Raw genomic sequence first — 288,358 nt, 5'->3', positions numbered from 1 at the left:
TGGAAGGGGGTTTTATAGTTAGAAGAGCTGAAGCTCAAAAGACCTAGTGATACAACGGAAAACTTACATTCAAAGGGAAAGCTAGGTATATAAAGAAATGAGTATTTGTGTGGATGGTAGACGTATTTAAGACCTAACCAGCCTGTATGCCTCCAACCAACTGGCAAAGGAACCTGATTTGGAATTCATAAGGTCAATTGTGCTTTGCCTAGTGTCTATTTTTTTGCCTTAGTGGAGATTTACCTGGGGGTGATTAATTTAGAGCTTTGTTAAAAGTCATTATGGCAGTATTTTTTTGTAGCCATGTGTATTTGTTTAATTTGTGGCTAAATTAATAAATGTTTAATTTAGGTTTATATAAAAAGCATGAGATAAGGTGGACTTATTTCTTCTGAACTCAAAGCCTTCAACCCGAAATTACAAATTGCAAAAAATGGGGTTATGACAGTTGCTTCAAGTTTCCCTCTGGGATTTCAACAACTCAGCCTTTACCATCGGCTGTGTCATAATACTATACTTTACAAAGAAAGAAGGAAACTGTTGATGAATTGAAACATAACACATATTATCCATTAGAATTGGCCAGATTCATATTAGAAAGCTAAAGAGTAACACCCTCCTGTTGCATTTATAATAATGTAACATCTTTCTTGTTGTTTTCTTTTTGTTTGCACTTCTAATATAAAGGACTATTTTCACCCCCAAAAGGTCACTGTAATCCATTGCACTATCCATAATGACGAGAACCACCAGATTTCCTGGGTATGTATACATATTAATTTGGATTATGTTTCATCTGTAAACACTGATCATCATACAGTTATTTTTCTTTCTGCAAAATTAGGATGTGATGAAATATCTTGCCAGGCCCTTAGAGCCTAACTAATTTATCTAGAATTTTTACTTTACTCATCACAATATTGTTCAGCTCACTCTCTAACACTTTAGGATTCACTTCCTATTGGATATATTTCTCTTCTTAGTAAAGGAAGAAAGAAAGAAAAAATTGCATCTACCTTGTGTGTTTTACAATATCAGGATGCCCTAAAGCACATTACAATCGATAAAGTAATTTAAAATGTTTTACTGTTGTAATGTGGAAAAGGCCAATGCAAATTACCTATTAAATATTTCCATTGTTTTCTCATTGTGAACTGCAAATTAACAATCAATTTCTCTCTCTAAACAAAGCAGGACCACTTAGAATCAAATTCATTTCCCTCTCAGAGATGACCCTTGCAGCATTGTGTGAAAGTCCTCTACTTCAAATATTTTTGGAAGCTTCAGTAAGTCTTGTGTACATCCAATGAATGTTGTCCACAGTCTTCCAGAGCTCCACAGAATGGTTGCATTGTTCTACACTAGCTGTGCAGGGTACAGTCTCAGTGCTTGATGTTTGATAATATGGGGAGCTATCTCATAATTTATCCACAACAATGCTGTAGTTAGGGGTCCATCAGAAAATGGAGCAAATCTTCATTTATTCCAATGAGGATATCTAGGAATTTATTACAAATCCAAAAAGATTGTGAGTGGTTTTCTGGTTTGCATTTTTTTGATCTGTTCTAACATAATTGATTAGTCTCACAGAAAATCATGATGGCAAATGCAAATTGAGAATAATACAGAGTTAAATAGCAAGATGTTTATTTCAGAACTTTGGAACACAAGAAGGTGAAGAGGTGAAGCCAGTTATATTATGCCGCCAGAAGAGAATGTGGGTTCTAGGTACTATTCATATCACAGAAGAAGATAAAGGACCTTTTCCAAAAGTTGGAATAAGAGTAAGTCACTGTTTTCCACAAAACTCTTTTTACTTGATGGGTAAACCTAAATGTAAAAGAATGTAGCCACTTTAAGTTAAGTAGCTGCATTATGGGGATAAAATATTGGTAGTTTTTATGTGAATAATTTTTAAAAATGTATTTAAAAATGTTATTTGAGTTATAAAAATTGCTGGTCAAATCCAATAGCTGTGGAGGCAGATAAACAAATCTGTGGTTCAAAGATGAAGCATTGCAATATTCCAACCTTTTGTTGATGGCTGACAAACTGGGGATGGTATAGAATGAGGTGGCATTAAATGGAATGGCCCTGCTTGACAATTGAGACTACCTTCTTCATTGAACAGCTTTGCAAAGTGCTTGGAAGGCTATGGAAGGAAAGGGGCAAGGTTCTAAGCCATCCAAAACCCACCCATTTTCATGGAGTTAAAATTGGGCTAGAGGATTCGAAAGTAGGGTTGGCTGTTATAGCCACTGACAATACCAGTACCGTTGTACATGATAGCTGCAGCTGCCCTTGTACAGCTCCACATATATCTTTCAGTTTAACACTTGTGTTAAGTAGTACACTGTAGTTACTCCCAGGGCACATTTTATATAGTGCAAAGACTCCATTTGTGTAGTTAGGCAACCATGATGTCAATAAATGAGATAAGAGACAGAATGAAACTAAAATAAAAGATTTCAAGTAGAAGTCAAACAGACTGGGAGAGCTATAAAAACATCAAAGGGATATAAAAAAGTAATAAAACAAATTGAGAAAAAGAATATGAACCTGTAATGTATATCAAACATAACTGTAAAAGTTTATATAAATACATTAAGGAGGATGCTAAAGGGAATGTGGACTAATAAAGACAGCTCCAAGTGTGATTATAATTGTTATTAAAGGAATGACAGATTTGCTAAAGTACTTTGTATCCATTTTCATTGGAGAAAAAAGGCAGATACTTATGGTACAAGAGAACCTAAAAAATAAGCCAAGGGAATGAGCTTAATGGATTTAATATGTAAAAAAAAATAAACATATGATACTTAAGATGGACAATTTCCAGTTCCTGATGGCTTTCTCCTCAGTGTGTTAAAATAAATAGATTAGTAACTTGCAGAGGTAGTAATCATAATTTTTCTATGCTCTCCAGGTTCAGGAAGTATGCATTTTTATTGGAAAATTCCAAATGTGACTATTATTTAAGAAGGGGGAGAGAAACCAAGTTAACCATAGGCCCATCAGTTTAATAGCAGTTGTGGTGAAGTAACTGGAACCTATCATCAGATGCTGAGTGACCAACTGCTTGACAAGCATGAACTGATCAAAAAGAGTCAGCTTGATCTTTTGAAGGCCACAGCATATCTTACTAATCTAGTTATTTTTTGAGGAGATCTATGGCATGTTGGTTGGGGAAGTGCGAAATGCATGTTTTCTATAATGATTTACATAATTTGATAATGTTTTGCACAAGAGATTATTAGCAAAAATGCAACTGCATGGAATTGGAGGGAATCTTGTAACACTGGTTGGTAATTGATTGGATTGTTGTGGTAAAAAGATGAGACTGTTTGGGTTTGAGATTTTCCTGGTAAACAAAGGTTTATTCCAGCATTTGCTGGAAGAGATCAAGACAAGGCCTGCATAGCATATTTCTATCTTTTAGTTATCACATTTTGCTACACTGCCTAGTACAATCTCCAGTTGTTCCCTCCCAATGAGCAGATGCCTCGTTATCTCACTGTGATCTTATCACTCTAACACATGTTTACTCATTTTGTTAAGATCGTTAAGTATTATAATTTGATTGTTAGCGTTGGGTTCCCACAGTACTATACCCATCATGTCTTTGTGTTGGGTATGTTTACCATCATGCTTGGAAAGAGCTCTTGCAATTACACTTGAAGCTATTAATGCTAATAACTACATTTGTCTACTTTTAAAGCCGTTAATGCACATCTTAATATCAGGTTTAATATCAAACTATTTCATTACCCCCACTTCAGCAGAAAGGAAACAGAATAGGGATAAAAGGAACACTTTCTGGTTGGGTGTGTGCCCTGATGATCTGCACTGAAGCCTCGGTTTTTCACCGTGTTAGTAGTTGCACAGATGAAGAAATGGCAGGGTTTGATATGCAAGTTTGCAAATGATGCTAAGACAGGAGTCACTAAGTTGTGAAGATGAGAAAAGGCAATTAGGGGAACATAGACACATATAGGCAAATCGGTAGAGTTATGGCAGATGGAGCTCAATTTGTGGTAGTGTCATCCGGATGGCATTGGCAGTGTCATTGAATCCAGGAAAGATAAATGAGAATATTTGCTTACTGCTGAGAGAGTAGGAGCAATGGGAGCAAAATCACTAAAGCCAGTGCTCAAATACAAAACATAATCAGAAAGGATGAAGGAATGCTATCTTCATCTTAAAGGGGTTGGAATATAAAGTGACCAAGAGATAAAGTGCTTTACTATCAGACAATACAAAATGGTCAGTCTCTCTTTCAATAAATGGAAACTAGTTAGAACGCAGCAGCTTCCAGTTTATTTATTGCCAAGTTGTGTATTGTATTATTTCAACAATTATATATTTAATATTCCACTGTAAAGAGCAATAACATGTGGAAATTAATGATAACATACGCAGTAAAAATGAACAATCTCGGGCTCCGATACTCAGTTTAATCCAAAGAGTAGTGTAAAGAAATAAGGTAAATTATAGAACAAAATGTTAGAAAGCAGCCTGGTGCAAACAGGGGATTAAAAAGTTTCAGAGGACTCAACATTAAATTAGAATAGGTTTTGGATGACATTAATGGTGGAATAGATTTTTGCTAAAGTAACAGTAAACTAAAGTTTGTTCAATCATATTGTGTGAGCTACGCATAAGAGGATCATTTGATCACATTGTATGACTATTGACCTTTTCAATTACATCATGAGAGCTATTGATCAAGGGAAGTCACATGGATTTTATTTATAATATTTTGTGATTTTTATTATATTTTGGCAGATTAACAATGACAGATCAGTTCAGGAGAAACTTATATTCAGACTGAGTGGTGATGGAGTTGACATAGCACCGGAGTTGGGCTTGTTCTATCTAAACCCAAGCACAGGATTAATAATGATTAATCGCACAGTTGATCGTGAAAAAACACCAACATTTTCAGTACAGTTTAATATTTCTTTTATCTCTTCATGTTTACCAAATGTTCATAAAATTATAAAACGTTTATAAAATTGTTGCAATAGATAACCCACATTATTTATTTAAAATTTTTTAAGGTTATACAATGACCATATCCACAATTGAACAGTAAGTTCTTCACGCAACTTAACTTTTTTTTTAGTATCAGATGGTTTTTCAATTCATCATGTTTGGAGATTTTCTTCTTCACCTTATTCAGACAGTGGATGTGGAAATATGCTATTTTATCTATTTTATCTAATTGACATAGCTTCCAGTGTTCCACCTCGTTTCTGCTTCCTTGATTGCAAATTACCCTCAGTTTTTCTTTAAGTCAGATCAAAAGCTTGCACCCTTGGTGTATTATGAGACTGAGATATTAATACTTCAAGAAGTGCTGCCCATTGCTTATTCTCCTGTAGCTGCATACTGAAGGCTGATGTGTTTTTGTTTTGTAAAGAGAGCAATAGGGGAATATTATGAGTACAAATGAAAGTATCATTTTTTTCTAGGGCAGCTTTCTGTCTGCTGTTTTGTATCCTCCTATAATGTGAGAGTTTAACATTTAAAGATAACCTACACTTATTTATAGTCCTTCACTTGCTCAGGCAACCCAAAGTGTTTTATCGCCAACACACTTGAAGTGTAATAATTGTTGTGTTGGTAAACATGGCAGTTAATTAACGCAAAAAGATCCTACTCTATTTTCAGTCCAATTAATTACTTTGAAGATTTTGATTAATGCTGGCCAGAACACCAGGGGAAATTCCTTTCTTCAGGCAGAATGTTTTAAATCCCCCCGATCAGGCAGGTGGATAGCCCTGCTCAGTACAATAGGCTTTACAAATCCATTATTGAGCCATTTCTGCAAAGTCATTGCACTCTACAGCTGTATTCACAAATGTGTCAACATTATGCTAGTGACATTGCTTGTTAGCTCCTCCTGAACAGTCGAATGATCACTGCCTCAAGTATGTTAACACTTCTCAGGTAGCTGATGCCTAACTTGATTAGTAATGAAATTTTGTGTCCTGGACATAGCAAGGTTGTTCAGTCCTGACATTTTGCTTGTGGGTTGCAGAAAACTAAAAAGAGTCTGGAAGCAGCTTTACTTGTCCCTGCACTTGAACTTATTGGATTTCTGGGGTACAGTGCACAGCACAGAAAAATTGGGTCAGGATTGCACACCCATAAGGGAGACCATCCTACCTTCCAATGGTCCATCCACTTTTGACAGAAATTTAGTCCAAAAGTGATACAGGAAGCAATAAATGGGCTCATTAAGTTCATTATTGAAATCAGAATTTTCATTATGATTTAATCAAATATACCTTATTTTAATGTTACCTTATCTCAATTTATATTTTTTATTCAGTTGAATATTGATGCTTTGAGTGCACAAACCTCAGAGAAGGTAGATCAAACATTGAAATATCTTATTAGAGTGAAAGATATCAATGACAATGCACCAATCTTCAATGATTCAAGATATGAAGTAAATGTACCTGAAAACGCTGCCGAAGGTAAATTGTTGGTTTAAGTTCATCCTTTAAAAGATGTAATTAGTTAAAAATCAAGTAAGGAAAACTCTTAGCAAGCTGTACTTTTTTAAGTGTAGAGCAACATGGACTTAATAGCTTGCTGACATACTGGGCTGGATTTTCCCATTTGGGTCATGATCCTCATGTCGGCCTCAATTCTGTGGCAAAAACTTGGAAGTAGCTATGGTAGGACTTTGCCTGCAATCTTTCCAGAAGTGACCAGTTAAGAGTTGGTCTCCAGGAACCCTATCCATTTAAGGATGCTGGGCAGATCACAGAATTGGGAGGCCTTGCAGCGATGTCCAACCAGGAGCACCACTACAAGGCGTGCATGCTGCTGATCTAGGCAGGTCAAAATAGTAGTACTCTCTGCAGGGTTGTAAAATGTTAAAAATTCCTCCTGGCCACAATTTTCAGGCCACCATTGGCGAGGGGAAGCACCCCATGGGATGGCCTGCGGGCGCAGTTGTAGCCGTTGTATTTCCAATGGGTCTGTGCTAGGGTGATGGATTTGGGCTCACAGATACCTAAATATGCAGTCAATTAGTCATAAGTAATTTCAAAATGGTTTATTAAGATTATTAAGGGACAACAGTTTGTATATGATACATTTAACTAATTAGATAGAGCAAGGTATATGATCTGTAACAGCTTGTGATAACAGTATTCCGCTTTCCAGTCAAAGTGTTAGGAAACTCTTCCCTCAATCTCTCTATCTTCCTCCTCCTCCTCTGATCCTTTCTTCCATTTGAAGAAGGCAGCTGCCTAAAAGCACTGCCACCTCACCAGCACCTCAGCAGTACCTCAGCCCCATACCACCAGTAATGTACCAATATTTATACCCTTTTTGGTGGGTTGGTAGCTTACCCAGTGTCAATCATCTATCTAACTATTCTGACCAATGAATACAGGACAGGTACTCCAAACGTCAGGGTGGTTACCACCCCTACTGTTTGTCATCCTGCTCGAGGTCAGTTTTTAGATTACATTATGAGGAGGGTCATATCTTGGTCTTTTCTAAACAATTACATGGATAAGACGGTACAGAAGATCCCATCCTACCAGCTTAGGAATGTCAACATGGCAGCCTGAAATAAGATGGTTTAAGGGTCAAAGTGTTTAGAAATCCTGTTTCCAGAGAGAGAATCAATGCTGTGTAGAAGCATCAAGGTTCTATATTATGCAGAAAATACCTGTTTATTCAAGACCCCAATTTCTTACTGTTCACCCTGCTTTGAGAAGGAAGTATCCTTATTGACTTCTCACAACTAATTTTCAGATAAAATAGTTATGTATACCCTAGCCTGCCACCAGGAGGCTGCGGAGACATCAGTGACTCCCCAGCCTGCCATCTGGAGGCCACCTCCAGTTAAATAATGGGGTCCAGCCTCAATGTGCACCCAGCCACCATCTTTAAGGTCCCGGCAGCAGCAGCAGAATGTCTCCCCTATTTGGCCCAATAATGGGTCTAATTGGCTGTCAGTTGTTTCTGGGCAGGTAGCCTCTGTCATGTTCACTTTGCCTCGGACAGGATTGTTGGGAGGTGGCGACATGGTGGGTAGCCGAACTGATGTGCTCTTTTCAAATTTTTGCTCTTGATTCAAGGCCCTAACCATGAAAATTCAGCTCACTGTCCAGGCTCGCAACTGTAGAATAGCCAAAAGCAAGATACAAGAAGGCATCAATGGCATGCTCTTCCAGCTACTTCTTTCCTTTTCTGCCCTCTTATTTTCCCAAAATATGTCAAAGTTAAAGTCTACTGATAATCAGGTGAGCTCAGGAAGTGTTGAAGTTCTGAACCAGCTATCAGGGGGCGCATGAAAATGGGTTTCCTTTGGTCATCCTTCTTTTTAATCTGTGGTTTGCAACAATCATTCAACTGAGATTTGAAACAAACTGAAGTGCAGACCAAACCCAGGACAATGGCTGACCATGGAATTTAATGCTAGTTAGATTTTAGGCTTTTTTAAACTACATCAACTATTAGTGTACTGTCAAAAACAATGCCACAAGTCTTTAAAAAAAAATCACTATCTTTACAGAAGTACAGATGCACTGGAATTGATTTCAATGGTATAAATGTTAAGGATATAAATGTTAAGTCTTCAAAGGTTTTTTTTTAATTCATTCATGGGATGTGGGTGTTGCTGGCTAGGCCAGCATTTATTGCCCATCCTTAATTGGCCTTGTTTAGAGGGCATTTAAGAGTCAACCTGCGGATCTGGAGACACATATAGGCCAGACCAGGTGAGGATGCCAGATTTCCTTCCCATAAAGGGCATAAACCAGGTGGGTTTTTACCACAATCAGCAATGGTTCTGTGGTCATCATCTTCCAGATTTTTATTGAATTCAAATTTCACCATCTGCCATGGTGGGATTCAAACCCGGCTCCTCAGGGCATTATCCTGGATCTCTGGAATACTAGTCTAGTGACAATAGCACTATGCCACCGCCTCCCCCGAGAGATATAAAATACTTAATGGATCAGACACAATAAGCACAGAAAATACTTTATTGCAAACAGATCATCAAGACAGTAAAGCACAGGTCTAAGATTGTGAAGGACAGACTTCAAGAAGTATTTATTTAAATAGAGGATATTCAAGAGTTGGATGGGTTGCCAGGAAAGGTTAAGAGAAGCTAGGATACTCACTTGGGAAACAACTAGATACAATAATTACAAAAGTAGGGAGGTCATGTTGGAGTTGTATAGATCCTTGGTGAGGTCACAGCTGGAGTACTGTGTGCAGTTCTGGTCGCCACATTATAGGAAGGATGTGATTGCACTGGAGGAGGTGCAGAGGAGATTCACCAGGATGTTGCCTGGGATGAAACATTTAAGTTATGAAGAGAAGTTGGATAGACATGGGTTGTTTTCATTGGAGCAGAGAAGACTGAGGGGCGACCTGATCGAGGTGTACAAGATTATGAGGGGCATGGACAGGATGGATAGGGAGCAGCTGTTCCCCTTAGTTGAAGGGTCAGTCACTAGGGGACACAAGTTCAAGGTGAGGGGCAGGATGTTTAAGGGGGATGTGAGGAAAAACTTTTATACCCAGAGAGTGGTGATAGTCTGGAATGCCCTGCCTGGGAGGGTGGTGGAGGCGCGTTGCCCCACATCCTTTAAAAAGTACCTGGATGAGCACTTGGCACATCATAACATTCAAGGCTATGGGCCAAGTGCTGTTAAATAGGATTAGGTAGGTAGGTCAGGTGTTTCTCATGTGTCGGTGCAGACTCGATGGGCCAAAGGGCCTCTTCTGCACTCTGTGATTTTGTGATTCTGTGAATAATGGGAAGAGGATGGGTTTGGTAACTAAGGAGGGATGAGATCAGTTAGACTGAAAGGCTTGCTTTATTCAAATATATCTTGTGAGCATTAAGATCAGTCTTGTCCCTTGTGGATCATATCTCATTCATATACGATGGTGGCTGATGGCATTGGGAAATTCTGAAACACAGTGCAGTCAGTAGTTGTTTAAAGTGATGTAAATCTACTGCAATGAGGTTTTGTGGGTGTGTGATATAGAATATACAGGCATCAAAATAAATTACATGATGTTCAAGTAGTGCTTAATGTAACATAACAGCCATGTTATGAATGAGCAATATGACTCAATATTATATAAGTAATAGCTTTATAAAATTAATTATGCTCTGTTTAGGTAAAGAAATTTTTCGAGTTAATGCCACAGATAAGGATGAGAAAAACAATCCGAACTCACATATTTCATACTCGCTGATTTCTCAGAAACCCTCAAAAGATTCCAGTCATTTTCACATCAATGGTACAAATGGAGCAATAAGTTTTACAGGATGCCTAAATTATGAGGTATGCCAATGTTTTAATGAGTATATGAGAAAATGACATTTTTTGACTTTGAAAGATTAAGGTAAAGGATCTTTTTAAAAATGTATTCTTTCATGGGAAGTAGGCATCACTGGGTGGGCCAGCATTTTTATTGACCATCCCTAGTTGCCCTTGAGATGATCTGCCATTCTTGAACCACTATAGTCCATGAGGTGTAGGTACACCCACAGTGCTGTTAGGAAGGGAGTTCCAGGATTTTGACCCAGGGACAGTGAAGGAACGGCAATATATTTCCACATCAGGATGGTGAGTGACTTGGAGGGTAGTTTGCAGGGTTGGCGTTCCCATCTGTCTGCTGCCCTTGTCCTTCTAGGTGGTAGAGGTTGCAAGTTTGGAAGGGACTGTCAAAGACCACTGCCTCTGTGTGTTGGTGGTGTAGAGAGTGGATGTTGAAAGTGGTGGATGGGGTGCCAATTAAGTGGGCTGCTTGTCCTGGGTGGTGTCAAGTGTTGTTGGAGCTGCACTTATCCAGACAAGTAGAGTATTCCATCACACTCCTGACTTGTGGCTTGTAGATAGTTCCTTGCAAATGATAACACAAGATTCTAGACAGATTGAGAAGAGCAAAGAAGATGAAATAAATCAGGTTGCACCCCACTTGGGTTTTAAAAGCTTGGAGATTGTGTGAGGGCGGAATGATTGAGGGAGGTTAGGGATGCTTAAGATTCTACATATAAACCATTAGATAAATAAAGAGGTGCTTGAAATTGCAAGAGCGTAACAAACTCTAAAAAATGACACCCAGAAAAGATAATGTCAGCATTTTGCCATTTGATCAGAGCTGTAAAGAGAGTTGCTCCAGGGGACAGAGGGCGACAGAAAAAGGGGTTGACCAAGGCATAACTGGATGCTGGAAGTCATGGTGGTTGCAGATGTGTTACAGTGGATGTGTAACAAGACAGATGAGCATGACTTAGCCTGACAGCAGATCTCCTGGCAGGAGTTGTTACTAGCAAGACAAAACATGCAGAATTACACTTGGAAAAGGAAAGGGAATAATCTTGATGCCACTTTATTAAAATAGACTTTGATTGACTTGGCGAGGTCTGAAAGTTTAAAAAAATTTCTGTCAACTCTGCACTGCCCACAGACCCTCCATTCCACAGGGGTCCAAGGATAAGTCCCTTTGAGGCTCCTACATTGGGGTGCCAGTGGTCACAGGTCCAGCTTTAAGGAGGTGCAAAATGAACTTCTTTGTTAACATAGTTGAAAGAATGAATGAAGAAATTTTTTGCAAAAGACAGTGCTCAGAAAATCACAGGTCTGAAAACCTTGATTTTGCAAACAATTAAATTGATGGATGGACAATGGAGGGGGGAAGTGTAGGGCTCTGATTTCTCAATTTGTGTTCCCTGTGCTGATCTTTTCTTGTCTGAGGCATCTGATCAGACAATCAACCCATAAAACAACATAAATAGGAGGAGGAATTTGGCTTAAGGCAGCTCAAGCTTGTTTTGACTTTCAATAATATCATCTACCTCAACTTCATTTCCCCGCACTATCCCCATATTCCTCAATTCTCTTATTAAACCAAAACCTATCATAAGACCATAAATAAGAAATAGGAGCAGGAGTCGACCTGACGGAGTTCCGACAGCCCCCTGAAGTAATTTTCTTGACAACTGATGTTAGACTAACTGGCCTGCTAGATCACTGCTTTCTCTTCCCCTCCTTTCCTGAATGGCTGTGTATGCTGCTGTCTCACAGGCACCTTTACACATGCTCACTCAACACCCACTTGATCTGCCAGTGCGTGTGCAATTGCTCACACTGCTGATGACATTGTTGTGCACCCATTGTCCACCCAGCTCGCTTTTACCCCACCTTTCTCCACACTGTCGCCATCCAGCTTCACTGCCCTCCTCCTGACATCTCACTTATTGTGAGCGAGGCAGTGAGGTATCAGGAGCAGGTTGGTGTGTGTTTGCGAGGTGGTGGTAAGAGGTCAGGAGAGGGGTGGTGGGGTCTCTCAGGGGGACGGTGAAGAGCAACAGGCAGCGAGGGCTCAGGAGGAGGCAGTGAGGCGTCAGGAGGAGGTTGGTGAGCGAGAGGCAGAGAAGACTCAGGAGCGGGCATCTGGGCTCAGGAGAGGGCATTGAGGGTTTGGGAGTGCAAGCGAGAGGAGGTGAACAGAAGTTGACAACGGGTGTACAACAGTGACTAACTGAAGGAGAAACCCACATATGCCAGCGGACAGACTGGGCGTCAAGTGTTCAAGGACAACTGTTCCATAGTGGTGGCAGGAGTTAGAGTTCTTGAACGGCATTGCTACACTTACTTTCAATCCACTGAGACCATTTTAGAATCTAGGGAACTTTGGAAAATCAAAATCAATGCATTCACTATCTCTCCAGCCACATCTTTTAGAACATAAGCTGTAGGCCAATAGGTCCTCAGACTTGAATATACTCAGCAATTGAGCATCCACAACCCCCTGGGATAAAGAATTCCAAAAATTCACAATCCTCTGATGGAATTTCTCCTCATGTCATGACTAAACGGCCAACCCCTATCTGGACCCCTAATTCTAGAATCCCTGGCCAGGGGAAACAACCTCTCACCATATACCTTTAAAGCTCTCTAAAATTCTGTGTGTTTTAATATGATCACATTGCATTCTTTTAAACTTCAGAAAATGTAGGCACATTTTACTCAATCTCTCCTAATAGGACAACACTCTCATTTCAAGGATCAGTCCAGGGAACCTTCATTGCGCAGCGTCTAAGCAAATATATCCTTCCTTAAATAAGGAGACCAAAACTGTATGCAGTTCCCCCTGTGCTGCATGGCCATGGGGCTGGACAGCAACCTCAAAGGCCCTGTGCAGGCTGTGCACAAATCCCCCCCTTTAAGTTAGCACAGGTGCACAGCCACAAAAAGAATTTAAAGGACCTGAGCACTTAAATGACCTGGCTGCAGACTATGACAAAAAAATTTTCACAATACTTTTCACAATAGTGCAGGTGTGGTCTCACGAAAACCCGATATATCCTTGGCCCAACCATCTTTAGCTGCTTCATCAATGACCTTCCTTCTATCATAAGGCTAGAAGCGGGGATGTTCGCTGATGATTGCACAATGTTCAGAACCATTTGCGACTCCTCAGATACTGAAGCAGTCCATGTCCAAATGCAGCAAGACCTGGACAATGTCCAGGCTTCAGCTGACAAGTGGCAAGTAACATTCACACCACACAAGTGCCAGGCTATGACCATCTCCAACAAGAGAGAATCTAGCCATTGACCCTTAACATTCAATGGCATTACCATCACTGAATCTCTCACTATCAACATTCTAGAGGTTGCCATTGACCGTAAAATGAACCGGACTAGCCAAATACTGTGGCTACAAGAGCAGGTCAGAAGCTAGGAATCCTGTGGCGAGTGACTCACCTCCTGACCTCCCAAAGTGTGTCCACCTTCCACAAGGCATTCGTCAGGAATGTGATGCCATATTCTCCAGTTGCCTTGGTGAATGCAGTTCCAACAACACACAAGAAGCTTGATACCATCCAGGGCAAAGAAGCTAACTTGATTGACACCTCATCCACAAACACTCACTCCCTCCACCACCGATGTACAGTGGCAGCAATATGTGCCATCTACAAGATGCACTGCAGGAACTGATGAAAGATCCTTAGATCCTTCCAAACCCGTGACTGCTGCCATCTAGAAGACAAGGGCAGCAGATAGATGGGAACACCACCACCTGCAAGTTCCCCTCCAAGTCACTCAACATGCTAACTTAGAAATATATTGCAATTCCTTCACTGTTGCTGTGTTAAAATCCTGGAACTTCCTCCCTAACAGCACTGTGGGTGTAGCTACACCACATGGACTGCAGCTCACCACGACCTTCTCAAGGGCAGTTAGGGATGAGTAATAAATGCTGGCCTAGTCAGTGATGCCCACATCGCATGAATGGATAAAAAAAAACACTTACTTACGCATTTCATTTTAAATTTTGTGCACTTGTTGTCATTGTCTTGCCTTTTGATCATGAATCAATCTCTTAAAACAATAGATATGTGAAAACAATTTTTAAAATGTAATTTTTTTTTGATTGCTTGTATATCTTTTCTGCTTTAGAGGGTCAAATCTTACCTCCTTACTGTTAAAGCAAGAGACAATGGTGAGAACATCCTCAGCAGTACAGTAACAGTACAGATTAATGTCACTGATTCTAACAATAATCTTCCTGCTTTTATCAGAACTGGCAGCGTAAGTACTGTTTACCTCATACATTCATTTATAACTCCTTAAGTCTATCAGCATATTTCCTGAATATCAGATTTTTAAAATTATTGATGAAGAGAAATTATACTTTGTAAAGGTCTAATTGAACTTGATGAGAGTCAATTTTTCTCCCCTTCTCTGCATAAATGTATATCGGACAGATTGCTCCCAAAGTGCTTTCCACTTGATCTGACCCAAACCTTTCTGTATTCCTGGGTTCTGGCCAATAGTCTAGTATTCCCATTCTTCTGGGGGAACCCCACTTCTTGGCAGGAGTAAAGCTCACTATCAGCTCATTCTGCCAAATGGAGACTGAGGAAAATGGGGCAGTAGGCATATTAATGTCACTTCTGCCTCATTGCCATGGGAGAGCATGCTTGGGCTAGAAGGCAGAGGGCAGGTAAAATGCAGGAAAGCCACATTAGGATGGCTCCCCGACGCCTTCTGCTGCCAGGAAACTTTCCGAGTAGTGGAAACAACAGTGGCTCGGCTGCCCACTGACTGGAGGTGTTTGACTAATTTAGACAAAAAAGGCCCAATTAAAGACCATTTTCCCAGGCCACTGGCATTTTGTCAGTGGTAGAGCTGCTCTTCTGCCATGAGGGGAGGCAATCGGCTGCAAGGAGCTGCTCATCCTGTGGTTTCCCAGTGGGGTCATTGAAGCTGGAAGCTCCATGGCCCAAGGAGATGGCTGCCAGCTGCAAAGACCCCAGCAAAAAAAAAACTGTTTGCCACCCTACATGGGTGCCTCAAAATTAAGCCTGCAGAGCCAGCAACGCTCTGATTGAGCTGGCAGCATAGAATGCCTGCCTGCCTTGGCCACCTAACCTGCATGCTGACTCTTCATTGCCTCCTCTTGGCAATATCACAGGGGAAATGCTGCTTCCTGCCTGGATAGCTGGGCAGCTGAAACAAACACCATGATGATGAGCCATCCTCCCTTCTGGGAAGATCACACTCCTTGTTTCTTCTGTAGATACAAACATTGCAGGCTTTTCCATCGTGGGGCAGTTAGCTGTTTTCTGGATCTCTGTCCTTTTCCTGCTGTAGCAGCTGAGGAAAAAGTGTTGGTCACGTGCAAAATAGAACAAAATTAGCTTATTTTTTTTAAAGGAAATCGGAGGTCCTGACAGGCAGGGGTGCTGGTAGCTTCCATAATCCAATTTATGGCAGTAAATTAGGTTGGCTAATTCCATCTTGCATAACTGGCATGGGTTCTCCCATTTCTTATACTTACCTGAGCTACCGATGCTGATTTAGGCTTACTTCTCATCATACTATTGTACAATAAAGCAAATGAAAACTTTAAAGTTTGAGCCTCCTTGCTGCTGGCTGCTTCAGATTCATTCTGAAGTGTCTGATCCAGCTGATTGAACTTTGCCGTGCATGATTCTTACGTGACCATGGGAAATTTAAATCCATCTGAATTTTCCCTGAGTGGTGATAAGCAGATAACAGCAGAAAAACACTACCCATTAATGTGAAACGTTGATGTTTGCTATGTATACCAACTGTGACGAGAGCACCAACAGTTTAATACCTTTCTTGACTCTTGTGGAATTGATGGATGGAGTGATCACAGTTTGTGATTACAGATCAGGTAGGATAGGATGCAGCATGTTATTAGATTCCTCTTTGTGCAGTTAAACAATTCCAGAAAGTGTATAGTTATGTTATTGCAATTTCCAGTGTAAATTCAAATCATAATTCATTCATGCCATAGCCTAGGCTTTTCAATTGTAATGCCAACAGTAACCCATTAAAAGAAATAGGCTGCAACTTGTGCCATTGGAAGACATGGGCTAAAAATGGCAATGCAGTTTTCGTATCCTTTTACGGGATGTGGGTGTCGCTGGCTAGGCCAGCATTTATTACCCATCCCTAAATGCCTTGATAAAGTGGTGGTGAGCTGCCTTCTTGAACCACTGCAATCCATGTGGTGTAGGTGCTGTAGAAGGAGCCTTGGTGAGTTGCTGCAGTGCATTTTGTAGATGGAACGCACAGCTGCCTCTGTGTCCTTGGTGGAGGGAGTGAACACTGAAGGTGGGGAATGGGGTGCCAATCAAGCTTTGTCCTGGATGGTATCAAGCTTCTTGAGTGTTGTGGGAGCTGCACTCATCCAGGCAATTGGAGAGTATTCCATCACACTCCTGACTTGTGCCTTGTAGATGGTGGGCAGACTTTGGGGAGTCAGGAGGTGAGTTAATTGCTGCAGATTTTACAGCCTGTGACCTGCTCTTGTAACCACAGTATTTATTTTGTAGGTCCAGTTCAGTTACTGGCCAATGATAACTCCCAGGATGTTGATAGAGTGGGATTCAGCAAAGCTAATACAATTGAGTGTCAAGGGAAGATGATTGGATTCTCTCTTGTTGGAGATGGTTATTGCCTGGCACATGCATGGCGTGAATGTTATTTGCCACTTATTAGCCCATGCCTGAATATTGCTGCATATAGGCATGGACTCCTTTGGGAGCTGAGGAGTCATGAATGGTGCTGGACATCATGCAATCATCAGCAAACATCCCCATTTCTGACCTCAAGGTGGATGGGACGTCATTGATGAAGCAGCTGAAAATGGTTGGGCTGAGGACACTACCCTGAGGAACTCCTGCAGTGATGTCCTGAAGCTGAGATGATTGACCTCCAACAACCACAACCATCTTCCTTTGTGCTCTGTATGATTCCAACCAATGGAGAGTTTTCCCCCTGATTCCACTTTTTCTTGGGCTCCTTGCTGCCATACTCAGTCAAATGCTGCTTTGATGTCAAGGGCAGTCACTCTCTCCTCATCTCTGGAGTTCAGTCAATGTTTAGACCAACGCTGTAATAAGGTGAGGAGCTGAGTTGCCCTAGCGGAACCCAAATTGATCATCAGTGAGCAGGTTATTACTGAGTAAGTGCTGCTGCATAGCACTGTCAATGACACCTTCCATCACTTTACTGATGATTGAGAGTAGACTGTTGAGGTGGATTGGATTTATCCTGCTTTTTGTGGGCAGGACATACCTGAGCAATTTTCCACATTGCAGGGTTGATGCCAATATTGTGGCTTGTACTGGAACAGCTTGATTCGAGGTACTGGAGGTACTGGCTAGTTCTGGAGCTAGTTCAGTGCTATTGTCAGGTCCCATAACCTTTTCAGTATTCAATGCCTTCAGCTGTTTCTTGACATCATATGGAGTGAATTGAATTAGCCAAAGACTGAAATCTGTGATGTGATCTCAGGAAGAGGCTGAGATGGATCATCTTCTGGGCACTTTTGACTGAATATTGTTGCAAATTCTTCAGTCTTGTCTTTTACACTGATATACTGGGCTCCCTCAGCATTGAGGATGGTGATATTTGTGGAGTCTCCTCCTCTAGTTAAATGTTTAATTGTCCACCACCATTCACAAATGGATGTGGCAGGACTGCAGAGCTTATATCAAATCTGTATTTTTAAATTTGTTCATGGGATGTGGGTGTCACTGTCTAGGCCAGCATTTGTTACCCATCCCTAATTGCCCTTGTTCAGAGGACATTTAAGAGTCAACCACATTGCTATGGGTCTGGAGTGACAAGTAGGCCAGATCAGGTAAGGACAGCAGATTTCCTTCTCTAAAGGACATTAGTAAATCAGATGAGTTTTTACGACAATCAGCAGTGGTTCCATGGTCCATTGAATTTTTAATTCCAGATTTTTTTATTGAATTCAAATTTCACCATCTGACGTGGTGGGATTCGAACCTGGGTCCCCAGAGCATTACCCTCTTGGCTGTGGGATCGCTTAGCTCTGTCTATCGCTTGCTGCTTATGCTACTTGGCATGTAAGTAGTCCTGTGTCGTTGCTTCATCACGTTGGCACCTCATTTTTAGGTATGCCAGACATGTTCTTGACAAACCCTCCTGCACTCTTCATTGAACCAGTGTTGATCTGCTGGCTTGACGGTAATAGTTGATTGGGGGATATGCCAGGCCATGAGGTTACGGATTGTGGTTGTATACAATTCTGCTGCTGTTGCTGCTGCTGCTGATGGCCCACAGTGCCTCATGGATTCCCAGTTTTGAACTGCTGGACCTGTTCAAAATGTGTCCCATTTAGCACTGTTGTAGTGCCACCCAACATGATGGAGGGTATCTTCAGTGTGGAGATGGGTCTTCGTCTCCACAGGAACTGTCGTGTGGTCATCCCTGCCGATACTGTCATGGACAGATACATCTGTGGCTGATAAGATTGGTGAGGATGAGGTCAAGTATGTTTTTCCCTCTTTGTTTGTTCCCTCACCACCTGCCGCAGAGCCAGTCTAGCAGTTATGTCCTTCAGTACTCAGTCAGCTCAGTCAGTAAGTGGTATTACTCAGCCACTCTTGGTGATGGACATTGAAGTCTGCTACCCAGAGTACATTCTGTTTTCTTGCCAGCGTCAGTGCTTCCTCAAAGTGGTATTCAACATGGAGGAATACGGATTCATCAGATGAGGTTGCTGGTAATTAGCAAGTAGATTCCTTGCCCATGTTTGACATGATGCCGTGAAACTTCACGGGATTCAGAGTCAATATTGAGGACTCCAAGACAATTCCCTCCTGACTGTATGCCACTGTGCCGCCACATATGGTGACCGCCGACAGGACATACCCAGGGATGGTAGTATCTGGGATATTGGCTGTAAGGTATGATTTGGTGAATATGGCTATGTCAGGCTATTGCTTGACTAATCTACTGGACAACTCTTCCAGTTTTAGCACAACCCTGAGGTATTAGTTAGGAGGACTTTGCAGGGTCAACAAACCTGGGTTTCCGTTGTTATTTCTGGTGCCTGAGTCAATGCCGGGTGATCCATCTGGTTTCATTCCTTTTAGATTTAATAGCGGACAACTGAATGGCTTGCCTAGCCATTTCATAGGGAATGTAAGCGTTAACCACCATTGCTGTAGGTCTGGAGTCACACGTAGGCCAGGCCAGATAAGGACGGCAGATTTACTTCCGTAAAGGACATTAGTGAACCAGATGTGTTTTTACAACAACTGACAATGGTTTTATGGTCACCATTAGACTAGCTTATAGTTCTAGGTTTATTAATTTAATTTAATTTAAACTCCACCAGTTGCTTTGTTGGGATTCAAACCCCCGTCCTCAGACCATTAGCCTGGGCCTCTGCATTGCTCTCCAGTAATATTACCACTCTGCCACAGCCACCTCTTAGTTACAGTATCTGTGTCACTTGATTCAGAGGATAAAGTTTCAAACTCCCAACTAGAGCTCCATCAGTCTATTCAAAAGGGGGCTGTGAAGGGCACAACTTTATTTCTGAGCCTGAATGCAGGTGGGACATCAAGACGCCAACACGGACTTGGAAATTAATCTGGCAGATGGAGGCCTTGGGTGTAGCTTCAGCCTATTTTGAAGATAAATATTTTGGGCTTTTTGAGGTCCTTCTTGTGAAATTTGTTTTTTGCTCCTGCTGATTGATCGTTATTGGGTGGAATTGTCCCAGATTTGCATTAAGTGCGGTAGTGGGCGGGTAAAACAACATTTTACATGTTGGCTGCAATGTTGTGTTTCCACGCTGTATCATCCCAAAGTTGCAGCATTACTCGTGCATTCCCGGCAAACGTGCTGTTGCCATGCCGGGCCATCAATCGCCACTTTATCACACCAGTCGCCATGTTTAAAATCCAGCCGCACGCACACATCTCAGTGCTTCCAGCTCATGACTACTGCAGGGTAGATGTCCATGAAAGGCAAAAAGGCTGCAGCCCCCAGATTTACTATGCATCACTGGAACACCTTTTGGATGCTATGGAGGTGTGCTGTGATGTTCTCTACCCTGGCTCTGGCTGGAGATGGGCAGCGGCATGGCCAACCAGGCTTGGGAGGCCGTGGCGGTGGTGATCAGTGCCAATGCTGCACAGAAGAAGTTGGCCATGCAATGCAGATAGAGGATGAATGATCTCATCCATGCAGCCAGGTTATAGCAACCAGCTCACCACTCTAATCTCACATAGCCCTCGTCCTGCAGCCTCTTCCCTTGCCTGAGGCCACTTCTCACCTTTCACCAAGCATGTCCTAGCTCTGTGGCCATCGAAAAGCCATCCACATATGGCTGATCTGGTAGGTAGATACCTACCTGTGAGTTCCCCTAAAAGTGACGTGGTGCTTTCTGTGAAGCCTGATGCTGATGACTGCGAGTGCTGCCCAAAGCAAGGTAGGCAAACAAACCTTGAAGTCCCAAGTGAAGTGCAGCCCACCAGGTGCATGTCGTTTATGTGTTGTTGTGAAACAGGTTGGTGTGTTTTCCTGCTGGCATGGATGAATGATCCAGTGGGGGCATGGGGAGGGTGGGGGTGGGTGGAGGGATGGGGTTTCGTGTGGTGGGGAACAATTCTGGCGGGTTGGCCTAACAATGATATGCAGATGTATTACAATGAAGTTCCTGATGTCCGATGGCGGGAAATGCGGACCACCATCAGCGGCTTAAGCAGACAATCGCAAACTGGTTTCATGCTGTTGTGAAACCGATCATGCCATCTTGTCCACTCACACTACCAACATGCCCGATGCCAGCAGGCATGGAAAATCCCGGACTATATGTTTTGTCCCTCGTTCCTCTTACTAGCACCAGTGTATTTGCTAATGCACATCTTCTGTGTTGATTAGTCTGGATGAAGAGAAAGACATATAGAGGATGCTTGGCTGCTCAGGCAGCCCTAGAAGAGCTGTGTGCTCTTCACCTTCCCCAATCCTTTCCAGTACCCCTGAATCTACAGAAAAAGCTGATGTTGCTTCACTTTGAATATTTACAGCTTAAGTCCTATTCTCAACAATGACTATGCTTGCAATGGTGGGCATGCATGTGTAACTAACTGTACTGCTAGAAGATTCTTCAGAAGCACCATAATCATAGGAGATGGCACCACCAGAAAGATGGCACGCTGGAGTGAACAAAGGCCATTGTTGCCTACTTGGCAAACTCAAAAAGATACTACCAACTGCATTCACTTCCACATTAATGTTATAGAGATCTGTCTTGTCAGGGTCAGCAGATATAGGCATAGGCAAGAGGGTGCTATCTGCTGAAATGCCATCTGCAGTAATCATACAGCAGAAGGCATATCTGCAGGGATAGTAATGACCAGCTGTGACCTCAAACCTGGCTGCATAATCCTGTGCACTTGCTGACCTACATAATGGTGCTTTAGTGTGGCAGTGAGTGATTCTCTTCAGAGACACATCATGCAGCACCACCCCACTTCAGCAATTGTTAGACAGAGGTCAAGTGATGGGTTGCTGCATCATTTGTGCCTGTGCTTGGGGTTTCTTTTCCTTTTATTTTTGTTTGGGAGTCTCTTATCTCTTCATCCTTGCAAAGGTTGCTGATGAGTTGTGATGCCTTTTAAAACTGGCAAAGTTTTCTGAATTTTTGGCCCTCATTATGACACTCATTTAACCATTGTTGTCTCCTTAAATTTCACTTGTGTAGTTTTCCACTTTCACCACTTATCACTAGATACATCTGAGTTTTCATCTGGCGTTATGCAAATAGTCTTCTACTGGTAAAATAAGTGCTATTTTTGTTGTGAGATTTGCATTTGATGTTCACATATGAATATCAAAACCGCTTAAAATAGACTATTGTCTAAAGACAAAAATTGGCCCCATAAGCCCAATGCACCATCAGACTTGAACTGGTTTGCTTATTGACCATCAGAATCTTTTTTTTAGAATCATAAGAGCTGACATTTTAACAAATGTTTATTACAATCTTCAGTTTTCAGGTCAAGTAAAGGAAAATGATGAACATGTGACTATACTTAGAGTAAGTGTCACTGACAAAGATAATCCCAAAACACCAGCCTGGAGGGCAAAGTATAACATAATAGAAGGGAATGAACATGGAAATTACAAGATTGAAACTGATCCAGAAACAAATGATGGAATTCTATCCCTTGTTAAGGTAAACAATTTTCATTACTTAATAATGATATTTGCTACTGTAATATTAATCAATAATCCATGCTTTTTTGCTGGACCAGGAATGATTAAGATTGGGCATACAATGTGCCTGGGCTTAACATATTGCTATAGAGCTACCTACCAGATCTTATTTTTTCTCGTAAGGTAATTTGAAGACTATATTTAGCTTTTCCCTTTTCCAGAATATAAATGTCACAACGCACTTCACAGCCAATGAAGCATATTTTTTTTAAAGTGTAGTCGATTGTTGTATTGTAAGAAATGTGGCAGCCAAATTGCACACAGCAAGATCCCGCTAACAGAAACCTGATAATGACCAAATAATCTGGTTTTAGCTGATTATTGGGAAGAAGAGAATTTCCATTCTCTTCTTTAAAATAACGTTGTGGGATCTTTTACATCCACCTTTGAGAGTTGGAAGTCAGTTTAACATCTCATCATGAAGATGGGACCTCCAGCAATGCAGCAGTCCCTCATTACTGCCTTGGGGTATCAGCCTAGATTATGAGCTTGGTATTTAAATCTACAACCTTCTGGTTTAGAATCAAGGAGCTTATTAATAACTAATGCACACTTTATGCAATAGACGTGAGTTGAACTGGCTGCCTGATGAAAGATTTACACACTATGTTTCTACTCAGCTCCTTCATGCCTATATTTCAGCTCCAAATTAAAAACTGCACATACTCTAGCTGCTAAATTTAGGGCCATAGAGTATAAGAGCAAGAAACTTATGATAAACCTGTATAAAACACTGGTCTGGTCTCAACTGGAGTATTGTGTCTAGTTCTGGGTACCACACTTTAGAAAGAATGTGAAGGCATTAGAGAGGTGCAGAAAAGATTCACAAGAATGATTTCCAGGTTGAGGAACTTCAGTTATGTGGATAGCTTTGAGAAGTTGGGACTGTTCTCCTTGAAGAAGGGAAGGTTGAGGGGATATTTGATAGAGGTATTCAAAATCATGAGTGGTCTGGACAGAGTAGATGGGGAGAAACTGTTCCTATCGGTGTAAGGATTGAGAATCAGAGGGTACAGATTTAACGTCTTAGCAGAAGAGGGAATGGCGACATGAGGAAAAGCATTTTTTACACAGACTGTGGTTAGCACCTGGAATGCACTGCTAGGAAATCCTGCCCAATGTCTTATTGAACTACCTGAACAGATATTTTCTATTGGAATTTGTTCTCCTATACTTGCAGCATTTGAACTATGAAGGTGGTTCAAAGAGACAGCTGAAGATCTCTGTCGAAAATGAGGAAATGTTTTTTAGTTGTTCAAAAAAGACTGATGACCAAAAAGCTGATGCACTAGACAGTGTATCTGTAGTTGTCAATGTGTATGATATTAATGACGCTCCTGTGGTCCACCCTCCAGAAGTAACTGTTCAGCTACCAGAAGGTCTCAAATTAAACAAAGAATTGGTGAAATTTAATGCAACTGCTCATGATAAATTGATTACAAATAATATCAGGTAAGAAACAATTAAATTTAAACCATAGAATATAGCAACATTAACAAATACTTTGCCATTATCTTTTTAATATTTTACTTCATTGTATTTTTTCATTCCTTTCTGTCTATATACTTCTACTCCAAATCAGAAACATGCAAAACATGAGTTACAGTACTACTTATTTTGATGTAATTAATGTGCCACAGATTAGTGAACAAAATAGATACTGCTGTAAATTTTTCCTGTCAGTCACTAATAGTCCAAATGAATATAGACAATTGTATTCCAATAGAAACTGACTGCATGGCCTGCATGGCATCTGCTTTTTAAGTGCTAAATGGCTTCTTCAGCCTCTAATATGGTGGGCAAGAAGTGTGCACATATTTCTGGCTACAAGTGTGCCTCTAGCCATACAGGATAAGCTAGATAAGCTCACAGCAGGGGCACAAATCAAGAATATTTTGAGCACAAAGCAATTTGTTCAAATGTTGGTTCTGCATGTCTTATAGGAGCTATTTCCAATAGCACCCCCAACTGCTTCCCTCCCTGGGGCCCACTATCTTTACCCACTCCTGAGGGGATCACAGCAATGCAGAAGTTTTCCATCATTTAGAGGTGGCACCATTTTCCATGCACATTACACAACCATTCTTGTTTCTCAGCTGCAGTTCAGAACTCCCAATGAATCTGTAGAAGAGCCGACTTCCTGGTGCCACTGCACTAAATCTAGCTCCTATCTCTTTGATCTTCTTGCCTGTCCAAGTTGAATCTAGGACTTGAATGAAATTCCCTCACAAGCATGTTGTAAGCTCCACCATAGAATTCAACGTGTTTTGAAAGCTTTCTGGCAGGCAATTCAATATTTTCAGCAATTGTAATTGAGAACAGAAATTATCCTTTTATCTAAATGTCAGGCCAGAAAGTCTACATCTTTTTCCTCTTCAGCAGACTAGTAAAGACAAATTAAACTGCCCGTGCAATGTGCACAGCATTCAAAATGAAATGGAGGAATTGGAGGGAATAATCTGTAGTGAGGAACCAGATGTAATAGGAATAATTAAAACATGGCTATGTTAAGAGTAGGATGGGTAACTAAGTATTGCAGGTTATATCATAATCAGAATTTTGAAGGAAGAAGGGTGGGCGGGTGAGTGCGGGAGGGATGTGGAGCAACTCTACTAATTAGAGATAACATAATGGCAATGGGAAAAAGGAAAATAACTAACAGAAGGTTAAAAACAGACTTTATATGAATTTAAATTAAAGATAGTAAGGGATCAGTCACATTAATGCTATACTACAAACCAACAATTAATGTAAAGCAAGTGGAGGAAGAAATTTTGTTATGACTTCTGTATAGGCCATTTAAGTTTAAAGAGAAATTCAAACACTTAGTGATTAACTGAAAGAAATTACATTACAAATTGTCATGTTTTTAAACAAAATACAAACTTTACTGTTTATAAAAACTTAAACAAAGCAAGCACTGCTAAGTTAACACTATAGTTTGCCATGACTTAAGAGTAAAAACCCAGTTCCCCTTTTTATTTCCTAACTCCACCCAAAAGTTTCCTTATAAATTTCAAGATTTTGAGAATTCATTCACTTCTCCTTGGATTCAAACCAAGTGTGCCACAGCTCTCTGGCCCAATTCACTTTGATTTCCCTTCAGTGTTCCAGCTATTCTTGAAGATTTAAGAAATTGTGGAGATTCTTCCATTAGCTCTTGGCTATGCAACCCTCCAACTTTCTTGTAAAACCTCATGACTATGGACTTCTCAGCTCAAACTTGGGGCTCACTAAATTCATGCTTAGTGATTTAACAATCAGGAACACCCTTGGTTTCTAATGCCCTCTACATTCCCTGCCCTGGCTTAGGACAGACGCAGACAGGGGAGGCAGTGGCAGAGTGCTGTTGTCACAGAATCATACAGTGCAGAAGAGGCCCTTCAGCCCATTGAGTCTGCACTGACACGTGAGAAACACCTGACCTACCAACCTAATCCCATTTACCAGCACTTGGCCCATAGCCTTGAATGTTATGATGTGCCAAGTGCTCATCCAGGTACTTTTTAAAGGATGTGAGGCAACCCGCCTCTGCCACCCTCCCAGGCAGTTTATTCCAGACCATCACCACTCTCTGGGTAAAAAAGTTTTTCCTCACATTTCCTCCCTAAACCTCCTGCCCCTCACCTTGAACTTGTGTCCCCTCATGACTGACCCTTCAACTAAGGGGAACAGCTGCTCTCTATCCACCCTGTCCATGCCCCTCATAATCTTGTGCACCTCGATCAGGTCACCCCTCAGTCTTCCCTGCTCCAACAAAAACAACCCATGTCTATCCAACCTCTCTTCATAACTTAAATGTTTCACCCCAGGCAACATCCTGGTGAATCTCCTCTGCACCCCCTCCAGTGCAATCACATCCTTCCCATAATGTGGCGGCCAGAATTGCACATAGTACTCCAGCTGTGACCTCAGCAAGGCTCTATACAACTCCAACATGACCTCCCTACTTTTGTAATCTATGCCTCGATTGATAAAGGCAAGTGTCCCAAGTGCCTTTTTCACCACCCCACTACCATACCCCTCCACCTTCAGAGATCTATGGACACACACGCCTAGGTCCCTTTGTTCCTCAAAATTTCCTAGTGTCATGCCATTCATTGAATAATTCCTTGTCAAATTACTCCTTCCAAAGTGTATCACCGCACACTTTTCAGGGTTAAATTCCATCTGCCACTTATCTGCCCATTTGACCACCTGTCTATATCTTCCTGTAGCCCAAAACACTCAGCCTCACTGTTAACCACCCGGCTAATCTTTGTGTCATCCGCAAACTTACTAATCCTACCCCCCCACATAGATGACTATGTCGTTTATGTAAATGACAAATAATGGGGGACCCAGCACAGATCCCTGTGGTACGCCACTGGACACTGGCTTCCAGTCACTGAAGCAGCCTGCTGTCATCACCTTCTGCCTCCTACAACTAAGCCAATTTTGAATCCACCTTATCAAATTACCCTGTATCCCTTGTGCATTTACCTTCTTTATAAGTCTCTTATGTGGGACCTTATCAAAGGCTTTGCTGAAATCCATATAAACTACATCAACTGCACTATCCTCATCTACACACCTGGTCACCTCCTCAAAAAATTCAATCAAATTTGTTAGGCATAACCTCTCTCTGACAAAGCCAAGCTGACCATCCCTGATCAAACCTTGCCTCTCCAAGTGGAGATAGATTCTCTCCTCCAGAATTTTCTCCAATAGTTTCCCTACCACTGACGTGACACTCACTGGTCTGTAGTTCCACAGCTTATCTCTACAACCCTTCTTAAATAGTGGAACCACATTAGCTGTTCTCCAGTCCACTGGCACCTCCGCCATGGCCAGAGAGGAATTAAAAATTTGGATCAGAGCCACTGCGATCTTTTCCCTTACCTCCCTCAGCAGCCTGGGACACAAGTCATCTGGACCTGGAGATCTGTCCACTTTTAAGTCTGCCAACACCTCCAATACCATGTCACTCCCTATATCAATTTGTTCAAGAACCTTGCAGTCTCTCTCCCTGAGTTCGATACCTTCATCCTCATTTTCTTGGGTGAAGATGGATGTGAAGTATTCGTTCAACACTCTACCGTTGTCCTATGGCTCCACCCATAGATTGCCCCATTGGTCCCTACTCTTTCCCTGGTTATCCTCTTCCCATTGACATACTTATAGAATATCTTGGGATTTTCCCTACTTTTACCAGACAGAGCTTGCTCATATCCCCTCTTTGCTCTCCTAATTGCTTTCTTATGCTCCACCCTGCACTTTCAGTACTCCACTAATGCCTCCGCTGATTTGCTTCCCTTGTAACTGCTAAAAGCCTCTCTTTTCCTTCTCATGATAACCTAAATATCTCTGGTCATCCATGTTTTTCTGGGCTTTTTCCTCCTTCCTATCACCCTAAAGGGAATATGTTGAGCCTGTACCCTTCCCATTTCCTTTATGAATGCCCCCCCACTGCTCTTCTTTAGATTTCCCCACAAGTAGCTGTTCCCAGTCTACTTTGCCTTATTTTACTAAAATCTGCTCTCCCCCAATCCAAAACATTTGTTTGCAACTTGTCTATTTCTTTGTCCATAACAAGCTGAAATTGTACCATGTTGTGGTTGCTATAACTAAAATGCTCCCCCACCACCGCCTCAGCCACCTGTCCGGCTTCATTCCCCAGAGTTAGGTCCAGCACTGCGCCGTCCCTTATTGGTCCAAAAAAATTCTCCTGTACACATTTCAAGAAATCTACTCCATCTAAGCCCTGAACACTATGTCTATCCCAGTTAATGTTGGGAAAGTTGAAATCACCAAATATAATTACCTTATTGTTATTGTTTCTACACACCTCGGCAAATTGTGCACATATTTGCTCCTCAGTTTCCTGCTGACTATCTGGGGGTCTATAATAAACACCTAACAATGTGGCTGCCTCTTTTTTATTCCTAAACTCTACCCACAAAGCTTCATTCAATGCCCCCTCCAAGATATCATCTCTCCTTACTGCAGCAACTGACTCCTTAACTAATAATGCAATGCTTCCTCCTCTTTTACCTCCTCCCCAGTCTCGCCTGAAGATTCTATATCCCGGAATGTTGAGCTGCCAATCCTGCTCCTCCCTCAACCACGTCTCTGTGATGGCTACTATATCACAATTCCACTTGTCAATCCTCACCCTTAACTCATCCGTTTTACCTGTAATACTCCTGGCATTAAAGTGAAGGCCATCCAGCCTTGCCTTACTCCCTTGAAACTTAATGCAGCTGTACTCCCTCTGACGTGATTGTTTTACTGTATTATGATGTGTCCCTATTCTGCTAACATTCCGTGTCCCCCCCCACCCCCCGCCGAATGAGTTTAAACTCCTCCCAACAGCACTAGCAAACCCATCCACAAGGATGTTAGTCCCTTTCTGGCTCAGATGTAGACCGTCCTGCTTATACAGATTCCACCTTCCCCAGAAATGGTCCCAGTGATCCAGGAATCTAAAACTGTCCCTCCTGCACCAACTCTTAAGTCATGTATTCATCTGTGCTATTCTCCTATTTCTGAGTTCGCTAACATGTGGTCCTGGGAGTAATCCAGAGATTACAACCCGAGAGGTCCTGCTTTTTAATCTGCTGCCTAACTCCCTGAATTCTTGATGCAAGACCTCATCCCTCTTTCTACCAATGTCACATTGGTACCAACGTGTACCATGACCTCTGCCTTATTAATCTCCCCCTTCAGGATGCCCTGCAGCCGTTCAGTGACATCCTGGACCCTGGCACCAGGGAGGCAACACACCATCCTGGAGTCACACTGATGGCCACTGTAGCACTTATCTGTTCCCCTGACTACAGAATTCCCTATTACTATCGATCTTCCTCTCTTCCTCCCCTCCCATACAGACAGGTTGCTTGTGGTGCCAGAAGCTTGGCTCTGTCTGCACTCCCTGAAGGAACCAGCACCTTCATTAGCCTCCAAAATGGAATACCAATATGTGAGTGGGACCCCAGGAGACTCCTGAACTATCTGCTTGTTTTGCTTGGACTGCCTGGTGGTCACCCATTCCCTTCCTTCCTCAAGTCCCTTCAGCTGCGGTGTGACCACCTCTCTAAACGTGCTATCCATGATGCTCTCAGACTCATGGATGCTCCACAGTGTCCCCAGCCGCCGTTCCAGCTCTGAAACCTGAGCTTCCAGGAGCTGAAGCTGGACACTTCATGCACACATATTGGTCCCGGGCACTGGAAATGTTCCCGGATTCCCACATGGAACACAAGGAGCACACCACGGCTTTGAGCTCTCCTGCCTTGACTTATCCCTTTAAATTAAACCTTTTAAATCAATTACTCTAGGGCCTTTCTTTCATCATCCTTGTTACTACAGAATATACAAACTATAAACCACAAAAAGACCTTAAACTATAAGCGATAAAAGTAGAAAATACTCACCTGACATTACCCACTACTTACCAGTTATTTCTCTCCCTTGTAGCCTTTACTGCTGCAGCAGGGCAAGACCACTCTCTGAAGATTTAAGAAGTTGGATAGTAAAGAAAAAATGCAAAGAGCACCTCTTCCCCTCTGCAACTAATTCCCACTGTGCACAAAATTACCAATACCCACACTCACTCTGGCTGTGTCTGTTCCAGGATGAGGTCTCTCCCCTGCTCGTGTGCAAGTACACTGATAGTGTGCTTCTAATAGTCCCTTTCTTAAATACAGCTGAGGTGAACTGAGATGACGCACACTAGTTAAGCTTCAAATGGTAATCAATACCTATTCAGACCCTAATCATGCTTCAGTTGATTGACAGTTAACTGTCACACAGTCAGCTGAGTCAGCTACCTTACCAACCTTTCAACTAGACTACTGAACTTCCAAAAATTAAAGAGAAAGACTTACCAGTTCAATTACCACCGTGCACCAAATTGCCAACACCCGCACTCACTCTGGCTGTGTCTCATTCAGGATGAGGTCTCTCCCCTGCTCACGTGCAAGCACACTGATATTCCAGACTGGTATTCTAAAGATCCAGAGTAATGCTCTGGGGACCCGGGTTCAAATCCCACCATGACAGATGAATTCAATAGAAAAAATCTGGAATTAAAAGCCTGATGATGACCATGAGACCATTGTTGATTGTTGTAAGAACCCATCTTGTTCACTAATGTCCTTTAGGGAAGGAAATCTGCCATCCTCACCTGGTCTGGCAGAACCCACAGCAATGTGGTTGACCCTTAACTGCAACAAGGGCAACAATTAGGGATGGGCAATAAATGCTGGCCTAGGTGGCGATGCCCACACCCCATGGATGTATATAAAAAAAGGCTGTGTTCTCCATCGACAACTTGTACAACTTAGGGTTCCACAGCTGCTTTGCAGCTTCTGGCAAATCCTCTCTTCCTGCCTTCTTCAAGCTGACTGCTTGTTTCTCTCAGAAACAAAAAACACAAAAGGGTATCTTCTCTGGGGCGCTCACCTTCACTTGGGATGCTCTCAAACAGATATGTAAATCAAGTATCTTTTACCTTCAAAACAACCCCCACACAAATAATTTATATCTCTAATGGAATTAACAGCCCTCTTTCCAGACTTGCTGCTTCTACCAGGAAACCACTTGTTAACAAATGTGCTTTTAGCTTCTTCGATCTGGGAACAATATGAGTAATCTAAATCTCTTACTGAAATAACAGTTGATCTTTTGTTCTAACCAAATGCTCAAAGATGGGTCATCCATTGTTCAAGTTTTCCTACTTCCAACTTTGACCATATTATATAAAGACCCTCTGAACTCTAAAACTCTAATTACCCCATATCTGTTTACCAGTTCCTCAACCAAATGTTTTAAATTATCTACATTTAAATTCAATTCCTAAACTAAGTTATTTTCTAAAATGTATGAATTATGAAATCAGGTATTTGCAACAATATGTAAGTAAATATGTGAACTAAATACAAAATAATAATCATGGGAGATTTTAACTGTCTCAAACTGGCAAAGAGAGTTAGGAACAAAAGGTATAGGTCTGAGTTTTTATTATGTGTGTAGGATTCCTTTCTTACCTAGTATGTATAAAAATGTCCAACAAGAGAAAGAACGCTGCTGGGTCTAATGATGAAAATTGAGCTAGTGTTAAGAGTTAAGTTACGAGAGATAAGCATAGAGGAATATCTAGGCAATAATTATCACAATAAAATATAGTTTAAGGTAATGAGTGAGAATAATGAGAATAACATAAGTAAGATAAAGGCCAAAGTAATAAACTGGAAAAAAATGATTTTAAGAAGATGGGACCAGATCTAGAGAAAGAAAACTGGATACATTTACTGACAAAGAAATGGAACAGCGGTGGAAAATATTTAAATGGTAATCAATTGAGATCAGGAGAAATATAGCCACTGAGAACAGACGAGTCAGTAATAATGTATCATGCATTAATTAAAAAATTAAGGACAACATTAAAGCTAAAGAGAAGGCTTGTCATTAAATACATAGACAACAATAAAAAAAGGATGGCAAAGAGAATAAAAAAGGCCAGGAAAGAAATCAAAGCAAATTAGGAAGGCACAGAGACACTACAAATTAAACCATCAAAGAATATAAAAAAGAATATTAAGGTATTTGACAGATACATAAAAACCAAAGGAAAAATCTGAATAGGGATAGGGCCATGAATAGATACACACTCAGCGGTATATAGGAACATAGGAGCATGAGTAGGGCATTGGGCCCTTCAAGTCTGCTCCACTATTCCATAAGATCATCTGGTTCTGGTCTCAACTCCATTTTCCTGTCTGTCCCCCATAACCCCTGACTCCCTTGCCTAGCAAAAATCTGCCTAACTCTGCCTTGAATAAATTCAATGACCTGGCCTCTACTGCTTTCTGAGGAAGAGAATTCCACGCATCAACGGCCTTTGGGAGAAAAAGTTTCTCCTCATCTCTGTCTTAAAATGGAGACTTCTTATTTTTAAATTATGTCCCCTAGTTTTAGTCTCCCCCACAAGAGGAAAAATCCTCCCAATATCCACCCTATCAAGTACCGCCAGGATCTTATACATTTCAATGAAATCACCTCTCATTGTTCTAAACTTCAATGAGTATAGGCCCAACCTGTTCAACCTTTCTTCATAAGACAGCCCCTTGATCCCAGGAAGGTTCCAGTGAACCTTTTCTGAACTGCTTCTAAAGCAATTATATATATTTTTTAATAAGACCAAAACTGCATACAGTACTCCAGATGTGGTCTCACCAAGACCCTGTACAGCTGTAGTAAAGCTTCCCTACTTTTATATTCCATCCCCCTTGCAATAAACACAAACATTCTATTTGCCTCGCTAATCTCTTGCTGTACCTGCATACTGACTTTATGAGATTCATGTACCAGGACACCCAGATCCATCTGTACCGCTGAGTTCTGCAATTTTTTTCTATTTAAGTAGTATGTTGCTTTCTTATTTTTCCCATTAAAGTGAACATGTTCACATTTTCCCATATTATATTCATCTGCCAAATTTTTTCCCACTCATTTAACCTGCTCTATATTCCTCTTTAGACTCTCTACCTCCTCTTGACAACTTATTTTCTTACCTATCATTGTGCCATCAGCAAATTTAGTAACCATACATTCAGCCCCTTCATCTAAGTCATTGACATACATTGTAAATAGTTGAGGATCCAGACCTCTGTGGCACTCCACTAGTTACAGCTTGTAAATCTGAAAAAGGCCCATTTATCCCTACTCTTTGCTTCCTGTTAGCCAACCAATCCTTTATCCATGTCAATATGTTATCCCTTACACCACGTGCTCTTATCTTGTGTAGTAACTTTTGATGTTGTACCTTATCAGCTGCCTTTTGGAAATCCAAGTACACACATCTAGCGCTTCCTCTTTATCCACCTTGAATGTTACTTCGTCAAAAAACTCTAATGGATTAGTTAAACGTGATTTCCCTTTCACAAAGGGTCTGCCTGATAAAATTGTGATTTTCTAAGCATCCTGCTATAACCTCCTTAATAATGGATTCTAGCACTTTCCCTATGACAGATGTTAGGCTAACCCGCCTACAGTTTCCTGCTTTCTGCCTCAATCCTTTCTTGAATAAAGGTATTACATTAGCTATTTTCCAATCCGCTGGAACCTTTCCAGAATCTAAGGAATTTTTGAAGATTGTAACCAATGCGTCTGCTGTCTGTGCCACCACTTCTTTTAAGACCCTAGGATGTAAGCCATTCAGTCGTGGGGCCTTGTCAGTCTTTAGGTCTAATAGTTTTTCTTGCATCCTTTCCCTGGTGATGGTGATTGTATTAAGTTTCTCTCTATCCCTCCCTCCCTATCACCACTCTTTGCTGGTTCTTAAAATCTGTCCAATCCGCTGACCTACCAATAATCTTTTCAGATTTGTACAGTGTTTCTTTCAATTTAGTACTATCCTTAACTTCCTTATTTAGCCACAGATAATGCATCCTTCTCAAAGAGTCTTTCTTTTTCATTGGGATAAGTCTTTTCTGAGCATTATTAAATATCTCCTTAAAAATCTGCCATAACAACTCTACTGTGCTACCTTTTAACCTAGTTGTCCAGTTCACCTTAGCCAGCTTTGCCCTCATACCCTCATGTTTACCTTTATTTAGGTTTAAAACACTAGTTATGGACCCACACTTTTCCATTTCAAACTGAACATGAAATTCTATCATGCTGTGATCATTGTCTCCTAGAAGCTCCTTTACCATGAAGTTATTGATTAATCCTGTCTCATTGCACATTACCAGGTCTAGGATATCCTGCTCCCTTGTTGGTTCTAGAATGTACTGCTCTCAGAAATTGTCCTGAAAACACTCTGTGAACTCAATTCCCAGATTACCTTTGTTAACCTGATTTTCCCAATTTACATGTAGATTAAAGTTACCCATGATTATCATAGTACCTTTCTTACACACTCCATTTATTTCTTCCTGTATGCTCTGCCCTACAGTGTAACTACTGCTAGGGAGCCTCTAAACTACTCCCACAAGTGCTACAAGTGACCTCTTACCTTTACTATTTCTTATCTCTACCCAATCTCTTGCTCTTTCAAGCTAAGGTCATCTCTCAGTACTGAACTAATGCCACTCTTAATTAACTGAGCTATCCCACCATCTTTTGGTGAAATATTGGTGAAATGGCAGGAACTTTAAATTATTACTTTGCCTGGGTATTTAATAAGGAAGAGACATGACATTAGAAGAAGGAAACAAAACAGATATAAAGACACTTAAGATAGAAAGTTGGGAAGATAGTTGATAAATGACTCAAACTTGGAGAGAATAAAACCCCTGCTCCAGATAGATTGCATCTGTGTATAGTTTTAAAAAAAGTGATAGCGATCGAGGTTCCTATATTAAGAAAGGGAACTGTAGACCAATTAGCCAAATGTTGATCTTAGGAAAGGTAATGGAATTCTTACTCTAAGATGTAATAGAGAGACTTCTAGAAGCTGAAAATATAATAGAATGGTCAGCATGAATTTCAAAAGGGAAGACCATGCTTGATCAATCTTTTAACATTCTTTGAAGAATTAACAAGAAGGGCAGATGAGGTTAATGCAGTTTGTGTAATATATTTGAACTTCCAAAAAGCCATTGATAAGGTACCACATTGTAGCCTCATGATTGAAGTCCGGGGAAAGTTAGAAGCATGGATAGCAACCTGCTGAACAGAAACCTGAGAATAAAGGTTTAGGTAGGATCAGACTGGCAAAAGGTGGGGTTGGTGGTGTTTCACAAGGACCGATGCTGGGATCATTGCTGTTCACCATTTAGATAAATGATTTGGAATATAATTTCAAAGTTTGCAGATGACACCAAGCTGGGCAATGCAGTTAGTGCAGAGGAAGATTGCAGCAAAATACAGGAATGCATTAACAAACTTGCAAAATGGGCCTGCAATTGCCAAATGAATTTCAATATAGTTAAGGGTGAGGTAGTGCATTTTGGTAGGAAGGATAAGGAGATCAAAAACTTCTCGGAAAATAAGAGTCTAAATGGGATATGGGAACTGAGTGACCTTGGAATACAGATCCATTAACTATTAAACGGGGAGATATAGGTTAAAAGATCATTGAAACAGCAAACAAAGCACTGGGGTTCACATCAAGATGGATATTATTGAAAAACAGAGAAGTTATGTTAAACTTGTGCAGAACCAGGGTTAGACCATGCTTCGGGCAGAATTTTGCCCTGGGTAGGCGGGCTGGGTGGGGGCAGTCAGGAAACTGCCCACAACTGGCACTGCACTGCAATTTAATTGGCCTGCCAGCGTGAAACGTGAGCAGCAGCGCTGAGCGCTATCTGTGTGGGAAGGGGGGAGGAGGCCAAGTGGGCCAAGCATGAACTTCGCCCGAGTGAGTGAGCACTGCATGATCTCCCTGGTGCACGGAGCTGCCTCAGGGAGATGAAGAGATATAACAAAAAATAAAAGCGAAAAAAATTGTAATAAAATATGTCCCCTCATGTGACTGTCACATGAGCAAGGACATGTTATTAATTCAATTGCAAAATTTTTATTTTATTTTTATTTAATTTTGGAAACCTCATCCCGAGGTTTCCAAAAAAAATGCAAAGGACACTTGGCCTTTTTACCTGCTCACCAATTGTTAGGTTGGATGAGCAGTGCAAAATTTACCTTAATTGATTATTTAACGGTCTTAATAGGCCTTTTAATTGTTGGCAGGCGTGCTGCTGACTCTGGTGCACGCCCGCTGACTGAACTATCGTGCGACTGGTCTAGTAAGCCAATCTGTTCAAAGGCAATTAGGGATGGGCAACAAATGCTGGCCAGCGATGCCCACATCCCATGAAAGAATAAAGAAAAAAAACATGGCAAATATTGCAAAAGATTGTGATTTCCTAATGGTAGCCAAAATTGCAATTGCCGCAAATGTCTCAGAAACCAATCAGAACTTTAATTCTATTCACTTTTCCTGACTGGTTGAAATCTAGAAGCAATTGACTGCTTTGGCTGAAAATTAGAGAAAATAATGAAAACAATGCTTCAGTTTTTCACTTCACTATTCCTCATACATATTTCCCAAACTGCTATTATATAATCCAACTTTCCATAAAGAGTGCCACAGGAGATTTATTAAAAATTATATTAAATATCACAAGGCAAATGAATGTTTAACTCTTTCTTATAGTTATGGTTACACTCAAATCAAGGCTGATGATCATTGCATTTTATGAATGTAGTATTGCAGTTTTGTTAATGACTTTTTTTGTCTGAAAGATTTGTCAAGGCTTATGATCCAGAAGGCTGGGTTACTGTTAATGAGAAGACGGGTGTCGTTACAACTGTTTGTGTATTAGATCGCGAATCTCCTTATGTGAAAGAAAGCATTTATAAAGTTGTTGTTCATGCAGTTGATGATGGTAAGTCTGTATATTTCAATTGGTACTGTAGTATGTGCTACGATATTCAATACTGTTTTGCATCCTTCAATTCTACTAGTTCACTTTACAAGCTGCATTTTAGATGTCATTATTGTTTGAGATGTCAGTAAATAAGATCATATTGCTTTTCTATTATTGTGCTGTTACTCTCTCAGCAATGTGGGTTATCCTCAAATGAGCAGTTCTGACTCTGCCAGTGAGACATTGTTATTTTCCACTGTAACCATCTTTGTCACTCTCTGAGACTGTCAGTTACTGCAGAGTTGTTGATAATTTCTATTGTGGGTTTGTCTTACTTGGTAACTTTCAAACTACTTATGTGGCCTTGCTGTGCACGTGCAAGATTTGTTACCATATCTCCTAATTTGATGTAAATCTATGCAATTTTATCTTACCCAAATATGTCTTCCAAGATGAATATTCCTTTGGCTTCCCAATACTAAAGAGAATTGTTCTTTAAAGTTGTGGTGATTAATTACCTTAGGTTCCAAGGTGTGTTATTTTTCTGCCTAATGAAGCCTGTCATTTGATAATTGCATTATTTCCTGCAGTTGTTCAGACCTGATGTCCTGCACTGAGATTTTTCTCCCATTTCTTTTTCATTATTATACTTGCAGTTAAGACACCCATTTTTCATTATAAGCTAGCATGGGAATTTATTTGTGGATTCTAAATAACTCTTCTAGTTTTATATGAAGAAAATAAAATTTCTATGAGGCAAGAAGGGCAGGTGAGATTATATCTGAGACTCTTGACTTCCATTCACCCTTGCCCATAAAGTGCGAGTACACACATTCAGGTATTTATTCTTAGGTATTAGGAGAAATCTGACTTTTCTATCTATATTTCAACAGGGCTAATACATTTTCTTAAGCCTGGCCTGCAGACAAGTTTCACTATAGGTTCTGCTATTGCTGTGAAGGTGGACGTTATTACATTTCAATGCCATTATATCTTTCTAAGCCATAACCAAGAACATTTGCTTAATAACTCAGTCATCTATTGTGAAGATGCATCAAAACATGGTAGAAGCAACAATTTCATTGCTACTCCATTGAAAGGAGACAAGTGAATGAAAGGGGCTGGTACTATTACCATCTGGAAGACTCGCTGAATTTTGAGCCAAATTGCTCACATAAATAATCACTTTGAAAAGCATAAATAATGAACATGCAAGTTGCAGTGCTTTTGGAGATCCATGATTGCTACCATTGATCCATGGTTGACAACAGTGCAATCAATAATCTTGCTGGGATTTTTGAATCATCGCAATATTTCCAAATGTTCCTGCTCTCCTGGTCGACCTTTTTCCTTGCAATTATGACTAATATTATAGCAGACCCTTCAGGACTGTTTTTAGTTGAAATAAGAGTGAGTAACTGTATTGATCAAAAGGTCATTCTATCACTAATGTATCACAGTTTCTATGAGCATTGAGCACACTAGTATAATTCCTAGCAATTTGTTTATTTCTGCATAAGCTGTTAGTTTTTCTGTTGTCTGATTTATTTATTATTTTTTCTGTAAACTATGAAAAAAACATTAAGATGGAAGTATATAGGTATTGCCCAGCATGAAAAGGTTTTACTCCAGCCTTCAAAACTGAAGGTAAAATTTGATAACAGTAATTCAAATATAATTATATATTACTGATGTTGTAGGTATAGATGTGAAGACCTGCAGCTTTTGGAACTTGGGTACCAGAAAAATGCACTTTTAGAAGTGAATTTAGAGGCAGGTGGGGAGTGGGCAGAGGTGAACCATGCTGGAGTGGTTTTCCAATGCATTCCTGCCCCTGGGGAAGTATTGACTTCACACTGTACGGAGTTGGTGAGCCAATTTACATAATTAACACCCCAATTTGGAGCTATTTTGCAACACCACCTGCATTTTGCCACCAATGGAACAGGTTCTGCAATGGGTTGGGTGGTGGGCCAAATCCCTGGAGGCAGCTCCCTGTGGTAGGCTGAGAGATTTGAACTGGTGGTGCCATGTCCCACAGAGGGGGCTGCCAGCAGGAAAGGCCGCAACTACAGCCTAAACACTTCCACCAGAGGGGATTCCCCTATGATCTGAAGAGCCTACTGTCTTGACCCCTCTGAAATTTGACTTCTAAATTTTTGTCTCTGTGCGCATCGCCCATGTTGAAGTGGTCTCCTATCAGAGCAGAGTCCAATTCTCCCAGTGGGGCTGCCAAAGTGCTAGAGCTGCCAGCCTGCTGATTTGGATTGTAACATTGGAATTGCACCCACCATCCTTAATAGGATGGCAAGCTTGGAGGCAGCCAATTAGGAGGCCACCTCTGGGAACATTGCTGTCAGTCTTGCTCCCAGTGAGTACGGCCTTTGGATATCATTTGGTCCCAACGCCAGGATCCAAAATCCCAAGGGAAAATCCAGCCCTCTGTCACTGAAAAAGTGATGCCCAAGTAAGGGGTGTGTGGCAAATGTAGCAAATTTGCTATATGAACATACAGACAAACATACAACTCAGGAGAAGGAATAGGCTATTTGGACCCTCGAACCTGCTCTGCCATTCAATAAGATCATGGCTGATCCGATTGTGGCCTCAACTCCACATTCTGCCTACCCCTGATAACCTTTGATGCCCTTGTTCGTCAAGAATCAAACTACCTCTTCCTTAAAAAATATTCATTGAACCTGCCTCCACTGGTCTCTTGGGAAAAGAGTGCCAAAGATTCATCGAGAAACAATTTCTTCTCAGCTCAGTTTTAAATGGGAGACCCCTTATTTTTAAACTGTGTCCCCTAGTTTTAGTCTCTCCCACAAGAGGAAACATCCTTTCAGCATCCATCCTGTTAATTTCCTTGGGATCTTAAACATTTCAATGAGATCGCCTCTCAATTTTCTAAACTCCAATGGATACAAGCCCAGCCTGTCCAACCTTTCCTCGTAAGCTAAGCCTCCATCCCAGGGATCAGCTGAGTGGACCTTTTCTGAACAGCTTCTAACACGTTTGTATCCTATCTTAAGTAAGGAGACCAAAACTGTGATAGTATTCTAGATGTGGTCTCACCAACTGTACAGCTGTAGCAAAATATCCCTACTTTTATATTCCATTCCCCTTGCAATAAACAACAACATTCCATTTCCCTTCTGAATCAATTACTGTACCTCCATATTAACTTTTTGTGATTAATGTACCAGGGCACCCAGATCCCTTTGTACTTTAGAGTTTTGCAATCTCTTTCCACAATAATTGGCTGCTTTTCTATTCTTCTTGCCAAAATGGACACATTCACATTTTCCCAGATTATACTCCAATCAAGCCCCGAAGAAACCCTTGAAGAGAAATCTGGAGGCACCCTCCCTGAAGACCCATCACTGCGCTCATCCCCACACCCTCCACAAGCGCAAAGACACACACCTTGGTGGGACCTAGCTTTAGAATAGCCTCAGGATCACAATCTGGTGCGCACATCATATTGTCCGATCCACAGCAGGAGGTGGCAGGGCCTTCCCTGGTGCCTGGCACTCAAGAGAATTGGTGGAGGCCAGAAATTTGCTGAGTCCGAGTCAGATGACGAGCCTCTGGACTCAGTCATGTCAAAGTTGCTGGAGCTGCAAAGGTAAGCTTGGGATCATCAAGAAGGGATGTCCACTGCACTTCTCAGATTTCAAAATACGGTGGAGGAGTCCATCCGTCTTCACTCTGAGGCGATAGCTCCGGCATGCTAATGCATTGGGGTCAACACTGGTAGGATGGCAGCCACCATGGAGACCTTGGTCCAGGATGTCACTCCTGCACTGCAGTGCGGGCTCAACTCCATTGCTAATGTCATAGTTGGCTTCCAAAAGTGTGTATGCGAGGGGGAATGCCAGGCAGCTCGATTTCACTCCAGTTTCTCATTCTGATCAAGGAGTGAGTCTGGGGCCCTCGGGCACTCATACTGAGGAGGATGAGGTGCTCACCCTGGGGCCATCCATCCAGCTGACTCCGCGAGTGACCAGTCCATCCGAATCCCCATTTCCTGTGTCCTCAGCAGCTCCAGCTCCACAGGCCGAGGAGGGTGCCACTGCCAAACAGCAGAACCCCGAAAGCAGGCTGGGGCCCTCCAAGTCTCGGCCCTCCAGAGGACACCCGCCAAAGTCATCACAGAGACAGGACATCGCAGTCAGCAGGCTGCCTCCACCTCTGCTGTGGATGTCCGGGGAGCATCAAGACGTAGTGACAGGGTTAGGAAACATAAGAAGAATTAGATGCGTAGCCTGGGTACGGGTGTTAATCACTTGCACATAATGTTCACTATTGTCAATAAATTCCCAAGAATGTCTCCTATGACTTCTTGTTCTGATGAGCAGTGTTCTTGTCATTCAGAGGTGAAACCTTCTCCACAAGATAAATGCAGGTATCTCATTCCATGGCCTCTTCCATGATCTCTGTGCAGCCTTCAGACTACAGCGTTGGTCTGGTCTCACAGTCCATGGACACATTGCTGATGCCTGCACTTTGACGGTGCTTGTCATTGCTGTCAGAATGTAGTGGGCAGGTGCCTCATAGTTCCGTCATTCTCTCTTTGTGCTCTCAGCACCTTTAAGACGGGGCTGACCTCCACCTCTTCAGTGTCGGTGACCAGTGATGCTGTGCTCCTGACGGGCTCAGGTACTAAAGGCAGACAAAGGATCAGATGCTTCTAAGGTTTCATGGCTGCATCACTATGATATGACCCTGATGGCAGCCACCATCCTATCAGTGTTGACCCCAGTGCATTAGCATGCTGGCGCTATCACCTCAGAGAAGACGGACAGACTCCTCCACTGTGCCTTACAATCTGAGGAGTGCAGTGGACATCCCTTCCTGATGTTCCCGAGCCTGCCTTTGCAACTCCAGCAACTGTGACATGACAGAGTCCAGTGGCTTGTCATCTGACTTGGACTCAGCAAATTTCTGGCCTCCAGCAGTCCTCTGAGTGCCGGACACCAGGGAAGTCCCTGCCGCTGCCTGCTGTGAATCAGACAGCGTGATGTGCTCACCAGATTGTGATCCCGAGGCTATTCTAAAGCTAGGTCCCACCGAGGTGTGTGTCTTTGCGCCGGTGGAGGGTGTGGGCGAGTGCTGTGATTGGTCTTCAGATGATCACAGAGTGCAAGCGAGCTGCCCTTAGCCAGACAGGAGTCAGACATTCTCAGAGGCTGCACTATTAGCTTGAACCATCCGGGAGACAGGTCCAAACCGGGATGTTGACATTGCAGGGAGCTGTGAGCGCCTCCAGTAGTGACTGCTCCATGGCCAGCTTTAGCAAGAAGATTGTACAATGTGTGCAGTCGTCCAATTGTTCTGTAGTCCACTAAAATGCTCATGACTTTGCAGTCAGTGCCAAAGGGGTGAAAAGTGCTGGAGCACTTGGTGGCACTTTGATGCCTCTGCATTGGTTGACTGGGCAGATAAGCTAGAGGCCCGACTCCAATCATACCAATGTGGCTGCACCTGAACTATCTCAGCTGCAGAGGAATGGTCACTTTACATAGGTTTCCCTAATGTCTGGCCGCTTCCCTCACCCACTCTACCGCGCCCCCCCCCCCCCACCCCAAATGCTTGTGTGCTATATTCAATAGCAGGGCTGCCCTTCTCACTACCCCCCAACAAGTCGCCTAAACGGCAGAGCTGCCCTTGTCCGCCTGCCAGCCGTCCTCAAGCTTGAAGTCCAAAAGATGACCCTAGTGAGTACTGCACATCGTTGCTGTGTACTTACCTCCAAGCTCCTCTGAAAGTGCAGTTCACCAAGTGCATGCCTTTTATGTGCCGTTGTGAAACACATTGGTATGCTTTCCCGCCGATGTGGACGGATGATCCAGAGGTGGGGGGAGGGGTGGGGGGATGATTCCAGCAGGCTGGCCTAATAATGATAAGCAAATGTAGTACAATGAGGCTCCTGACGTCCGATGGTAGGATATGCAGCCTGAGTGGATGATTGTGAAGTAGTTTCATGCCATTGTGAAACTGATTGCACATATTGTCCTCTCATGTCACCAAACATGCCCGACATTGGCATGTTGGAAAGTCCCAGCCCAAATTTATGTTTTCAAAGCCTGAATTAAGTGGAAGAAAAGGACGAAATAGATGCGTAGTTCTGCAGGTGCAAAATTCTGAAAAATAATTACTTAAATCTGGCGTCTGGAGGGTGATTCCTAGAGAGGGTGGTATAAGAACATAAAATATAAAAGGACATTTGCTGAAGAATGTCTCTCAATGAGTTCAGGTTTTAAAACTTCAGGCCTGCTGGAGCACCTGAATTAAATTAGTGGTTGAAAATCCATTTCCTAAACTTTACTTCTAGTCAGAAAAACCTGATTACTACGTCTGCCCTTTAATTTGAACACAGTCAGGATTTAAGTTGAAGGATGATTGCCCAGAACAGTATGTTTAAGGTTGAAAAGAATGAAGAGGAAATTTAGATGAATACAGATGCCATATTCAATTTCCAGCCTCTGCAGTTTCCTGTTTTTCAATCAGTGATGCCATATCATCATTGGTTAAAATAAGGAGAGTCAAAGGCGTGACAGACTATTAACTCTATAATTATTGCAAACACAATTTGTTGTTCATACAATTTTCCTTTCTCTAGGGAGACCCCCTCAAACTGGAAGTGGTACTTTAAACATTTTGTTGATGGATATCAATGACAATAAGCCACGTTTGGTTTCTACATATGAAAAAATGTGTGATGATGGAGGTATTCAGCATGTCACTCTTACAGCAAAAGATGATGACATGAATCCATTCAGTGGTCCATTTCACTTTGAACTTCTAGACAATGAACAAAATATTAAGGAAAAATGGAAATTAGATCAAGAGATTGGTAGGTTGTGAATCCGAATTTATTAACTTGGTTCGCTGCAAACCTTCTTAGTTCAGAAGAATTCTGACAAATTAGTTTGATCAATTAGTAATGATAAGTAATTCATTAGAAGTACATAACTTTTAATCTATTGTTATATAGGCACACTTACTAATACAGTTTGGTACCTTTATCACAGGTTATTCCGTTAAACTTGTAAGAATGAAGAAAATTCCCATTGGAAACTACATCATACCTTTAAACATCAGAGATAGAGAGGGTGTGGGGACTAAGAACACACTCCAACTATGGGTCTGTCACTGTAATAATGGAAGTACCTGCCCTCATTCAAGTCCAACATCAGTTACCTTAGGTGCTGGTGCTATTGGTCTTTTCTTTGGAGCTTTGCTCCTTGTGTTACGTAAGTAAATACATACTCACATGGACATACATCTACCCATACAAAAAGAAAGCAGTGCAATATTATGTGAAGTACATTAAAATTCTGCTGAGAAAGAAAAACCTTTATTCCTCTGATATAACTTAAACCCATTCAAAAGTTTGAGGTTAGTGCTGTGTTCTTTATAAATTTGTGGGTACATTTAGCAAAGTTTGCTGACCTTTGAATCCTGTTCCCTGATCTACATACTCATTGAACAAGGTTCCATGTCATGAAGGTTGGCTTGCCAAGTTAACACTTACACATTTTGAAGAGGTTGATCATTTAATTTCACAAAGACAAAGATAAATGCATTGGTAGGAGTCTACTTGGCCCACCTGACTCAACCTTCCATGGACACCTATGATCCTTCCAGCACAACATTTAACTGCTTCTTGGATGATTGCAGAGTTTTTGCTTTGAGTACCTTTGTTGAGGATCAATTCAGTTATCAATGATTTTGCAAGGAATTGCTTCCAGATTTAAAATTCATATTAATTTATGGGAAGTTATTGCAGTAATGGGGCCGGTTAGCTTAGTTGGCTGGACGGTAGCATATCATTCAGAATAACACCACCAACATGGGGTTTGATTCCCATTCTGGCTGAGGCAGATTTGGGACTGCCTCCTCACCCTGTCCTTGAGAGTGGGAGGCAATGGCAAACAAGCACTGGCAAAACTGTTAAGTAGATTGGTTCAGGGTGAAGCATCAGCAGACAACGAGCTAAGCACCTGCCTTTGGTTACAGCACACATGATGATGATCGGAATAATAATAATGTTGGTTGAAGTAACATGTTTTTCACTTAAATCAAAAAACACAAAATGCTTCTTTAAGTAGCTAAGATATTCAATTTTAGGTACTGTCTTCTTATAGTGCTTCATTGTAATGTGAACATCACAATTCCTCAATCACAATCTGCTCATAACATTCATATAATTATTTTAGTTACCTTAAAGTTTGCTATTAAAAAGACTTGTAGTCTTAGGCGAAGACTGATTTTTGTTTAATTTGTTTTTTTATAGTTGGTTTTCTTCTGATTTTGTTTATGAAGAAGAAAAGCTTTGAGGTGTTACCTTGTGAGTATTTCAAAGGAACACTGATAAATTACAACAATGAAGGACCTTGCGAAATAACCAGTGTAAGCATGTGAAACCTTACTATAGTTTAAATCTTTTGGAAATGAACACCTGAATTAATGGGATCAAACAATTCTTGTGAAAGAGAAAATCAGAGTTCCTGACCATGGTTTCACCTGTGCATTAGCCAGCAACCAATTTTCTTTTCATCCATTTTCTTCATCTTTTTTGCAATAGGAAACCTAACAAATGCAACTAAAATTTATCCAATAAATATAATAATAATGACAATGTGGTAACACATCATTGAAAGCAAAAAAAAAATGCAAACGTTACCTTTGTGTTGTGGGAATGACTATCCTTTAGGGTTAACTTTATTTCAGATTTGTCTATGTTTTATAGATCAGTTTTTAATGAGATCCAATATATCTACATCTACTAAGTATAGAATTATAGGTTTTTTTCTTAAAGTAATACGAGATATATTATGGGCTGAATTGATTGGGCAGGTGCCATCCTGACCCGATCAGGTGCAAAATTGCATGAGATGACGTTGGGCGAGTGTCTCGATGTCATCATGCACTTGTGTGATATTTCACTCAGCGGGCGTGCACAGAAGTCAGAAGCATGCCCGCCGACAACTAAAGGGGCAATTAAGCCCATTAATGGTGCAATTGTCTGCTACTTATCGTCGCCCGCCCAACCTTGCGGAATGAGGTTTTTGTTATGAAATAAAATAATAAAAATATGTAATCAGCATTTTTATCTATATTTTCAGGTGCCTGATTGTGATGCTTGGACTTTTTTTCTGCATTTTAAAACTTTATTGGAATATTTTCGGGTTGGTAGCTCTCTACCTTCAGGGAGCTTTCTCTCAGCACTTGCCCGCATTGACATCATCACCCGCCCTCTTCCCGCCCACACCCCAGCAGCGCTGAGCTTTTCAGAGTGCTCTTCATGCTGGCTAGCCATTAATTGGCCAGCCAATGTGAAATCACGGTTAGCAGTTCATTTCCCAGCCAATCCCAGACCCGCCAATTGCACCTGCCCACTGAGTTAAAAACCAAGGCCTATGCATTTTTTTTTAATTTTCAGAGGATTGCACCTAAATTGTCCATTGGAAAAGGATCGGCTTTGGACAGTGAAGCTAAAAGTTCCTTTGATGAATCACGTCCAGATCACCAGTTCGGGAGAAGTAAAGTAAGTAATTATGCATTTAAAATCCTTTCCTCCAAAGGAATAGCAAAATAGTCAGAAATGACAATAGAATGAATATTGAATTGGCTAATTTTACATAAATGCATCCTTCTTTAAGTTATTAGTACAGGAAAATGATGAGGTAATGCAAATGCATGATTAGTACGAACATTTGAGGCCCAAAAAGCCTTTAGCCCCTAGTGGTAAAGTGAGGTACCCTGTCCATTCAAGACAATGCACGTGTACTGATCATGTGACAGCACTGACAAATCACTGTACAGCACTGGCAACTGGGAACTGTGATTCTTGTCCTGGGTTTCTGAATGAGCATGTATGATCTGTGCCCTATATCTCAATAAATCATCACTCTTCATTCTTACATCAGTCTCTCCTCGTTATTGATTGCAAGCAGCAATTGATGAGAACATAGGAAGATGTCCAATTAGGTTGGTTGGCCAATTAATTCATTTACTCGGAACATAGGGGAGAATTTTCTCGTTGGGTGGGCTGGGCGGGAGCAGGTGCGGGCGGGTGCGCCGCCGATCACTGGCTGCGATCGGCTGGGTGCTGCCATTTTGCGTGGGAAGGCTGATTAAGGCCTGCGCAGCGTGAAGTGCCTCCTGTGCATGTGGGGAGAGGAGGGAGAGTTGGGGCCTGTGCTCTTTTGCACATGCGCACGAAAGAGCGCAAAATCTCCGAGGAAAGTCATAAAAATTTGGTAAGTAAAAAAATTAAATTATTCAGACATGTCCCATCATGTGGCATCGTCATGTGGTGGGACATGTTTATCAATTCACATGAAACAATTTACTAAATTAACAAAGCCTTCATGATACCTCATCTCGCTCATGAAAGATGTTCCATGAAAAATGCAAAGGCCGCCTGGGTTCTTTGCCTGCCCGCCAACCTTAAGGTTGGATGGGCAGCCCTATTAATTACTTCAATTAGTTTTTAAATGGCCTTACTAGCCCTTTGACAGTTCGGTGGGCGTGCAGCTGACTCCAGTGTGCGCCCGCTGAACTGAAGATAGGAATGATGCGCGGCGATGTCGGGACACACGCCCGAAGTCACCGCATGTCATTTTATGTGCCGGCGAGTGGGGCCCACCCTCGCACGCCAACCAGAAGATTCAGGCCATAAATTCCCTCCTGCAACAATGTGCAGTTTGTTATACTGCACCAAGCAATACATTTTTTGGAGCAATGAAAGGGACTATCACCTTTACACATCCTTGGATTCTATGAAAACGGAGTTCCATACATACAGTTGAAAGTACATCCATTGCTCTGTGATTGTAGTTTTATTGCAGCTGAACATATTGTTAGCAATGTATCAATTTTTACAGCAGTACTGCTAATTTCTTGGTATGTTACCTCATAATTTTCATTAACGTGGTACAAACTCTTGCATTGCAAGGAAAAACATAGGGGAGAATTTTTAGCTGGGTGGGCGTGCGTCTGACCCGATCAAGCATAAAATGACGTGCAATGATGTCGGCGAGCGTCCCGACACCATCACGCACTTGCACAATATTTCAGTCAGCGGGCTGTTGGCAGCGTACCAGCCGACAATTAAAAGGCCTATTAAGGCCATTAAAAAGTTAATTGAGAGAAATTTTTCTTTGCCCGAGATGAGGTTTCCAACAACAAATAAGAATAAAATCAAAATTTTAAAACTTAATTAATGACATGTCCCTGCTCATGTGACACGTGAGGGGACATGTTTTATAACATTTAAAATTTTTTAAATTTTATTTTGAAAAATGTTCATCTCCCTGAGGCAGCTCTGTGCCTATGTGAGATTTTTCAAGTGTGCAGCCCTGCGCATGCGCAAATGTCACGCTCCACCTCCTTTCCCCACATACAGGTATTGCAGGCAGCGCTGAGCGCTGTCACTCGCGTTTCAGGCTTGGCGGGCCTTAACTGGCCCACCTGTGTGAAATCATGGTCCCGTCCCGATCGCGGGCACTGGTCAGCTTCCTGACCACCTCCGTCGAGGCCGCCCAACGAGGGAAAAATCCTCCCCACAATGTTATAGAAAGATAGGATGGAATTTTCCATTCTGGAGATGAAGTCCTGTGGCGGGTGGGAAAGTTGACATTCTATCTCCCTCCTTCCCTTCACTTCTGCCTCTGACTGCAGCTGATGGCAAATGGCACAGAATGAATATCAGCTCCACACTTTGCTGGAATCTAGATATTATGAGACCCATGAATCAGGAACAAATCTGCTGCAATGTAGGTTTCACTACAGAGAGGAGAAAACAAGCGAGTGTCTTTGATGTTTAGTGGCCTCATAATTATTAGGGTGTCCCTTTAGCCGGCCACTCGTGGTGACCTTGTAGCCCACCCATCTGAAAAGACCCTCCTTCCACCTTGAGGGATCTTACTGACTGGTCAAGGTCAGTTTGGAAAAATGGTGCCCGTCACCTTTCAAACTTGCTCTGCCACCATCTAACCTCCTGTGATCCACCAATTTCCCCCATCACCATTCCTCTCCCCTTCGTCAATCTTGAATCTCCCCACATTACCCTGGATCCTATCACAATCTACCTCCATATGCCTTTCCTCCCCTCAGAGCCGACACCTGTTACTGTCCCCATGCTCACTCTGACCCCTCCTGTTATTCGAGCCATCTGTCTTGAACCCCTCCATGACCCATCCAATGAGATCTTCACCAACTGGACTCTCATCCTGGACCTACCACTCTACCGCATCCGCCTCCCCTCTTTGACTGTGACTTGTCCCCTCCACCACTAGTACCCCGAGTTCTCTCCTCAGGATCCTATCATCTATACCACTGATCTGCTCTCTAAGACACACTCTCCCTACCCTCTTTCCCGGACATTCCCCCTATTCCCAGAACAGTCTTCCGACTCCCCTTCCTTGGACACTCTCCCCACCCTTCCCCCGTAAGCCAGCCTCCGCTCCACCCTTCCACCTTACCCCCAAACCCGCCTTCCAACCTTCTCCTGTCCCCTTTGTCCAGCCTTGGAGCAGCATTTGCTAATGGCACTTGAGTAAAGTTATGCGAGGTCACAAGAAGGAGAAAGCAACATATACAGACCTCAAGGTTGTGGAAGCAGTGAAACTCACCAGGTGCATGTCAGTTATAAACAGTTGTAAAACTGATTGTTCTAAATTCTCACGGGAGGGGATTTGCAGGGTGAAATTAATTTTGGCGACGTGGCCTTTTTAATGAGCTTGTGTGAAATACCAACGCATGCAAACGGGGTTCCCGACATTGTTCATTGGGAAGCTCGACCTGCCTTTAACTCACCTTGAAAGTTGAGAGAGCACAATTCCAACAATTTATCCCACAATCAGGAAACATAGGCCAGGATTTTATGGCCCCTCCCCCCCAGGTGGGACATGATGGTCCCACAGAACTAAATGGCGATTTAAATGGCTCGCTGCATTCCCCAGGGGGAGACACGTTGTAGTAGGGCCATAAAATCCTGGCCATATTTTTTGCCTCTTGCCAAATTAATTGCCTCTGCCAGCCACAATTCCACCTGCTGAGATTGAATTCGAAGGGTAGAATTTTTCAAAGTAAAACATACAAGGACATGAGAAGTTCTTTGAATTATTATGACACAGCCAATGGTAAAGGCTGAGTTGTTCAAATCCCAGAGGGAAACTTGAATCAACTGTCATAACCCATTTTTGCAATTTGTATGTTTTGAGATGCAGGCTTTGAATTCAATTATAAGACTACCAAGTCTCAGGAGGTTTTTATAAAAAAAAACATTTATTGATTAAAAGTTTCTAAGCACATACATGTCTACAAATTACTATGATAATAACTTCTAAAAAATCCCCTAATTAATCGGACTCTCAGTTACACCTCCGTTAAGGCGACAGTAAAACACAGATTTCAACAGACCCCTGGCAAAATACACTCTGGACAGTTGCATTCAAAATGAGTTTCTTTCAGCTCTGGGTCCTTACAGACAGCAGCTTGAAGTTTACAGGCTGGAGGCTTTAGAGCTTAGAATCCCTCTATCTTTTACCAACAGCCTTCTCTTCCTTTATAGATATTGTCCTCTTTGAATGCAAATTCTCATTGTATCACTATGTCTTTTGAACTTTAACCTCTTCTAACAATAAAACCTTTTCATAAAAGTTCTGTCGAAGGGTCATGATGGCTCGATACGTCAACTCTTTTCTTCTCCGCCGATGCTGCCAGACCTAGTGAGTTTTTCCAGGTAATTCTGTTTTTGTTTTAAACCTTTTTATAACACCAATTTCATGAGTAAGCTTTGGAAAAAGTAAACACATTGTTTGGCTTCTCCTGGCTATGTGTGATATTTCACGCATTCTTTTGAATTATTTATTTAAAAATGCAAATTTCCCCCTTTACACTTCACCTTGTAATTTACCTAATTAACGTTTCAAACCTCCTTCTCTTCTATGCCTCAAAGTTCCTAGACCAGCTGGCCTTAATCCAATTAAGACACAGGCACCATTAGAACTCTAATTTAAAATAATTTCCAATAACATTATAGACATCCTTATATCTTCTTGAAAGTATTCACTGAGAAATATGATGCTTGTTTAGAGGCCTCGTTTCTAACTTGCACAATGAGAAAAGTTGTGTCTGTTCTTTTGCATTTACTTCCTATTCAAAAAGATAACAACAAAGCTTGCCATATATAGCATGTGTACCTGAAGCTATTTGGTTTGGTTCACCAAAGGTGATTAAACTGAATCGCTAACTCCTATCATTAAAGTTATAAAAGCAAAACATATTTTATAACTTGAATTGATACCAAGCTTTTTTGTTGCAGATTTGAAAATTCCTGCTCTTCATAGGAACTTCCGAATTCTGCTATGTCTGAATAAAGACAATTGAAGATTAGTTTTAATCATGCCAATCAAGTATAAGGAACTTGAGTTATTCTGATGAAGTGGTCCCATGGATGGGATGAGGACATTGAAGAGAGAGACTGAATGGTGACGTCCCTTTGAACTGGCAGTGAGTGAGATCCCTGTGGATGTGTGATGGGTTTGAGTGTGTGAGAGTGATGAGAATAGTGACTTACCCTGGCTGAACGGAGGAGATCATTCATCCTCTTGCGGCACTGGGTGGCTGTCCTCTTTTTTTGCAGGGCATTGGCGTTGACCATCGCTTCTCACACTGGATTAGTGATGTTGCTGCCCATCCTGCAGCCAGAGTGGTGGTAGAGGACATCACAGTGGGCCTCCACTGCGTCCAAAAGGCACTCAAGGGGCTCATCATCAAACTATGGAGCCGCAGTCTCCTTGCATTTCTGGTCCACATCTTCTGCGCAGCAGTCGTGGGCTGGAAGCAGAGTTGAGTGCGTGGCTGCACTTTAAATATGGTGCCAGTGTGACGAAGCAGTGAAGTGATGGTGCGGTGGGTGAATGAGAGCCGGCCTGCCAACGAAACGGCGTGTTTCCCGAGAATGCATAATTGACATGGTGCGATAGGGATGAAGTAAGAAGCCGGCATTGTGGCCAGCAGGGTGAAACGTCCTTTTTCCTGCCCGCTATCGCACTTGGTGCAAATCTGGGACAATTCCGCTCATTGTTTCAACATGCTGATGTTCTGTTCCAAGATGTTCCAAGTTGTAGCATGGCTGTGATTTTAGGAGCACTTTCCATGAGAGTTTGTGTGTTGGAGGGAAGTCACATGCGGAGTGGGTAGCCCAGGTCATTAAGCAGCCACGTCCTGGTTTGACATAGTGACTTGAAGAAGGGGGAATGGCTGACTGGCACAAGATGAAAGCATCATGACTGCTCCCTGGAAAACAGGAATTCACCAACATGATGGGCTGCGCATAGTTACACAGCCACTGCATGTTCAGAGAGTGGAGCCTTCTCTGATTGTGGCACGTCTCTCTATTGAAATGTGGCACTCGCAGAGCCACATGGGTATAATCAATAGACCCTGAACCACTAGAAAGCTCACTATCTTGGCAAGACCATGTGCCTGCTCGTCCCGCTTCTCACTGCTTAGACAGAAGACAATGAAGTTCTCGCTCCTTCTGTACAGGGCCTCGGTGACCGTCCTGATGCAGTGATGCACGGCAAACTGAGAAATGATGTCTCCTGCTTCACCCTGAAAAGATCCACTGGCATAGAAATTGAGGGTGATGGTGGCTTTTCTGGCTATTGGCAGCCCCATCCATGCCCTGCTCTGGCTGCAGGTCTGGCTAAAGGATATGGCACAGTTCATTCGCACCCTCCTTGGTGAAGTGTAGCTGCCATAGACACTGCTCTTGCCTGAGATAGAGGTAGGAGAAGTGATGTCAGAAGACCCAAGGTTGTTAAGGCTGTTGACTGCTCTCCTCTTGTAGTTGCAAATAGCTCTGCCTCTCTGCTGCCTCTTTTCCTATATATGCTGAAGCTCAAGAAGCACTGTCATTATTACCTACATGACTGGGAGGAAGTTTTTGACAAGTTCTCCCAGGATGTTGGTGCTATTGGCACAGGCTGCCTGCAAAGTCATTTGGAGCTGTCTCCCCTCACCATATTTTCTTTTCTTGGCTCCTGTAATCCAGAAATCCTGTGTCCTGAAACCAATGCAGTACACAGCTGAATTTTGCAGCCCTGGACTAGTATGGAAAACAACTCCTTTGAAGGCGTAAGTTCAACATAGAATTCAAGAGCATCACCAAACAAAAATTTGATGCAGAGCCACGACTGTGAATGTTTCCTCTTCAGATTGTAATCATTGTTATGGCTGTTCTTTGGGAGGTAGCTAGTTTGTGCTAAATTACAGGCAATTTTGTGCTGCGAAATCACACAATTGGAAGTCTGTTTAAAAAAAATGGGAATTTATGTTGTGCATTTCATGACCTCAGGAAGTTGCAAAGTGCTTAAAAGCTAATTAAGTAGCTCAGTAGTGCAGTCCCTGTTGTAATTTGAGAAACACAGCTGTCAATTTTCACATGGCAAGAAGCCACAAACAGAAATGAGAGTGAAACAAAAACAAAAACATGCTGGAAAAACTCAGCAGGTCTAACAGGATCTGTGGAGAGAAAAGCAGAGTTAACGTTTCGAGTCCATATGACTCTCCTTCAGAGCTTTTTTCTCCAAGATTTTGTTTTTGTTTGATTTCCAGTATTTTGCTTTTATTATAATAATGAGTGATATTGGCTAAGGGTTAAATATTGGCCATGCCACTGGGGAGATCGCCACTGCTCTTCTTTATAATAATGCTGTAAAATCCTTTAAAACCACCAAAGTGCGTAGAAAGGGCTTCGATTTAGTGTCTCATCAAAAAGACAGCACCAATGACACTAACCTCGAGCTGTGCCCCATAACACAGCAGGTGTACAGGTGCTGAAATCGGCAATTTTTAAAATAAATGATCAATTGAGCTTGTTACCAAGCCAATTGACCAGAATATCATGCTGCGTACACCATAAAATGGTTGGCATGGGTAGGCAGGCAGGCTGTATTTTTTTTTTATTTAAAGATGTTGTTTAAAAGGCTGGGAGGAAGAAGGAAGTATGTCCTTTGGCTGCTGCCCTGTGCGCATCTTGGGCACCCCCCCCCCCGCCATGATGATACCATCGCTTTGTTCCATCCTCCAAAATCTCCCCAATCCCTTCCTGTCCAATAACCCGACTTACTCCTCACTAGCATCCATTTCCACTTCACCCATAGGCCTCCCTACTTCCCCATTGAATTCTGGCACTGCTGAGACTGCAGATTGGCCAGCAGCTCTCGAAAGCGGGACTTCATCTCCTCCTACTGAGGGGCAGGGTGGGTGGGGGCAAGCAATGTGACACTCCACCTCTGTGAAATCCAGCCCAAAGATTATTTTTGGATTTTTATATTTAAATTTAAGTAAAGCAAAGGAAACTGACCAGTCCTGGATAACTGAGATGATGTTGTTGGAATTGATATGATTGCACAGTAAAAATAGATAAAATTAGGGGAGCATAAACATATCCAGGTCAACAAATCAGTGCTAAATACAAATGGCAACAGGGTCAAATAGCACAGTAAAACATACACTAAATTCTTAATAATAGAGCAAGGATTTCAGAAAGGAGTCAGCCTTATTTTAGGTAACATGGGGCAGGATTTTCTCAGATGGTGGGGTTTCGTGCCTCACCACCCAACGAGTCCCCACTGACCGCAGCAGCCTCAGCCATCTAACAGTCTGAGGAATGTTAATTAGCTGGAGATGGAACTTCCACCCATCACTAGGGCGCAAGCCCCGTCTTACAGAGCTGCCGACTAATCTGATTGGCCAGCTGCTCTGTAGTCCCAGCAGTGCCATTGGCAGCATTGCCAGGACTGAGACTACAAGCAGTCCCTAGATTTTAAGCCTTGGAGTCCAGGGCCAGGTAAATATTGGGATGGGGTCGGGGGTGGGGGGGGGGGGGGGTGCAGGGTGGTATGGTCTCAAGGTGGGTAGGATATAAGGGTCCAGGGGGTTTAAGGAGAGGGGTTGGGAGCCTTGGTAGAGAGGCTAGGGGGGGGAGGGACCACCCACTGGGTGTACAGCTTTTGGTGAGTTGGGCTGCCTGTTGTGGGTCTCCACCCTGCTTCACTCTCATGGCCCAAGCAGGGCGTCTTGCAAGGCTTCCCCCTTGCCCCTGAACTCCTCTCGCCAGCCTCAAAATTGAGGTTGGATTTTTTTTTCTTTTTTATTCACCCACATCCTGTAAATGTCACTGGCAAGGCCAGCATTTATTACCCATCCCTAATTGCCCTTGAGAAGGAGGTAGTGAGTTACCTTCAACTGCTGCAGTCCATGTGCACACACAATGCTGTTAGGGAGGGAGTTCCGGGATTTTAACCCAAGATAGTGAAGGAACTGTGGTATTTTTCCAAGCCAGGATGGCGAATGGCTTGGAGGGGAACTTCCAGGTGGTGGCATTCCCATGTGTCTGCTGCCCTTGTCCTTTTAGATGGTAGTGGTCTTGGGTTTGGAAGGTGCCTTGGTGAATTCCTGCAGTACATTTTGTAGATGGTACACACTGCTGCTAATGTGCATCAGTGGTGGAGGGAGTGAATGTTTGTTGTTGTGGTGCCAATCAAGTGGGCTGCTTTGACCTGGGTGGTGTCAAGCTTCTTGAGTGTTGGGGCTGCACTCGTCCATGCAAGTGGAGAGTATACCATCACACTCCTGACTTGTGCCTTGTAGATGGTGGACAGGCTTTGGGGAGTCAGGTGGTGAGTTACTCATCACACGATTCCTAGCCTCTGACCTGCTCTTGTAGCCACAATTATTATATGACTGACCAGAAACCAAACTGGACTAATGATAACCTCCAGAATGTTGACAGTGGGAGATTCAGTGATGGTAATATCATTGAATGTCATGGGGTAATGGTTAGATTTTCTCTTGTTGGATATGGTTATTGCCTGGCACTTGTGTGGTGTGAATGTTTCTTGCTACTTGTCAGACCAAGCCTGGAAGTTGTCCAAGTCTTGCTGCATTTGGACATGGACTGCTTCAGTATCTGCGGTGTCGCAGGTGATGCTGAACATTCATCAGCGAACATCCCACTTCTGACCTTATGATGGAAGGAAGGTCATTGATGAAGCAGCTGAAGATGGTTGGGCCGAGGACACTACCATGAGGAACTCCTGCAGTGCTGTCCAGGGGCTGAGATGACTGACCTGCAACAACCACAACTGCAACCACCTTCCTTTGTGCTAAGTATGACTCCAACCAGCAGAGAGTTTTCCCCTGATTCCCATTGATTCCAGTTTTGCTGGGGCTCCTTGACACCACACTGTCAAATGTAGCCTTGATATCAAGGGCAGTCACTCCCACCTCACGAGTTCAGCTCTTTTGTCCATGTTTAAATCAAAGCTGTAATGAGGTCAGGAGCTGAGTGGCCCTGGCGGAATCCAAGTTGAGCGTCAGTGAGCAGGTTATTGGTAAGCAAGTGCCACTTGATAGTACTGTTGATGGCCCTTTCCATTACTTTACTGATGACCAAGAGTAGACTGATAGGGCAGTAATTGGCATGGATTGGATTTGTCCTGCTTTGTGTACAGGACATACCTGGGCGATTTTCCACTTTGCTGGGTAGATGTCAATGTTGTAACTGTACTGAAATAGCTTGGCTAGTGGCATGGCAAGTTCTGGAGCACATGTCTTCAGTGCTATTGGCGGAATATTGTCAGGCCCCATAGCCTTTGTAGTATTCAATGCCTTCAGCCATTTTGTGATATCGCATGGAGTGAATTGAATTGGCTGAAGACTGGCATCTGTGATGCTGGGGACATCTAGAGGAGGCTAAGGGCAATCATCCAGTTGGCATTTCTGGTTGAATATCGTTGCATGTGTTACAGGTGCCTTATCTTTTGCATTGATATGCTGGACTCTCCCATCATTGAGATTGGGGATATTTGTGGAGCCTCTTCCTCCAGTAAGTTGTTTAATTGTCCACCATCATTCACGGCTGGATGTGGCAGGACTGCAGAGCTTAAATCTGATCCGTTGGTTGTGGGATCGCTTAGCTCTGTCTATCACTTTGTTTGGCATGCAAGTAGTCCTGTGTTGTAGCTTGGCCAGGTTGATAGCTCATTTTTAGGTATGCCAGGTGCTGCTCCTGGCATGCCCTTCTGCACTCTTCACCAGGGCTAATCCCCTGGATTGGTGGTATGGTAGAGTGGGGCATATGCCAGGCCATGAGGTTACAGGAATTGACCAAAGCTCCTTAGACAGCACCTTCCAAACTCACAACCATTATGACTTAGAAGGACAGGGGCAGCAGACAGATGGGAATGTCACCATCTGGAAGTTTCCCTCCAAGTCACTCACCATCCTGACTTGGAAAAATCGCCATTCCTTCACTGTCACTGGGCCAAAACCCTGGAACTCCATTCCTAACAGTACTGTGGGTGTACCTACACCACATGGACTGCAGTGATTCAAGAAGGCAACTAAGGATGGGCTATAAATGCTGGCCTAGCCAGGGAAGTCCAAATCCTGTGAATGAATATAACGAAAACACAAAATGTGAGATTACACTTTGTGATTGAGTACAATTCTGCTGCTGATGGCTCACAGCATCTCATGGATGCCCAGTCTTGAGTTGCTAGATTTGTTCGAAATCTATCCCATTTACCATGGTGGTAGTGCCACACAACATGGAGGGTGTCTTCAATGTGAGGACAGGAATTTGTCTCCAAAGGTGGACAGTCCTACCGCTACTGCCACGGGCAGATGCATCTGCAGCAGACAGGCTGGTGAGGAAGAGGTCAAGTATGTTTTTCCCTCTTGTTAATTTCCTCACCACCTGCTCCCACTCAAACAGTTATATCCTTCAGGACTCAACCAGCTCGGTTAGTAGTGGTGCTACTGAGCCACTCTTGGTGATGGACATTGAAGTCCCCCACCCAGAGTACATTCTGTGTCCTTGCCACCCTCAGTGCTCCCTCCAAGTGGTGTTCAACATGGAGGAGCACTGATTCGTCAGCTGAATGGGGTGGCATTATAGGGTGGCCGTACGTGGTAATCAATCAGGAGGTTTCCTTGCCCGTGTTTGACCTACTGCCATGAGACTGTGTACCACTGTGCTGCCACCTCTACTGGGTCTATCTGCCTGTCTTCGCATGTAGGCCAAACCAGGTAAGGATGGCAGATTTTCTTCCTTAAAGGGCATTTGTGAACCTGATGCCTTTTGGTGAGAATTGACAACGCAATGGTGGGATTCGAACACCCTGGGTCTCTGGATTACTAGTCCAGCCACAATACGACTGCCTCCCCAGATGGGGATGGGGAAAGCAGCCCATAAGTAGGCAATAGTTAGCCACTTATTGCAATCCAGAAGCAAAATATGCTCCTCAGAAAGTTTCTGCTCAAACTCATTTGCATTTTGTCGACTAACAATTTTTTCACTCAGTGCAATCAGGCAGCGTTTTGAGCACAATTGATGTTTTTCTAGCATTAAAACTGTATCTTGATATAGTTTGACTGGTAACCTAGTGCAGTTTTATAAATACTGTCTGGAAATGAATTGTTAAAAAATAAGAAGCGTTTTAATAAGACTGGGCCATAACTTCTGTGCTCCCCAGCATCGGATTGGGGAGTACCCCAAAGTTGTGCTAGGAACCCACCCCCCCGGAACTTCAAAAGGTCTGGGCTGAATTGCCCAGAAGTGCAAACTTCCTCTGGGCAACTGCCCTGCTTTGGGAACCATCCGAAAATGCGATTTACATCATAAATTTATAATGGTTCTGGCTATGTTACACCAATTACAAATTGTTAGAAGAATGAAAACCTCTAACTTCCCACACGCTGTATTCCCTATCCCCTTGACCTGACTTGACCCCCCACCCCCCCCGCAACAGCAACCCCCCCAACCCGACCCCCCACCTGCAGCACCTGTCTTCCGCAGTACCGACACTCCCCACCCACAGTACCGACCACCCCCAACTGACCCGACCGCACATCCACCTTCAGCCCCTCACAGGCCTATCCTCTTCCTGACCACTGATGTTTGAACACCCCCCACATGTCCGATTCCTGCTCCCCAACCCCACCTATCCCTATCCCCCTCCACTGCCTTCACCCACCCCACACCCTCACAATATCCGACCACCCCCGCACCCCCCAAACCCTGTCCGTTTATCTTAGCCATTTACCTCCTCCCTAGCCTGTCAGTTTAAATCTGACTCTTAAATTTACCTGGGTTCCGGCAGCTAGTGCTGTAAAGAAAGGGGGCGTGCCCTCCTTCAGTCCCACGGAGTTGGACTGCGACACTGGGCCTTCGAGTCAGCTGCACAGCTTGGATCTTGCCCGGCCGGTGTCAGAAGAATGGGTGAGACCAGCATGGAAGAAATTTAGAGCAAGTAATTGGGAAGGGAGTGGCAATCCAACGCTGATTGCACTCCGAAAAAGTTATAGCCCAATGTCTAGTCCACCCACTGTGAGTAACCTGTTTTCAATAACTGAAAATGACCTGAGAAAACCATAACAGTATGATTTACTAGATTAATTTATGTATCGAAATCAGTTTCTTGGCAAATTAAATATTTTTAATATTTAAAACCCTTTGAATGGTGCCTTTGCACCTAAAGCATAAAGCTACATTTTAAAAGCATCTTTTGAGGTCTGCAAATGGGCATCATAAGCGGAAACTTTGCATGGTGATGAATTTGGTGTGGGGGTTTGACCAGTTTTGTAAGTGGGACCGGCTTCCAGGCAAAAGATTGCAGAAACTCAATTTGTACTGTATGTAACCTGCACTTTAAACTCCTAGCTTTTGCACTGATTTCAGGTGAATCTAGAACATCCTCCGCCACCACAGGAAATACACATTGGTCTGAAGGTACGGTTTAATTATGTATATTGTGAGTGCATACCCATTTCTTCTTGATGTAATTTATTTTTATTTACTTTTAAAAACAGCATTGGAAGAAAGTGTGATCGACAGGCCTGTGACCCGGGGCAGGGGAAGCAGCCACCTTTGTATAAAGTGACCATTCCTCCACAGCTGAGACAGTTCAGACACAGCCACATTGACATGCACGGATTTGGGCCTCTAGCTTATCTGCCCACTTAGGCAACACAGAGGCATGAAAATGCCACCAAGTGCTCCAGAGCTTTTCACCCCTCAGGCACAGACTGCAAACTAATGAGTGTTTCAGTAGACTGTAGAACAGTTGGATGACTGGGCAAGTTGTACAATTGCTTTGTTAAAGCTGGCCATCACTGGGCTCACAGCCCCTTACAATGTCATTATTCAGGTTTGGTCCTGTCTCCCCCATGGTTCAAGCTAACGGTGCAGCCTTGCAGTGTGGGTTAGGAGAATGCCTGCGCATGAGCTGAGAGCACAGCTTGCAGACCAGTGTGTGAAGTTGCTGCCAGTCAGGTGGAGTGGGGCAGAGATGGGTGGGGTTTCAGGCAGCCACACAGTGCACTAAACCCTGGCCATCCAAGTGGTAGACAATAGTGTTTGCAGTGCGGTGGGAGGGCCTTCAGATATAATCAAGAGAGGGTCTTAAAACATCCAAGCCAACTCACACGTCTTTCATTGTGCAAGAGGAGCCTGGTGACCTACATGTATGCCTTGTAAATGTACATAGGGTGGGGAAGAAGAGAGCGATGGAGGCACCTGGCTGGGCTGAGGGAGGAGCAGCACCCTCAGGAACAGAGGGTGGCTGGGGCTCCTGCACACACTGCTGCTGAAGAGCCAGAGAGAGGTATCATTGTTTGGCGCCTCACTAGACCCAAGGTCTATAGACGTTGGCTTTCATACCTGCAAATGACTGAGAACTAGTGTCGCCAAAGGCTGCACATGTCCAGGGAACTGGTTGGCTGCAGTTGGCATAAGGGCCTGGAGGGTGTCCACTGCCAGTGGCCATGTAAGTGACCTCTGTGGGATATCACAAGCCTCCACCCACAAATGCATCCACGAGGTCACGAACGGCATCTTCGTGAGAGCACACAACTTCGTGCATTTCGCCAGGGACCAAGAGAGCCAGGATGCAACAGCGATTGGATTTGCTCAGATCTTGGGTTTCCCCACCAGGTGCAGGATGCAATTGACTTCACTCATGTAGCGCTTTGATCTCCATCGCAACACGCAATCAACTATGTCAACCGCAAGGGCTTTGACTTGCTGAATGTTCAGCTGGTGTTGACCACCACAAACGCATCCTGCAGGTCTGCGCATAGTTCCCAGGAAGTATCCATGATTCCTACATTCTCAGATCCCTGACATCTTCCAGGGTCCAGAGGCTGCAGGGTTGGCTCCTCAGGGACAAGGGCTACCTGCAGAGGCCGTGGCTGATGACACCCATATGGTGGCCTCAGACTGCAGCAGAGCAACAGTATAACGAGGCACATGCTGCAACTTGTACCTTGGTGGAGCAAACCATTGGGGATACTGAAAGTGAGGTTCTGGTGCCTGGATCAGTCTGGTGGAGCCCTGCAATATAGTCCACAGAGAGAGTCATGCAACATTGTCACCTGCTGCACTCTTTACAACCTGGCGTTGCAACGGGGAGAGGAGCTGGCTGAGGAAATGGAGGCCTTCAGCTGCTAAATTTGTGGAAGATGACAACATGCTTATCTGCCCACTTGGGCAACACAGAGGCATGAAGATGCCACCATGCAGCGAGGCAGTACCATAGATCCTTATTGTATCTGTGAATGTTTGACTCCAGCCTGGCTGATGGCAGCCTGCATACTCTGATAAGGCTCCTGTCATGAAGATCCAGCAGAGGCCTTAATAGTCACTTCATTCCAGGAGAACAATGATGGCATGCAGTGAGGACACACCATAGATCTTCACATAGCCCCTGTGAATGTGACTCCTGTCTGGCCAAGGGTAGCTTGCTTGTGCTCTGAGATCAGGGAAACGCAGCTGAGAAACTTTAAATGCATCACATCCTTTGTCAGCCTTCAGCACCTGACCCTTTCAGGATCACAGCATTATTGGTCACAGATGCTGATGATGGGGGCCAGCTCATCTTAAAAAAATGGTGCTGAGAACACAGAATGACAGAACTCTGACATCTGCCCACGACATTGACAGAAAATGACCAGCACCGTTGAAGACATCAGTAATGTTTCCAGAGAGTGAGAGACTGGACCATCACTGGTCTGAAGGTTGCACAAAGCACAGGGAAGATGCCCTGGACTGAGACACCTGCCTTTATCTTAAAGAAAGGTTTCACATCTGAGTGAATGAACACTGCTCATTAGAACAAGGAACCATAGGCAGGGAGACATTCTTGGGAGTTTATTTACAATAGTGAACATTATGTGCAAGTGATTAACACCTGTGTCCAGGTTGTGTCCCTACCTCTTAAGACTCCTAACCCTATCATTATGTCTTGGCGCTCTGCCAATATCCGCAGTGGAGGCAGCCTGCTGACTGCTACACCTTGTGATGACCTTGGCAGGCATCCTCTGGAAGGCTGAGACCTGGAGGGCCCTGGCCTGCTTTCAGTGTCCTGCTGTGTGGCAGTGGCACCCTCCTCGGCCTGTGGAACTGGAGCTGCTGAGGTCACACGAAGAGGGGAATTCGGTTGAACTGGATACTCCTGGAGTCACCTGGCTGGATGATCCTGGGATGTGCACCTGCTGACCCTCCTCCCTCTGGGTGCTGGAGGGCCCCTGGCTATCTCAATCGAGGAGAAGGAGTAGCTTAAGTGAGATCGAGCTGCCCAGCACCCTATTTGTGTGTGCACACTGTTGGAGGCCAACCATGGTGTTAGTGATGAAGTGCAGTCCACGCAGCAATGACATCCTGGACCAAGGCCTCCATGGTGGCTGCCATCATACCAGTGTTGGTGAGTAGGCATGCTGGCACTGTCACCACAGGCTGAAAGCAGACAGACTTCTCCATCTTGCCGTGCAATCTGAAGAATGCAGCAGACATCCCTTCCTGATGTTCGCAAGCTTGCCTTTGCAGCTCCAATAACTGAGACATGACTGAGTCCAGAGGCTTGTCATCGGACTCAGAGTTCTGGCTGCCAGCAGTCGCAGGGACGTGGGAAGTCCCTGCCTCTGCCTGCTGTGGATCAGAAAGTGTGATGTGCTCACCAGATTGTGATGCCGAGGCTATTCTAAAGCTAGGTCCCACCCAGGTGTGTGTCTCTGCACTGGTGTAGGGTGGGTGAGTGCTGTGGAAAAATATGCTTTATTCATAAAATATCTGGAAGAACATACCAAACCATTTCAAAATCACCAAAGGTACAATCAGGTTCAACTTTTACAACATGTATCACGAGGTGCATCAATACAATAAATGAATATTACAATCATTTGCAGACATTCACTTTGAACTGTACAGCCCAAGGGACTCTAAACAGTTCCCAGTCTCTCGGTGCACTGTGGCAGAAAGGTCTTAGACAGCAACCCTTCCCCATTGCGCCTTTGCGGCGGCTGCCCCAAGCTTTAGTGCGTTCCTCAGCATGTAGTCCTGGACCTTGGAATGTGCCAGTCTGCAACACTTGGTCGGGGACAACTCTTTGCACTGGAAGACCAACAAGTTTCGGGCAGACCAAAGAGCATCTTTCACTGAGTTGATGATCCTCAAGCTGCAGTTGATGTTTGTCTCAGTGTGTGTCCCTGGGAACAGCCCGTAGAGCACAGAGTCATGTCACAGAACTGCTTGGGATGAACCTCGACAGAAACCACAATCTCTCTCCAGACCTTCTTTGCAAAGGCACAATCTACAAGGAGGTGAACAACAGACTGGTCCCCACCACAGCCACCTTGAGGGCAACGTGCAGAGGGGGTGAGACTCCTAGTGTGTAGGAAGGATCTGATGGGGAGGGCCTTTCTCACCACCAGCCAAGCTACGTCTTGGTGCTTGTTGGAAAAGTTCTGGTGATGAGGCATTCTGCCAAATGACTTTGACAGTCTGCTCAGGGAACCATCCGACAGGATCCACCATCACCTTTTCCCGCAGGGCCTAAGATTTTACGTGCCGACCACTGCCTGATGATTGCAGCCATTGGGTAAAATGCCCTTTTTCCTGCCTGCTTCTGCAGTTAGTGCAAATCTGGGATGATTCTGCCCACTGCTTCTTTACTGCAAGTGACTGTAGATTTAAAACAATGGAAAGAGTTGGGGACCCAGTCAGTAACAAGTATTTTCAGACCCACAAGGGTTATTTTCATTTCATACCTGTAGGTAGCCATTTCAGAGGAATTGAACAATGACAATAATGTTACCCATAGTCCTAAGGATAAGTCCCAATCTTCAAGATTCAATGACCCCTCTCCATCACACACACAGCCCCCCTAATCAGTAACAGGATGACCCAATTTGGAATAGTTTCAAAGTGGATCTCTGCCAAGTCCAGGATTGTTTTCCATTAACTAGGGAATTTAGGAAATTGACCGTTCGAATTCTGAAAATTCCATTTAATCGCTTTTTTGTAAAATGAGACAGTTTGATGTTGTACCTTATCTCATTCAAGTTCCTATTAGTCAGGTTAACACTGTTCTGAAATTGTTGGTGCTACTGCGTTGAAAACACTTTTCTGCTCCTGATCACTATGGGCATCATGGTGTGTCAGAGCTAAAGTTTGCGCGAGGACCCAAACCCTGGTAAAACAACAGCAAAAAAGCAAGGAAGCGATCATGTGCTTCAGCTGTCAATGGCAGGCCACATTTCCCACTGCTGAATGTCATGAATTCTATGAGCATAAGTCAGCATCTCATTATGATGTCTGCTCGCCGGAATCATCCCTTCATCATGCCAGATTAAGAGCCCACGTCGGCTTCCAATGAGAACGATGTGTTTCACAGAATTTAAACGACATGCAGTTGGTGAGCCACACTTTGCCTGAGACTCGGGGTGAGTTTGCATATATTGCAGGGTGCAGGGGTCAGAGCCAAGTTTTACAGGCTGGATTGTGTTAGTTTTGGGAGTTCTCACAGGCAAATCTCTACAGATATCAGCAGTATTAAGGCAGGGTGGCTTTCACTGTGCTGTAGGGCAAGGGGGCCAGTCAGGACTGAGGGAAGGGGAAGGGGCAGCAGGGCAAGGGCTCCACGAGTAGAGAAGATTGCACTGAGACACATGACTTGGGGTGGGTGGTGGGCACTAAGCGGCCACCCAACTGAATTGATAGTTCCAAAATGAGGACAGAGGCACAGCTGAGACAGGTTGGCAGCTGTTCAGTTGACATTCAGGGAGCCAGTAAAGTGGAGCAATAATGCTCATTCATGCAACACTGATCCTCAAAGTGGCAATGATTCTTTCCCTAGTTTTAAACCCTTGTTCACAGCCTTCACATTCAATGGAGTGTTATGGAACTGCAGTGTTATTGGGCAACTGGACAAGCTTGAGAACCCCTTGGAAATGTGGCCATTCACCACTCACAGGAGAGAAGCCTCTGGACCTCCTAAATTAATCTCATGCATTCACTAAACATTAATCCTCATGTTTAGTCCAAACAGTGCAGTCTTGGAGTGCAGGTAATGATAATCCTAGTGCTTGGGCTGAAAGCAGAACATCCAGTTGCATGGCTGAAACTGTTGGCAGTCAATCATGTGGGTGGGGGGGGTAGCAGGGAGGGGCATGGTTTTGGTGATGTTCATGTGCACCTTGCACTGGGTGTCATTTCAGGGGCCAGTACTCTGGTGTGTGCAAAAAGGCCTCAAGCTCAATCAGAGACAATTAATTGACAGTTTGTGGACCTTTGGAAATGAATGCTGACTCTTCCATGTTTCTCACTGATACTGCAGTGAGGAGACCATCAGGAAGCCCGATCCTGGTGTTATCACCACTTGCATTATTGCTTACAGGCAGGAGAGAAGAATGTGATGGAGGTGCCTGGCTCACCAGAGGGAGGATCAGAACCTGAAGTCTACCTGCAGATGCAGAGGATGATCGTCAGAGCTGTCATTTGTAACCACCTCGCTAGACCAAGGGTGTATGGACATCACATGTGTTATCTGCAGATGAGAGAACCAGTGTCAGATGCCTCTGCATGTCAAAGGATCTGGTGACTCACATTTGCTGCATTCTGCAGGATTTGGTACCATGGGGACTTGGAGAACATCTATTGCCAGCAGCTGTGAAAGCAATTGCTGCACTCAACTTCTACACCAGTGGCTCCTTCCAGGGCTGCAATGGGGATCTCTGCAGCATTACCCAAGCGTCCACCCATAAATGCACCCAGGAGGTCACGGATGCCCTTTTTGCAAAGGCTCACAATTTTGTCAACACCGACAGAGATCAGGCAAGCCAGGGAGCAAGATCACTGGGCTTTGCTGAGATTTCTAGTTCCCCACAGGTGCAGGGTGCCATTAACTGCACTCATGTGACTGTAAAAGCTCCCAGGCAACAGGCAGCCCAGTACGTTAACTGGAAAGGCTCCCACTCACTCAATGTACAGCTGGCATGCAACCATAAACTTGTCATTGCAGGTTTGTGCCAGATACCCAGTAAGCATCCACAACTCTTACATCCTGAGTAAGCTTCGAGGGACCACACAGAATACAGGGCTGGCTCCTTGAAGACCTGCGAGTGGGATGAGGTTTCCAGCGCTTACTAAAATTAATATCTTTTTTACACGTCTCATGTCATCTGATTGAGCCACATGTGGCGAGTATTTATCTCATATGCAAAATCTTTATTTTTCATTTAAAAAACCTTCAGTTCCCTGAGGAGCTTTGTGCCTTCAGAGAGCTTTCACTAAGTATGCCCTCGCACACATGCGCACTTCAATGCGTGTGCTTCTCTCCCCTCCCCAAGCCCAGCAGCGCTGAGGTTATCAGCATGTGTTTCATGTTTAATTGGCTAGCCAGCGTGAAATCACTGTTGGGGCCTAATCACAGGCAGCAGACTGATGCATGGCTGCTCCCAGGCTCGTTCACCACACCTGCCCGATAAGGGGAAAATTCCCCCCCACCCCTGCATGTCTTCACTGGAAGTGTCCAAGGTTGCAGAAGAGTGTGAACACATTGTGCAGTGGCACCATTTAAATATGGCACCTGGAGTTAGGAAGTGCTGAGATCATGGCAGGGCAGGTGAATCAGATGCTGCCCAATAATGAAACAGTGCACTCCCCTTGGATGAATAATTAATGCAGTCTGAAGCACACAATACAGTGTGAAAGCCCACCATTGTGGCTGGCAGGTGGAATGTTGTTGTGTTTTTTTTTTAAAACACGCACTAATGCACTTAGTGCATTTCATGGAAAATCCTGGCCACAGTCTACAGTTTGTCACTACAGAATACTAGGGCAGAGAGCAGTTTGAATGAGTGGGTGGAAGAATTAGATGATGAAGCGATATTATGTAAATTGGGCATGTTATCACTAGAAAAGAAGGGATTGGGAAGCCATACGATTACGCATTTTAAATAAATTAGGTATTGTAGGTCATGACAGGCTATTCACCTTGTCTAGAACAGTGGAACCAAGGACACAGCCTGCACTTGGTGTAAAGTCAAAACCAATTTGTGGAGACAATGGGCAGGATTTTAATTGAAAAAGGGGTGGGAGAGGAAGGTGGAAGTGGAATTAAATGTAGGCAGAAGGGTTAAAGCCCTGTGGAGCTGTCAGTTGAGTAATTAATATATTTATCCCTGGATTTAACCAAGAACACTGGATTTAACATCCAGTGCACAGATTATCTGAACTGCAGAACTTGCCTGGATCAAACAGGCAAGATACAGCAGGGAATATTTGTTCAGTGCAACTGTCAGCCTGTGAACTCTTCAAGAATGGAACTGAATTACTGCAGCCATGCTTAGGTGGGAGACTGGTGTTCACAGCACTTCTATTGAGAATGTTTCACTGCTTGACAGGTGATTTCCAACTTACTGAAAGTCAGTTCACCTGCTTTGGACTTCTGTCACTTTGAGCTCCACTTCCCTGCACACCAAGATCTAGATCATTAATATGCATCAAGAAAAGCAAGGGGGTCCCATTACCAACCCCTGGGGAACCCCACTACAAATCTTGCTCCAGCCTGAAAAACATCAGTTGACCATTACTCTCTGCTTCCTATTTTTCAGCCAGTTTTGTATCCATGTTGCTACAGTCCCTGTTATTCCATGAGCAATAACTTTTCTCAAGTCGATTGTGCAGCACTGTGTCAAATGCCTTTTCAAAGTCCATGTACACCACATCAAAAGCATTACCCTCATTGCCCTTTTCTGTTACCTCTTCAAAAAACTCTGGCAAGTTAGTTAAACAGTTTCCCCTTTAGAAATCCATGCTGGTTCTTCCTTAGCAACCTATAATTTTCCATGTGACTACTGATTCTATCCCAAATAATTGTTTCTAGAATCTTGCCCACCACTGAAGTTAAACTGACTGGTCTGTATTTGTTGGGCTTATTCTTACAACCTTTTTTGAACAAGGGCATAATGTTTGCAATTCTCTAGTCCTCAGGGACCACCCGAGTCTAGGGAAGGCTGAAAGACTATGGCCAGTGCCCCTGCAATTTCTACTCACTCCCTTCAATATTCTTGGATCACATCCAGTCCCAGTGCCTTGCCAACTTTAAGTACCAACAGTCTATTCAACACTTCCTCCTCGTCAATTTTGAACCCTTCTAATGACAGTTTCCTCATCTGTCACCATGGCCTGGGTAGCATCAACCTCCTTGGTAAAGACAGGTGCAAAGTATTCATTTAAAATGACAGCCACGGCCCCTTCATCCATGTGTAAACTCCCTTTTAGGTCCCTAATCGGCCCTACTCCTCCTTTTACCACCCTCTTACTCTATACCTATAGAAGACTTTAGGATTCCCCTTTATGTTGGCTTTTTTTTTTTTATAATCCCTGCTTCTCTAATATGCTTTTTCACCTCCTCTCTGAATCTTCTGTATTCCTTTTGGTTCTCAATTGTATTTTCTACCTGACACCTGTCATAAGCACTTTTCCTTCATTTCAATCTCTTTTTTTCATCCAGGGAGCTGTAGATTTGTTTGCCCTACCTTTCAATGGAATATACTTTGACTGTGCTTGAACCAATTCTTTTTTGAAGGTAGCCCATTGTTCAGCTAGTTTTTCCTGTCAACCTTTTGTTCCAGTCTTTCTGGCCCAGTTTTGTTCTTGCCCAATTGAAGTTGGCTCTTGTCCAGTTAATTATTTTTACTCTGGTTTGCCTATTGTCCTTTACTATCATCCATACATACAATACAATGATCACTGTCTCCTAAGTGTTCCCCTACTGACATTTGATCTACTTGGCTCACCTCATTTCCAAGAACCTGTTCCAACAGTGCATCTTTTCTTGTTGGATCGGACACAAACTGCTGTAGAAAATTCTCCTGAACGCAATCTAGGAACTTTTGCCCTCTCCACCGTTTACACTACCACTGTCCCAGTCTACATTCAGGTAATTAAACTTCCCCATTATAGCTACTCTAGAATGCCTGCATCTCTAATTTCCCTGCAGATTTGTTCATCTACTTCCTTCTCACTATTTGGCAGTCTATAGACGGCACTGAGCAATGTAATTGCACCCTTTTTTGTTTCTTAGCTATAGCCAAATTGATTCTGCCATTGAATCCTCAGACATCCTCTTTCTCCAGCACTGCAATGCTCCCCTTAACCAATGCCACCACCCCTCCTCCTTTCCTAACACTACTGAATACCTTGTACCCAGGAATATTTAACACCCAGTTCTGCCCTCTCTCAAGCCAGGTCTCTGTTACTGCCATAACATCATATTTCCACATGGCAATCTGCATCTGTAACTCCCCAAATCGTATTTACTTACTCCATGCATTCATATATATGCATAGTAATCCTGGTTTAGTCTGTTACTTTTTCCCCCCCCCCTTACCCATTACCTTACTATTCTCTATAGTAATGCGAACTGTCCCTCCCAGTATTTTTTGCACCCTGGTATTTAATTTTCTGTTCCCACACCCCTGCTGAGTTAGCTTAAAGCCCTCCCAACAGAACTAGCGACACACCCCGCAAGGAACTCAGTCCCAGCTCTGTTCAGGTGCATCCTGTCCAGTTTGTACAGGTACCATCTTCCCCAACGCTAGTCCAGTGTCCTAGGAATCTAAAGCCCTCTCTCCTGCACCATCTTTCCAGCCACATATTCAGCTGTCTTATCCTCTTATTTCTGTACTCATTGGCATGTGGCACTGGGAGTAATCCAGAGATTACTATATTTGAGGTTCTGCTTGCTAATGTTCCACCCAGCTCCCTAAATTCTGATTGCAGGACCACATCCCCCTTCCTACCTAAATCATTTCTCCCAGTGTGGACCACAACCTCTGGCTGTCTACCATCCACCTTAAGAATGTCCTGCAGCCACTCTGACATCCTTGACCCTGGCACCAGGGAGGCAATATACAATCCTGGAGTCACAGCCACCGAAATGCCTGTCTGTTCCCCTAACTATTGAATCCCCTATCATTATAGCTCTCCCTTTCTTCTTCTTCCCCTCTTGCACAGCCAAGCCACTCATGGTGCCACAAACTTAGCTCTGAATGCATTCCTGAGGAGCCAGCATCCTCACCAGCTTCCAAAACAGAAAACCAATTTGTGAGCAGGACCTCAGGGAACTCCTGCACTGCCTGCTTTTCTTGGTCTGCCTGGTGTTCACCCATTCCCTCTCTGTCTCCAGGCCCTTAAGCTGTGGTGCAGCCACCTCACTGAAAATGCTATCCACATAGCCTCATCAATCCACCACAGTGACTCCAGCCACCGCTCATGCTCAGAGTTAATGTTTCTGCAGCTGACAGCATTTCCTGCACATGTGGTCATCTAGGACACCGGTAGCATCCACGACTTCACACATATTACAGGACATGCATTCCACTTGACAGAGCTGCCCTATGTCTTAACTCTACTTCTCTTACATTAGCTTTATTCTATTTTGGATTATTTATATTACTTTGGCCCTAGATTTCCCTTTTTCCTGGCACTTCTCAGATAAATCCAAGTATAGGAACTTGGAAAGTATTACACTTTTCTAATTTACTCACCAGTATCTACTTAATAAGGACACCACTCTTCTTTCTGAACAAAGGTAGAAAAAGGAGCACCTCCTCCCTTCTCACCAAACTCCAACTGAAACACTGTAGCCAAACACAGCACTCCAGCACAAAGTTAGTACAATAAGATTGCCTACTTTTATATTCTCTGAAGCTAGCCTCTGAAAACTTGCTTAAGCCAGTTATCTAATTAGTTGCAGCTGTAACTCTTGAGTTAAAACAATTAAACTAAATTAACAAAATTAGGATAAATCAAAAGCAGAGCCTGTATGAGCCCTGCTTTAAGGCTGAATTAAAACTCACCTTCCAATCCTAACAGCAACTTTTATTTAATTGCTAAATTAAAGAAAGACTAGACTTTAGATAGTCTTTAACCCTTAATTTAACCCTTAAACTCCCTCAGTCACCAATCTCCAACTGAAGCTCTCTACTGCAACCAAACACAGCAAGCTCCAACAAATAGCAATGTGATAATGATCAGATAATCAGTTTTGTGATGTTGACTGAGTGATAAGTACTGGCCAGGGCACCAGGGATAACTCCGTTGCTCTACAAAATAGTTCCATGGGATCTTTCATGGTTTTCTGAGTGGGCAGATTGGTCCTTGGGTCAATGCTAACCTGAACACTGGTACCTCTGGCAATGCAGCACATCCTCAATACTGCATTGGAGTGTCAGCGTTTATTTTTGTGCTCAACTCCTGGAGTAGGGCTTAAACAAAGAATCTTCAGATTCAAGAGAGAGTACAAACAATTGAGCCTTGGCTGACACACGAGTGGGTGATGGGACATAGGTAAGGTTCAGTGTCACTGTTAGTTGTTCAGGTGGAGATGTGTTGAGGTACCTTGAGAGAGAGGAAAGCATGGAGCTGCAAGGTGAGTTGGCCTTTGGAGTGTTGTGAAGGAAAATGATAGGAAAGACAGACAGTGATTTGGCACCTGAAAATGCTATGATAATTGTCTTTCCTGCTCTGCTGACATCCTTGAATCTCTTGGGCACTACATCCAAGTTTGAAGGACTACACTCCTGCTCCTCACTTTCTCGATCACTTTCATCCATGCTTGCTTGGTTTGAGAGGCTGCCCTCTTCCTCCCATCCTTGGCACAGATCACCTCACTGCAATGAATTAATGAGGAGTACAGAAAAGCATGCTTGGAGCAGCACCAGGCATACCTAAAAATGAGGTGCTAACCTGGTGAAGTGACAATGCAGGACTACGCGCATATTAAACACTGGAAGCAACATGCTAGAGAAAAGCGAAGCAATCCCATAATCAACGGGTCAATTTTAATCTTTTTATTTGATTGTCATACATTTTCTCCTGCTCTTTTCTGAAATTGTTCACTCTTGCTGAGATATTCTTCATTCTAACATCCACACTGCCAATCTTGGTGTATGAGCTTAGATAGTGAGTGTTCGCAGGTTGCTCATCTGTGTAGGAAATCACAACTGAACTTGATTTTTTTTTTATCTGAAATCCATACCAATATACTTTGATGACAGGAATTAGAAATTGATTACCCCTCTCCTAACTGAAGCTCACTGTGTCCTATCATAGTATGCCAACTGTAAAGCTTTAGATCATGTAACCCAGGACTAATTGAAAATCAAACCTTGGATATCTCTGGCGGATTGGAAATTTTAAAAGAAGCTAATATTTATCAATATCTTAAGAACAAGAGAAAAACATAAGGGTGGAAAATCGGCTAAAGCTATTGTTATTCATTGAGAAATGGAGCTAAGATATCAAATGCACAAATATTTTGTGGCATTTTAAAGAAATCTTTTGCAATTTTTATTTCTCTAATTAATGAAGGTCAACTGGGTGACATGAACAGGTTATGTCTCTCAGACTTTTTGGGAGCAAAATTTGATTGTCCCCAAATGCGGGTACAAGATCCCGATGTGCTGTTAATCCACATCTGTTCCATCTGAAGCATGGATTGCTGAATGGAACCAATGTTAAACTCACTGTTGAGTTGCTGCATGCTCAACAGAGAGCCCAGCTTTATGTGAAGCTGGATCCATTCAGAGATGGCAATGGACGACCTAAAGCCAGTTTTCACGCCTTAAGGGGAGGTGCATTCTGGCTGAAACAGGAGCTGGAACTGTTTGTGGGAGAGAGTCTGTGCAGGAGCAAAATAAATTATTGCACAACAGGGGCAGAGAATACTCCAAAATTCCCTGACTCTGCACTGGTCACAATAGTGAAGGAGGTGGAGAGGATGAGAGATGAGATCTATCCACAGGGACCAGGAATCCCTCCAGACAAACCTTAATTGTGAAAGTGGGACCAAATAGCCATGGCAGTCAATGTCGACCCCGAGAACCTGGATGCAGTGTTGGAAAAAGTGCAATGCCCTCACACAAATGGACATGGTCAGTGAATATATCTTCAGGTGCATTACTGGTTTAACATAATGGTCAATGCACCACACTCCATTTTACTCACCTATCAACAATTTCTATTAGTCATGGCTCATAATTAATATTCTTATGCTTCATTTCACCCTCCCACATTTAGTGCTGCATCACATCCACACCTTGCAGCTTGCACATTCTGGCAGCTATTCAATGATAACCATCACAAACCATTGGCGCCATCCTCACTGACATACTTTCCTCTCTCTTGAAAAACAACTTGACACATAACTGGAGACCTCAGGACAAGACAGTGCTCTGCAGCACTGGAGCAGCCATGACTGAGGCTGTGACCAGCATTGGGGGTGAAAGCATTGAAGGTGATAGTATCATCATATCTAATCCTCCTTTTCACAGCTTACTTCCACCACATCTTACAACCTCTTCTGATTTACAAGTTGCAGATGGTATAAACATACACCTTTTACTTTTCCCCCATTCCTCACCATAACTCTACCCTTGTGCCTTTGTCCTTTCACATAGCCAAGAACTGTAACCTAGCGGAACTGCAAGAGGTGGAAAAGCAGCAAAACAGAAACCGTGTTATTGCCTTTCACACTCACAGCCACCAACTCACAATCTGGCGCCACTGTAATTTGGAGAATAGCTTAGAGGTGGGATCTGCACATGATGAAGCACCAGGCACAAGTGTGCTGTAGCCAGATCAGGGTTCAAGGTGCTACCTGGCCAAAGAATGATGTTGCACAAGAGTTCAGCAATAGATTACTGATGTGAGCTGTTCAATAGGCTGAATACAGAAGAAGGCTGATAGCTACGCAGCCAGAAGTGCTTGGCATATTGGGAAGATGCCTGAAGCACTGTTGCCACTGTCAAGGAACATGAAGAAATCTAACACCAGCTTGGCACAGGGTTTGTGCAGAAGTTGGAACATCCTTTCCAGTGATGGCCAACTACATTTGCACACTTGCAGACTCAACCACAATACAGTGTCTGTTGCTTGATATCTCGGTCTCCATTGCAGCACAGATGGAAGTCACCCAGGTTCTGGGTGCTGCAGCGGAACCTCAGACTGAAGCCATGCAAATTTAGCTTGCTGCCACGGAAGCTCAGACAGCTGCCCCCATTATTATGCATGCCAGTGTTCAAAGGAGTTTGCAGGGTCTCACAGCAGCCCAGCAATCTGTCCCCCGACTAGGCTTACCACCCCAGGGGCGAGGCAGGGACTCTATGGTGCACAAAATTGTTGTTCTCTCCCAGGAGCACAGTTATCGTTTTCTCACCAGTTAAGCTCAATCAGTGCCCTTGCTTTTGCCTGTCAGCCAGCCAGCCCAGAAAGCTGCTGCCCATGTCATGATGAAGCAGTCCATTAGTATCATTTCAGATTCCAGGGGTAAGAACATACAAAAATCAGCCTTGCAGTTAAAAGATTGAAAATAACAGTATATTCTATTTCTTCACATGTTCTTTAATGAACAATATAGCAATATTTCCATTTAAAATGATTTTCTTAATGCATTTGTAGCAGTTCCAAGGTCACACACACCTGTTAGGTTAATAAATGATAAATTATAATTTAGTATGTGTCAGTGTTTTGCCATTTTCTGACAAATTACATGCACTTAGAGATAATTTCCCTTCTGGTGAAAACAGTACAATATCTACCACTGTGAAGATCTTTGCAGTTTACACTAGCATCTGGGCTTTCACTTGTACTAATTTAACCCATTCGTACATATTTCAATTTTAAATATCTATGGCTGTAATTTCCTGGCCCCGTTGGCATCAGGTGTCATGGCGGGCAGTGGGAGAGCAATATTGAGAAAAGGACAAAAATCGGTTTCACGCCGTCATGAAACTAAGTTGTGATCATCCACTCCACCCATCAATGGCGGGGCCGCATTTCCTGCCTCCGCATGCCGGGAACCTAACTTCAGTTCTTTAGCATTTCATTATAAGCCTTGCTCGCTGGAATCTTATCCGCATGTTGGATGACCGGAGCATGTTAGCGTGTTTGCATGCTAACGTGTTTCACAACTGTACATAAGCGACGTGCACCTGATAAGCTGCATTTCACACAAGAATTCGAGGTTTATTTACCTACCTCTATTTGGGCAGCGCTCATGGTTATCAGTGCCAGGCTTCGCAGGCAGCACCACATCACTTTTAGTGGGGGTTCCCGGGCAGATCTCTACCTACCAGACCAGCCATAAGACAAGGGTGGCTTTTCAATGGCTACAAGGATGGGGATTGTTTGGGGAAGGGGAAGAAGTGGCTTTAGGCAAGGGAAGAGGCTGCAGGGCGAGGGCTGTTCTTGGGAAGGGGAATATCCCAAGGCATGTGAGGCGGCAAATGCTGTTCTGTGCAAGTGGCCTCAAGATGGTGAGGGCTGAGGAGGCAGTCTCCAGAGATGAGGCTAGATGGAGATGTAAGGGTGTGTATGAAAGAGTGAGTGGTGATGTCCCTTGAGCTGGCAGTGAGTGAGATGCCAGTGAACATGTGATGGGCTTGAGTGTGTGAGTTTAGAGTGATAAGATGGTTGCCTTACCCGGGTGGCACGGATGAGATCATTCATCTGTTTTCTGCACTGGATGGCTGACCTCTTGTGTGTAGCATTGGTGCTGACCATCTTTGCCGCCACCTCTCAAGCCGTTGTGGTGAGACTGATGGGCCTCCCGTGGCCAGAGTGGGGGTAGAGGGTATGCATTGGTCTGGGGGTATTATGTAATTATGTATATTTCATTTCTCTAATTGATATAATTCCTTTACTTTTAAGAAGCTTGGACCAAGTATCATAACTTCACCTAATCCAGGAAACATACCGGGCTTTTGGAAAGATGTAAGTATGATTGCTAAACATTTTTGCTCCCTGATGTATATAATTAATAGAAATCATACAAAATATTTTGACATTTTTATTACTGTGCTGTAGTAGTTTCTAAAATTTGGTTTGTTTCTTTACGTGTGGGCAACAATTGCGATAATTTAGTCTTTACCAGCTTTGGTCAAACTGGATTTTTAAATTCATAATATTTATGAAAGCTTAAATTCAGCCTTTGCCTCATGAGGTCAACAGAAATGAAACTAGGCTTGTTGACATGATAATTTCTACTATTACATTGTTTTGTAAAACACATTATGGGCAGAATTAACTGGGATTTTTCGCTGCCCATTCAACGTTACAGTTGGTGGGCAGGCAAATCAGCCAGGTGGACTTTGCATTTTCCAGGAAACTTCATGCAAGGGCGGGATGAGATTTCCGAGATTAATTTTAAAAAAGATAAAAGTTTTGGGACTCAAATTTCAGCATTAATATGTTTAGGTTACTCATTCTGATGCACCTGGAAAGCTGCATTTCGCTTTTGGGACTTCAAGGTTTGTTTGTTTGCCTGCCTTGCTTCAGACAGCAGTCATGGTCATGAGTGCTAGGCCTCGCAGGCAGCACCCCATCACTTTTAGGGGGCTCACGTTCAGGTCTCTACCTACCAGACCAGCCATAAGGCAGAGATGGCTTTTCAATGGCTGCAGGAATGGGGATTGTTTGGGGAAGGGGAAGAAGTGGCTTCAGGCAAGGGAAGAGGCTGCAGGACGAGGCTGTGCTGGACAAATGGGTATCCCAGGATGTGTGTGGGAGCATATGTCGATCTGTGCAAGTGGCCTGAAGATGCTGTGGGCTGAGGTGGCAGTATCCAGAGGAGATGAGGCCAGTTAGAGATGTGAAGATGTGTGTGAGGGAGTAAGTGGTACTATCCCTTGAACTGGCAGTGAGTGAGACGCCAGTGCATGTGTGATGGGCTTGAATGTGTGAGTTTAGAGTGTTGATATGGTTGCCTTACTTTGGTGGCACGGATGTGATCATTCATCCATTTTCTGCACTGGATAGCCAACCTTTTGTGTGCAGCATTGGCACTGACCGCCTCTGCCAGCATTTCCCAAGCTGGTGTGGTGAGACTGATGGGCCTTCTGTGGCCAGAGTTGGGGTAGAGGGTATCACGGCGGGCCTCCATGGCATCCAGAAAGTGTCCTAGGGATGTATTACTGAATTGGGGGCTGTACTCTTCTTGGCTTCATGGGCCATGTCTTCACCAGAGCAGTAATGGGCCGAAAGCATTGAAAAGTGTATGCGCAGCTGCAGTTTAATTATGGCGCCCTCCTGAGGAAGTGTTGAGGTAACGGCATGGTGGGCAAATTGGATGCCGCACGCCAGTGTGATGGCGTGTTTCCTGTGGCTGCATGAGGCAGAAATAGGATGATATGCAGGAAAGATCCGCCATTGCGGACAGTGGGAAACAGCTTTTTCCTGCCCGTTACCACACTTTGCACAAATCTGGGATTATTCCACCCTGCGTGATGAAGAATCTAAATGATGTTTGGCACTCTGTGGCTGGGATTTCCAGTTGCATGTGGGGGCCAGATCAGGAGCGGGTGCACTTTGAAAATATCGTGCTGAATAGCAGCTCAGTGTCTAAATGCCTCCAGGACCTTCTTGGCTTTCTAAAGTGAGGGTGGGGTGTAACTCTTTCGAGTACAAACCCGTTTCCATCTGTTTCAGATGAAGTTACATAGTTTGCCATTGTGAGATTTGAACTCTTGATAATCTTTTAAATGAAAACAATTAAACCAAATCAACAAAATTGGGATAAATCAGGCACAGCCCCTAATTCAGGTCAGCTGTAAAACCAAGAACAAAGTTTAAAGGAAACTTACAAACTTTAAATCAAAATGTGATTAAAGGGGTCAACAAAACACCCCAGTCCCCGCGGTGCCCACCGAGCATGGAAGGCCTCGAGAGTGCCAGCAGACACCGCGTGCTCCTTCTCCAGGGACATCCGGCAGCGAACGTAGCTGCGTAAGAGGGACAAACAATCGGGCGGGACTCCCCCGTCGATCGCCCGCTGCCTGGACCTGTTAATGGCCAACTTGGCCAGGCCCAGGAGCAGGTTCACGAGGAGGTCCTCCTCCTTCCCGACCCCCTTCCGCACCGGGTGCCCATAGATCAGGAGCGTGGGGCTGAAGTGCAAACAAAACATTAATAAAAGGTTTTTCAAATAACTAAAAAGGGAGTGCAGCCTACAACACCCTATGTATACATGGTCCACGGACTCCACAAGACCGCAAAAAGGGCACGTGTCCTGAGAGACCGTGAACCTATGCATCCTCTTATTATAGGGGACTGCTGCATGCAACACCCTCCAACCCAGGTCCCCGATAGAAAGGGGGAGGACACCTCCGTAGAGGGCCACTCATCGGGGGCCTCCGCCGCCAGATGGCAACAAGGCACGCCAGGGCATGTCCGGGCGGCGGACAAGGGCGAGAAAATGGAAAGTGTGCAACAGCAGTCCGTACAAAAAGCCCCTCTTTGCCATGCCAAAAGGCACGGAGGGCATGTCCCCGAGGCGACTCATATTGCGGGGCACCAGCACCCGAGGGAGGGTTCGGGGCTTGGGGCCAATGTGGAATTCTGTCCGAACAGGGGAACGTTCAGACGGAAGACCGCCGCGCACCTGGGCCACCTCAAGACCCAAAATAGGGTCCGAGCACGAACGTTCTCAGGTCTTGGATGGCATCGGCTGCGACCTGGACACTCACAGACGCGCGTCGCGCCAACTCCTGCGGAAGAATCCAGCCGATTCCTCCACCACCTAGCGCGTCCCCGATCCTGGTCACCCCTGCGGCCACAGCCCTCCTCTCCGCCAACCACTGAAAAGGATGGAGGGGCGGATTCCTGAGCAGCGGCTCTCTGACGATGGCCGCTACTCCTGACGGGGGAGAGCTGCGTCGCGAGGCGACCACTTTCCAGACTTTGATCAGGTCCTGGTAAAAGACGGGCAACGCCTGCAAGGAGCCACCGAGGCCCAGCTGTTCTATAAACAGCAGCTGCACGTCATAATTCAGGCCGTGCACCTGACGGAAGAAATACATCATCAGGGCACACCATCTAGGAGGAGGCTCGACGTAGAGGTATTGCTGCAGGGTCTGAAGGCGGAAAGTCGCCACCTGTGTGCATAGGCACACTAGCGCCTGACCACCCTCCCTAAGCGGGAGACTCAGAACCTCGGCAGCGACCCAGTGCAATCTTCTGTCCCAGAAGAAGTCGACTAACAATCTCTGGATTCTTGTGACAAAGTCCGGGGGAAGGGTCAAAGTGACCAGCCGATACCACAACATGGCGGCGATCAGCTGGTTTATGACCAGAACTCGACCTCGGTAAGATAGCACTCGGAGCAGTCCTGTCCAGCGCCGCAGGTGAGCGGTGACGTTCGTCTCCAGTTCCTGCCAGTTTGCCGGCCAGGATTCCTCAGTGGGGCAGAGATGGACCCCCAGGTAGAGGAGGCTGGTCCTGCTCCAGGTGAAAGGCCTGAGCTCCTCGGGTAGGGGATCCATCTGCCACTGACCGACCAGGAGTCCAGAACATTTACCCCAGTTGATCCTGGCAGAAGAAGCGGCAGAGTAGACCTCCTGGCACTCGCGCATCCTCCGCAGGTCAGCCGGGTCACTAAACATAAGAAGCACATCATAGGCGTAAGCTGAAAGGACCACCCCGATGCCCGGCTCGCGCAGAACCAATCCCGACAACCTCCTCCGCAAGAGGTGCAGGAAAGGCTCCACGCAAATAGAATACAACTGGCCAGACAGGGGGCAGCCCTGACGTACCCCTCTCCCAAAGCGAAGGGGCGCCGTCAGGGACCCGCTAATCTTCACTAGACACTCCGTGGCGGTGTACAGAAGTCGGATCTGGGCGAAAAAATGCGTCCCGAACCCGAACGCTCGCCGAGTTCCGAGTAAGTATCCGTGATCCACCCTGTCGAACGCCTTCTCCTGATCGAGAGACAGGAAGGCGCTCGACAGACCAGCCCTCTGGGAATGGTGGATGATGTCCCGGACCAGATGGATGTTATAATAAATGGTTCGGTCCGGGACGGTGTAGGACTGGTCAGGGTGGATCATGTGGTCCAGCACGGTGCCTAGCCGAGAAGACATGGCTCGGGCGAAGATTTTGTAGTCCGTGCTGAGGAGGGAGACCGGGCGCCAGTTTTTAAGAAGGCGGAGATCCCCCTTCGGCAGCAGGGCAATCACGGCCCTGCGCCACGAAAGGGGCATCTCCCCGGTAGCAATGCTCTCCCCCAGGACTCCCGCGAAGTTGCTCCCCAAGACGTCCCAGAACGCCCTGAAGAACTCCACGGTCAGCCCGTCTAGTCCCGGGGTTTTGCCCCTAGAAGGACCGTCGAGTGCGCCGGTCAGCTCCCCCAGACTTATAGGGGGGTCGAGCTTTCCGGCGCACTCCGGGCCGACCTGCGGCAGGTCCTCCCACAAAACTCTGCAAGCTTCCTCACTGGACAGATCCGGAGAGAACAGGGCAGTGTAGTAATCTCGGGCGATGGCCCTGATGCCCTCTGTATCCGAGACAAGGGATCCGTCGTCGGCCAGCAGCGTAAGGATCTGCTTACGGACCCCGTGCCTTTTTTCCAGCGAGTAGAAGAAGGGGGAGCCGCGGTCCATCTCCTTGAGGAACTGGATCCGCGACCTCACGAATGCGCCCCGAGACCCGACCAGTTGCAGGTCCTGCAGCGTGCCCTTCTTCTCATCGTACACCGACCGCAGGGCCGGGTCCGCATCAGGCTGACGGAGACGTGCCTCCAGGTCGAGCACCTCCTTCTCCAACTCCTCGACCCTGGATTTGCGTCTCTTTGTCGACCCCTTCGCGTACTCTTGACAGAAAACTCGGACGTGAGTCTTGCCCACGTCCCACCATAGCCTCAAGGAGGGGAAGCCTCCCCGCTTCCTTCTCCAGCCGGACCAGAAGCGACGGAACGAGTCCAGGAACCGCTGGTCTTCCAACAACAGGTTATTAAAATGCCAGTACGCGGACCCCGTCCGAGCGCAGAACGAAGTGAGCTCCGCCCATTCCAGACAGTGGTCCGTGCATGGAACCTGCTGTATAGAAACAGCCGGAACGCAGGACACGTACGCCTTCGAAACGTAAAGGCGGTCGAGTCTGGACGCTCCGACTCCAGGTGACACAAAGGTGAACACGCTGGAGTCAGGATGGAGATTTCACCAGACGCCACTAAGTCGAAGGACCTGACCAGGTCCCGCAACTTACTCACACCTCGCGTGCAGTGCGGGGCACCGTGATGGTCCCGGACCCCGAGGGTGCAATTGAAATTCCCCCCGAGGACAATGCACTCGCCAGCGTCGATGGAGCCGAGATGAGTGGACACTTCTTCAAAGAAGCTCGCTTGCTGCTGCGTGCCCAGGGGAGCGTACACATTCACAAAGTGAAGCACCGCCCCCCCCAGACGCACAGTCAGGTGCAGCAACCGGCCTGGCACCGGCTCCTTGACCCCCAAGATCTCCGGCTGAAAATCTGGGGCCAACAAGATAGCCACCCCGCCCGAATTGGAGGCTAGGTGACTCATGTAGACGCCCCCTCGCCACTCCAGGAGCCACGTGGCTTCGTCTCCCGGAACGGTATGGGTTTCTTGCAGGAAGCACAACGCATACTTCCCGTCCCTGAGCACCGAGAGGTTCTGGAACCTGCGCTGTGCGCCCCTGCTGCCGCGGATGTTGAGGCTGGCTATAGTCGTCTTCATTGTCAAAGGTACATCAAACCTTCACCTTAAGTCATTAAAAAGAAGAAGAGGATTTTTTAGTCCTTCCTCTCCTTCAGGAGCCCAGCGAGAAACGTTTGGACCCTCCGCCGCGCGTTCCTATCCAACTCGGGAGCCTTGAGAGCCTCACGAGTGGACCAGAACACCAGCGGAAAAGAATGCCACCGGTCCAAGGCCAACTGAACCCTGTCTCGGCGACCGCGATGACTCGCCAAAAAGTCCCGGAGTTCCCTTGGGGGGATGAGGGTGGAGTCAGCGGAGGGCACCAGGGGATCCACCGCCTCGCTTGAGAGCGACTCAGCGTAATCTCCAGCGCTCACCACGGACACCCCGTCCTCCTCCAGGTCGTCGCCTCCAGCTTCCGACCCCTCCCCCGCATTGAGTACGGGGGCTGATTCGGAGCTGCCAGCTGGCTCTATCTGTGCCTCGATCCCACCCCTAGGATCAAGGTCAGTGGGGTCCTCTCTGGTCTCCTCTAAAGGTTTTGGGTCAGAGGGCAGCGGCAGTTCTGATGCCAGCTCTCCTCCCGGCACCGAGTCGTCCGGGGAGCTCAGGACAAGCTCCTGACCTAAAACTAGGACACCCGGTGCTAAGATTTGGGAGGGAGCGGGAAGGCCTTCCTTCTCCCCGCCACCCAATGACCCGTTAACATTTTTTAAATTTTGAAAGCTACAGTCCCCCGACGAGCCAGAAGGTACCTTGGGGGTATCGAGGGTTCCTGAGTCGGGCACCACCTCAAGGGATGTGCCCTCAGTGACCCCCGAGGGGCCCTGTTCAGGGGACTGCAGCAGCTTGACAGGGGGGGGGGAAAACAGTGGTGGGAGTAGGTGCAGGGGTTTTGAGTTCCCCCAGAGGACAGGGCGAGGTTTTCCTTGGCGGAGACGCCACCACCTCTTCATCGGGGGAAGGGACACACCCAAATTCTTCAGTTTGGGCGTCGCCCACTTCCTCCTCCGAAGCGTGACGTCTCTTCCGGGTCAGGCTGGGGGTTAGGGAGACCTCCATCTCCGAGGCCCCCTCCTCCTTGTCCAGCCTTCACGGATATTCCACCCTCTGGGGTTTGGGTTTCTCTATAACCGGCTCAGGCTCCCGCATCTTTTCCCCACCGGCCCCAGGAGCACGCGCAGGGATGACGCCGGGCCCAGCACTCGGCGCCTTCGCGCCCACGGGCCCGGGAACACACGTGGACACGACGCCGGGGCTGGATGATGTTTTTTCCCCCGAGCCGGTGCTTGCAGGTGTTTGGGGGTTTTGGGGCGTTTCAGGGGCCGCCTCCAGGTTGCGGGTCTTCCTGCGCGCCTTCTTACGGCGCGGGGGCTCTCCCCGCGCCTCACCGGCAGCCGAGATGGCAGTGGCCGCCGGCGTCGCTTCCCCTTGCGGGGAGGGAGGTGGAGTGGTGGCGGGGGGAGGAGGGGCGGTGCCAGCCGCGGCCGCTTGGGTGGGGCTCGTGGCCTTGGAGGCGGGGCAGTTCTTCCTCACGTGCCCCGCCTCCTTACAAGCATGGCACCGCACGCCCTCCGCGGTCCAGAAGACCCAATAGGCGGTCCCCTCAAAATTGATAGTAAAGGCCCCCTCCAGGCACTCCTCCTGGGCCAAGCGGACAAATACCTGGCGCCGGAAGGAATACACATGGCGGAGGGCCGAGTCTTTGAGGCCGAGCGGGATTGGTGCAACCCCAGACCTGACCTCCCCCAGTTTATTAAGGTGGGGGAGGAGGAGCTTACTGGATAGAATAGGTGGGACGTTCGAAATAATAATTCTCTGGGCGGTGGCCTCAAGGGGATCCACCGCCAGAAAAGTCCCGCCCACAGTGAGTCCTTTTTGCAGGGCGAGGTGCACCGCCCGCTCTGACCTCAAGAAGAATATGGCCTTCCCATACATTTTAGAGGCTGCGACAATGGCTGAGGGGCCGATGACCCCAGCCATAGCCTTTACGCAGGCCTCTATTGTCATTTCAGGGTGAGCATAGCTCTTTACCCCAAGGGCCCTGGTGAGGAGGCGGAATGGCGACAGGGCAGCAGGAGCAGCTGGAGCCGCAGAAGCAGCCACCCCCGCATAGGTTTTTTTTTTTGAGGCCCTGCCACCGGTGACAAAACCGCCTCCACATTAGCCCTCGAGGGCCCGGCCACAGGTGGTGGTGAATTGGCCTTAGGTAGAAACAACCTCCCCTCTTTCAGGCAGGAGAGGAGAGGAGGGAGAGGAGTAAAAGACAGGGAGGCACAGGAGGGAAAGAGGTAAATGTCCAGGTGGGTGTCCTCGATGGTGGATGGACGGTGGGTGGGGGCCTGATGTTCTTCAGGCAGGGGTAGCCGATGTCTTCACCAGCTACTGCTGGCCTTACCGGGAAAAGGGCTGGGTTGGGGGAGGGGCGGCAGAAAGATGGTTTCAGCACACACACTCACCCTCCCTCTCTTCCTTCCCCAACACCTCTCGCAGTCTTCTTGCCTCCCCCTACAAAACAGGGTCCTTAATTGCCCCCACCTTAAACAAAAATACACAGTTCAGACACCCACCTAGGGTGTTGTTTTTCAACTCAGTCCTGGCCTCCTGGCCTTCCTGTCCTGTAGCAACAGCAGCAACTGTTCTCTTCTCTCCCTCTCTCTCCTTTGGCACCACAGGGGCAAGGCAGCAGAAGCAACAACCCCAGAGCAACATCAGCAGAAGCAACAACCCCAAAGCAGCAGCAGCAACAACCCCAAAGCAGCAGCAGCAGTTGTTCCTCTCTCCCTCTATCTCCCTTGGCTCAAACAGGGGCAAGGCAGCAGCAGAAACAGCAACAGCAGCAGAAGCAACAACCCCAAAGCAGCAGTAGTATCAGTTTCAGAAACACTGAGGAGCACCAACAACACACACTTTCTCTCCTCAGTGCCAAGAAACAAATTGAATTCCCAATTGCCTCAACGAGATTGTTAAGAAAATGAACTCTTGATAATCTTTTAAATGAAAACCAAATCAACAAAATTGGGATAAATCAGGCACAGCCCCTAATTCAGGTCAGCCGTAAAACCAAGAACAAAGTTTAAAGGAAACTTACAAACTTTAAATCAAAATGTGATTAAAGGGTTCAACAAAACACCCCAGTCCCCGCGGTGCCCACCGAGCACGGAAGGCCTCGAGAGTGCCAGCAGACACCGTGCGCTCCTTCTCCAGGGACATCCGGCAGCGAACATAGCTGCGTAAGAGGGACAAACAATCGGGCGGGACTCCCCCGTCGATCGCCCGCTGCCTGGACCTGTTAATGGCCAACTTGGCCAGGCCCAGGAGCAGGCTCACGAGGAGGTCCTCCTCCTTCCCGACCCCCTTCCGCACCGGGTGCCCATAGAACAGGAGCGTGGGGCTGAAGTGCAAACAAAACATCAATAAAAGGTTTTTCAAATAACTAAAAAGGGAGTGCAGCCTACAACACCCTATGTATACATGGTCCACGGACTCCAAAAGACCGCAAAAAGGGCACGTGTCCTGAGAGTCCGTGAACCTATGCATCCTCTTATTATAAGGGACTGCTGCATGCAACACCCTCCAACCCAGGTCCCCGATAGAAAGGAGGAGGGCACCTCCGTAGAGGGCCTCCCATCCGGGGCCTCCGCCGCCGGACGGCAACAAGGCACGCCAGGGCATGTCCGGTCGACGGACAAGGGCGAGAAAATGGAAGGTGTGCAGCAGCAGTCCGTACAAAAAGCCCCTCTTTGCTGTGCCAAAAGGCACAAAGGGGATGTCCCCGAGGCGGCTCATATTGCGGGGCACCAGCACCCGAGGGAGGGTTCAGGGTTTGGGGCCAATGTGGAATTCCGTCCGAACAGGGGAACGTTCAGACGGAAGACCACCGCGCACCTGGGCCACCTCAAGACCCAAAATAACGTCGGGTCGGAGCACGACCGTTCTCAGGTCTTGGATGGCACCGGCTGCGACCTGGACACTCACAGACGCGCGTCGCGCCAACTCCTGCGGGAGCATCCAGCCCAGTCCTCCGCCACCCAGCACGTCCCCGATCCTGGTCACCCCTGCGGCCACAGCCCTCCTCTCCGCCAACCACTGAAAAGGACGGAGGGGCGGATTCCTGAGCAGCGGCTCTCTGACGATAGCCGCTACTCCTGACGGGGGAGAGCTGCGTCGCGAGGCGACCACTTTCCAGACTTTGATCAGGTCCTGGTAAAAGACGGGCAACGTCTGCAAGGAGCCACCGAGGCCCAGCTGTTCTATAAACAGGAGCTGCACGTCATAATTCAGGCCGTGCACCTGACGGAAGAAATACGTCATCAGGGCACACCATCTAGGAGGAGGCTTGACGTAGAGGTATCGCTGCAGGGTCTGAAGGCGGAAAGTCGCCACCTGTGTGCGTAGACACACTAGCGCCTGACCACCCTCCCTAAGCGGGAGACTCAGAACCTCGGCAGCGACCCAGTGCAATCTTTTGTCCCAGAAGAAGTCGACTAACAATCTCTGGATTCTTGTGACAAAGTCCGGGGGAGGGGTCAAAGTGACCAGCCGATACCACAACATGGCGGCGATCAACTGTTTTATGACCAGAACTCGACCCTGGTAAGATAGCACTCGGAGCAGTCCTGTCCAGCGCCGCAGGCGAGCGGTGACTTTTGTCTCCAGTTCCTGCCAGTTTGCCGGCCAGGATTCCTCAGCGGGGCAGAGATGGACCCCCAGGTAGAGGAGGCTGGTCCTGCTCCAGGTGAAAGGCCTGAGCTCCTCGGGTAGGGGATCCATCTGCCACTGACCGACCAGGAGTCCAGAACATTTACCCCAGTTGATCCTGGCAGAAGAAGCGGCAGAGTAGACCTCCTGGCACTCGCGCATCCTCCGCAGGTCAGCCGGGTCACTAAACATAAGGAGCACGTCATCGGCGTAAGCCGAAAGGATCACCCCGATGCCCGGTCCGCGCAGAACCAATCCCGACAACCTCCTCTGCAAGAGGTGCAGGAAAGGCTCCACGCAAATAGAATACAACTGGCCAGACAGGGGGCAGCCCTGACGTACCCCTCTCCCAAAGCGAAGGGGCGCCGTCAGGGACCCGTTAACCTTCACTAGACACTCCGCGGCGGTGTACAGAAGTCGGATCCGGGCGACAAAATGCGTCCCGAACCCAAAAGCTCGCAGAGTTCCGAGTAAGTATTCGTGATCCACCCTGTCGAACGCCTTCTCCTGATTGAGAGACAGGAAGGCGCTCGACAGACCAGCCCTCTGGGAATGGTGGATGATGTCCCGGACCAGCTGGATGTTATCATAAATGTTTCGGTCCGGGACTGGTCAGGGTGGATCATGTGGTCCAGCACGGCGCCGAGCCGAGAAGACATGGCTCGGGCGAAGATTTTGTAGTCCGTGCTGAGAAGGGAGACCGGGTGCCAGTTTTTAAGAAGGCGGAGATCCCCCTTCTTCGGCAGCAGGGCAATCACGGCCCTGCGCCACGAAAGGGGCATCTCCCCGGTAGCAATGCTCTCCCCCAGGACCCCCGCGAAGTCGCTCCCCAAGACGTCCCAGAACGCCCTGAAGAACTCCACGGTCAGCCCGTCTAGTCCCGGGGTTTTGCCCCTAGAAAGACCGTCGAGTGCGCCGGTCAGCTCCCCCAGACTTATAGGGGATTCGAGCTTTCCGGCGCACTCCGGGCCGACCTGAGGCAGGTCCTCCCACAAAACTCTGCAAGCTTCCTCACTGGACGGATCCGGAGAGAACAGGGCAGTGTAGTAATCTCGGGCGATTGCCCTGATGCCCTCCGGATCCGAGACAAGGGATCCGTCGTCGGCCAGCAGCGTAAAGAGCTGCTTACGGACCCCGTGCCTTTTTTCCAGTGAGTAGAAGAAGGGAGAGCCACGGTCCATCTCCTTAAGGAAACAGATCTGCGACCTCACGAACGCGCCCCGAGACCCGACCAGTTGCAGGTCCCGCAGCGCGCCCTTCTTCTCATCGTACACCGACCGCAGGGCCGGGTCCGCGTCGGGTTGACGGAGACGTGCCTCCAGGTCGAGCACCTCCTTCTCCAACTCCTCGACCCTGGATTTGCGTCTCTTTGTCGACCCCTTCGCGTACTCTTGACAGAAAACTCGGACGTGAGTCTTGCCCACGTCCCACCATAGCCTCAAGGAGGGGAAGCCTCCCCGCTTCCTTCTCCAGCCGGCCCAGAAGCGACGGAACGAGTCCAGGAACCGCTGGTCTTCCAACAACAGGTTATTAAAATGCCAGTACGCGGACCCCGTCCGAGCGCAGAACGAAGTGCGCTCCGCCCACACCAGACGGTGGTCCATGCACGGAACCTGCTGTATAGAAGCAGCCGGAACGCAGGACACGTACGCCTTCGAAACGTAAAGGCGGTCGAGTCTGGACGCTCCGACTCCAGGTGACACAAAGGTGAACACGCTGGAGTCAGGATGGAGATTTCGCCAGACGTCCACTAAGTCGAAGGACCTGACCAGGTCCCGCAACTTACTCACACCTCGCGTGCAGTGCGGGGTACCGTGACGGTCCCGGACCCCGAGGGTGCAATTGAAATCCCCCCCGAGGACGATGCACTCGCCAGCGTCGATGGAGCCGAGATGAGTGGACACTTCTTCAAAGAAGCTCGCTTGCTGCTGCGTGCCCAGGGGAGCGTACACATTCACAAAGTGAAACACCGCCCCCCCCAGACGCACAGTCAGGTGCAGCAACCGGCCTGGCACTGGCTCCTTGACCCCCAAGATCTCTGGCTGAAAATGCGGGGCCAACAAGATAGCCACCCCGCCAGAATTGGAGGCTAGGTGACTCATGTAGACCCCCCCTCGCCACTCCAGGAGCCATGTGGCTTCGTCTCCCGGAACGGTATGGGTTTCTTGCAGGAAGCACAACGCATACTTCCCGTCCCTGAGGACCGAGAAGTTCTGGAACCTGCGCTGTGCGCCCCTGCTGCCGCGGATGTTGAGGCTGGCTATAGTCGTCTTCATTGTCAAAGGTACATCAAACCTTCACCTTAAGTCATTAAAAAGAAGAAGAGGACTTTTTAGTCCTTCCTCTCCTTCAGGAGCCCAGCGAGAAACGTTTGGACCCTCCGCCGCGCATTCCTATCCAACTCAGGAGACTTGAGAGCCTCGCGAGTGGACCAGAACACCAGCGGAAAAGAATGCCACCGGTCCAAGGCCAACTGAACCCTGTCTCGGCGACCGCGATGACTCGCCAAAAAGTCCCGGAGTTCCCTTGGGGGGATGAGGGGGGAGTCAGTGGAGGGCACCAGGGGATCCACCGCCTCGCTTGAGAGCGACTCAGCGTAATCTCCAGCGCTCACCACGGACACCCCGTCCTCCTCCAGGTCGTCGCCTCCAGCTTCCGACCCCTACCCCGCATTGAGTACGGGGGCTGATTCGGAGCTGCCAGCTGGCCCCACCTGTACCTCGATCCCACCCCCAGGATCAAGGCCAGAGGGGTCCTCTCTGGTCTCCTCTAAAGGTTTTGGGTCAGAGGGCAGCGGCAGTTCTGATGCCCGCTCTCCTCCCGGCACTGGGTCGTCCGGGGAGCTCAGGACAAGCTCCTGACCCAAAACTAGGACGCCCGGTGCTAAGGTTTGGGAGGGAGCGGGAAGGCCTTCCTTTTCGCCGCCACCCAATGACCCGTTAACATTTTTTAAATTTTGAAAGCTACAGTCCCCCGACGAGCCAGAAGGTACCTCGGGGGTATCGAGGGTTCCTGAGTCGGGCACCACCTCAAGGGAGGTGCCTTCAGTGACCCCCGAGGGGCCCTGTTCAGGGGACTGCAGCAGGTTGACGGGGGCAACAGTGGTGGGAGTCGGTGCAGGGGTTTTGAGTTCCCCCAGAGGACAGGGCGAGATTTTATTTGGTGGAGACGCCACCACCTCTTCATCGGGGGAAGGGACACACCCAACTTCTTCAGTTTGGGCATCACCCACTTCCTCCTCCGAAGCGTGACGTCTCTTCCGGGTCAGGCTGGGGGCTAGGGAGACCTCCATTTCCGAGGCCCCCTCCTCCTTGTCCAGCCCTCCCGGACACTCCACCCTCTGGGTTTTGGTTGTTTGATTCCCCGGCTCGGGGTCCCGCGTCTTTTCCCCGCCGGCCCCGGGAGCACGCGCAGGGACGACGCCGGGCCCAGCACTCGGCGCCTTAGCGCCCACGGGCCTGGGAGCACACGCGGACACGACGCCGGGGCCGGATGATGTTTTTTCCCCCGAGCCGGTGCTTGCAGGTGTTTGGGGGTTTTGGGGCGTTTCAGGGGCCGCCTCCAGGTTGCGGGTCTTCCTCCGCGCCTTCTTACGGCGCGGGGGCTCTCCCCCCGCCTCACCGGCAGCCGAGATGGCAGTGGCCGCCGGCATCGCCTCCCCTTGCGGGGAGGGAGATGGAGTGGTGGCGGGGGGAGGAGGGGCGGTGCCAGCCGCGGCCGCTTGGGTGGGGCTCGTGGCCTTGGAGGCGGGGCAGTTCTTCCTCACGTGCCCCGCCTCCTTACAAGCATGGCACCGCACGCCCTCCACGGTCCAGAAGACCTGATAGGCGGTCCCCTCAAAATTGATAATGAAGGCCCCCTCCAGGCACTCCTCCCGTGCCAAGCGGACAAATACGTGGCGCCGGAAGGAGTACACATGGCGGAGGGCCGAGTCTTTTAGGCCGAGCGGGATTGGTGCAACCCCCGACCTGACCTCCCCCAATTTATTAAGGTGGGGGAGGAGGAGCTCACTGGATAGAATAGGCGGGACGTTCGAAATAATAATTCTCTGGGCGGTGGCCTCAAGGGGGTCCACCGCCAGAAAAGTCCCGCCCACAGTGAGTCCTTTTTGCAGGGCGAGGTGCACCGCCCGCTCGGACCTCAAGAAGAATATGGCCTTCCCATACATTTTAGAGGCCGCGACAATGGCTGAGGGGCCGACAACCCCAGCCATAGCCTTTACGCAGGCCTCTATTGTCATTTCAGGGTGAGCATAGCTCTTTACCCCAAGGGCCCTGGTGAGGAGGCGGAATGGTGACAGGGCAGCGGGAGCAGCTGGAGCCGCAGAAGCAACCACCCCCGCATAGGTTTTCTTTTTTTGAGGCCCTGCCACCGGTGACAAAACCGCCTCCACATTAGCCCTCGAGGGCCCGGCCACAGGCGATGGTGAATTGGCCTTAGGGCCAGAGCCACGACCACCCTGGGAAGGATTGGCCATTTTGTTTGAGGAAAGGGGGTGGGGGAGAGAGGTAGAAACAACCTCCCCTCTTTTAGGCAGGAGAGGAGAGGAGGGAGAGGAGTAAAAGACAGGGAGGCACAGGAGGGAAAGAGGTAAATGTCCAGGTGGGTATCCTCGATGGTGGATGGACGGTGGGTGGGGGCCTGATGTTCTTCAGGCAGGGGTAGCCGATGTCTTCACCAGCTATTGCTGGCCTTACTGGGAAAAGGGCTGGGTTGGGGGGAGGGGTGGCAGAAAGATGGTTTCAGCACACACACACACCCTCCCTCTCTTCCTTCCCCAACTCCTCTGGCAGTCTTCTTGCCTCCCCCTACAAAACACAGTCCTTAATTGCCCCCACCTTAAACAAAAATACACAGTTCAGACACCCACCTAGGATGTTGTTTTTCAACTCAGTCCTGGCCTCCTGGCCTTCCTGTCCTGTAGCAACAGCAGCAACTGTTCTCTTCTCTCCCTCTCTCTCCCTTGGCACCACAGGGGCAAGGCAGCAGCAGCAGCACTGGTGGAGCAGCAGCAGAAGCAGCACACAGCAGAAGCAACAACCCCAAAGGCAGCAGCAGAAACAGTTGTAACACTGAGGAGCAGCAACACCAACACCACACACCTTCTCTCCTCAGTATCAGGAAATCAACTGAATCCACAATTACCTCCACGAGATTGTTAAGAAGATGAACTCTTGATACTCTTTTGAGTAAACCTGTTTCCATCTGTTTCAGATGAAGTTACATTTTTTTCATAGTTTGCCATTGTGAGATTTGAACTCCTGATCTCTTGAGCTTGGGGTTACAAACCCAGTACCATAACCACTTGGCTATTTTTAGGCCAAGCTCGTGGTTTAGCATCTCTTTCTTTTGTAACTCTTTCGAGTACAAACCCGTTTCCATCTGTTTCAGATGAAGTTACATTGTTTCATAGTTTGCCATTGTGAGATTTGAACTGTCGATCTTGGGGTTACAAACCCAGTACCATAACCACTTGGCTATTTAGGCCAAGCCTAAATGTTGCTGTCTGTAACTCTTTCAAGTACAAACCCATTTCCATCTGTTTCAGATGAAGTTACATTGTTTCATAGTTTGCCATTGTGAGATTTGAACTCTTGATAATCTTTTAAATGAAAACCAAATCAACAAAATTGGGATAAATCAGGCACAGCCCCTAATTCAGGTCAGCTGTAAAACCAAGAACAAAGTTTTAAAGGAAACTTACAAACTTTAAATCAAAATGTGATTAAAGGGGTCAACAAAACACCCCAGTCCCCGCGGTGCCCACCGAGCACGGAAGGCCTCGAGAGTGCCAGCAGACACCGCGTGCTCCTTCTCCAGGGACATCCGGCAGCGAACGTAGCCGCGGAAGAGGGACAAACAATCGGGCGGGACTCCCCCGTCGATCGCCCGCTGCCTGGACCTGTTAATGGCCAACTTGGCCAGGCCCAGGAGCAGGTTCACGAGGAGGTCCTCCTCCTTCCCGACCCCCTTCCGCACCGGGTGCCCATAGATCAGGAGCGTGGGGCTGAAGTGCAAACAAAACATCAATAAAAGGTTTTTCAAATAACTAAAAAGGGAGTGCAGCCTACAACACCCTATGTATACATGGTCCACGGACTCCACAAGACCGCAAAAAGGGCACGTGTCCTGAGAGTCCGCGAACCAATGCATCCTCTTATTATAAGGGACTGCTGCATGCAACACCCTCCAACCCAGGTCTCCGATAGAAAGGGGGAGGACACCTCCGTAGAGGGCCTCCCATCGGGGGCTTCCGCCGCCGGACGGCAACAAGGCACGCGAGGGCGTGTCCGGTCGACGGACAAGGGCGAGAAAATGGAAGGTGTGCAGCAGCAGTCCGTACAAAAAGCTCCTCTTTGCCGTGCCAAAAGGCACAGAGGGCATGTCCCCGAGGCGGCTCATATTGCGGGGCACCAGCACCCGAGGGAGGGTTCGGGGCTTGGGGCCAATGTGGAATTCCGTCCGAACAGGGGAACGCTCAGACGGAAGACCACCGCGCACCTGGGCCGCCTCAAGACCCAAAATAACGTCGGGTCCGAGCACGACCGTTCTCAGGTCTTGGATGGCATCGGCTGCGACCTGGACACTCACAGACGCGCGTCGCGCCAACTCCTGCGGGAGCATCCAGCCCAGTCCTCCGCCACCCAGCACGTCCCCGATTCTGGTCACCCCTGCGGCCACAGCCCTCCTCTCCGCCAACCACTGAAAAGGACGGAGGGGCGGATTCCTGAGCAGCGGCTCTCTGACGATAGCCGCTACTCCTGACGGGGGAGAGCTGCGTTGCGAGGCGACCTTGTTACAAGCCCAGTACCATAACCACTTGGCTATTTAGGCCAAGCCTGAGGGTGGGGTGTAACTCTTTTGAGTACAAACATGTTTCCATCTGTTCCTATTCAGATGAAGTTACATTGTTTCATAGTTTGCCATTGTGAGATTTGAACTCTTGATCTTGGGGTTACAAGCCCAGTACCATAACCACTTGGCTATTTAGGCCAAGCCTGAGGGTGGGGTGTAGGAGTCGGGAATCTGCTCACATCTAATTAATGATGTGTTAAGCGCTTTGAGGAGCTTGTTAATGGGCAGGGGAGGGTGAGAAGGTGATTTCCAATTTGTAAATCACAAAACCCGAATGGTCTGGTGCACAGTAATTCGTGTAATAGTTATACTTTTTGGATTCAAATCAAAGAGAAATTAATGGATTTTTACACTGGAAAATTTTGGAAATTGGGGATATTGTTCCAGATTGAGCACAATACCTTTCAGCTGGCAGTTTTTGCCATTTCTTTGAGCTGAGGCTGCTAGTCCTCTGAGGTGCTGCCTTTCTCTCTTTCGCAAGTCAGGGGCAGACCCCATCATAGCTGCCCTCTGCCTTGTTCGCTCATACTCTGCAGGCAGCTCCTGCCTCTTGGAGATGCTTGGGACCAAGAATTGGCGACTGAGCTTGCTCCCAACCCAATGAGAAAATTTATATAGAATGACTGCATTGCATGAGTAATGCAAATGAGGCATGGGGTCAGGCCCAGGGATTTCTGGGCCTGAGCAGCTCAAGGTCATCTTGGAAGACCATCTGCAGTCTACCCCACTGAAAGCCAGAAGCCTTTCACTAGCCATTCTGTAGTCAGTAGCATTGTCCTCTATAGGACCATGAAGACAGACACGTGGACGACAGGCAACGGTAACTGCAGAGGATACTCTTCGCAGACGGCTTCACAGTGACATTGGCTGCAGAGGACACTCTTCCCACACTGGTTCCCGGCGATGGTGACTGCTGAGGACAATCTTCCCAGACTGCTTCACAGCGACTGCAGAGGACACTTCCCAGACTACTTCAAGTTGACTGCAGCGGACACTCTTCTCAGACTGCATCACAGCGACGATGACTGTAAGGACACCCTTCCCAGACTGGTTCACATTGACAGTGATTGCAAGGACATTCTTCCCAGACTGCTTCACGGCGATGGTGAGTGCAGAGGATACTCTTCCTAGACTGCTTCACGGCAATGGTACATGCAGAGGATACTCTTCCCGGTCACTTCTTGGCGACGGGGACTGTAGAGGACACTCTTCCCAGACTGGTTCACAGTGACAGTGACTGCAGAGGGTACTCTTCCCAGCATGCTTCCCTGTGACGGTGACAGCAGAGGACACTCTTCCCAGACTGCTTCCCAGTGACGGTGACTGCAGAGGACACTCTACGCCGACTGCTTCACATTATCAGTGACTGCAGAGGACACTGTTCCCAGACTACTTCACAGTGACATTGGCTGCAGAGTGCACTCTTCCCAGACTGCTTCTTGGAGATTGTGACTGCAGAGGACACTCTTCCCAGACTGCTTCCCGGCAACGGTGACTACAGAGGACACACTAGCCAGACTGCTTCACGGTGACAGTGACAGTAGAGGACACTGATCCCAGACTGCGTCCCGGTGACAGTGACTGCAGGGAACACTCCTCCCAGGCTGCTTCTCAATGACAGTGATTTCAGCGGGCACTCTTCTCAAGCTGCTTCCTGGTGACGGTACTGTAGAGGACACTCTTCCCAGACTGCTTCCCGGTGACGGTGACTGCAGAGGATACTCTTCCCAGACTGCTTCCCAGTGACGGTGACTGCAGAGGCACTCTTCGCATTCGCTTCCCGGTGACGGTGACTGCAGAGGCACTCTTCGCATTCGCTTCCCGGTGACGGTGACTGCAGAGGCACTCTTCGCATTCGCTTCCCGGTGATGGTGACTGCAGAGGCACTCTTCGCATTCGCTTCCCGGTGATGGTGACTGCAGAGGCACTCTTCGCAGTCGCTTCCCGGTGACGGTGACTGCAGAGGCACTCTTCGCAGTCGTTTCCTGGTGACGGTGACTGCAGAGGACACTCTCCCCAGACTCCAAATTCTCTCAATACAGCGCTGAAGTGAAATGAAGCTGTCCTGTTGACAGAAGCAAGCAGCAAGAAATATCCAAAACTATTCATTATTTGCTTTGTTAAGGCCACTGACCCCTCTTATCCCACCTGTGGATGAGGTTTTGTAATTGTGGCCTGCCCGTTTTGATCATGCGATGGCCTGAAAATCTCACTGGCTAGGTAAAGTTGGAGACAATTGGTCTCTCACTTGCCACTTAATTATTTGTGGGCGTGCCTCTATCTTCATCCTGTGCCCGCCTAGCGGAATATTGCGAGAGTGCACGTTCATGTCAGCGCACCCGGCCGATGTTAATGCGCTTTATTTCACACTTGGGCGTGTCAGGTGCCCGTCCGCATGCCAAGGATAAAATTCTGCCCATAATAGGCAGGCAAAAAGGCCAAGCGACTTTTACGTTTTTTTAGGAAACCTCTTCCACGAGTGAGGTGAGGTTTCCTAAAGGTAATGCTGATTATATAAGAACTTTATTTTGAAAATGAAAACATGTCCTATCTCATCTGACACAGCCACATGAGGGGACATGTTTCATTAAATTTTTAACGTTTTTAATAATTTCTTTAAAAAGCGCTTCAATCTCCCTGAGGCTGCTCCGTGCCTCAGGGTGATTGAGGCGCTCTTTCATGCACATGCGCGAAAGAATGCTGGACCCGACTCTCCCTCCTCCCCCTGCCCGCTCAGGTAGCAGCCCTACCACTCGCGATCCACGCTGGGTGGGCCTTAATTGGCCCGCCTGCGTGAAATCACAGTGCCGAGCCAATCGCGAGCAGCAGGTGGCTCTGCAACTGCCACCATGTGCTCCCACCGAGCCCGTCCAACCAATCCTGTCCATAATTTTTACAAAACAATAGCTGCTCTGGTGTAACATGTTAAAAATCTTAACAAAGCTAACATTTTCACATTGTATTACGAATAATTTATTCCATATAACACGAGTATTCAACTTTTTGAACATGTCTTCTTGATAGCTGAGTCCAGTGTCATCTAATAAAAATGGTTGATTAGTCACAGGTGGGATTATAACAATTTCTTTTTCGTCACTTGCGCTAATTTTAGCATAAAGTCTTACATTACATTCACTCCCAAGCACTTACCACCTAGGTTGAACTCTGCAGTGTTCCTTTTAAGCACCACCTATAGAGAAGGTAGATCTGCAACCCAATATTGCAGAGGGGCCTGTAAATAGGCATTTGGTCCTTCATTTAAATAGACAAAGTATCTAAGACCAATTTTATGTGCCTACACCAGTGTGATGCATGTCACACTTACAATCCCTAATTTTCTTTATTTTTCATGGGATGTGAGCGCCGCTGGCTAGGCCAGCATTTGTTGCCCATCCCTAATAGCTCTTGAACTATTTCAGAAGGTGTTAAAGAGTCAATAACATCACTGTGGGTCTGGAGTCACATGTAAGCCAGACCGGGTAAAGATGGTAGAGTTGCTCCTCTGAAGACATTAGTGAACTAGATGGGTTTTCATAACTATTGATGATAGTTTCATGGTCACTATAACTGAGACTAGTTTTCAAGTCCAGATATATTAATTGAATTTAAATTTCACCAGTGACCATGGTGGGTCTTGAACCACTGTCCCCAGAGCATTAGCTTGGACCTCCAGATAAATAGTCCGTTGATATTACCACTATGCCACCATCTTCCCTAATAGCCACCTACTTCCTGCTTGCCATTGTGAAGGCTAGGGAGACTGTTCAGCACCCAAAATATGGGCTCTGTATGATAATATTTTAAGGCCTGCATGTCCTAAATTAGCAGTTCTAGAGTCCAGGCTGAGGGAGCCAAGGAGTTCCATGGTTTTTGGGTTCTCAGAAAGGATGATCTGGAGTAGGCGATGGTTCATTTAATCTGAATTTTAATGTGTTCAGGGAGAATCCTAGACATACAGCATCTTATGATTAAATTACTTTGAAATGTATCTTTCAGGGTGACTTAACTCAGTGTGATGCTGGTGTGAAAAAAGTCGGAGAAATCATATATCGGGTAAGAGAAGGAATATTGGCACTTTATAAGAAATGGTAATGGGCATAATCTTCCATGGAGTGGCAATCACCATCAGATTGCCACTTCACTCCTATTTACTTACCTCCTACTGGAGCTCTATATTTCTCGCTTGACTTCTGAACTGGGCTTCTTGGGAAATGTGGAGCGTACCTACTCCTGGATTTCTTCCCTGTAGAGTAGGAGCATTGGGAAAAGCCAAGCCACCAAGTCCTCTTTTAGCTGCTGTTTTCCAGTAACTTTAAATGTCCCAAAGCCACTTTGAGAAGCCACTGTGAGAAGTGTGTAAAATAAGGGAGTGAGTGTGTGGGGAGGGTTGGTGGGGGGGGGACAGTGTTGGGGGCAGTTGTGGGGTGGTGGGGTAGGTTGGGTGGTCAGGGGATCGTCAGGAGAGTAGTCAGGGTGGGGCTTAGTTGGCTGGGGATAGTTGGGGTGGAGTGTAGTCATGGGGTCTGTGGGGTTGTTGGGGGATGGGGTGTGGGGGTGGGGTTGTTGTCAGGGATAGGTGGTAGGGGTGTTGGGAGATAGTTGGGTGCGGGGTGTTGAGAGGGTAGTCTGGTTGGGTGGATGGGAGGTTGTTGGGGGTAGGGGAGTTTAGCTGTGTGGTTGGGTGGGATCGTCTTGGGGGTGGAAAGTTAGTCATGGGGCTATGGGGGTAGGGTGTATAGTTGGGGGATGGGTGGTAGTCAGGGGTGTCAGGGGGTAGTTGAGGGTGGGGGTTTTTAGTTGAGTGGTTGGGGGCTGATCAGATGGTCAGGGGGTGGGGAGATAGTCGTGGGGTCAGGAAATAGTGGGGGGAATGGCAGTCGGGGGCGTTGGGAGAAGTAGTTGGGTGTTGGGGAGGTGGAGTTAGTTGGGGGGTCCAACAGGGAGTTGGAAGGTTAGTAGTATAGCTACCCTTGGGTTAGAACTGGTTTTAACCCTTCTAACTTTTCCTGGGTAACCAATCTGCTCAGTGAGTTGGAACCATCCGAAGCCTCCATTCAGAATTTCAGAGTGTTCCAGATGCTGGGGAATTGCCCAAAGGGAGCTGAAACTTCTCGAGCAATCCCCATATAGTCAGTGTGTGGGGATCTCCGAGGGATTCCCTAGAGCATCTTCGGGGTACAACCATATAGAGATCTGTGCCACTATTTTCCAAGTTCATATGGTGCTGGGATTTCCTGAATTATGCTTACATTGTAATTTCATCAAAACTGATATCAGTTCCTGAGGCAATTTTGCCATTGGAAACTTATACTAAAATCATCGAAGAACCTTAACATGTAAAAATTAGTGTATAACAATCAGGTATCAGTGTAATGGGGCCCGAGGAAAGTGTGGAACCTTTTAAACACCCCTTTATCTTATTTATGTTAAGATTAAAGTTTGAAGCCATCATATGCAGTTTAAACACAGTGGCCTGGAGCTATAGTTCTATTGCACTGCAGGCTTTCTCAGTGTAATTTATCTGAAATTGGCTTAATTGGTGCAAAAGATTACAAAATTTTAAGCACAATTTACATTCAGCATATCTTAAGTTCCAATGATCTTTTGTGCTAGTTTTACAAACTTCATCCTGGAAGCTGTTCCTGCCCACCAGGTAAATTAATCACCAGTAGGTGTCTGTCATGTGTGCTCCTTCACAGGCCTTAAGGGAGGCTTTTCAAATTAAGCTGCATATTTTGGGTGCAAGGAGTCTAAAAAGTGGAATTTAAAAGCTTTTATAAGTGATTTTTTAATCATAGAATTGTACAGTAGTTACAGCACAGAAGGAGTCCATTTGGTCCATCGAGTCTGTGCTGGGTCTCTGCTATAGCAACTCATCTGGTCCCTCTCCCATGAACTTTTATCCTAGTCCTGCATTTTTTTCTCCTCAGTTGCTTATCCAATTCCCTTTTGAAAGCCATGATTGAACCTGCCACCACCACACTCTCAGGTGGTGCATTCCATTCCTAACCACTTGTTGCATAAAATATTTCTTCCTCATCTAGCCATTTGTCATTTTGTCATTTACCTTAAATTGTTTTCCTCTGGTTATCGACCCTTCCACCAATGGGAACAGTTTCTCTCTATCGACTCTGTCCGGTCCCCACATGATTTTGGACGGGCCTATCAAATCATGTCTAGTCCTTCTCTCCTCCAAGGAAAACATTCGCAGCTTCCACAATATGTCCAGTAGCTGAAGTTCTTTAGTCCTGGAACCATTCTCGTAAATCTTTTCTGCATCCCTCACATCTTCCTGGATTTTTGCTATGATGGAGAGCCTTTCTGTCATGGCGAAAATCCTGCAAATAATTAAAATTTCAAACCCCCATCCATGCACCAAGCATTTCCCACCCTCGCAGGGACAGGACTGGAGCCGGCCCAGGGGTTGCACATGCATAGTTTGTGAAGGCAGCTGTTCATTTAAATGACCAGCTGCCTTCAGTCAAGTGGGATTCTGGTAGGCCAGGTGTGAAATGTGGTGTGTTCAGATTACATCAGGTAAGATGGAGCTCTGAACTTAGTAGATTTGTTTGGACAGCCAGGGTCCCCCTTTGGTTAGGGTCCAGGGACACCTTTGGGAGAGATATGGCAGCATTTGGGAGAGGTAAGGCACCCTTTGGGATTGTTAAAAGCGAACATGATAATGCACTTTTTACACACAAAGTCATTGGAACTGTGAAGCTGTTAAAGAACTGTCCAGCAGTCAAATTGTCAAGGAAGTGTCCAAGTATGCCAGGTAAGTTGACATGGAGGGAGAAAGGGCAAAGGGTGGTGGGTGAGGGGCATTGGTTGGCATGAGTCAGCTCTATGTTGGTATAGGGGATATGAGGGGCAATGAGGGGTATGAGGGGATGGGTGGGGGTATGGGTTAGCATAGTGGTTATGAGGGGCCACGTAGGTAGAGAGGCATGAGTTGGCATAGGTTGACATGGATGGGGCATAGGGCATAATGGAGGTTTGGGTAGGTGGCGAGGGTTCAAGGGCTGTTTTTTATGTTTTTAAAATGTATTTAAACGCAGTGCCAGAACACAGAGGCAGGCCTCCTGCCCAGCCTATCTCTGCACTTGTTCTTGGGTTGCTCCTATTTCAGCCTGTGCACCCCCACCCCAGCCAAAAAGCAGACGTTTTTAAAGGTTGAGTCCACAGGGGAAATCTCCCGTCTCTATGTACCAGACCTGGAGATGAAAATCTGGGCCCATGAGTCTCAGTGCTGGTGTTTCTGTTCATGTTCAGCCCTTTGTTTATTGTTGTGCCTGAAGTTTCTGTTTTTATTTACTCCAGTCAACAGTCATACAACACATCTATGCTCACCACTCATTGGCATCAAGTTTCTCTGAATCCTGCAACTTTCCACCTTTATTACTTAACTCATTCTCTTCACTCAATCTTATCAGCTACTTGATAACATAACTTTTATTAAGCCGTTGTTTCCTCCTCTGTTTGTTTTTACTGTACCACCAAAACTAAACTCTCCAATGTACATACTTCCAACCATCACATATCCAACTTCCAACCAACAGAGAATTTGATGCTTAAATAAAACATTGCTAAATATTTTATATGATTTCTAAATATTTTTAATATAATTGATGTACAAAGTACACATTTATGGTTTCAAGCAAATTATGTGCTTTATATACATTTTTTAAAACTATTCTACTCAGTTTATTTGCATTTTCTTCTCCTTGAGTTCTCTGCCCAAAGGCATGTTCAACCTACAGTGCCATGACCCCTACCACGGGTAGGACAATGAGGCAGGTCCCAAGTCCACACCGGCTGGAACTGGAATCAAACTCAGTGCTGTTGGCACCAATCTGATCCACACTGGCCTTCCAGCCAACTGGAGCCCAAGTAGTCTGAATTGCTGTGGCAACATGTTTACATGCGTGCTGTAGCCTGGAGTTATGGGTAGGGTTGGCAGAGGCTCTAACATCCTTTCCAACACATGCCTGACCAGGAATCTTTCCCACTCTTAAATAATCTGTTTGGTCACATTATGAACACAACTTTCATGGCCATCAAGTTCCTGAGTGGATCTCAAACTGTGAGCTTCTGGCTCAGAGGTAGGGACATACTCACTGCACCACAATATCTCTGCTTATTTAAATCTATAATATATTAAAGATCTTGCGTCTACCCATGCATTTTAAGTTTGTTTCACAATTACCTTCCTGTAAAAATACACCTGTCCTACTTTGCTTCGAATAAGCCCCTTGTTATGAAACAATGGGCTGTAACTTCTGAACTCCAGGGCAGTGTAACTGTGGGGGTTACCTAAAGATGTGCCGGGTTCTGCCCCCAGAATTTCCCAGGTAAGGTTTGCACAGCAATTACCTAGAAAGCTTAAACTTCCTTTGGGAAATTGCCCTGCACTGGGAACCATCTGAAAATATGATTTAAATTGTTAACTTCGGATGGATCTGACTATGTTACATCAAAAGTTACCCAGAAAAAGTTAGAATTAAAGCTGCTTCTAGCTTCTGGCTAACTGACCTTCCCTTCCCTCTCCCCCCATGAGACTCCCCCCACATCCCATGAGAAGCCTGCCACCACCCCTAACTACCCTGCCCTGACTACCCCTCCATGGGATTTCCCCAGTCCCCAATCCCCCAACAGGACTCCCCCACCCTCCCCCATTACCACTCCTGACTACTCCCCATGGGAGTACCACCCACCTGACCCCCACACCATGCGACTACACCATCCAACCCCCCCATCAGTACTCCCTCCACACCCCACTCCCACCCATCTGACCCCCCACAGGATTCCCCCACCCCACCATTACCACCCCCTGACTGCCCCCCTGGATCCCCATGGGTCTACACCTCCATGGGGCTACCCCCCAACACCCCCCATGGCCACCCCCCAAACCCCAACCCAGCACAAGACTCCCACCAGTCGCCCCTACCCCCCCCTCCACTGACTACCAACCCCGACTACCGCTCCCCCCAATCCCCATGGGACTACACCCCCGACCCCCCAACAGGACTACACCCCCAATCCCCCCACAGGATAAGCCAGCCTGGCCCCCCACAGGACTGCCCTCTACCCCGCCACTGCCACTCCCAACTACAACCCCTGGTCCCCACAGGACTACGCCTCCCTCATTCCCATGAGACCACCCCTCCTAAACCCTCGATCAGCCTTTACCACACTCCCATCTACTCTCCCCGATCCCCAATGGGGCCTACCCACCCCAACCCCCCCAAGAGACCACACGCCCCAGACCACCCATTTGACTCCCCTCCCGCCCCTTCAATACCCCCCTAACTACCTACCTAACCTCCAGGCCCGACCCAACTCTCCCCACCCCCAGGCCCAATCTGAGTTCGCGCTTCTGTATACCTCCCCCATGGCTTGACTTGACTCCCACCTCCCTCAACCTCCACCCCCCCCCCCCCGCCCCCCCCCAACCCACTAGACCTGACCCAATTCCTGCCTCCTTCCACCCCGCAGACTCGACTCAACTCCCACCTTTGCCATCCCCCAGAACCTCCCCAGGCCCAACTTGACTCCGGCCTCCCCTCCCCCTCAGGCCTGAGTTCGGGAGGTCAGGTGAGATAGGATCGCCTGGATTTCCAGGTAAGTAATTTCGAGCGGAGTGGCAATCTGACTCAGTTGCCACTCCATCGGGGGTTACAGCCCATTAATATACCCTTTGACTAGGTATAAACAATATCCCAGGACATCTGTCATAATATAGGTTGCCATTTTTTCTTCAACTTCATTCTTTCTCATTTTGTGAATTTCTGAATTTACTTTTGATTCTATATCAAATCAGAAATGCCTCCAACAGAGGGATTTATCACTTTATTGTATTGCTTGAAAATTCGAATGTGTCATTGTCTTCCCATGTGAGCCCATTGTACTGCATCTCCCTCTATAATTATGCGTGCATGCCTCTATCTTTTCCCTTCTGGCTGCAGCACTGTTGATAGAAATTGGATTGTCCAAATGATAACCTTCAGAGAGAGAGAGAGGTGAAATAATTAGCAGCACATTCTAATGGTGAAATGTTAAAGCAAAGATATGTGGCTAGTGTCCCTAACATCAGGAACATTGAGATGATTTGAGTTCCAATATGCTGCCTTTAAAATCTATTGTATAAGCAACTCTTGGTTAGGATCTGTTCATGGCTGCCATTATTGAGGAAACAGGCTTTTTGCATAACTTTGGATCATAGACCTAAAGTTTTTTATCAGATAATTGGTTAATATTTTGTTTCTTACAGATGCACTGATTTGGTGGGTTAACTTTATGGATGGCAGAAACCAATATGTCATTAACTGAACTCATTATATTCTTACCCTGTATTTAGAATCATGTTCACCCAGCACAAACAATTGTTGTTTTAAAGATGTGAAGAGAGCTTACCATAAAGTGTATTCATCGGAATTATAAAATAAATTGCACAAGTTTCATGGTTAAAATGTTCAACACTAATTAGTGTTGTTTTGCTTGCTTTATTTTTCAGAGACTGAATGTTTACAACGCCAGGGAAGATACACAAGAACATTATCAGCCCCATGTTTATCAGTATGAAGGCGAAGAAAATAAAACAGCTTCTCTTGACAGCATCACTATAGTTGAAAGTAATGCTGGATTCTGCTACCTGGATAACTTGGAGCCAAACTTCATTGCACTAGTCAAGATTTGTCAACAAAAAAATTAAGAATGAATTGCATCTGAATTTTCCCCAAATTAAAATTCATTCAAAAGCAACAAATATCACACACCTTTTGTTTTCAGCCTGTGTTGTTACAAACAAAATCTCAAAACATCAGGCAAAACTACATTAAATTGTTCCCTGCGAATGAGAAATAACAGCCTTGTACACATTGCGTGCTATCTCACCACACTCCAACCCTTTGATTCAAATTTAGAGTATATGAAAAGGGGGAAGCTGTGCATGTTCAACTTCTTGATTAGCTAACATGCTATCAGATTCAGAAAAAGGGGGCAGTAAACATCTGTTATAGTAAGCATGCTAAAATATTAAATCTTATCATGTTATCCTTTCAGCTACTAACTGGAAGTTCACATTTATTTTTAAATGCCCCAGGGGAGATTGTAACGTTCAGCTGAATTTTATGGCCCTTCCTGTTGGTGAGATTTTCTGGTCCCGCCAAAGTCAATGGACTTTTGAATGGCTGGCTGCATTTTCTGGTCCTGCCCCTGCCTCGATGGGACCAAAAAATTCCGCTCATGATGAAAATTCTATACTCCTTTGAATGGAATATAAGTTGACAATTACGGAAAAGAGAGACATGTTGCCAAAGCTTTTTGTCTTGCACTCATCAGGACAAACGCAAATGTTAAATTTCAAACAATCACAACAATTTGTACAACAGGAGAAAAAGTGTACTGATTGGTTGGCACTTCGAGTCTGATTGGCCAAGGTATCTCCATAGCAAAAGCTACGGAGAACTATAGGCTCCCTTTCTTCCAGGTAATTCAAAAAAGGCACAAGGTATGAACATCTTCCTTTTGTTTACAGAGACCATTTCCCTGTGTGTGTATGAATGTATGTCATTTACAGCAAACATAAAGCAGCCGCATCGCGAGCTCAACTGATTATCTTAAATTGTGTTTGTGTAACTATTAATGCACTCAAGATTGTTCAGCAAGTGCTGCCCAATCATGGAATCATAAACACAAGCCAAACAAAACACAAAACAAAATGTCTGCTGTTGGATGTTATTCCATGATTAGATAGCACTTGTCAAGCTGTGTGTTGCTGAGGTAAATGGAGCAGTAGGGGGGTGCACATGATGGATGGGGCATTACTGATGATGGGACTGGTATTCAATCACATGCTCCTAGAACTATCCAGTTGATCCGTCTGCAGGTGATACATATACCATTGCAAGCCTTTGCAGGTGGATGGCCTGAAGCTTGCCAATTTGGTCATTTAACTTAAACAGTGCATGTGTATCTATGCTCTTACCTCCTGGCAATAGGGGAGCTGCAGATCAAGCGGGGGTCCTGTGCACCACCAGCAAAATTCAATCCCATTTCAAAAGTGGACATTAATAGTTTTAATTACTATCGGCCAGAAAGCTGCCATCTCCAGTTCAATCGCGAGAAGGCAGGCAACTTGTCAGGAAACTGGCATACTATCTTCAGGTTCAAAAAAAATATGGACACAATTTACATCATGTATATATTCAGGTGACTGATTCTGATGCGTGGACATTCTCTTCTGGATATTAAAATCTTTATTGATTGGTTTTAATTTTTTTAGCTCCCTGAGGCAGCTCTCTGCCTTCAGGGAGCTTTCATTCCGTGCTCCCTCAGGCCATCACCTGTGCCTATGTCAGCACCCGCCCTCCTCCTGCCTCCTCCCCGGCAATGCTGTGCATTTCAGCACATGTTTCACACATTAATTGGCCAGCCAATGTGAAATCGCAGTCAAGGGCTGATCACGGGCCACGGCCCATTCCCTGGCTGCTCCTGGGCCCGCCAATCGCGCCCGCACACCAACCTAAAAATTCTGCCCATATGGTTTACCAAGCCATTCCTTTTGTTTCATCTCCACTGCTGTACCCAGAGATCCCTCCTGATTCTTGAAGCCTACTGACATCAGCCCTAAAATTGCCCATTACTAGTATGAAATTCATTCTTTCCTTAATTCAACTTCAGTACTTCAATAGTACACCAGAACTAGCCAGCACCTAGCTGAGCTGTTCCAGTACAGCTACAACACCAGTATCTACCTGGCAATGTGGAAAACTGCTCAGGTATGTCCTGTCCACAAAAGTCAGGACAAATCTAACCCGGCCAATTACCATTCCATCAGTCTACTCTCGACCATCAGCAAAGTGATGGAAGGTATCTTTGACAATGTTATCAAGCAGCAGTTACGCAGCAATAACCTGCTCACTGACACACAGTTTGGATTCCGCCAGGATGTGGTCCTCCTGCTGCATGAAAAAGAAGGAGGAGCAGTTATCATGGCTGCACTTAGCACCTTTCCTGGCCCTGTGTGTCTGCCCCTTAACGCTTCCTGGAGAGCGTCGGTTACCCCTCAAATGGCCAGAGGTGAATGGCTGCCCTGTCAGCCTGCAGCATGGGGGAAACTGGCCCGAACCAGGATGCTAAGATTGCAAAAGGCTGTGAGAGCCTCCAGCAGTGACTGCTACATGGCCAGTGTTGGCGAGAAGATTGTACAACTTGTACAGTCCAACAGCTCCGCCGTCCGATCAAGTGGTGGTGGACTCGAAGTCTGTGCCGGGGTGGGTGGGGGGTGGTGGTGGGGGGGCGGTGGTGGTGGTAAGGTATGGAGCATTTGGTGGCCCTTTGGTGCCTCCATGTTGCTTGCATGGTTGGGCAGGCTCGGAGCCTCGTCCCAATCATATCACTGCGGCTGTGCCTGATCTGTCTCAGTTGCAGAGGCATGGTCAGTTTGTACTGGTGTCCCTAATGCACGGCCACTTCCCTCACTTACCCTGCCCCCCACCTCAATTGCCTGTGCGCAGGATGCAGCGCCAGGGCAGCACTTGATCCCCCTCCCCGCACCTCAGCAGGTTCCTCTGAGCTGGCCAGCACTTGCCCCCCCAGACACCCTCCCCCTGTTGTGAAACATATTTGCGTGCTTTCCCGCCAAAGTGGATGGACGACATGGCGGGGTTAATGATATGATGATGTATTACAACTAGCTCCCCACTGACTGATGGCAGGAAACATGTCCTGATGTCGGTGGGCTGAGAGGATGATCGCGATCTGCCTTCGTGCCGTTGAGAAGCAGGTCGCCCCATATTTTCCACACACGCCACCTATCACACCCGCCGCCAGCGGGCTCGGAAAATTACGCCCTTAATTTCAAAACTAAAAGGCTTAAGGATTTGCAATCTCTTCATGATGCAAACCTAACATTCAGGATCAGCTTAACGGTTCTCTCCGAATGACATGTTTTATTTTCATCCATGGGCCCCAGATCCCATCAATATTTAAGCAGAGGCAGGTCTTTAATTTCTACAGCAATGCATAATATTCTTCTGCTGATCTGTGGCATGTGCCTATTTGCCCGTTGGGTAAAGGCCAGTCCACACAAATGACCTGAACTTGGAAATACTTGTGAGGTCTGATCCATTCAGATTGGACAGTGGGGAGAGGAAAACCAGCTTTTAATGTCTTTATTGTATTTTAGTAATCAGGAATGGATGCAATTAGTTGTAATTTTCCAAGGGTTCCCTGGAGGAGGATTTTTCTCTCCTCGGGTGGTCTCGGCGGGGGCGCCCATGATTGGGGCCTCACTGCAATTTCACGCTGGTTGGCCAATTAAGGCCTGCCCAAAATGAAATGCGAGCGGCAGTGCTTAACGCTGCCTATGTGGGGGGGGTTTGGGGGCGGGAGGAGGGCAAGCATGTAAGTTTGTGCATGCGCACAGGTGCAGGCTGGAAAAGCTTCCTGAGGCACAGAGCTGCCTCAGGGAGATGAACATTTTTCAAAATAAAAAATAAAGATTTCTAAAATGTAATAAAACACGACCCCTCATGTGACTTGGTTATGAGGCTCACATGAGCAAGGACATGTTATAAACGAAATTTAAACATTTTTATTTTATTTTTAATTGCTGTTGGAAACCTCATCCGGCTCATTTTCTACAAAATGCAAAGGCCGCTTGGTCTTTACACCTGCCTGCCAACTGCAGCAAAAAATTTCTTTCAATTACCTTTTTAATGGCCTTAAAAGGCCCTTTAATTGTCGGGGGAGGGGCACTGCCGACTCCGGCGTGTGCCCCTCAACTGAAATATCGTGCAAGTGCGTGTTGACGTCGGGACTCTCGCACAATGTCATCGCGCATCATTTTACGTTTGAACGGGCTGGTGCGTGCCCACCTGCCCAGTGAAAAATTCAGCCCCTAGATTCTGGAAAGATCTCAGTGGATTGCATATTCATAATGTAACACCTCTGCTGAAGAACAGAGGGATTTTTTTTTATTACTCATTCATGGAATGTGGGCTTCGCTGACTGGGTCAGCAGTTATTGCCCATCCTAGTTGCCCTTGAGAAGGTGGTGGTGAGCTGCCTTCTTGAACCGCTGCAGTCCATGTAGTGTAGATACACCCACAGTGCTGTTAGGAAGGGAGTTCCAGGATTTTGACCCAGTGACAGTGAAGGAACAGTGATATATTTCCAAGTCAGGATGGTGAGTGTCTTGGAAGGGAAATTCCAGGTGGTGGTGTTCCCATCTATCTGCTGCCCTTCTCCTTCTATACGGTAGTGGATTTTGAAGGTGCTGTCTAAAGAGCCTTGGTGAGTTCCTGCAGTGCATCTTGTAGTGGTACACACTGCTGTATCACTGCATCAATGGTGGAGGGAGTGAAGGGGTGAATGTTTGTGGATTATATATGAAAGCAGGAAATTATAGTCAAGGCCTTGCCCACATCACAGACACCTGAGGAGCAGAGGATGCTGGAACCGACAGCATCGGAACCCTGGAGGAACACCCTTGGCATGCTGGGTGGATTTTGATGGGCATGACTCTGCTGCGAGGCAGCTCACAAAAGGTGGAAAGTCACCAGTGAGAGGTTGCTTAGTGTTTTGCCATGTTCTGCAATGGATGATTGTTGAGGGGATGGAGAGGAAGGTCCAGCTCTGCTTGGAAGAGGAAGAGGTACCGGGGTGGGAGAGGAAGTTCTAGGTTTTACCCGGAGAGGAAGGTCTGTCAGAGGTGGGTGAGGTTGGGAGGGGAGGAACGAAGGTGTCGAGGGACGGGTGCGTGAGTTTGGGGGGAGGGAGTATAGAGGGGAGGATGGGATAACGGGGGAGAATATGACAACTGGGGTGGTAGGTATAAGGGGGGAGGAAGCTGTAAGGGAAGGTGTTCGGAGAGGGAAGGAGTCCAGGGAGAGGAAAGAATTTGGGGGAAGGAAGGAGTCCAGGGATGGGAAGGAGCCCGGGGGGAGGAAAGAGTCTGGAGAGGGGAAGGAGTCCGGAGCGGGGAAGGAGTAAGGGTGGAGGAAGGGCTCGGGAAGGGGAAAGGACTAAGGCTGTAGGAAGAAATAAGGCTGGAAAAAAGAGTCTGGAGAGGGGTAAGAGTAAGGGTGGAGCAAGGTTGGAGGAAGGAGTCAGGAAAGGGGAAAGAACAAGCGGGGGGAAGGAGCCTGGCAGGGGAGGAGTCCACAGGACGGAAGGAGTCTGGGGGGAGTGAAGGGGTCCAGAGAAAGGAAGGAGTCCAAGGGGAAGAAGGAGTCCAGGGAGAGGAAGGAGTTGGGAGAGGGGAAGGAGTTGGAGAGGGGAAGGAGCAACAGCAGAGGGAGAAGTAAAGGTAGAGGAAGGAGTCAGGAAGGGGGAAGGACTAAGTGGTGGGAAGGAGTCTGCGGTGGGGGAGGGGAAGGAGTCTGGAGGGTAGGAGTCCGAGGCGGAGGAGTCCCAATGGGAGACGGAGTTCCAAGGTGGGGAAGGAGCTCCAACGAGGGGGAAGGAATCCAGAGCGGAGTGTTTCCAGGTGAACTTGCAAGGGGGGGTGGGATCTATGGAGTTGATGACTACCTCCTGGGGAGCAAACTGAGGGTGGGTGTAGTAGGAGGGAATGGTGAGAATGACCGAGGGCAAAATGAGGCGGAAGGCCGGGAAGATGAGTGTGCAATGGTATCGGTAGAAGGGAAGGTGAGGATGGTTGTTCGGGACTTGGAGGCAGACACAGACCCTGGGGGTGGGAAGGAGGGGGTCTGTAAGGTGAATGTGGGATTTTCAGGAAGGTAAAGGATGTGCTCATTCATCTGGACAATCCTCGAAAGAAAAGGGATGTTGCTGGTAGGTCACGGTGGGGATGTGGAAGGTGATGCCACAGGGGTTGACAGTGATGGGGGAAAGGAAATGGGTGACTGGGAGAGGAGAAAGAACATGAGACCTGAAAAAAAATGTACCACTACCGTACTTGTTAAATTGACAGCTCGCTGTGAATCTTGAATGGCATGTGTGGGAGCCCCAGCTGCCCCTTCTTCCTGAGGATGCTACTCCTCCATCTGCCCAGCCAGGCGCCTCCGTTGCTCTCTTCTCCTTTGTCTTGACTCTTTGTAAGTCATGAAGCGTACAGCTAGGTCACCAGGCTCCACCATCCTGATATACCCCTCCTGCAAGATGACAGAGAGAGATGTGTGGTTTAGCTTGTGTGTATCAAGAACATCAATTGGTTAAATCTGAAGACCTGTTAACACAACCCAGAGTGCTGGCTACCATTTGGATGGCCAGAGATTAGTGCACTGCATGGCTGCCTGAGATCCCAACCACATCCGCCCCACTCCACCTGACCAATTGGCAGCAGCTTTGCCCATTGGACTGCATGCTGTGCTCTCAGCTCAGGCACAGGCATTCTCATAACCTGCACTGCAAGGCTGCACTGATAGCCTGAACAATGGGGGAGACTGGTCCAAACCGGGATGATGACATTGCAAGGGGCTGTAAGCATCTCCAACAGTGATTGGTCCATGGCCAGCTTTCGCAAGGAGATTTTACAATGGGCACAGGTATTCAACTGTTCAGCAGTCCACTAAAGCGGTCATTAGTTTACAGTCTGTGTCCAAGCAGTGAAAATCTCTGAAATGCTTGGTGGCGCTTTCATGCCTCTGCATTATTGGAGTGGGCAGATAAGCTAGAGGCCTAATTCCAAGCATGTCAACTTGGCTGCACCTGAACTGTCTCAGCTGCAGAGGATTGGTCACTTTATACAAGGTTTGCCTATTGTGTGGCCGCTCCCTTCGCCTACACCCCACATGTCTGTGCACTACCAACAACCGCAGTAGAGCCCTTGCTGCCACACCCCCTCCAATTCGCCTCAACCGCAGTATAGCCCTTGACTCCTCCAACTCGCCTGAACCGCAGTGCAGCCCTTGCCCCCACAACTCGACTCGACCGCAGTGCAGCCCTTGCCCCCACAACTTGACTCGACTGCAGTGTGGCCCTTGCCCCCTGCCCCAAGTAGCCTCAACCGCAGTGCAGCCCCTGCCTGACATCGCACTGTCAGTCAGCCGGGAAAATGAAACTTGCCTGTGCCCTCGCCTGAATGCGCAGCACCTCAACCTTTAGGTCCAATAGGCAACCCTCACGAGCGCTGAGCAACTCCACCTGTGCTCTCACCTCCGAGTTCCTCTCAAAGTGAAACTCAACAGGTGCATACATTATAAATGCTGTTGTGAAGCACATCGGCGTGCAATCGCACCAATGCGCTCGGATGTTCCAGCATGGGGTGATGATTCTGGCGAGCTGGGTGTGTAATGATATGCAGATGTATTATAATAAAGTTCCCAACATGCGGCGGCGGGAAATGCAAGCCGCCATTGAAGGGTTGAGCAGACAATTGCAAACTGGTTTCATGATGTCGTGAAACTGATTTTTGGCCATATTGTCCGCTCATGCCTGCCATGATCCCAGCCCCAGCGGACACGGAGAATTCTGCCCCATGCCTCTGGATGCCACTGTTCAAAAGGACTTTCAGAGTGTCACAGCAGTCTGTCAATCTGCTCTCCTATGGCTGAGTAGGATTGCTGAGGTCTGGGAGAGTGACAGTGGCTCCATGGAACAGGATCCTGCAATCCTCTCTCAGGCTGACAGCGTTCCTGCTTCCACGCTGCCTATTAAAGACTTAGATGAGGGAAATGAATGTACTATTGCCAAGTTGGTGGGTGACACAAAAATAGGTGGGAAGGCAAGTGGTGAAGAAGACACAAGGAGTCTACATAAGGTTATAGACAGGTTAAATGAGTGAACAAAAACTTGGCAGATGGGATATAATGTGGGAAAATGTGAGGTTATGCACTTTGGCGAGAAGAATAGAGGAGTTGAATATTATTTAAATGGAGAGAGACTGCAGAAGGCTGCAGCACAGAAGGATTTTGGAGTCCTTGTGCATGAATGAATCCCAAAAAGCTAACGTACAATTTCAACAGGTAATGGAAAAGGCAAATGGAATGTTGGCCTTTATTTCAAAGGGGATGGAGTAAAAAAATGGGGAAGTCTTGCTAAACTATACAAGGCACTAGTTAGCCCATACCTAGAATAATATGAACGATTTTGGTCCCCTTATCTAAGGAAAGATATACTATCATTGGAGGCAGTCCAGTGAAGGTTCATTAGGTTGATCCCTGGTATGGAAGGATTTTCTTATGAGGAGAGGTTGCATAGGTTGGGCCTGTACTCATTGGAGTTTAGAAGAATGAGAGGCGACCTTATTGTCTTAGGGGCCTTGACAGGGTAGATGCTGAGACGTTGTTTCCTCTTATGGGAGAGTCTAGGACTGGAGGGCATAATCTCAGAGTAAGGGGGGGAGGCGCCCATTTAAAACAGAGATGAAGAGGAATTTCTTTTCTCAGAAGATGGTCAATCTGTGGAACTCTTTTCTGCAGAGGACTGTAGAGGGTCATTAAGTATATTCAAGGCTGAGATAGACAGATTTTTAATCAGTAAGGGAATCAAGGGTTATGGGGAAAGTGGAGTTGAGGATTATCAGATCAGCCATGATTTCATTGCATGGCGGAGCAGACTTGATGGGCCAAATGGCCTACTTCCGCTCTTATGTGGTATGGAGTTATGGTCTTCCTTTTGCCTGTCAGCTCCAACTAGTGCAGCTCAGGCCAAGATGCTACAGTCTGAAGCTGGGCTCTCTAGTCCCAGGACTGCTTGAGATCATCCTCCAAGGCCTTCTGCAGTCTCCTCAATTGAAAGCCATCAACCAACCATCTCCCATGCTGCAGCCACTGGGAAACAATTCATAGGAGCACGAGGACAGGAAAGGGCACACAGCAGAAGAGGAACCAGGAAAATGCACAATGATGACCAGTTTCATCTTGCATCCATTATTTAATGAGTGAATTTGTAAGATTGGGACTGAATTTGCATTTCTTGGTGGTTTGTACTTTTATTGTCAGAAAGAGGATAACATGTTTATCAATGGTAGAAGAAATGTAAGTGTAGTAAGGGTTTGTTCAGTAGGTCTCACTTAGAGGTTCAGAGGCTCAAAAGGCTGAACAGTAGTATTTGCTGCTAACACGCAACCATATACACTTAAAGCAGGGGAACTAATGGGGCTAGTTTTCAGTCTCTCTTCAAAGAGAACTCTTAAAAGAAGTGACTAGTGAAATAATTCATGTGTTGGTTTTAATTTTCCAAAATTCACTAGATTCAGTGAAAGTTTCATTAGATTTGAAAATAGCAAATGGAACTCCTCAATTCAAAAAGGAGGGGAGACAGAAGCAGGAAACTACAGGCTAGTTAGCTCAACATCTGTCATAGGGAAAATGTGAGAAGTAATTATTAAAAGGGTTATAGCAGGGCACTTAGAAATTTTTAAGGTAATCAGGCAGAATCAACATGGTTTTCTGAAAGGGAAATCATGTTTAATAATTTATTGGGATTCTTTGAAGAAATAACATGCACTGTGGATAAAGGGGAACCGGTGGATGTACTGTACTTAGGTTTCCAAAAGGCATTTGATAAGATGCCACATCAAAGTTTATTATGGAAAATAAAAGCTCATGGTGTAGGTGGTAACATATTGGCATGGATAGAAGATTGGCTCGCAAACAGGAAACAAAACGTAGGCATAAATAGGTCATTTTCTGGTTCGCAAGATGTAATGAGTGGCATGCCACAGGCATCAATGCTTGTGCCTCAACTTTTTACAATTTATATAAATGATTTGGGTGAAGAGACAGAAGGTATGATTGCTAAATTTGCTGATGACACAAAGGTAGATAGGAAAGTAAATTTTGAAGAGGATATAAGGAGGCTACATAAGGATATAGGTACTTTAGGTGAGTGGGCAAAGTTCTGGTAAACGGAATATGATGTGGGAAAATGTGAAATCATTCATTTTGGCAGGAAAAATAAAAAAGAAGCATATTATCCAAATGGTGAGAGTTTGCAGAGCTCTGAGATGCAGAGGGATCTGGGTGTCCTCGTGCATGAATCGTAAATGGTTAGTAAACAGGTGCAGCATGTAATTAGGAAAGCTAATAGATTGTTATTGCTTATTGCGAGGGGAATTGAATACAAAGTTGGGGAGGTTATGCTTCAGTTATACGAGGCATTTGGTCTTCTTATTTGAGGAAGAATATAAATGCATTGGAAGCAGTTCAGAGAAGGTTTACTAGACTATGACCTTGAATGGGTGGTTTATGACGAAAGGCTGGACAGGCTAGGCTTGTCTCTACTAAAGTTTAGAAGAGTAAGAGGTGACTTGATTGAAACAGATAAAATCATTAGGGGTCTTGACAGGGTGGATGTGAACAGAATGTTTCCTCTTGTGGGAGAACCTAGAACTAGGGGTTACTGTTTAAAAATAACAGGTCGCCTATTTGAGATAGAGATGAGGAAACTTTTTTCTCCCATGGAATGATGAGTCTTTGCAACTCTCTTTCACTAAAGGAAGTGGAGGAATGTCTTTGAATATCTTTAAGGCAGAGCTAGATAGATTCTTGATAAGCAAGGGTGTGAAAGTTTATCTAGTGGGCAGGAATGTGTAGTGGAGGTGAAAATCAGATCATCAATGTTGTTAGTGAATGGAGGAACAAGCTCGTGGTGGGGGGCAGTGGTGGTGAGGGGGAGGACAGTGTTCTACTCCTGGTCCTAATGTGTATGTTCCATATGTTCAAGGTATAGCCCAAACCAGGAACTAACTTCAAGCTGACTTCTCCTTGACTCTCTCCATGCAATTCTGACTCCTGTCTACTGTCATGTGTCTTTCTACATCATACTGTGGGCAGTACTGTTCCCCAGATCCACATTAACCCTTGTTATGCTGAACATCATTATATTATATCCTCTGCCAAATGCCTTTACCCAACATATTTACAGTACAATCTTTCTTTACATACTTCCGCTTCTCTCCCTTCGAGCCTCTGACCTCATAAATTCTGATAGTCTAGTGGCTTGACAATCCTTCCAGATTTCTTTCTGGTCACATTTGGAGGAATCATAGGCTAAGTTGCTTTGGACAAGCTTTGTTGGCTTGGAGTTGAAATCGTAGTATTCTGTGTTTCAGGCACTTTGTTGTCTCCAGCTGATTTGTTTTATGCGCTCCTTGGAGTTGAGCTTTTCCTTACTAACAACCCACCTGCATTGTTCAAGCACAGGCAATTTGGTTGTTCATAATATGGGGGGTGGGCAGGCAGTGAAATCGGCAGCCTGCCTGCAACATTTAAATAGATAACCAAGGGTCAATTAGGCTTTTTATCAGGCCAGTTAACCCCAATAACTTGCTGCCCATGACATAAAACATTTGCTGCGGGCAGCTGGATGGGAGCGGGCAGACCGATTATTTTAAATGCACTCTTCAAATGGTGAAAAGGAAGGTGGGGGGGTGGTGTTCAATCTTCAGGGGCTCCCCTTTGCCATTCGGGAGCGGCCCCCCCTAAGATCGAACCACCCTTTCTTCATAACCCTACGCAGCCTTAAACCCAAAGCCCCCTAACCACCCACCCACGCCCTCCTCTCTGATCTGCCAAAATCCTTCTTGCCCAGACCCTGTACTTACCTGTTCCATGGATACATGAGTCTTCTTACACCACTTCTTGCAGTTCCGGCAATGGTTACTAACATGTTTTTGGTGATGCGGGTACTGATCGAGCTGTCAGCCAATCAGATAGTCTGGCAGCTCCAGAGGACAGGACTTCTTCCCAATGAGGGGCGGAAGTCCCACATTGCCCTTATTTAGCCTGCCTACAGTGTATTACGACTGCTGGGTAGGACCAGGCAGGAGTGGGTCAGCCCCAAAGTTAGCCAACTTTGCTACCTGGGGGAGGGGCAAGCCATCCACCAACACCCGCAACCCCGCCGCCCCCCCCCACCCCACCGTTCCCCCTCCCCCCTCCCCACCCCCATTTTACTCAGGCTTTGTTTTTCTTCAATGGAGTTTGGTTGGAGCATGGTATGGCGCTGACTCTGAACCCGGACTGGGCATGGTGGTGAACCAAATGAACTTCCCTGATTGACTAATGGCCTGAAGACTTTTAAAGGCTAGCTCCACCTTAAAACTGAGTTTTTGCTCACACTTGCTCCTTTGACTCTGCAGTTGATGGGGATTCACAATGGGTCTTCATGTACTCTGGTGGAATCCTTTAGCTGCGCAATGGATTTTTCTTCTGCCCTTCAGCCTCCATATCTACAATAAAACTTCTAGTTTGTCATTCTCCAGCTGTGACTTTGGTTCAGGTGCACTTCAGTCAGGTCAGTATACTGTTCCTTTAGATTTTCAGACTCTAGGTCCTTCATTAGCTTCTTCAGTTCTGGGCTGTCTACATTATAGCCTCCCATTCTCTTGCAATTGCTCCTCCCACTTCACCACTTATGCCCTACCTTCTTCCTCCTTCTTATCACACCTGCTTTTCCAGTTATTCAAGGCCTTTCTTCATTCCCCCAGAGGCAGTTCTACCAGGTCACATATGTCCAGAAGCAGTTCCTTTCAGTGTAATATTTTATCAAAGTTTCTGGGAATGAGAAGTAATCTCGTTTAAACTGACAAAATTCTTACAGAGTTTAACAGCTCCATGTTGGGAATGCCCAGTAAAGATTACAATGATCAGCTGCACTCCTTGGTGCTAGAGGGGAAGCTCTTGCTATAGAGGTTGCGGTATCAGCGAAGCTTATGGTGGAATTTTCACATCGACAGAAGGCCTGCTCACCTTAGCCAAGATGGCACCAGAGGCCCAATCATACATTTCTGCTTAGTTTATTGTACATAATACAGTAATGGTGATTGACCTAAGGTGGTACACATTTGTTAAAAATAATATACATTTATATTGCAACCAAGGAAACCCCATCCTGAAATTAAATAGATATCCTAGTGTAAAATAAAATTAATTTTCCTAATCAGAATTATCAGTAAATGTACTTTGGAATTGAGCTCATGGTAAGGTAATTAAACTTTCTCCATATTTAGCCTTAATGTTTAAGTGTAACATGAAAATAACGTCTGGCTGCCAAGAACAATGCCTCCTTGCACATGGAACATTTCTCTCAATCTGTCAACTGTTTAATTATTAGGGTGCTTTAATCAAATTAAGAATCTGCCAATAAATAACTGATCATCAAAAACAGGAATTTCAAACCTCACTACCCTACCATGTTTCCATTCTTATAACAAATCATTGTATATGTGATTTGTGACTGCGATATGAAAAGGTTATCCAGTCTTTCATTTATGCTGTAGTTCTTCATCAATATGTGTTTAGGACTCTATGACCTGATGCTTTTTTAACAATAGTAAGTAATAGTTTGCTTTGTTCGTTCATTTTTAACGTTGGATGGTAAATAACTGTGGTACATACCTTTTAGTCACATTGTTAAAATGGGTTTAATATATTTGAAGCAGTATTTATAAGTCTGTGGTTTGTGCAGTTAATATATGATAAAGAATATTGCATTCTTTATAACCTTGCTAGTTCAAATAGGCTTCAAGTTTATACCTATCAAGCTTTTTGTTTCATTAAAGATCAAAATATTTTTTGGAAAGTCAGTTCACTCTACTAAATTTTATTTGATACATGACATGATGAAGTACTCCTTCAGGTAGAATTTGTTCAGCATTATGGTACACAAGCATTACCTTTTGTGTCTATTCTTCATTATGGATGGTCTGTAGGTATGAAAACAGAACCAAACCTCTGTGCATAACACAAGAATTTTATCAAACTGCAGCCCTTGTCTTGCCACAATCTTTATAGTCAGATTTCTCTTAATTAAGGATAATAAACAGTTCTGTAAAAGTTCTCTCTGTAGTGTCACAACTTCTTCTAAAACCCCTAGTAATTTCAATTAGACCTACACTCCAAAATGTTTAAAATGAAGGAAACAATGAAGTTTTTCCATGAGGCCAATTTTCAAACATCTGACTTCTGACAGTGAGCATGGCTTGTGGGGAGCACATATTGAAAAGAGAGATGTGGTCACTGTTTGATTTTCCAAAGATTGCTTGTAAAGTTATACACATTGTGCATCAAATATACAAACAGCAGATATAGTATCCTGCAAATAACGCTCTCCACTTTCCTGGATAAATGTAGCTCCATCAACACTTAAGAAGCCAGACACCATCCATGACAAAGCAGCCCGTTTAATTGGCACCCAATCCATCACAATAAACATTCACTTCCTCAACCACGGAGTGCACAGTGGCAGCATTGTGTACCACCTACAAGATACATTGAAGCATCTCAGCAAGGCTTCTTTGATGCACCTTTCAAACCTGCCTAGAAGGACAAGGGCAGAAGATGCATGAAAGTACCACCACCTGCAAGTACCCGTCCAAGCCGCACACCATCCTGACTTGGAACCACATTGCTATATCTTCACTGTCACTGGGTCAAATTATGGAACTCCTTTCCTAACAACATTGCAGGTGTTCCTACAACATATGGACAACAGCGGTTCAAGAAGGCGGTGAGCAATTTGGGGTCAACAAAAATGCTGGCCTAGCCAAAAATACCTGCACCCCATGAAAGAATAATAAAAAAATTATTGTTTAGTAGTACTTTACTATTGCTGATAAAAGAGACATGTTGTTAAAACTTTTTGTCTTGCGCTCATCAGGGTGGAGTCACAAAAATAGCAATTGTAAAGGGAACGACAATTTCTATTGCATGAGAAGAGAGTGCAGATAGGTTGGTAAGAGGACTCTGATTGGTAGAGGTGTTGCCATGGACAATGCACCAGGGAACAGTTAACTTCAAAGCTTTTGCTTAAATTCAAACCCAGCAGGTCAACTCTGATTGCTTGGCAACATCTTGAGATCATCCTCCAAAGCCTTCTGCAGTCTCCTCAATAGAAAGCCATCAACCATCCACCTCCCACGCTGCAGCCACTAGGAAACAGTTCATAGGAGCACGAGAAAGGCAAAGGAACACATCAGAACAGGAACCATGTAAATGCACAATGATGACTAGTTTCATCTTGCATCCATTATTTAATGAGTAAATTTATAATATTGGGACTGAATTTGCATTTTTTGGAAGATTCTTCTTCTGCCTTTCATCCTCCATGAATTCAATGGACTTCTTTTTTGGTGATCTCCTGCAGTGTCTTCGGTCAAGGTGTGCTTCAGTCAGTTCAGGAGCTGTTCCTTTAGATTTTCAGATTCTGGGTACTTCATCAGCTTCTTCAGTTCTGGATTTGTTCATGGCCTGCCGCTGTGTTGTAACAGTATTTTCAGTAGGCCTCACTAAGAAGTTCAGAGGCTTGTAAGGTTGAACAGTAGTGTTTATTGGTAACACATAACCATTTACATATGTAGAAAATGTAGCCCAAACTAGGAGCTAACTTCAATCTGACTTCTTCATGACTCTCTCCATATAACTCTGTCTACTGTCATGTGTCTCTCTACATCATACAGTGGACAGTACTGTTCTCCAGTCTCACAATAGCCCTTGCAATGCTGAAAATCCTTATACTACAGTAAGGAGCCATTGGTGAATGAGGAATTATTGTTGAAGTTACTGATATCACTCAAGAGTAGTTTGACCACATAAAGCATGGGTACAAAGAAGCTGTCCATATTATAGCCTCTATTTTTCTTGCTCCATATCCTCTTGCACTTGCTCCTCCCCCTTCTCCACTTATGCCCTGTATTTTTCTCCTTATTATTACACCAGCTTTTCCTGCTCCATAAGACCTTTCTTCATTCCCCCCTTCCCTTAATTTGCCCTCTGGGAGAGCAACCCTACTTGGTCACACATGTCCAGAAGCAACTTCTTTCAACATAATATTTCATCAGCATTTTGAAGAATGAGATGTAATCTAAGTGAAATTTATAAAATTCTTCCAGTTGTGACAGGGTATATGTAGGTAGGACGTTTCCCTCGCTGGTGAGTCTAGAACCAGGGAACACAGTCTCAGAATAAGTGGCAGGCCGTTTAAGACTGAGATGAGAAGTAACTTCTTCACTTAGAGGATGGGGAATCTTTGGAATATTCTTCCCCAGGGGATGGTGATTACTCAATTATTGAGCATGTTCAAGACAGAAACCAATAGATTTATAGATATTAATTACCTCAAAAGATCTGGGGATAGTAAGGAAAATTGGCATACAGGTGGATGATCAGCCATGATCTGTTTGAATGGGGGAGCAGGCTCAAAGGTCTATGTTTCCATGTTCCAAATCAAAAACATACTACAAGACCAGTAGCCAACTCCTTGTTGAGTAATTCACCAAGGCTCCTTAGACAGTATCTTCCCAACCCACGATCACTACCATCTCGAAGGAAAAGGGCAGTTGAAAGATGGGAACACCACCACCTGGAAGTCCCCCTCCAAGTAACTCGCCATCCTGACTTGGAAATTTATCAGCGTTCCTTCACTGTTACTAGGGCAATATCTGGAACTCCCTCCCCAAAAGCACTGTGGGTGTACCTACACCACATGGACTGTAGCGGCTCAAGAAGGAAGCTGACCACCACCTCCTCAATGGCAATGCTTCAAGTAGGGATGGGCAATAAATGCTGGCCCAGCCAGCGAAGCCCAAATCTCGTGAATGAATATAAAAAACATCTAGCAACTAATGTGTAAGTACTGCATGATCCCTTTCAGTAGCACTTGCGAGTGGCTCTTCATTCCATATAATAGTCTGTTTAAAATTGTGTCGAGCTGTGTGAGGTTAAGACAGGACATAGGTTAGAGTGTGAAATTGGAAAGTAGCAACACTGGCTTCAAATCAGTGTTTCGGCTGAGTGCAATAAAATGTATTTTTGAGAAGGCAGTGTTTTACCACTTTTGAGCCTGTGATGTTAAAGAACAAACATGATCAGGTTTTCTTGTAAGTTTAAATGAAAAGCAATTATAATCGTTTATTTTCACAACAGCAGAAATACAAATGCAAAACTCTCTCCCCAAACACACAGACACACATACATACAAGAAAAATTGATTTCTAGAGATGTACAAAGTAGACATTTCCCTGACAAAAATAAGAGTGGCACTGCCAAATCTAGACTCCACTGGTTGTCTAGAGGAATACAGGGGAAGATCAAACAGAAAAAGAAAGCGTACGATAGGCACAAAGAGCTAAGCACTGCAGGTAGCCTAGATGAATAAAGGAAGTGCAGGGACCAAGTTAAAAAGGAAATAAGGAAATCAAAGAGAGGGCATGAGATAAGATTAGCAAGTAAAGTTAAAGGTAACCCAAAGTTGTTTTACCAATACATTAATGCTAAAAGGTTAGTTAAGGAAAAATTGGGACCTATCAGAGATGAAGATGGAAACTTGTGTGTAGATGCAGAGGCTGTGGGAATGGTTTTGAATGAATATTTTGTCTCCGTGTTTACAAAGGAAAGGGAGGATGTGGATATAATAGTCCAGGAGGAGCACTGCGAGATATTGGATGGGATAGTCATAAAGAGGGAGGAAGTACTCGAAGGGTTGAAATCCTTGAAAGTTGATAAATCACCAGGGCCAGATGGATTATTACCGAGGCTGCTGAAGGAAGTCAGGGAGGAGATAGCAGATGCTCTGAGAATGATTTTCCAATCTTCACTAGATACAGGGGAGGTACTGGAGGACTGGAGAAATGCAAACGTAGTTCCATTTTTTAAAAAGGGATCAAAGGAAATGCCAAACAATTATAGGCCAGTTAGTCTTTCATTGGTAGTGAGCAAATTAGTAGAATCAATCCGGAGAGATAGGATTAACTGTCATGTGGAAAGGCATGGACTAGTCAGGGACGGTCAGCATGGATTTGTTAAAGGAAGGTCTTGCCTCACAAATTTGATTGAATTCTATGAGGAAGTGACAAGAAGGGTTGATGAAGGTAGTGCAGTGGATGTTGTGTGCATGGATTTTAGCAAGGCATTTGACAAGGTCCCACATGGCAGATTGATCAGAAAAGTAAAAGCCCATGGAATTCAGGGTAATGTGGCAAACTGGATAAAAGATTGGCTTTGTAACAGGAAACAAAGGGTAATGGTCAATGGATGTCCTTGCGAATGGAAAGTTGTCTCAAGTGGTGTTCCACAGGGCTCGGTGTTGGGACCCTTGCTGTTTGTGTTATATATTAACGATTTGGACGTGAACGTGGTGGGCACAATTGGGAAATTTGCAGATGACACAACGATTGGCCGAGTAGTGGATAGCGTAGACGATAGCCATAATCTCCAAAACGATATAGATGGGTTGGTGGAGTGGGCAGTAAAGTGGCAGATGGATTTTAATATAGAGAAGTGTGAGGTCATACATTTAGGGAGGTCAAACAGTTACAAGGATTACACAATAAATGGGAATATACTAAGAGGGGTAGGATGAAGTGAGAGATCATGTCGTACAAGTACACAGGGCCCTGAAGGCAGCAGTTCAAGTAGACAAGGTTGTAAAGAAGGCATATGGAATGCTTTCCTTCATTGGCAGAATATAAAAGTAAGGATATAATGTTGAGATTGTATAAAACATTGGTGAGGCCACAACCGGAGTATTGTGTGCAGTTCTGGTCACCACATTACAGGAAGGATATAATTTCTCTGGAGATAGTGCAGAGAAGGTTTACAAGAATGTTGCCAGGTTAGAAAAGTGTAGCTATGATGAGAGATTGATTATGTTGGGGTTATTTTCCTTTGAACAAAGAAGGCTGAGAGGTGACTTGATTGAGGTGTATAAAATTTTGAGGGGAATAAATAGAGTGGACAGGATAAAATTGTTTCCCTTGGTGGAGAATTCTAGAACCAGGGGACATAGATTCAAGATAAGTGGCAGAAGGTGTAGGAGGGACATGAGGAAGAACTTTTTTATGTAGAGGGTAGTGGGTGTCTGGAATTCACTGCCCAAGCTGGTGGTAGAGGCAGAAACTCTAAACTCTTTTAAAAAGTACCTGGATCAGCACCTTATGTGCTGTAAGCTGCAGGGCTATGGGCCGGGTGCAGGATGGTGGGATTAGAAAGGGTACCTGAGTGTCCTTGGGCTGGCATGGACAAGATAAGCTGAATGGCCTCCTTCTATGCTGTAACTTTTCTATGGTTCTATGGTAATGTGTGATTAGATTACTAACAGAGGAACAAGAGAAAAGCCATTTATTTATAATCAGTCCTTTAAGATGGAGGTTAAAAAGCCTTGACGCCTAATGGATTTTCTCTCTTGTTTCTTTGAAGACAAATGCAAATTGGAGGGTTATAGCTTTTACATATATGCTCCTTACGCTGCTGGCCGATGACGGATCCCTTGTCTCGGACCTGGAGGTTATCAGGGCCATCACCCGAGACTATTACACTGCCCTGTTCTCTCCGGATCCGTCCAGCGAGGATGCTCACAGATTTTTGTGGGAGAACCTGCCGCAGGTCGGCCTGGAGGGTGCCGGAAATCTTGACTCCCCTATAAGTCTGGGGAGCTGACTGGTGCCCTCAACCACCTCCCCAGGGGCAATTCCCAGGGCTGGACAGGCTGACCGTGGAGTTCATCAAGGCGTTCTGGAACGTCCTGGGGAACGATTACATGGGGGTCCTGGGGGAGAGTATCGTAACTGGGGAGATGCCCCTCTCGTGGCGCAGGACATTAATTGCCCTGCTTCCAAAGAAGGAGGATCTCCATTTTCGTAAAAACTGGTGCCCGGTCTCCCTCCTCAGCACAGATTAAAAGATCTTTGCCAGGGCAATGTCTTTTTGCCTTGACACTGTACTGGACCACATGATCCACCCTGGCAAGTCTTAAATGGTCCCGGGCTGCACCATCTTCGGTAACATCCATCTGGTCCAGGTCATTATTCACTTTTCCCAGAGGACTGGTCTGTCGAGCGTCTTCCTGTGTCTTGATCAGGAGAAGGCATTTGACAGGGCGGATCACAGATATTTATTTGGGACCCTGAGAGCATTCAGGTTCGGGATGCATTTCGTCACCCGGGTCTGACTTCTGTACACTGCCACATAGCACCTATTTAAGGTTAACGGGTCCTTGACAGCGCCCCTTCGCTTTGGGCGAGAAGTATGTCAGGGCTGCTCTATGTCTGGCCAATTGTATTCCATCTGCATGGAGCCTTTCCTGTGCCTCTTGCAGGAGAGGTTCTCGGGATTGGATCTGCGCAGGCTGGGCATTGGGGTGGTCCTCTTGGCTTATGCCGCTGACATGCTCCTTACATTCAGCAACCCGGCTGATCTGCGGAGGATGCGTGAGTGCCGGGAGGTTTACTCTGCCGCGTCCTCTGCCAGGATCAACTGGGACAAGTGTTCTGGTCTCCTGGTTGGTCCGTGGCAGATAGATACCCTACCTGAGGAGCTCAAGCCTTTCACCTGGAGTAGGACCAACCTCCTCTACCTGGAGTCCACCTCTGCCCTGCTGAGGAATCCTGGCCAGCAAACTGTTAGGAGCTGGAGACCAAAGTCACCGCTCGCCTGCAGCACTGGACAGGACTGCTCCGAGTGCTGTCTTACCAGGGTCGAGTTCTGGTCATAAACCAGCTGATTGCTGCCATGTTGTGGTACCGGCTGGTCACTTTGATTGGAGGGCCTGGGTTGTGGACTCCACCGGCTGTTTCCCCAGATGTACCTGTGAAAGCAAGGAGAGATAATTAGTACTTGGTAGAGTACTGATGACCTCACCATCACCACAGGAATGGTCTAGATCCTCACCGGCCAGCTGGAAGGCTCTATTTTCAATGTCCATGAGGACCTTGATTTCAGGCATTCCTCCACTAGTCTGCGACCTCTTGTCAAGAAGAAATGATAATGTCTATAATGTTACTGGAAATTATTTTAAAATGGAGTTTTAAAATAGTGTCTGTATTTAGTAGTGTGTGTGTGTCTTAACTGGATTAAAGCCAACTGGTCTAGAGGCTTTGATGTATAGAAGAGAAGTAGGTTTGAAATGCTAATTAGATAAACCTAGGAAATAGAAGGTGAAGTCTAAAGGGGGCACTTTGCATTTTTAAATAGATTATTCAAAAGAGCAAGTGAAATATTACACCTAACCAGGTGAAGCTCAGAAACAATGTACTTATTTTGTTAAAGCTTACTAGTAAAGTGGGTATTATGAAAGGGTTTTATAGAAGATTTAAAGTTAAAAAGAACCTAGTGACAATGAGAATTTGCACTTAAGGAGACAAATATGTATAAAGGAAGAGAAGGCTGTTGGTAAAAGGAGGAGAGATTCTAAGATCTAAAGCCTCCAACCTGTAAGCATCAATTTGCTCTGCAAGGACCTAGATCTGAAAGAAACTCATTTTGAATGCGAATGTCCAGGGTGTGCTTTGCCAGGGGTCAGTTTAAATCTATGTGCTTTACAGTTGTCTTGCCGGTAGTCTAACTGAAAGTCAGATTAATTAGGGGATTTTTGTAGTTATAGTAGTAATTTTGTAGATATATGTATGTGCTTACAATCTTTCCTATATTAATAAATGTTTAACTTAGATTTATAAAAAACCTCTTGCGACTCAGTGGTCTTACTACTACTGAACTCAAAGCCTACATCTCAAAACATACAAATTGCAAAAATAGGTTAAAACAGTTATTTCAAGTTTCCCTCTGGGGTTTCAACAATTCAGCCTTTATCATTGGCTGTGTCATTTTAATTGGGGGTTCTTTATGGGATATATTTGTAATTTCTTGATTTTTTGGATTGGTGAATCTTAAGGTTATGAGTACGAGAAGCACTTTGAAATCAAGTGTTGGTGAGGTTTTCTTTTAAGTGGTAAGACTCCAAGATGGCTTTGGTAATTGCTAAGACTTGTCTTGGAGTAGAAGATATAACTCTGATTGGGTAACAAAAAGTGTCCAAGAGCAAGTTAATAGCATTTGCAGATAAATTACAATTGGGGTTACTTGTGAGGGCCAGGAAATGAGACATAACTGAAGTTATAGCACAGCATTTGAAATTGGAAGACGTGCTTGAGAGACAGAGTTCTCCAAGGGGTCGTTCATTGGAATGGGCTCAAGTTCAGTTGCAAATAAAAATGATTGAATTGGAAGAAAAGGAAAGAGAAAGGGTATTCCAAAGGGAACAGGCAGAAAGGCAGGAGAGAGAAATAAAACAGGAGAGGGAGTTAGAAATTATGAAGATAGAGAAGGAGGAGGAGAGAGAGAGAGAGAGATCCAGTTGAAAATGTTGACAGTCAACAAAGAGACACCAGGAGTTGAGGAATGGCTTATCTCCAGAGCAGAACCCATTGGGGAGGGGTGTAAATTTGTACAAGCGCATCCAATGTTTGAGAAAAGGAATGTTGAAGCTTTCTTTATTTCATTTGAGAAAATAGCTAAACAGATGAAATTACCATAAGAGAATGGACATTATTGTTACAATCCAGGTTGGTGGGTAGAGCACATGAGGTATATCCTTTGCCGTCTAAAGAAGTATTGGTGAATTATGATATGGTGAAAAAGACTGTTTTGAGTGCATAAGACTTGGTTCCTGAAGCATACAGGCAGAAATTTAGGAATATGAGAAAACAGCCTGGGCAAACTTATATCAAGTTTGAAAGAGTAAGACAAAGTAATTTTGATGGTGGATGTGGGCGTTAAAAATAGAGACAACTTGTGCAGCTCTTAAAGAAGTAAAGTGGAAAAATTGCCCATCGCAGGAGTTCAATTTATAGTAGGTAATGATATAACTGGATCACAAATGTGGGTGATGTCTATGGTATTTGAGGAACCTGTAGAAGTGTTTTCAACAGAGCTGTTACAAGAGGAATATCCTGGATTGTTTCCAGATTGTGTGATAACGAGATCATGGATGAACAGGTTAAAGCAAGAAAAACAAGCACAGGCAGTTCAAAGGCAGGAGGGAGGTATTGAAATCCAATTAGCAGGCACTATGTTTAATAACATTGCTCAGAAAGACACAGGGGAGGACAATTCAGCTGAAGTATTTAACTTAAGGCAATTAATTGAGTTGCAGCAAAGCGATTTGCAATTAAAAGTTATATCAGGCAGTTTAATCAGAAACAGAGGCAAAATGTATTCCAGAATGATATATATTCCAGAAGGGTGATATTTTAATGAGAAAATGGAGGCTGGATCATGTCTCAGCAAATGAAAGTTGGAGGGAGGTACATCAGATTGTTATCCCATTATGGTATAGAAATGAGACTTTGAGGATTGCTCATGAAATTCCAATGGGGGACATTTAGGAATTAGAAAGACATAGGACAAAGTACAGAAACATTTTTATTGGTCAGGATTGCATAGGGATGTCGTCAAATTCTGTAGAACATGTCAGGCGATAGAGAAATCACAAGCAGCTTTAATCCCAATACCAGCGTTTGAAGAACCTTTTACCAGGGTCATGATTGATTGTGTAGGACCCCTCCCAAAGACTGAAAGTGGAAATCAGTATTTACTCACAATAATGGATGTGTCTACCAGGTTTCCTGAAGCGATACCTTTAAGAAATATTAGAACTAAGAAAATTGTGCAAGAGTTTACTAAATTTTTGCAAGATATGGTTTGCCTAAGGAAATACAATCAGATCAGCGTTCAAAGTTCATGTTACAGCTGTTTAAGGAAGTAATGAACAGTTTGGGGATAAAACAGTTTAAGTCAACAGCTTATCATCTGGACTCACAAGGAGCTTTGGAAAGGTGGCATCAAACTTTAAACACCGTGATGAGAGTATACTGTCAAGATTATCCACAGGATTGGGATAGGGGAGTTCCATTCTTGTTATTTGCGATTAGGGATGCTCCTGATGCATTGACTGGTCCTTTTGAACTAGTTTATGGTCATGAGTTGAGGGATCCACCGCAATTGATTTATGAGAAAGTGGTGGGTCGAAATCCAGAAATTACTTTCATGGATTATGCATCAAACTCCAGAGATAGATGAGACAGAGCATGTAAATTGGCTAGGGAATATCTAAAAACATCACAGCAAGTGATGAAAGTAAAAGCAGACAGGAAAGCTACAACTTGGAATGTTATTGCTGGAGAGAAAGTGCTAGTTCTGTTACCAGTACTGAATGACTAATCAAAGGCAAGGTTTAGTGGCCCTTCCAGGATTGAAAAGAAATTGAGTGAAATACATTATTTAATACATACTCCAGTTAGAAGAAAGAAGCAGAGGGTATGTCATGTGAATATGCTTAAAAAGTACTTTGACAGGGAAGAGGAACAAAAAGAGGCATTAGTGGTGATAGATAATGAGAAAGAGGTAGAAATGCAGAACACTGAAATTGATTTTCTTCTAATTAAATTGGATAATGAGGGGGACTTGAAACTTAAATATAATATTAAGTTACCTTCCAGATAAATGTCAAAGTTATTTGGAAAAGCTATTGCAGTCACACAAAGCTATTTGTGGGAATAAGTTGGGGAGGGCAGATTTAGTTATACATGATGTTTCTGTAGAAGTTTTATTTTCAATAAGGCAACATCCTCATAGATTAAATCTGGCAAAGTTATCACAAGTACATAAAGAAATTGATTTCATACTTCAAAATGATATAATTGAGCTTAGTTGCAGTAACTGGAGTTCGCTTATGGTACTGGTACCAAAACCAGATGGAACACAAAGACAGTGGGCAGAATTTTGCCCTCAGATGGTGGGCGGACAGCCGACCCCGCCACCAAAATGGGGCCCGCCGCTATTTTGAGTGGGCTGGTCAATTAAGGCCCACCCAGCGGCCTGCCTGACAGGAAGCGCTATATCTGTCAAAGTGTGCTCTTTCGCGCGCTGCTCCCTGAGGCAAAGTCTTGTCTCAGGGAGATTAGTGAGAGGTAAGAAAAGTCAAAAAATAGAAAAATTAAAAACTTATTAACATGTCCCCCTCATGTGACAATGTCACACGAGATGGGACATGTTAATAAAAATGACATAAACTTTATTAGACTTTTTAAAAACGGACATGAAACCTCATCCTGCCAGTGGATGAGGTTTCATGCTTTATCAGATGCCCACTGGGGCTCCTGGCCTACCCACCAGCCTTAAGGTTGGACAGGCAGGTCTTTAATTACCTTAATTAGCCTGTCAGGTCAGTGGGCGGACGGCTGATTTCACTGTCCGCCCGCCTTCCAAAAAATTTAAAGGGACTGGGATGACATCGGGGGTTCCTCCTGACGTCATCCCGCGTCATTTTTCCGTCGGTGAGCAGGCCTCGCCCCAAATCGTCAATGGGAAAATTCAGGCCAGTGTGTGGACTATCAAAAGGTGAATGTGGTGTGGATTTGTGAAAAGGTGGATTCATATCCTATACCACGGTTGGAGGATTCTATTGAACAGTGGGACAATCAAAATTTATCACAAAAATTGACTTGCTAAAAGGATATTGGCAAGCACCATTACTGGAGAGGGCAAAGGAGATATTGGCTTTAGTGACGCCAAATTGACTATATCCATTAAAAGTCATGCCATTTGGTATGAAGAATGCACCTGTGACATTTCAAAGACTGACAAACAAAGTAACTGGAGGACTAAGCAATTGTGCTGTTTATATTGATGACTTAATAGTTTTCAGTTAGACATTGGAGGAGTTTTACAACATCTGGAAGAATTATTTACTCGATTACAAGAAGCTAATTTGGTGATGAACTTGGCTAAAAGTGAGTTTGCAAAAGCTGAAGTTACATAACTAGGGCATACCATTGGACCTGGTAAGGTGGCTCCAAGGGATGTGAAAGTCGAAGCTATCGTGGATTTCCCAGTGCCTACAACAAAACAAGAAGTTTTGAGATTTCGGGACATGAGTGGGTTTTACCAGGAAATTGTACCAAATTTTAGCCAAATGGTTGCTCCACTGACTAAACTATAAAAAAGAACAAGAAGTTTCAATGGACACTGGACTGTCAGAAATCATTTGATAGTTTGAAAACAATATTAACTACGACACCAATTGTGGCAATATCCAATTACACCAAGCAATTTAAATTGGCTATTGACACAAGTAATATAGGCACTGGGGCCATACAGTTGCAAGAAGATGACACTGGAATTGAAAAACTGAAAGGTTGAATGCACAATAGAGAAGATATTCAACGATTGAAAAGGTGTTCAGTTTGGTGTTAGCATTGCAGCATTTTGAAATCTATGTGGCAACAATTTGCCAAAAATAATTGTTTATACAGACCACAAAACTTAAAGTTACAGGACAAATTTTGAGACAAAAGTGTAAGGCTATTAAGGTAGAGTTTATTAATGCAACCATTTAATCTACAGATAATACATATTGTTGGATGAGAGAATCTGATGGCAGATGTGTTGGCAGGGGTTTGAAACTTAATGGAAAAATTGGACATTTCAAAACCTGGACACTGAACTGGAATGATTTCTGCTGATACCAAGGATTTGTATATATGTTATGTTAATGTATGCATTTGGTAATGGAATAGTGTAAGTACATAGTTAAGTATAGGAAATAGTGTAAGATGGGTTAATAAAAACAAAGCCATCTTTTAGAATTATGAGGGTTCATTTTTCGATAAGAAGGGAGATGTCAAGAAGATACAATAATGTCTATAGTGTTATTGGAAATTATTTTAAAATAGAGTTTGGTAGTGTCTGTGTCTATGGCCAGAATCTTCCGTTTAGCATGCGGGGGTGGGCCCCGCAAACCAACACATAAAATGATGCTTGATGACATCGGGCATGTGTCCCGGTGTCACTGCACATTATTCCGATCTTCAATTTGGTGGGCGCGCAGCCAACTCCGGTGCCGAACTGTCAAAGGTCTGTTAAGGCCATTAGTTAACTAATTAAAGTGATTGTCAGGGCTGCCTGTCCAACCTTAAGGTTGTCGGGCAGGCAAAGAGCCTAAGCGGACTTTGCATTTTTCATGAAACCTCAACCACGGGCGGGATGAGGTTGCATGAAGTGTTTATTAATTAAATAAAATGTTCTATGAAAATTCATGAACATGTCCCAGTTCATATGACAGTGTCACACAAGGGGACGTATTTGAATAATTTTCTTTTTTCCTTTTTGCAATGTTTTATTATTAAATTAGTCTCCCTGAGGCACGGAGCTGCCTCAGGGAGATTTCTGCGCTCTTTTGCCCTGACTCGCCCTCTTCCCCGCCCACACAGGTAGTTCTGAGAGCTTCCGGGTGTGTGTCACACTGACCAGGCATTAATTGGCCCCCCAACATAAAATTGTGGTGCTCAACTAATCGCGAGCGGCAATCAGCTTTGCACCTGCCCGCGCCTGCTCCCGACTATCCCACTCGACGGGGAGAAATGTGAGTGTATGTGTGTGTGTGGCTTAATTGGATTAAAGTCAGCTGGTCTAGAGGATTTGATGTATAGAAGAGAAGTGGGTTTGAAATGGTAATTAGATAAACATAGGAAAATAGAAGGTGATGTGTAAAGCCGGCAATTTGCAATTTTAAATTGACCATTCAAAAGAGCGGGTGAAATATTACACATAACCAGGTGAAGCTTGGAAACAATGGGCTGAATTTTCCCCCCGTCAGGGACGAAGTTGAATGGCGGGCGCGCACAGGTGCGCATCCGATCGGCGCCACCGATTGGTGGCGCAGCACCATTTTACATGGGCAGGTCAACCCAGCATGACGTCCGCACAGAAGCGGGGGGAATCCCAAAATCGAGAATGCGCTCTTTCGCGCATGCACATGAAAGCCCTCATTCATCTCCCTGAGGTTGAGTGCTGCCTCGGGGAGATCAGCTCAAAATGCAAAAAACCTAAAAATAGAAAAATAAAATTTCTTTTACCTGCCCCCTCATGTGACAACATGTCCAAAATTTTCACAAAACGTATATTAAAATTTTTTGAAACCTACATGAAACCTCATCCCGCCCATAGATGAGGTTTCATGCTTTTTCTAATTTGTGCAGGGCTCTTGGCCTGCGCACCAACCTTAAGGTTGGACGGGCAGGTCCTTTAATTACTTAATTGCCTCTGTCAATGGCCTCAACTGATCACTGACAGGTCGGCTGGCACGCAGCTGATTTTGCTACGCCCTTGCCTTCCTGAAAATATAAATGGGGTGCGATGATGCTGGGAGCTCCCCGCCCCCCCGATGTCACCGTGCGTCATTTTACGTGTCGGCGAGCGGGCCCCCCACATCCCAGCCACGCTCCTGCCCAATGTGTTTATTTTTTTAAAGCTTATTAGAAAAGTGGTTTTATGAAAAGATTATGTTAGAAGATTTAAAATTAAAAAGAATTTAGTGGCAACGAGAATTTGCATTCAGGGGAAAATACGTACAAAGGAAGAGAAGGCTGTTGGTAAAAGGAGGGGGGATTCTAAGGTCTAAAGCTTTCAGCTCGTAAGCCTCAAGTCTGTCTGCAAGGACCCAGATCTGAAAGAAACTTATTTTGAATGCGACAGTCCAGAATATGCTTTGCCAGGTGTCTGTTTAAATCTATGGGCAGAATTTTTCGCTCAGTGGACGCACCCGACCCGCTTGAGCGTAAAAGGACTTGCGATGATGTCAGGCGAGCATCCTAATGTCATCGTGCACTCGCATGCTATTTCACTCGGAGAGCACGTGCAGGAATCGGAGCCATGCCTACCACTATTAATAGGCCAGATAAGGCCCTTGACAACCCAATTGACTGCAATTTAATGTTGCCCATGTGATTTTCTGCTCGTCGCACGGGGTAAAACGGGCAAACCACAATTTGCAAAAAAAACCTCATCCACAGGCAGGATAAAAAGGTCAGCAACACTGTCAGTGTGAGTAGTGAAGAGTTTTGGAGATAACTTGCTGCTGGTGGCTTATTGGTACTTGTCAGCTTAATCTCTGGTCAGGGCTTAATTCTTAGCATTTCCAGGTTTCATTTCTGGTCTCATTGGTATCTTCCAGGCCCTGTCTGGATTCAGACCATGTGGATCCTTCCAGTTATCAGACAGCTTCCCTTTTCCTAGTAATGGGTATTTTGGTGTCTGCTAGAGGCACCTTCTCTGAGGAGGAACAGAGGGGCAGAAGGGAGATGAGGCCACATCTCCCTATGCAGCTTCCAGGGCAGAGACCTGTAGGAGGAGACGCACAGGCCCAAGTTGCCCAGGGCCAGCAGGAAGTCCAAGGTGGAAGGGGCCGCAGAAGATGTCACTATCCTGCTACCAGGGTTTACAGGCGGTGATGCAGCTACCTCAAAATTTCTGAGATACAATGTTGAAGGGGACTCCACCTCTCAAGGAAGACAGTGGCCTCCATTTGACAGGTGATCAGCCCTGAGATAAGCTCCCACTGTGTGGGTGGACAACACATGCCTTTGGCTCTGAAAGTCATTGCCCTTAACTTCTATGCCTCTGTCTCTTTCCAGGACTTAGTGGGGGATCTGTGTGGAGTTTTACAATCAGCTGTTCACAGTTGCATCAAGCTGGTGACAAAAGATCTGCTCAGGTGGGTACTGACATTTATTCCTTACCGTACAGACAAGGCCTGCCAACCTGAACGAGCCAGAGGCTTTGAAGCCGTTGCTGGCTTCCCCCGTGTCCAGGGTGCAGTCGACTGCACACATGTGGCCATCAAGGTACCAGCAGGTGAGCCAATAGGAAGGCCTTCCACTCCATGAACGTGCAGATAGTGTGTGATCACAGGATGCAGATTCTACAAGTCTGTGCAAGGTACCCAGGCAGCTTCCATGGTGCCTACATCCTCAGACACTCCTAGGTGCTGAGGCTCTTCAATGCTCCAGCCCGACTGGATGGACGGCTGCTGGGTGACGAGGGCTATCCCCTGAAAAGGTGGCTCATGATGCCTCTCCAACACCCAAGAACAAAGGCCTAGCAGCAGTACAACAGGAGCCATGCCTACACACAGGCAGTGGTAGAGAGAACCATAGGTCTTCTCAAGATGGGTTTCCGATGCCTGAAGTGTTCAGGGGTGCAATGTAGTACGCTGTTGAGCAGGTGTCATTGATAGTGGTTGCATGTGGCGTGTTCCACAATCTGGCACTGGCAATGGGAGCACCACTGGAGGAAGAGGATCTTGATGCAGTTCCACAGGCCACAGAGGATGAATCCAGTGGTGAGTCAGAAGGTGAACACGGTGAGGAGAACGAGGAGGGCATGGAGGCAGACCTCGGTAACCTCCAGGGAGGCAGGGACTTCAGGGACGCCTTGATCCAATACCCCTTCAGCTAAGCTGCCAAATAAGAAATACCACCTCATGACAGGGCTGCTACCTCCATCATGGATTGCAGAAATGACCCTATCTTTGGCCCTCAAGATACACTCAGTGCCTGTGCAATCAGGTTTCAAGCCACCCAAGTCCAGCCTTACATATTGGCCTACCCTGCACCTACAAAACAAATGAAGCACACTCAGGCCAATAACACAAAAGCAACTGTAATTTAATGTTGGAACTCACAATGTATAGAACGGAAAAAAATCGATGTTGGTAGTCACATCATTAAAAAAAGAAAAACAAAATGGAGGAACAAAAGATCACCCGTAACCAGTCCCTCTTGCTTTAAAGGTGCTTTAAATTATGTTTGTGAGTGCTATGTCTTGGTCTTATGTCAGGCATAGATACAGCCTGCTGACTCTGCTGTCCTGTTGACCTTGATGACCTTGGTGGTCACCCTCTGGCCAGTGGAGCCTGTGCTAACCCCGTCTGGGAGGGAGTGGCCAGTGCCATGGCTGGCATCTCCCCAGTAATCACAGCCTCACCAGATGTGATGATCACTGGCAGAGAGGCGGAGGAGCTGCTGCCATCATCCAGAGCGCCCTGAGAGGAGTCCGCAGAGACAACAGGCAGCTCATGTGACAATGTGAGGTTGCTGTGGACCTCCCTGCTTGTTATTGATGTATGGGCACCTAGCTAGGATACCGGGTGCCCGATCCATCTCACACACGGACACTGACTAGCTGAGGTCAGAGCCTGTATGAGGGCTTGCAGGTGCGAGTACAACCCTTGATTCTGTTCCTGGAGCAGCCTCTCCATGGAGAAGGCATTGCACTCAGCCATGAGGGTCAACGCAGTGCTCACGCTCCACAGGATCTCCTCCACAATGGAGACCATGGCACACATAGCCTCTTGGATCTCTGCCAGATCTTCCCGCACACCCCACTGGGCATCCAACATCTGCTGCCTAATGAACAACTCCAGAGTCCCATCATCAGCCTTCGGCTTAGCGTGTCCAGGTCTTCAGCAGTCCTCCGACTGCCAATGCCCTGGGCCCTCTCTCCCTCCACCTGCACCTCAAATGAGTATGAACTGCTCTCAGAAATGTGTACCGAGATACTAGCCGCCGAACTATTGCCCACTGAGGTGCTGGTATCTGCGCTGGTGCCTGATTCAAAAATGGGTGTGACGCAGGTGCTTGGGAGCATGGTGGTCCTCCAGTGTCAGGGGTGGCCCTTCAGGGTCTGGATAGCGAATTCCTATTGGCAAACCTAAAAGAGAGAAGAACATGTCATTAGTTAAAGTCATCACACTGTCACTGTGCATGCCAGGGACCCTGGTGAGACAACGGAGATCTGTATCATGGTGCCATCATCTTTCAATGATCAAATGATTGAATATTTTGAGGCTCACATCAATGAAGAGACTACGCTAGAATGGTTACACAAGCTGAAATTCTCGCCTCAGTGCACTGCGCTCTTACCTTCGCCTGACACCCCAGCCTCACTGCAGCCGGTTGACCAAGGTGCATGGCAGCTCTTGAGCTCCAAGGCCTCCTGCTCATAGCAGGAGAGGATGAGGAGGTGTGGGGGTCCTCAGCCAGTTCGCGACATTTCAATATTGTTATGGGATGTCTTCCCCTGAAAGGACAGAGGAGCGTTGATTAGTCCACTCAATAGATGCAATGCCAATGCAGCCAGGCCAACTCCAGCTGAGGAGCACCTTGCAGGGCACATGCAGATCGTGGGCCTCGAGCCGCAAGGCACCCAGTCAAAGCAGCCAGGTCTCAGCCCCTTGGCCAGCTGCTGAATGATTGACAGTTGGCACCCAGACCCTAACACCACTGAGCTCCACAGGGGGATGGCCAGCCCAAAACAATTGACCACACTGACCCATGCCAACATGGTACACATCCTCCTGAGTGCAGCAGGTCATTGAAGTGCTTCTGGTGCTGAACCCAGGTGTGCCGCACCACGTCGTGGCTGCTCACCCGGGCTGCCACCTCCTCCCATGCTTTCTTTGTCAGGTGTGGTGGCCCCCTCCTCCCATCTCTGGGGACAAGGGTCTCCCTTCTGGCAGCCACCTCCTCCAGGAAGGTAGCGAGGCACTCATTAGAGAAACAGGTGTCCAAGTTCCCCCTCAACCTGCCCTCCTGCCTGGCACTTGCTGCCACGTTCAACTCCATTCTTGCAACGGCACACAGACATCCTTCCCTGGCAGCCTTTATGGGGCTGCCTGGGTCATTCTTATACAGCCTGCTGGATCGCCATTGGAACCAGCAGCCAACAGGCCCCTGCCCCAACTTGGCCCTTGTCCACCAGTGACAAGCCATGTTTCACATTGGGCAGGCCTTAGTTGGTCCGCCAGCGTGAAATTGGTGTCGGACCCTGATTGCGGGGGGCAGTGGGATTCCTGCCCACCCCTGCTCAGGTTGCCTGATGAGGGCAAAATTCTGCCCCATGTGTTTTGCTGCTGCCTTACCAGGGGTCTAACTGAGAGTCAGATTAATTAGGGGATATTTGTGGATATTATAGTAGTGATCTTGTCGACATATGTATGTGCTTACAATCTTTCTTGTTTAATTTAATTTTATAAAAACCCTCTTGAGACTCGGGTGCCTTATTACTACTGAATTCAAAGTCTGCATCTCAAAACATGGGCTATGACTGTCATTTCAAGTTTCCTTCTGGGATTTGAACAATTTAGCCTTTACCATCAACTGCATCATAATATCTCTCCATTTTGTTGTGTGCCAGCTTATTCTGCATGAAGACAAATGGAGAATGTAAGCAGGATGCCTGCCAGGCCAGCTGATCAGTATGTGAGTGGTTATTGGTCCCATGGATGAAAATAAGGAAAATGAATGTGTGTGTGAGAGAATAAATGTCCCTTGAACTGGCAGTGGATGCGTGATGGGTTTGTGAATGTGTGAGTTGGGTGATGAGAACAGTGACTTACCCTGCCTGGAAGGAGGAGATCATTCATCCTTTTTTGGCACTGGGTAGCTGTCTTATTTTGTCGGGCGCTGGCCCAGGCCACCTCTGCCACCGCATCATGATTGAAAACTGATGTTGCTGCCCCTCATCCGGCCAGAGCTGGGGGTGGAGGACATCATGGCAGGCCTCCACACTGTTCAAATGGCACTCGAGGGACTTGTTTTTTGCTTTATTCTATTTATTGTAACAGATACCAGGGGGCTGCCATCTTCTTGCGTTTCTTGAGATATAAAAGACTGAAGACATCAGGAGAAAATAAGATCTTAGACAATGATTGAGGTGAATTGGTTAATGCAAACCTTAATTTGCACAGTGGTGTGAAATAATGGGCAGCAGTCCAATCACATTTGTTTACTGCTGGGCTGGTGAGGATAAAATTAGTTCCAAAGAGCTACACAGTTTTAAGGCTCTGGCAAAGTCAGAATGTTAGCTAGATGAGCCAAATTTACTCAGGGTTTCCTCCATTAATTATTGCAGATTGAGAAACCCCCAGAAAAGACAGAACCTTTATCTTCTCCTTACAAGGCAAATGTCGCTGAGAGAAAGGCTGTTGTATCTATGGAGACCGATACACTAAAAGACTTAAGGTAACCTAATACTGACTGATTCCGCCACATCATTTTCTCTTGATTTGCATGTAAGATAGAATTATGTAAGAGCTGTGTTGTAACTTGCTGCATTAAGTTTGTCTATTGGTTATTGACTTCTCTTTCCTTTTATTTTATATTTATACCATTTTAAGGAAAGCTATGAAAACATTTTCTAATCATTTTATATTCAATTGAATATGATTTTTTTCACAAATTCTGTACACTTGGTGAGGAGCCACACTTGTGGGTCAGAGACATGACAATAAAACTCTGCCAATTTTCCAGCCCATATTCCCTGCTGGGAATCAATGGCCCAGCTGGAACTTCTGCTCAGTGGTGAAGCAAGAACGTTTGCTACTGGCCACAAATTAAGGGCTGAAATTTCACTCCCGAGCCGGAAGCGCAGAGTTGGAATAATTCCCGACTCTGCAACCCTATACTTTCAGAAGAAAGTACCTCAGATTTGTGAACCCGGAAAGAGGGTTTTAATGGGTGTAGGACCCACCACCTGGGAAACAGTGGGGAGCCAGCCATAGGGGCTGCAGGATGCTGAGGAGGCTGTTTAAAAGGCCAGTGTCAGTGCCCTATGACTTCATCTCTGTTACAATAAATAGAATAAAGCAAAAAACAGGTCTCCAGCCCTCAGATCCCCTCTCCTGCCAAACACTCCCCATGCCCCATCCATGTCAATTCATGTCGCCTCATGCCTCCCACCCAACCCATCCCCTCATGTGCTCCAAACCAACCAATCCCCTTCCACCCAGCCCCATGCCCCCTCATACCATCCATTCTAACCTATCACCCTACCCAACCCCCAAGGTCTCTCATACCCTCAATGCCAAGTTATGCCTCTCTAACCATGCCCCATGTCTCCTCCTACTATGCCAACCCATATTTCCCCATTTATTCCTATGGCCCTTTATAGCCCCAATTCCAACTTAGATCCAACTCATGCCAATCCATGAGCCTCCACCCATCATCCTCTGCCCTTACACCCTCCATGCCAACCCATCCTTTATCCACAATGGGCAGATCTCAGGAGCTATGGTGAGATGAAATAAAATAAAATTCTAGGTGCCTATTGCAGAATTTACTATTTTAAAAAGAAAATAATTCTCATTCTTAAAACCGTATAATAGAATTAAATTTCTTAGTACTTAACATGTTTAAAAAATTCCTTCAGGTAGTTATTCCTTGAAGAAAATAAACATTTGTATTCATAGCCCCACATCAAAGACTTTGTGACTACCTGGAACTGTCAATCAAACTGTGAACTTAGGACACCACCCCCCCCCCCCACCCCCACCCTCCATTGTGATAATGATAGGTTGTGGAATCAGTCAGTCATGCAGCACTGATCCTAAAATGTCAAAAGACAGCGAGTGAAATTGCAAGCAGCACCAGCAGGCTGTTTCTTTCCCCCCCCAAAATTTAGAGGGCTTGTGGATATAGATGACTTGATAACTTAACAGTTCCACTGAACTTGTCCACTTTTTCCACATATTCATGTCTACTCTTAACAATCGTAAAGGGCAACTGACCTCTCCAAAAGGGATACCTGGACCTCTCCAAAATTGCCCTTGGGTGTCTCCAAATAACTCCAGCAGCTTTAGACCTTTTGCTCAAAGGCGTAAAGCCCATGAGACATATTTTGGACATCCCAGCTGTGGGAATTGCATCTGTTTGAAGGCAGCTGCGCTTTTAAATGTGCAGCTGCCTCTAAGAAGCACGGATGTGTAAACTACAACCAAACCCATTCCTCGCCCCTGGAGAAAATGGTAGGTGCCGGGTTTGGTGGAGGGACTTCTGGAATTGGGGTTCCGGTGACATTTTGGCTAAGGCATGGAGCTCTTCTGTCGTTGTGAAAATTCATGCCGAAGTCTCATTGACAGATACCGCAATCTCTGTGGCAAGATCTTCCCTACTAGCAACATGGAGTGATGCTGCAGCTGATCACTGTGACCTTTACTGGACATTCCCAGCATGGAGATACAGTAATGTCATCAAGCTGTCTAAGGAACCAATCACATTAAATAATCTGTTGTTCGGCAAATTTTATTAATCACATCATGATCAAAAACCCAGTTTCAACTGATGGTTCTAGGTATAAATTTTTATGGGGTTTCCAATAGCTGTGTAGCAGTGGGAAAGTTGTAATTCTTACTAATTTCCAAATTACTTGTTCCGTGGGAGTGTGGGGGTCAAGGAGAGGACAGGAGATAGGACAAGGAGATGGATCCATAAGGGACAGACCGCAAATTCAGGATTTCCACATTAATCTGCGCATGCCCAACATCCTGAGGTTGTGGTCAATATCAAAAGGGTAATGATAACTCCCTTGTCCCCTCCACCCCCCTCTGCAAAATTAAGTGCAAGGAATTTAATCTGACATGCATACTTTCAGTTTTCACTTACAAATTAATATATAATCATGCTCTTCTGCTCAGCTTATTGCACATAATACAGGAATAGTGATTGGCCTAGAGTGGCACTCATCAGTTAAAAAATAATAGACATTTATATAGCAACCCAAGAAAACCCAGAATTAGAAATCAACAGTAATTCTTGTGTAAAATATGTTTTTTGAATCAGGATTATTGGTCTTTGGAATTGACTTCCTAGTGATGAAAGCTTTCTCCATATTGAATCAGAAATATTTGCTACTACTGTTTAAAGGTCACACACAAATAATGACTTGCTGCCAACAACAGCCTCCTCCTGGAGCACCTCCTTCAGTCTATGGAATCTGATTAATTGCTATAGTGCTTCATCAATGTAGGAACCTGAGAATAAATAACCTATCATGAAAAACAGGAATTTCAAGTCTCATCATCCTCCGGTGTTCATGCCCTTAACCAGTTGTCATTTGTGACTATGATTTGCAAAGTTTGTCCAGTCTTTTATCTCTGCTGCTTTGCTTCGTCAACATGTGTTTAGGAATCTATGTCCTGCTGCTTTCTTTCACAATAGTAAGTAATAGTTTATTTTACTCATTCAATTTTACCTTTGAGTGGTAAATAACTATTGAACATACCTTTCAGTCATATTGTTAAAATGAGTTTAATAAATTTGAAGCAGAATTTGTAAATGTATATGTGCAGCTAATATATGGTAAAGAATATTGCTTTCTATATAAAGTTGCTAGATCAAATAGGCTTCAAGTTTATACCTATTCAAGCTTATTGTTTTATTAAAGACCAAAATACTTTTTGCAAATTCAGTCCGCTCTACTGAATTTTATTTTATAGATGACATGATGAAGCACTCTTCACATAAAATTTATTCAAGTTCAAGCATTAATTACATTTTACTTGTATGTCATCATGGATGGTCTTTAGGTGTGAAAACAGAACCAAACCTGTGTGTGTAATACAAGAATTTTATCAATCTGCAGCCCTTGTCTTGCCACAATCTTTATTGTGAGATCTCGCTTAGATAAGAATATTTAACAGCTCTGTAAAAGTTCTTTCTGTAGCGACACAACTTCTTCGAAAATCGCTAGTGATTTCAGTCAGACCTACACTCCAAAATGTTTCGAATGAGAGCACAATCTAAACCAATTCTGATTAACATAATGTAAAACCATATCTATAATTTTACAGATTCCACCCAGCATCCTGTCAGACAATAAATTTCTAGGCTTCACATATCTGTAATGATTTATATATTAATTACATCTGTGTGTGAAGTACTTATATTTGTTGTGTCAAATATCCTCAATGGAATTGAAATATTGTCATACAATATTTTTAGTTAAGTTCCTCCATTTTCTACCTTAACCTGTCCAGTTTGAAAAGGGTTTTCGGAGCATGACTAGCTCTAGATGAACACTAAGTTCAGTGTGAAACAAGAATCTCCATCTATTTATGTTAATTTTCGTTAGCTACACTGGGTGGTAAGAGCCTCAAAATGGGGTCAGTATCCTTCTTGCCTCATTGACATTGATAATGTGTCCATTTTGGAAGAGGCCTTTTGCCAGGTGTCCAATGTGCCTACCTGTTTCAGGCGGAAGCCCTTGTTACTAAGCAAATCCGAGGACCTCAATTGTTATTTTAGGTTGGAACTGATTGGACTGTGCCATGTGCATGTTCTGATCAGTTCTATGCATGAAAGAGCTGAAAAGTCTCAACAAGGATAAGTTTGGAATTTCAGACATGCCAATTCTCACAAATATATCAGGAGAAATGTGATTTCTCAGTAAAGTTGAGCCTCTCTCGCTAGCTCACAAGTGAGCTCTGAAATGTCAGGATTTTCCAAAACGTATTTACCTTGCAGTATGATTACCATCGGTGGAGGTTGGGAAAGGTATCAACGCTAAGATCTAAAGGTGGCAGCCTCCATCGTGGCCTCTTGTTAATTGTTTTGTAAATAGCTACAGAGGCGTGGATGGGAACAGAAAGTTTGGAGAGCCAGCCAAAAGTCCATTGACTTTCAGCAGCACTGGAAAATCCCACCCCTGTTAAAGGGATGGAGGTGGCCAAGATTTCTGACTCAAGCCAAAGAATTCTATTTGTGAACAGATTGTACTGCTCAGAGTGCAGGTGTGAGTCCAATTTCAGGCAGGTGAAAAAAATAATGGTGGAAGCCCATGTTAGAAAATGTGGTAGACATTATGTCAGCATTTACTTTTTGTAATATTGCACTGTTGAACATTTCTGACTTCAGATGTGGCTTGGAGATATTTCAAAAACATAAAGGAGCAATGTACTACCCAAACTTTTGAAATCATTAATTTGAGTTTTTGTCTTACAAGATGTCAATATCCTTTTGAAAACATATTAAAACATTTGAGCAATTTGTCTAAACATTTGGATGGTCTGAGGTCTGACCTTTCTAATTATTTCATAAGAGCATGCACTGCTTTATCAAAGAAATATCTTTTGCTAAAAGGAATTTCTCAGAGCTGAAAAGTATAGCAACGTGGTGGTAACATGTTGGAGATTTTAAAGCATGTTTTATAAAACATTTCCAAATGCAGGAATATAATTTTTATACAGAATTTCTGGCCTGTTAGAAAATAAATAATCCTCCACTGAAATTTATAAACCAACTGTCAGCCAAATTGTTAATGTTTCGCAACTTGTGATTTTTATATTAACCTTCTTGACTTTTATAAGTTTGTCTCTTGATTTATGAGACTATTGGGTTGCGATGTGTGGAATTATTTTTGGAGCAGGGCAACTTCCTGAAATGACCTTACTGGCTGTCTCAGTGAGCCAATATGAGTTGGCCTCAATCTGGCCAGTTGTATTGGGGTGCTCATCTACCTCCCCAAAGATTACTGGTTCAATTGAAATGTGGCCGGGGCCTAAAAATTACCTCTCGCCCAATAATCAAAATCAGCTACTGCATTGTTTCTAATAGAGCTGCTGTCTATAATGGAGTAGGGCTACAGATTCTCAGGTCAGCACAAAAATTAGTGCTTAATAAAATGAGGAAATTTCTGGCTAATCCTACAATTCTGTTGTACAGAAAAGGGGGAGAACATTGAAAAGAAGGATGTGCTATGTCTATGCTTTGCTTTACTTTTCAATAGGATTTACCATTCTATAGCTGCTTGGTCTAGTTGAGAGCCATGGGGATAATCTTAACATTTATGGTCGGGCGAAGAATGAATTAAAAGGAAATCAACCACCCATTTTACACTCTGCTCTATTTTGAAGAGTTATATTTAGTTTGCTGTCCAATCAGTTACAGAAAGTGAAATTTAAAAGAGGGAAAGTAAGATGGCATTAACACAAAGAAATAAAAGTGACAGTTAATAGAGAGAATTTATTGAAATTTGTGAAAAATCTCATACCCAAACCTGACCCACCTTGAACCTGCCTACTTGCAGTTTTAAAGGATTGGAAGACTGTGAACTACTCATAGAAGGTGGATTGATTATTTCAATATTATAATGAGACTGCTGTTCTCAGATTTTATCTGCCTTTTGAGTTCAACAGTGGCTGGCCAAGTTTCTGGGCCTCAGAACCCAGCATCTTAAAGGGAGGCGAAGACTGCTACATGGAAGTGGTAAGTGCCATTCCAGCACTGCTTCCTCCTCACCCACCAAACACACCTGCTTCCACTCCAACCCCACCAGGATCATGAACCCCAGCTACACTCCTCAGGATCACAAACATCTCTTACCCCCTCAGTCTCACTGATTACTCCCTCTGATGGATCACTGACCCTCTCCCTTCCCCAGGTCAAAACCCACAGGATCAAAATGCTCACTCCTCTCAAGCTATCCTAGCAGCTGGCTCCATACCTGCTCTTGAACTACATTCCAGTGCATTCCCCACCCAATGTGATGCCAAACTCGTTACTCAGGTTGGCTTCCAGATGGCGAAACCAGTTTACAAAAGGAGATCCATGCTGAAAACTCTACAATGTGTGAGGTGCCCAAGGTCCTTGTCCCTCACTTGGAAGACCAGCCCCATAAGAAATAAGAACAGGACTAGAAGGTTTGGCCCCTCGAGCCTGCTCAACCATTCAATAAGATCATGGCTGATCTTCTTGTGTTTTGATTTCCACATTCACATCTATTCCCAATAACCTTAGATTCCTGTTAGGCAAGGGAATCAATCTACCTCTGCCTTAAAAATATTCATTGACCCCGCCTCCATCACCTTCTGAGGCAGAAAATTTCAAAGTTGCACAACCCTCTAGGAGAAAAAAATTCTCCTCATCTAAGTCCTAAATGGGCGACCCCTAAATTTAAAACAGTGACCCTTAGTTCTGGACTCACCCACAAGAGGAAACATCCTTTTGACTTCCACCTTGACAAGGCTGTTCAGGATCCTGTATACTTCAATCAAATCACCCCTCACTCTTCTAAACTCCAGTGGAAACAAGCCTAGTCTGTCCAACCTTTCCTCATAAGACAACCCACTTATTCCAGGTATCAATCTAGTAAACCTCCTTTGAACCGCCTCCAGTGCATCTACATCCTTCCTTAAATAAGGAGACCAAAACTGTACACAGTATTCGAGGTGCAGTCTCACCAATGCCCTGTATAACTGAAGCATAATATCCTTACTTTTATGTTCAATCCCTCTCGTAATAAAGGATAGCATTCCATTAGCCTTCTTAATTATTTGCTGTACCTGCATACTAACTTCTTGTGACTCATGCACTAGAACATCTAGATCCCTCTGCACCTCAGAATTATGCATCCATTCTCCATATATGTAACACTCTGCTCTTTTGTTCTTCATACCAAGGTGAACAACTTCATATTTTCCTGCGTTAAATTCCATTTGCCAGATCTTTGCCCACTCACTCAACCTCTCTATATCCATCTGCAACTTCCTCACGTCCTCTTGACAACATACTTTCCTACTTTCTTTGTGTCATCTGCAAATTTAGCTACCATGCCTTCACTCCCCTCATCTAAGTCATTGATGTAAATTGTAAAAAGTTGAGACCCCAGTACGGAACCCTGTGGGACTCCACTCATCACATCCTGCCAATCCAAAAAAGACCCATTTATGCATACACTCTGCTTTCCTTCAGCCAGCCAATCTTCTTTCCATAATATATGCGCTTCTACTTTCCGTAATAATATTTGATGTTGCACTTTATCAAATGTCTTCTGGAAATCTAAGTACAGTACATCTACAGGCTTCCCTTTTTCCACTGTGCATGCTTCTCCTTCAAAAAACTCTAATCAATTGGTTAAGTATGATTTTCCTTTCACAAACCATGCTTACTTTTCCTGATTGGCTTGAGCTCTTTTAAGTGCCGGGCTATAACCTCCTTAATGATCGATTCTAATAACTTGCTCACAACAGACGTCAACCTAACTTGCCTTTAGTTTCCTGTTGTCTGCATCCCTCCCTTCTTGAATAGCTCCTCACTAGCATCCCCAGTCTGTATTTATAGGCATTTCTCAGCTCCCCACAGTCTCCCGCAAGTCCTCTCTGCTCTGACTCCCAGCAAGATAGGCCGCTCTGCAATCCCCAGTCAGGATTTATAGGTTCTCCTCAGCTCCCAACTGTCACTTGCAGGTCCGCTTCGCTCTGACTCCCAGCAAGGTAGAACTGAATTAAAACTGAGGTCCATAAATCTATTACTTATACATTATTACAATAAGTGTGGAGTTCCTAATTTAAATTTTACATGCAAATGTATAGAAAGGAACATGGGAGCAGGAGTCGGCCATTTGGCCCTTCAAGTCTGCTCCACCATTCAAGTAGATCATGACTGATCTTCCACTTTAAGCCATTTTCCTGCACTATCCACATAATCCTTTATATCTTTAATATCCAGAAATCTATCAATCTCTGTCTTGAATATACTCAATCATTGAGCCACTACAGCTTGCTGGGAGAAAGAATTCCCAAGATCCACCACTTTCTGACTAAAGAAATCCCTCCTCATCACATTCCTAAATGGCCTACCTCTTATGCTGAGACTATGTCCTCAGGTTCTAGACCCACCCCCAACACCCCGTTAAGGGAAACACCTTTCCTGCATCTACCCTGTTAAGCCCTGAAAGAATTTTATACGTTCAATGAGATCATCTCTCATTCTTCTAAACTATTCTTCCTGTACGTTCGGGGGGAATCCCAAAATCGAGAGTGCGCCCTTTCGCGCATGCACTCGAAAGCACACATTCATCTCCCTGAGGCTAAGTGCTGCCTCAGGGAGATCAGCTCAAAATGCAAAAAGCCTAAAAATAGAAAAATAAAATTTCCCTAACATGCCCCCTCAAGTGACAACGTCACATGAGTTGGGACATGTCCATAATTTTCACTAAAAGTATATTAAAATTTTTTGAAACCTACATGAAACCTCATCCCGCCCATAGATGAGGTTTCATGCTTTTTCTAATTTGTGCAGGGCTCCTGACAGGTCGGCTGGCACGCAGCTGACTTTGCTACGCCCTTGCCTTCCTGAAAATATAAATGGGGTGCGGTGATGCTGCGAGTTCCCACCACCATGTCACCGCGCGTCATTTTACATGTCAGCGAACGGGCCCCGCCCATCCCACCTCCGCTCGCCGACGCGTAAATTCCTGCCCAATGTGTTTATTTTTTTAAAGCTTATAAGAAAACTGGTTTTATGCAAAGATTATGTTAGAAGATTTAAAATTAAAAAGAATTTAGTGGCAATGAGAATTTGCATTCAGAGGAAAATATGTGCAAAGGAAGAAAAGGCTGTTGGTAAAAGGAGGGGGATTGTAAGATCTAAAGCTTTCAGCTCGTAAGCCTCAAGTCTGTCTGCAAGGACCCAGAGCTGAAAGAAACTTATTTTGAATGTGACTGTCCAGAATGTGCTTTGCCAGGTGTCTGTTTAAACCTATGGGCAGAATTTTTCACTCAGTGGGCGTACCCGACCCGCTTGAGCGTAAAAGGACTCGCGATGATGTCAGGCGAGCTTCCTAATGTCATTGCGCACTTTCGTGCTATTACGCTCGGAGAGCACGTGCGGGCATCAGAGCCACGCCTACCACTATTAATAGGCCAGATAAGGCCCTTGACAACCCAATTGGCTGCAATTTAATGTTGCCCGTGTGATTTTTTGCTCGTCGCGCGAGCAAAACGGGCAGACGGGCAAACCACAATTTGCAAAACCTCATCCACAGGCAGGATAAGAAAGGTCAGCAACACTGTCAGTGTGAGTAGTGAAGAGTTTTGGAGATAACTTGCTGCTGGTGGCTTATTGGTACTTGTCAGCTTAATCTCGGGTCAAGGCTTAATTCTTAGCATTTCCAGGCTTCATTTCTGGTCTCATTGGTGTCATCCAGGCCCTGTCGGGATTCACACCATGTGGATCCTTCCAGTTATCAGACAGCTTCCCTTTTCCTAGTAATGGGTATTTTGGTCTCTCCTAGAGGCACCTCCTCTGAGGAGGAACAGAGGGGCAGAAGGGAGATGAGGCCACATCTCCCTATGCAGCTTCCAGGGCAGAGACCTGTAGGAGGAGACGCACAGGCCCAAGTTGCCCAGGGCCAGCAGGAAGTCCAAGGTGGAAGGGGCCGCAGAAGATGTCACTATCCTGCTTCCAGGATTTACAGGCGGCGATGCAACTCCCTCATAATGTCTGAGGTGCAATGCTGAAGGGGACTCCACCTCTCAAGGAAGACTGTGGCCTCCATTTGTCAGATGATCAGCCTTGAGATCAGCTCCCACTGTGTGGGAGGACAAACAATGCCTTTGGCTCTAAAGGTCACTGCCCTCAACTTCTATGCCTCTGGCTCTTTCCAGGGCTTAGTGGGGGATCTGTGTGGAATCTTACAATCAGCCATTCACAGTTGCATCAAGCTGGTGACAGAAGATCTATTCAGGTGGGTACTGACATTCATGCTTTACCGTACAGACAAGGCCAGCCAGGCTGAGCGAGCCAGACGCTTCGCAGCCATTAATGGCTTCCCCCGTGTCCAGGGTGCAATAGACTGCACACATATGGCCATCAAGGTACCAGTAGGTGAGCCCGGTGCCTTTGTCAACAGGAAGGCCTTCCATTCCATGAATGTGCAGATAGTGTGTGATCACAGGATGCAGATTCTACAGGTCTGTGCAAGATACCCAGGCAGCTTCCATGGTGCCTACATCCTCAGGCACTACCAGGTGCTGAGGCTGTTCAGTGCTCCAGCCCGACTGGATGGATGGCTGCTGGGTGACGAGGGCTATCCCCTGAAAAGGTGGCTCATGATGCCTCTCCACCACCCAAGAACAAAGGCCTAGCAGCGGTACAACAGGAGCCATGCCTACACAAGGGCAGTGGTAGAGAGAACCATAGGTCTTCTCAAGATGGGTTTCCGATGCCTGAAGCGTTCAGGGGGTGCAATGCCGTACGCCGTTGAATGGGTGTTATTGATAGTGGTTGCATGTTGCTTGTTCCACAATCTGGCACTGGCAAGGGGAGGACCACTGGAGGAAGAGGATCTTGATGCAGTTCCACAGGCCACAGAGGATGAATCCAGTGGTGAGTCAGAAGGTGAACATGGTGAGGAGAACGAGGAGGGCATGGAGGCAGACCTCGGTAACCTCCAGGGAAGCAGGGACTTCAGGGACGCCTTGATCCAATACCCCTTCAGCTAAGCTGCCAAATAAGAAATACCACCTCATGACAGGGCTGCTACCTCCATCCTGGATTGCAGAAATGCCCTATCTTTGGCCCTCAAGGTACACTCAGTGCCTGTGCAATCAGGTTTCAAGCCACCCATGTCTAGCATTACATATTGGCCTACCCTGCACCTACAAAACAAATGAAGCACACTCAGTCCAATAACACAGAAGCAAATGTAATTTAATGTTGGAACTCACATAGTAATGAACGGACAAAAAACGATGTTGGTATTCACATCTTAAAAAAAGAAAAACATAATAGGGGAACAAAAGATCACCCGTAACCAGTCCCTCTTGTGTTAAAGGTGCTTTAAATTATGTTTGTGAGTGCTATGTCTTGGTCTTATGTCAGGCATTGGAGACAGCCTGCTGACTCTGCTGTCCTGTTGACCTTGATGACCTTGTTGGTCACCCTCTGGCCAGTGGAGCCTGAGCTAGCCCCGTCTGGGAGGGAGTGGCCAGTGCCATGGCTGGCATCTCCCCAGTAATCACAGCCTCACCAGATGTGATGGTCACTGGCAGAGAGGCGGAGGAGCTGCTGCCATCATCCAGAGTGCCCTGAGAGGAGTCCGCAGAGACAACAGGCAGCTCATGTGACAATGTGAGGTCGCTGTGGACCTCCCTGCTTGTTATTGATGGATGGGCACCTATCTGGGATACTGGGTGCCCGATCCATCTCACACACGGACACTGACTAGCTGAGGTCAGAGCCTGTATGAGGGCTTGCAGGTCCGAGTGCAACCCTTGATTCTGTTCCTGGAACAGCCTCTCCATGGAGGAGGCATTGCACTCAGCCATGAGGGTCAACGCAGGGCTCACGCTCCGCAGAGTCTCCTCCACAATGGAGACCATGGCACGCATAGCCTCTTGGATCTCTGCCAGATCTTCCCGCACACCCTGCTGGGCATCCAACATCTGCTGCCTAATGGATGACTCCAGAGGCCCATCATCAGCCTTCGGCTTAGCATGTCCACCTCTTCAGCAGTCCTCCGACTGCCAATGCCCTGGGCCCTCTCTCCCTCCACCTGCACCTCAAACGAGTATGAAGTGCTCTCAGAAACGTGTACCGAGATACCAGCCGACGAACTATTGCCCACCGAGGTGCTGGTATCTGCACTGGTGCCTGATTCAAAGATGGGTGTGACGCAGGTGCTTGGGAGCATGGTGGTCCTCCAGTGTCAGGGGTGGCCCTTCAGGGTCCGGATTACGAATGCCTATTGGCGAACCTAAAAGAGAGAAGAAGGACATGTTATTAGTTAAAGTCATCACACTGTCACTGTGCATGCCAGGGACCATGGTGAGACAACAGAGATCTGTATCATGGTGCCATCGTCTTTCAATGATCAGAAGATTGAATATTTTGAGGCTCACATCAATGAAGAGACTACGCTAGAATGGTTGCACAAGCCAAAATTCTCGCCTCAGTGCACTGCGCTCTTACCTTCATCTGACATCCCAGCCTCACTGCGGCCGGTTGACCAAGGTGCATGGCGACTCTTGAGCTCCAAGGCCTCCTGCTCATAGGGGGAGAGGATGAGGAGGTGTGGGGCTCCTTAGCCAGTTCACGACCTTTCAATATTGTTATGAGATGTCTTTCCTTGAAAGGACAGAAGAGCGTTGATTAATCCACTCAATAGATGCAATGCCAATGCAGACTGGCCAACTCCAGCTGAGGTGCATCTTGAAGGGCACACGCAGATCGTGGGCCTCGAGCCGCAAGGCACCCAGTCAAAGCAGCCAGGGCTCAGCCCCTTGGCCAACTCCGGCATGATTGACAGCTGGCACTCAGACTCTAACACACCTGAGCTCCACCGGGTGATGGCCAGCCCAAAACAATTGACCACACTGACCCATGCCAACATGGTACACACCCTCCTGAGTGCAGCAGGTCATTAAAGCGCTTCTGGTGCTGAACCCAGGTGTGCCGCACCACGTCGTGGCTGCTCACCCGGGCTGCCACCTCCTCCCATGCTTTCTTTGTCAGGTGTGGTGGCCCCCTCCTCCAGGAGGGTAATGAGGCACTCGTCAGAAAAATAGGGGCCAAGTGTGTGTGAGAGAGTGAATGGTGATGTCTCTTGAACTGGCAGTGGATGCGTGATGGGTTTGTGAGTGTGTGAGTTGGGTGATGACAAAAGTGATTTACCCTGTCTGGATGGAGGAGATCATTCATCCTTTTTTGGCACTGGGTAGCTGTCTTATTTTGTCAAGCGCTGGCCCAGGCCACCTCTGCCACCGCATCATGATGTTGCTGCCCCTCGTCCGGCCAGAGCCGGGGGTGGAGGACATCACGACAGGCCTCCACAGTGTCCAAATGGCACTCGAGGGATGCGTCATTAAACCAGGGGGCTGCCATCTTCTTGCGTTTCTTGAGACATAAAAGACTGAAGACATCAGGAGAAAATAAGATTTTAGAGAATGATTGAGGTGAGAGGGTTAATGCAAACCTTAATTTGCACAGTGGTGTGAAATAATGGGCAGCAGTCCAATCACATTTGTTTACTGCTGGGCTGGTGAGGATAAAATTAGTTCCAAAGAGCTATACAGTTTTAAGGCTCTGGCAAAGTCAGAATGTTAGCTAGATGAGCCAAATTTACTCAGGGTTTCCTCCATTAGTTATTGGCAGATTGAGAAACCCCCAGAAAAGACAGAACCTTTATCTTCTCCTTACAAGGCAAATGTCGCTGAGAGAAAGGCTGTCGTATCTATGGAGACCGATACACTAAAAGACTTAAGGTAACCTAATACTGACTGATTTCGCCACATCATTTTCTCTTGATTTGCATGTAAGATAGAATTATGTAAGAGCTGTGTTGTAACTTGCAGAATAAAGTTTGTCTATTGGTTGTTGACTTCTCTTTCCCTTTATTTTATATTTATACCATTTTAAAGAAAGCTATAAAAACATTTTCTAATCATTTTACATTCAATTGAATATGATTTTTTTTCACAAATTCTGTACACTTGATGAGGAGCCACACTTGTGGGTCAGAGACATGACAACAAAACTCTGCCAATTTCCCAGCCCATATTCCTTGCTGGGAATCAATGGCCCAGCTGGAACTTCTGCTCAGTGGTGAAGCAAGGATGTTTGCTACTGGCCACAAACTAAGGGCTGAATTTTCACTCCCGAGCTGGAAGCGCAGAGTTGGAATAATTCCCGACTCCGCAACCCTATACTTTCAAAAGAAAGTACCTCAGATTTGTGAACCCGGAAAGCGGGTTTTAATGGGAGCTGGCCCACCACCTGGGAGACAGTGGGGAGCGAGCCATAGGGGCTGCAGGATGCTGAGGAGGCTGTTTAAAAGGCCAGTGTCAATGCCCTATGACTTTGTCTGTGTTACAATAAATAAAAGAAAGCAAAAAACAGGTCTCCAGCCTTCACATCCCCTCTCCTGCCAAACTCCCCATGCCCCATCCATATCAATTCATGTCGTCTCATGCCTCCCACCCAACCCATCCCCCCATGTGTTCCATGCCAACTGATCCCTTTCCACCCAGCCCCATGGCCCCTCATACCATCCATTCTAACCTATCACCGTACACAACCCCCAAGGTCTCTCATACCCTCAATGCCAAAATATGCCTCTCTAACCATGCCCTATGTCTCCTCCTACTATGCCAAACCATATTTCCCCATTTATTCCTATGGCCCTTTATAGCTCCAATCCCAACTTAAATCCAATTCATGACAATCAATGAGCCTCCACGCATCATCCTCTGCGCTTACCCTCCATGCCAACCCATCCTTTATCCACAATGGGCAGATCTCAGGAGCTATGGTGAGATGAAATAAAATAAAATTCTAGGTGCCTATTGCAGAATTTACTATTTTAAAAAGAAAATAATTCTCATTCTTAAAACCCCATTCAATAGAATTAAATTTCTTCAAGTACTTAACATGTTTAAAAAATTCCTTCAGGTAGTTATTCCTTGAAGAAAATAAACATCTGTATTCATAGCCCCACATCAAAGACTTTGTGACTACTTGGAACTGTCAATCAAACTGTGAACTTAGAACATCCCCCCTGCTCCCCCTCCCCCAACATCCACTGTGATAATGATAGGTTGTGGAATCAGTCAGTCATGCAACACTGATCCTAAAATGTCTAAAGACAGCGAGTGAAATTGCAAGCAGCCCCAGCAGGCTGTTTCTTTCCCCCCAAAATTTAGAGGGCTTGCGGATATAGATGACTTGATAGCTTAACAGTTCCACTGAACTTGTCCACTTTTTCCACATATTCATGTCTACTCTTAACAATCATAAAGGGCAACTGACCTCTCCAAAAGGGATACCTGGACCTCTCCAAAATTGCCCTTGGGTGTCTCCAAATAACTCCAGCAGCTTTAGACCTTTTGCTCAAAGGCGTAAAGCCCATGAGACATATTTTGGACATCCCAGCTGTGGGAATTGCATCTGTTTGAAGGCAGCTGCGCTTTTAAATGTGCAGCTGCCTCTGTGAACCACAGATGTGTAAACTACAACCCACACCCATTCCTCGCCCCTGGAGAAAATGGTAGGTGCCGGGTTTGGTGGAGGGACTTCTGGAATTGGGGTTCCGGTGACATTTTGGCTAAGGCATGGAGCTCTTCTGTTCGTTGTGATAATTCATGCCGAAGTCTCATTGACAGATACCGCAATCTCTGTGGCAAGATCTTCCCCTCTAGCAACTTGGAGTGATGCTGCAGCTGATCACTGTGACCTTTACTGGACATTCCCAGCATGGAGATACAGTAATGTCATCAAGCTGTCTAAGGAACCAATCACATTAAATAATCTGTTGTTCGGTAAATTTTATTAATCACATCATTAAAAACCCAGTTTCAACTGATGGTACTAGGTATAAATTTTTATGGGGTTTCCAATAGCCGTGTAGCAGTGTGAAAGTTGTAATTCTTACTGATTTCCAAGTTGCTTGTTCCGTGGCAGTGTGGGGGACAAAGAGAGGACAGTGCATTCTATGATGGATCCATAAGGGACAGACCGCAAGTTCAGGATTTCCACATTAATCTGCGCATGCCCAACATCCTGAGGTTGTGTCTGTTTCAAAAGGGTAATGATAACTCCCCTGTCCCCTCCACCACCCCCCCTCTGCCAAATTAGGTCCAAGGAATTTAATCTGACATGCATACTTTCAGTTTTCACTTACAAATTAATATATAATCATACTTTTCTGCTCAGTTTATTGCACATAAGTGCAAGGAATAGTGATTGGCCTAGAGTGGCACTCATCAGTTAAAAAATAACATACATTTATATAGCAACCCAAGGAAACCAGAATTAGAAATCAAACAGATATTCTTGTGTAAAATACGTTTTTTTAATCAGGATTATTGGTCTTTGGAATTGACTTCCCGGTGATGAAAGCTTTCTCCATATTGAATCAGAAATGTTTGCTACTACTGTTTAAATGTCACACACAAATAATGACTTGCTGCCAAGAACAGCCTCCTCCTGGAGAACCTCCCTCAGTCTATGGAATCTGGTTAATTACTACAGTGCTTCATCAATGTAGGAACCTGAGAATAAATAACCTATAATTAAAAACAGGAATTTCAAGTCTCATCATCCTACGGTGTTTATACCCTTAACCAGTTGTCATTTGTTACCATGTTTTGAAAAGGTTGTCCAGTCTTTTATCTCTGCTGCTTTGCTTCGTCAACATGTGTTTAGGAATCTATGTCCTGATGCTTTCTTTCACAATAGTAAGTAATAGTTTGCTTTACTCATTCAATTTTACCTTTGAGTGGTAAATAACTGTTGAACGTACCTTTCAGTCATATTGTTAAAATGAGTTTAATAAATTTAAAGCAGAATTTGTAAAAGTATGATATGTGCAGCTAATATATGATAAAGAATATTGCTTTCTATATAAAGTTGCTAGATCAAATAGGCTTCAAGTTTATACCTATTCAAGCTTTTTGTTCTATTAAAGAACAAAATACTTTTTGCAAAGTCAGTCCGCTCTACTAAATTTTATTTTATAGATGACATGATGAAGCACTCTTTACATAAAATTTATTCAAGTTCAAGCATTAATTACATTTTACTTGTCTGTTATCATGGATGGTCTTTAGGTGTGAAAACAGAACCAAACCTGTGTGTGTAATACAAGAATTTTATCAATCTGCAGCCCTTGTCTTGCCACAATCTTTATTGTGAGATCTCGCTTAGTTAAGAATATTTAACAGTTCTGTAAAAGTTCTCTCTGTTGCGACACAACTTCTTCGAAAATCCCTAGTGATTTCAGTCAGACCTACACTCCAAAATGTTTTGAATGAAGGAAACAAAAAGATTTTTCCATGAGGCCAATTTTCAAACTCCTGACTTCTGACGGTTAGCATGGCTTGTGGGGAGCACATATTGAAAAGAGAGATGTGGTCACTGTTTGATTTTCCAATGGTTGGTTGTAAGGTTACACACATTGTGCATCAAACATACAAACAGCGGACATGGTATGCAAAGTCTGAAGGATAGCTTTTATTATTTACACAGATTTTATTTTTGGGAGATGATAAATTCCACATTTATTTTTGTTTACTGATGCAGGTAGAGTTACACAACAAATATTAATTCCAGTAAAGTCCATATATAACTTCCTGTCAAATTCTCACAGTCATCCTGTTGAGTTTTCTTTGGATATTTTATGTATCCCTCTTGTCCTTAAATTAAGATATTGTTGTCTATTAACATGCATCCTTTACCTCTAGTACAAGCTTGAGTAGTAGAGAAACACTGAAGAAATGTCTAATTAAAATGTATTCCATCAACTCAATAAAATAATAATGCAGAACTCCTGACAAGTAGTACATATGAGATATAGATTCCAATCGTACTCACATACCTCAGGAGATGGTGCTTATTCTAGCCTCAAAAAGAGTAGATCAAAGTGTGCTTTTTATCGTACTTCAAGTTTCAGATGTTGCATTCTTATTCTTTTTATTATGTAGGATTCACTCGATTTATTGGTTGTTAACCTCTGCTGTGTATGTCCCCAATATCTTATCCTTTCCGCCCTTTATTACAGAGGAATGTATTATTTATCTACACTGGCAGTCAAAATTCCTTCTTTATACTAACTTCCCTCCCATGCCCAGCTGTGATAAAACCCATCTCTTAATCTAGTTTAACAGCATATAATTCTATTGAGTATCATTAATCTTATTCTATTTAATAATCCATATGTAACTATCCTTAATCAGCACAATGTCTTCAGCCCTGAAGTTATTTTCATCCTTCTCCAATTGCTATCAGTGCATTGTGATCAAAAGATAGGCTTTATGAGCCACAATCTAAACCGATTCTGATTAACATAATGTAAAACCATATCTATAATCTTACAGATTTCACCCAGCATCCTGTCAGACAATAAATTTCTAGGCTTCACATATCTGTAATGATTTATACATTAATTACATCTGTGTGTGAAGTACTTATATTTGCTGTGTCAAATATCCTCAATGGAATTGAAATATTGTCATACAATATTTTTAGTTAAGTTCCTCCATTTTCTACCTTAACCTGTCCAGTTTGAAAAGGGTTTTCGGGGCATGACTAGCTCTAGATGAACACTAAGTTCAGTGTGAAACAAGAAGCTCCATCTTTTTATGTTAATTTTTGTTAGCTACACTGGGTAGTAAGAGCCTCAAAATGAGGTCAGTATCCTTCCTGCCTCATTGACATTGATAATGTGTCCATTTTGGAAGAGGCCTTTTGCCAGGTGTCCAATGTGCCTGCCTGTTTCAGGCGGAAGCCCTTGTTACTAAACAAATCCCAGGACCTCAATTGTTATTTTAGGTTGGAACTGATTGGACTGTGCCGTGTGCATGTTCTGATCAGTTCTATGCATGAAAGAGCTGAAAAGTCTCAACAAGGATAAGTTTGGAATTTCAGACATGCCAATTCTCACAAATATATCAGGAGAAATGTGATTTCTCAGTAAAGTTGAGCCTCTCTCGCTAGCTCACAAGTGAGCTCTGAAATGTCAGGATTTTCCAAAACGTATTTACCTTGCAGTATGATTACCATCGGTGGAGGTTGGGAAAGGTATCAACGCTAAGATCTAAAGGTGGCAGCCTCCATCGTGGCCTCTTGTTAATTGTTTTGTAAATAGCTACAGAGGCGTGGATGGGAACAGAAAGTTTGGAGAGCCAGCCAAAAGTCCATTGACTTTCAGCAGCACTGGAAAATCCCACCCCTGTTAAAGGGATGGAGGTGGCCAAGATTTCTGACTCAAGCCAAAGAATTCTATTTGTGAACAGATTGTACTGCTCAGAGTGCAGGTGTGAGTCCAATTTCAGGCAGGTGAAAAAAATAATGGTGGAAGCCCATGTTAGAAAATGTGGTAGACATTATGTCAGCATTTACTTTTTGTAATATTGCACTGTTGAACATTTCTGACTTCAGATGTGGCTTGGAAATATTTCAAAAACATAAAGGAGCAATGTACTACCCAAACTTTTGAAATCATTAATTTGAGTTTTTGTCTTACAAGATGTCAATATCCTTTTGAAAACGTATTAAAACATTTGAGCAATTTGTCTAAACATTTGGATGGTCTGAGGTCTGACCTTTCTAATTATTTCATAAGAGCATGCACTGCTTTATCAAAGAAATATCTTTTGCTAAAAGGAATTTCTCAGAGCTGAAAAGTATAGCAACGTGGTGGTAACATGTTGGAGATTTTAAAGCATGTTTTATAAAACATTTCCAAATGCAGGAATATAATTTTTATACAGAATTTCTGGCCTGTTAGAAAATAAATAATCCTCCACTGAAATTTATAAACCAACTGTCAGCCAAATTGTTAATGTTTCGCAACTTGTGATTTTTATATTAACCTTCTTGACTTTTATAAGTTTGTCTCTTGATTTATGAGACTATTGGGTTGCGATGTGTGGAATTATTTTTGGAGCAGGGCAACTTCCTGAAATGACCTTACTGGCTGTCTCAGTGAGCCAATATGAGTTGGCCTCAATCTGGCCAGTTGTATTGGGGTGCTCATCTACCTCCCCAAAGATTACTGGTTCAATTGAAATGTGGCCGGGGCCTAAAAATTACCTCTCGCCCAATAATCAAAATCAGCTACTGCATTGTTTCTAATAGAGCTGCTGTCTATAATGGAGTAGGGCTACAGATTCTCAGGTCAGCACAAAAATTAGTGCTTAATAAAATGAGGAAATTTCTGGCTAATCCTACAATTCTGTTGTACAGAAAAGGGGGAGAACATTGAAAAGAAGGATGTGCTATGTCTATGCTTTGCTTTACTTTTCAATAGGATTTACCATTCTATAGCTGCTTGGTCTAGTTGAGAGCCATGGGGATAATCTTAACATTTATGGTCGGGCGAAGAATGAATTAAAAGGAAATCAACCACCCATTTTACACTCTGCTCTATTTTGAAGAGTTATATTTAGTTTGCTGTCCAATCAGTTACAGAAAGTGAAATTTAAAAGAGGGAAAGTAAGATGGCATTAACACAAAGAAATAAAAGTGACAGTTAATAGAGAGAATTTATTGAAATTTGTGAAAAATCTCATACCCAAACCTGACCCACCTTGAACCTGCCTACTTGCAGTTTTAAAGGATTGGAAGACTGTGAACTACTCATAGAAGGTGGATTGATTATTTCAATATTATAATGAGACTGCTGTTCTCAGATTTTATCTGCCTTTTGAGTTCAACAGTGGCTGGCCAAGTTTCTGGGCCTCAGAACCCAGCATCTTAAAGGGAGGCGAAGACTGCTACATGGAAGTGGTAAGTGCCATTCCAGCACTGCTTCCTCCTCACCCACCAAACACACCTGCTTCCACTCCAACCCCACCAGGATCATGAACCCCAGCTACACTCCTCAGGATCACAAACATCTCTTACCCCCTCAGTCTCACTGATTACTCCCTCTGATGGATCACTGACCCTCTCCCTTCCCCAGGTCAAAACCCACAGGATCAAAATGCTCACTCCTCTCAAGCTATCCTAGCAGCTGGCTCCATACCTGCTCTTGAACTACATTCCAGTGCATTCCCCACCCAATGTGATGCCAAACTCGTTACTCAGGTTGGCTTCCAGATGGCGAAACCAGTTTACAAAAGGAGATCCATGCTGAAAACTCTACAATGTGTGAGGTGCCCAAGGTCCTTGTCCCTCACTTGGAAAACCAGCCCCATAAGAAATAAGAACAGGACTAGAAGGTTTGGCCCCTCGAGCCTGCTCAACCATTCAATAAGATCATGGCTGATCTTCTTGTGTTTTGATTTCCACATTCACATCTATTCCCAATAACCTTAGATTCCTGTTAGGCAAGGGAATCAATCTACCTCTGCCTTAAAAATATTCATTGACCCCGCCTCCATCACCTTCTGAGGCAGAAAATTTCAAAGTTGCACAACCCTCTAGGAGAAAAAAATTCTCCTCATCTAAGTCCTAAATGGGCGACCCCTAAATTTAAAACAGTGACCCTTAGTTCTGGACTCACCCACAAGAGGAAACATCCTTTTGACTTCCACCTTGACAAGGCTGTTCAGGATCCTGTATACTTCAATCAAATCACCCCTCACTCTTCTAAACTCCAGTGGAAACAAGCCTAGTCTGTCCAACCTTTCCTCATAAGACAACCCACTTATTCCAGGTATCAATCTAGTAAACCTCCTTTGAACCGCCTCCAGTGCATCTACATCCTTCCTTAAATAAGGAGACCAAAACTGTACACAGTATTCGAGGTGCAGTCTCACCAATGCCCTGTATAACTGAAGCATAATATCCTTACTTTTATGTTCAATCCCTCTCGTAATAAAGGATAGCATTCCATTAGCCTTCTTAATTATTTGCTGTACCTGCATACTAACTTCTTGTGACTCATGCACTAGAACATCTAGATCCCTCTGCACCTCAGAATTATGCATCCATTCTCCATATATGTAACACTCTGCTCTTTTGTTCTTCATACCAAGGTGAACAACTTCATATTTTCCTGCGTTAAATTCCATTTGCCAGATCTTTGCCCACTCACTCAACCTCTCTATATCCATCTGCAACTTCCTCACGTCCTCTTGACAACATACTTTCCTACTTTCTTTGTGTCATCTGCAAATTTAGCTACCATGCCTTCACTCCCCTCATCTAAGTCATTGATGTAAATTGTAAAAAGTTGAGACCCCAGTACGGAACCCTGTGGGACTCCACTCATCACATCCTGCCAATCCAAAAAAGACCCATTTATGCATACACTCTGCTTTCCTTCAGCCAGCCAATCTTCTTTCCATAATATATGCGCTTCTACTTTCCGTAATAATATTTGATGTTGCACTTTATCAAATGTCTTCTGGAAATCTAAGTACAGTACATCTACAGGCTTCCCTTTTTCCACTGTGCATGCTTCTCCTTCAAAAAACTCTAATCAATTGGTTAAGTATGATTTTCCTTTCACAAACCATGCTTACTTTTCCTGATTGGCTTGAGCTCTTTTAAGTGCCGGGCTATAACCTCCTTAATGATCGATTCTAATAACTTGCTCACAACAGACGTCAACCTAACTTGCCTTTAGTTTCCTGTTGTCTGCATCCCTCCCTTCTTGAATAGCTCCTCACTAGCATCCCCAGTCTGTATTTATAGGCATTTCTCAGCTCCCCACAGTCTCCCGCAAGTCCTCTCTGCTCTGACTCCCAGCAAGATAGGCCGCTCTGCAATCCCCAGTCAGGATTTATAGGTTCTCCTCAGCTCCCAACTGTCACTTGCAGGTCCGCTTCGCTCTGACTCCCAGCAAGGTAGAACTGAATTAAAACTGAGGTCCATAAATCTATTACTTATACATTATTACAATAAGTGTGGAGTTCCTAATTTAAATTTTACATGCAAATGTATAGAAAGGAACATGGGAGCAGGAGTCGGCCATTTGGCCCTTCAAGTCTGCTCCACCATTCAAGTAGATCATGACTGATCTTCCACTTTAAGCCATTTTCCTGCACTATCCACATAATCCTTTATATCTTTAATATCCAGAAATCTATCAATCTCTGTCTTGAATATACTCAATCATTGAGCCACTACAGCTTGCTGGGAGAAAGAATTCCCAAGATCCACCACTTTCTGACTAAAGAAATCCCTCCTCATCACATTCCTAAATGGCCTACCTCTTATGCTGAGACTATGTCCTCAGGTTCTAGACCCACCCCCAACACCCCGTTAAGGGAAACACCTTTCCTGCATCTACCCTGTTAAGCCCTGAAAGAATTTTATACGTTCAATGAGATCATCTCTCATTCTTCTAAACTATTCTTCCTGTACGTTCGGGGGGAATCCCAAAATCGAGAGTGCGCCCTTTCGCGCATGCACTCGAAAGCACACATTCATCTCCCTGAGGCTAAGTGCTGCCTCAGGGAGATCAGCTCAAAATGCAAAAAGCCTAAAAATAGAAAAATAAAATTTCCCTAACATGCCCCCTCAAGTGACAACGTCACATGAGTTGGGACATGTCCATAATTTTCACTAAAAGTATATTAAAATTTTTTGAAACCTACATGAAACCTCATCCCGCCCATAGATGAGGTTTCATGCTTTTTCTAATTTGTGCAGGGCTCCTGACAGGTCGGCTGGCACGCAGCTGACTTTGCTACGCCCTTGCCTTCCTGAAAATATAAATGGGGTGCGGTGATGCTGCGAGTTCCCACCACCATGTCACCGCGCGTCATTTTACATGTCAGCGAGCGGGCCCCGCCCATCCCACCTCCACTCGCCGACGCGTAAATTCCTGCCCAATGTGTTTATTTTTATAAAGCTTATAAGAAAACTGGTTTTATGCAAAGATTATGTTAGAAGATTTAAAATTAAAAAGAATTTAGTGGCAATGAGAATTTGCATTCAGAGGAAAATATGTGCAAAGGAAGAAAAGGCTGTTGGTAAAAGGAGGGGGATTGTAAGATCTAAAGCTTTCAGCTCGTAAGCCTCAAGTCTGTCTGCAAGGACCCAGAGCTGAAAGAAACTTATTTTGAATGTGACTGTCCAGAATGTGCTTTGCCAGGTGTCTGTTTAAACCTATGGGCAGAATTTTTCACTCAGTGGGCGTACCCGACCCGCTTGAGCGTAAAAGGACTCGCGATGATGTCAGGCGAGCATCCTAATGTCATTGCGCACTTTCGTGCTATTACGCTCGGAGAGCACGTGCGGGAATCAGAGCCACGCCTACCACTATTAATAGGCCAGATAAGGCCCTTGACAACCCAATTGACTGCAATTTAATGTTGCCCGTGTGATTTTTTGCTCGTCGCACGAGCAAAACGGGCAGACGGGCAAACCACAATTTGCAAAACCTCATCCACAGGCAGGATAAGAAAGGTCAGCAACACTGTCAGTGTGAGTAGTGAAGAGTTTTGGAGATAACTTGCTGCTGGTGGCTTATTGGTACTTGTCAGCTTAATCTCGGGTCAAGGCTTAATTCTTAGCATTTCCAGGCTTCATTTCTGGTCTCATTGGTGTCATCCAGGCCCTGTCGGGATTCACACCATGTGGATCCTTCCAGTTATCAGACAGCTTCCCTTTTCCTAGTAATGGGTATTTTGGTCTCTCCTAGAGGCACCTCCTCTGAGGAGGAACAGAGGGGCAGAAGGGAGATGAGGCCACATCTCCCTATGCAGCTTCCAGGGCAGAGACCTGTAGGAGGAGACGCACAGGCCCAAGTTGCCCAGGGCCAGCAGGAAGTCCAAGGTGGAAGGGGCCGCAGAAGATGTCACTATCCTGCTTCCAGGATTTACAGGCGGCGATGCAACTCCCTCATAATGTCTGAGGTGCAATGCTGAAGGGGACTCCACCTCTCAAGGAAGACTGTGGCCTCCATTTGTCAGATGATCAGCCTTGAGATCAGCTCCCACTGTGTGGGAGGACAAACAATGCCTTTGGCTCTAAAGGTCACTGCCCTCAACTTCTATGCCTCTGGCTCTTTCCAGGGCTTAGTGGGGGATCTGTGTGGAATCTTACAATCAGCCATTCACAGTTGCATCAAGCTGGTGACAGAAGATCTATTCAGGTGGGTACTGACATTCATGCTTTACTGTACAGACAAGGCCAGCCAGGCTGAGCGAGCCAGACGCTTCGCAGCCATTAATGGCTTCCCCCGTGTCCAGGGTGCAATAGACTGCACACATATGGCCATCAAGGTACCAGTAGGTGAGCCCGGTGCCTTTGTCAACAGGAAGGCCTTCCATTCCATGAATGTGCAGATAGTGTGTGATCACAGGATGCAGATTCTACAAGTCTGTGCAAGATACCCAGGCAGCTTCCATGGTGCCTACATCCTCAGGCACTACCAGGTGCTGAGGCTGTTCAGTGCTCCAGCCCGACTGGATGGATGGCTGCTGGGTGACGAGGGCTATCCCCTGAAAAGGTGGCTCATGATGCCTCTCCACCACCCAAGAACAAAGGCCTAGCAGCGGTACAACAGGAGCCATGCCTACACAAGGGCAGTGGTAGAGAGAACCATAGGTCTTCTCAAGATGGGTTTCCGATGCCTGAAGCGTTCAGGGGGTGCAATGCCGTACGCCGTTGAATGGGTGTTATTGATAGTGGTTGCATGTTGCTTGTTCCACAATCTGGCACTGGCAAGGGGAGGACCACTGGAGGAAGAGGATCTTGATGCAGTTCCACAGGCCACAGAGGATGAATCCAGTGGTGAGTCAGAAGGTGAACATGGTGAGGAGAACGAGGAGGGCATGGAGGCAGACCTCGGTAACCTCCAGGGAAGCAGGGACTTCAGGGACGCCTTGATCCAATACCCCTTCAGCTAAGCTGCCAAATAAGAAATACCACCTCATGACAGGGCTGCTACCTCCATCCTGGATTGCAGAAATGCCCTATCTTTGGCCCTCAAGGTACACTCAGTGCCTGTGCAATCAGGTTTCAAGCCACCCATGTCTAGCATTACATATTGGCCTACCCTGCACCTACAAAACAAATGAAGCACACTCAGTCCAATAACACAGAAGCAAATGTAATTTAATGTTGGAACTCACATAGTAATGAACGGACAAAAAACGATGTTGGTATTCACATCTTAAAAAAAGAAAAACATAATAGGGGAACAAAAGATCACCCGTAACCAGTCCCTCTTGTGTTAAAGGTGCTTTAAATTATGTTTGTGAGTGCTATGTCTTGGTCTTATGTCAGGCATTGGAGACAGCCTGCTGACTCTGCTGTCCTGTTGACCTTGATGACCTTGTTGGTCACCCTCTGGCCAGTGGAGCCTGAGCTAGCCCCGTCTGGGAGGGAGTGGCCAGTGCCATGGCTGGCATCTCCCCAGTAATCACAGCCTCACCAGATGTGATGGTCACTGGCAGAGAGGCGGAGGAGCTGCTGCCATCATCCAGAGTGCCCTGAGAGGAGTCCGCAGAGACAACAGGCAGCTCATGTGACAATGTGAGGTCGCTGTGGACCTCCCTGCTTGTTATTGATGGATGGGCACCTATCTGGGATACTGGGTGCCCGATCCATCTCACACACGGACACTGACTAGCTGAGGTCAGAGCCTGTATGAGGGCTTGCAGGTCCGAGTGCAACCCTTGATTCTGTTCCTGGAACAGCCTCTCCATGGAGGAGGCATTGCACTCAGCCATGAGGGTCAACGCAGGGCTCACGCTCCGCAGAGTCTCCTCCACAATGGAGACCATGGCACGCATAGCCTCTTGGATCTCTGCCAGATCTTCCCGCACACCCTGCTGGGCATCCAACATCTGCTGCCTAATGGATGACTCCAGAGGCCCATCATCAGCCTTCGGCTTAGCATGTCCACCTCTTCAGCAGTCCTCCGACTGCCAATGCCCTGGGCCCTCTCTCCCTCCACCTGCACCTCAAACGAGTATGAAGTGCTCTCAGAAACGTGTACCGAGATACCAGCCGACGAACTATTGCCCACCGAGGTGCTGGTATCTGCACTGGTGCCTGATTCAAAGATGGGTGTGACGCAGGTGCTTGGGAGCATGGTGGTCCTCCAGTGTCAGGGGTGGCCCTTCAGGGTCCGGATTACGAATGCCTATTGGCGAACCTAAAAGAGAGAAGAAGGACATGTTATTAGTTAAAGTCATCACACTGTCACTGTGCATGCCAGGGACCATGGTGAGACAACAGAGATCTGTATCATGGTGCCATCGTCTTTCAATGATCAGAAGATTGAATATTTTGAGGCTCACATCAATGAAGAGACTACGCTAGAATGGTTGCACAAGCCAAAATTCTCGCCTCAGTGCACTGCGCTCTTACCTTCATCTGACATCCCAGCCTCACTGCGGCCGGTTGACCAAGGTGCATGGCGACTCTTGAGCTCCAAGGCCTCCTGCTCATAGGGGGAGAGGATGAGGAGGTGTGGGGCTCCTTAGCCAGTTCACGACCTTTCAATATTGTTATGAGATGTCTTTCCTTGAAAGGACAGAAGAGCGTTGATTAATCCACTCAATAGATGCAATGCCAATGCAGACTGGCCAACTCCAGCTGAGGTGCATCTTGAAGGGCACACGCAGATCGTGGGCCTCGAGCCGCAAGGCACCCAGTCAAAGCAGCCAGGGCTCAGCCCCTTGGCCAACTCCGGCATGATTGACAGCTGGCACTCAGACTCTAACACACCTGAGCTCCACCAGGTGATGGCCAGCCCAAAACAATTGACCACACTGACCCATGCCAACATGGTACACACCCTCCTGAGTGCAGCAGGTCATTAAAGCGCTTCTGGTGCTGAACCCAGGTGTGCCGCACCACGTCGTGGCTGCTCACCCGGGCTGCCACCTCCTCCCATGCTTTCTTTGTCAGGTGTGGTGGCCCCCTCCTCCAGGAGGGTAATGAGGCACTCGTCAGAAAAATAGGGGCCAAGTGTGTGTGAGAGAGTGAATGGTGATGTCTCTTGAACTGGCAGTGGATGCGTGATGGGTTTGTGAGTGTGTGAGTTGGGTGATGACAAAAGTGATTTACCCTGTCTGGATGGAGGAGATCATTCATCCTTTTTTGGCACTGGGTAGCTGTCTTATTTTGTCAAGCGCTGGCCCAGGCCACCTCTGCCACCGCATCATGATGTTGCTGCCCCTCGTCCGGCCAGAGCCGGGGGTGGAGGACATCACGACAGGCCTCCACAGTGTCCAAATGGCACTCGAGGGATGCGTCATTAAACCAGGGGGCTGCCATCTTCTTGCGTTTCTTGAGACATAAAAGACTGAAGACATCAGGAGAAAATAAGATTTTAGAGAATGATTGAGGTGAGAGGGTTAATGCAAACCTTAATTTGCACAGTGGTGTGAAATAATGGGCAGCAGTCCAATCACATTTGTTTACTGCTGGGCTGGTGAGGATAAAATTAGTTCCAAAGAGCTATACAGTTTTAAGGCTCTGGCAAAGTCAGAATGTTAGCTAGATGAGCCAAATTTACTCAGGGTTTCCTCCATTAGTTATTGGCAGATTGAGAAACCCCCAGAAAAGACAGAACCTTTATCTTCTCCTTACAAGGCAAATGTCGCTGAGAGAAAGGCTGTCGTATCTATGGAGACCGATACACTAAAAGACTTAAGGTAACCTAATACTGACTGATTTCGCCACATCATTTTCTCTTGATTTGCATGTAAGATAGAATTATGTAAGAGCTGTGTTGTAACTTGCAGAATAAAGTTTGTCTATTGGTTGTTGACTTCTCTTTCCCTTTATTTTATATTTATACCATTTTAAAGAAAGCTATAAAAACATTTTCTAATCATTTTACATTCAATTGAATATGATTTTTTTTCACAAATTCTGTACACTTGATGAGGAGCCACACTTGTGGGTCAGAGACATGACAACAAAACTCTGCCAATTTCCCAGCCCATATTCCTTGCTGGGAATCAATGGCCCAGCTGGAACTTCTGCTCAGTGGTGAAGCAAGGATGTTTGCTACTGGCCACAAACTAAGGGCTGAATTTTCACTCCCGAGCTGGAAGCGCAGAGTTGGAATAATTCCCGACTCCGCAACCCTATACTTTCAAAAGAAAGTACCTCAGATTTGTGAACCCGGAAAGCGGGTTTTAATGGGAGCTGGCCCACCACCTGGGAGACAGTGGGGAGCGAGCCATAGGGGCTGCAGGATGCTGAGGAGGCTGTTTAAAAGGCCAGTGTCAATGCCCTATGACTTTGTCTGTGTTACAATAAATAAAAGAAAGCAAAAAACAGGTCTCCAGCCTTCACATCCCCTCTCCTGCCAAACTCCCCATGCCCCATCCATATCAATTCATGTCGTCTCATGCCTCCCACCCAACCCATCCCCCCATGTGTTCCATGCCAACTGATCCCTTTCCACCCAGCCCCATGGCCCCTCATACCATCCATTCTAACCTATCACCGTACACAACCCCCAAGGTCTCTCATACCCTCAATGCCAAAATATGCCTCTCTAACCATGCCCTATGTCTCCTCCTACTATGCCAAACCATATTTCCCCATTTATTCCTATGGCCCTTTATAGCTCCAATCCCAACTTAAATCCAATTCATGACAATCAATGAGCCTCCACGCATCATCCTCTGCGCTTACCCTCCATGCCAACCCATCCTTTATCCACAATGGGCAGATCTCAGGAGCTATGGTGAGATGAAATAAAATAAAATTCTAGGTGCCTATTGCAGAATTTACTATTTTAAAAAGAAAATAATTCTCATTCTTAAAACCCCATTCAATAGAATTAAATTTCTTCAAGTACTTAACATGTTTAAAAAATTCCTTCAGGTAGTTATTCCTTGAAGAAAATAAACATCTGTATTCATAGCCCCACATCAAAGACTTTGTGACTACTTGGAACTGTCAATCAAACTGTGAACTTAGAACATCCCCCCTGCTCCCCCTCCCCCAACATCCACTGTGATAATGATAGGTTGTGGAATCAGTCAGTCATGCAACACTGATCCTAAAATGTCTAAAGACAGCGAGTGAAATTGCAAGCAGCCCCAGCAGGCTGTTTCTTTCCCCCCAAAATTTAGAGGGCTTGCGGATATAGATGACTTGATAGCTTAACAGTTCCACTGAACTTGTCCACTTTTTCCACATATTCATGTCTACTCTTAACAATCATAAAGGGCAACTGACCTCTCCAAAAGGGATACCTGGACCTCTCCAAAATTGCCCTTGGGTGTCTCCAAATAACTCCAGCAGCTTTAGACCTTTTGCTCAAAGGCGTAAAGCCCATGAGACATATTTTGGACATCCCAGCTGTGGGAATTGCATCTGTTTGAAGGCAGCTGCGCTTTTAAATGTGCAGCTGCCTCTGTGAACCACAGATGTGTAAACTACAACCCACACCCATTCCTCGCCCCTGGAGAAAATGGTAGGTGCCGGGTTTGGTGGAGGGACTTCTGGAATTGGGGTTCCGGTGACATTTTGGCTAAGGCATGGAGCTCTTCTGTTCGTTGTGATAATTCATGCCGAAGTCTCATTGACAGATACCGCAATCTCTGTGGCAAGATCTTCCCCTCTAGCAACTTGGAGTGATGCTGCAGCTGATCACTGTGACCTTTACTGGACATTCCCAGCATGGAGATACAGTAATGTCATCAAGCTGTCTAAGGAACCAATCACATTAAATAATCTGTTGTTCGGTAAATTTTATTAATCACATCATTAAAAACCCAGTTTCAACTGATGGTACTAGGTATAAATTTTTATGGGGTTTCCAATAGCCGTGTAGCAGTGTGAAAGTTGTAATTCTTACTGATTTCCAAGTTGCTTGTTCCGTGGCAGTGTGGGGGACAAAGAGAGGACAGTGCATTCTATGATGGATCCATAAGGGACAGACCGCAAGTTCAGGATTTCCACATTAATCTGCGCATGCCCAACATCCTGAGGTTGTGTCTGTTTCAAAAGGGTAATGATAACTCCCCTGTCCCCTCCACCACCCCCCCTCTGCCAAATTAGGTCCAAGGAATTTAATCTGACATGCATACTTTCAGTTTTCACTTACAAATTAATATATAATCATACTTTTCTGCTCAGTTTATTGCACATAAGTGCAAGGAATAGTGATTGGCCTAGAGTGGCACTCATCAGTTAAAAAATAACATACATTTATATAGCAACCCAAGGAAACCAGAATTAGAAATCAAACAGATATTCTTGTGTAAAATACGTTTTTTTAATCAGGATTATTGGTCTTTGGAATTGACTTCCCGGTGATGAAAGCTTTCTCCATATTGAATCAGAAATGTTTGCTACTACTGTTTAAATGTCACACACAAATAATGACTTGCTGCCAAGAACAGCCTCCTCCTGGAGAACCTCCCTCAGTCTATGGAATCTGGTTAATTACTACAGTGCTTCATCAATGTAGGAACCTGAGAATAAATAACCTATAATTAAAAACAGGAATTTCAAGTCTCATCATCCTACGGTGTTTATACCCTTAACCAGTTGTCATTTGTTACCATGTTTTGAAAAGGTTGTCCAGTCTTTTATCTCTGCTGCTTTGCTTCGTCAACATGTGTTTAGGAATCTATGTCCTGATGCTTTCTTTCACAATAGTAAGTAATAGTTTGCTTTACTCATTCAATTTTACCTTTGAGTGGTAAATAACTGTTGAACGTACCTTTCAGTCATATTGTTAAAATGAGTTTAATAAATTTAAAGCAGAATTTGTAAAAGTATGATATGTGCAGCTAATATATGATAAAGAATATTGCTTTCTATATAAAGTTGCTAGATCAAATAGGCTTCAAGTTTATACCTATTCAAGCTTTTTGTTCTATTAAAGAACAAAATACTTTTTGCAAAGTCAGTCCGCTCTACTAAATTTTATTTTATAGATGACATGATGAAGCACTCTTTACATAAAATTTATTCAAGTTCAAGCATTAATTACATTTTACTTGTCTGTTATCATGGATGGTCTTTAGGTGTGAAAACAGAACCAAACCTGTGTGTGTAATACAAGAATTTTATCAATCTGCAGCCCTTGTCTTGCCACAATCTTTATTGTGAGATCTCGCTTAGTTAAGAATATTTAACAGTTCTGTAAAAGTTCTCTCTGTTGCGACACAACTTCTTCGAAAATCCCTAGTGATTTCAGTCAGACCTACACTCCAAAATGTTTTGAATGAAGGAAACAAAAAGATTTTTCCATGAGGCCAATTTTCAAACTCCTGACTTCTGACGGTTAGCATGGCTTGTGGGGAGCACATATTGAAAAGAGAGATGTGGTCACTGTTTGATTTTCCAATGGTTGGTTGTAAGGTTACACACATTGTGCATCAAACATACAAACAGCGGACATGGTATGCAAAGTCTGAAGGATAGCTTTTATTATTTACACAGATTTTATTTTTGGGAGATGATAAATTCCACATTTATTTTTGTTTACTGATGCAGGTAGAGTTACACAACAAATATTAATTCCAGTAAAGTCCATATATAACTTCCTGTCAAATTCTCACAGTCATCCTGTTGAGTTTTCTTTGGATATTTTCATGTATCCCTCTTGTCCTTAAATTAAGATATTGTTGTCTATTAACATGCATCCTTTACCTCTAGTACAAGCTTGAGTAGTAGAGAAACACTGAAGAAATGTCTAATTAAAATGTATTCCATCAACTCAATAAAATAATAATGCAGAACTCCTGACAAGTAGTACATATGAGATATAGATTCCAATCGTACTCACATACCTCAGGAGATGGTGCTTATTCTAGCCTCAAAAAGAGTAGATCAAAGTGTGCTTTTTATCGTACTTCAAGTTTCAGATGTTGCATTCTTATTCTTTTTATTATGTAGGATTCACTCGATTTATTGGTTGTTAACCTCTGCTGTGTATGTCCCCAATATCTTATCCTTTCCGCCCTTTATTACAGAGGAATGTATTATTTATCTACACTGGCAGTCAAAATTCCTTCTTTATACTAACTTCCCTCCCATGCCCAGCTGTGATAAAACCCATCTCTTAATCTAGTTTAACAGCATATAATTCTATTGAGTATCATTAATCTTATTCTATTTAATAATCCATATGTAACTATCCTTAATCAGCACAATGTCTTCAGCCCTGAAGTTATTTTCATCCTTCTCCAATTGCTATCAGTGCATTGTGATCAAAAGATAGGCTTTATGAGCCACAATCTAAACCGATTCTGATTAACATAATGTAAAACCATATCTATAATCTTACAGATTTCACCCAGCATCCTGTCAGACAATAAATTTCTAGGCTTCACATATCTGTAATGATTTATACATTAATTACATCTGTGTGTGAAGTACTTATATTTGCTGTGTCAAATATCCTCAATGGAATTGAAATATTGTCATACAATATTTTTAGTTAAGTTCCTCCATTTTCTACCTTAACCTGTCCAGTTTGAAAAGGGTTTTCGGGGCATGACTAGCTCTAGATGAACACTAAGTTCAGTGTGAAACAAGAAGCTCCATCTTTTTATGTTAATTTTTGTTAGCTACACTGGGTAGTAAGAGCCTCAAAATGAGGTCAGTATCCTTCCTGCCTCATTGACATTGATAATGTGTCCATTTTGGAAGAGGCCTTTTGCCAGGTGTCCAATGTGCCTGCCTGTTTCAGGCGGAAGCCCTTGTTACTAAACAAATCCCAGGACCTCAATTGTTATTTTAGGTTGGAACTGATTGGACTGTGCCGTGTGCATGTTCTGATCAGTTCTATGCATGAAAGAGCTGAAAAGTCTCAACAAGGATAAGTTTGGAATTTCAGACATGCCAATTCTCACAAATATATCAGGAGAAATGTGATTTCTCAGTAAAGTTGAGCCTCTCTCGCTAGCTCACAAGTGAGCTCTGAAATGTCAGGATTTTCCAAAACGTATTTACCTTGCAGTATGATTACCATCGGTGGAGGTTGGGAAAGGTATCAACGCTAAGATCTAAAGGTGGCAGCCTCCATCGTGGCCTCTTGTTAATTGTTTTGTAAATAGCTACAGAGGCGTGGATGGGAACAGAAAGTTTGGAGAGCCAGCCAAAAGTCCATTGACTTTCAGCAGCACTGGAAAATCCCACCCCTGTTAAAGGGATGGAGGTGGCCAAGATTTCTGACTCAAGCCAAAGAATTCTATTTGTGAACAGATTGTACTGCTCAGAGTGCAGGTGTGAGTCCAATTTCAGGCAGGTGAAAAAAATAATGGTGGAAGCCCATGTTAGAAAATGTGGTAGACATTATGTCAGCATTTACTTTTTGTAATATTGCACTGTTGAACATTTCTGACTTCAGATGTGGCTTGGAAATATTTCAAAAACATAAAGGAGCAATGTACTACCCAAACTTTTGAAATCATTAATTTGAGTTTTTGTTTTACAAGATGTCAATATCCTTTTGAAAACGTATTAAAACATTTGAGCAATTTGTCTAAACATTTGGATGGTCTGAGGTCTGACCTTTCTAATTATTTCATAAGAGCATGCACTGCTTTATCAAAGAAATATCTTTTGCTAAAAGGAATTTCTCAGAGCTGAAAAGTATAGCAACGTGGTGGTAACATGTTGGAGATTTTAAAGCATGTTTTATAAAACATTTCCAAATGCAGGAATATAATTTTTATACAGAATTTCTGGCCTGTTAGAAAATAAATAATCCTCCACTGAAATTTATAAACCAACTGTCAGCCAAATTGTTAATGTTTCGCAACTTGTGATTTTTATATTAACCTTCTTGACTTTTATAAGTTTGTCTCTTGATTTATGAGACTATTGGGTTGCGATGTGTGGAATTATTTTTGGAGCAGGGCAACTTCCTGAAATGACCTTACTGGCTGTCTCAGTGAGCCAATATGAGTTGGCCTCAATCTGGCCAGTTGTATTGGGGTGCTCATCTACCTCCCCAAAGATTACTGGTTCAATTGAAATGTGGCCGGGGCCTAAAAATTACCTCTCGCCCAATAATCAAAATCAGCTACTGCATTGTTTCTAATAGAGCTGCTGTCTATAATGGAGTAGGGCTACAGATTCTCAGGTCAGCACAAAAATTAGTGCTTAATAAAATGAGGAAATTTCTGGCTAATCCTACAATTCTGTTGTACAGAAAAGGGGGAGAACATTGAAAAGAAGGATGTGCTATGTCTATGCTTTGCTTTACTTTTCAATAGGATTTACCATTCTATAGCTGCTTGGTCTAGTTGAGAGCCATGGGGATAATCTTAACATTTATGGTCGGGCGAAGAATGAATTAAAAGGAAATCAACCACCCATTTTACACTCTGCTCTATTTTGAAGAGTTATATTTAGTTTGCTGTCCAATCAGTTACAGAAAGTGAAATTTAAAAGAGGGAAAGTAAGATGGCATTAACACAAAGAAATAAAAGTGACAGTTAATAGAGAGAATTTATTGAAATTTGTGAAAAATCTCATACCCAAACCTGACCCACCTTGAACCTGCCTACTTGCAGTTTTAAAGGATTGGAAGACTGTGAACTACTCATAGAAGGTGGATTGATTATTTCAATATTATAATGAGACTGCTGTTCTCAGATTTTATCTGCCTTTTGAGTTCAACAGTGGCTGGCCAAGTTTCTGGGCCTCAGAACCCAGCATCTTAAAGGGAGGCGAAGACTGCTACATGGAAGTGGTAAGTGCCATTCCAGCACTGCTTCCTCCTCACCCACCAAACACACCTGCTTCCACTCCAACCCCACCAGGATCATGAACCCCAGCTACACTCCTCAGGATCACAAACATCTCTTACCCCCTCAGTCTCACTGATTACTCCCTCTGATGGATCACTGACCCTCTCCCTTCCCCAGGTCAAAACCCACAGGATCAAAATGCTCACTCCTCTCAAGCTATCCTAGCAGCTGGCTCCATACCTGCTCTTGAACTACATTCCAGTGCATTCCCCACCCAATGTGATGCCAAACTCGTTACTCAGGTTGGCTTCCAGATGGCGAAACCAGTTTACAAAAGGAGATCCATGCTGAAAACTCTACAATGTGTGAGGTGCCCAAGGTCCTTGTCCCTCACTTGGAAAACCAGCCCCATAAGAAATAAGAACAGGACTAGAAGGTTTGGCCCCTCGAGCCTGCTCAACCATTCAATAAGATCATGGCTGATCTTCTTGTGTTTTGATTTCCACATTCACATCTATTCCCAATAACCTTAGATTCCTGTTAGGCAAGGGAATCAATCTACCTCTGCCTTAATATTCATTGACCCCACTTCCATCACCTTCTGAGGCAGAAAATTTCAAATTCGCACAACCCTCTAGGAGAAAAAAATTCTCCTCATCTAAGTCCTAAATGGGCGACCCCTAAATTTAAAACAGTGACCCTTAGTTCTGGACTCACCCACAAGAGGAAACATCCTTTTGACATCCACCTTGTTGAGGCTGTTCAGGAACTTGTATACTTCAATCAAATCACCCCTCACTCTTCTAAACTCCAGTGGAAACAAGCCCAGTCTGTTCAACCTTTCCTCATAAGACAACCCACTTATTCCAGGTATCAATCTAGTAAACCTCCTTTGAACCGCCTCCAGTGCATCTACATCCTTCCTTAAATAAGGAGACCAAAACTGTACACAGTATTCGAGGTGCAGTCTCACCAATGCCCTGTATAACTGAAGCATAATATCCTTACTTTTATGTTCAATCCCTCTCGTAATAAAGGATAGCATTCCATTAGCCTTCTTAATTATTTGCTGTACCTGCATACTAACTTCTTGTGACTCATGCACTAGAACATCTAGATCCCTCTGCACCTCAGAATTATGCATCCATTCTCCATATATGTAACACTCTGCTCTTTTGTTCTTCATACCAAGGTGAACAACTTCATATTTTCCTGCGTTAAATTCCATTTGCCAGATCTTTGCCCACTCACTCAACCTCTCTATATCCAACTGCAACTTCCTCATGTCCTCTTGACAGCATACCTTCCTATTTTCTTTGTGTCATCTGCAAATTTAGCTACCATGCCTTCTACTCCCCTCATCTAAGTCATTGATGTAAATTGTAAAAAGTTGAGACTCCAGTACAGAACCCAGTGGGACTCCACTCGTCACATCCTGCTAATCCAAAAAAGACCCATTTATGCATATTCTCTGCTTTCCGTCAGCCAGCCAATCTTCTTTCCATAATATATGCGCTTCTATTTTCTGTAATAATCTTTGATGTTGCACTTTATCAAATGTCTTCTGGAAATCTAAATACAGTACATCTACAGGCTCCCCTTTAACCACTGTGCATGCTTCTCCTTCAAAAAAACTCTAATAAATTGGTTAAGTATGATTTTCCTTTCACAAAACCATGCTTACTTTTCCTGATTGGCTTGAGCTCTTTTAAGTGCCAGGCTATAAACTCCTTAATGATCGATTCTAATAACTTGCCCACAACAGACGTCAACCTAACTTGCCTATAGTTTCCTGTTGTCTGCATTCCTCCCTTCTTGAATAGCTCCTCACTAGAATCCCCAGTCTATATTTATAGGCATTTTTCAGCTCCCCACAGTCTCCCGCAAATCCTCTCCACTCTGACTCCCAGCAAGATAGGCCGCTCTGCAATCCCCAGTCTGGATTTATAGGCTCTCCTCAGCTCCCAACTGTCACCTGCAGGTCCGCTTCGCTCTGACTCCCAGCAAGGTAGAACTGAATTAAAACTGAGGTCCGTAAATCTATTACTTATACATTATTACAATAAGTGTGGATTTCCTAATTTAAATTTTACATGCAAATGTATAGAAAGGAACATGGGAGCAGGAGTCAGCCATTTGGCCCTTCGAGTCTGCTCTACCATTCAAGTAGATCATGACTGACCTTCCACTTTAAGCCATTTTCCTGCATTATCCACATAATCCTTTATATCTTTAATATCCAGAAACCTATCAATCTCTGTCTTGAATATACTCAATCACTGAGCCACTACAGCTTGCTGGGAGAAAGAATTCCCAAGATTCACCACTCTCTGACTAAAGAAATCCCTCCTCATCACATTCCTAAATGGCCTGCCTCTTATGCTGAGACTGTGTCCTCTGGTTCTAGACCCACCCCCAACACCCCGTCAGGGGAAACATCCTTCCTACATCTACCCTGTTAAGCCCTGAAAGAATTTTATACGTTCAATGAGATCATCTCTCATCCTTCTAAACAATGGGGGATACAGGCTCAGTCTCAATTTCTCCTCATAGGACAATCCCACTATCCCAAAAATATCCTTCCTTAAGTAAGGAGATCAAAACTATACACAATACTCCAAGGGGAAAATTTTCTCCCCGTCAGGCAGGCTGGGTGGGAGCGGGTGTGGGCAGGCGCAGATCTGATCGCCGTCTGCAATTGGCTGCACGCCACCATTTTACGTGGGTGGACCAATAAATCCACAGAGCTGCCTCAGGGAAACCAATTTCATTATAGAAAATTGGAAAAGCAGAAAAATAAAATTACTCAGACATGTCCCCTCATGTGACAGTGTCATATGGACTGGGACATGTTTATGAATTTTCATAACACATTTTATTTAATTAATAAACACTTCATGAAACCTCATCCCGCCTGTGGATGAGGTTCCATGAAAAATGCGAAGGCTTGGGCTCTTCGCCTGCCCGCCAATCTTAAGGTTGAATGGACAGCCCTGCCAAGTACTTCAGTTAGATCATTAATGGACTTAACAGGCCTTTGATGTTTCAGCAGGCGCGCAGCTAACTCCAGCGTGCACCTGCCAAACTGAAGATTGGAATGAGACGCTGTGATGTCGGGACACATGCCCAACATCATTGCACATCATTTTACGCATTGGCATGTGGGGCTCACCCTTGCACGCCAAACGGAAGATTCTGGCCCAAGTGTTGTCTTGCCAAGGCTCTATACAATTGCACAAAGACTTCCTTCTTCCTGTAATCAAATCCTCTTGCAATAAAGGCTAACTGACCTACCATTTGTTTTCTTAATTGCTTGTTGAACCTGCATGTCCACTTTCAGTGATTTATGAACAATGAAACCCAGGTCCCTTTGGACATCAACACTTTCCAACCTCTCATTATTTAAGAAATACACTGCATTTCCTTTTTTCCTACCAAGGTTGATAATTTCACATTTTTCCACATTATATTCCATCTGCCAGATTCTTGCCCACTCAGTCAATCTGTCTAAATCTCCTTGAAGCCTCTTTGAACTCTTTCATAACTCACATTCACACCAATTTTTGTGTCATCAGCAAATTTGGAAATAATTATTGGTAGTACAGAACTTGAATATTGCTGAAAAAGAGACATGTCAAAGCTTTTCACCGTATACTCATCAGGACAATTTGCAAGAACACTAATATAAGGGGAAACCAACAATTTATAGGGTATGAGAAGAGAGTGTTGATTGGTTGGCAAGTGGACTCTGACTGGTTGAGGCATTGCCATGGAGAATGCACCAGTGATGGTGGATGACAGTTAATTGCAAAGCATTGCTTAAAATTTAAACCAGGCAGCTTGACCCTGATTGGCCAAGGCATTGCCCCGAGGAATGAGTCAGTAAATGGCTATGACTTATTATGCAACACTAATGCTGCTCTCTCCGATTTTCACACTGAAGTCCCGTTCTGTCTCTCTGCACTTTTAACCCCGCTGCTGCTCTTGCTGATTCTCACACTGAAGTCCTGCTCTGTCTCTCCGCACTTTTAACCCTTGCTGCTGCTCTTGCTGATTCTCACACTCAATTCAAACTCTAGGTCTGTCCTGTTGTTAACAAGAAGATGCAAAAAGAGGCATTAATTGCGTGTAACAGGAATGGTGAAAATTTATTGGGTACAATGTATGATTCGAGTATACTGGGCAGGGCTTTCCCATCGTTGAGCGGGGGGGGTGGGGCCCGCTCGCTGGCACGTAAAATGACGGGCCCCATTTAAATTTTCAGGTAGGCAGGAGTGCAGCAAAATCAGCTGTGCACCCGCTGACCTGTCAATGGCCAATCGAGGTCATTAACAAAGTCATTTAACTAATCAATGGACCTGCCCGTCCAACCTTAAAGTTGGTGGGCAGGCCAGGAGCCCTGGCGGGAATTAGAAAAAGCATGAAACCCCATCTGCAGGTGGGATGAGGCTTCGTGTAGGTTTTAAAAAGTTTTATTAAAGTTTTTGTTAAAATTATGGACATGTCTCAACTCATGTGACAGTGCCACATGAGCGGACATGTCAGGGATTTTTTTCTTTCTGTTTTTAATATTTTTTATTGTGGAGCCAATCTCCCTGAGGCAGCACTTAGCCTCAGGGAGATGAGTGCGCTCTTTCACGCACATGCGCAAAACAGAGCACTCTTGATTTAGGGATTTCCCCCGCCCGCACAGGGAGTGCATAGCGCTTCCATGCGACATTGCACTGAGCGGGCCTTAGTAAAATGGGGCCGCGCCCCTGATGGGGAGGCACCTGTGCGCACTCGCCATTCAACTTTGGGGGAAATCCTGCCCACTGATTTTTTAACTCTAAGTAGGATTTCTTACTGGTTTGTATTGGAGCAATATCATATCTTCAGAGTGGAACCTACAAAATTTATTAAGCTATTTGACATAGTGATCAATGTTAATTTAAATGTTAAATATTGGAATTCTTAATTTTAGGACCTGTGCAGAGTAGAGTCACAGCATTCAGTGGTCTTGCACCGTGAGAAGAGAAGATGGATTTCTGGTACATTCCAAATATCTGAAGAAGATCCAGGACCTTACCCTAAAAAAGCAATAAAGGTATGCTATCAATGAGGGGAAAAGGAAAAGGAGAATTTTTTTTAGCTACTAAATAGATAATGAAAAATCTCCAAATCTTTCAAGGAGCCATTAGTTGGTACAATTTTAATATCTATTTGTTGCTTTAAATTGTGTATTTTGTGTCTGTATGTACATGGTCTCATGAATAATATAGATGCCTGGATTTTTGCGGCCTTATGTCTAAGCATTATGATTCATTGAATGTCTGACAGAGAAATTAACTTGGTATCGGCTATTTAAATTAATTTGGTCCTGGTTACTTTCTTGAAGATAGCTAACAAGCTGACTTTTATAATCAAGGCATTTTTCCATTTTTTGTTCTTTCCAAGTTGTTCCATTGTACAGGTCTGCCTTGGCTGCTCTTGTGCCTTGCTCTGTGGCATAAATTCTGGAACTCTTAAATATCTTCTGTGTCCTCAACAGCACTGTGAATAACAGCCAGAAGAATTGAACCTTGCTCTGTGTGGAGCACGAACAGTGGCGTAGACCAATTAGGCAAAATGGCCTGTTTCTGTCTTATATACAGCATGGATGGATACCATTGATCCCAGTATAGTGTGCAGATGAAACAAAGATCACAATCCAGCTGCCAGTTGAATCATTATGCTTGTGGCAATTGGCTGAAACTCTGGGCTGTGTTTCATGCTCACCCCACCCCCACCCGCCACCAGTGGGTTTGTAAATGGTGGATTCTCTTAAAGTCCAGTGTGTGGCCTTCCCACCACCTACTTGATCTAAATGAAATTTTACAGGGGGTGGTGGAGGTATCTGTTGGCCTGCCCTTTCCCAATTGAGGCCATTAAGTGGGCAATTAATGGCCACTTAAAGGGTGTTCCCTGCCCAGCCTCAATATTGAGGCCAGCAGGAGGAGTTCAGGAGTAGGAGGGAAGCCTGGAAAGTCACCCTGCATGGGCCTCTGGCAGGAAGTGCGGGGAGGATGCTTCCTTTAATGTTTCCTTTCCATATTGGGCATCCCCCCTCAAGGTCTGCCACCCACAGATGCTCCCCTTCCCCCCTGACCTCTCTATCCCGGCTCCCACCGCTCTATCCCTACCTCCCTGGTACTCACTTCCCCTCCCTGCCTGTACTTAACTGGTCCTGGACTCTGTGACTTGAATCTGGGCATCACTTATAGTCCCAGTCCTGGCCACCGCTGCTACTGGTGCTGCTGGGATTACAGAGTACCAGCCAATCAAATTGGCTGGAAGCTCTCTGAGGTGGGACTTCCTCCAAAATGAGGGACAGAAATCCTGCTTTCAGCCAATCAAAGCTCCTTGACATGTTGAATAGCTGCAGAGCAGCCGGTATCGACGGTGATGCATTTCCCACTGATTCTTCAGGTGGTTGGCAGGAAACCTCACCATCCAAAAAATCCTGCCCCAAGAGTTTATCTATTTTGTATGTGTTTGGCTTTTTTTCATACTCTTCCTGCCTCTTATTTTTCTGATTTCTCTCTGTTTTATTTTAATATCTCAGGTTTTTTAAAATGATTTTTCTCGCACTCTCTCTGCCTCTTCTTTTCCATCGTGGTCTCTTCCCTTGTTTGCCTATCTCCCTCAATTTTTCTCTCTCATACTTTCTTTGCCTCTTTTTATCACTCATGCTCAGCATCCCTTAATTCTCTCCCTCTGTTTCTCCAGTTTGGATGAGGCTAAGAATATGAACAAGGTAAGAGAGGGCCTCTGCGCATGAAAGGGAGAAATTAAAAGAAACAAGAGACAGGGGGTGCGATTTTTCACTATTCTGAAATTCTGGTGCATTTTTGGTGGGGCTGGAAGTGCCCAAGAGAAGCAATGAGAGCTAAGCTAAAGCATAAAAATGACATGTTAAAACCTGGCTTAAGATGACAGATATTCTTTGACAGCATTTCAGTAACTTGATGAGAAATTGAACTGGACTAGCCATAGGGATAATATGGCTACAAGATCAGGTCAGAGGCTAGGAATCCTACAACAAGTAACTCACTTCCTGACTCCCCAAAGCCTGTCCACCATCTACAAAGTACAAGTGAGGAGTGTGATGGAATACTCTCAACTTGCCTGGTTGAGTGCAGCTCCAACATTACTAAAGAAGCTTTACACCATCCAGGACAAAGCAGCTCACCTGATTGGCACCCCATGCACAAACACCCTCCACCACAGATGCACAGTGGCAGCAATGTGTACCACCTAGAAGATACACTGAAGGAGCTCACCAAGACTCATCAGGCAGCACCTTCCAAACCCATGACCACTACTATCTAGGACAAGGGCAGTTGACGGATGGGAACACCACCATCTGGAAGCTCCCCTCCAAGCCACACACTATCCTAACTTGGAAATATTTCATCGTTCCTTCACTGTCACTGGGTCAAAATCCTGGAACTCCCTCCCTAGCAGCACTGTGGGTGCACCTACACCACATGGACTGCAGCGGTTCAGAAGACAGCTCACCACCACCTTCTCGAGGGCAATTAGGGATTGGCAATAAATGCTGGCCTAGCCAGTGCCGCCCACATCCCATGAATGAATATAAAAATAAAACTATATGTAGTGCTGTATCTTCTGCTGTGAGAAAAGCAGGATGCCAGAGTAAATAATAGACAATACTTACCAAGATGCCAATGTCCAGGTCTACAGGCATTGGCACGCCTACAGACAGGTGGACTGGGAGGAAATTATCTCACAAACTCCAGAACAGCAGAGTACGTTAATCAATTAAAATAATAATAAATGGGTTATTTTAACAGAGAGGCATTTTTGCTTAACAACTTATATGTTGCAACTATAATAGCACAGCATAAATTCAAGGCCAAAGTGTTTAACAAGGGTGCACTATGTTTGATAGTTAAGGCCTGAGAAATATTTTTTACATTTCAATAAAATACTATTATAAGATCATTCTATTCACAACAATTTTATTTCCACAAGTAACAATTTTGAGTGTTGCTGAGAAAAGAGGCATACCGTCAAAGCTTTTTCTCTTGCACTCATCAGGACAAGTGATGAATGCAATTTAAAAGCTTTGACAGGCAGTCTCTTTTTTCAGCAATATTCAAGTTCTGTACTACCAAGCAACTATTACTAACAATTTTGTTCTTTTGCAGCTTTCCAATGACAAGTCAAAAAACCATACAATATTGTTTTCAATTAAAGGACAAGGTGTGGACACTGAACCTGAGAAAGGCTTGTTTTCAATTGATCGCGAAACTGGACAAATATTTATTCATCACAAAGTTGATCATGAGAAAACAAAAGAGTTGACGGTACAAACTATTTTTATTTGAGTTTTTTAGACAACAGTTTTGCTGTGTGATTCAATGCACTTATGATGGAGCCTATAACTTACATGTGTTTGTTCTGTGTCGACTAACATAAAAATGTGCAAGAGTTAGAAAACCATGGTCCCACTTCACAACCTTATCACAGCTGGGGAGGGAGTTGCAATGTGCTGAAATTCTGAGTCACACAATTAGGCCCGGATTTTTGCTTCCAGATCGGGTGTGCAGAGATGGGACATTTCCCAGCTCCGCAAACCTGACCTGGGAAAAAAGAGGTCCGGAAATTGGGATTTTCATTCCAGGGAGGTGGGCAGGCTTAGAAGTTGCCGTCTCCGAAGTGACTGCAGAGGCTGCCGGGTGCATAGGCAGGCTGTCTGCAAGGCCTGCCTATGTGCTTCGGTACTGTGTGAAAGATTGGAAAAAAACAATAAAACAAAAAACATCAGTCCACCCCTCACCCCTCTCATTCCCCACACACTCTCCTTGCCTCATGCACGCCAATTCACACAACTTTATACCCCTCTAACCAGCCTGTCATAGCCCCTCATATTCCCTATGCCACCCTCTGCCCTTCCACCCACTGCTCATCCCCTCACACGTCATATTTCAACCCATGCCCCATTCATCCCCATGGCCCTTTATAGCCCCTATGGCACCATATGCCGCTCTACCCACCCCACAGCCCCTCATAGTTCCTTTGCCAACACTTGTTCCCCACTCATCCTATGGCCTTTTATAGCCCCTATGCTTGCCAATGCCCCTCTATCCACCCCTCAATGACCCCTCATGCCCCATGCAACCCATGCCCCCACTCATCCCCATGGCCCTTTTGAGCCCCTCTGTCAACTTAATTCCAACTCATGCCAAGGCCTGGCCGCCACCCACCACCCTTTGCCCTTACCTGCATTATGCTAACTCATCTAGTATCCACCATAGGCAATCTTAAGAGCTATGTTGACATAAAATAAATTTGTGTTTATTGGTGATAACACTATTTTAAGAAACACTCTCATTGATAAAACAAAACATTCAATGCATTGAAATTCCTTCAACTAATCTCTTATGAAAACATACTTAACAGGCACCCCGATGTGATAATTAAGGTTGTAAAATCAGTCATGCAGCACAAATCCGATAGTGATAACCCTCAGGCTTATGTCAACTAGCAGAGTGAAATAGCCAGCACTATATATATTTTTTAAAACTCCACACTTTTTAAAAAATTTAAAGCCCAGCAGAATTAAATCCCTTGACAGCTTTGACAGTTCCAATGAACTTTGACAGTTGCAATGAAGTTTGACAGTTCTTTGACAGTTAAATGAGTTTATGCATCTTCATTTCTACTTCTAACAATCCCAAAGGGAACTTGATCTATCCCAAAGGATATCTCCACCAAAAGGCACCTGACCTCTCTCAAAGGAGTCCTGGAACCATATCCCACCTCTCCAAAAGGGTGCCCTAGCTTTACAAATGAATCTGCAAGGTTCAGACCTCTTCCTACCAGGTCTAATCAGCACACTTTAGGTTTCAGATTCATACCTCACCAAAATCGCATGAGTGGAGACAGCTGCTGATTTATATAGGGCAGCTGCCTCCAGGAACCATGGATGTGCTATTATTCCTCCTACAAAAATGCTGGAGGTCAGGTTTGGGGGTAGGGCTTCCGGTCTTGGGCCTCTGCTGGTATTTTCACATCTGCATGAAAATTTAGGCCTTAGAGTGATTTTGGGGAATTCCTGTGTCTGTATTCATGCAGATGGGGCATCATAGGTGGTGGGATTCAGGACAGTAAAATATTTCACAGAGCAGAGCTGGCAAGTGTGTTCAAAGACTGCTTATCCTTACCACAAGGACACATGAGTGATAATTTTATACCTTTAACAGACTGGAACAGTCCTGTAGATACTACTTCTGTGCTGTGAAATATTGAATGGTTGCTTTTTGCAAGTGTAACAGCCTTTTATTTTACAGCCTTGCTGCAATTTCCAAAGGGAACAATATATTTGGCTGCTAGTTGCTAAAGGAGAGGCATTGGCATAGTGGTATTGTCACCTGAATGGTGATCCAGGGTATTGCTCTGGGGACCGGAGATCAACTCCCAACATGGCAGAGTGAAATTTAAATTCAAAAAAAATCTGGAATTAAAAGTCTGCTACTAAACATGAAATCATTGCTGAACATTATTTAAAAAAAAAACCATCTGGTTCACTGATGGCCTTCAGAGAAGGAAATCTGCTAGTCTGACCTGCATGTGACTCCAGGCCCACAGCACTGTGGTTGATTCTTAAAGCCCCCTGAACAAGGGCAATTATGGATAAATGCTGGCCTAGCCAGTGATGCCCAAATACCATGAACAAATAAAAAATAAGAAAAGATTTGCACACTTACACTGCACTCACTTCTAGGAGAAAATTTAACAGGCCTTTGCCAGATGGTTTACATGGTGGGAAGGGAGAAACAATCCATGGGTGGCTGTCCTGCCACCCTCCCACCCACCATTGACCTGTCTACAATTTAATGGGGGAAGTCAAGGCCTGCCCTCACTCCAGTTAAGTGACCAATTAATGGCCACTTTTTGCCAGTCCCAATTTTGAGGCCAGTGGGAGGAGGTTGGGGATGCGGGAATCTTAGTTGGTTACCCTGCTTGGGCCTCAGGTGGGAAAGTGGGGGTGGGGGGTGAGTTTCTGTCACTGACCCATTTCCTGATTGTGCTCCCACCCACCAAGTTCTGCCCCACAGTTGTGATGTGGCAGATGGGGTGTGCCAGGCAGATCAAATCCACGAGGGGAACTTGATCATGCTATCAAAATGATTTTACAATTTGTATTTATTTAGAGATGTGTGCCCTGAATTCAAAAGTAATACGTGCACCACGACTTCAGAGATTTAAAAAAAAACTCAAATAAACATTTATTAACAAAAGAAAAGATTTCACGCACATACATAGGTCTACAAATTACTACTATAATAACTCCTAAAACCACTGGTATTAGGAGTTATTAATTAATCTGGATTCCAGTTTCACCCCCATCCAGACAAATGTAAAAAAAATAGATTTTAAACAGACTTCTGCAAGTTGACATAATAACCTGGATAGTAGAATTCAAAGTGTCTTTTCCCAGCATCGGGTTCTATAGATAGCAGTCTTAATGCACAAAAACTGGAGCCTTCTCACACTTCCTCCTAACACGTAGCCTCATTCTGCTTTATACATGTTTCTCTCTTTTAAAGTGTAAATCCCATTTTCCATATGTCTTTGGAACTTTACCTTTCTCATAATATAAACCTTTAATGTTGTCACTATATGTTGTCAATAGCCCTTGAGAAAAATAAACACATTCCTCAGCTTGCTTGTCTGGCTATTTGTAAACAAACTGAGATCCCTTTGAAAACAAAATCCCCTTTCTATCTAAAAATGCAAATTCCCATTAAACCTTACATACTAAGACCCCAATCATGTTTACTCATTAACAGATTAAACACACTTCTACACCTTACTTCTTTGATACTTCAACTTTCAGTATTCTTGACTACAAGATGCAATTAAATCCACCCCCTCACACACACACACACATACACACACGAACAATCCAAGCCCCACTATTAAACTATGTTTACAATAAATCACAATAATATTATGAGAATTATTATACTTTCATGACCCCCCACTCCTTACCAAAACATGAACCATCATAATTTAAAAATTTTGGCTTCATTTTCTTAATCCATCTTATACTACCTACTGTACTTACTTATATACCCACGCTATTACATTACCAGATGCATGCATTAACATAACAGAATATATACAAATCATTAGCATCAACAGAAGTCATTTCAGTCCCGTATCCATGTTTTAAATGTCTATTTCCATTTCAGCTTTAAACTCTTGGCAATGCATCTGCAATTAGAATTTCTCATCCAGCCACATTTATAATCTGTAGATTAAATGATTGCAGTAATAGGCTCCATCTGAACTTTGGTCTCAAAATTTGTCCAGAAACTTTAAAGGATTGAGATCTGTGTAAACAACTGCTTCTGTCAAATTGTTTGCAATTGTAAACCTCGAAATGCTGTAATGCTAACACCAGATCCAGAGTCTCCTTTTTGATCGTTGAATATTTTCCCTGTTGTACCTTCAACTTCCATGAAAGATACCCTATTAGTTTCTCAATTCCAGTTTCAACTTCCTGCAATAGTATGGCCCCAATGCTTATATCGCTTGCGTCAATGGCCAGCTTAAATTGCTTGGCATATTTGGGTACTTCTAAAACTGTTGTCGTAGTCAATACGGTTTTCAAACTGACAAATGTCTTCTGACACTCCTGTGTCCATTGAAACATTTGTTCTTTTTTAATAGTTCAGTCAATGGAGCAATCACACTGCTAAAATTTGGTGCAAATTTCTGGTAAAATTCACGCTTGCCCAGAAATCTCAAAACTTCTCATTTTGTTGTAGGCACTGGGAAATCCATGATAGCTTTGACTTTCACATCTCTCTGAACTATCTTACTATGTCCAATGGTATGGCCTAAATATGTAACTTGCGCTTTTGCAAGTTCACCTTTTACCAAGTTCATCAGCAAATTAACTTCTTGTAGTTGGCTATATAATTCTTCCAGATGTTGGAAATGCTCCTCCCATATTTGACTGAAACTATCAAATCATCAATATTAACAGCACAATTGCTCAGTCCTGCATTTACTTTGTTTGTCAGTCTTTGAAATGTTATGGGTAAATTTTTCATATTAAATGGCATGACTTTAAATGGCATCACAAAAGCTGATATCCCCTTTGTTCTCTCTGATAATGGTACTTGCCAATATCCTCTCAGCAAGTCAATCTTTGTGATAAACTTTGATTGTCCCATTTTCTCAATACAATCTTCCAACCGTGGTATAGAATATGAATCCACTTTTGTCACTGCATTCACCTGTCGTGTTCCATCTGGTTTCTGTACCATCACAATAGATGAACTCCAGTTATTGTAAGTAGACTCAATTATGTAATTTTGAAGCATGAATTCAATTTCTTTCTGTACTTGTGATAACATTGCTGGATCTAATCTACCAGGGTGTTGCTTTATTAAGGATGAAACTTCTACACTCACATCATGTGTAGCTAAATTTGTTTTCCCCAGCTTATTCCCACAAATAACTTTGTGTGACTGCAATAGCTTCTCCAAATCACTTTGACACTTGCTTGGAAGATAACTCAATATTACATTTAAATTTTCAAGTATTCCCCTCATTATCCAATTTGATTAGAAGAAAATCAATTTCAGAATCCTTCATTTCTACCTCCACCTACTACCACTAATACCTCCTTTTGGTTCTCTTCCCTGTCGGAGTACTTTTAAAGCATATTTACATGACACATCCCCTGCTTCTTTCTTTTATCTGGAGTATTTATTAAATAATTCACTCAGTTTCTTTTCAATCCTGTAAGGCTTACTAAACCTTGTCTTTAATAAGTCGTTCAATGGTAACAAAACTAACTCTTTTGCCCCAGCAACAAAATTATGAGCTCTGGCTTTCCCATCTGCCTTCATCTTCATCACTTGCTGTGATACCTTTAGATGTTCCCTAGCTAACTCACATGCTCTGTCAATCTTTCTCTGAAGTTTGATGTTTAATCCAGGAGAGTAGTTTCCAAAATTTGACCCACCAATATCGCATGAATTAACTTTAGTGGTCCCCTTACCTCATGACCACAGACTAATTTGAAAGGACTAAAACCAGTCGAAGCATTAGGAGCATCCCTAATAGCAAATAACAAGAATGGATTTCCCCTATCCCAATCCTATGGATTGTCCTGACTCTATGCCCTCAACATAGTTTTTAAATTTTGATGCCATCTGTCCAAAGCCCCTTGTGATTCAGGATGGTAAGCTGTTGCCTTAAACTGTTTTATCCCCAAATTATTCTTTACTTCCTTAAACAGCTGTGACATGAAATTTGAACCCTGATCTGATTGTATTTTTTTGGTAACCATATCTTGTAAAAACTTTAGTCAACTCTTCCACAATTCTGTTTGTTATAATATTTCTCAAAGGTATTGCTTCATGAAACCTTGTAGACACATCCAGTATTGTCATTAAGAACTGATTTCCACTTTTAGTCTCAGGGGGATTCCTACACAATCAATTATGAACCTATTTAAAGGTTCTTCAAATTCTTGAATTGGAATTAAAGGTGCTGGCTTAATCACTGCATGTGGCTTCCCAATCACCTGACATGTGTACATGTTCTACAAAATTTGACTATATCCCTATGCAATCCAGGCCAATAAAAATGCTTTTGTATTTTTGCCTCTGTCTTTCTAATTCCTAAATGTCCCCCCATTGGAATTTTATGAGCTATTCTCAGTATCTCATTTCTATATCCAAATGGTATTACAATCTGATGCACTTCCATCCAGTCCTCATCTGCTGAAACCTGATACGGCCGCCACTTTCTCATTAACACATTACCCTTAAGGTAATAACATTCTGGAATACATTCTGCCTCTGTTTCTGAGTATGCTGTCTGACATAACTGTTTAATTTGTGGATGCTTTTTCTGTAACCCTACCATCTGCCTTGAGCTAAATACATCAGCTACATTCTCTTCCATCCTTTCTTCCTGAACAATCTTAACAAAGACAGTGTCAGCTAATTGAACTTCAACACCTTTTCCCTTACTAATAACTTCCTCTTTTTCCTATTTCAAACTGTGAGCTTGTGATCTTGTTACCACACAATCTGGAAACAATACAGGACGCTCTTTCTGCAACACTTCTGTTGAAAACACCTCTACAGTCTTCTCAACTTTCTCATAATATAAATCTTTCTTGCTGTCACTATATATTGTCAATAACCCCTGAGAAAAATAAATACATTCCTCAGCTTGCTTTCTGCCTTTTTGTAAACAAACTGAGATCCCTTTGAAAACCAAATCCCCTTTCTATCTAAAAATGCGAATTCCCTTTACACCTTATCTACTAAGACCCAACCATGTTTACTCATTAATATATTAAAGACACTTCTACACCTTACTTCTTTTGATATTTCAACTTTTAATCTACTAGGCTACAAGGTGTAATTAAATCCCACACAGACACACACACACACACACAAACTATCCAAGCCCCACTATTAACATACTTTTACAATAAATCACAATAATATTATGAGAATTATTATACTTTTGTGACACCCACCTCTGTCCGCAGGGGCTCCGTTTCCACTTGGCCTCTCCATCGTGACCCCCAGTCCATTCTTCAGCAGCCACACCCCCATCCCCTCAGGGGCCTGTCCTCCAACTCCCATCACATCACTCCCTGCACTTACCTCAATCCTGGCTTAGGCACTGACTCATGGAATCATTAGCAGTTCCAGTAATGGCAACCATTCCCAGTCATGCTGCTGGGACTGCAGAGCTTCTTGTCCATCAGATTGCCCGACAGCTCTTTGAGGAGGGAATTCCTCCCAGGCAGTCCCGTCTCCAGCCAAATAACACTCCTTAGAGTGTTAGGAAGGTCTAACGTCAACATTTTCAGTGAGATTAGCCCTTCAGTTACTGACACAAGGGTGTAACTTTGAAATTGCCTCATTACAATTTAGCATTAGTTAGTTCCACCATATGCAATCAGTCACCAACCTAGAATTTCTGGTTTGGCAGAAGTGGGTCATATGGACAGTTGGTCAGGCCTTGTGACCACTATAAGCATTCTGGTTGATTATCCTGTCTCAGAATCATTTCAATACTAGAGAAAGGCACCCTGGCTTCTGGTATAATATTCCATTAGATTAGGGCCAGTATCTTGCTGCAGCAGGCCTCTGATTCTGGTTGCTGCATGCGAGTTGCATGTAGACTTCGTGTTGCTTGTGGAAGGTACTCAACAAAAAAAAAGATTATAACTTCTGAGCTGGTGCAAGTCATGGTTTTGACAGCTAAAAGAAATGAACAGTGATCCTCCTCTCCCCTCTCCCCTCCCCCCTCCCCCTTTGGTATATTTGACACAAGGTCTAAGAGTTGTAATGATGGAAGTAGAAGAGAATACATCGCAGGGTTTGTAGCATTCAATTGTTCAATTATTCAATGCTTGATAATGTTTGTCTGTTGACTCTTCTCTGTTCTGCGAGCTATTAGTCAAGTCTGGGTATGGCTACTAAGAAACAGAAACAGAAACTGAAAGCAAGAGCTGTAAGCATGAGAGAACAGGCATTTTAGAAGCACGGTAAGTAAGGTCCTGTTCAGGCATAGGAACTAGTGTGTCATCTCTGCATATATCCGAGGCATAAAATACAATAGGTTTAATATCCCTGGATTGCATTGACTTTCCATATACCCGTCCACATGGCATGTATATGGCCAACAACTAGACATGAAATGGAAGTGAGACACAACAAAATGGTAATGGAATGAGCATATGCCAGAGTGATTTTCCCACACCACTTTTCATGATTTGATGAAAATTTGGTATAAGGTCAAATGGAATCCATGCGCACCTTGATTAAGCTAGTAACTAGATTTTTCACCTTTGTTATAAAGTTAGCTATCTGTATAAGGATGACGATGAGTTGGGAACTTATTCCAATGTTCTCATCTCACAAAATTGAATGCAGTCAACTCAGTGTGCTGTAGGTTAGCTTAGCTCTTCAGCCATTCCAAGCAGATTTTGTTGATGTTATAAAATGTATTGACCATGAAACTGAAACCAATAATGAATTGCTCATTTAGAGGAACTTGAATTTATATAGTATTTTTCACAACATTAGGATGTCTAGAGTGCTTCACAGCCTATTAAGTACTTTTGAAATGTAGCCATTGTTGTAATGTAGGAAATGCAGCCGCCAATCTGTGCACAGCAAGGACCCCCAGAAGGAAAAGTCAGGAAAACTTGGGAAATGACTGGTTCTGATCTGAGCTGGTCTTGTATATCTTAAAATGGATCTCCAGTTTGGACCAGTACCACTCATTTCTAAGTTTTACTGTTTTTTCCTTCTACAGTAATGAGATAAACGACTAGATAATCTATTTTTGATGGTGCTTGTCCAAGGGTAAATGTTGGACAGGTTACCAATTCAAATCATCCAACAGTATGAGATCATTTATGCCTATTTGAGAGTGTAGGTAGGGCCTTAGTTTAGTATCTCATCCAAAAGGTAGCACCTACCAACAGTACAGCATTCTGTCAGTACTGCATTCAAGTATCACCCTAGATTATGTGCTCATAGCTCTGGATTCGAGAGGTAAGTGAACTATTACTGTGCCAAGCCTGGGATTTGGTGAGGAAGGTGCCTTCAACCTAAAAAGAGCACATTGCAAAACAAGAGAGCAGGTGTGCTGACTGCACTAAAAGTATAATTTTAAATTAATTCATGATAATTAAATCAAGGTGTTAAATTTATATATGTGAAATCTACTGCTCTCCGAATTTGGTATCAATTTTCTGTTTGTCAATGTAAATAATAGAAATGTTGAATGCCTTAATATTTCTTATTGTATAATCCAGTTTTGAGTAATAATTAATTCTATCATTTTTTCACATTCAGTTTCAAGTCGATGCTCTGGACATAAACACTTTGGAAGTTCTAGATGATCATATGTTATATAGAATTATGGTGATTGATATCAATGATAATGCTCCTGAATTTAAGCAAGAGATTTACAAAGTTGATGTAAAAGAAAATACACATCCAGGTAGGAGTTTGTTCCAAAGTAGATGTTTGTTCTTATGTTCTTCTTCATCTATTCAGAAAACAAATAGTTTAGCATGGATGCCTTTTTTTTAAGAAGAGATGTTTTATTATGCATATTTAGACAATTTTCTGGACAGGGGTTCATATCCAAAAGCTACTTTAGCACTAATCTCTTCACCTGATGGCTTGCTTGAACCACTTCCTCCTTCACCATCCAGTTCCATCAGTTTGCCCAACTCAAACTTGGCCTTCTTTAGCATTTTGACTTATCAAACTTACACATCATGGAGAGGGTAAATGGACTGGCAATCTTCCTCAATGTCCTTACCAATGCTGTCTAGGATCAGCTTGTTGACAATCACCTTGGGATCATTGGTTTGCTCCTCACAAGTTGTGATCTCCACCATCTTCTTGCAAATTGTGCAAACCCACTGGTGTTGCATATAGGATACTTAACATATCTGGTTAGTACGCTTCTTAATGAATCCTACACAAGAGAGACACAGCAAACATCCATCTATGGTTTTGACATCAATATGGGCTTCAATCATGGCACTAGCTGACAATGCACTGGGCTGAATTGGGCAAGGACAATTTCACTTTCTTCCTTGAGAAAAACATTGCTACTGTTCAGAAAGAAAGAACTTACATTCATATTGTAGCTCTTATGACCTCAGGCTTTCTCAAAGCACTTCAGGACCAATTAAATATATTTGAGGTATAGCCACTGTTGTAAGGCTTGGAAATGTGGCAGCCATATTGCATGTTGCACAAAACCTCACAAACAACAATGAGATAAATGACCAGGTAATCTATTTTTGATGGTGCTGGTTGAGGAATAAATGTTGCTAGGATAACTTCCCTGCTCTTCGTTCATTGTTCTGTGGGATTTTTGATGTTCACCTGAAAGGGCCGAGGAGGTTTCCATTAAAAATTTGATCTGAAACTCACCACCTCTGAAATTGCAGCACTTCTTCTGTGCAGGGCCAAAGTAAACCCAGTGTCACGGGCAATTTTTAAGGAGTTACCTTTTATTGCCCATGATCAAATATATTTATATGAGGATGTGTGTATGTTCTTACTCTTGGAGTGATGGAGTCAATTTAAATAACTCATCAGCAAGTTTTTGAGTATTAAAAATGAAGAAATTACTTTATTTCTCACGCACACTTGCCCTGAAAATTAAATGAAAGCTTGATGTCTAACATGGCTCACCACACTACACACAGACACGAAATCTGGATACTGTTAAAGATAAGACAGTAATTATAAAAATAGAATTTAATTCAGTCTCTATTTTATTGAGGGCCCGATGTTTCTTGATGAGTTAATGTTTTGGATGGAAATGGAGATATTGAAAAGCAGTATCTTTCCATGTTGCAAAGGTTTTTGTGGTAGATCTGCCAGAGGTTGAGAACACTGGTGAATTTGGTGGGGGGTGGGGGGGGTGGGGGAGGCGAGCAGGTTAGAAGAAAGAGTCCTTGAGTCCTTGTTCCTTTTGATAGGTATTGCAGGTTTATGCTTAGGTTGCTTAGCTGACTGCAATAGTGCATGCCCTTTGCAAGACTCTCTTTCTCTGATGGAAGTTGGTTTTGAAGTCTCTGAAGATGTTTCTCTCAAATGTCAGTTTGAACTTCTGTTAATATCTGTTAAGTGGGAGCAAAGATGGTCACTGTATCATGTGGCCTCATACTAGTGTCAGGTCATGTCCAAGCAATCCCATGAAGCAGTTGTATTCTTCTCTCACCTATGGTTTCAGTAGCTTTTTTTGTGTTTGAAAAGGTAAATTTGCATTTTTTACAGTCAAGGCGTTGGTGGGGTTTTGTTAACCTCCTGGTCTGACAAACATTGAGTTAATATCAGAAAGAAGACCCTCTTTGTTCTCTCTAGAGACAAGATAATGTTTTGTAATCCACAAAAGTGCCTGGTGGTCTTCAGAAACCATCTTGAATTTCAGTCTTTTGAAGCATGGCCAGTACGGCCATGCCAACAGATTATGGAGGGGGTTTGAACCTACAGCCTTCTGACTTAGAGGCAAAAGAGTTATCATTGGCCAAACTTGTTGAATTTTTTGAGGCGATAGCAGCAAGAGTAGACAACGGTAATACATTAGATGTAATTTATCTGAATTTTCAAAAGGTACCTCATAATAGACCAATGAATAAGGTCAGAGAATGTGGAGTCAGGGGACAAGTAGCAGAATGGACAGCTAGCTGACTTCATGACAGAGAACAGAGATTTGGAGTAAGAGGTTGTTATTCAGAGTGGCAAAGGGTGGGATAAGTTGTTCCACAAGGAGAGGTGTTGGGACCACTGCTGTTTATAATTTACTTAAACATTTTGTAAATGCAAACACAATTTATACATTTGAGGATGACACCAAATTGGTGAGGACGGGGAGTGTGATGGTCACAACTGAGGAGAGCTGCAACAAATTAAAGGAGGAAAATAATAAACTTGCAGAATGGGCGCATAATTGGCACACGAAGTTCAACACAGATAAATGTGAGGTAATACAATCTGGTAGGAAGAATGGGGGGGTAGGGGTGTCACTTATTACTTGAAACCTGCAATTCTAGGTTTGGTGGATAGTAACAAATACATCAATTATTAAAAGTTGCACCATAGGTTATCAAGGCCATAAAAAAGAACAAACCAAACAATAGATTTTATTTCTAGAGGAATAGAATTGAAAAGTAGGGAAGTTATGACCACAATTAGAGTACTGTGTGCAGTTCAGGTCACCATATAAAGGATAAAAAGGATATAGAGGTGCTGGAGAGGGTACAGAGAAAATTTACAAGGGTGATACCAGGTGATACCTTGGGTGTACATATCAAGAATGAATTGGTAGGTTGGGTCCCTTTTTCCTTCAAAAAGAAGGCCGAAGTGTGACCTAATAGAGGTCTTTAAAAGGATGACAACTTTTGATAAGTTTTGAGAGTGGATACAGAGAGATGTAATGGAAGGCTGGAGTCCCCTGGCAAAAAAGCTGAGAACAAGTTCGCCCCACTCTGGTGGCTTGCCCTGCAAGCATTTTACACTCAGAGGGGGGTTAATTGGTTTAAGGCAAGATTTCTGGCCCCAACTGGGGAGTAAGTCCTGCCTCTGTGGCCAATCAAAGGGTAAGGCTGAAGCTTTCGCAAAATCTTCAGCCAGAAATGCCAAGTGGCTGATCCATCCCAGCCTCCTCCGAAGGTCCTCAGCATCACAGATGCCAGTCTTCAGTCAACACAATTCATTACACGTGATATCAAAAAACAGCCGAAGGCACTGGATTCTGCAAAGGCAATGGGCCCTGATAATATTCTGGCAATAATACTGAAGACTTGTCCTCCAGAACTTGCCACACCCCCAACCAAGTTGTTCCAGTACAACTACAACACTGATATCTACCTGGCAATGTGGAAAATTGCCCAGGTATGTCCTGTACACAAAAAGCAGGACAAATCCAACCTGGCCAATTACCACCCCATCAGTCTACTCTCCATCATCAGTAAAGTAATGGAAGTGGTCATCAACAGTGCTATCAAGTGGCACTTGCTTAGCGACAACCTGTTGACTGGCGCTCAGTTTGGGTTCTGCCAGGGCCACTCAGCTCTTGACCATATTACAGCCTTGTTCAAACATGGACAAAATAATTGAATTCCTGAGGTGAGGTGAGAGTGACTGCCCTTGACATCAAGGCAGCATTTGATTGAATGTGGCATCAAGGCACCCAGACCAAATTGGAGTCAATGGGGATCAGGGGGAAAACTCACTGGTTGGAGTGATACTTAGTGCAAAGGAAGATAGTTGTGGTTGTTGGAGGTCAAGCATCTCAGTTCCAGGACATCACTTCAGGTGTTCCTCAGGGTAGTGTCCTCAGCCCAACCACCTTCAACTGCTTCATCAATGACCTTCCTTCCATCATAAGATCAGAAGTGGGGATGTTTGCTGATGATTGCACAATGTTCAGCAACATTCACGACTCCTCAGATACTGAAGCAGTCCATGTCCAAATGCAGCAAGATCTTGACAATATATTGGCTTGGGCTGACAAGTGGAAAGCAGCAAGCCTGCCACACAAGTGCCAGGCAATGACCATCTCCAACAACAGAGAATCTAACCATCGCCCCTTGACATTTAATAGTATTACCATCACTGAATCCCATACTCACAGCATCCTGGGGATTACCATTGATCAGAAACTGAACTGGACTAGCCATATATATACTGTGGCTACAAGAGCAGGTCAGAGGCTAGGAATCCTGCGGTGGGTAACTCATCTCCTGACTCACCAAAGCCTGTCCACCATCTACAGGCCATAAATCAGGAGTGTGATGGAGTACTCTCCATTTGCCTGGTTGAGTGCAGCTCCAACAACACTCAAGAAGCTTAACACCATCCAGGAAAAGTAGCCTGCTTGATTGGCACCCCATCCACAAACATTCACTCCCTCCAACACCGACACACAGTGGTAGTAGTATGTACCATCTACGAGGTGCGCTGCAGGATCTCACAACCACTACCATCTAGAAGGACAAGGGCAGCAGAGACATGGGAACACCACCATCTGGAAGTTCCCCTCCAAGCCACTCACCATCCTAACTTGAAAATATATCACCGTTCCTTCACTGACATTGGGTCAAAATCCTGGAACTTCTTCCTGAACAGCACTGTGGCCTATGCCACATGGACTTCAGCTGCTCAAGAAGGCAGCTCATCACCACCTTCTCAAAGGTAAATAGGGATGGGCAATAAATGCCAGCCTAGCCAATGACACCCACATCCCATGAGTTCATAAAATAATAAATGGCTGGCAGGACTCCAGCCCCAGCAGTTTCAGCAGGAGTATTGGAATACAAAAGTCCCAAGTGCCGAGGAGCTGCAAACTGGAGTGAAAGATAAGTGGGGGAAAGGGTTATTGCTGGGCCACATCCAGAGTGTCCCATTGAGAGGGGCCGGAGCGATGTGGGTGCCAAAATAAATAGACAGGGGATGGAGGGTATGCGGGAGGGAGAAAGTCCTGGGGACGGCACTCCGATAGGCCCGTTGCACCTGTTTCGGAGGCATCCTTCCTTGATTGCCACCAGCTTGTGCAGCTTTCCAGGTTGGACAATTGATGTGGATCTTTCCTGCCTCTGGTTAAATCCCAGTGGGGGAAGGATGAGGCCTTTAATTGGGCATTAATTGACCACTTAAGGGCCTCAAGTATCCTGTGGACAGGCCTTCAAATCCCCCCTCCCCTGGTAAATTTGTGGTGGTGGATAGGGCTGGTAGATAGGCAATGGACTGAACACCCACGGTATTTTACAGGGCCCCCTCCTGCAAATCCAGCCCAATGATTCATCTTGTGGGAAACAGCATTACTAGAGGCCATAAATATAAAGTGGCCACCAAGAAATCTAAAAAGGGAAGTCAAAATATACTTCTTCTGAATGATTGGTAAGATTGTAGAGCTCGCTACCAAAGGGAATGGTTGAACAAATAATATTTCAGGTGCAGGCTTGCTGGAGGTGACGTGCAGCCTTGCGGCTCAAATAGTAATGAATCTTCACCGTTAAATGTTGACCAAACTGTCAAATGTTTCCAGTATCTTCTGTTTTAACTAGATGTATCTCTTCATGAGATGCGATGACAGCAGCACTGGTTCTTCGAGCCATAAGTTACACAGTTCATGTTTACTGAGTGATTCATGTTCTATGCTTTAGGTGAAGAAATCTTCAGAATTGAAGCAATAGATCCTGATGATGTAAGACGTGGTAATGGAAAAGTTTCCTACTCAATTGTTTCTCAAAGTCCTTCAATCCCATCAAATGTATTTAAAATTAACTCAGAAGATGGATCCATACTTCTTCAAAAATGTTTGGATTATGATGTATGTATTATATATCCATATGTGGAACATTGTTACCTTTCTAAATCACAGAATTGTTTATACTTCTGCAAATATAATTAAAACATTCAAATTATAAAATGATTTTATTGATATTTGGACAATTAACATAAGCAATTACATGTCAAATAGAAATTCTATTTTACAATGATCATTGATGTCATTGTCTGATGTAACAGGCTTGATGGCTAAATGACCTTCTCACGTCCATATGTTTCTATTAATTTTTTTAATCAAAAGCAATGCGAAAACCTTAATATTGGGTGTAATTTAATGTCCGCTCCAGGAATGGGTTGGCAAGTGGGACATGAAAGTACAATTGGTGATGAGCCGTGCCCATGGCAAATCCACCTCAATGAGTATTTTACCTACAGCAGGAGAAGCATCAGGTGGCCTGCTTGCCCGAAGGCCAACTGAGGGCCTCCTCTCACAGATACACGGGCCAAGTAGCAAGGCTGCCTGCCAGCTGAACCAATGCTGCCAGCTATTGGAGGGTAGGGGGCCTCCTGCCAATGACCTTTTGCATAGTTGGGTCTTGATTCTGACTTCTTGACCCCTGCCACCTGCCCCTGCAGCTGTTGCATGAGATGTTCCAGGAACTAAAGTGCCTCCCATGAGCAGGTGAAGAAAGAAAAACTGAGGGGAGAGGGAAAATGAAGGATGGGAAGAGGGGAAGCTGAGAAACTCCCCTCTTCCATTTCAAAGATTCTCCAAATGCTGACACCCATGATTCTGACTCTCCAGTGCCCTCCTGGCTACATCCCAAATGATCGCTGCTCTCTATGGCAGTAGAAGGGTTGAAGTCACTCAGCTCAAGTTTTATCCAATAATAACTGGTGATGTCACAGGAAAGGGATGAGATGCACTATGGTTTTACAATGAAATTGCTCATCTCCCAGGCTTAAGGAGGCATTATTCAGGGAAGGAATCCCTGATTCTGGGAAAATCCTGTTCATTCCAGGAGGGTTGGGAATCCTAGGCAGAGAATCAGGAATGTGTATAATTGGTTGAGCTGGGGAATCCTATGGCATCCTTGTAGAACTGCGAGGAACATCCTGTAGATAATGAATTTGGAGGAGAAAGTGGGATATCCTATTCACATTCTAGTCTAAGCTGAAATGGATGGGAGCCTTCTTTAGAACAAATTGGTGGGAAAACACAGATCATCCACTTACCTCTCCAACTCTATCTATTTTCCTGGAGCAGATGTCACTTGGCATGCAGGGCAGGATCCCCGCCTCTGAGAGGAAGCCCTACAGTGCTGGTTGGAGGCGAGGCTGTGCTTGCAACAATGGGATTCCAAAACAACATTGGGGTCCCAGAAGAGACACAGCAAGAGAGTCTGAAAGGAGAGGAGAGGAGATCACAAAAGATGAAGAAAATCTTTGGCTTTGTAGGCATTTGCAGAAACTGAGGAAATTTAAGTATATGGTGTTGAACTGGGGAGAGAGAAGGCCTGGATGGCATCCTCTCTCTCCATTTACACAATACAGGGCCTCATTACCACTATCATAAGTCTACCATCACATTTCACCAGATAGTTCTAGGAAGGGGTGATCAGAGGGGTAGAATGGAGATGAAAGGGCCAGACATCCAGGTACCACCCTCTGCCAGAATTTACATGCAATGAAAGAGGAAGTGCAGTCAGCAACAGTCCTGCTAGGTGGGAGGGGAAAGAAGTGGGACCCAGGGTACAGTGCAGAGTCAGGCCTGGCCACATTTGACCCCAATCTTCTTCAATTTCGGGAGAGGTCACCGGGAAAATTCAATTTAATGTGTAGTATATATTACATTTGGGACAGTGATAATTCACTAATTCAAATATAGATTACCAGAAAACTTAAAACTTTACTCAGTCTGCAGTTAAAAAGACTTCCCAACTTTGTCCAAAATAAACAAGTGCAATCCAACTTAGCAACATTTTTTTTTACAAAATGTAATTTGTGTTTTGTAACTAATTATTGTTTCTGTTTCAGACTATCAAATCCTACTCTTTAATCATTAAAGCAAGAGACAATGGACTGAATGTACTGTCCTCCAATGCAGAAGTACAGATTAACGTGATAGATTCCAATACACATCCTCCAATTGCAACTGAGCAGGCTGTAAGTATTTTTACAGGTGTATTCTGGTATTGGGGTGGGGGGGGGGGTGTGTGTGGATGGGGTTGGGTTTTGGGAGGTGCCGGTGGTTTATTTTTAACCTAGAAGCCGAGGTGTGTCAGGAGTGGATACTGCCTTAAAATTATCAACCTTTCATTTGCAAACGTAATCCAGCTCCAATGTAGCCACTTTTGGGTTTAATGGATGTGTGTTTGGACGCCTTCAGGTACCTGCATGTGTCCGTACACCACATGGACTGCAGCGGTTCAAGAAGGCCACTCACCACTACCTTCTCAAGGGCAGTTAGGGATGGGCAATAAATGCTGGGCCTGGCCAGTGACACCCACTCAATGAATGAATTTAAAAAAACCTACTCGCTGAAGTTAGGAATTGAATTATTGCAGGTGGGCAGATAGATAATGTTGCAATGCAAATCTTTAAGAGGTTTTAATGAGTCATTTGTGTTTTGGATTTACTTGGCTCTAAATTTAATGGCTCCAACATGGGGCTTCCTGAGGCTCAGGAAACTGACCAGTTAAAAGGAGATGAGATTGTGCTGCAGTTCAGGTCGGTATTTAAAATTGTGATTGTCCCTTCTGAATAAAACTGCACTGATTTCAGCTGGCATTTCAGTTCCCTCTGACAAACATTTGGCATGGAATTCTTGTGTGGATACATTTTTCTCAACAATGGGGACTTACAAACTGACAAGATCAAGGCAGCTAAATGTGTTTGACAATAATCAGGAGAGCAAGAGCATCACAATCGACAGCAGTGCTGACATGCTGTGGTGGGATCAGTACATGAGCAAGGGAGAGGTGAACAGGAGGGAGTTGCACTGGAAAAAGGTTCATGAGAGCGACCAAGATCAGAAAAGGCACAAAACAAAAACAGAATTACCTGGAAAAACTCAGCAGGTCTGGCAGCATCGGTGGAGAAGAAAAGAGTTGATGTTTCGAGTCCTCATGACCCTTCCACAGAACACTGTCCACTTTAAGAGTTTCCAGACAGTGCTTCCACGGAGTGAGCTTGTCATGTCAGGTAATGGCAGATGCTCGCAGCCTTCTAGAAGACTGCCTGCCTGACCTGGCAGACATATGTTACCAGTTGCCGTGACAATCAATGCAATCAATTTATTTGCCTCTGCTTCCTTCTTTTGGAGACATTTCAAGGTATCACAATCCGCTGCACATAAAGACATAAAGCACATGATGTGTGGATTGGTTGCCAGGACTGGCAGATATCCCCTGTGACAGTAGCCAGAATGAGCAGTTACTTGGATCACATGGAATGATCAAAAAACAAAACTTAAACAGCAGATTGTTTTGTCAAACACACAGGCGTACTTTTGGTGAATTGCAAATTCTTGAATTTACTCTTTCTCTTGCTCCTAGCATCCTATGTGCTTTCAGCAGGGGTAGTTGCAGGCTCAAGGATGGTGGCATGGTGGCATAGAAGTAATGTTACTGGACTCCTAAGCAAGAGGCCCAGGCTAATACTGGGTTAATACTGGGCTAATACTAATGGGGACACGGCTTTAAATCCCACTATGGCAGCTGGTGGAATTTAAATTTAATCAATTATTAAATCTGGAATTAAAAGCTAGTCTCAGTAATGATGATCATGAAGAAAAACCCACTTGGTTTACTAATTTCCTCATGATCTGGCCTACATGTGAGTACAGACCCATGTTAATGTATTTGACTCTAAACTGCCCTCTGAAATGGCCTAGCAAGCCATTCAGCGGTAACACAGTGCTACAGAAAAGTCAAAAAGGAATAAAACAGGATGGACTATCGGGCATCGAACAAGGCACCAGAAACAGCAATGGCACACCATCCCTAGTCGATTCTGCAAAATACTCCTTACTAAAATCAGTCACATAGCCTATTAAAACAACAGCCTGACATAGTCATACTTACTGAATCATACTTAAAACCAATGTCCAAGACACCACCATCACCGTCACCATCCCTGGGTGTGTCCTGTCCCACTGGCAAGATGGAACAACCAGAGGTGGCAGCACAGTCGAGAGAGAGTTGACCTAGGATTCCTCATCATCGACTTCAGACCCATGAAGTCTCATAAGTCATCAGGCCACGTATAGGCAAGGGAATCTCCTGCTAATTACCACCTACCACCCTCCCTCAGCTGATGAATCAGTACTCTTCCATGTTGAACATCACTTGGAAGAAGCACTGAGGGTAGCAAAGACAAAGAATATAATTTGGCGGGGGACTTCAAAGCTCAATATGAAGCCTGGCTTGGTAGCACCACTACTGACCAAACTGGCCAAATCCTGATGGAAATATCTTGGCCTGAAGCAGGTGGTGAGGGGACCAACAAGAGGTAAATGTCAACTTGAACTTGCACTTACCAATCTACCAGTCGCAGATGCATCTGTCCATAACAGCACTGTTAGGAAAGACCTCTGCACCATCCTTGTGGAGGCGAAGGCCCGTCATCACACAAAGGATACTGTACATCATGTTGTGTGGCACTACCACCTTGCTAAATGGGATGGATTCAGAACAGATTTAGCAGGTCAAAAGTGGGCATCCATCAGGCACTTTTGGGCATCAGCAAGAGCAAAATTGTATCCAACCCCAATCAATAACCTCATGGCTTGGAATATCCTTCAAGCTACCATTAGCTTGAAGCTACTTACCATCAAGTGAGGAGATCAACCCTGGCTTAATGAAGAATGCAGAGGGCATGCCAAGGAACAGCACCAGGCATACCTAAAAATGACATGTCAATATGGTGAAATTACAACACAGGACTACTTGCATGCCAAAAGTGGAAGCTGCATGCAATAGACATTTCTAAGCAATCCCACAACCAACAGATCAGATCAAAGCTCTGCAGTCCTGTCACATCCAGTCGTGAATGGTGGGGCATAGTTAAACATCGAACCAAAAGGGGAGGTTCGACAAATATCCCCATCCTCAATGATGGAGGAGCCCAGCACATCAGTACAAAGGACAAGGCTGAAGCATTTGATACAATCTTCAGCCAGAACTGCCAAATGGATGATCCATCTCAGTCTCCTCCTCAGGTGCCCAACATCATAGATGCTAATCTTCAGGCAATTCAATTCACTCCACATGATATCAAGAACTGGCAGAAGGCACTGAATACTGCAAAGGCTATGGGCTCTGACAACATTCTGGCAATAGTACTGAAGAATTGTACTCCAGAACTAGCTGTACCCATAGCCAAGTTGTTCCAGTACAGCGACAACACTGACATCTATCAGACAAAAATTGCCCATGCATGTCCCGTCCACAAAAAGTAGCATAAGTCCAATCTGGCCATTTACCACCCCATCAGACTACTTTCAATCAGGAAAGCGATGGAAGGTGTTGTCGACAGTGCTAACAAGTGGCAATACTCAGCAATAACCTGCTTACCGATGCTTAGTTTGGGTTCCACTGCAGCTTCTCAGCTCCAGATCTCAATATATCTGTAGGGGGTGCCCTCTTTTTCTCCCTCAGCAACCCTCCCCACACTCAAGTTCGTGACACCAGATTCACAAGTGTATGGCTTGAACAGAATGACCAGTGAGACAAGTTTCTTCTTATAGTTCACAGTCACTTTATTGAGGGATGGCATAGTGGTATTGTCACTGGACTAGTATTCCAGTGCTCTGGGGACTATTGAATTATCCACAGCCCTCAGAGAAGGGCATTCAGCAATAATGAATTACAGTTACCTAGAACCTGGAGTTACCTGGAGTCATGAAATTCTCAGAGGCCATGTGAAGATTCATGGAGTGTCCTTACTGCATGCTGTCATCATTGTCCTGCGATCGAGTGACTATTAGGGCCTTGACTGTGTCTCCATGACAGGAGCATTTTCACAGAGGCTTTGGGTGCTGCCATAAACCAAACTGGAGTCAAACGTTCACAACTGCGATATGAGGATCAATGGGGACACCTCACTGCATTTCATCATCATCTTTCCCAAATCTGGCAGCTATGAGGGCCTCCCCAGTGCTCTTGCTTCATCTAGCCAGTGCGAAAGCCTCATCCCTATCATCATCACCACTGAGGACCTCCTCACCCTCATCCCCGTTGCCGTCCTCCTCATTTGAGGAGACCTCTAGGTCTTCCATCTCCTCCTCAGCCAGCCAGTTCATCTCCCCATTGGAACACCAGGTTGTAAAGGACGCAGCAGACGATAATGATGCGTGACACCCTCTGTGGACTATATGGCAGGGCACCACCAGACTGGTCCAGACACCGGAACTGCATTTTCAGCATCCAGATGATATGCTCCACCAAGTTGCGAGCTGCTGCATGAGTCTCATTATAGCGTCACTCTGCTGCAGTCTGAGGCTGCTGTGTGGGTGTCATCAGCCACTGCCACTTTGTGTAGCCCTTGTCCCGAAGGAGCCAACCCTGCAGCCTCTGCGGACCTTGGAAAACTGCAGGATTCTGCAAGTGACTCAGGATGTAGGCGCCGTGCACACTCCCTGGAAGCCGTGCGCACATCTGCAGCATGAGTTTCTGGTGGTTGCAAACCAGCTGCACGTTGAGAGAGTGGAAGCCCTTGCGGTTACTGAGTGTAGTGATGGAGATCTGAGTGCCACATGAGTGCAGTCAATCACATCCTGCACCTGTGGGAATCCTGAGATCTGGGTGAATCCAATGTCCCTTGCATCCTGGCTGTCCCGTTCCCGGGCGAAATTCACAAAGTTGTGTGCCATGGAGAAGATGGCATCCGTGACCTCATGGATGCATTTGTGGGTGGCGGATTGTGAAATCCCATAGAGGTTACCTGTGGAGCCCTGAAAGGAGCCACTGGTATAGAAATTGAGCACCATGGTCACTTTCACAGCCACTGGCAGTGGATGCCTCCATGTCTCCTTGGCGCCAAGTCCTGCAGTAAGTGGCAGATATGAGCGACCAGGTCCCTAGACATGTGCAGTCATCGGCGACAATGGTTCTTGGTCATCTGCAGGAATGACAGGTATTGTCTATAGACCCTGGGTGTCTCTAGGTGCTGACCAGCTACAGCTATGGCTGATGATACCCATGCACCAGCCTCAGACTGCAGCAGAGTGATGCTATAATGAGACTCATGCAGCAGCTCGCAACTTGGTGGAGCATATCATCTGGATGCTGAAGATGCAGTTCCGGTGTCTGGACCAGTCTGGCAGTGCCTTGCCATATAGTCCACAGAGGGTGTCACACATCATCATCATCTGCTGCGCCCTTTACAACCTGGCGTTCCAATGGGGAGATGAACTGGCTGGCTGAGGAGGAGATGGAAGACCTAGAGGTCTCCTCAAATGAGGAGGACGGCAGTGGGGATGAGGGTGAGGAGGTCCTCAGTGGTGATGATGATAGGGATGAGGCTTTTGCACTGGCTGGATGAGGCAAGAGCACTGGGGAGGCCCTCATAGCTGCCAGATTTGGGAAAGATGATGACGAAATGTAGTGAGGTGTCCCCATAGATCCTCATATCGCAGTTGTGAACGTTTGACTCCAGTAACTGCAGGGTGTGCAGGAGCCCCAGCTGCCCCTTCTTCATGAGGTTGCTGCTCCTGCCTTTGTACAGCCAGTCGTCTCAGTCGCTCTCTCCTCCATCTTCTTCGCTCTTTGTAGGCCATCAGGCATACAGCTAGGTCACCAGGATCCATGATTCTGATGTGCTTCTCCTGCAGCATGAAAGAGAGAGAGAGACGTGGTTATCATGGCTGTATTTAGCATTCTTTCCTGGCTCTGCGTGACTGCCCCTTAATGCTTCCCAGAGAGTGCTGGCCACCCCTCGGATAGCCAGAGGTGAGTGCGCTGCATGGCTGCCCTGTCAACGTGTGACATGGGGGACACTGGCCCAAACCAGGATACTGAGATTGCAAAGGGCTGTGAGAGCCTCCAGCAGTGACTGCTACATGGCCAGTGTTGGCGAGAAGATTGTACAACTTGTGTAGTCCAACTGCTGCGTGGTCCAGTAAAGTGGTCGCGGACTCGCAGTCTTTGCTGGGGTGGTGGGGGGTAAAGTATAGAGCACTTGGTGGCACTTTGGTGCCTCTGTGTTGCTTGCATGGGTGGGTAGGCCAGGAGCCCGACCCCAAACATATCACTGTGGCTGCGCCTGATTTGTCTCAGCTGCAGATTTGGTCAATTTATATGGCTGTCCCTACTGCATGGCCACTTCCCTCATCTATCCTGCCCCCCCACCTCGATTGCTTGTGTGCAGGATCCAACGCAGGGTAGCAGTTGCTCCTGGATACCCCCTCCCTGAGTACAGTCACCTCTGTGGTAAGGCAGCAGTTGTCCACAGACACCACCCCCCGAGAAAACAGTCGTCTCCGAGGCAGGGCGGCACTTCACCCAGACCCCCTGGTGTCCCTGAAGTCTGCAAAGCAACAAGCGACCCTGGTGAGCTGTGGAAAATGATGCTGTTCACTCACCTCAGTTCCCCCAAAGTGAAGGCCACCAAGTGCACGTTGCCTGTGTGCTGTTGTGAAACATGATAATGTGCTTTCCCACCAACATGGACGGACATTCCAGCAGGGGTCCAGAGCCTGGTGGAATGGCCTTTAATGAGATGCTGATGTATTACAATGAGTTCCCCGCCAACCGTTGGCAGGAAACGCAGCCTGTGATTGGTGGGCTGAGTGAACGATCGTGACCTGCCTTCCAGCCGCCGTTAACCAGTTCGCGCCATATTGTTCGCACCTATCATGCCCGCTGCCAGCAGGCACAGAAAATTCTGACCTAAGAGTTACTCAACACCTGACTCCCCAGAGTCTGTCCACCATCTATCAAGCACAATTCAGGAATGTGTTGGAATACCCTCCACTTGCTTGGTTGAGTACAGTTCAAACAACACTCAAGAAACTCAATACCATTAGGGCAAAGCCCAACTAATTAGCACTTTATTTGCCATCTTAAACATTCACAATCTCCCCACTAACACACAATGGCAGCAGTGTGTTCCATCTCCAAGGCACACTGCAGTAATTCACCAAGCCTCCTTCGACAGCATCTTCCAAACCCATGTCCTCTACTGCCTAGAAAGACAGGGCAGCAGATGCATGGAAACGCCATCACCTGCAAATTTTCCATCCAAGCCACACACCATCCTGACTTGGAAATATATCACCGTTCTTTCACTGTCATTGGGTCAAAATACTGGAACTCCCTTCCTAACTACATTGTGGGTGTACCTACACCACAGGGACTGCAGCGGGTTAAGTAGTGAAGTGGCTCACTACTTCAATGGGCAGCCAATGCTGGCTTCGCTGGTGACCCTGAAAGAATTTTAAAAAGCTGTACGGATCCTTAACCTGACTATGGAGATGTTTTTGGCTGATGCCTTTTGAAAGGCCCCACCAAGACTGCTCCACCTAAGCATATGCAAAGGTGGTCACAGCCATAGGGAAAGAAGGCAGCCTGTTAGAGATCAGAGTCACGTTGTAAGTCCATGGAATCCTTCTTCCTTGCCATCTAATGGAGTAATGGAGAGTGTGTATAGCATGTCTGTCTGGCTAAGATTGTGGTACACCTCTAGTATTCTCTTTCTCAATAATGGCCCCTGCTGTTAGCATGTGTGTCTGGCTGAGCAGAGCTTGGAGCAGATTGCAGCCCCTGAGATGGGCTCTCCGTGACTGTCTCCAGTGAATGCATGTGCTTAATGGTGAGTAGTGACTCACTAGGTGAAAGTGCAACTACATGTTTAGTTACAAGCATCTGCTGTGTAACATGGCTGTATCACCTGTTATGGTGCACACTCAGGATGAATGAACTGCTCTTCTGGATCAGCATGCATGTCCTGTGACATTTGCTGCACATGAGAAGGCCCTCAAAGATGGAGGAAAAAGATACGGTTTAGTTGTGATAAAGTAACAATCTTGGTAATAACCATTTTCAGCCTTCTTTTGGTTCAATCATTCATGAAATAATGCCAGAGATATTTGTAATGCTGTTACCATCTATCTGTGAGTTCCTTGTTTCCCCTATCTCTGACTGAGAGGAACAAATTTATCTCCAGAGCCTCCTCTTCTGCATTTGTGGTGGGCCCCTGCATTTTGCACTCTCTTCCAAAAAGGACAAAAAAAACATGCCAGCACGTGAGTGAAGCTGAGATTTCCACCCAACGGATTCAATGCATCTGGTGAGGGTGAATAGGAGACACTTGCATCATATGGCATAACAATGGATGGATAAATGGTAAAGTGATGAAGTGAAATGAAAGAGAAGACTGGCTGTTGCTAGAATGAGTATGATGAGCCATGTAACAAAATAAGCTTAGCAAGAGAGTGCGGAAGGTTCAAACCAAAGACTGTATTTGATTCAGCAAATGTACTCACTTTTCCTGATCTGGCTAAGCCATTTTTATGTCTCGAGTCTATGAGTTCACTAATCGGGTAAACTCGAATTGCAGGCTTTCGTGTATACTTGTTAGTTGATGCTAGCTATCAATAATGGAAAGAGACCAACATAAGTACAAGCTGACTGTTAATTGCAACAGAGGGCAGAGCACTAAATCCTTGCATATTTCCCAATCCACCTCCAGCTCTAGACTACAGTTAACCAGCAGCCTACGCTGGTCAGTACTATCACTTGCATTCTCTTAAAGGTACATGGTACTCCACTTTACCACATCACCGCCCCCCCACCTTACTTAAAAAATACAGTTGACAAACTTAATAACATTTGAACTATTTACACTAATAACTATTTACAAAACAAGTCTCTCAGGATGCTTTCTCGGATGCGTTGAGTGTCGCAGTTCAAAAGCCTTGGCTGGTTTTTCTGAGATCTCCTTGTCAGGGGGCAGTTGTGCACTTGGTTCCTCAGTGGAAATTGGCAGGTTTGTCTCCCCTATCCCCTCGGGTCCCACAGGCCCTGCCGGTGCTTCCCAATCATGTGTCCTGTCCTCTGCATGCACCACAAACTCAAGCATAGATGATGGCTGCATTTCTTCTTGTGGAACTGGTGTTCTTTTGTGGAGATGATCCATGTGTAGTCTAATTATTCGGACGTTTACTGATACATTATAGGAGAAGGGTCCAGTTTCTGCACTCACCTCACCTAACAGCCAATTGGGCCCATCTCCAAAGGTCTTCTCAAGGACCGTATCTTCCACTGTGAAAGTTCTTTCGCAACCATGATCATCGTGCCTGATCTTCTGTGCTCCTTGGCTTTTCTCCACCATGTGAGGGGCAAGATTAGGAAATTTGCAGATGACACAAAGATTGGCCGAAAAGTGGATAGTGTAGAGGATAGCCATAATCTCCAAAACTATATAGATGGGTTGGTGGAATGGGTGGTAAAGTGGCAGATGGATTTTAACATACAGAAGTGTGAGGTCATACATTTAGGGAGATCAAACAGTTGCAGGGATTACACAATAAATGGGAATATACTAAGAGGGGTAGATGAAGTGAGAGATCTTGGTGTACAAGTACACAGGTCCCTGAAGGTAGCAGTTCAAGTAGACAAGGTTGTAAAGAAGGCATATGAAATTCTCCTTCAATGGCAGAGTTATAGAATATAAAAGTCAGCATATAATGTTGGAATTGTATAAAAAGCTGGTGAGGCCACAACTGGAGTATTGTGTGCAGTTCTGGTCACCACATTACAGGAAGGAAGTAATAGCTCTGGAGAGAGTGCAGAGGAGGTTTACAAGAATGTTGCCAGGGTTAGAAAAGTGTAGCTATGAGGAGAGATTGGATAGGGTGGGGTATTTTCCTTAGAATCAAAAAGGCTGAGAGGTGACTTGATTGAGCTGTACAAAATTATGAGGGGAATAGATAGAGTGGACAGGATAAAATTGTTTCCCTTGGTGGAGAATTCTAGAACCAGGGGACATAGATTCAAGATAAGTGGCAGAAGGTGTAGGGGAGACATAAGGAAGAACTTTTTTACGCTGAGGGTAGTGGGTGTCTGGAATCCGCTGCCCAAGTTGGTGGTAGAGGCAGAAACTCTAGGCTCTTTTAAAATGTACCTGGATCTGCACCTTATGTGCTGTAAGCTGCAGGGCTATGGGCCGGGTGCAGGAAGGTGGGATTAGAAAGGGCACCTGAGTGTCCTTGGGCTGGCATGGACAAGATAGGCTGAATGCCCTCCTTCTGTGCTGTAACTTTTCTATGGTTCTATGATGTTGTTGGCAGTAAAAAAGAACGCTAGGCTTTCGACATACCGAGACCATTCATCTGAAATGGGGTTGAATGGGTTGACATGTCCAACTGCATCATCGTGAACGACTGCAAGGGGACTGCGCTTCCGATGGACTTCCCAGTTAATGATGAATTCAGGCATTTGGCCATAACTTTATTAACTGCCATCGATTGATTTGTGTTTTGCTTTCCGCAGAGTTGCCATTTCTCTGAGGTCTCTTATAATTTTCTGTCCATAGCCATTTTTCTTGAATGCACCACTTTAAATGTATTGTCGCTTTAAGAGTAGTCACCTTTTTTTAACACGGGCTGTCACTGCAGCTATCAGCTTTTCTGTGCTGGGTTTGTGTTTCCCATGCTTCTCAAGATTTTGTTGGGATCCCCACGACCGTGAGTCTCCTTCTCTTTTAACTTTGTGAAATGTCGTTTCTGTTTGGGAAAAAACACAGCAGCAATTTTTTTCTCCCTTTTCTGGGTGATTCTGCAGGGCTTTCCCCTTTCCCCTGCAGGCTCTCTTGATGTTGGACACCCCTCACTTCGGGAGACCCAGCGGCCTCGTGGTCCAAACGTGCCATTTTTTTTGTTTAAATGTAAAACCGCAGCACTTCTTGCTGCTCTGATTGTCGTCTATTTTACAACAAAGTACATATTCTCTTTCTGATGTTTTGCTCACCTGTCTTGCGGATTCTCACTCAGGAGTCTTGCAATTTTTCATCCTCGTCACCAGTTTTATGTCTTGAGTCTATGAGTTCAATAATCAAGTAAATTCAAATTGCACACCTTCATGTACACTTTGTTAGCTGATTCTCGCTATCAATAATGGAGAGAGACCCACATAAGAATAAGCTGACTGTTTATTGCAACAGAGGGCAGACCATTAAATCCTTGCGTGCTTCCCAAACCACCTCCAGCTCTAGACTACAGTTAACCAGTAGCCTGCACTGATTGGTCAGTGATGCCACATAGTTAGTTCACTTGCATTCTCTTAAAGGTACATGGAACTCCACTTTAGCACAGCCACTAAAATGCTTCTTACATTGAGTCCAAGACCTGTACACAATACGATCACTGCTCACTTCCTCAGCAATTTTAATTCAGTTGGGACCGCAGATTCTGACCCACTAAGTTGACTTCTGAGTTATACTCACCATAAGAATACATACTATTGCTGCACAGTTTGCTGTAGCTTGACCAAATGTAAGAAATGACCAAATTTTATGTATCAGTATTGGCAAGGCTGAATGACTTTTCAAAGTAAAATGAAACTGTCAAATGTTGCGAGGAGTTTTTCACAGATTAAAAAAAAACCTGAGGTAGAAGCAAACTGTTAACATCTCCAGGCACTGGCATGTCAGGCCTTAAGGCCTACAGGTGATTAAGGGAAACTGACAAAACAGAGGGCCATACTTCAAAGCTGCATTAGGTCTTTCAATTCACCATGCTTAATTAAAATGCTTGCTGGAATGCAGGTTAATTGGTTTGTACACCTTAGTGAAACACTTTATGGCTGGGATTTTCCAGCTTTGTCGCGGGTGGGACCCGTTGTGGGTGAGGCGGCGCCCCAGCCAGAATTCCATCGACTTGCGGCGAGACCGGAAGATTGTGGCGGCTGGCGGGTGCGGAAAATCCAGCTGTTGTTTCAATAGCATGATAAGAAATGAAAATAGTTGGGCTGGATAAATTGTGAGCTGTTCTCAGCACAAGCAACTGATAACAAACAAACATGAACAACAAAGTCTCTGAAATCTAGTTTGAAACCTGGAGATGGGATATCTCAAGGGAGTTGTGGAACAGATGATGAGGAACAGCATAGGATGCGAGAAGGGATTTTGTTGTAAATGCCTGGTTGATCAAAGACAGAAGCACATGCAAAGGCTCTAGAAGCTCATGAAAGAGGGATAACATAAAGGTATGCTTTTATCTCATGGTTTAGATAAAGAATGTGGCATTCTATTGGACATTTCGTATTCAGGGAACCTTTATAGGAAAATACGGTCCTGTCAATATAACACCCAGGGCCACTTCTGAAAATAGGTGTAAAAACGATGTGAAAAAATACCTGGGGCTGTCGTCGAGACCAAATTGGGCGGTTGCCAGTTAAAGGACGACACCGAGTCACTGTCCAACTGAGCACTCACTGGTGTCCATGTGCAGATGATTTTGCTTATGGTTGATTGAGCTAAAATAAAGGATCTGTTCACACTTATGTGTAATCTGGGATTGCTGTATGACAGTGCTATCAGGTGCTCACTTGCAATCTCTTGCTATTTTTAAGTAGTAAGAACTTATTCCAGAAATCTTTCCCTCAAATTGTTTGTTTCACATGTCTGAACTCAGTAAGATGTTGGACAAGGGAAGATATTGCACCAAGCAAGTCCACCGCCCCAATCTCATCACTCAAAAGCCACCTTCAGATTAATATCAATTCGGATTAGTTTAAATGATCGCTGAGGAAATTACTGTGGATTTGGACAGTGCTACCAGTACTTATCAGCCAGTATTAGCTCACAGCAGTGGTGAACCTATTGAGATGGGTTTTACTGTTGACTCTGCATCAGTCTGATCAGGCACAGCTCTATGCAGAAGATCACTCATCAATATCCAAATAATACTAACATTTTTAGTTTTACCAAAGAGAGAACAGAACAGTCAACTTGTCACCAGCATTAAAAAGTTTGAGAGCAAAAGTTAAAAATTTTGTTATAAATTGACTGCAATTACACCATGACAGGTACAAAACTGAAGCAGTTTGAGAATACCTCCACCAACACTCAGTCTAGGAACTTTGGCATATAATAGAGTCTTACAACACAGAAGGATGGCATTTTGTCTAACATGCTGTTTGTCCATAGCCCTACCTTTTTCTCCCCTTGAAGAGGGGAGTTCCAGTTCCTTTTTGAAAATTATAATTGAATCTGCTTCCACTATCCTTAGAGACAGTGCATTTCAGATCATAAAGTCGCTGTGTAAAAAATCCTCCTCATCTCACTTCTGCTGTCACTGGAACCAGTTTCTCTTTAATTATGTTATCAAATGCGTCATGATTTTGAAAACCTCTAAGTAATATTCCCTTAACTTCCACTGCTCTAGGAAGAACAATCCCAGCTTTTCTAGTCTCGCCATGTAATTGAAATCCCTCATCCCTGGTGCCATTCTAGTAAATCTCCTCTGCATCCTCTCCAATGCCTTCACATCCTTCCTAAACTATGAAGCCCAGAACTGGATACAAAACTCCAGCTAAGGTCAAATCAGTGACTTATAAAGCATCAACTTCAGCATAATTTCCTTGCTATTGTGCTCTATGCCTCTACTTATAAAGCCAAGTATTCTGTATGCTTATTTCACAACCTTATCAATTTGTCCTGCCATCTTCAAATATTTCTGTATGCAAACACCTAAGTCTCTCTGTTTCTGCTTTAAAATTTTCATGTTTAGTTTATATATTATAACTTTGTATTAAAACCAAACTGACACTATTTTGTATCAATGCAAGATGTATAGTATAACCGGTCTATAATATTCTAGTGTAGACATTATTTATTTCAATGGTAGAACTTCAAAGGCATAAATGTCATTCAAAATAATGATATAAAAATACTTCCCCTATTTCGATTACTTACTTTGGTAATCTGGATTAACATTGCTCTGTCTCCAGAGGACAGAATTTACAGAATCACAGAATTGTTATAGTGCAGAAGGAGGCCATTTGGCCCATTGTGTCTTCACCAGCTCTCCAAATGAGCAATTCATCTAGTACCATTCCCCTGCCTTGTCCCTGTAGTCCTGTACATTCTTCATTGCAGATTTACTCTTTTTGGTGAATACAGCAATGTCGAAAACCCAGATGAATTGCTGATGTAGGCATGAATCACTATTCCAAAAAAGTAACTTTGATAATCAAAGAATAAATGCCAAAAGCCTAGAAATTTGGGCGTCAGAGGGGTGGAGAAATTTATAATGGAAATGTAAACTTATATAAACCTGAAATATTGACTTTAAAATCTTATATTTATGCACAAGGAATCCAAATTATTATACGGGGATAATAGTCAAGTATTAGTTTCCTAATGTGTAATTTTTCCTGCTACTATCTCATTTCCTTTTCCTGATAGGTTTCAGTTAGTATTGACGAGGATGACAATGATATATTTTTATTGCGAGTAAGTGTTACTGATAACGACACTCCTCAGACACCAGCTTGGAAAGTAAAGTACACAATAGTTGAAGGGAATGAAGATGAAAATTTCAAGATTGAAACAGATCCAGAAACAAATGACGGAATTCTGTTTCTAATAAAGGTATAGTATTTTAATTTGAGAATATTGCTTGGACCTTTATTGCATTATTTGTGCTTTCAGAAAAAAAATGAATTGAGGTAAATATGTCATCTTTATTTGTATCTTGCAAACATAAATATTTTATTTTTATTTCTGTCACTGTTTTTCCTACATATTTAGTTTATTATTTTCTTTGTATGCCAGTCTCATGAAGATTGAATTAAATATTAGGAATTAGTGATCAGGGAATCCAAATCTGAGCTCTTCAGTAAGATTTATAAATCAGTTGCTGGAATCCATCTCCCGAGGCATCATAGCTTAGTCCAGTTCTGTTTTCATTCTGTATCCACACATATGCATCTTCCACTATGGTTGACTGATTAGCAATCAGGGTCAGGAGCTCTCCCAAACTGGTTTTCCTTCCTATTCCAGCAGTGCTAAGGCCAGTTTCAGTGCCTCACTTGCTTCCTGGATCACCTAATTATTCAACAACTGAGAATCAAATCTGGAGTCGTTTGCTTGAAATGAGTCAATAGATGATTCTAGTGAGAGCAGAGGTTGAAATAATTTGTAGATTACTGAATCTGAATTGTAGATCACTGAACTTGAATTTCTAGCAAGTTTTAACTTTGAGAAGCATTACATTTATGCTGAAAAAGGAAAGAAGTTTTCTTTTCTATTCATTCACGGGATGTGGGCTTTGCTGGCTGGGTCAGCATTCATTGTCCATTCCTGGTTACCCTTCAGAAGTTGGCGGTGAGCTGCCTTCTTGAACCGCTGCAGTCTATGTGGTGTGGGTACACCCACAGTGCTGTTAGGAACGGAGTTCCAGGGGTTTGACTCAGTGACAGTGAAGGAACGGTGATATATTTCCAAGTCAGGATGGTGAGTTACTTGGAGGGGAAGTTCCAGCTGGGGGTGTTCCCATCTACTTACTGCCCTTGTCCTTCTAGGTGGTAGTGGTCATGGGTTTAGAAGGTGCTGTCGAAGAAGCACCTTGGCAAATTCCTGCAGTGTATCATGTAGATGGTACACACTGCTTCTACTGTGCGTCAGTGGTGGAGGGAGTGAATGTTTGTGGATGTGATGCCAATCAAGAGGGCTGCTTTGTCCTGGACGGTGTCAAGCTTCTTGAGTGTTGTTGGAGCTGCACTCATCCAGGCAAGTGGGGAGTATTCTATAACACTCCTGACTTGTGCCTTGTAGATGGTGGACAGGCTTTGGGAAGTCAAGAGGTGAATTACTCATCACATGCTTCCTAGCCTCTGACCTGCTCTTGCAGCCGCAGTATTTATATGGCTAGTCCAGTTCAGTTTCTGGTCAATGGTAACCCCCCAGGATGTTGATAGTGGGGGATTCAGCAATGGTAATGCCATTGAACATTTAAGGGGCAATGGTTGGATTCTCTCTTGTTGGAGATGGTCATTACCTGACACTTGTGTGGAGTGAATGTTACTTGCCACTTGTTAGCTCAAGCTTGGATATTGTCCAGGTCTTGCTGCATTTGGACATGGACTACTTCAGAATCTGAGGAGTTGCAAATGGTGCTGAACATTGTGCAATCGTCAGCAAACAACCCTACCTCTGACGTTTTGATGGAAGGAAGGCCATTGATGAAGCAGTCGAAGATGGTTGGGCCCAGGACACTACCTGAGGAACTTATGCAATGATGTCCTGGAGCTGAGGTGATTGACCTACAACAACCACAACCATCTTCCTTTGTGCTAGTATGACTCCAACCAGTGGAGCGTTTTCTCCCTGAATCCCATTGACTTCAGTTTTGCTAGGGCTCCTTGATGCCACACTCGGTCAAATGCGGCCTCAATGTCAAGGACAGCCACTCTCACCTCACCTCGGGAGATCAGCTCTTTTGTCTATGTTGAACCAAGGCTGTGATGAGGTTAGGAGCTGAGTGGCCTTGGCGGAACACAAGCTGGGCATCATTGAGCAGGTTATTGCTAAGCAAGTGCCGCTTGATAGCACTGTTGATGACCCCTTCCATTACTCTATTGATGATCGAGAGTAGAATGATGGGGTGGTAATTGGCCAGATTGGATTTGTCCTGCTTTTTGTGTACAGGACATACCTGGTCAATTTTCCACATAGCTGGGTAGATGCCAATGTTGTAACTGTATTGGAACAGCTTGGCTAGGGGCGCAGCAAGTTCTGGAGCACAAGTCTCCAGTACTATCACCGGAATATTGTCAGGCCCCATAGCCTTTGCAATATCCAGTGCCTTCAGCTGTTTCTTGATATCACGTGGAGTGAATCAAATTGGCTGAAGACTGGCATCTGTGATGCTGGGGACCTCCTGAGGAGGCCGAGATGTATCATCCACTCAGCACTTCTGGCTGAAGGTTGTTGCAAATGCTTCAGTCTTATCCTTTACACTGATGTGCTTGGCTCCTCCATCATTGAGGGTGGAGATATTTGTAGAGCCTCCTCCTCCAGTGACGTGCCTAATTGTCCACCACCATTCATGACTGGATGTGGCAGGATTGCAGAGCTTAGATCTGATCCGTTGGTTGTGTGATTGCATAGCTCTGTATATCACTTGCTGCTTATGCTGTTTGGCACGCAAGTAGTCCTGTGTTATAGCTTTACCAGTTTGACACGTCATTTTTATGTATGCCTGGTGCTGTTCCTGACATGCCCTCCTGCACTCTTCATTGAACCAGGGTTGATGCCCTGGCTTGAAGGTAATGGCAGAGTGGGGGATATGCCAGGCCATGCGGTTACAGATTGTGTTTGAGTACAATTCTACTGCTGCTGATGGCCCACAGCACTTCATGGGTGCCCAGTCTTCAGTTGCTAGGTCTGTTCGAAATCTATCCCATTTAACATGGTGGTAGTGCCACACAACACAGTAGAGGGTATCCTCAATGTGAAGGCGGAACTTCGTCTCCACAATAACTGTGCAGTGGTCACCCTTTCGATACATTCGTGGGCAGATCCATCTGCGGTAGGTAGGTTGGTGAGGTGTCAAGTATGTTTTTCCCTCTCGTTGGTTCCATCACCACCTGCCACAGACCCAGCAGCTATGTCATTTAGGACTCGGCCAGCTCGGTCAGTGGTGGTGCTACTGAGACACCCTTGGTGCTGGACATTGAAGTCCCCCACACAGAGTACATTCTGCACCCTAGCCACCCTCAGTGCTTCCTCCAAGCGGTGTTCAACATGGAGGAGCACTGATTTACCAGCTGAGGGAGGGTGGTACATGGTAATTAGCAGGAGATTTCCTTGCCTATGTTTGACCTAATGCCATGAGACTTCATGGGATCCAGAGTCGATGTTGAGGACTTCCAGGGCAGCTCCCTCGCAACTGTATACCACTGTGCCACCACTTCTGCTGGATCTGGGTGGAGTCTGGGGCATTATCTGTAAGGTATGATTCCATGAGGATGACTATGTCAGGCTGTTTCTTGACTAGTCTGTGAGATAGCTCTCCCAATTTTGGCACTAGCCCCCAGATTTTAGTAAGGAGGAATTTGCAGGGTCGACAGGGCTGCGATTGCTGTTGTCGTTTCCGGTGCCTAGATCAATGCTGGTTGGTCTGTCCGGTTTCATTTCTTTTTTGTGACTTTGTGGCTTGCTAATTTTTTCACTTAATTGGACATTTACAACTGAGTGGCTTGCTAGGCCATTTCAGAGTTCATTTAAGAGTCAACCACGTTGCTGTGGGTTTGGAGTCACATGTAAGCCAGACCAAGTAAGGACGACAGATTTCCTTCCCTAAAGGACATTAGTGAACCAGATGGGTTTTTACAACAATCGACAATGGTTTCATGGTCATCATTAGGCTTCTAATTCCAGATTTTTATTGAATTCAAATTTCACCATCTGCCGTGGCGGGCTTCGAACCCAGATTCCCAGAGCATCACCTTGGTTCTCTGGATTACTAGTCCAGAGACCCAGCATAATTTTTTCACTTAATTGGACATTTGAACAATACAATCTAAGTGCATCACTGTAAGGCAACTTTCAAATCTTTATTAACTTTGGATTTACAAGCCATGCTGGTTATTATTGTTTCAGATGTATTCAAAATGGCTGTACAAATAATTTTCTAATGGTGTCACTAAAGTATGGCTAGAAATGTGTAAGTAGAATCATTCTGTAATCACAATATAGCATGGATTCAAAGAAGGTACAATTACTTTCATTAAATATATTTTCGTAACCATTATCTAAATCGCTTCCACGCTAATCATCTAAATTTTATCCTTTCTTCCCATTAAAAATTTGTTTTATTTCCTGCAATCTTGAATCCTTTATCTAATTTGGGCTCACCAAGATGAAGAATGCAGACTTTCTGAATTCATTGCACCGCCAACCCTGGAAAAATGGCAAGTTGATCAACAAAGATTTGGCAACTCAGGAACATTCTGACTTTCCATTCAATACACTAAGGGCTGCATCTACCAGTCAGCGAGTGGGGGGACGAGGCCCACTCACCGACATGTAAAATGACACGGGGTGATGTCGGGCGGGCGTCCCAAAATCACCCGCATCATTTAGATTTTTGGTTCGGCAGACACGCAGCCGAACTGTCAACAGCCACTTAAGGCCATTAAAAAAGTAATTAAACCAATTAATGGACCTACCCGTCCAACCTTAAGGTTGGCGGGCAGACAAAGAGCCCAGGCGGCCTTTAGAAAAAACATGAAACCTCATCCGCGGCGGGATGAGATTTCATGAGGGATTTAAAATGTGTATGAAATGTTTAAATATAAGAAATTGACATGTCCCAACTCGCGTGACAGTGTCACATGAGGGGACATGTCAGGAATATTTTTTCTACCATTCCAAAAATTTTTAAAACTTCCACCAATCTCCCTGAAGAAGCACTTATCCTCAGGGAGATCTGTGCGCTCCTTCGCGTGCATGTGCAAAAGAGCGCACACCCGGCTCAGGGAATCCCCTCTTGCCTGCACAAGGAGCACACAGTGCTTCCAAGTGGACGTCACGCGGGATGGGTCTTAATTGGCCCGCCCACTTAAAATGGTGGTGTGCCCCCGACCAGGGGCATCGATCGGGAATCCGTGCCTGCTCCCGCACATCACCCCCAATGGGGGGAAAATGCTGCCCTAAGAATAGCAAACAAATAGCACAATTTAACAGCTTTATGAGCACAATGAAAAATTTTCTGAGCTATTTGAACTAGCATTCAAACTGATCATATGCTTTTGATATTGCAGTCTTTGGATTACGAGCGTGGTCCTGTGAGGAAAGTTAGGATAACAGCTGAAAATGAGGAACCATTTTTTACATGCCCAGAAATAAATGGCAATGCTTCTAAAGGATTGTCCGAACTTACTGCAGTTGTAACTGTGAAGGACAAGAATGACCCTCCTGTGTTCTTACCTCCGGTATTAACTGTTCAGGAGGTTGAAGGTCAGGAGCCTGGAAAGATACTGGGAAGATTTAATGCAACTGATACTGATGAATTCTTTAAGCATTCCATCAGGTAAAAAAAATTTGAGGATAAGAGAGCATATATCATGGTTTTTCACATTTATATCCCAATTGTTTTTTTTTGTCAAAACTTTATTATATAGTATTTACACCTAAAACAGTCTAAGATTATTATGTTATGACCAGGTGTGGAGGGGTTGAATGGCTCCCCTCTTTGCCCTCTTCCCACTTGATTGCAACTGGTTTTTTTGTTTGATAAGGTTGTACTTGTCAATTCAGTGAATACGTAACTGTTTACTTGCTGTGATAATAAAAGAACCAACTGGACAAGTTTTCTTGAGTTTAACAAAGGAAGAGGTTTGCAATTATAAAGAGAACACAGGTTATGATGTTTACAGTGTGTATCCTTCATCAAAAATGTTTCTTTATGCCATGATACAGCTGGAGAAGTTCAGTCCATTTGATCTCCTGCCTTTGCCTGAGGGGGGTCAGAGAGGGATTTTCCAGAGGTTTTTTTTAATCTCTTATTTGCCCTTGATTTTATTTTGTTTTTTTTTTACCTCTCCTAGGAGATTGGATGGCTCCAGGTTTACAGGTTCTTGGTGAGTTGGTGTCACTTTATGCCATTGTTGATATTTCTGATTTTGCTGATAAATGGCGGTGTCTTTTTTAATTACAGTGCCATGTTTTCTGAATCAGGGTAACTTATAAAACAGGATAGAGATGATCTAACTAAATAATAATTTGACTGGATTGATTTATTCTGTCTTTTTGGTGGATGGGACATCTTGGGCAATCTTCCACATGGTTGGGCAGTTGCCAGTGAAACACTTGTGCAGTTGGACAAGGTGAGCATAACTATAACATTGGGGGTGGGTGGTTTTGTCAACACTGTGCCATTCCTGACAGCATAACTGGAGCTACTTCTGCTCTCTTTCTTTATGCTGTTTCCTACGTTTTCAATTTCAATTGTAAGTGCTGGTGACGTGCATGGAAAACATGTGTGATTCAACAGCAGGAGAAGCTTTTCTGTGATGAAACTCGCCATCAGCTGACAATGCTACAGCTATGGATGGGCTATAAAAGAGCCTCCTGATCAAACAGGGAGACTGCATCATGGCCAAAACTTTCCTTCTCAACTCCATTGCCAGTAACACGAGGCTTGAGAGCACAAAGGTGGCATGGGTGTTTATCAAAATGATACTTCACTTGTAAATATTCCACATTAGATCAGTTTTACTTTATTCATGCGTGTATCATTGTTATTCCTTGGGACTAGCTTAGTCAGAGAGCTCATGGTTGGCATGTATTGGTGGTTACAGGGGAGTTAGAGGCATTTCCTTTATTATGGAAGAAACAATGTTGTGGGGTCTTTTTGTTCACTCTTTGTTGAATGTTCATGTTAGTGTCCAGTGTTGTACTCGCCAATGTGTGGGACATGGCTGAACTTGCAGGCTCAGCTGGCCCTTCCTTCTATGCATTGTAAAGGACATTGTCTGAGATCACTCTCCGTGGAGATAATTGAAATGTTGTAGGTGAACTCAAAGCCCTGTAAGGACTCTGCCAGTCAAAACCCTGAGATGGACACACATTTCAACAGTACTGACACCACCCTTTAGGTCCCTTATTTTCTTACCTTGGTTGACTTTTTCCACCACCTCTCCCACAGGCCCTTCTCAATTCACTCCTCCATGCATCTTCCCCACTTCAGTCCTCTCTTGAAACCCTCTTTGACTCCTCCAAGCCCCCTACCCCAAACTCTGTTCTCTCCTGGATCCCTCTTTTGCCCCTGCATGCCCCAGTAAGACCGAAAGACCATAATGTATAGGAGCAGAAGTAGGCCATATGGTCTGCTCTGCCATTCCATGAGATCATGGCTGACCTGATAATTCTCAACTCCCCTTCCCTGCCTTTTCCCCATAACCCTTGATTCCCCAACTGATTAAAAATCTGTCTATTTCAGCCTTGAATATAGTTAACAACCCAGCTTCTACAGCCCTCTGCAGTAAAGACTTCCACAGATTCACTACCCTCTGAGAGAAGAAATTCCTTCTCATTTCTGTCTTAAATGGGTGACCCCTTACTCTGAGATTATGCCTTCCGGTCCTAGACTCTTCCATAAGGGGAAACAACCTCTCAACCTGTCAAACCCCCTAAGAATCTTATATATTTCAATAAGGTTGCCTCTCATTCTTCTAAATGCCAATGAGTACAGGCCCAACCTACTCAACCTCTCCTCATAAGAAAATCCCTCCATACCTGTGATCAACCTAGTGAACCTTCTCTGGACTGCCTCCAATGTCAGTATACTTTTCCTCAGATAAGGGACCAAACTCTTCACAGTACTCTAGGTATGATCTAATGAGTGCCTTGCATAGTTTTCACAAGACTTCCCTATTTTTATACTCCATTCCTTTTGAATTGAAGGCCAACATTCCATTTGCCCTCCCTATTACCTGCTGAACTTATATTTTGTGATCCATGCATAAGGACCCCCAAATTCCTCTGTGCTGCAGCTTTCTGCAGTCTTTCTCTATTTAAATGTTATTCAGCTTCTCTATTCTTCCTGCCAAAGTGCATAACCTTAAATTTTCCCACATTATATTCCATCTGCCAAGTTTTTGCCCACTCACTTAACCTGTCTATATCCCTCTGAAGACTCTTTGTGTCATCCTCACCACTTGCCTTCCCACCTATTTTTGTGTCATTTGCAAACTTGGTGATATTACATTCACTTCCCTCATTCAAGTCATTAATATATATTGTAAGTAATTTTGACCCCAGCACTGGTCCCTGTAGCATTCCACTAGTTACAGGTTGCCATCCTGAAAATGACCCCCTTATCCCAACTCTCTGACTTCTTTTAGTTAGTCAATCTGCTATCCATACTAATATACTACCCCCAACACCATGGATTCTTATCTTATTAAATAACCTTATGTGAGGTACCTTATCAAATGCCTTTTAGAAATCCAAATATATTACATCTACTGGTTTCCCTTTATCTATCTTACTTGTTACCTCCTCAAAGAATTCTAATAAATTTCTCAGGCATGATTTTCCCTTCATGAAGCCATGCTGTCTCTGCTTGATTATATTATGCATTTCAAAATGCTCTGCTATTACATCCTTTATAGTAGGCTTTAACATTTTCCCAATGATGGATTTTAAGCTAACTGGCCTATAGTTATCTATGTTTTGTCTCCCCCCACCTCCCTTTTTGAATAAGGGGGTTACATTGGTAGATTCCCAGTCCTCTGGGACTTTTCCAGAATCTAAGAATCCTTGGAAGATTGCTACTAGTGCATCCACTACCTCTGTAGTTACTTCCTTTAATAGCCTAGGATGCAACCTATCAGGTCCAGGGGACTTATCAGCCTCTAGTCCCATTAGTTTCTCTAGTACTTTTCCTCTATGACAGTTATTGTATTTATTTCTTCTCCCCCTTTTGCCCCTTGATTATTTAGTATTTTTGGAATGCTACTAGTGTCTTGTACCGTGAATACTGATACAAAATATTTACTCAACTCCTCTGCCATTTCCTAGTTCCCTATTATTATTTCCCAGCCTCGTTCTTTAAGGGACCTATGTTCAATTTGGCTACTCTCTTCCTTTTTATATATTTAAAGATGCTCTCACTGTTCAGTTTTATATGAATTGCTAGTCTATCTTCAAAGTTTATTTTCTCCCTCTTTTTTTTGTCATCTTTTGTTGGTTTTTAAAACTTTCCCAATCCTCTGGCTGCCCACTAATCTTGCCACATTGTATGTTTTTTCTTTCAATTTGATACACTCCTTAACTTCCTTGATTAACCATGGTTGGTTTACCCATTTCCTAGAATCCTTCTTCCTCATTGGAATACAACTTTATTGTGAATCATGAACTATTTTCTTTAATGTCTGCCATTGTTCATCAACCATCTTTTCTGCAAAACTCCTTTCCCTGTCCACTCCAGCCAACTCTGCCCTCATTCCTTTGTAATTACCCTTAGTTAAGTTTTGTACAGTTCTTTTCGACTTAAGTTTCTCACTCTCAAACTGAATGCTAAATTATACCATATTATGGTCACTGTTTCCTGGGGGATCTTTCACTCTGAGATCATTTATAAACCTGCCTTATTACACATTACCAGATCCAAAATAGCCTGATCCCTGGTTGGATCCAAAACATATTGTTCTAGGAAACTGTCCCAAATATGCTCTATGAATTCTTGCTCATGGCTACCTCTACTAATTTGATTTTCCAAATGTACGTGAGGATTAATGTCACCCATGATTAATGTACTGCCTTCTTTACATGCCCTCATTATCTCCTGATTTATTCTCAGCATAGCTGCAGTTAGGGGGCCTATAGACTACGCCCACCAGGTCTTCTTCCCCTTGTTATTTCTTACCTCCACCCATATGGATTCTACATATCCTGATTCAAGATTGTTCCTTGCTATCATACTTATTCCATCTCGTACTAACAAAGCTACCCCACCACCCTTTCCTTCCTGCCTGTCTTTTTGAAAAGTCACACACCCCTATATACTTAGTTCCCAGTTTTTACCTCCTTGTAACCATATCTCCCTGTCTCTGTAATGGCTATAAAATCATACTCATTAACCTCTATTTGTGCCATTAATTCATTTATTTTTTTTCCTGAATACTACATGTATTTAAATAAAAAGCCTTAATTTTGCCTTTTTTACAATTTTCCCCCTTTGACCATATTTGTTGCCGTTTTTTTATGCTTGTACATCCCCGACCCCATTCCACACCCCCTCCTTTCATCATTGACTCACCCTTTCTGGTCCCAAGCCTCCATGAAAGCTGTCATTCTCCTGTTCCCCTCCCTTGTGCTATAGAGTGAAACAAGGAAAACTGCTGACCTTACACACAACTGCACAACGCTGACTGATGCACACCACCTTTAAACAAATGTGAACTGCGTGCCATGAGATTCTCATGCACCATTGATGCATGGTAGGATGTTATTAAAATTATATATATGCTAATGAGTACTAATGGCAAATGTTTTAAAGTATGAACCCACCATCGGATGGCATAAGGCTAGACACACTGCAAAAACACCACTGGCTTTATTTCTGCATCTCAATCTGTTGGGAAGTTGAAATTTTGCATCCCGCCTAAGCAAGTCAGTCCGCATGCCATGTTTCCTGCTCTTGCAGAATTCATAAAATCACCCCCCTCTTCCTTTGTGTTGATGCCTGTTCTCCATTTTTGTCTCTCTGTAACTTATTTCCTATTTCATTTTCACAAGTAAGTATTTGCCATGTTCTTAACTAGTACTAACATTTTTCACAGTGTAAGGGCTGATTCAAAGCTCCCCACAGACACAGACGTCTATTGGAAATGTGGAATTAGCCTGATTAAAATCTGCAACTTTGCATTTTAAAGTAGTGCTGTGGTTATGGTGCTGGGCTAGCAACCCAGAATTTGCAAGTTCAGATCACATCATGGCAAATTGTGAAACTGAATGCAGAACAGGTAATGCTAATATCAGGAAAAATAAGCTTATGACAGATTGGTGTACATTTCATTTTCATAGTGAGATGTTGCAGGGACAGACCATGGTTAGATCTAGCAGCTCTAAACAGAACATATATGAGCTGGAGTAGACCATTATCAGCAGCAGAATTGTATATCACCACAATTTTTAACATGGCGTCTCTACATATTTCTGACGATCAACAAGGAGACCAATACTGGTTCAATGCAGACAGTAGAAGTTTTTGTCAGGAACAGCACCAGGCACACCTAAGAATGAGGCACCAACCTAGTGATGTTAAAAATAAGGATACCTACAGGTTACACACATTCCCCTCGAGGAGTGCTTTCTAATCATAACCGTCACTGGATAAAAAAGTTTTTCCTTATGCTACCTTTGGGTTTATTCCCTATCACCTTAAACCTGGTTTGCAACCGTTCAGCCTATGGGAACAGTTTCTATCTACTCTGTCTAGATCCTCCTTGATTTTGAACACCTGATTGTCTAGCCAATCAGTTCACTTTTCATGACATCAGGAAGTGGCTGAGTGTACCAGAAGACTATGGACCCTGACAACATCGTTGCTGTAGTGTTGAAGATCTGCACACCTGAACTGTTGCCCACCTAGATAAATTACAGAAGTAGTTGCTTGGTAGTATAGAACTTGAGCATTGCTGAAAGAAAGAGACATGCTGTTGATGCTTCTGATCTTGAACTCCATCAGGCCAGAATGCAAGAATGTCAAATTTCAAAGAGAACAACAATTTTTAGCGCATGAGCAAAGGGTGCTGATTGGTTGGCAAGTCAACTCTGATTGGGTGATACATTGCCATGGCGAATGCACCAGGGAGCTACTGTCCCCTATACTTTTGTTTATTCAATAAAGATGCAATGTTTGGACATATGCCTTTTGCTGCAGAGGACAGCTCCCTGCTTATGAATATGTGTAGCTTCTAGCAAGCCTACGTGAGCTACATTGCAAGCTTGACTGATAATCTTAAATTGGTTGTAATTCTCAGTACACTTGGATTCTTCAGCAAATGCTGCCCAATTGCAGAATCTCATCTAATGTTTGACATTATGGCCTGGATTTTCATCCTCGAGGGGAGTCAGGAAAATTCATGGCTCAGCCTGCCCGCCCTGGGAGGAAGTGCCCGAAACAGGATCGTCATTGCTGGAGTCGGGCCAGCTGACCTGGGAAGAAGTGCAAAAACAGCCTCGGAGCTGCCAGGTGCTGAGGCAGGCTGTTTAAAATGGCTGCCTTGGTACCATGGGACTTTTCCAGTCCTCACTCCACACACCCTGTTAACCCTCGAAACACTCCCCATGCCCCATCCATGCCACGTCATTCCCCCCACCCACCCCCATGTCCCCTAATATGCCTTATGCCAGGCTCTGCCCTTCCACCTACCCCCATGCCTCATTATGAGGCTTGGCTGATAGCCCAGACGTCTATTAGAATACCAGGACACCTGCTCCCCAGAAGAAACATTGTTTGACTGACAGCTCAGATTCTCTGATCTCTGCCTCATTTTCACAATGTTTGTTGACATAACTCAAGTTTTTTCAAGTGTTTGCAGTTTGTGGTTGTTGAAACTTCAAAAGACCTGGATGATTGACACTTTTATTAGCTTGCCAGACTTTTAATTCATAGGAGAAAGTTATAAATAGATTACATATTCATAGCTTTTTTTTTACACATACCACTCTAAACTGTGGTTTTCATTGGTTCTAGAAAGATTGCAGTGGGTCAGTGGGCATGGAGCTGCCAGAGCCTGGCATAGGGGCATGAGGGGGACCTTTTGAACTTACCTTTTAAAAAGTCCCCTCTTTCACACTAGGGTTCATGACTTAGGTAAGGGGCCATGAACAAAGATTCTTTAAAAACCTGGTCCGACTCCATGACAATTGCGGAGGAATAGCTGATACCTGTCTCTGCGATGGTGTCGGCCAGGTTGAGACTGCTGAGTGTGGACTTCTGACAGGAAGCAGCCTGCAACCCTTAAAGGCACTCCTGAAAGTGGCACAGCCTGGGAACGGGGTTAGGAATCCCAGAATCAGGACTCACCCACAATTTTTAAAGGGCTCCCGAGTCAACCCAACTCAGTGAAAATCCAGGACCACATTCTGAAGATTGCAAGCATGGGTTGATCAGTACTCTATCTATTCTGAACAACTGAAGAGACGTACTGTTTGATATAATCAACTAGTCATTGGGATTTATGGTCCACGTATTCATATACCACATTGTTTATTTATGTGGTAGCTAGAACATCTCTTCGGCTTGATACAGTGTCCTGTTAGTGGAACACAGCACTTGTGTTGCTATTGCATAGTACTAGCATGAAATGGCTAGCTTCATCTGTTGCTCAAATTTTTGAGATATACTTTACCCTTTCAGGGTAATTTGAGGTAGATTGGGTACTTTTCAGGTCCAAAAATAACGGCCTTATTAACAGTTTTGTGCCTGTTCTGATGAGGGCAAGATGAGCAGCATGAGCTTTGACAGCATGTCTCTTCTTTCAGCAAAACTACAGCAGCATTTTCATTGTACTGGCATCTGCCTGACTGTGGAAGATTACCTACTATGTCCTATCCACCAAAAAGACAGGATAAGTCTAATCCAGTCAATTGGAGTCTTGTTCCTTCGACAGCACCTTTGCCGACCTCTCCTTCAACAACATCTTCCAAACCCATGACCTCTTCCTTCGACAGCACCTTCCAAACCCGCAACCTATACTCCCTAGAAGGACAAGAGCAGCAGATACATAGGAACACCACAAACCTCCAAGTTTCCCTCCAAGCCATTCACCATCCTGACTTGGAACTATATCACTGTCCCTTCACTGTTGCTGGGTCAAAATCCTAGAATTCCCTTCCTAACAGCACTGTGGGTGTTCCCGTACCACATGGACTGCAGCAGTTCAAGAAGGCAGTTCACCACCTCCATCTCAAGGGCAATTAGGGATGGGCAATAATTGCTCTCATAGTCAGTGACACCCTTATCCCATGAACGAATAAAATAAGTTACAACATCTCTATCCTATCTTATGAGCTACCTTGATTCAGAAAACATAGCAATGTAATTAAAAAGGACACCACCATTCATCAGCAAAGCCATGGAAGGAATTATCAACAATGACATAAAGTGACACCAACTTACCAAATACCTGAAACCTGGGGTCATGCAATCTCCAGGTAGAGGCGAGAAAACCCAAGTAAAACCAAGGGCAATAAAGAGAAGAACAACATCTGGAAAATTCGTCTCTGACCCCTCTGACAAACAAAGCCAGTGCAGGAGGTAAAATGGACTCAACTTCTTTAGCTGTAACATGTAAAAATACCTGGTGATTTATCAGTGATTAATGGTCCAAATTCTCGAATAACCCCTTGTGTCTTTTTGTTTGAAAGATATGTAAAAGGACCTGAACCAGCTGAATGGATTGCTGTAGATTCTGACACTGGTGTTATCTCAACAGTGAAAAAACTGGATCGAGAATCACCTTATGTGAATAACAGTGTTTATACATTTACAGTTTATGCAGTTGAGGATGGTAAGTTTTCTCCTGCAAATATTAATTTACAGCTTACTTACTTAAATGGGCATTTTCTCCAAATGCATTTCCAAAACAAGCATGTAATAATATTTCATCTTTCTCAACTGCTCAGATTTTCCAGTCAGTGGTAAACTAATGGTACTCACTGTTTAATGCACCTAACTTGCCCACAGAGTTCCTTTGGACTTTTGCATTGGAACTTGCAGCAATTAGAAAGTCAAAAGCACTCTCTACAAGGTGATCTGGAACCTATGTAAATTGGGCAAGCAAGCATGTGCCCCCTAAGCAATTAGATTGAAAAATTCTTACTGAAGCATTCGGTGTCAGAGTGGGGCGGGGGATCTTAACCACCAAAAATGAATGGGTTGGGGTGAGATCAGATGTAAAAATTTTAGAAACTTTAAACCCACTTCCAACCCTTCTGCTTCCAGGTTTTATGGAGGTTGGACAGGGTTTGGGGTCAAGCAGCTCACCTGTACCCAGGAAGTGGGCTGGCTATTTAATGCTATAACAACAATTTTAACACTGGCCTTGGGAAACCTGACAGCTCAAAGGAGGCAAGAGCAGCTTTAGAGAAAAGGTAAATGCCCTACAACACTACTTGTGAGCTGGGAAGAGCAGGAGGGCTTCCTCCCAGCCCACAAATCTACCTTTTTTCTTTGCCATCAAACCCCCTTCTCTCTCGCCACCATCCACCCCCACCACTGTCAGAACCCGCATCCAAACATGCCTCACCATTAATTTAATTTAAGATTGTGTAGAGAAAACAAAATAGAGAGGGAAAAAAAGATGAAATCAAGAGAGATAAAAGAGAAACAAAGGAGAAGTCAGAAGAATTTTTAAAAAATCTCTGACAATAATTCAAATCTGAGGGAATGTGACTCCATATTTGTAAAAATTAATTTTCAGTGTCCGTGGGATTGTTTGTTATAATTAAGAGTGATCAATGGGTTAAAAATTCACTTACGCTTGAATGGGAAAGCCCAAATTTTTTCTGGTGTATTTAGTGGGTGTATATCACGTACGTAGAGCAAATTCTCACTATTCCTTATGTTTCAATGCCCATTCTTTGAACAAGATATTTGTATAGTGAAGCTTATGGAGGAATAAGGCAATTTGGGCTGCAATTTCCTGTGCTCCACATTTAATTGTACATATGCAGTCACCAGAGTTTGCTATCCAATTTACTGCTTAGTAACTCTGAATATTGATAGCCTTACCATTATTTTCACCTCAAACTCTGGGTATTTTCTATTACATTTGGAAGTGCTGATATAAAAGTTGTGAACAGTCAAATGCCTTTGAAAATTCAGATTTGATAACAGTTAGAAGAATACTTTATCTCTGTTTAGAAAAATATATCAGTGATAAATAAGGATTATAAGGGTTATGTGGTGTGAAAATGAGCAATCATGGTACAGAGCAAAACATTAAATATTCAAGAGGCATAACGAAAAATCTTACAAAACTTCTGGTAAAATATTGTGCAGTTTAACAAGAAAGAAGATTATTCTCGGGACTTTAATGCTGATGTTATTGTGGACAACAGTTGAGCTCATGGAAAGATGTACATAGAGAGTGACATTAATCATTTGAGAAGATTTTTGTGGTTTTTCTCAACATGAAAATTTGTGTTGGGGTTATGGATCCAAAGGAAATTACCAGGCCTCTTGAGTTGAAATAAACCATTTTGATTTCTATCTCTATTTCAATATTGCAATTAAATTAAAGTTGGTGTAGCAGATATTATCCATGTTGTCTGTGGCAGGGGGTGGGAGGGGTGTGGGGGCTGATGGGAGGTGTGCACCTGTAGGGGTTAGTGGAGCATACAGGGTTGTCCAGGCAGCATTACAGTGCAGTTGGTGGCAAATAGGGCCATCCCTCGGCATGGAGTTGTCTCTTTAGTGAGTCATAGCTCAATTCCTAGAGATTTGCAGAATTTCTGAGCTGTAGCCATGGAAAACAGGGAGAAATGAGCTAAACTCTCATAACATAGTGGAGGCAAATCGCAGACCAGTCCCACCTCCCCTTTGTGGAGGCATTATGTAGTAGCTTGCAGCAACCTATTCAAAAGTGATGGGTCATCAGTTGAAGATGCATATAAGGCAATGGAGAGCTTGTTGAAGGGAAGAATGAGATATTGGAGGGGAGGCACAGGAAACACTCAGAGTCAAAGTACATCCATGGAGAGGAGGCAGCAGCCCAGTGGGGAGCCAATGATAGTGGCTTGTGATGAGTAAAAGGAGCAGAGAAACTCCATGCATTGACAGAAAGTGGCCATTGCATATACAGAGCTCAATGAGAGTTTACTGTGCATACACTAGGGTGATTTGGCCGGGGGTGGGGACTGATGGGAGGTGTGCACCTGTAGGGGTTAGTGGAGGCAGCCATTACAGTGCAGTTGGTAGCAAATAAGGCCGTCCCTGGACATGGAGTGCAGCAATGAGGAACAGCCGCTCCAGCACTAAATGCAACCTTTTGGTACTAAGGGATGCAGAGATGATGCCAGAGAAGCGGGAAGGTTATGAAGATGTGCTCACCATAGGGTCTACCGCCAAAGAATCAGCTTCCTAGACATGTCAGAGCATCTGTGCCTCCAGAGTCTATGCCGATCAATTTAATTGATTGCTGATTTCTGTGCCCTTGTCTTGCCGGTTGAGTGGGCACACCCTGCAGGAAGCTGTGAAATTGACTATGGCACTGAACGTCTTTGCTTCTGGGTCATTTCAAGAGCTGGCAGCAGACTTGCTACCCTGTAAATGCATAAGAAAGGTGTGGTAGTGAGATGAACGTGGCCCTGCAGATATGCAGTTGACCTTATCCCCCCTCATTTGAATTTTGAAATGTGTCTTAAGCAAAATAGTGAGTTGTTACCAACTGTGTTGCGGTAGTTTGTTCCATCTCTCTCTCTGGCTACTGTCTGGGACTAAACCAGACTCTTCACCCCCTTGGTTTGACCGAGATGAGCTCCGTCCTCATATTCTCACCATCATTAAGACCTCCAATTTCCATCCCTGTGACATTGCCCACCTTCACCACAGCCTCAGCTTGTCTACTGCTGAAATCCTCATTTCTGCCTTTGTTACCACTGGACTTGACTATTCCAGGGCTGGCTGGTCTCCTATATTCTACCCTGTATAAACTGAAGGTCATCCAAAACTCTTCTGCCCATGCCCTTACTTGCATTCAAGTTTTGTTCACTTATTACTCCTGTACTCAGTGACCTACATTGCAGTCAAGCAAAGCATTGATTTTAAAATTCCCATCCTTGTTCTTAAATACTTCCATGGCCTCAACCCTCCCTATCATTGTAATCTCCACCAGCTCCACAACCCTCCAGATATCTGCGCTCATCTAATTCTGGCCTTTGAGCATCCTCAGTTTTAATCACTCCAACATTAATGCCTGTGCCTTCAGTTGCCTTGGCCCTATGTTTTGGAATTCACTCCCTAAACCTCTCTGGCTCTCTACCTCACTTTCCTCCTTTAAGACATTTCTTAAAACCTACCTGTTTGACCAAGCTTTCGATCAGCTAACCTAATATTATCTTACGTGGCTTGGTGTCATATTTTGTTTTATAATGCTCCTCTGAAACACCTTGGAACATTGTATTACCTTAAAGATGCTATATAAATGTAAGTTGCTTCATTATTGTTGTTCAAATTATAGCTTTTTGAGTAATTCTCTTTAATTTACTTTACATTTTAGAAGTTGCCAAGTGGATTAAAATCTCTCAAACTCAGCTAAATGGTTACAGAGCAATCACTCCCTCCTCCCCAACCCGCCAAAGAAAATTTGTGAGTGAAGTCATTTCATTTTTGTATTGACATCCATCTCTTGTTTACTGCAGGTGAGATTCCGACAACAGGGACTGGCACAATGTCTCTTTCTCTGATTGATGTTAATGACAATCTACCTTATCTTGTCAAATCATCCCAAGCGATGTGTGATGATGGTGAAGTCCCAAATATAATCATTACAGCACAGGATGATGACCTGGATCCTTTCAGTGGTCCCTTCACATTTGGACTGTTAGACAATGAACAAAATATAAAGGACAATTGGGAATTAACGAAAGCATCAGGTATATATATCTATAAATTTCTATGTGAATACATATTTTCTTTAAATGAGGTGGATGGAATATTAACAGAAAATGCTGGAAACACTCAGCAGGTCAGGCAGAATCTCATAGAGTCATTGGCCTGAATTTTACTGATTGGGTAGACAACCCAACAATGGAAGGAAATGTGTGTTGCTAGCATGCTGTGGGGGGCTGCAGGACTTCCCACTGAATTTTACAGGCCACAACCAATTAAGTGGCTGTTTTTAGGGCTGCCTTCCTATTAAGGATGGTAGCCAGCACACAATAGCTGCTGGCCCCATTAAAGGGCCAACAGCTCAGCAGCCTTAGGGGTGCTACCAGGGGTGATGGCCACTGCTGTGACAGGCAAGGGCCCTGCAAGCTTACAGAGGTAGGCAAAACAATCTTAAAAAAATACAGAGCTGAGTGTGGGAGGAAAAACCCTTCTGGGTTTTCTGTTGGGGCGGCGGGGACTGCCTTCCCTGCCCTTGGACCCCTCTTTCCATCATGTTACCTTCACTTGTCATCCAGTGAAAAGTAGAACAGGTCCTGTGCAATAAGGCTTTGTCACATCTTTTAGGGTTGATGATATTTAATCAGGTAAAGCTAACTTGAACAGCTAATGTCAGTCCCCAAAAAATGAATGCTAGTAATCAGTCAGAAAGCAATGCATAAGTTGATAGGTATAATCATTTTTATCACTTCTTGAAAGGTTTGCAATTAAGTTACCTTTTTCCTTGCTACTTGAAGGCATGAGTAATAACGGTTGAAACTATAGTGCAGATTATTATCTCCTCGCCAATGTCCTAACATTATTTCTATTGGATACTTTATTTTGTCAGACAACGCTGCTCTGCTTGTGAGGAAAAAGAAAATTCCCATTGGAAACTACAGTGTGCCTCTCAAAATCCATGATAGGCAGGGGAGAGCCCAAGAACGCTCTTTGAATCTGCGCATCTGTCATTGTCTTGATGGCAAAACATGCCATGTTCTAAAGCCTGGAACAACTGCCTTAGCAGGACCTGGGATTGGATTGCTCTTTGCTGGTTTATTACTTTTGCTCTGTAAGTACGCATTGTCACATGATACATTTTTACATTCAGTTGAAAAAGGTTTATATCATTTCGAGGTTTCCAACTACCTGCAGTGATATGGGGATTTAATACCTTCAAAGTAGTGGATTTACGTTCTAAAGAATATATGTTGTAAAAATATATTTTTAAGTGATCCAACATTAAAAGCTACTTTAACTTACATAAACACTAAGCATTAAAAGCTTCAAGTCCAAAAAAGACATATTTGTATACTCTGTAATGTGATATCAGAAAAAGAATGTATTAACAAATTCAGGTGAAATTGAAATGAATGCTTAATATCATGGAAACATGGGATGTTCCAGTGCAGGAGGAGGCCATTTAGACCATCATACTTTGCGCTGGCTCTAAGAAAGAGAATTCATGATTAGTTCCACATTTTGTTCACATCTCTCTACGTTCCTCAACCTCAAGTACCTGTCTAAATCCCTTCTAAAATCATTTATGTAGTCAGCTTCCACAATCTTTTCACATTTGGTGTTCTGAATCGCAACAATTCTCTTGGTGAAAAAAAAAATTCATCCCCCCTAGATCTTTTATCAGTGATCTTGAATTTATTGGTTATTATTGATACACTTTTAAATATTAATACTTAAAAGAATCAATTTCCCTTATTCCTAAAAGCAAATTACCAAATTATTTTCCTAACCGCCTGCCTACCCCAACTATTTCTGAAGTATGCTGGGATACGTATTCGTTAAATAAATTACACATTGCTGAGTTCCAAGCAAGTTGTCTCATTTGGTTTTGTACTGGATATGTAGCAGAATGTGACTGAAGTTAGAATCATAGAATGATGCAGCACAGAAAGAAGCTATTTGGTCATCTTACCTGTGGCAGCTCTTTGAAGGAGCTATCCAAGACTCCAACTTCCTTGCCCTTTCCCCAAAGCCATACAAATATTTGCTCCTGAAGTATTTATCCAATTCACTTTTGAAAGCTATTACTGAATATGTTTCTGCCATACTCTCTCAGGCCGTGCATCCCAGGTTGTAACAACTTACTGTGTAAAAAAAAATTCTCCTTATCTTGCCTCTGGTTCTTTTGACAATTACCTTAAATCTATTGATGCCAATTCCTAATCCAGCATTTCAAATTTTCACCAATTAATGTGCCACAAGATTCTATCTTGAAAGTAACCTAGGACTGAATTTTACAGAGGAGGTGGCAGGGAGAAGGTGGGATGCATTGCTTATCCTCCCAGAAGAAATGTTGGATGCCAACTGACCCCACGTTAAACAAAGCCATCCTGCAGAAATAACACGCTGCAGGGAACATGAGCAAGGTGAGAGTGGAACTGCTGCCCCTCTGTGAGAGGAAGTCCAGCCCTCAAGAGCTGCCGGCCAATCTGATTGTTTAGCAGCTCTGGCAGTCCCAGCAGCACTACAGCTCAGTAGTAGGTGCTGCCGGGACTGCAAGCAGGCTCACACATGAAAGCAGCCATGGCTTTCAGACGGAGGTAAGTCTGTGGTTTAGGACAGGAAAGATTGGGGAGCCTAGTTGGTGGGGTGAGTGGGCGGAGGGGGGGCGGGGGGGGGGGGGGGGGGGGGGGGTGGGGGGGGGGGGGGGCGAGGTCAAGGGGTTAAGAGGGCAGATTTTGGAGGCCAGGGGCGAAGGAACAAAGTGGGGATATCATCATGGAGTGGGTATCCCCGATATGCTCAGGTCAGCCCCGCAAAGGACGTATTCCCCCCCTTCCCACCTTTTAAGCAATTGCTTAAAAAAGCCAGCCATCTTATGGCATGGGCAGAGTGTATTACTCAGGCCAATTGGGTTGGTAATAAGCTCAATTGACCATTAAATAATTATTTTAAAATGTTGGGTGGGCTGCCGATTTGGCATCTGCCCACCGACTATGTTATGGGGGACTTCTCAGGGGTTGGCAAGAAGGTGGTGGACTTGCCACCTCTTGTGTTTTATGTGACCGCCTCCCTGCTGAAAACACTCCTGGCAAGGGTCTGATAAATGCAGCCCCTAGTTTGAAGTGTGCTCCTGCAAGTCCAGGTAAATAATATCTACCAAATTCTGCTCATCTACTATCTGCGCGACTTCCTTCAAAAAACTATTTTAGTATGACCTGCTTTTTCTAGAAGCCATGTTGTGAATTTCTAATGGCGCTTTTTCTTTCCCAGTAATCATAAATGGCATTTCTTATGGAAACTTCTAGCATCTTCCCAATAGTGGGTGTCCAGCTAGTAGCCCTATAGTTCCCTTGCTTTGATTTGCCTCTTTTTTTGAAAGTTGGACCTAACTGAGCTAGCTTCCAGCCTATGAGAACTATCTCTGACTCTATTGAACTATTGAAGTGTCTTATGAAGCTATATTTTGATTACTATCATATTTGCCAAGGTGAACACTGATAATTGTGAGACTAGAACATTTTCCCTCTGTACTGACTACAAGATCAACTACTCCTGGATCAATAATAATATAAATGCAATTTAGAACATCTGGTAGACTGTCCAAAAAAACGTCAGAGCACCATTAACTGTACCAATGTGATAGTTCACTGTCTAATGACTTTAGTGATGAAGATTATCCAGTTTCTTTTTTTCCTTTATTCTTTCCTGGGATGTGGGTGTTGCTGGTAAGACCAGCATTTGTTGCCCACCCATAACTGCTTGAGCTGAATGGCTTGCTAGGCCATCTCTGAAGTAATTAGATTAGTTGTCCCTCTCTCCTGTCAATCAACCATTGAGAGGCGCTATGAGAGGTGCTTCCAGTAAAGAGATGGTGACAAGCACATAAGCATCACATGTCCTCAATAAAAATTACGTTTATCTGCACTAAACCTGTTCTTCCCTCAAGTTATTTCCAACTTGGCGAAAAGGATAAAACTGACTTTTGCTGCAAAAGTCTCTTAGGGTTTGCAGCACATGGATAATGGGGCAGCGCACCATGTTAGGCAGAAGCCTGCCGCTGAGCATAGCACAAAAAGCGGCAGAGCAGATTTTCAAGCCAATTCCCTGTCTACCGAACGACAAGTCAGGAAGCCTAATTACAATGCGTCAGCTGACTAGGCACGCATTTGCTTGGATGTGGCTGGAATCATGGAGCAGATGTATGCAGATTCAGAGAGGCAGATTGCAACCGTTGCCACAAGATAGGACACCTGGCTAGGCAATGCCGAACAAAAAATAAATAAACAGCAAAGCAGAGAACAAATCTGATTGAGTCAACTGACGCTGCAGAAGCTAATGCTGCTGATGTATACTCTCTGTATCGTGTGACTGCTGTTAAATCTGAACCCATTACAGTGACAGTGCAGGTGAATGGCAAGCAACTGCAGATGGAGGTGGACACCCAGTGCTTCAGCTACTGTTGTTGGAGAGTACATGTTCAAGTATCTCAGTGATGGCATTGGCATTGGGTGCACATCCACCAAACTGGAGAGCTCATTCATGTCAAAGGCAGTGCTACTGTTCCAATCCGCTACAACCAGCAGACAGCCCAGCTTCTTGTGATGGTCATAGAGGGAGAGAGGCCCAGCCTGTTGGGTTGAGATTGGCTGCAAAAAATAAAACCAGACCGGTTAGAAATATTCCATTTGAAGTCTAGTGGAATTCCAGAGCTCTTGAAGAATTTTGGTACTGTTTTTCAAGATGAATTGGGAAAACCGAAGGGCATGCAAACTAAAATACCACATTTCTTCAAGGCCAGGTTGGTGCCTTACTCACCAAAACAAGAAGTGGATGCAGCGATGTGCAGGTTGGAAAACCTGGGGCAGGATTTTTCAGTCAGCATGCGGGGGCAGGCCCGACACAAAGACACGTAAAATGACACACGATGACGTTGGGTGTGGGTCCCGCGTCATTGCGCAGTCCCGTGCTATTTCATTCATGAACATGCGCCGGAGTCTGCTGCACACCCACTGATATGTAAATGGCCTATTAAGGCCATTAAGAAAGTGATTCATGTCATCAGTAATGCTGCCCATCCAACCTTAAGGTCAGTGGGCAGGTGAAAAGGCCAAGTGGCCTTTGTGTTTTTTCAGAAACCTCGTCCAGGAGTGGGATGAGGTTTCCAAAAGCTTTGATGAAATAAATACATTTTTTTTCGCTAAATATAAAAACATGTCCCATCGTATGTGATACAGTCACATGAGGGGACATGTTTAAATAAATTTTTAAGCCTTTAATTTAATTTTTTGAACATCGATTCAATTCCCGAGGCCTCAGGGAGATTGAAGTGCTCTTTTGCGCATGTGCACTGGCCCCGACTCTCCCTCCTCCCCCAGCTTGCACAATTAGCATTGAGCGCTACTGCTCACGTATTACGCTTGTCGGGCCTTAATTGGCCCGCCCACATAAAATGGCAGCGCAGAGCTGATGACGGGTGACAATCAGCTTTGTGACCACCCCTGCCCACTCCCGCTGAGCCTGCCTGCCATATGAAAAATTCTGCCCCTGAGAATAATTCAGCCTATCAAGTTTTCTGAGTTGGCAGCACCCATCATCCCAGTTGCCAAGCGAGATGAGACCAAATGTCTATGCAGTGACTACAAACTGACAGTCAACAGAGCAGCAAAGTTAGACAAATACCCCATTCCCAAAATCGATGACTTGTGTGCCAAGTTAGCAGGAGGCAATTCATGCATTAGGCTGGACATGAGTCATGCCTATCAGCAGTAGGAATTGGACAGCACGTCAAGAGATTATGTGATAACCAATAATCACAAAGGCCTCTACCATTACATCCGATTACCTTCTGGAGTGTCATCAGCACATACTATTTTACAGGGAGCCATGGAGAGTCTCCTGCAGGGACTTCCATGTGTGGTTGTGTACTTAGAAGACATTCTCATCACTGGACTGACCAAAGCTAAACATCTAACTAACCTTGAGGAAATGTTGAAAAGATTTATGGAAGCAGGTTTCTGAAGCGAGAAAAATGCACATTCCAGGTATCTGAGGTAACCTACCTGGGCCACAGAGTAGATGCTATGGGGTTGCATCCTGTTAAAGTCAAGGTCCAAGCAATTTAAGATGCAGCATCACCCTGTAATGTTACAAAACTTAAGTCATTTCTAGGGATGATAAATTAGTACAGCCATTCCTTACCCAATCTGTCCACTGTGCCTGCAACCATTCCACCTGTTGCTGAGGAAGAATCACCGCTGGTCACAGAGTTCACAACAAGAAGCAGCCTTTGCAGCAGTGAAAAAACTGCTTCATTCATCATGCTTGGTGGTATGTTATGACCCATCTAAAGAGCTTGTGCGGATGTGTGATGCTTCTCCCTATGGCATAGGAGCCGCTCTATCACACCAAATGGAGGACAGGTCAGAAAGGCCCATTGGCTACGTTTCAAGGACACTCTCCCAAGCTGAAAAGGGTTCTCTCAGCTGGAGAAAGAAAGGCTGTTGGTTGTGTTTGGTGTCAAGAAATTTCACCAATACCTGCACGGGCGACATTTCACAATTGTGTCTGATGGTAAGCCACTGACAGGTTTGTTCAGCGAAGACAAAGCTATTCTGCTTATAGCTTCAGTGGGAATCCAGAGTTGGGTCCTGATGCTACCAGCTTATGAGTACACATTCCTGTACCACCCTGGCTCACAGATAGCCAATGCAGATGCGCTTAGTCATCTTCCATAACTGGGCAGCCCTGCCAACACACCCATTCCACAAGAGTTAGTGTTGTTAATTTTTTTGGATTCATCACCTGTATGTGCTAAACAGGTCAAGAATTGGACGAGCAGAGATCCAGTACTGTCAAAAGTTAAAGACTTCATTTTACAAGGCTGGCCAAGTACCCGTGTGTCTGATGACTTGTGCCCCTTCTTATTCCAGAAGCACTGAACTGAGTTGCCAGCACAGAATCTTGCTGTGGGGTTCCAGAGTCATGGTCCCTTCCAAGAGCAGGGAGTCACACTTGGCAGAGCTCCACAGCACACACCCAGGCACGTCAAGATGCAGATGTTGGCATGTAGTTATGTCTGGTGGCCAGGAATAGATAGTGACATTGAGAGCATGGTTAAACACTGTTACCTCTGCCAGCAACAGCAGAAGCTACCTTCTTCAGCTCCTCTTCACCCATGGGAATGGCCTGGCTGACCTCAGTTCAGACTGCATATTGACTATATAGGACCATTTCTAGGCAGCATGTCCCTGGTACTTATCAATGCACATTTGAAGTGGCTTGACGTCCATGAGGTAAAAACGCCAACTTCAGCTGCAACTATTGAGAAGCTGCATCACTTCTTTAGTATACATGGTTTGCCTGAGATTATTGCCTCTGTCAATAGAACAGCTTTCACCAGCATAGAACTTCAGAGGTTCACCAGAACTGTATCCGGCACTTAAGGATTGCTCCATGGCATCCTTCGTCAAACATTCTCGCCAAAAGAGCTGTCCAGACCTTTCAAGCAGGTATGAGGAAGTTGTCTGGAGGTACCTTGGAGTCTCGTTTTTCCAGATTCCTTCTGAGTTACCGCAGAACATCACAGACTACTATGGGCGCCACACTGTCAGAATTGCTGATGAAACGCCACTTGTGCATGTGTCTCGATTTGCTGTTTCCCAATTTGGAGGGGAAGGTGAGACAGAAACAAACCACCCAGAAACTGAAACGTGACCTACACAGCGGTGCTCGTATGTTCAAAGTAGGCCACCCTATGTACGGGCGTAATTTTGGAAGTTGGACTCCACGAGCCATTATTTCAGAAACTGATCCATTGTCATTTCGAGTTCAAGTTGAGAACAAAGTAGTGCACAAATATGTAGATTACATTCAAGCAACAGAAACAACTCCACAAATGAAGGATCAACCTGTGATTGATGTTTCGCTGCTGACCTCTGAAGTGTGTGGTCAGCCTATAGCTGATACACATCCAATGAGTTGTTGAGTACAGATCCACCCAGTTCCAATGTCACATTTTTTTATGCAGCTTAAAACCCCATTGTTCCTGTTTCAGAATCTCCCTCAGAAGGGTTGCCTCGCTCTGACTGTTCCCGCAGAGCACCTCAGAGGCTTAATTTGTATTCATAGCCTAGAAGTGCTTGCCAAGGACACTAAGGAGCAGAATAATTCCATAGTGATCAATTGGAGTTTGGGCATTCTACCCCAAATCTCCTAGATTTAGGTTTGTTTTGAAAAAAGAAGAGAGAATGTTCTGTTCTTGTTTACGAGGGAAGCTAAAGACTTTATAAATGTTGTTTTAGTTTTCAGGCATGTTATTGTTGTAAACGTATAAGAAATTTAAGGGGGAAGAACACTACTTTTGTTAAGCTTTATTAAGTAGGGCCATGTAATCTAAAGTTCATAGAAGTAAACCAAAGTAAAATAAAGTAAACGTAAAATAAGTAAATTGAAGCTTTGGCAGGGTAGCTCAGTCGTGTGGAATGCATGTCCTCTAATATGTGGGAAGTCTTGGACGCTCCTGATGTCTTAGGCGACCACATATGCAGGAAGTGTCACCAGCTGCAGAACCTTGAGTTTCAGGTTTCAGAGCTCAAGCGGCAGCTGGAGTCACTGCTGCGCATCTGCGAGGCTGAGTGCTATATAGATAGTATGTTCAGAAAAATGGTCACACCACAGCTTAGGAGCCTTGAGGCAGAAAGGGAATGGGTGACTGCCAGGCAGTCTAAGAAAACTAGACAGGTAGTTTAGGAGTCCCCCTCACAAATCGGTTTTCCATTTTGGAAGCTTGTGAGGGCACTGGTTCCTCAGAGGAGTGCGACCAGAGACAAGTTGGTGGCACCACGAGCAGCTCAGCTGTACTGGAGGGGAGGAAAAAGAAAGAAAGAGCTATAATGATAGGGGATTCATTAGTTAGGGGAACAGACAGGTGTTTCCGTGGCCATCGACATGACTCCAGGATGGTATGTTGCCTCCCTGATGCCAGAGTTTAGAATATCACAGAGCAGCTACAGGACATTCTTCTGGGGGAGGGTGAACAGCCAGTGGTTGTTGTCCACATTGGTACTAATGACTTAGGTAGAAAGGATTGTGAGGTCCTGAAAGCAGACTTTAGGGAGCTAGGAAGGAAATTGAAAAACAGGACCTCTAAAGCAGTAATCTCCAGATTACTCCGAGTCCCAAATACAAGTGAGCATAGAAATAGGATAATTGAGTGACTAAACACATGGCTGGAAAACTGGTGTAGGAGGGAGAGCATCAGATTTCTGTGACATTGGGACTGCCTCTGGGGAAAGTGGGATCTGTAAAAGCTGGGCACTCTACACCTGAACAGGACTGAGATGAATATCCTTGCTGTTGGTGATGGGGGTAGCGGTGGAGGGGAGGGGTGGTGGTGGTGTTTAAACTAGATTGGCAGGTGGATGGGAACCTGAGATCAAAGGCAGAGCAGGGAACAGGAGATGGAGAATTAGTGAGTGACTCTGAAAGACAGGAGAAGTACAGGTTAAAAAGTGTACAGCACAGGAATTTGGCAGTGTTAAAAAGGTATATATGTAAATGCAAGGAGCATAGTAAATAGAGCCGATGAGTTGAGGGCACAGACAAACACATAGCAGCATGATGTCATTGCTATAATGGAAACTTGGCTTAAGGAGGGGCAAAAATTCTGGCTCAGCATCCATGGATATAGAGTTTTCAGACAGGATAGGGAGGGGGATTAAAAAAAAATGCGGATGTAAAATTATTGGTTAAAGAATCAATTACAGCTGTGAAGAGGGATGATATACTAAATGAAGCATCAAGGGTCATGAGGACTCGAAATGTCAATCTTTTCTTCTCCGCCGATGGTGCCAGACCTGCTGAGTTTTTCCAGGTAATTCTGTTTTTGTATCAAATGAGACTATATGGGTTGAGCTTAGAAATAAAAACAAAGGCAGCCGCATTGCTAAGAGTGCAATATAGACCCCCAAATAGTGGAAGGGAGTTAGAAGAGTAAATATGTAGACAGTTTTCAGAGTGCACAAACAATAGGGCAGTAATCATTGGGGACTTCAACTACCCTAATCTCAGTTGAGATACGAACAGTGTGATGGCCACAGAGGGCGCAAAATTCTTGAACTGCAATCAAGACAACTTTATTAGCCAGCACGTAACAAGCCCAATGAGAGAGGGTGCATTTCTAGATTTAGTCTTAGGAAATGAAGCTGGGCAAGTGGATGAAATAGCACTGGGGGACCATTTTGGAGATAGTGACCATAATACAGTTAGATTTGGCATCATTATGGAAAAGGATGAAGATAGAAGGGGAGTGAAAGTTCTTAATTGGGGGAAGACAAATTTATGAAGTTCCAAGGTGAGCTGGCGAGAGTGGACTGGATACAGCTATTAGAAGTTAAAACAGTGTCAAATCAGCGGGAGGCATTCAAAAGCGAGATGCTACGGGCACAGTGTAGACATATTCCCACAAAAAAAGGTGGTACTGCCAAATCTAGAGCCCCCTGGTTATCCAGAGCAGACAGGCCAAGATAAAGCAGAAAAAGAAAGCTTATGACAATCACAAAAGAATAAATACTGTAGAAAGCCTAGAGGAGTATCAAAAGTACAGGGGTGAAGTAAAAATGGAAATCAGGAAAGCAAAGAGATGATATGAAAAAATATTGACAGGTAAAATCAAAGACAACCCAAAGATGTTTTACCAGTACATTAAGAACAAGAGAATAACTAAGGATAGAGTAGGGCCTATCAGAGATGTACATGGTAGCTTGTGTGTTGATGCTGAAGATGTGGGCAGGGTTCTCAATGAGTACTTTGCCTTCATCTTCACCAAGGAGACAGATGATGCAGACTTTCTAGTTAATGAGGAGGGGTGTGAAACATTAGACACAATAAGCATAGTGAGAAAGGAAATACTGGAGCAACTGACATCCTTGAAGGTGGATAAGTCACCAGGGCCAGATGGATTGTATCCCAGGCTATTAAAGGAAGCCAGGGAGGAAATAGCAGATGTTCTGAGGATCATTTTCTAATCCTCACTAGATACAGGCAAGGTATCAGAGGATTGGACGTCCTCAAATGTTGTACCATTATTTTAAAAGGGTGCAAGGGATAGGCCAGAAAATTATAGACCGGTCAGTCTGACTTCAGTGGTGGGCAAATTATTGGAATCAATTCTGAGAGACAGGATAAGCTGGTATGGGTTGATCCAGGGACAGTCAACATGGTTTTGTTAGGGGAAGATCATGTCTTACTAACAACATAATTTTTTGAGCAAGTAACAAAGAGGATTGATGAGGGTAGTATAATGGATGTTGTCTACATGGACTTTAGTAAGGCATTTGACAAGGTCCCACATGGCAGACTGGTCAGAGAAGTGAGATCACGTGGGATAGAGGGGAAGGTGGCAAGTTGGATCCAAAATTGGATTAATGACAGGAAACAAAGGGTAATGGTCGATGGATGTTTTTGCGAATGGAAAATGCTTTCCAGTGGTGTTCCACAGGGCTCACTGTTAGGGCCTTGCTGTTTGTTGTATATATCAATTATGTGGACATAAATATGGGAGATATGATTGGGAAATTTGCAGATGACACAAAAAATGGCCATGTAGTTGCTAGTGAAGATGATAGCTGTTGTCTCCAGAATGATATCAATGGTTTGGTTGAGCAGGCAGAAAAGTGGCAAATGGAATTCAATCCTGAAAAATGTGAGGTAGTGCATTTGGGATGGGCAAGTAAGGCAAGGGAATGCTCAATAAATGGGGGGATATTGAGAGGGGTTGAGGAAGTAAGAGACCTTGGAGTGCATGTCCACAGGTCCCTGAAGGTGGCAGGTGGATAAGGTGGTAAAGAAAGCATATGGAATGCTTTCCTTTATTGGATGAGATATTGAATACAAAAGTAGGGATGTAATGCTGCGACTGTATAAAATGCTAGTTCGGCCACAGCTGGAATTTTGTGTACAGTCTGGGTCATCACATTACTGGAAGGATATAATTGCTCTGGAGAGAGTGCGGAGGAGATTTACAAAGGGCTTAGGTAGGGTAGATAGTAAAGACTAGTTTCCCCTAGCTGAGGGGTCAATCACCAGGAGGCATGGATTTAAGGTGATTGGTTGAAGGATTAGAGGGGACATGATGGAAAAATCTTTTACCCAGAGTTTGGAATTCATTGCCTAAATTGGTGGTTGAGGCAGAAATGCTCAACTCATTTAAAAGGTACCTGGATCTGCATCTGAAATGCTTTGAGGTGCAAGACTACGGACCGAGTGCTGGAGATTGGGATTAAAATGAGCGGCTAGTTTCTTTTTCATCTTTTTCTGGCTGGCACAGACATGATGGGCTGAATGGCCTCTTTCTGTGCCATAACTTCTCTTTGGTTCTACGGAAATGTAGTAATTAGATTAGTTGTCCCTCTCTCCTGTCAATGAACCATAGGTCAATGTTATAGGAGGTGCTTCCAGTAGAGAAATGGTGACAAGCATGTAAGCATCATAACATGTGTCCTTAATAAAAGTTACGTTTATCTGCACTAAAGCCACTCTTCCTTCAAGTTATTACTTGTCACATGTAGGCCAGACCAGGTAAGGACAGCAAATTTCCCTCCCTAAAGGACACTAGTGAACCAGATGGGTTTTTACAACAATTGATGATAGTTTCATGGTCACCATTACCAAGATTAGCTTTATTTTCCGGATTTATTAATTGAATTTAAATTCCACCAGCTGCTATGGCAGGATTTGAACCCACATTCCAGAGCATAGGCCTGGGTTTGTGGATTACTGGTTCAGTGACATTACCAGTATGCCTCCATCTCCCTGTTGGTAATTATCAGTAGTATTTCTTTGGAATTCTTTCACATGCAGGTACACAGTAACTATGCAAACTGACTAGACAAACAGAAATCTTACTTTGAATAACATACTATTATTATACAACAAGAGCCCTCTTGACATTTAGTAAGGAATCTATTAAATATTCAGTATTGTGAGGGTACATGGTGAAAGGTCATACTCAGAACAGAGGTTATTTTTTCAAACAGGAACCATCGGAAAGAACCAGCTGAAAAGATCATGTTGAATTTGAAGTTTCAACTTGAAAAGTAATGCTTCTGTCTGGCACCCCTTTGCCTAAATAAATACAATATGGGGGTCAGGGGAATGGCTGCAGGGTGGGCAGCATTTATACCCATTGCTGCAGTTTGGATTCAAGCAAAGCAGGAAAGTGTTTTTATTGCTTGAGTCATATCTTGCTGGAACGTGAATTGCCCTCTTTATGAGAGAACTGGCTTCAGTCTTGAACACAATGCACAGAGATGGCTGCCGAAAGTCAGAAATTTAAAGGGAAGAATTCATTTTTTCTGCATTTTAATATAAATTAAGGTGAGATGACTTTGCAAGCCAGTTTGACATTTAATTAGATTTGCCTTTCATATGTCATCAACAGAAGTGGGGGCTTAACATGTCCAGTGAACTTCAATACAACTCCATTCTGTTTAAGATTGGGTCCTGAACTCTGGAATTACACTACTAGTTTAGCATTGGAAGAAAGTGGTGTAAATATAACCTTAGATGCTGAGTAAAAGATACCTTTCTGTGAAGCCCCTTATGGAGTGATATAGGCTAATGAAGCTCAATGAGTCAGTATAGGAAAGCTTACATATTTATTGAAGAAACATTTAAAAAGCTAGATGCATTAACGACTAAAACAATGGTTGAACTGAGGTTTGTTCTTCTTGAAATAACCTTTATTCACCAATGGTTCTAATAAACTTTGGGCGGAATTTTATGACCCTTCCCACTGGCGGGATTTTCCAGTCCCGCTGAAGTCAATGGGCTTTTGAACGGCTCACCGCATTTTACAGTCCTGTCCCCACCACAACGGGGCCGTAAAATTTCGCCCATTGACTTGTGCATTATGATAAAGTCAGAGACCTTGAATTGAATACCATACTGTCATTCCTTGTACTTGAAGGAGTTCCTAGTCCTTTGTTTCAACATACAGTATTCATGGTTATGTTAGCATATCTTTTCTACTGCAAAACCATTCCCTTTATTCCCTGAACAAAATAGTTGTGATATTTTAGTGCTTATGATATTGGAATGCTTCAACCATCATATTAAAGTCCTTGCTTTTGAATCCCTCCATGGCCTCGCCCTCCCTATTGCTGGAATCTCCCCCAGTCTCTCGACCCTCTGAGATACCAGCGCTCATCTAATTCTGGCCACTTGAGCAACCCTGGTTTTAGTAGCTGCACCATTGGTGGCTGCGCCTTCAGCTGCTTACACCCTAAGCTTTAGAATTCAATTACTACACCTCTCTGCCCCTCTATCTTGTTTACCTCCTATGAGAGACTCCTTAAAACCTACCACTTTTGGTCATCAGATCTAATATCTGTTATATAATTCGGTGTCATATTTTCTTTTATAATGCTCCTGTGGAGGGTCCTGGGACACTTTATGTTAAAGTCACTGTGTAAATAAGTTGTTGTTGTCCCACTATTATTATTTGATTGTTCAAAAGAATGTAAAGGACCTCCAATCATCCTACTAATCAAAAGAAATGAAGACATTTTTTCAAATGGACATTGATTGATTAACTCATTTCATTTATTTCTTTTAAACTTTGCAGTGGGTTTTTGTTTATTTATGTTTTGCACATTTACAATAAAGAAGGCTCCCTTTCCATTACCTATTGATGAACCTATGTGGACTTTGGTTAACTATAATAATGAAGGAGGTCATGCAGAGAGTCAGGTAAGTGACTGCACTAGCTCCAAAATCCTGCATGAATTACAATTCCACAATAACACAAGTTCCCTTAATTACCCTTATTCAGCCAAATATAAATAATCTAATTACTGAGTGAAAAATAGTAAGTTACTTTTTTTCAAATTACTGAGTAACATATCAGGAACATTAAATTGGAATTTAAATTTTGTGGCTCATTCTGAAATAGTGAACGGTCCTTGCATGGCATTCAGTTTATGTAACATTTTGACACATTGTTATAAAGTCAATAGCAGTTCGCTGAGTTCCACCATGCACTATTTTTCCAAACTGTGCAATTAAGTGTTATTTGAAATGTCGTATATATTTTTTCTACTACAGACAATACCAATTGACCATTCACCTCAATTAGTTTTCAACGATGCTGGAGTCGATGCAGGAAGAAAACTCTCAAATAATTCTAATATGCAAAAATATGCTCAAGCTGTGCAGACAGAGAAAGTAAGCAATTGTTCCTTGTGTTACAACTTAATTTAGTTAATTAAGCCTGATTTAGGTGTGCCATATTTAGAATGTAATTTTGTAATTTGTACATTGTTGCTTGAAACATGAAAAATGATAATTTGAGCAAGCATTTTTTTGGTCACTATGTAGTATGAAATTGCAAATATATGCATAAAGATTTCCTCTGATTTTTTACAAAATTGTAAACATGGTCAGAAAGATTTAACATATTTGAAATATTTAAGATTAGGAAAGAAATAATATTGCTTTTCCATCATGCAGTGAAGAACACACTCAAACATATTTAAACTTACCTGTGACCTGGAAACACCAGTGGGATGGTGGGGTAAAGGTACAGTGAGGATGAGGTTCTGAAGGAGTAGTCATGGAGTTACAGGATCTAGGCAGTATTTGGCTGGACTATGGCAGATGAAATTCAATACAAATGATGCAACATTGGAAGAAAAAATATAGCACATATTAAATTAATTGAATTTGACAAAAGGATGTAAGTGATCAGGGCTGGTGCTGGTAGACTCAACACTAGGCTGTCACTCAGAGTCGCAATAAGTAGAACAATGAGAATGCTGAGTTACATTTGCCAAATTAATCAAGTATACCCCTGAGGATATCATGATGAGAATGTATTGAACTCTGGTATGGATGTGCCTTGAAGACTCATTTCACATTTAACCACTGAGGCACAAGGGAATATTTAAGCCTTGGAAGCAACATCAAAAAGGAGCTGGAGGATAATTTCTGAGAGAAATTTTAACTGAAAGAATATTTCCAGACCCCTTCCCCCCCGACCTCCCTCCCTCCAATGCCCCCCCCCCCCCCCCACACTCTCCCCCCACAACCCATGACAGCATCAATTTGAGACCTAGATTATTTTACCTCCGATGGGCCCCATTTATATCAGGCTAGCTAACCGCTTGCCCATGGATAGAGGTGGCTAGCCAGAGGCTGTCTGCTGACTGGGAGGCAAGAAGGAGGAAAAGGAGGTTAGTAGAGCCTTCTGCGCAAAAAATGGGAGTGACCCTAGGGTATCTGGATCCAAGACTTTCCCAAATGAGTTTAGCACCTTGGGGGTCTAAAGCAGCATTCCTGTCTTTCCTGGCACCAGAGAGAAAGTTTAAAACCCAGCAAACCACCCACAGGACACCACCAACCACCTGACCACCGCTCCCCCACCCCCCCCCCGACTGACCACCCACCCACTGAACACCCAACCACCTGACTGACCACCTGACCCCCCACCTCCTGATCCACCAAATGATCAGCTGACCCAACCCCCGCTGACCATCCCCACATCCAAACCAACCCCTCCCCGACTGATCCCCCCAAACTGACCCTCCTGACCAACCGACCTCCCCGACCAACTGACCCCCACCCGACTGACGACCTCCACTGACAACCCAACAGCCATAACCCACTGACCAACTGATACCACCACTCCACCACCAACCAACCGACCACCCCACATCCTGCAACCCCACCCCCACCCCGATCCTACCCACTTACCTTACTAACTTACCTTCTCTCTAGCTTCTGAAATGTACCTTTAAACTTGTCTGTTTTATGACTGCTAGTGCCGTAAAAATAGACGTGTGGTTTCCTTATGTCCGACTCTCCAGCCCTCGACACGAGGCCTCAGTAATGCACTGCTCTAGACTGTTCCTGCCCGGCTTGAGAGTCAGAAGGTCAGGTGAGAAAAAAGAGGCTGGATTTCCAAGAAACTGGGGCAAGGATTTCCCAGTCGGCGAACGGGGGGCGGGGTGAGCTCGCTGAAGCATAAAATGGCGTGGGATGACGTTGGGCGGAACTCCCGATGTCACCCAGCCTCATTTCAGTTTTCAGGTCAGTGGGGGCTCAGCCGAATCAGCTGTGCGCCCGCCGACCTGTCAATGGCTTCAATAGGCCATTGACAAACTCATTAACGTAATTAGTGGACCTGCCCGTCCAACCTTAAGGTTGATGGGCAGGCCGGGAGACAAGGCAAGCTAAAGAAAAGGAATGAAACCTCATCCAAGGGTGGGATGAGGTTTCATGTCAGTTTTAACATTTTTAATAAAATTGTCAATGAAAATGATGGGCATGTCCCAACTCATGTGACAATGTCACATGAGGGGACATGTCAGGGAAATTTATTTCTTCTGTTTTTAAAATTTTTTTTCAGACAGGAGCCGATCTCCCTGAGGCAGCACTTAGTCTCAGGGAGATGAGCACGCTCTTTTGCGTGCATGCATGAAAGAGTGCAATCTCGGCTCAGGGAATCTGCCTCCGCTCACACAAGGAGCGCATAGTGCTTCCTTGTTGACGTCACGCTGGACAGGCGTTAATTGGCTCACCCACATAAAATGGCGGCGCGCCCCCAATTGGGGGCGCTGATCGGAGGCACGCCTCCATGCACCTGCTCCTAAACTTCCCCCCCAACGGGGGGAGAATTCTGCCCTAGGAGTGCCACTCCACAGAAGTTGGGGCCCATCATTTAATCTAGTTAGGCCTCATCTGGAGTACTGCATCCAGTTCTGGGTGCCATACTTGTGGAAGGATGTGAAGTGTACATCAAGAACTAGAGGCCATAGATTCAAAAATAATTGGCAAAAGGAGTAAATGTGATGTGAGGAAATTTTTTTTCACCCAGGTGGTGGTTGGAATCTGGAACAAACTTCCTGAAAGGGTGGTGGAGGCAGGTTCAATCAAGGTATTCAAAAGGGAATTGGATTGCTACTTGAAAAGAGAGAATGTGCAAGGTTACGGGGATAAGGCAGGGGAGTGGGACTAGATGGAATGCTCTTTCAGAGAGGCAGTGCAGACTCGATGGGCCAAATGGCCTCCTTCTGCACTGTAAAGATATTGTGATACTATGAATCTACAACAGACCAAGACATTAGGTAATGAAAACCCTCCTGGCAGCTCTCCAAGATCCCTGTTGCATCCACAAGGTTCCATCAATTGGCAACTGAAGATCCAAAGTCACCAATTCCTCTCAAAGTGTGCTGTGCTTACCATAGGTCAGATTTTAAATTACTCATCTATTGTAGCCCAAAATATTATGTAGGGGAAGGATGAGCTAAATTACCTCTTTTAGTTATATTCACCTTTGGGATGTTTGTGGTTATACTGTAGTCTACAGGCTACTCTTCCTCTATTTTATTGGCCATAACGTAGGGGCAGATTACAACGACACTAAACTCCACTTTTTTTTCTCTTTCAAGGAGTGTGGGTGTTGCTGGCTAGGCCAGCATTTATTGCCCTTTTCTAACTGCCCTTGTGAAGGTGGTGGTGAGCCACTGCAGGCCATGTGGTGTAGGTACACCCACAACGCTGTGAGGAAGGAAGTTCCATTGAATTTGACCCTAAGATAGTGAAGGAACAGTTATATTGATCCAGGTCAGGATGGTGTGTGGCTTGGAGGGAAACTTTCAGGTGGCGCTGTTCTCATGCATCTGCTGCCCTTGTCCTTCTAGGTAGTAAAGGTCCCGCGTTTGAAAGGTGCTGTCGAAGAAGCCTTGCTGAGTTGCTGCAGTGCACCTTGTAGATGGTACACACTTGCTACTGTGCATCAATGATGGAGGAAGTGAATATTTAAGGTGGTGGATGGGTGCCAATCAAATGGGCTGCTTTGTCCTGGATGATGTCCAGTTTCTTGAGTATTGTTGGAGTTGCACTTGTCACACGCTTACTTGTGCCTTGTAGATGGAGTTACTAGCTGCAGAATTCCCAGCGCCTGACCTGTTCTTGTAGCCATAGTATTTATATGGCTGGTCCAGTTCTGTTTCTGGCCAATGGTAACCCCCAGGATGTTGATAGAGGGGACTGAATGTCAAGGGGAGATGGTTAGATTCTCTTTTGTTGGAGATGGTCATTGCCTGGCACTTGTATTGCGTGAATGCCACTTATCGGTCCAAGCCCAAATATTGCTCAGGTCTTGCTGCATACAGACACAGACTGCTTCAGTATCTGAGGGGTTGCAAATGGTGCTGAATGTTGTGCAATCATCTGCAAACATCCCCACTTCTGGCCTTACGATGGGGGGAAGGTCACTGATGAAGCAACTGAAGATGGTTGGGCCTAGGACACTACCCTGAGGAACTGCTGCAGTGGTTTTCTGGGGCTGAGATGATTAACCTCAACAACCACAACCATTTTCCTGTGTGCTAAGTATGACTCCAAGCAGTGGAGAACTTTCCCTTGATTCTCATTGATTCCAGTTTTGCTCAGGATCCTTGATGCCACACTCAGTCAAATACTGCTTTGATGTCAAGGGCAGTCACTCTCAGCTCATCATTGTAATAAACGTGCCATACTGTGTAGTTAGGAATTATTTGAATTGTGTATTTTTGACTTGATAGTACAGTAGGTTGTGCCCAATCAGTTGCAGCACTTCTAGCATCAGACCCTCATGTAACCTGGCACAGATACTTGAAGCTCACTGCAGTAATTGCAGTACAAGCACCTAACACTGACTGTGTGCAATGCTCAGGAAGGCTTGACATTCCTTACAAATTAAGGGGCTCCCCATCAATACGGTTGGGCGATTGAGCAGCTCCCCCGACACCAAAGGCACATCTCCAATGGTGACTTCAAGGGAGTCCATGCAAACACTTAAAAATCTTGCACTTGAATTATTACTGGCTCAGATTTTCCTTGGCTTCTAACAGCCAATTCTTGCAAAGTAGAGCCAGGAGCCTTTCAATAGCTGCTGCCTCACAATAAAGCCATCTTTGACTTCCATGCCATGCTGAACACATCATGCCTTGAATGCACAAAAATATTAAATGAGCTGACCATACTTTCTTAGATGAGATTAGTTAAAATGTACTGCAGGTGTACACAGTACCTGAGTTGCAGCCTTTTTGACATAGGTGTCCATTATATCTTTTAAATGCAGCCAGTTCCATATGGCCAGACACCTCTATTAGTTTACAATTATAGTTGGACTAACTTTAGGAAACAATTTTTGATGATTTCACAAGTTAATGGTCCTACCCAATGACCAGAGCAATCGTTCCATGCACAATGGCAAGAACTGTTGAATTGTAAATGTTCTAGAATTTGTCTTTATGTGTATAGAGTTTTCTATTATATGAAGTATATATTTAGATATAGGTCTATTCACCTTACTATTCTGCACTTTTTACTATTTTGCACTTTTAACAGTTTAAAGCAATGTGTTTAAAGATGATTTCTACCAGAGGAGCCTCAAGTTAAGGCCAACACAAATCTGATCCACTCATATTCTCTGTTTTGTACATCCTGAATCTTTATAAAAGCAAGTTAGTTTAGTTTATTTTCCAAATTAATTCTAGGTTTTCTGAGCTTTGAATGTTATTTACCAACATGACTTTTCCTTTTAAATTTGGATGGAGGAGTTATAATTTTTGCAAATCTCAGAAAAAGTTACAGATTTTTTGAAACTCTTGTTTAATTAATTATCACTGCCATTTTGAGATCAACAGTCAGAATTGTAGTGAAAATAGTGGAACTAAAAAGTGTGTAAAATATTATTAATCTGTAGAAAGCCATGTTTCATTTAACCAGAAAGCTTTTGGCTCTTAGAGTAGTTAAATTCATAATTTTCTTTCATTGCCGTGGAGCTAATCATTGGAGATGACATTTTCAGACCACTTAATAGCTTAAAGAATTTTGGATCAAAACCTTGGGCTATATAAATAACATTTTTCTTCTGACAAAACAAATGTTCAGTGTTAATTCTCCTGGATAATTTGCCAGAAAACACTGGGAGTGATTGTCACATTAACATTTTAGTGTTCTACAGGCAGAAATATTGCTGCTCTGTAAACTTCTATTAGTGTATTTTTACACACTGCACTGAGCACCAAGAGTTATACAAGAGAAACTTGCATTTATATAGTGTCTTTGACATCATAAAACACCACAGGAAGCTTTCAGATGTATAATCGGACCAAATGCGACCCCAGTCAAAGGAGGGGGCATTAGGACAGGTGACCAAAAGCTCAGCTGAAGAGGAGGGTTTTTATGAGGCATTTTATTAAAGGAGGATAGAGAGGTAGATAGACAGAGAGACAGTTTAGGGAAAGTCTGGGAGTCAGTTTTTCCCGTCACACATCTCTCATCTTCCTTCATTCACTTCAGTCTGCTCCAAAGCACCAGGCGTAGCTTGATGTCATGGACTGACAGCAATATATCTGCAGTAGAAAAGGTGAAGTTGCTAATTCACACAGTATCCACCATGTTAAGATGAAATGATATAAAGTTTGAAGTATCTGTTACAGAGTTCACCATATTTTTGAAAAAAGCTTTCATTGACAAAAAGCCTATTCAATACATTTAAATCTCTTCAGTAATTAATTCCTTATGAAAAAACACATTTATATCTATATCAAAGACTGCTAATCACTTTATAACCACTTGGACCTGTCAATCAAACAGTGAGCATACAAGCCCCCACTATGATAAAGATAGGTTGTGGAAGCAGTCAGGCAATATTAATATAATAATGATAACCCTCGGGCTATGTCAACAAACATCTATTGAAGTTTTAAAAATTTTTCACTGGGACACACAGCAAGCTATTTTTTACCCCAAATTTAAAGAGCAGGGGAGTTAAATGACTCACAGTTCTATGGGCCTTAACAATCTTGAAGCACAATCCTGTCTCTTAACCATCCCAAAAAGGGTACCTGCACTATCCAAAAGGTTACCTTGTCCTCTCCAAAAGGATATCTGACCTCTCCAAAGAACTCCAGTAGGTTTAGACATTTTCCTCAAATTTGTGTTTATAAACCTGGCTGACAAAAGTTGCTTCTGAGTGAAGGCAATTGCACTTTTAAATGTGCTGCTGCCTCCATGAACCACAGATGTGTGAAATACATCCCACTTCCATTCCTCCCCAGTGAAAATGGTGGGTGCCAGATACAGGGTGGTATTTGGGGCCAGATCCAAGGCTTCCATGCCATTTTGGTTAAGGCTCAGAACCCTTCCCTCTCCATGAAAATTCAGGCTAAGTTGCAAAACATAAACAACCCTTCTTAGCTCTGTAAATTACCACTAGATCAAGAATCAAAAATTATAGCAGAAGGTTGTAGTGAGGAAATAAGCTAACTTTGACACCAGTTAATATTTTGTAAAGTCGATCATTTAATCTGATTGCTTTTTGATGCATTTGAATTTATTTCAAATTATTAATTTTTTTTTTTCACTATAGGATGTTTTTCCATATGATGGTGGCTCGTCGAAACAAAGTAATACATCACAAGGTCATGGCTTGAATCCTTGGGCTAACTGGCGCTATTTGGTAAGAACAGAACACTGTATATTCTAATGTATGTGGCTTTTATAGAGACACATTAATATACTACACAAAGCCTAGAGATAGCAAAGGATGGGACTTTTATTCTTTGCCTTTCTGCATGTACTTAACAGTTGTTTGAACCTGTTCTCCCTAGTTGTATGCTTAAACAAAAAATAAATTGTCCCTTTGACAACTGAACAGGATGTAAATAGCCCAGAAATACTACTAGTATGCTAAATATTATGGTTCTGAGCATACCTTGGGTGCTTGCCCAAAAGAGACAGGAAGATAGATTTGAAGAATGCCTGGTTTGGAGGCTAGAGGCTGGGTGTCCACTGGAAAGAATTGTTCTTTATTCCCTTGACCCCATTTGTGTTCTTTATCTTTAGGGGCCAGGTCACAACTAGATCCATAGGTAATCCTCACAATTGTTAGTTATCAGAGAGGTACACCTGTTCTGCTGAATCCTGTCAAAGGCATAGGCTACCAGAACTCCTAATGCAAAGAAACCCCATTCCTCCCTGTGCCAATGACAGAGGCCATTATTCCAAAAAGGTCCACTTGGAAAATCCAATTCTATGGCCGGAATGTTCTGGCCCTGTTGGCATCAGGTGTCATGGTGGTTGTTGGGGTGGGGGACACAATATGGCAAGAAGGCCAAAAAATCGGTTTTACGCCATCATGAAACTAGTCTGCGATCTTCTGCTCCACCCATCAATGGCGGGCTGCATTTTCCGCCACTGTAGGTCAGAAACCTAATTTCAATACTTTAGCATCTCATTATAAGCCCTGCTCACCGAAATCATCTCCCTGACACTGGATCATCTAGGCACACACTGACGTGTTTCACAACTATACGTAAGCAACGTGCACCTGTCGAGCTGCATTTCACTTGAGATTTCAAGGTTTGTTTGCCTACCTTTGTTTCGGCAGCACTCACAGTCATCAGGCTTCACAGGCAGCACCGCATCACTTTTAGGGAGGCTCCCGGCCAGGTCTATACCTACCAGCCATAGGATGGAGTGGCTTTTCAACGGCTGCAGGACTTGGAATTGCTTGGAGAAGGGGGAAAAATGGCCTCAGTGCAAGGGAAGAGGCTGCAGGGCGAGGGCTGTACTGGGGAAGGAGGGTATCCCAGGCTATGTGTGGGGGTACATGTTGTTTTATCCAAGTGGCCTCAAGATGGTGAGGGCTGGGGAGGCAGTCTCCAGAGGAGATGAGGCCAGATGGAGATGTGAGGGCGTGTGTGAGAGAGTGAGTAGTGATGACCCTTGAGCTGGCAGTGAGTGAGATGCCAGTGAATGCGTGATGGCCTTGTGAATGTGAGAGTTTAGAGTGATGAGATGGTTGCCTTACCGTGGTGGCACGGATGAGAAGTAAGAAAGGTTAGTCCAAATAAAAGTTAAAAGAATATACAATTAAGTTCTTTGCTTGTCCTTGAGGCATAGAACAATAGAAAAGTTATGACACAGTAATAAGCCATTCAGCCCACCATGTCGGAACTTGCCGGAAAAGAAAAAAGAAAAAACAACTGCCCATTCTAATCCCACCTTCCAGCACCTGGCCCATAGCCTTGAAGGCTGCAGCACTTTAGATGCCATTTTAATGAGTTGAGGGTTTCTGCCTCCACTACCAAACGAGACAGCAAATTCCAAACACCCACCACCCTCTGCATGAAGAAGTTTTTCCTCAAGTCCCCTCTAATCCTTCTACCAATGACCTTAAATCTGTGCCCTCAGTAATTGACCTCTCCGCTAAGGGAAACAGGGCATCCCTGTCTACTCTATCTAGGCCCCTCATAATCTTGTACACCTCAATCAGGTCACCCCGAGCCTCCTCGGTTCCAAGGAAAACAACCCCCAGCCTATCCAATTTTTTCTCATAGCTGCAATTTTCAAGCCCTGGCAACATTCTTGTAAATCTCCTCTGTACCGTCTCCAGATCAATTATGCCCTTCCTGTAATGTGGCAACCAGAATTGCACACAAAATTCCAGCTGAGGTCTAACCAGTGTTTTATACAATTTCATTATTGCATCCCTGCTTTTGCATTCTTTACCTCATCCAATAAATAAAGACATTCCATATGCTTTCTTTACCAACTTATCCACCTGTCCTGCCATCTGCAGGGACCTGTGGACATGCACACCGTGGTCTCTCAGTTCCTCTATCCCTCCCAATATCCTCACATTTGTTATGTATTTCCTAGCTCTGCTTGCAGTCCCCAAATGTATTATCTCACATTCCTCTGGAGTGAATTCCATCTGCCATTTTCTACCCATTTAACCAATCCATTAACATATTTATGGAGACAACAGCTATCCTTTTTACTATCAACTACATGTCTAATTTTTGGGTCTTCTGCAAAGTTCCCAATCATGCCACCCACATTTAATTCCAAATCATTAATATATACAACGAACAGCAAGGGACCCAATAATGAGCCCTGTGGAACACCACTGGAAACCACTTTCCATTCGCAAAAACATCCATCAATCATTACCCTTTATTTCCTGTTGCTGAGCCAATTTTGGATCCAACTCACTACATTGCCCTGTATCTCATGGGCTTTTACTTTTATGATCAGTCTGCCATGTGCGACCTTGTCAAATGCCTTACTAAAATCCATGTAGACAATATCCACTACACTACCCTCATCAATCCTCCTCATTACTTCCTTAAATGATTTGATTAAATTAGTAAGGCACGATCTTCCCCTAACAAAACCATGCTGAATACCCCTGATGAATCTGTTCCTTTCTAAGTGACAGTTTATCCTGTCTTTCAGAATTGATTTTAATAATTTTCCCACCACCGAAATCAGACTGACCTGCTATAATTTTCTGGCCTATCCCTTGCACACTTTTTAAATAATGGTATAACATCCGCCGACGTCTAATCCTCTGGGAGCTCGCCTGTATCTAGTGAGGATTGGAAAGTGATCCTCAGAGCATCCACTATTTCCTCCCTGGCTTCCCTTAACAGCCTGTGATACAATCCATCTGGTCCTAGTGATTTGTTCACTTTCAAGGATGTCAGTCCCTCTAATTCAACCTCTCTCTCTATGCTTATTGCATCTAATAGTTCACACTCCTCCTTTTTAACCAGAATATCTACATCATCCCTCTCCTTCATGAAGACAGAGACAAAGTACTCATTGGGAACCCTGCCCACATCTTCAGCACCAACGCACAAGTTACCATGTACACCTCTGATAGGCCCTACCCTTTCCTTAGTCCTTCTCTTGCTCTTAATTTACTGGTCAAACATCTTTGGGTTTTCTTTGATTTTACCTGCCAATATATTTTCATATCCTATCTTTGTTTTCTTAATTAGCTTTTTCAGTTCACTCCTCTAGGCTTTCTACAGTATTAAATTTTTTGTGACTGTCGTAAGCTTTTGTTTTCTGCTTTAAATACCTTGCATGCTTCCAGATAACTATGGGGCTCTAGATTTGGCATACCACCCTTTTTCTTTGTGGGGACATGTCTACACTGTGCCTGTAGAATCTTGCTTTTCAATGCCTCCCACTGGTCTGTCATGATTTCCCTTCAAGGAGCTGCGACCAGTCCACTTTTGCTAGATCACCTCTTTCCCCAATGTAGAACTTTCACTCCTGTTCTACCTTTATCCTTTTTCATAATTATGCTAAATCTAGCTGTATTATGGTCACTATCTTCAAAATGGTCACCCACTGCTACTTCATCTATTTGCTTAGCTTAATTTCCTAAGACTAAATCTAGAATTGCACACTCTCTCATTGGGCTTGTTACATGCTGGCTTAAAAAAGTTCTTTTGAATGCAGTTCAAGAATTTTGTGCCCTCTGAGCTATTACACTATTTGTATCCCAGTTGATATTAATGTAGCTGACGTTCCCAATTATTATTGCCCTATTGTTTTTGCACTCAGGAATTTGTCTACATATTTGCTCTTCTATCTTGCTTTCACTATTTGGGGGCCTATAGTACACTCCCAGTAGTGTGGCTGCCTTTTTATTTATGAGCTCAACCCATGTGGCCTCATTTGATGCTGCATTTAGTATATCATCCCTCCTCACAGTTATAATTGATTATTTAACAAATAATGCTACACCCCCACCTTTTTTAGCTCCTTCTCTATCCTGCCTGAAAACTCCCTATACATAGCGATGCTGAGCTGCCTTTTTGCTCCTCTTTAAGCCAAGTTTCCGCTATAGCAATGATATCATGCTGCCATTTTCTATCTGTGCCCTCAGCTTATCAGCTTTGTTTGCTATTCTCCTTGCATTTAAATAAATAACTTTTTAACATAGCCAAATTCCTGTGCTGTTAACCTTTCCACCTTTGCTTCTTTCGTCTTTGAGTCACTCAATAATTTTCTGTCTCCCGTTCCTGGTCTGAACTTGTGCTATCTGAATCTGCCCTCAGGTTCCCATCCCCCTGCCAATCTAATTTAAACCCTCCCCAACAACACTAGCAAATCTCCCTGCAAGGACATTCATCCAGTTTCTAGTCAGGTGTAGATCATCCAGTTTGTATACATCCCAACTTCCCCAGAACCAGCCCAATGTCACACAAAATCTGAAGTCCTTCCTCTGCGCCATATGTCCAGCCATGCATTCATCTGGTGTATTCTCTTACTCCCATACTCACTAGGACCTGGCCTTGGAAATAATCTGGAGATTACTGCCTTTGAGGTCCCTCTTTCCTAATTCCAGGAATCAGTCTGTAGGACCTCAGCCCTTTTTCTCCTTATATTGCTGGTACCAATTTGAACCACAATCTCTGGCTGTGCACAGGCATCCTACAGAATGCTCTGAAGCCGCTTGATGATACCCATGACCATTGTACCAGGGAGGAAACATACCAGCCTGGAATCATGTCTGTGATCACAAAAGCACCTATCTGTTCCCCTAACTATTGAAACTCCTACCACTATTGATCTCCTACCTTTTCTCCTCCCTCCCTGCACAGCTAAGCCACCCATGGTGTTCTCGTCATGACTCTCGATGCTCTCTCTAGAGGAACGCTTTCCCCTATCTCAGTACCTGTTAGAAAATGGGATGTCCTCAGGGGTCTGCTGCACTACCTGCCTTGTCTTTCTTGTCTGCCTGATGGCCACCTAGTCCTTCTCTGCCTGCAGGATGACTACTTTCTGAAATGTGCTATCCACAAAGTTCTCATCATTGCAGATGCTCCTCAGTGACACCAGCTGCTCCTCGAGTTCCAAGATATGGCACTCAAGGTTTTTCATTTGGTGGTACTTTCTGCACATGTAGTTTTCCAGGGCATGGGTAGCATCCTGGAGTCCCCACAGGGTACAGGATGTGCACTCAACAAGTATGAGCAGCCCTGTCATGCCTCAAATTATTTATTCATTGCATCGAAATTGGAATTTAAGTAAACACAATAAAATGTTAATTAACTCTCATTCTATCCTCACACCAGTTATTTTTTTAAACCCCCGACTCTTGCTGGAACTCTCACTCTGTCCTCGATGCTTTCTTTTCACAGCCTGATTCTTACTGGAACTCTTGCTCTATCCTCACGCCAGTTTTGTTTTTAAAATCCCTAACTCTCGCTGCAACCCTTTTTTTCAAATCCCCTACAGCAAATTCTAATTTGCTGTCCATGGCCATTTTTTCCTTCTTGTATTTACCACTTTAAATAGATTACCAGTAGATTGTTGAACATTGTGACCATTTAAAGTTAGCTGATTTCCTTTAAAATCCTGGAGTTGAATTGAAGTTCAGATAACATGCACTTTGCTGGAGACAACCTTAGCTTCAGAGAGAGAGAGAGAAAGAGAGAGAGAGAGATTCCTTACTACTTCCTTCAGCAGTTTTCCAGATGACTTTGATGACTTCTTTCTGTTTTTGGCTTAGCAAAACCAGTTCTTAAACCTCCTATCTGTATATTCCAAGAGAGGAATTTGATTACCATGTCTTGTTGAAGAAGTCATCACATTTTAGATCTTTCACCTAAGAAACTTTAGACATGTTTCAAGATAGTAGAAGCCAACAGGAGATGGGGCTATTTTGTCCTCCACAGGGGGTTTTGTGTCAGTTGGTTGTATCTGGCTGGTTAACAGTTATCATTGTCTTGATAGAATTACAGTTGATTAAAGGCTATCACTTTGCATTTTTAATGCCTTCCTTTCAAGACCCTCTTTTTGAAGTGGACGTTGATACCTGCAGGTGTGAACTTCCATGCAATATGTCAGGGCAAGTCTGCAGTGCAATCAATATAGGAACTTTCCAGAAAAGTGGTCAATTTAAATACCAGACATCAGGAGACTGGTGATAGCCATCTTTGGTCAGTATCTTTTCTTGTATTTTTTAAAAGAACAGGCCCTCTTTAAACAGTTCAAGGTGCTTTTGGTTAGCTGGTGAAGTTATAGGTAGATCTCACTCAGTCACAATTTTTCATTGTCGTAACAATAGTCAGAGAAGTTTGAGTGAGGGACAAGATCCTGCAAGTCAAGATTCAATCAAAGGCAGGTCAGTGTAATCATCCACAAGATGGGTATGGATATCAGGGCCTTATTCACAAAGCAACAGACATACTGAAGGTAATGAGAAGGAGGGGGATAATTGCAGAGAGAGCTAGCAAATTAAAAAAATATAAATTCGTAGTGAAGAACTAAACTACACATTCACAGAGCAAATATGTTATTACGCTTTAGAAAAAAGCATGAGTTTATTTAGCCTGAATACTTTTAGTTTTTGGGACAATTAAATTAATTTAGATTTCATGATCTATTTTCATTATAGGAGACTTCATCGTATGTAGGTGGCCCATCCAGATATCCTTCACACAGTTACGATTCAAAAGCTTGGGACTCCAGGAGGGATTCGGTAAGAACAAAACTCTGTATGTCACTAACCAAGGCATTCTTCTCACTCAGAATCCCTTATGTAGGAAAGAAAACTCCTTAGATATGAAAAAATAACCTACAAAATGTGGAACATTACTTTTTTGGTGTGCTTGGCATTTTATAGCTCCTTTTTTCAGAATCTGGTGAACTGTTCATTAAGTTTATCATGTATTACATTCCTTAGAATTGAATATTGAATAAAAGGGAATAACTTCATTACACTTTAACAATATTATAGTTCAAACTCTGATAGCAAACTCTATCTTAATTGCTCTGGCAGTGTCAGTCTCAAACTGATCAGGGAGAATTCTCCCCCCCTTTGTGGGGGTTGTGCGGGGACATGCGTGAACCCAATTGGGTCCGCACCACCATTTTACATCGACAGGCCAGTTAAGGCTTGCCCAGCGTGATGCACGCCTGGAAACGCTGAGTGTTTCCTGTGCGGGCAGGGGGGGATTCCCTGAGTCGGGGCCTGTGCTCTTTCGCACATGCTCGTGAAAGAGCGTAGAAATTTCCATGAGGGGAGATTAGATTAAATTTTAAAAAGCTAAATATAGAAAATAAAAATTTGAAGACATGCCCCCACATGTGACAGTGTCATATGAGCTGGGACATGTCAATGAATTTTTATTCAATTTATAAACGCTTCATGAAACCTCATCCTGCCCGTGAACGAGATTCCATGAAAAATGCGAAGGCCGCCTGGGCTCTTCGCCTGCCCGCCAACCTTAAGGTTGGACGGGCAGCTCAGTTTATTGCTTTAATTAGTTTTTTAATGGCCTTAATAAGCCTTTGACAGTTTGGTGGGCGCACAGCCGACTCAGCTGCGCGCCCACCTAATTGAAAATCTAAATGACACGTGGTAACATTGAGATGTATGCCTGACGTCATTCTGGTTGTTAAGGGATTGGGTGCAATTTTCAGTTTGCATATAATTTAGGAGAGTGTTGGGCAGAGTCCACCCAAAAGAATCAGCGTGGCACACAATTGAATTTTGTCTGTGGCCTTCCTTATGTGATTGGCCAGTTGCCAGCAGGAATTGTACTACGTTTGGTAGCTCGCCAGTCTTGAAGCATGAGATCTATTGGTGTAGTAACTTATGAAAGGCTTACATTAGCTCATTAGAGGAGAGGTGTATTTAGTATCAGGAATACAGTGAAACACAACTAGTGGAGCAGGCTACCTGTGTGCAGAACCTACAACATCAACTACATTGTTTTGGAAAGCCTACCAGCATCTTCAAAAGCTTCATTTTACTTTTTCTGACAGGAGCTGAGGATCCCTTTAATCATCATTGGAAAAGGGCACTTCCTGAATTCTACTATTTGGTTGGGCAAGAGCACAACCGAGTGATAGTTTGTGCTCCTGCTCAGAGACAAAAATGGCATCATATATTAACTGCATAACTTGACCCTTATTTACATATATTTAGGAGGACCCCGTTTCCAACAAGAGCTCCAAAAGAAGGAACAGACATAATGCGGCAGTCAATATTTTTGTTTTATCCTGGCCCAGTTACTACCCTATTTTAAGCATAAATGGGCCACATGTATTGATATTACAACAGCAACTACACTTAGAAGTACGTACTTAATTGGCTGTGAAGCACAAAAGGAGGTCATTAAGAGAATTAATAAGTACAAGATTTACCTTCTTTCCCTCTCTTCTTGACTTTGCCATTTGAAACAGTTATAATCACATCAAAAAGGAAGAAGTTAAATATGCACTTATATAATGCCTTTCATGAGTACAAGATGTCACTAGGTGCTTCAGTGCCAAAGAAGTACTTTTGAAGGGTAGTCACTATTATTATGTAGGAATCAGTAAACAAAGATATAAACAGAAAATTGTACTGAGGGAATAAACTACCCTTAAGGGTATATCATTATTTGTAAATTCTCCAGAAATAGTCCTTGGCTTAATTTGATTGCTTTCAGTTTTTTGTGCAAATTCATTTAGGGTTATTTATTTCTCTTTTCACTACAGGAATGTTTGCCATATGGAGGTAGCATATTGAGACCAATCAACAAATTACAAGGACATGGCACAAAAACTTGGGCTCACAGGCAGTATTTGGTAAGAATAAACTGAAATTAAATATATTAAAATTAAATGTCAATTACCAGAGTGATATTTTCCTCATAATAAGTGGGTAGAAGTTCTGACTGTACACATCCTCCCAGTATAAGAGCTACAACAGGTATTAAGCTCTTCAGCTGTTCGAACTTGCACAAACATTATCATGCCTAAAAAGACATAGAGAGTACAGCCGAATTTGCCAGTGACAGCGTAAGTAGATAACTACATTTAGAAATGCTGTCTGATTCACTGTAAGCTGGGAGATTCCTGAGAACTGCTCCCACTCTACTGTTACAACTTTTGTCATAATTTGAATGGAAACCCTGCCTAAATGTGTGAGCACTTTTATTGATGTTATGGCAGCAGAGCTCTGAGGAAGTTCTTTGTCTAAGTTAATATATATTAGTCCCAAAATGGCAAATCAAATTACAAAGTGAAGGGTATATTATCAAAAAAGACAAATCAAGAAAAGATCTTTGTGCCATCACTGAAAGTGTCTTCAAAACTCGTGTCACAGCTGTGAAAATAGTTTGTAAGTATATTTCATAAAATAAATCTATGGATAAATGACAAATACTTTATAAAGCATTATTGAGATAACACAGGAATTACTTTTTCTGAGCTCACCATATTGTAAAAAGAGTAGAAAAGATTCAAAAGGATACCAGTAATACTTATAGATTATTGTATGATGAACAGAAACTAAGGGAATTAAGTTTATGGGGTTGTTTTGTTTAGGAGATTAGAAATTTTGTGGAAATTTTATCTAGAAATCTTTCACATATGTACAGATATGATTTAAATCTTTGGTGGAATATCCACTAACAGGAAAAAACTTCATCTTCCTCTGATGAGTTTTTAATGTGCCTGCTTCATTTTCAGGCACATTACAAAACTATTCAGCTCATTGGAAAACCTATTTTCATTATATCTGACTGGCACTTTACTTATCTTAATCTGTTATATACATTAGTCTGCATCATACTTAGACTCTGGCAAAAATTAGGAGTTGGGGGCCAATTTCTGGGTGCAACCTGTTGCACACAATCCACTCTGGAAGTGCCAAATCAGCATTTAAATGATCACTTGTGAGTACAGAATTTGAGGTTTGTTGTTTAAAGAGACATGCTGTCAAAGCTTTTCATCTTGAGTGCAAGACAAAAAGCTTCGATAGTATGTCGTTTTCTTCAGCAATCAGCATTCAATTACTTCCCAAGCTCTCGGGAGGCCACATCTAAAACAAACCTAGGGCCCCTTGAATATGCTAACCAGAGACCTGTTTTAGAACTCTAAGGGTAAATTCAGAAAAAGCTGGCTGGAGCATGCACTGTGGATGCTTCACTCAGGTTTTCCAGGAACAGAATTTTCCCTTTGTCGTGCGGGGGCGGGCCTCGCACATCCACATATAAAATGACGTATGGTGACGTCGGGCAAGCCTCCCGTCATCACCATGCACCATTGCGATATTTCCCTTAGCCTGGGAATGGGAGCTGAACTGTCCACTGGAGGCAGCTCCACTGAGGAGGAAGGTGGCGGGGGGGGGGGGGGGGGGGGGGGGGGCGCTAAAAGTGGGAGCAGGCCACATTCAGCCTCCAGGGGAGCTATCTTTGGGAGGACAGGCGCAGGTACAAGGGTCGCATGGCCAACAAGAAGTCCAAGGTGGAAGGGGCCGCAGAAGATGCCACTATCCCACTGCCAGGGTTTACAGGTGGCAAAGCATCTGCCTCAATATGTCTGAGGTGCAGTGCCGAAGGAGGCTCTGTCTCTCAAGGGAGAGGGTCAACTATATCGGTCAGATGATTGGCCCTGAGATCTCTGCTAACTGTGTGTTTGGACACCCCAAGTCAGTGGCTCTGAAAGTCACAGCTGCCCTCAACTTCTATGCCTCTAGCTCCTTCCAGGGCTCGGTGGGTGATCTTTCAGTGTTTCCCAATCAGCTGTCCACACTTGTGTCAAGCTGGTTACAAACGCTCTTTCAGGCATGCGTTGACCTTCATCCACTTCTGTTGGGACCAGGCAAGCCAGGCACAGCGAGCCAGAAGCTTTGTGGCCATTGCTGGCTTCCACCGTATCCAGGGTGCAATAGACTGTACACATGTGGCCATCAAGGCGCCAGCAGGTAAGCCCGGTGCCTTCGTCAACAGGAAGGGCTTCCACTCCATGAACGTGCAGATAGTGTGTGATCACAGGATGCAGATTCTACAAGTCTGTACAAGGTACCCAGGCAGCTCCCATGACACCTACATCCTCCGGCACTCCCAGGTGCTGGGGGCTCTTCAGTGCTCCAGCCCGGCATGATGGATGGCTGCTGGGTGACAAGGGCTAACCCCTCAGAAGGTGGCTCATGACGCCTCTCCGCCATCCAAGAACAGAAGCTGAGCAGCGTTACAATAGGAGGCAGGCCTCCACAAGGGCTGTGGTGGAGAGAACCATCAGTCTTCTCAAGATGTGCTTCCAATATCTGGATTGCTCAGGGAGCGCACTCCTGTACCCCCCAGATCATGTCCCGGTGATAGTGGTAGCATGCTGATTTCTCCACAATCTTGTGCTGGAAAGGGGGGACGCAGTGGACGATGAAGACATCGTCGCAGTGGCTGCAGCTGCACACGATCAGTCCAGCAGTGAGTTCGAGGATGAGCACACACACAGGGAAATCCTGAGGGGGTAGACACTGACCTGGGCATATTCCAGGTAGACAAGGACACCTGGGAGGCTTTAATCCAATGAACCTTCAGCTAGCACACCACAGATGGACCACCAGGACAAGCCTGTGGTGTCGGCTCGATACTTAACACCCAAGTGCAAAATCTGCCAGGTCAGCAACAGCAACTAAGGACCTTGTTAATAAAACTGAATGTCCAACAAAACACTCATTACAGTTTTGGAAACCATACACATGCAGAAGAAAAGACGCACCCTCAGCCATGGTGACATATCTGAATTTAATGTGTCAAGCAAAGCAACTTATTACAAAAAAAGACAATAGTGTTACAAATCAAATAAAATCATAAGGGGCTCATCTCGGGACAACACAAAAGCACCAGTGAAAAACCTGTGGTGTGCCTAAGGTGCCTTATGCTTCGTTTCTGGGTGCTACGTCTTGGTGCTGCCCCATTGCTCAGAGTGGCATCTGAGACAGCCTGCTGACTCTGCTGTCCTGTTGGCCTCGATGACCTTGGCGGTTGTCCTCTGGCCTGTGGAGACTGTGTTGGCCCCGCCTGGGAGGGAGCTGCCAATTCCACAGCTGGCATCTCCCCAGTCATCGCAGCCTCATCGGATGAAATGGTCACTGGGAGAGGGGCAGAGGATCTGCCGCCCTCATCTGGAGCACCCTGAGAGGAGCTCGCAGAGACAACAGGCAGCTGCTGTGCTGACGTGAGGTCGCTTCAGACCTCCCTGCTCACTGTGGATGGATGGGCGTCGAGCTGGGAAGCTTGATGCCCACACCATCTCCCATACTGACCATCTGAGGTCAATTTCGATGTGAGGGCTTACTGGTCAGAGCACATCCCCAGAAAACCCTGATGTGTCTCCTGGAGTAGGCTCTCTATGAGAGTCGCCACTCTCTCCATGGAGGATGCCTGGTGCTCGGACATGTGGCTCATTGCTTCAGCGAGCCTCCACGTAGACTCCTCCATCACAGATACCAAACCAAGTATAGCCTCATGTATCTCCCCCAGATGTTCTTGCACACCTGGCCACATTTCCTGCATGTGCTACATCACAGACAACTCCAGAGGCACAGCATCAGGCATCATCTGAGCATGTGCCTGGTCCCCTGCAGTCCTCCAACTGCTGGTGCCATGGGCACTCTCTGTCTCTGCCAGCTCCTCCAGCGACTGTGAAGTGCCCTCACTGCTGTGCCCCAGGACACTAGCTGTTGTTCGAATTCCCACCGAGGTGCTAGTATCTGTGCTGGTGCCTGCCTTGCAGAGATGGTGTGATGCTGGTGAGACTTCCGGCCCCTCAGGTGAGAGGGGGCATCTGCTGCTCCTCCTCCCAGCCCTGCTCCGATGATGCTGAAAGAAAGAACAGAGACAGTAGATCACTGAGTGTGGTGACAATGACAAAGTCCACCCCTGTCCTCCGGATCATTATGCGCTCATCCTTCCATAACCAATGGTCAAGCCATGTTGCAAAATTAAATCACTTAACATTCAGCACTGCTATGGCTGTTGGGAGGACAATGCTGACCTCACTGCTGGGCATACATTCCTGGCCGTGGCACCCCAGCCTTACCAACACCAGTGTAACTTGGTGCATGGCACCTCTCCAGATCCAGGGCCTCCTGCTTGAAACGGCTTAGAATGGCGATCTGCGCCAGACCGCTGCCAGCCCTCGCACACTTTGCAGCGTTATGAACATTCTTCTCCTGAAAGTGAGAGACGAGCATTGATTAGTGCAAACTGCGCACGGACTCGCTTCGCACACATCCCACATCAACCAGAGTGGGACATATCAGGGCTCCAGTGCCTCCTCACCCCGCTGCTGCTGAGCTCTCACACAAAGATGCTAGGCCTGTTCCCCACCCCCCCACCCCACCCTTGGATACATGCTGCCTGCATCACATTAGGCACCACATAGTACCACCTCCACCACCTCCTCCCAGGCATGTTTTGTCATATGGGGGGGCCTCCTCCTCCCATCCTGGGGGACCAACACCTCCCGACGTGCTGCCACCTCCTTTCACAGCAAGGAGGCCCAAGCAGGTGGAGTGCAGAGCATAGCAGATGGTTCGTTGCCAACCCATTTGAAGCTCCCCTCCTAGCATGTCGTCATTCTGACTTGGACATGTCCTGCAGTTCAAGCACAGCGCCTAGGTGCAGCTCCTCCAGGTTGCCCCCAAACCAGTCATGTGGGTCTCAGTGTAACACATGCTGTGGGGGCAAAACACATCTCTTCACCACCCTCTCAGGCTGACCTCAGCATGGGTAGTACCTGCTGGCCCACCCAACAAAGGACAAATGCCGTCAATGATTCAATGCAGGCACAACACTCGGACTTGGGGGTGGTGGGGGGAGCGGGCAGCTGGGGGGTAAGCAGACCTGCTGGGTTAAATGCCCAAGGCCAACATGGTACTCATGCTGCCAGAGCGCAATAAGTCTTTGAAGTGCTTTTGGCACTGGATCCAGGTGCACTGCACCACATCGCGGGAGCTCATCACATCCGCCACTTCCTCCCAGGCACATTTCATCATGTGGGGGGCACGCCTCCTCCCATTCTGGTGGACCAACACCTCCCGCCGTGCTTCCACTTCCTCTAGGAGGGTAGCAAGGTGGTAATTGGAAAAACAAGGGGCACACTGGCCCCCCCACCCCGCCCTACCCTCCGGCCAGGCCTGTCCCGCTGACCTACACTCTGGCCAGGCCTGTCCTACTGGCCTACTCTCCAAGTTGGCCTGCTCACCATAAGCCCTCTGCTGTGGCCTTACACTTGCCAGTGTGAGCAGCCTAGAAAAGGCTGCCAGGCCTTCATTTAAACAGGCTGTTGGATCGCCATTGGACCGTGCGTGCCCGCTGCTGCCTGCCCACTTCCGCTATCCTTGGTAGTCGAGAAGTACACTAGCGGGCCTTAATTGGCCTACCCGCGTAAAATGGCAGCGCGGACCCCATTGTGGGCGGCGATCGGGTCCGCACCTGCCCGCGCCTGCTTCTGCTCCACCCCCCCACCAACCGGCAAATTCAGGCCCAGGTCTACAACAGCTTAATCAATGCACCTTAAAGGGACCCCTGAAGGCCACCAGAGAACATATAAGTTTTTGTTTATTTATTTACCTTAATGTAGAACCAAGAGAGCAGTAATTATGAGGATCATTGCTGGCTTGGCACACTTACCTACTCTGGCACTCACACTCCCTTCCCAGGTTCTCATCTCTGAACCAGCTCGGCAATTCTGGCCAATTCTGAGAAGGTCCCAACTGATGGTAAACTTCAGAAAGCCCACTTGGAGTCTGTGAATCACCTGAATTACATAGATGAGCTGTAAGGTTCAATCTCCGACAAACTTCAGCCTCCATTTTAAAGCACGCCACCTACTTAGTGCAATTCCCAGAGCAAGACCAATTCCACAAGCCCCTGAGTCTTATATCCTTTTACATTTGCATTACTGACCTGCTCCCTAAAACAATTGATTATTTTTTTACCAAAATTAATTGTTTTGATTTACCTCAGCCTGTGCCTTTCAGATAACCTCTGCTTATGCCTGAGATAACTTCAAACTGCATCCCTGATCTCTCTCTGTCTTGTCCAGAAGATCTGAGAAACTTGATTGGACAAGGTATAAGAGACCACTCACTTAAATGCCCCCAAAACAGAAGATTTGTCTGTCATTGCTCAAGACTTGCATAAACAACTCAGTAAATTTAGCTCCCAAGACCTATTGTAAGGTGTTAATATACTTGCATTAATGTAGATAAGATTGCTTCTTGTACATACTGGGGAGAATTCTCCTCCAGCATCCTGAAAGAAACTAGGTAGGATTGCTGCAGAGAATGAGGGAGGATTTGAAGAGTGATCGATGCTGCCTTCCATCTCACCAAACAGGATTTCTCTTCCCCACATCTTCCCACCACTGGCTGCACCTTCTTCATCTGCAGTATTCAAATAGCTGTGGGGGTGCAGGGGTCCAGGTTGCTAGTAGATTCCCTCCCATTGCCTCATTTAACAACCTATAAATTGTGGATAGACCCCAGGAAATTACAATAAAGGCTTGCACAATGGAGGGGGGTGGGGGGGAGGGGGTGTTGGGGCCTCTCTCTAAGGCCAAGCTAAAAGCCTTGAATGGGAGCCTTGATTCTAAACTTTGTGAAACTTGCCCATTTAAGGTTTCTCACCATCCAATGGCATTTCCATTGCAGTATCACCAGTGTTTACCTTGATTACAAACTGGCCCACAAGAACTCTACTGTAAAGAGGAGAAACCCCTCGCTTTTGCTTCAGATCATCAGATCAGTGATTACTGTATACTATCTATATTAACCAGTATTGATTCAACTTAATTTTTTTAGGAACTGGACATAAATGATCTAGAAGTGAACTATGAGCCACGTGTATATAGCTATGAAGAAGATGAGCTACGTGAGCCATCTCTTGACGCCATCAGCATAGTTGAAAGTAGCAATGCCTCTGACTACTTGAACAACTTGGGTTCAATGTTTGTAACACTTGCAAGAATCTGTCAGGAGAAGTAACCACTGTAAGCTCAAAGGCACCAGAAAGAAACACTAAACACTAATGACAGCCATTTACAAATTATCCACGTTATCTTTGATTACATTTTGATTGAAATATTTTTTAAAGTGAATACATCTTTTTTCCCAAAATTTGTTATTTGGTGTGAATAAATTATAAAATAATTATGTTGTAACCAAATTAATAATTGGGATAAAAAAACTTTAAATAAAAAAAGGTCAATGTTGCATGTTAAACTGACAAAAAACCATTTTAATTTTTATTCCCTTCTGATTTCTAAATAAATAACTTGTACTACATCCTGTACTTAAGTGGAGTAGTTAAAAGATGCAGGGATTGAATACCTGCCAGAGTTTTCTTCATTGTCTAGTGTAATTTTGGTGGAAGATCCAAGAAAACTTTGGAAAAATTGTGTAAATAACCTTTCACTCTAGAGTTTTGTGGCTGTCTTATAGCTTCAGCAGAACAATGCCAAGAATCACCATGAAAACTGAACTCCACAATACTCTTTTTAATATATCCAAATGAAGACCCAGTGTTGTGCATTTAGTTAAGAATATGCAAATGGCAAATGTTCCATTTTTTTTAAAGCCCCCGACTGAGAAGGACGATTGAAGTATTTTATACTATTATTTGGTTCAGGCTGTACTGTCTCTATTCTTATTTTATTTGAATACTATCACCTAACTTGTTTTAAATATTTTAATATAACAGGCAAATGTTAGGAAAGATATTAAAAAATGCAGAGGTTTTGCAATAGAAAGCATTACCTGCAAAATCTTCTTTTATATAAAGTAACATTCAATTTCAAAAATTACACTTTTTTTGTTCAGGAAATCTCCAGCATTGAAACAGGGCTAGATTTTCCTTTGCCACTCCACCTAAAGCAAATGGGGTGATGGTGGAAAACAGAGTCAAATTGGTAGTGAGACCAACCACTATGTTCCTGCCCTGACTGCAATTCCTTACCTCCAGACCCTGCTAGGACAATCGCAAGTCACCCCTTTCCTACTCATTGGATATAGTTTACAGCAGGGGAGTTGGGCCTTGTAAGCCACTCCACTTCCCTGCACTTCACCCCTACTATTGCTAACCCTGGGGACTGTGAGGAGATGGGAGCTTTTACTCCCTGGAGTGGCACAGGGCCTATAATTGCTCTTTTTGAAGGGAAAGGATATAATAATAGGCGCCCATCCTTTTGATTTTGCCTTGGCTTCTTACCTTTCTGCACATCGGTGCAGTTAAAGCCCCTAGGTTTCCAAGTTTCTCATGGGTCATCAGGTCTCTTTTGCTACTTTTAAATAGTCCAACAAACTCACCACCAGCTTTTTCTTTTTCATTAGCAGTGGGGTCCCCCTTAGTGAGGGAGTTCACACTAGGAGGCAAACCTAGGTGCTTGATGACTTGGAGTTATGAAAATAGATTGGGATCACAGTAGGGTCAAACGTTGTGTGGAAGCCCTGCTCCACCAGTATCCCATCAACAAGAGAAAAATCCAGCTCAGAATTGCTTTGATGAGATTGAAGCAAGATATAAAATGGTAGATTTCACTCTTGGAATTTGAAAATTTTCTGCAGTTCTTAGTGAAGAAGCATTGGATAAGCTGGGATTGATCTATGTATATTCTACTAAAATAGATAGTTAAAAGTAATGTAAAAGATACAATATGAATATTTACCTATTTGAAGAACAATTCTTTTGGAAAATAGTTACATTTTGAAAGTTGTTATTTTGGCTTTGGTTTTTAAGTTCCTAACCTTGAACATGTTTCCTGACTTAATACTTGTTTACAAATTATACATTTTATTTACATAAATATGGTGAAATATAAAATGTCCTGTATGTTCATTAATGTCCGGAATGCTGCTGGCTAGTTACTAATGGCATAGAGAAACAGTGGTACATCATTTTTTAACTGACTTGGCTTCATCCTCACCAATTTACCTGTCATAGATGTAACTATCCATTAGAGTATTGGTAGGATTGATCGCCGCACAGTCCTAATGGACACAAAGTCCTTTTTTTCACACTAAGGACACCCTTCTATTGTGTTGAGTGGCACAGCGACTGTGTGAAATGGAATAGATTCAGAATGGATCTAGCAGCTCAAAACTCTGCATCCATGAGGTGCTGTGGACCATCACCAGCATCAGAATTGTATTCCACCATAATCTCCAATTTTATGGACTAGCATATGCCTCATTCGACCATTATCAGCAAGCCAAACCTGATTCAATAAGGAATGTGGAAGAGCTTGCAAGGAACAGCACCAGGCATATCTGAGAATGAGATGCCAGCCTTCCAGAAGGAAAAAACAGCTTGGACCAGTACTCTTATTTCCAAGTTTTACAGGTGTTCCATTTTAAGGTATACTAGACCATTTCAGACCAGTATTCTTATTTCCCAGTTTTTACTGTTTTTCGTTTCTGGGCTGGAGAAGCTACAGCATAGGACTATTTGCATGCTAAATAGTGGAAGCAGCATACTATAGACAGAGGTAATTAATTCCACAACCAATGATTTAGATCAAAGTTATGCAGTCTGTGGGCAGTCATGGGGAGTAGATTTTAGGCTGCTAGAGTTTAATTCAGCTTGGCCAATTTTAGGGAATTTTTTATATTGCATTCACATTATACTCAGTGTAATAAACTAGGTCAAGATGTCATTTTGTATTAAGATGTGGTCAAAGAAGCCATGTTGTGTGATTAACACAGCATTACAATCACACTATCTCATTGACACACTGACATTGTTCAACATCATTGCTATAGATAGTAACCAGCTAGTAGTTATAAGTAGTGATACTCAATACGTAATTGAAAAGTAAGTCATTACATTTAATTATTAAGGCTGGATGGTGTGTTAGCATCTTTTAAGTTTTAAGTTTAGTGCAAGTTAATATTTCACAAGTGTTGCTATTATCTGTAAGGGACAGGAACATTACAGTGCTTCAACCTTGACTGTTTGCAATAGATGTATGAGACATGAATGGAAGATTGTACAAAAAGAAGACCCAATTGTCACATTCTCTGAAACATTTTCACAAATATGTAAATCCAATTAAATTGATTTAATGTCACAAACAACCAATCAGTTAATCACAACAGACATGAAGTGAGCTGAGGTGATGCAAAAATCAAGGCATAAAGTTGAAGAGTTTCGGAGAAAGAGAGAACCGGCTACTAAGTGTGATTGATTATCAGGATTTATATTGCAATTGTTCCTGGACAGGTTTTGAGAGATTCATTTCTGAGGCTGTGGAGGGGGAACTTGAGATTTTATGTTTCAGTTTGGGTGCCAGCGATTGGATGTAAATCGGAATCTGTAAAAGTCAATTTTGTACCTTGATAAGTATACTTTTGTCTTTTTCCTTTTTTTCAATAAACTTTGATATTATTTGTTAATTCAGTTGTCTTCATCTTTGCCTGATGGTTAAGTCTCTGTTAAATCTGAAACATTTTTGAAGAGTTTAATTTGGAACTGTATATAGGCCGTGCTCATCTAAATTAAACAAACCTAAATTATTGAAATACCTTTTTTAAACTCACAAGTCTTCCGCATCAAATGTGAATTTTCGTGGCCTCCTCCTGATTTCTCCACTATCTCAGACATCATTCTTCAGTCAATTTGATTCACTTCATGTGATATCAAGGAATGGCCGAGCATAATGGATTCATCAAAGGCTATGGGCCTGACAAACCTCTGTAGTTCTGAAGACTAGTGTTCCAGTACTGGCCATTGTTCCAGAAATGGCCTTTAACCAAATTGTTCCAGTATAGCTCCAACATTGGCGATCTCAGCTGCATTTTAAGGCACAGTGGAGATTGGAGTTGTTCATGATGAATACTGCATATAGCGCTAGTGAACATTGGATTGAATGATGCATCACTGGATTTACTGCTGGGTGCAGTCAGGTTCATAATTTTCCTCAGAAATGAGAAAAAGACACTGGCTGTCATCACCAAGAAGGCATAGGTGGAGATAGCTGAGGAGGTGAACGGCAGACCTTATGTGCCCTGGTCTTGGATGCAGTGTAGAAAGTGGATTAGTGCCCTCTAATGTCATGAAAAGTGAATGTATTTGCTGGTTCCGTTATATCTGCTGGGTTAAGCTCCCACCACTTTCTTGCCAAGCATCACTTCATCTCCTCCTGATTTATCCATTCACCACTTCCACTTACCCAAATCTTTATGCAATGTGATTCAACTGTCTTATATTCACCCTGACTGAATGCATGCATCAAGCGAATACGTCACCTTCACTCACTCAATCACAGATCTGTTTTTTTCAAGCCCATGAAAGCCCCGACAAAGACTGTTCCACCTGGATTTGTTCAGGACCAGACTAGGGCTTTAGTTAAAATAAAAACAGGAAATGAAACGATCAGCAGGTCAGGCAGCATCTGTGAAGCAAGAAACAGAGTCAATGAGCGAAATTTAATTGAGCCCACCAGGGCGGGCATGATGGTGGGGTGGCCAGGAGAATCAGATGGGAGTACCAACATCGGATTCCTGGTGTCGGTAAACTTAAGTTGGGGGCGGGAAGGACCTGATGTGGGAGCCTGCCGCTAGTGGTGGCAAGTCCATTAGGCTCATTAGTGGGCTAATTTATATCAATTATCCCTGAGCCCACCACAATTCAGTGGTGGCTCAGGGATTAAATGGGAGCTTCCCAGCTCTCCTGTGCCTCCTAAGAGCTGCCACCAAATCCTATTGGGTTTGCCAGCAGCCTCTCAGGGAGTGTGGTGGGGGGGGGATGGCATCATCATGTCAGTAACAGTGCCTATCAAGCATTGGAGGTATGGGTGGGGGCTACATTAGGAGGAAAAGTCAATCCCTTTCTCTTGCCTCTGACGCCAACTCTCATGACTCCCTCCCCGTGACCCACTTCCTGCCCTGTGGTCCCTTGTTGATCTTGGGCCTCTGATGGGTGCATTACTGGCAGCTAACACCACTCTTGGTGGCGCTGATGGCAATGAGTAGCTTCCAGCCTCTGAAAGACTGGCAGCTCTCAATGGGGGTGATTTCTCCCCCAGGGTCCTCAAATCCCACAAGAAGGCCCAACCATGGTCAGTTAAGTGCCTGATGGGCTCTTAATTCTGTTGGGCAGAACTGACAGAGGCTCCTCGCAGAACTGACAGAGGTTCACCACCAGTTTGCTGACCGTTGGGCAAGATCCCATCGGGCCCATTAAATCCCACCCAACATTTCAGATCAATGACCTTCCATCAGAACTGGAAAAGGTTAGAGATGTAATAGGCTTAAAAGTGGGAGAGGGTGGGAAAAAGCACAGGATGGAAGGGTTGTGAGAGGGTGAAAAGCGGGAGAGAATTAATGACAAAAGTGTTGCTGGTGGTGCAAAAGAAAGTGGTAAGGGATATGTAAGGAAACAAAAGATGTGTCTTGTGGTGATGTGAATGGCAGAATGATGGACAGCTACTGTCTAAAAGCTAAAACAAAAGATGCAAGAGAAAAAAAACAAGATGAGGCAAGAAAAAGGAAGTAAACTTGGGGCAAAGTTTATGATCTGAAGTAGTTGAACTTAATGTTGAGCCTAGAAGGCTGTAATGTGCCTCAACAAAAATGACGTACTCTTTCGAGGGAACTGGGACATCAGTTGTAATAAGTAAGGTATTATTCTGAGGGACAATCACAAGTTTAACTGTGGATCAATCTTGTCTACAGTTAGCCTGTATTGTAAGTTAGGTGATGCCTCCTGTGACTTGGGCCCTTCTCCTGTGTAGTTCCTTTCTGTGCACCTTTCCACAAGCTCACCACTCTGCTAGGCTCCTCCCCACCATGGACCCTTCCCCACTGTGGGGTCCCCCCACCCACCCCACCGTGGACTTCCATGCAGACAGCTAATCCCACTAGAGCACTCAGTTGCTGCCCTGGACTGTGATAATCTTAATCTTCTGATGTGCTGTCAAATACACCCAGTGTAGCTCCATCCTGATGAAAGCAAAATACTCCGGATACTGTAAATCAGTCATAGAGGCAAAGAGTTATACAGCACAGAAAAAGACCCTTTGGCCCATCGTGTCTGTGCCAGCCACCAAGCACCTTTCTATTCTAAACCCCTTTTCCAGCACTTGGCCCATAGCCCTGTATGCTGTGGCATTTCACGTGCTCATCTAAATACTTACTAAAATCTGAAATAAAAACAAAAAAATGCTGGAAAACTCAGCAGGTCGGGCAACATCTTTGGAGAGAGAAACAGAGTTAACTTTTTATGTCTGTATGACTCTTCTTCAGAGCTCTGACTTGAAACGTTAACTCTGTTTCTCTCTCCACAGATGCTGCCAGACCTGCTGAGTTATTCTAGCATTTTCTGTTTTTATATCTCCACCCTGATCTTGTCAGTTTGAAAGCTTCCAAAGTATTGAGAAAGCTGTATTCACATAAGAACTTCCTACCAAACATTTGCTAGAGCAAACTGCAGCACCAGCTGTAACCAATGAGGTTTTATTCAGATAATTCACACTTTTAAATACCTACCAGAACTGCAGCTCAATCTCACCCACCCCGGCTGGTCAGTTTCCTGGCCTTGGGAAACCTATACGATAGACATAAAAGTTAAACAGTGAAATTCAATTTAAAAGCAATTCATTAAAGTTTCCTAAGGATATTAATTACAAGGAATAGGTGTCCACCCTCCTGCACTAATTAACACCCTGATTTTGTCAACTAGGTAACATATAGGCACCCAAATGTGCCCCTATTAAAGTGGAATGGAATGCGTTGGAAGCAGCTTTCAGTCGAGGTCAAAAAATCAACTATTTTAACACCCCACCCTAGCCCAAGCTATCTGATTTAAGGGTTAAAATTCCCCTCCAGACTTGTTTCTAACTGCTTCTGACAACATCAGACTATGGGAAAGTCATTGATTCCACCAGCATCTACCAGCAATAAGTGCTTGTGTTGGACAGGTATGACAATCCTAATGGGGGTATTGTAGTATGTCATCATGATGAATGCAAAGGAGGAGGTGGCAGCATTGGATGGATCAGAGAGTCAGTTGGCATATAAAGAGGATAGATTCCACCACATGTTACCCCTCATCACTCCCAAAAGAATACATGAGCGGCACAGATCATATGAGGACATTACTGAAGAGGTGTGCATATGAAGAATGCACTTCATCACTGAGGCAAAAGGACAGCACTGCCACCTACTGCATGAAAGCCTGCATCTATGCTTATCTGCCTGCACTACTCTTTTTGTGGTTATAAGTGTGAGTACTGTACTCAAGTTTTATAACACAGGGGGCAGGATTTTACGTCCCGTAGGCGGGCACGCACCCCACACGGTCGGGTGTAAAATAGCACGTTATGACATTGAGTGAGCGTCCCGACATCATCGTGCACTCATGTAATATTACGGTCGGCCGGCACCCGCTGGTGTTGGCACTGCGCCCACCGACAATTAAGAGGCCTATTAAGGCCATAAAAGTTTCAATTAACTGCCATTTTTCACTGCCCATCCAACCTTACAATTGGCAGGTAGGCGAATCGGCCAGGCGGCCTTTGGATTTTTTAGGAAACCTCATCCATGGGCAGTTTGAGATTTCCGACATTAATTTTTTAAAAAGTAAAATGTTTTGAGATAATTTTTATTATGTTTATGTTTATGTTCATATGAGTGAGTCCTATGTGGGAACATTTTTTTCTGATTTTCAAAAGTTTTATTTTTAATTTTAAAATTCTGCCTTCAGGGAGCTTTCAGTGCTCGCACCCCCACGCATGCGCAGGCTTTTGCGCTTGCACTCCCCTCACCCCGACCCTGGCAGCACTGAGCTTCTCAGCGCGCCTTTCACGCTGGCTGGCTATTAATTGGCCAGCTAGTGTGAAATCGCGTTGGTGCCAATCATGGGTGGCAGGCCGTTTCCCGGCTGCTCCTGGGCCTGCCAACTGTGCCTGCCCGACAAATCAAAAATCCTGCCCAGGGTCATTTCAGGAAGCCTTGAGCAACTTTGCAATATCAGCAAGGTTGTAGTACGGGCATTTATCACATGACTGACACCCTTTACAGGATAGACGGTGAATCCATGACCTGTAGTGTCACAGAAAAGGCAGCAACAGAATATAATCATCTGCTTCAATGGTGTTGCAAGCTTCTCTAAAGTCCAAAGTACAAAGAATGGTGCCCCAGCTGCTTTGTAGTGTTCCATTGATCACCCTTTAGAGTAAGGGGTTAACATTAGTTACACCTAATACCAATGTAACTATTGATGTAACTATGATAAAATGTCACATGTTTGAATAACAGATCTGGTGGGAAGCAAAAGTACAACCTGATGTAGAGTACTGAGATGTACATAGATCTGTAAATACGAATGTTTTTTATGAATAACGGTCTATGGTAACATTCTTAGGGTAACAGGCATCTAGGAAACCCCATCTAGACTGCAAACTCAAGACAAAACACACCCCATTAAGTAACTCAGTAGGAACGGCTGTGTGTGGCAACACACAGAAGGTCCTACATGTCAATACCTGATATAAAGAAATTTCACTACATCTTTCAAAATTCAATCCTCATTGAGGGAAGAAAATGTTTTCAACAGAAGGCCTCTGGTTGACAAAGCCTTCTCCATGCTTTCATGGATAAAGGTTCCAGTAAGAATGGTACCAATAGCAGCAGAGGAACACTGCATGCCTGGGCAAGATTTGTGATTGAGTGGGACATCAGCCTCTTTTCACTTGCAGAGTAGCTTGGGAGGCTATAGTATGTTTCAGCTCATATGTCAAGTATAGTTGTAACATTCACAACTTTACATTAAAGAAGGATTGGACTCTGACATTGCTGGTGAGGAGGCTCTTATGCTATTGGAGCCAGAACTACATACAGGAGATAATTTTAATAACCTGTACTCAGAAATCTTAAATGACTTACTCCAAATGGCATCAGATTATATCTGTAGGTACACAGGTATAGGAGTGTAAGGTAATGCACTTGGGGAGGGCTAACAAGGCAAGGCAAGATACTGTGAATGATAGGACCCTGGAAAGTACTGAAGATCAGAAGGACCTTGGTATGCATATCCATAGGCCCCTGAAGGTAACAGGGCAGGTAGATAAAGTGGTTAAGAAGGCATATGGGATACTTGCCTTTATTAGCTGAGGCGTAGAATACAAGAGCAGGGAGGTTATGCTGGAACTGTATAAAATACTAGTTAGGCCACAGCTGGAGTATTGCATGCAGTTCTGGTCACAACATTATAGGAAGGACGTGATTGCACTAGAGAAGGTGCAGAAGAGATTTACCAGGATGCTGCTTGGGCTGGAGGACAGATTGGATAGACTGGGGTTGTTTTCCTTGGAGCAACAAAGGTTGAGAGGGAACCTGATGGAGATGTATAAGATTGTGAGGGACATAGATAGCGTGGACAGGAAGGCATTTTTTTCGTTAGTAGAGGGATCAATAACCAGGTGATTTAAGGTAAGTGTAGAAGGTTATGAGGGGAGTTGAGGAGAAATTTTTTCACCCAGAGGGTGGTGGGAGTCTGGAACTCACTGCTTGAAAAGGTGTTTGAGTTGGAAACTCTCGTAACATTTAAGAAGTATTTAGATATTCACTTGCGTTGCCATAGCCTCCAGGGCTATGGGCCAAACGGTGGAAAATGGGATTAGTGTTGTCAGATCTTTGTTGGCTGGTGCTGACACGATGGGCCGAATAGCCTCCTTCTGTGCTGTAGAGGACTATGAATCTATGAGTAGGCCATTCAGCCTCACTGCCCTGAACTTGTTCCATCATTTAATAAAATCATGACTGACCTGCGACCTAACTCTATAATCCTATCCCTTTGCCCCATATCCTTTGATACTTCTGGTTAAGAAAAGTTTATCAGTCTCAGATTTAAAATTAACATTTGATCTAGTACCAATTCCTGTTTCTGGAAGAGAATCTTAAGGCGGAATCGTCCCAGGTTTGCACTAGGTGTGGTAGCAGGCGGGTAAAACTACATTTTCCTCCTAGCCAGGATGGTAGGTTTTCATGCTGAGTCATCTCAAACCCGCCACTTTACTTATGCATTCCTGGGAAACACAGCATTTCCATGGTAGGCGGGCTCTCATTCGCCCACCAGGCCATCACCTCACTGCTTCATCACGCCGGGCACCATATTTAAAGCGCAGCCACGCACTCACATCGCAATGTTTCCAGTCCAGGACTACTGCAGGGAAGATGTCCACAAACGGCAAAAAAAATGCATCCCCCAGGTTTAGCGGTGCATCACTGGAATGTCATTTGGATGCCATGGAGGCCCAGCACGATGTCCCCTAGCCCCTGCTCTGGGCGTAGGTGGGCAGCAGCGTGACCAACCAGGCTTGGGAGGCTGTGGCAGTGGTGGTCAATGCCAATACCCTTCAAAAGAGGACAGCCACCCAGTGCCACAAGAGAATGAATGATCTCCTCCATTCTGCCAGGGTAAGTCACTCTTCTCATCAGTTTCAACTCACACCCTCACAAACCCATCATACATCCACAGGGCTCTCAGTCACTGCCAGTGCAAAGGACATCACCATTTACTCCCTCACATACACTTTCATTGTCCTCATCCTGTCCATGGGACCCCTCAATGCCAACACATGCCAGGCATACTTATTATCTGGCCTGGCAGGCAGCCTGCTTACACTCTCTCCATCTCTTTTCATGAAGGACAAGCTGGCACACAACAAGAGGGAGAAGTCACAGACTGGCAGAGGAATGCCTGAAATCAAGGTCCTCACTGACTTTGAAAACAGAGCCATCCAGTTGGCTGGCAACGATCAGGACCAGTCCAGTGCTGACAGTGAGGTTGGCGCTGCTGTACCAAGTGAGGGTTCAGCAGTGCAACATCCATCAGACAACCATGCCATGAGTGATGTGTCCTGTTTCACAGGCCACTGCCATGCGCTCATTATCTCCCCTTGCTTTCGCAGGCACATCTGCCAAACAGCAGATTGACTCCATGACCCAGGGCCTCCAATCAAGCCCCGAAGAAACCTCTGAAGAGGAATCTGAAGGTGCCCTCCTTGAAATCCCAAGACAGCGTTCCCCCATACCCTCCACCAATGCAGAGACACACACTTCAGTGGGACTTGGCTTTAGAATAGTCTCAGGATCACAATCTGGTGAATACATCACACTTTCTGATCCACAGCAGGTGGGACTTCCCAAGTGTCCGGCACTCAGAGGACTCCAAAAGCAGGCCGGGACCTTCCAGATCTCAGCCCTCTAGAGGACACCCACCAAGGCCATCACAGACAGTTCATTGCAGCCAGCAGGCTGCCTCCACCTTTGCTATGGATGTCTGGGGAGCACCAAGATGTAGGGGCAGGGTTAGGAAAGTTAAGAAGATGTAACACTTTCGGAGTCAACCAATTAACTAAATTAACAAAATGGGGACAAAGTAAAAGTGGCCCCTTAAATTAGGGAAACTGCATGAGCCAAAGACAAAATTTAAAGGAAACTTATCAACATTAAACCAAAATCTGATTAAAGAGGTTGATAAATCACCCCAGTCCCCATGGTGCCCACCAGGCACAGACACTGCGTGCTCCCTCTCCAGGGACACCTGGCCGCAAATGTAGCCACAGACAAGGGGCAGACTGTCAGTGCGGACGATCCCCTCGATCACCTGCTGCCTGGACATGTTAATGGCCAACTTGGCCAGGCCCAGGAGCAGGTTCATGAGGAGGTCCTCCTCTCTCACTGCCCCCCCTCACCGGGTGCCTGTAGATCAGGAGCGTGGGACTGAAGTGCAAACAAAATATCAATAAAAGTTTTTTAAATAACAGAAAAGGGGGTCCAGCATCCAGCACCCTATGTAAACATTGTGCATGGATTCCACAAGGCCGCAAAAGGCACAGGTATCCTGAGAGTCCGTGAACCGACATCCTGCGGTTGTATGGGAATGCTGCGTGCAACACCCTCCACCCCAGATCCCCGATAGAAAGTGAGAGGACACCTCCATAGAGGGCCCCTCAACGGGGACCTCTGCCGTCGGATGGCAACAAGGCACGCCAGGGCGTGTCCGGGGGGTGGGCGAGGACAAGGAAGTGAAGGGTGTGCATCAGCCCATACAGGAAACCCCTCTGCGCCGTGCTAAACGACTCAGAGGGCATTTCTGCAAGGCGGCTCAGGTTGCACGTCATCAGCTCCTGAGGGAGGGTTCGGGGCTTGGGGCCGATGTGGAATTCCGTCTGAACAGAGGTACGCTCAAACGGAAGCCCACCTGCGTCACCTCGAGACTCAGAATGACGTAGGGGCCGAGCACGACCATCCTAAGGTCTTGAATGGCATTGACTGCGAGCCAGACGTCCTTGGGCATGCACCAACTCCTGTGGAAGCATCCAGCCCACTCCTCCACCATGCAGCATGTCCCCAATCCTGGTCACCCGGCAGCCACAGCCCTCCTCTCTGCCGACCACTGTAAAGGGTGGAGGGGTGGATTCCTGAGCAGTGGCTGTCTGACAATAGCCGCTACTCCTGATGGCGGAGAGCTGCATCGCGAGGTGACCATGTTCCAGACTTTGATCAGGTCCTGATAAAAGACTGGCAACGCCTGCAAGGAGCCACGAAGGCCCCTCAGTCTACAAACAGGAGCCTGTACGTCATAATTCAGACCGTGCACCTGGTGGAAGAAATACATCACCAGGGCACACCATCTCGGAGGGGGCTCAACATATAGGTATCGCTGTAGGGCCTGAAGACGGAAAGTCACCACCTGGGTGCATGGGCACACCATTGCCTGACCACCCTCCCTAAGCAGGAGACTCAGAGCCTCAGCAGTGACCCAGTGCAGCCTTTTGTCCCAGAAGAAGTCGACAAGCAAACTCTGGGTTTTTGTGACAAAGTCTGGGGGAGGGGGTCAAAGTGACCAGCCGGTACCACAGAATGGCAGCAATCAGCTGGTTTATGACCAGAACTCGACCCTGGTAAGACAGCACTCGGAGCAGTCCTGTCCAGCGCCCAGACAAGTGATGACTTTGGTCTCCAGCTCCTGCCAGTTCGCTGGCCAGGATTCCTCAGCAGGGCAGAGGTGGACTCCTAGGTAGAGGAGGCTGGTCCTGCTCCAGGTGAAAGGCCTGAGCTCCTTGGGTAGGGGATCCACCTGCCATTGACTGAACAGGAGTCCAGAACATTTACCCCAGTTGATCCTGGCAGAGGACATGGCAGAGTAGACCTCCTGGCACTTGTGCAACCTCTGCAGGTCAGCCGGGTCAGTGAGCATGAGGAGCACATCATCGGCATAACCTGAGAGGACCACCCCAATGACCGGCCTGCGCAGGACCAATGTCGCCAGATGTCCACCAAGTTGAAGGACTGGACCAGGTCCCACCACTTACTCACACCTCGCATGCAGTGCTGGGAACCGTGATGGTCCCGGGTCTTGAGGATACAGTTGAAATCCCGCACGAGGACGATGCACTCGCCCATGTCAATGGAGCCCAGAGGAGTGGACACTTGCTCAAAGAAGCTTGCTTGCGGCTGTGCACCCATGGGAGCGTGCACATTCACAAAGTGAAGCACCGCGCTCCCTAGGTCCACAGTAAGATGCAGCAGACAGCCTGGCACCAGCTCCTTGATCCTTAAGATCACTGGTTGAAAATGTGGGGCCAACAAGAAAGCCACCCCACCAGAATTGGAGACTTGGTGACTCCTCGCCACTCCAGGAGCCACGCAGCTTTGTCACTCGGAATGGTATGGGTTTCCTGCAGGAAGCACACCACATACATCCCATCCCGGAGGACCGAGAAGTTCTGGAACCTGCGCTGTGCGTCCCAGCTGCCGTGGATGTTGAGGCTGGCTATGGTAGTCTTCATTGTCAGAAGTATGTGCTACCATCACCGAGACTAAATAAAAGGAGAGGAATCTTCTACATCTTCCTCTCCTTCAGGAGCCCAGCGAGAAATGTGTGAACCCTCCGCCGGGCATTCCTGTCCAACTCGGGGGCCTTGAAAGCCTCGCAGGTGGACAGAACACCAGCAGATACAAATGCCACCAGTCCATGGCCAACTGGACCCTGTCTCGGCGACTGTGATTACTCGCCAGAAAATCCTGAAGTTCACCAAGGGGGATGAGGGGGGAGTCGACAGTGGGCACCAAAGCCCCCATCACCTCACCTGGCTCCAACGACTCTAGGTCATTGGTTGTGCTCATTATCGACAACCCAGCTTCCTCTGGGTCGTCGCCTCTGGCTTCTGACTCTTCCCCCACATTGAGTGTGGGGGCTGTTTTGGAGCCACCAGCTGGCTCTGTCTCTAACCCCCAGGATCAAGGCCAGAGGGGTCCTCTCTGGCCTCCTCTTGGATTTACAGGTCAGAGGGTGGCAGAGGCTCGGAGACCCGCTCTGCCTCAGGCACCGGGACAACAGGCGTATCCGGAAAAAGTTCCGTGCCCAGAACTGTAGCGCCTGGTGCCAAAGGGTGAGATGGAGAAGGGAGGCGCTCCTTGCCACCAGCACCCAATGACCCAATCGTTGGGGCCATGAAGGGACTGCCACAGTCCCCTGGTGGGCCAGATGACACCTCAAGGGTACAAGGTGGGTCGGCATGGGATGCCACTGCAAGAGCGGTACCCTCAACAATCCCCAAGGGGCCCTGCTCGGGGACTACAACAAGCGAACAGGGGTTTGGGCTCATCCCAGAGGGCAGAGCGAGGACTTATGGGGCGGAGGCATGACCACCTCTTCACTGGTGGAGGGGACACATCCAACCTCACTTGGAATGTCTACCTTCTAAGTGGGGGACGTCTCTTCTGGAGTAGGCTGGGTCTGGGGAGACCTCCATCTGGGAGGCCACTGCCGCCTCGTCTTGTCCTGCCGGGCACTATGTCCTCTGGGGTTTGGGCAGGTCCACCTTTTTTAATAAGACCACCGAGTTGGGGTCGTGCCAGACCCAGCACATGGCGCTGAGGCACACATGGGCCTGGGAGCATGCGCGGACAGGTCGCTAGGCACGGATGATGTCTTTCCCCACTAAGCTGGTGTTTTCAAGGGGGATTGTTTGGTGGTGTTGGGGGCTTTGGGGGGTCTCGAGGGCCGCCCCCAGGTGGCGGGTCTTCCTTTGTACCTTCTTATGGTGCAGGGGCTCTCCCCCTGCCTCACCAGCAACTGGGATGGCAGTAGCAGCTGGCGGCACTTCCCTTTGCGGGGAGGAAGATGGAGCGGTGGAGGGGGAGAGGAGTGGCGGTGCCAGCCTCGGCCGCCTGGATGTTGTTGGCAGCCTTGGAGGCGGGGCAGTTCTTCCTCACATGTCCCACCCCTTACAGGTATGGCACCGCATGCCATCCGCCGAACAAAAGACATTGTAGGTGGCCTCCTGGAGTTCTAAGGTAAAGGCCCCCTCCACGCACTCCTCCCAGGCCAGGCGAACAAAACCCTGACGCTGGAAAGAGTACACATGGCGGAGGGCCGAATCCTTGAGGCCGAGCGGGATCTGTGCAACCTCCAGCCTGATCTCCCCCCAGTTGATGGAGGTTGGGGAGGAGGAGCTCACTGGAGACAAAGAGCGGAGCGTTCGAGATTATGATCCTCTGGGCGGTGGCCTCCAGAGGGTCCACCGCCAGAGAGGTCCCGCCCACAGTGAGCCCCTTTTCCAGGGCCAGGTGCACTGCCCACTTGGACCTCAGGAAAAATATGGCCTTGCTGTACATCTTTGAGGCGGTGAATATGGCTGAGGAGCCGACAACCCCAGCCATAGCTTTAACGCACGCCTCAATTGTCATATTGGGGTGAGTATAGCTTTTTACCCTGAGTTATTTTGTCACAAGTTTAAAGGGTGATGGGGCTGCAGGAGCAGCAGCAGGAGCAGAGGAGCCACTGCCCCTGCATCGGTGACCTTGGATGGCTCCATCATGGGCGATGACGGTGTCGCCGTGGGTTCCTAGAGCTATACTCACCCCCAAAAAATGTAAGTGCAATAGGAAAGCAACGGGGGAGTTGGTGGCGGCATTGAATCCCCCCCCACCCCGCCCCAGGAAAGAGTGGGGGAGAGAGAGAGAGGAGGGCACAGTCGAAAGGACAGTGAGGCACAAGGTGGACAAGTGCCACAGGTGAACGGTGTGTTGCGGGGGGATGGGTGGAGGAAAAGGAGATGATGTCTTGATTCTTGGGTTTTTTCAGACAGGAGGAGGAGAGTATCTTCGCCCAAGGCAACTGGGACTGCTGGCACACAGTCTCTCACTCTTCACCGGGCAGCCTCAGCAAACCTGCACTTGGGGTGGGGTGAACACACAAAGGTCTTTCCCAAATATGCCCACACCTCTCAGATGTTCCTCTTCCTTTCCCTCCCCCTGTCAAAACACAAGTCCAATACAGGTCTCCCCTCTTGAGTACACACCTCTCGTAGCACCACCAGAAATCTTCTCCCTCCTGGTCCACTCCTTTCCTTCCTCTCTCACCGAAGTAGGCCATGAGCCTCAGGTGTTGAGCTGCTGGGGACCCCCCCCACCTGCCCCTTGCAGATGGGCAGTCAGCAGCAGCTCAGTCCCAGGCTTCTAATAAGGTTGCAGGCTCCTGCAGAGCTCCAAACACTAGCAGCCATTACAGTAGCAACAGGGTGTGGCAGCAGAATGGAATACCTCCTCCTCCTCCTCCTCCTCCCTTCTCTTGCTCCTCCTCCTTCCTCCTTCCTCCTCCTCCTCCTTCCTCCTCCTCCTCCTTCCTCCTCCTCCTCCTTCCTCCTCCTCCTCCTTCCTCCTCCTCCCTCCTCCTCCTCCTCCTCCTCCCTTCTCTTGCTCCTCCTCCTTCCTCCTTCCTCCTCCTCCTCCTTCCTCCTCCTCCTCCTTCCTCCTCCTCCCTCCTCCTCCTCCTCCTCCTCCCTTCTCTTGCTCCTCCTCCTTCCTCCTACTTCCTTCCTCCTCCTCCTCCCTCCTCCTCCTCCTCCTCCTCCTCCTCCCTTCTCTTGCTCCTCCTCCTTCCTCCTTCCTCCTCCTCCTCCTTCCTCCTCCTCCTTCCTCCTCCTCCTCCTTCCTCCTCCTCCTCCTTCCTCCTCCTCCTCCTTCCTCCTCCTCCTCCTTCCTCCTCCTCCTCCTTCCTCCTCCTCCTCCTTCCTCCTTCTTCCTTCCTTCTCCTCCTTCCTCCTCCTCCTCCTCCTCCTCCTCCTCCCTTCTCTTGCTCCTCCTCCTTCCTCCTTCCTCCTCCTCCTCCTTCCTCCTCCTCCTCCTTCCTCCTCCTCCTCCTTCCTCCTCCTCCTCCTTCCTCCTCCTCCTCCTTCCTCCTCCTCCTCCTTCCTCCTACTTCCTTCCTTCTCCTCCTTCCTCCTCCTCCT

At 44.6% G+C, this 288,358-nt stretch overlaps 2 protein-coding genes across 9 annotated transcripts in view; both read left to right on the top strand.

Moving 5' to 3' along the window:
* Window positions 1-104,991, top strand: part of LOC121286796 (cadherin-like protein 26) — a 118,740-nt gene extending 13,749 nt beyond the window's left edge. Inside the window, exons 2-18 of one of the 7 annotated variants that reach the window (XM_041203838.1) lie at window positions 709-762; window positions 1,656-1,784; window positions 4,786-4,944; window positions 6,338-6,485; window positions 10,171-10,337; window positions 14,465-14,596; window positions 22,362-22,547; window positions 23,769-24,040; window positions 36,821-36,963; window positions 43,571-43,804; window positions 43,983-44,204; window positions 45,248-45,363; window positions 46,397-46,501; window positions 59,720-59,770; window positions 76,037-76,096; window positions 97,365-97,421; window positions 103,882-104,991. In XM_041203838.1, coding sequence (XP_041059772.1) covers window positions 709-762; window positions 1,656-1,784; window positions 4,786-4,944; window positions 6,338-6,485; window positions 10,171-10,337; window positions 14,465-14,596; window positions 22,362-22,547; window positions 23,769-24,040; window positions 36,821-36,963; window positions 43,571-43,804; window positions 43,983-44,204; window positions 45,248-45,363; window positions 46,397-46,501; window positions 59,720-59,770; window positions 76,037-76,096; window positions 97,365-97,421; window positions 103,882-104,079 — 2,433 coding nt within the window. In that variant the 3' untranslated portion in view covers window positions 104,080-104,991. Of the gene's footprint in view, window positions 1-708; window positions 763-1,655; window positions 1,785-4,785; window positions 4,945-6,337; window positions 6,486-10,170; window positions 10,338-14,464; window positions 14,597-22,361; window positions 22,548-23,768; window positions 24,041-36,820; window positions 36,964-43,570; window positions 43,805-43,982; window positions 44,205-45,247; window positions 45,364-46,396; window positions 46,502-51,286; window positions 51,389-59,719; window positions 59,771-76,033; window positions 76,097-97,364; window positions 97,422-103,881 lie in introns of those variants that run through there. The other 6 variants (XM_041203837.1, XM_041203840.1, XM_041203839.1 and 3 more) reach the window with 6 other exon arrangements.
* Window positions 104,992-140,745: 35,754 nt separating this feature from the next.
* LOC121286752 (cadherin-like protein 26) lies at window positions 140,746-274,508 on the top strand. 2 transcript variants are annotated; one of them, XM_041203784.1, is made up of 18 exons: window positions 166,459-166,507; window positions 169,396-169,477; window positions 178,491-178,613; window positions 181,720-181,878; window positions 191,431-191,578; window positions 197,271-197,437; window positions 199,432-199,560; window positions 213,805-213,990; window positions 219,168-219,436; window positions 228,289-228,431; window positions 232,285-232,518; window positions 233,361-233,582; window positions 247,098-247,222; window positions 247,577-247,696; window positions 254,895-254,984; window positions 261,732-261,815; window positions 263,822-263,911; window positions 270,921-274,508. In XM_041203784.1, the coding sequence occupies exons 1-18, from the start codon at window positions 166,479-166,481 to the stop codon at window positions 271,101-271,103; spliced, it is 2,583 nt and encodes an 860-aa protein (XP_041059718.1). In that variant the 5' UTR covers window positions 166,459-166,478; the 3' UTR covers window positions 271,104-274,508. The 2 variants fall into 2 exon arrangements, with proteins under 2 accessions (XP_041059719.1, XP_041059718.1); XM_041203785.1 differs by lacking the exons at window positions 166,459-166,507; window positions 169,396-169,477 and adding an exon at window positions 140,746-140,884.
* The last annotated feature ends 13,850 nt before the right edge of the window (window positions 274,509-288,358 follow it).

Source organism: Carcharodon carcharias, chromosome 14 (genome assembly GCF_017639515.1).
Source record: "Carcharodon carcharias isolate sCarCar2 chromosome 14, sCarCar2.pri, whole genome shotgun sequence".
Lineage (NCBI taxonomy): Eukaryota > Metazoa > Chordata > Chondrichthyes > Lamniformes > Lamnidae > Carcharodon > Carcharodon carcharias.
The sequence above is the reverse complement of the archived record's forward strand: the minus strand, read 5'-3'. Positions and strand labels throughout refer to the sequence as shown.

What these genes read in the sequence shown, in the direction of transcription:
- LOC121286752 (XM_041203784.1), top strand. Translation starts at nt 166,479, where the DNA reads ATGGAGACCGATACACTAAAAGACTTAAG. An exon ending in AGTTTATGCAGTTGAGGATG is followed by an intron (nt 228,432 to 232,284) that starts GTAAGTTTTCTC and finishes TGTTTACTGCAG; the next exon opens with GTGAGATTCCGACAACAGGG. An exon ending in TGGTTTATTACTTTTGCTCT is followed by an intron (nt 233,583 to 247,097) that starts GTAAGTACGCAT and finishes TAAACTTTGCAG; the next exon opens with TGGGTTTTTGTTTATTTATG.